The sequence below is a fragment of the Ranitomeya variabilis genome, chromosome 4 (assembly GCF_051348905.1).
Source record: "Ranitomeya variabilis isolate aRanVar5 chromosome 4, aRanVar5.hap1, whole genome shotgun sequence".
In the NCBI taxonomy this organism is placed as follows: Eukaryota; Metazoa; Chordata; class Amphibia; order Anura; family Dendrobatidae; genus Ranitomeya; species Ranitomeya variabilis.
The window spans coordinates 212,422,563-212,656,074 of NC_135235.1; the positions used below are offsets into that span (position 1 = coordinate 212,422,563).

General features: G+C 45.8%; 2 protein-coding genes and 1 long non-coding RNA gene across 11 annotated transcripts; 1 reads left to right on the forward strand and 2 right to left on the reverse strand.

Annotated features, from left to right (window-relative positions):
• Positions 1–21,127: 21,127 nt before the first annotated feature.
• On the reverse strand, positions 21,128–110,664 carry BCL3 (BCL3 transcription coactivator). Of its 3 annotated transcripts, none has more exons than XM_077259841.1 (9): positions 109,774–110,642; positions 63,201–63,375; positions 48,245–48,353; positions 40,711–40,906; positions 39,145–39,233; positions 38,658–38,735; positions 37,385–37,552; positions 27,540–27,630; positions 21,128–23,003 (listed from the first exon to the last, which is right to left on the reverse strand). In XM_077259841.1, exons 1-9 carry the CDS (start codon positions 110,165–110,167, stop codon positions 22,963–22,965), a joined length of 1,341 nt encoding a protein of 446 aa, XP_077115956.1. In that variant the 5' UTR covers positions 110,168–110,642; the 3' UTR covers positions 21,128–22,962. The 3 variants fall into 3 exon arrangements, with proteins under 3 accessions (XP_077115956.1, XP_077115959.1, XP_077115957.1); XM_077259844.1 differs by lacking the exon at positions 27,540–27,630 and adding an exon at positions 30,452–30,515; XM_077259842.1 differs by lacking the exon at positions 27,540–27,630 and having other exon boundaries at positions 21,131–23,003; positions 109,774–110,664.
• Positions 110,665–111,126: 462 nt separating this feature from the next.
• On the forward strand, positions 111,127–212,482 carry LOC143770329 (cell adhesion molecule CEACAM16-like). 5 transcript variants are annotated; one of them, XM_077259845.1, is made up of 9 exons: positions 111,127–111,265; positions 116,619–116,897; positions 166,632–166,991; positions 187,469–187,735; positions 188,494–188,751; positions 188,952–189,080; positions 201,620–201,669; positions 208,896–208,928; positions 210,337–212,482. In XM_077259845.1, the coding sequence occupies exons 2-9, from the start codon at positions 116,759–116,761 to the stop codon at positions 210,382–210,384; spliced, it is 1,284 nt and encodes a 427-aa protein (XP_077115960.1). In that variant the 5' UTR covers positions 111,127–111,265; positions 116,619–116,758; the 3' UTR covers positions 210,385–212,482. The 5 variants fall into 5 exon arrangements, with proteins under 5 accessions (XP_077115960.1, XP_077115964.1, XP_077115963.1 ...); XM_077259847.1 differs by lacking the exons at positions 111,127–111,265; positions 116,619–116,897 and adding exons at positions 131,668–131,797; positions 133,453–133,519; XM_077259849.1 differs by lacking the exon at positions 116,619–116,897.
• A 2,793-nt stretch (positions 212,483–215,275) lies between these two features.
• On the reverse strand, positions 215,276–226,220 carry LOC143768637 (uncharacterized). Of its 3 annotated transcripts, none has more exons than XR_013213978.1 (5): positions 225,935–226,220; positions 224,919–225,138; positions 221,926–222,075; positions 219,453–219,511; positions 215,276–216,183 (listed from the first exon to the last, which is right to left on the reverse strand). It is a non-coding gene; the product is annotated as an uncharacterized LOC143768637 (long non-coding RNA). The 3 variants fall into 3 exon arrangements; XR_013213979.1 differs by having other exon boundaries at positions 225,931–226,220; XR_013213980.1 differs by having other exon boundaries at positions 224,919–225,152; positions 225,931–226,220.
• Positions 226,221–233,512: the final 7,292 nt, after the last annotated feature.

The window sequence follows — 233,512 nt, forward strand, 5'->3', positions numbered from 1 at the left end:
CTGTGCGGCTCTGCGCTGTGTACTGCGCGGCTCTGCACGGTATACTGCACGGCTCTGCGCTGTGTACTGCACGGCTCTGTGCTTTATACTGCGCGGCTCTGCGCTGTGTACTGCGCGGCTCTGCGCTGTGTACTGCGCGGCTCTGCGCTTTATACTGCGCGGCTCTGCGCTGTGTACTGCGCGGCTCTGCGCTGTGTACTGCGCGGCTCTGCACTGTATACTGCGTGGCTGTGCAATATACTACGTGGACATGCATATTCTAGAATACCCGATGAGTTAGAATCGGGCCACAGTCTAATAATCATAAGACTACGGATAGTGTTTTGTAATTGTGCTGTACTGTCACTTTAAGAGCTGATATTATCTGACAAAACTTGTGACCTGGTGAGCTGATGTAGAGTTCATAGGCGTTGGCATAGTAACTGGGTCTCACTGCGCATATCAATGAGCTAATCAGCCAGGTGGCAGTTATTTTTAGAAATTGCCTCAGAAATCAGGCCCATTATAAACGTATTGGAAAATTTCTCTATTGAAATGCATTGAAACACTTTTTTCAAACACAAATTGCGCAAAAACTACAAATCCGATCGGCACGAAAAATACTTAGCACACCTCTCAGGAACGCTGGCTTCGAAATGACACCTCACTGGAGTCTGTGAGTGAAGCGGTTCGGGCCGCATTACGTGCGGACTGAATAATAATAATAATAAGAAGAAGAAGTTATCCACGATGGAATAACAGTATAGTGCTTTGTTCCAAAGCACTATAACTAGATGGGTATTTCCTGAAGGAACTACAGATAGTGCTTTGGAATGGTGCCCGGGCTGCCCCTGCAAGACTTTCACACTTGGGTGCCCCTCAGGCGCTGGTTTGGTAGTTGTAGCCCCTCAGGGTTGAGGCCACTCTGGGTCCGATTTGGTGGCCCGGGTCACTCTGGGTCCAATTTGGTGGCCCGGGTCACTCTGGGTCCGATTTGGTGGCCCGGGTCACTCTGGGTCCGATTTGGTGGCCCGGGTCACTCTGGGTCCGATTTGGTGGCCCGGGTCACTCTGGGTCCGATATGGTGGCCCGGGTCACTCTGGGTCCGATTTGGTGGCCCGGGTCACTCTGGGTCCGATTTGGTGGCCCGGGTCACTCTGGGTCCGATTTGGTGGCCCGGGTCACTCTGGGTCCGATTTGGTGGCCCGGGTCACTCTGGGTCCGATATGGTGGGCCGGGTCACTCTGGGTCCGATTTGGTGGCCCGGGTCACTCTGGGTCCGATTTGGTGGCCCGGGTCACTCTGGGTCCGATTTGGTGGCCCGGGTCACTCTGGGTCCGATTTGGTGGCCCGGGTCACTCTGGGTCCGATTTGGTGGACCGGGTCACTCTGGGTCCGATTTGGTGGCCCGGGTCACTCTGGGTCCGATTTGGTGGCCCGGGTCACTCTGGGTCCGATTTGATGGGCCCGGGTCACTCTGGGTCCGATTTGGTGGGCCGGGTCACTCTGGGTCCGATTTGGTGGGCCGGGTCACTCTGGGTCCGATTTGGTGGGCCGGGTCACTCTGGGTCCGATTTGGTGGGCCGGGTCACTCTGGGTCCGATTTGGTGGGCCTGGTCACTCTGGGTCCGAATTGGTGGACCGGGTCACTCTGGGTCTGATTTGGTGGCCCGGGTCACTCTGGGTCCGATTTGGTGGCCCGGGTCACTCTGGGTCCGATTTGGTGGCCCGGGTCACTCTGGGTCCGATTTTGTGGCCCGGGTCACTCTGGGTCCGATTTTGTGGCCCGGGTCACTCTGGGTCCGATTTGGTGGGCCGGGTCACTCTGGGTCCGATTTGGTGGGCCGGGTCACTCTGGGTCCGATTTGGTGGGCCGGGTCACTCTGGGTCCGATTTGGTGGGCCGGGTCACTCTGGGTCGGATTTGGTGGGCCGGGTCACTCTGGGTCGGATTTGGTGGGCCGGGTCACTCTGGGTCCGATTTGGTGGGACTGGTCACTCTGGGTCCGATTTGGTGGCCCGGGTCACTCTGGGTCCGATTTGGTGGCCCGGGTCACTCTGGGTCCGAGTTGGTGGCCCGGGTCACTCTGGGTCCGATTTGGCGGGCGGCGCCACTCTGGGTCCGATTTGGCGGGCGGCGCCACTCTGGGTCCGATTTGGCGGGCGGCGCCACTCTGGGTCCGATTTGGCGGGAGGCGCCACTCTGGGTCCGATTTGGCGGGCGGCGCCACTCTGGGTCCGATTTGGCGGACGGCGCCACTCTGGGTCCGATTTGGCGGGCGGCGCCACTCTGGGTCCGATTTGGCGGGCGGCGCCACTCTGGGTCCGATTTGGCGGGCGGCGCCACTCTGGGTCCGATTTGGCGGGCGGCGCCACACTGGGTCCGATTTGGCGGGCGGCGCCACACTGGGTCCGATTTGGCGGGCGGCGCCACACTGGGTCCGATTTGGCGGGCGGCGCCACTCTGGGTCCGATTTGGCGGGCGGCGCCACACTGGGTCCGATTTGGCGGGCGGCGCCACTCTGGGTCCGATTTGGCAGGCGGCGCCACTCTGGGTCCGATTTGGCGGGCGGCGCCACTCTGGGTCCGATTTGGCATTCGGCGCCACTCTGGGTCCGATTTTGCGGGCGGCGCCACTCTGGGTCCGATTTGGCGGGTGGCGCCACTCTGGGTCCGATTTGGCGGGCGGCGCCACACTGGGTCTGATTTGGTGGGCGGCGCCACTCTGGGTCCGATTTGGCGGGCAGCGCCACTCTGGGTCCGATTTGGCGGGCGGCGCCACTCTGGGTCCGATTTGGTGAGCGGGGCAATAATTATAACTAGATGGGTATTTCCTGAAGGAACTACAGATAGTGCTTTGGAATGGTGCCCGGGTTGCCCCAGCAAGACTTTCACACTTGGGTGCCCCTCAGGTGCTGGTTTGGTAGTTGTAGCCACTGTGGGTCCGATTTGGTGGGCGGGGCCACTCTGGGTCCGATTTGGTGGGTGGCGCCACTCTGGGTCCGATTTGGTGGGCGGCGCCACTCCGGGTCCGGTTTGGCAGGCGGCGCCACTTCGGGTCCGGTTTGGCGGGCAGCGCCACTCCGGGTCCGGTTTGGCGGGCGGCGCCACTCCGGGTCTGATTTGGCGGGCGGCGCCACTCCGGGTCCGACTTGGCGGGCGGGGCCACTCTGGGTCCGATTTGGCGGGCATCGCCACTCCGGGTCCGATTTGGCGTTCGGCGCCACTCTGGGTCCGATTTGGTGGGCGGCGCCACTCTGGGTCCGATTTGGCGGGCGGCGCCACTCTGGGTCCGATTTGGCGGGCGGCGCCACTCTGGGTCCGATTTGGCGGGCGGCGCCACTCTGGGTCCGATTTGGCGGGCGGCGCCACTCTGGGTCCGATTTGGCGAGCGGCGCCACTCTGGGTCCGATTTGGCTGGCGGCGCCACTCTGGGTCCGATTTGGCTGGCGGCGCCACTCTGGGTCCGATTTGGCGGGCGGCGCCACTCTGGGTCCGATTTGGCGGGCGGTGCCACTCTGGGTCCGATTTGGCGGGCGGCGCCACTCTGGGTCCGATTTGGCGGGCGGCGCCACTCTGGGTCCGATTTGGCGGGCGGCGCCACTCTGGGTCCGATGTGGTGGCCCGCGCCACTCTGGGTCTGATTTGGCGGGCGGCGCCACTCTGGGTCCGATTTGGCGGGCGGCGCCACTCTGGGTCCGATTTGGCGGGCGGCGCCACTCTGGGTCCCATTTGGCGGGCGGCGCCACTCTGGGTCCGATTTGGCGTGCGGCGCCACTCTGGGTCCGATTTTGGCGGGCGGCGCCACTCTGGGTCCGATTTGGCGGGCGGCGCCACTCTGGGTCCGATTTGGCGGGCGGCGCCACTCTGGGTCCGATTTGGCGGGCGGCGCCACTCTGGGTCCGATTTGGTGAGCGGGGCAATAATTATAATAAGACTACAGATAGTGCTTTGAAATTGTGCTGTGCTATCACTTTAAGAGCTGATATTATCTGGCAAAACTGTGCTGGGGTCATGTACAGTTCGCAGGCGTTGGCATAGTAACTGGGCCTGACTGCACATATCAATGAGCTAATCAGCCAGGTACATTTCAAATTGCCTCAGAAACCCGGCCATTATAACCTATGGGAAAATTTCCCTATTGAAATGCATTACAATGAGGGGAAAAAACATTTTCAAACGCAAATTGCGCCAAAACTACAAATCCGATCGACACGAAAAATACTTAGCACACCTCTTGGGGACGCTGGCTTCGAAATGACACCTCACTGGAGTCTGTGAGTGAAGCGGTTCGGGCCGCATTATGTGCGGACTGAATAATAATAAGAAGAACTAGATGGGTATTTCCTGAAGGAACTACAGATAGTGCTTTGGAATGGTGCCCGGGCTGCCCCTGCAAGACTTTCACACTTGGGTGCCCCTCAGGCGGTCCGATTTGGTGGGTTGGGTCAATCTGGGTCTGATTTTGTGGGCGGGGTAAATCTAGGTCCGATTCGGTGGGCGGGGTCACTTTTGGTCCGATTCTGTGGGCGCGGCCACTCTGGGTCCGATTCGGTGGGCGGAGCCACTCTGGGTCCGATTTGGTGGGCGGGGCACCTTAGGGACCAATTTGGTGGGTGGGGTCACTCGGTCCGATTTGGTGGGCTGGGCACCTCAGGGTCTGATTTGGTGGGCTGGGCACCTCAGGGTCCGATTTGGTGGGTGGGGTCACTCTGGGTCCGATTTGGTGGGCGGGGTCACTCTGGGCCCGATTTGGTGGAAGGGGTCACTCTGGGTCCGATTTGGTGGAAGGGGTCACTCTGGGTCTGATTTGGTGGAAGGGGTCACTCTGGGTCCGATTTGGTGGGCGGAGCCACTCTGGGTCCGATTTGGTGGGCGGGGTCACTCTGGGTCCGATTTGGTGGGCCGGGCCCCTCGGGGTCCGATTTGGTGGGCCGGGCCCCTCGGGTTCCGAATTGGTGAGCGGGGTAATCTACTATATAATTGTCTAAGGGCACTTCCGTCTTTCTGTCTCACAACACCGCTACGTCATCATCTCGTGAGACCGCAATGCACTCTTGGGACCGGAGCGCGCAACAAGCATCGGGTACCGGCCACTCCAGGTGCAACAAGCATCGTGTACCGGCCGCTCTAGGAGGTGCAACAACCATCAGATACCGGCCGCTCCAGTAGGTGAGTATGTAACTTTTTTATTTTAATTCTTTTTTTTTTTTTTTAACAGGGATATGCAGTATACTATGTGACTGGACAATTTACTACGTGACTGGGCAGTATAACTACGTGGCTCTGCGCTGTATACTGCGTGGCTCTGCGCTGTATACTGCGTGGCTCTGCGCTGTATACTACGCGGCTCTGCGCTGTATACTACGCGGCTCTGCGCTGTATACTGCGCGTTCTGCGCTGTATACTGCGCGGCTCTGCGCTGTATACTGCGCGGCTCTGCGCTTTGTACTGTGCGGCTCTGCGCTATATACTGCGTGGCTCTTCGCTGTATACTACGCGGCTCTGCGCTGTGTACTGCGCGGCTCTGCGCTGTGTAATGCGCGTGTCCGTGCTGTGTACTGCGCGTGTCTGCGCTGTATACTGCGCGGCTCTGTGCTGTGTACTGCACGGCTCTGCACTGTGTACTGCGCGGCTCTGTGCGGTATACTGCGCGGCTCTGCTCTTTATACTGTGCGGCTCTGCGCTCTGTACTGCGCGGCTCTGCGCTGTGTACTGCCCGGCTCTGCGCTGTGTACTGCGCGGCTCTGCGCTGTGTACTGCGCGGCTCTGCGCGGTATACTGCGCGGCTCTGCGCTGTGTACTGCACGGCTCTGCGCTTTATACTGCGCGGCTCTGCGCTGTGTACTGCGCGGCTCTGCGCTGTGTACTGCGCGGCTCTGCGCTGTGTACTGCGCGGCTCTGCGCTGTGTACTGCGTGGCTCTGCGCTTTGCCCTGTGCCGCTCTGCGCTGTGTACTGCGCGGCTCTGCGCTGTGTACTGCGCGGCTCTGCACTGTGTACTGCGCGGCTCTGCGCGGTATACTGCGCGGCTCTGCTCTTTATACTGTGCGGCTCTGCGCTGTGTACTGCGCGGCTCTGCGCTGTGTACTGCACGGCTCTGCGCTTTATACTGCGCGGCTCTGCGCTGTGTACTGCGCGGCTCTGCGCTGTGTACTGCGCGGCTCTGCGCTGTGTACTGCACGGCTCTGCGCTGTATACTGCGTGGCTCTGCGCTGTGTACTGCGCGGCTCTGCGCTGTGTACTGCGCGGCTCTGCGCTTTGCACTGCGCCGCTCTGCGCTGTGTACTGCGCGGCTCTGCGCTGTGTACTGCGCGGCTCTGCGCTGTGTACTGTGCGGCTCTGCACTGTGTACTGCGCGGCTCTGCTCTTTATACTGCGCGGCTCTGTGCTGTGTACTGCGCGGCTCTGCGCTGTGTACTGCGCGGCTCTGCGCTGTGTACTGCGCGGCTCTGCGCTTTATACTGCGCGGCTCTGTGCTGTGTACTGCGCGGCTCTGCGCTGTGTACTGCGCGGCTCTGCGCTTTGCACTGCGCCGCTCTGCGCTGTGTACTGCGCGGCTCTGCGCTGTGTACTGCGCAGCTCTGCGCTGTGTACTGCGCGGCTCTGCACTGTGTACTGCGCGGCTCTGCGCGGTATACTGCGCGGCTCTGCTCTTTATACTGTGCGGCTCTGCGCTGTGTACTGCGCGGCTCTGCGCTGTGTACTGCGCGGCTCTGCGCGGTATACTGCGCGGCTCTGCGCTGTGTACTGCACGGCTCTGCGCTTTATACTGCGCGGCTCTGCGCTGTGTACTGCGCGGCTCTGCGCTGTGTACTGCGCGGCTCTGCGCTGTGTACTGCGCGGCTCTGCGCTTTATACTGCGCGGCTCTGCGCTGTGTACTGCGCGGCTCTGCGCTGTGTACTGCGCGGCTCTGCACTGTATACTGCGTGGCTGTGCAATATACTACGTGGACATGCATATTCTAGAATACCCGATGAGTTAGAATCGGGCCACAGTCTAATAATCATAAGACTACGGATAGTGTTTTGTAATTGTGCTGTACTGTCACTTTAAGAGCTGATATTATCTGACAAAACTTGTGACCTGGTGAGCTGATGTAGAGTTCATAGGCGTTGGCATAGTAACTGGGTCTCACTGCGCATATCAATGAGCTAATCAGCCAGGTGGCAGTTATTTTTAGAAATTGCCTCAGAAATCAGGCCCATTATAAACGTATTGGAAAATTTCTCTATTGAAATGCATTGAAACACTTTTTTCAAACACAAATTGCGCAAAAACTACAAATCCGATCGGCACGAAAAATACTTAGCACACCTCTCAGGAACGCTGGCTTCGAAATGACACCTCACTGGAGTCTGTGAGTGAAGCGGTTCGGGCCGCATTACGTGCGGACTGAATAATAATAATAACTAGATGGGTATTTCCTGAAGGAACTACAGATAGTGCTTTGGAATGGTGCCCGGGCTGCCCCTGCAAGACTTTCACACTTGGGTGCCCCTCAGGCGGTCCGATTTGGTGGGTTGGGTCAATCTGGGTCTGATTTTGTGGGCGGGGTAAATCTAGGTCCGATTCGGTGGGCGGGGTCACTTTTGGTCCGATTCTGTGGGCGCGGCCACTCTGGGTCCGATTCGGTGGGCGGAGCCACTCTGGGTCCGATTTGGTGGGCGGGGCACCTTAGGGACCAATTTGGTGGGTGGGGTCACTCGGTCCGATTTGGTGGGCTGGGCACCTCAGGGTCTGACTTGGTGGGCTGGGCACCTCAGGGTCCGATTTGGTGGGTGGGGTCACTCTGGGTCCGATTTGGTGGGCGGGGTCACTCTGGGCCCGATTTGGTGGAAGGGGTCACTCTGGGTCCGATTTGGTGGAAGGGGTCACTCTGGGTCTGATTTGGTGGAAGGGGTCACTCTGGGTCCGATTTGGTGGGCGGAGCCACTCTGGGTCCGATTTGGTGGGCGGGGTCACTCTGGGTCTGATTTAGGGGGCGGGGTCACTCTGGGTCCGATTTGGTGGGCCGGGCCCCTCGGGGTCCGATTTGGTGGGCCGGGCCTCTCGGGTTCCGAATTGGTGAGCGGGGTAATCTACTATCTAATTATCTAAGGGCACTTCCGTCTTTCTGTCTCACAACACCGCTACGTCATCATCTCGTGAGACCGCAATGCACTCTTGGGACCGGAGCGCGCAACAAGCATCGGGTACCGGCCACTCCAGGTGCAACAAGCATCGTGTACCGGCCGCTCTAGGAGGTGCAACAACCATCAGATACCGGCCGCTCCAGGAGGTGAGTATGTAACTTTTTTATTTTAATTCTTTTTTTTTTTAACAGGGATATGCAGTATACTATGTGACTGGACAATATACTACGTGACTGGGCAGTATAACTACGTGGCTCTGCGCTGTACACTGCGTGGCTCTGTGCTGTATACTGCGTGGCTCTGCGCTGTATACTACGCGGCTCTGCGCTGTATACTACGCGGCTCTGCGCTGTATACTGCGTGGCTCTGCGCTGTGTACTGCGCGGCTCTGCGCTGTGTACTGCACGGCTCTGCGCTGTGTACTGCGCGGCTCTGCACTGTGTACTGCGCGTTCTGCGCTGTATACTGCGCGGCTCTGCGCTGTATACTGCGCAGCTCTGCGCAGCTCTGCGCTTTGTACTGCGCGGCTCTGCGCTATATACTGCGTGGCTCTTCGCTGTATACTACGCGGCTCTGCGCTGTGTACTGCGCGGCTCTGCGCTGTGTACTGCGCGTGTCCGTGCTGTGTACTGCGCGTGTCTGCGCTGTATACTGCGGGGCTCTGCACTGTATACTGCGGGGCTCTGCGCTGTATACTACGCGGCTCAGCGCTGTATACTGCGCGGCTCTGCGCTGCATACTGCGTGGCTCTGCGCTGTATACTGGGTGGCTCTGCGCTGTGTACTGCGCGGCTCTGTGCTGTGTACTGTGCGGCTCTGCACTGTGTACTGCGCGGCTCTGCGCTGTGTACTGCGCGGCTCTGCGCTGTGTACTGCGCGGCTCTGCGCTTTATACTGTGCGGCTCTGCGCTCTGTACTGCGCGGCTCTGCGCTGTGTACTGCGCAGCTGTGCGCTGTATACTGCGCGGCTCTGCGCTGTGTACTGCGCGGCTCTGCGCTGTGTACTGCTCGGCTCTGCGCTGTGTACTGCGCGGCTCTGCGCTGTGTACTGCGCGGCTCTGCGCTGTGTACTGCACGGCTCTGCGCGGTATACTGCGCGGCTCTGCGCTTTATACTGTGCGGCTCTGCGCTCTGTACTGCACGGCTCTGCGCTGTCTACTGCGTGGCTCTGCGCTGTGTACTGCTCGGCTCTGCGCTGTGTACTGCGCGGCTCTCCGCTTTATACTGCGCGGCTCTGCGCTTTATACTGCGCGGCTTTGCGCTGTGTACTGCATGGCTCTGCGCTGTGTACTGCGCGGCTCTGCGCTGTGTACTGCACGGCTGTGCGCTGTGTACTGCGCGGCTCTGCGCTGTGTACTGCGCGGCTCTGCGCTGTGTACTGCACGGCTCTGCGCTTTATACTGCGCGGCTCTGCGCTGTGTACTGCACGGCTCTGCGCTGTGTACTGCGCGGCTCTGCGCTGTGTACTGCACGGCTCTGCGCTTTATACTGCGCGGCTCTGCGCTGTGTACTGCACGGCTCTGCGCTGTGTACTGCGCGGCTCTGCGCTGTGTACTGCGCGGCTCTGCGCTTTATACTGCGCGGCTCTGCGCTGTGTACTGCGCGGCTCTGCGCTGTGTACTGCGCGGCTCTGCGCTGTGTACTGCACGGCTCTGCACTGTATACTGCGTGGCTGTGCAATATACTACGTGGACATGCATATTCTAGAATACCCGATGAGTTAGAATCGGGCCACAGTCTAATAATCATAAGACTACGGATAGTGGTTTGGAATTGTGCTGTACTGTCACTTTAAGAGCTGATATTATCTGACAAAACTTGTGACCTGGTGAGCTGATGTAGATTTCATAGGAGTTGGCATAGTAACTGTGTCTGACTGCACATATCAATGAGCTAATCAGCCAGGTGGCAGTTATTTTTAGAAATTGCCTCAGAAACCAGCCCATTATAAACGTATAGGAAAATTTCTCCATTGAAACGCATTGAAAGACTTTTTTCAAACACAAATTGCGCAAAAACTACAAATCCGATCGACACGAAAAATACTTAGCACACCTCTCAGGAACGCTGGCTTCGAAATGACACCTCACTGGAGTCTGTGAGTTTAGCGGTTCGGGCCGCATTACGTGCGGACTGAATAATAAGAATAAGAAGAAGTTTACCACGGTGGAATAACAGTATAGTGCTTTGTTCCAAAGCACTATAATAATAATAAGAAGAAGTTATCCACGATGGAATAACAGTATAGTGCTTTGTTCCAAAGCACTATAATAATAAGAAGTTTACCACGGTGGAATAACAGCATAGTGCTTTGTTCCAAAGCACTATAACTAGATGGGTATTTCCTGAAGGAACTACAGATAGTGCTTTGGAATGGTGCCTGGGCTGCCCCTGCAAGACTTTCACACTTGGGTGCCCCTCAGGCGCTGGTTTGGTAGTTGTAGCCCCTCAGGGTTGAGGCCACTCTGGGTCCGATTTGGTGGGCCGGGTCACTCTGGGTCCGATTTGGTGGGCCGGGTCACTCTGGGTTCGATTTGGTGGGCCGGGTCACTCTGGGTCCGATTTGGTGGCCCGGGTCACTCTGGGTCCGATTTGGTGGCCCAGGTCACTCTGGGTCCGATTTGGTGGCCCGGGTCACTCTGGGTCCGATTTGGTGGCCCGGGTCACTCTGGGTCCGATTTGGTGGGCCGGGTCACTCTGGGTCCGATTTGGTGGCCCGGGTCACTCTGGGTCCGATTTGGTGGGCCGGGTCACTCTGGGTCCGATTTGGTGGCCCGGGTCACTCTGGGTCCGATTTGGTGGCCCGGGTCACTCTGGGTCCGATTTGGTGGCCCGGGTCACTCTGGGTCCGATTTGGTGGCCCGGGTCACTCTGGGTCCGATTTGGTGGCCCGGGTCACTCTGGGTCCGATTTGGCGGGCGGCGCCACTCTGGGTCCGATTTGGCGGGCGGCGCCACTCTGGGTCCGATTTGACGGGCGGCGCCACTCTGGGTCCGACTTGGCGGGCGGCGCCACTCTGGGTCCGATTTGGCGGGCGGCGCCACTCTGGGTCCGATTTGGCGGGCGGCGCCACTCTGGGTCCGATTTGGCGGGCGGCGCCACTCTGGGTCCGATTTGGCAAGAGGGGGCACTCTGGTCCGATTTGGTGGGCTGGGTCCGATTTGGTGAGCGGGGCAATAATTATAAGACTACAGATAGTGTTTTGGAATTGTGCTCTACTGTCACTTTAAGAGCGGACATTATCTGACAAAACTTGTGACCTGGTGGGCTGGTAGAGTTTATAGGCGTTGGCATAGTAACTGGGTCTCACTGCGCATATCAATGAGCTAATCAGCCAGGTGGCAGTTATTTTTAGAAATTGCCTCAGAAATCAGGCCCATTATAAACGTATTGGAAAATTTCCCTATTGAAACGCATTGAGACACTTTTTTCAAACACAAATTGCGCCAAAACTGCAAATCCGATCGACACGAAAAATACATAGCACACCTATCAGGAACGCTGGCTTCGAAATGACACCTCACTGGAGTCTGTGAGTTTAGCGGTTCGGGCCGCATTACGTGCAGACTGAATAATAATAAGAACTAGATGGGTATTTCCTGAAGGAACTACAGATAGTGCTTTGGAATGGTGCCCGGGCTGCCCCTGCAAGACTTTCACACTTGGGTGCCCCTCAGGCGCTGGTTTGGTAGTTGTAGCCCCTCAGGGTTGAGGCTTGGTGGGCCGGGTCACTCTGGGTCCGATTTGGTGGGCCGGGTCACTCTGGGTCCGATTTGGTGGGCCGGGTCACTCTGGGTCCGATTTGGTGGGCCGGGTCACTCTGGGTCCGATTTGGTGGGCCGGGTCACTCTGGGTCCCATTTGGTGGGCCGGGTCACTCTGGGTCCCATTTGGTGGGCCGGGTCACTCTGGGTCCCATTTGGTGGCCCGGGTCACTCTGGGTCCCATTTGGTGGCTCGGGTCACTCTGGGTCCCATTTGGTGGCCCGGGTCACTCTTGGTCCGATTTGGTGGCCCGGGTCACTCTGGGCCCGATTTGGTGGCCCGGGTCACTCTGGGCCCGATTTGGTCAACCCGGGTCACTCTGGGCCCGATTTGGTGGCCCGGGTCACTCTGGGCCCGATTTGGTGGCCCGGGTCACTCTGGGCCCGATTTGGTGGCCCGGGTCACTCTGGGGCCGATTTGGTGGCCCGGGTCACTCTGGGTCCGATTTGGTGGCCCGGGTCACTCTGGGTCCCATTTGGTGGGCCGGGTCACTCTGGGTCCGATTTGGTGGCCCGGGTCACTCTGGGTCCGATTTGGTGGCCCGGGTCACTCTGGGTCCGATTTGGTGGCACGGGTCACTCTGGGTCAGATTTGACGGGCGGCGCCACTCTGGGTCCGATTTGACGGGCGGCGCCACTCTGGGTCCGACTTGGCGGGCGGCGCCACTCTGGGTCCCATTTGGTGGCCCGGGTCACTCTGGGTCCCATTTGGTGGCCCGGGTCACTCTGGGTCCCATTTGGTGGCCCGGGTCACTCTGGGTCCCATTTGGTGGCCCGGGTCACTCTTGGTCCGATTTGGTGGCCCGGGTCACTCTGGGCCCGATTTGGTGGCCCGGGTCACTCTGGGCCCGATTTGGTCAACCCGGGTCACTCTGGGCCCGATTTGGTGGCCCGGGTCACTCTGGGCCCGATTTGGTGGCCCGGGTCACTCTGGGTCCGATTTGGTGGGCCGGGTCACTCTGGGTCCGATTTGGTGGGCCGGGTCACTCTGGGTCCGATTTGGTGGCCCGGGTCACTCTGGGTCCGATTTGGTGGCCCGGGTCACTCTGGGTCCGATTTGGTGGCCCGGGTCACTCTGGGTCCGATTTGACGGGCGGCGCCACTCTGGGTCCGATTTGACGGGCGGCGCCACTCTGGGTCCGACTTGGCGGGCGGCGCCACTCTGGGTCCGACTTGGCGCGCGGCGCCACTCTGGGTCCGACTTGGCGGGCGGCGCCACTCTGGGTCCGACTTGGCGGGCGGCGCCACTCTGGGTCCGACTTGGTGGGCGGCGCCACTCTGGGTCCGATTTGGTGGGCCGGGTCACTCTGGGTCCGATTTGGCGGGCCGGGTCACTCTGGGTCCGATTTGGTGGGCCGGGTCACTCTGGGTCCGATTTGGCGGGACGGGTCACTCTGGGTCCGATTTGGCGGGCCGGGTCACTCTGGGTCCGATTTGGCGGGCCGGGTCACTCTGGGTCCGATTTGGCGGGCCGGGTCACTCTGGGTCCGATTTGGCGGGCCGGGTCACTCTGGGTCCGATTTGGCGGGCCGGGTCACTCTGGGTCCGATTTGGCAGGCGGCGCCACTCTGGGTCCGATTTGGCGGGCGGCGCCACTCTGGGTCCGATTTGGCGGGCGGCGCCACTCTGGGTCCGATTTGGCGGGCGGCGCCACTCTGGGTCCGATTTGGCGGCCCGGGTCACTCTGGGTCCGATTTGGTGGGCGGCGCCACTCTGGGTCCGATTTGGTGGGCGGCGCCACACTGGGTCCGATTTGGCGGGCAGCGCCACTCTGGGTCCGATTTGGTGGGCGGCGCCACTCTGGGTCTGATTTGGCGGGCGGCGCCACTCTGGGTCCGATTTGGCGGCCCGGGTCACTCTGGGTCCGATTTGGCGGCCCGGGTCACTCTGGGTCCGATTTGGCAGCCCGGGTCACTCTGGGTCCGATTTGGTGGGCGGCGCCACTCTGGGTCCGATTTTGCGGGCGGCGCCACTCTGGGTCCGATTTGGCGGGCGGCGCCTCTCTGGGTCCGATTTGGCGGGCGGCGCAACTCTGTGTCCGATTTGGCGGGCGGCGCCACTCTGGGTCCGATTTGGCGGGCGGCGCCACTCTGGGTCCGATTTGGCGGGCGGCGCCACTCTGGGTCCGATTTGGCGGGCGGCGCCACTCTGGGTCCGATTTGGCGTGCGGCGCCACTCTGGGTCCGATTTGGCGGGCGGCGCCACTCTGGGTCCGATTTGGCGGGCGGCGCCACTCTGGGTCCGACTTGACGGGCGGCGCCACTCTGGGTCCGATTTGGCGGGCGGGGGCACTCTCGTCCGATTTGGTGGGCTGGGTCCGATTTGGTGAGCGGGGCAATAATGATAAGACTACAGATAGTGCTTTGTAATTGTGCTGTACTGTCACTTTAAGAGCTGATATTATCTGACAAAACTTGTGACCTGGTGGGCTGGTAGAGTTTATAGGCGTTGGCATAGTAACTGGGTCTCACTGCGCATATCAATGAGGTAATCAGCCAGGTGGCAGTTATTTTTAGAAATTGCCTCAGAAATCAGGCCCATTATAAACGTATTGGAAAATTTCCCTATTGAAATGCATTGAGACACTTTTTTCAAACGCAAATTGCGCCAAAACTACAAATCCGATCGACACGAAAAATACTTAGCACACCTCTCAGGAACGCTGGCTTCGAAATGACACCTCACTGGAGTCTGTGAGTTTAGCGGTTCGGGCCGCATTACGTGCGGACTGAATAATAATAATAAGAACTAGATGGGTATTTCCTGAAGGAACTACAGATAGTGCTTTGGAATGGTGCCCGGGCTGCCCCTGCAAGACTTTCACACTTGGGTGCCCCTCAGGCGCTGGTTTGGTAGTTGTAGCCCCTCAGGGTTGAGGCTTGGTGGGCCGGGTCACTCTGGGTCCGATTTGGTGGGCCGGGTCACTCTGGGTCCCATTTGGTGGGCCGGGTCACTCTGGGTCCCATTTGGTGGGCCGGGTCACTCTGGGTCCCATTTGGTGGGCCGGGTCACTCTGGGTCCCATTTGGTGGGCCAGGTCACTCTGGGTCCCATTTGGTGGGCCGGGTCACTCTGGGTCCCATTTGGTGGGCCGGGTCACTCTGGGTCCCATTTGGTGGGCCGGGTCACTCTGGGCCCGATTTGGTGGCCCGGGTCACTCTGGGCCCGATTTGGTCAACCCGGGTCACTCTGGGCCCGATTTGGTGGCCCGGGTCACTCTGGGCCCGATTTGGTGGCCCGGGTCACTCTGGGCCCGATTTGGTGGCCGGGGTCACTCTGGGTCCGATTTGGTGGCCCGGGTCACTCTGGGTCCGATTTGGTGGCCCGGGTCACTCTGGGTCCGATTTGGTGGCCCGGGTCACTCTGGGCCCGATTTGGTGGGCCGGGTCACTCTGGGTCCGATTTGGTGGGCCGGGTCACTCTGGGTCCGATTTGGTGGCCCGGGTCACTCTGGGTCCGATTTGGTGGGCCGGGTCACTCTGGGTCCGATTTGGTGGGCCGGGTCACTCTGGGTCCGATTTGGTGGGCCGGGTCACTCTGGGTCCGATTTGGTGGCCCGGGTCACTCTGGGTCCGATTTGGTGGCCCGGGTCACTCTGGGTCCGATTTGGTGGCCCGGGTCACTCTGGGTCCGATTTGGTGGCCCGGGTCACTCTGCGTCCGATTTGGTGGCCCGGGTCACTCTGGGTCCGATTTGGTGGCCCGGGTCACTCTGGGTCCGATTTGGTGGCCCGGGTCACTCTGGGTCCGATTTGGTGACCCGGGTCACTCTGGGTCCGATTTGGTGGCCCGGGTCACTCTGGGTCCGATTTGGTGGCCCGGGTCACTCTGGGTCCGATTTGACGGGCGGCGCCACTCTGGGTCCATCTTGGCGGGCGGCGCCACTCTGGGTCCGACTTGGCGGGCGGCGCCACTCTGGGTCCGACTTGGCGGGCGGCGCCACTCTGGGTCCGACTTGGCGGGCGGCGCCACTCTGGGTCCGATTTGGCGGGCGGCGCCACTCTGGGTCCATTTGGCGGGCGGCGCCACTCTGGGTCCGATTTGGCGGGCCGGGTCACTCTGGGTCCGATTTGGCGGGTCGGGTCACTCTGGGTCCGATTTGGCGGGCCGGGTCACTCTGGGTCCGATTTGGCGGGCCGGGTCACTCTGGGTCCGATTTGGCGGGCCGGGTCACTCTGGGTCCGATTTGGCGGGCGGCGCCACTCTGGGTCCATTTGGCGGGCGGCGCCACTCTGGGTCCGATTTGGCGGGCCGGGTCACTCTGGGTCCGATTTGGCGGGTCGGGTCACTCTGGGTCCGATTTGGCGGGCCGGGTCACTCTGGGTCCGATTTGGCGGGCCGGGTCACTCTGGGTCCGATTTGGCGGGCCGGGTCACTCTGGGTCCGATTTGGCGGGCCGGGTCACTCTGGGTCCGATTTGGCGGGCGGCGCCACTCTGGGTCCGATTTGGCGGGCGGCGCCACTCTGGGTCCGATTTGGCGGGCGGCGCCACTCTGGGTCCGATTTGGCGGGCGGCGCCACTCTGGGTCTGATTTGGCGGCCCGGGTCACTCTGGGTCCGATTTGGCGGGCGGCGCCACTCTGGGTCCGATTTGGCGGGCGGCGCCACTCTGGGTCCGATTTGGCGGGCGGCGCCACTCTGGGTCCGATTTGGCGGGCGGCGCCACTCTGGGTCCGATTTGGCGGGCGGCGCCACTCTGGGTCCGATTTGGCGGGCGGCGCCACTCTGGGTCCGATTTGGCGGGCGGCGCCACTCTGGGTCCGACTTGACGGGCGGCGCCACTCTGGGTCCGATTTGGCGGGCGGGGGCACTCTGGGTCCGATTTGGCAAGCGGGGGCACTCTGGTCCGATTTGGTGGGCTGGATCCGATTTGGTGAGCGGGGCAATAATGATAAGACTACAGATAGTGCTTTGTAATTGTGCTGTACTGTCACTTTAAGAGCTGATATTATCTGACAAAACTTGTGACCTGGTGGGCTGGTAGAGTTTATAGGCGTTGGCATAGTAACTGGGTCTCACTGCGCATATCAATGAGGTAATCAGCCAGGTGGCAGTTATTTTTAGAAATTGCCTCAGAAATCAGGCCCATTATAAACGTATTGGAAAATTTCCCTATTGAAATGCATTGAGACACTTTTTTCAAACGCAAATTGCGCCAAAACTACAAATCCGATCGACACGAAAAATACTTAGCACACCTCTCAGGAACGCTGGCTTCGAAATGACACCTCACTGGAGTCTGTGAGTTTAGCGGTTCGGGCCGCATTACGTGCGGACTGAATAATAATAATAAGAATAAGAAGTTTACCACGGTGGAATAACAGTATAGTGCTTTGTTCCAAAGCACTATAATAAGAAGTTTACCACGGTGGAATAACAGTATAGTGCTTTGTTCCAAAGCACTATAATAATAAGAATAAGAAGAAGTTATCCACGATGGAATAACAGTATAGTGCTTTGTTCCAAAGCACTATAATAAGAAGAAGTTATCCACGATGGAATAACAGTATAGTGCTTTGTTCCAAAGCACTATAATAAGAAGAAGTTATCCACGGTGGAATAACAGTATAGTGCTTTGTTCCAAAGCACTATAATAAAAAAAATGGTTATACTCACCTCAGCGGCTTCCGTTCCTAATTGATGCTGTGTTCAGGACCTTCCATTGACGTAGCGGTCACGTGACCGCGACGTCATCGTGGTCATGTGACCGCGACGTCATCGCTGGTCCTTCACACGCACCACAGAAGCCGCTGAGGAGGTCGGGCCGCCAGAAGGTGAGTATATCGCTATTTTTTATTTTAATTCTTTTTTTTTTTACCAATTATATGGTGCCCAGTCCGTGGAGGAGAGTCTCCTCTCCTCCACCCTGGGTACCAACCGCACTTGATCTGCTTACTTCCCGCATGGTGTGCACAGCCCCGTGCAGGAAGTAAGCAGATAAATGCACTCCTATGTGTGCAGAATCGCCGCAATTCTGCAATTTTAATGAACATGCTGCGTTTTTTTCTGGATTGCGATTCCGCTCAGGAAAAAAATGCAGCATGTGCACAAAAAATGTGGATTGCATTCTGTTACATAGGATGCTTAATGTTAGCGGGTTTTTTTGCGGTTTTATAGCGTTTTTATAGCGAAAAACCGCAAAAAAAAAACGCTAAAAATCTGCTACGTGTGCACACAGCCTTATAGTCAGGGGGATGTCCCCACCTCACCCCGCAGCCCCGACGAGAGTTTCGCATGCCAGCTTTTCAACAGGGGTTAACAATCAGTGAATCTTTTTCGTTTATATATCTGGAAAACCGGAAGTGTAGTCGATGAGCGGCGCATGTGCGCTGACACCCAGGATACTGTCACCTCCCATGGACGTCATAGTGGAGCGCACATGTGGGCGGAACTCCGCCAGATGACGTCACATGACATGCGCACTCCACAACTCATTAATAGCCACAGAGGAGATGGACTCCAAGGGTAGCACGCGCGCATGCGCACAATCGGCAACCATTTTAAAGGAGATCACAGACGCGGCCATGTCTGATAGTACCATTACTAGAATGGACACTCATTCTCTAATCTTTAAATAGCAAAGACATATGTGTTGGTGTGTAAGCAATACTACAATATATAAAAAATAATAATAAATAATAATAACAACAATTGTAATGTGCTCCAATACAGTATAATTTTGTAAAGTGACAATAGTGCATAGATGTAAAGTGAACTAGTGAAATTATATAATAGATAATAAATATTAAAAGGTGACAAGGGACAAGTGACAAAGGAGATTTTCATCATTCCCCAATAGCTCCATGTCAGAGAAGGAGAGTCCATCATGCATCACATAGCGTCCAACGCTGTGGCAACTTGACACAATAAAACATAGACTGCAAAAAGACAAAAAAGAGAAACAAGTAAGCAAAAAATAAAATAAAAAATGATGGAGACTAGATTCATTATAGAGAGGTATATACCTTTTACACAAAATCAGTCCATTATACCGCAGATTAAAAAATGGTAGATATACCACACATAAACGCCAAGTCACAAGAAGGGAACAAAGCTCAATTTTCATTGAGCCCTTTAGGGGCATTGGTATCAAGGGTGACAATCCATTTACATTTACGTTGTGCCAAAATTATAGCCAGATTACCATCCCTGATACCTACATGTATTTTGTCAATGCCTCGCACCTTTAAGCCACTAGGGTCAGAACCGTGACACAACCGAAAATGTTTCGGTAAAGTTTTCAAAATGGATATATCGTTTGCTTCTTTTGCAGCCTCGATGTCCCTTACATGTTCGCATGTCCTAATCTTCAGCTCTCTCGTAGTGAGACCCACATAAATAAGGGAGCAGGTGCAAGTAGCATAATACACAAAAGTGGTGTTAAATGAAATAAATTCACAAATTTTAAACTCCCTGCTCCCATCAGATGTTTTGAAGGTCCCACATCTCAAAATATTAGGACACACGACACAGGAACCACATGGATAGCAACCCTGTCTGGGACCGCCCACATTGAAATGATTTCTCTTCTTGGCCACATAGTGGCTCTTTACCAAATCATCTTTTAAATTTTTTCCCCTACGCTGTGTCATTAGAGGAAATTTAGTTAAGTGCAGTGCCAACAATGCATCAGTATGCAAGATGGACCAGTGCTTATTTAATATCTCACGGATCTGACCCCAGCGACAATTAGAGGTGGAAATAAACCTGACCTCAGATCCATCATCAATTTTAGATTTTGTAGATTTTTTTAGACTGGTTTAGTTACATTGACGATGTTCTGATGATTTGGAATCATGACGAAGCCATCCTAACCAAATTTATGCAGAACCTTAATGATAATATCTGTAATTTGAAATTTACGTATACATGGCACTTGAACAAAATTGATTTTTTGGACATCACTTTGTATGTAGCCGAGGATGGCTCCAATGAGACCGATTTATTTCAGAAAGAGACATCTGTGAACTCTTTGTTGCATGCCTCCTTGGCACATAGTTATTCGGTAATTAAGGCCACCCCAGTTGGACAATTCTTGAGGAACAGGTGGGTTTGATCCAGAGACCTGCTTCGAGAGACAGTCCAATATCTTCACAGAGCGATTTAGGGCTAGGGGTTACAGTCGTCGGTGCATCAGGGCAGGATATAAACGAGCTAAGTCATCACGAAGGGAAGATTTGCTGATGCACTCTAAAAAATCTACAAAATCTAAAATTGATGATGGATCTGAGGTCAGGTTTATTTCCACCTCTAATTGTCGCTGGGGTCAGATCCGTGAGATATTGAATAAGCACTGGTCCATCTTGCAGACTGATGCATTGTTGGCACCACACTTAACTAAATTTCCTCTAGTGACACAGCACAGGGGAAAAAATGTAATAGATGATTTGGTAAAGAGCCACTATGTGGCCAAGAAGAGAAATCATTTCATTGAGTGAGGTCCCAGACAGGGTTGCTATCCCTGTGGTTCCTGTGTGGTGTGTCCTAACATTTTGAGATGTGGGACCTTCAAAACATCTGATGGGAGCAGGGAGTTTAAAATTCGTGAACTTATTTCATGTAACACCACTTTTGTGGTGTATTATGCTACTTGCCCCTGCTCCCTTATTTATGTGGGTCTCACTACGAGAGCTGAAGATTAGGACACGCAAACATGTAAGGAACATCAAGGCTGCAAAAGAAGCAAACAATATATCCATTTTGAAAATGTTACCGAAACATTTTCGGCTGTGTCACGGTTCTGACCGTAAAATGGTTGCCGATTGTGCACATGCGTGCGTGCTACCCTTGGAGTCCGTCTCCTCTGTGGTTGTCAATGAGTTGTGGATTGCGCATGTCATGTGACGTCATCTGGTGGAGTTCCGCCCACATGTGCGCTCCACTATGATGCCCGCTGGAGGTGACGGTATCCTGGGTGTCAGTGCGCATGCGCCGCTCATTGGCTACACTTCCGGTTTTCCAGATATATAAACTAAAAAGATTGACTGATTGTTAACCCCTGTTGAAAAAGCTGGTACGCAAACCGCGCGTTGGGGCTGCGGGGCGAGGTGGGGACATCCCCCTGACTATAATGGGAAAGCATACATCTTTGGAACCTCTTTGAAATTATCCTGGGGCTCAATAGGCTTAGAGTTGATTGTTGTATTGTTCAATTTCATGGATTGTTAAAAGCCAGTGTGCCTCTACACAGACTAGATATTAGTTGTTTGCTTCCTTGGGGTGTATTGTGCAGTCCTCTCTGAGCCTCAGTTTACCTCAGATCTCCTCCGTTTTAAGTCTCTTGATGCATTTAGCATGTAGATATATATTTGGAATATTCTTTGTATGATCTTTTCAATAAATGAACTTTTTATACATGATGTTTGGGACATTTGTGCTCTATTTTCTTGTGTTTGTATCTGCCTTGAGCGGTCCAATTGATTATATACTTCCTAATTACTTTGGGAGAGCTGATACAGTATGATCTTGGCCTCAGTGCATAGTAGTGCTTTATGATTACCGGTATATTAATGATTATCGTTACGTGGATCTAAGAAATGCCGCTTGGGTTTAATAAAAAAATATTTATTGTAAAAAAAAAAAAATTAAATAACTTACAGGAATGCAAAGCCAACACCGTATCACATTTTATCCACCCTACAGCAAAACACACAAGTCAAACATAAAGGAAGTGCAAGGCGAGAGATACATCACAAACATTTCCTTATCTAAGTTCACGGTAGGTGTTGTGAAAACGGAGAAAGAATATGAACTGTACAAGAACGGCTTAAAAGGGACTGTCTCATATCAGAAAGATTGAAAAACACTGGGCTGCACCGTTGGTTCCATTTGGCTTTTTCAAAGGTGGCTCATAGACCGCCATTTAGAGTCATTTTCTTTCAATTGAAGCCTCACATTTGAAGTTGTAGTCCCAGTTGTTGGGCTGTGCCATGGAACTGTATAATGCTCAGGTTATATAATGTCTATGATCATAATAAGTGTTTAATCCCTCACATGAGTCATCGCATCCATCAGGTTCTCCAAAAGTCCTTTTCGTTTTCCTCAATCCATTTGCTCCTCTGGAAATTTGAGCTTGATTATATCACTTGATGGTTTTTAGTAGGGTAACAACCAAACAGTACAGCATTTCCTTGACATTGGGCATGTAGGCAGTGATGGGTATCCTGGATCTCCTGCATCGCTGCTGGGTCTCTGTGCTTTTATTGGTGCCAATGTAGTCCACAGTAATGAAATTCCAAGCCTATCAAAAAGTAACGTTTGCAAAATTGTCCTTGTCAAGCCCAAAATAAGAATTTGAGTAATATATATTTTGGCTTGGCAGGTGAGTTGTAGGATGAATTTTTGTTTTTTTATATATATGATTCATGTATATTACATTTTTAGGAACAGCTTTGGTGCCTTGGAATTTCTTTACTATGGATGACATGACTCTTCAGTAAGAGGTCAGATAAGATCACCTGAATCTTTTGAACTATGTGAATGTCACTAAACATCATAAAAGGTTTTTGGTGGGAATAATAATGTTCTTCTAGAAAAATACAATACGAGACAATGGTGTTGTTTTACCATCTTCTAGTGGCATGCTTACAAAAGAGGCAAAGTACACCACCTACATAGGGGACAGGCAGAAAAGGCCAAAAAACACCCATGCCAATGCTTTTAATCAATATTCAGATGTGAGACTTGGGTTTCAGACTTCCCACCACCTACTACTTTCAAGATCTTTCAGGTGTGACACTAAACTGCCCACTACTGTGCTCCTGGTGACTGGAGATGGAAGAGGTGCCAGATGATTCATTTGGTTTACCAAGTTGTTTCAAATCCAAGAGTAAACGTGATGAAGGTTTGACCGTACAAAAGTTTGGATCTTTTGGTTGAGTTGCTTTCCTTATAATCAGTTCAGGAACCATGCAGTTCGTAGTGGGCAGTGGTGTAGAGTTCCCTAAAAGTTAGACATTTGAGGTAAGGAGAATAATGGATCCAACTTCTTCTACGGAGGAGGGCTTACAGATAAGTTACTGGGCGTTACTCCTTGTGATGTTGGACTACATGACCGCCCTTTAATTGGTCCTCTAAGTCTTTCACATTGACTACGTGGAGAAGACGACCTGCCCCGCAGGATATCTGCAATCTGAAACATTGAAATGCAGGGATGAGTCACAAAAATATGTACAGCTTAAAAACAAATCACGTTTCATCCCTCTTATGACTGAAATACACCCACTTTACCTTTCTTCAGGGCTTTAAACCATTTGATGTCCTTAACCAAAGACATACTTATATCATGGGGACTTGATAACGACCCTGATGATTGAGACACCACCGGGCACAGAGAAAGACCATAATATAACCCACTGAAGGTCTCAATTAAATGGGTTGTTTGAGATTAAAAGAAAAATCTCCAATTTTCTGGAAACTGTGCCAATCAGTTTGACCTCAATCAAGTAAATATTTTTTTTTCTAATATTGTACAACCCCATTACGGGACCTTTCCCACAGTGACACATCTCTCATAGCCTACAATCATGCCCAACTAGTCTCCATTCAGGCAGTGAAAGATGTGACCATGAGAATAAGCAAATACACATTTCAATCTTAGAATTATCTTGCTCTGTGGCCATTGGGTTTCATCCATACAAAATTGTATTATGGAGTTATTCTTGAATTTTCAGTCAAATGGAATCTATAATTAAAAATAACCTATTGTTTAAAATATGTTTTTGTGTTTGAAATGTATTTTTTAAACATTTTTGGCATTTAACAATCTGTGTTAAAAAGTAAAGAAAAACAGAAATCTTGTAATTTTCAGTTTGGCCTCTGGGGCTATTTTTGACTCTAACTTCCTGTTGTTTCAGGAAACAGCGCATGTACATAGCCACAATGGACAGACTCAAACCCTATCTTTTGCATTAAAACATCTAATGAGCCCGTGCAAAAGTCATTGTAAAGGGAACAGTAACTGTGACATCAACTATTGGGATTGCTGGATCCTGTGTTATCAGCTGTGTATAGAATTGTTACCTGTCAGTGTAATCCTGTCTCTGATGGCAATGAGACTGATGAAAACTGTATTTGAAACTACAGGAAGTATAAATCTAAAATAAGACCCAGTTGCGATTGTAAAAATTGCAAGATTACAATTTTTTTTCTTTTTAATAAAAAAAATTGCCAAATTTTCATAAAAAAAAACATGTAACACAAAAATCTAATTTAAAAAAACAAGTATTTTTTCTGATAATTTTTCCTTTAAAATGACACAAACTGTGCAGAAAATTAACTTAGAACTTCTCTCCTATGTATCTTAATGGGTGATTTCCAGTCCGAGCTTGGTTGCATAATTTTATGTTTCTGGATTCCTTGGATATCAAGATTAGCATAAAATACTACTCATACCCTGTGATTTATTCTGCACAAGCGCCAACCAAAATCTGAATTTTCCAAGAATTCGCAATGGAACAAGATCAATGGAATACATTAGGTCTGAAGTGGCTCAGCTGGTTTCAGCTTTTTAACCTATTTTTGACTGTTTTATAGTATCCATTCATTTCATCCTGCCCTTTTCATGTTATAGATGGTCACTACTTATTCTAGTTCCGAAGGTAGAAATCTACTGGATCCTATGATACCATGAATACAACAATCAAAGTGGTTTATTTAAATCTATTTTATTTATTATTTTAGGATGAAAAGCCCTATGTAATATTCACCTTAAAGGGAACCTGTCACCAGGTTTGTCCCAGATGTGATAAGGCCAGTAGTTTTTAGCCCTGATATACAGCCCTGCAAGACAAGAAAAAAAGTTCTATAATACTCACCTATGGGGCAGTTGGGTCCGATGGGCATTGCTGGTCTACATCTGATGCCTCATCTCTACTCATGATGCCGTCCTCCTTCATGTGGATGTCATCCGCACAGTGTCCCCAGCATTGCTCCCTTGCTCAGGTATACTTCTATGCCCTTACCAGGGCAGAATAAGGTACTGTCTTGCGCATGGGATTCTTTGACCTTGTCTGGCGCATGCGCACAACAGTACTTTGCTCTGCCCTAAAGAGGACAGAGAGTGCGATGCCGGGGACCTTGAGTGGATGACGTAGGTGGAGTCATCCACAAGAAACACAAAGGAGGAAGGCATCACAAGAGGAAGTGAGGCACCAGACCAAGATAGCGACACCCATTAGACCTGACCACCTCATAGGTGAGTATAATAAGTAGGTTTTTAGATCTTTTTCCTTTCCTGCAAACTGGATTAGGGGCATATACACAGCATATTAGAATGCTGTATATCAGGGATTAAAGGTACTCATCTTATTTCATATGGGACCAACCTGGTGACAGGTTCCCTTTAAATAATAGAAAATAGGGTACTAAACATGGCGGAACTCGTGAGCACTAATTATAACTTTAGGCTGTATTCTATGACTAGGGTACCACGAGCAGTAAATGAAGCCCTCATGCTGCTATATGCTTTCATTTTGCATAAATATAAATAATTTCCTGTTTTTCACGTGACATTTTGGTAAAATCTGAAAGAAAAAGCACCTGAAATATTCAATGTGTTTGCAATGAAATCAGGAAACGTCACCTTCTATTTGTGGCTTTGGTTAAACAGTTTAAAGAAAAAAATCTACTCGTCATTATTCCAAAATATAAATGACAATTTCTCTACAGACACCCTTGAGTATATTGGTCTGGGACAATCACAGCTAGGAGGTACATAGAAAAAGATGGAAACTGCAGCTACATCCCCCCCCCTCCATGTCCGCCACCACAACTGTGCTTCACACTATAAACAGTTGTCGGTGATGGAAAAGCAGAAAACCTCTACTGATGAGCCAAAATGTCCTGCACAGGGGCAGCAAGGGACCAAGAGGTAAGGGGCAACGTCTATCTCCAAAGAGGTGGAATTGTGCATTCTGATGATTAACGATTGACCCATGTATTGTTCTCGCACAGGAGTCCTCTTCTGTCTCTACACTCTTGCTCCTAGGGTGAATAAATTATGATTTAACACTATTCTAATCAGAAAACTGCAATTTTTCAGTTTGTCTGGATTAAATTAGACCCCTTGGATTGGACCTTTGGACATGCACCCAAACATTCAGTTAGCTATGTATAACATCTATTATAGATGCAGAAATTTATTCGAGTGAATTAGTCTCAAATTTGACAAAAATGAGCATTCTCCAGAAAACTGATTTTTTTTTTGCAATTTTGCTCAATTTGCGACCAGCTTCTGCCACCATTTATTGAATTGTAGAGGACCAGGCAAATGGTTAAGATAAAAAATACTCTCCTCACCGCTCTCCTGTCTCGCCACGCTGCAAACCACAGTCTGATCCTCCACGCTTCCTATTTTCTCCTTCCCCCCATTGCACACATCCTCATCAGACTTTTTTCTCCAGACCATGGTTTATGGTTCAAATGATCCTCTGACATCATGGTGCATGGCATGATGTCATGACACACGTGGCCTTCAGTGACAACAGAGGTCTAGTTGAGCCGGAGGCGATGGTCTGGAGTAAAGAAGCCGAAGAGGATCCACCTGTAAGGGGAAAATAAGAGGCATGGAAGAACAGATGATGGGCTGTAGGGATGGTGGTTCAGGTGACTGGTCAGATGAGTATCCATTTTTTTCTACATCCTACATGTTTTAAGCTCTAGGGTCTGAAGAGAACCCGGACCATAATAAGGAACATTCAATTTGCATCGAACGGCAGATTTAGGAATATAAGAACACATGGGATGCCAGACTTAGAATGCCATCTTAATAGATAATGAACTCATGAAAAGAAGTCTGCTAAGTAGGATCCAACTAAGAGACCATAAGTCTTTCCACAAAGTTCCCAATGATTGTATAAGCCCAACTTTGCAGCTAAAAAGATGACTAGTTACACACTAATGAATTAAGCACATCTAATAACCTTTGGGGCCACCCTCTCTTCGAGGAAGGATTTCCTCTGCTGACAGTTATAAATTCCATTCCAGGACACTTTCACAATGACTATCACAGTGGTGTCAGTAGGTGGGGACTGTTTTTAAGTTCTTCTGAAAGTCAAGCATAGGGTGAACGAAAAAGGTTTTTCTTGCTTTCTGGCCAAACTTCACTAAGAATGAAACCAGATTTGTTGTGTATTACGAGGCCCTTACACTATGGAGGGATGCCATAATTTACAAAGCAAGTCATGATCCAATGAATTACGTGGTAGACCATGTAGAAGATGAATCACAAGGCCACCAAAAAGTAGACGTTGAGAAAATGAAAGCTATACCTGAACTTATCTTTTGTCCTGACCTATGTGATAGGATAAGATTGGAAACCCCCAAGACAACACCCAAGATTGAAGATGGTTGGTCTACTTGTCATTGACGCGTCCTTGTTTTGTAAATTTTTGGGTTCTCCAGCTCATTTATTACTACCAACAGAGGCGTAGCTAGGGTTTTGGTCCAGGGGGAGCGAAGCTTCTGAGTGGGCCCCTAACCAGGTAACCTTGAGTACAACTTGATGACGCCCCCTAATAGTGGAGGAGAACCTCAGCAAACTGCGCTGTTACTGAAGATAATCTCTATATAACGACCAAGATGGATATTACCGCCATATGGTCAGTGGTAGATACCAGCCCTGCAGAACATGTAAGAGATCACATCACAGTTACAGATAATGACTTACCGTTGACGTTCTTTATGATGGAGTCGTCACTTTTCCCGTCTTTTCCATCTGGCCCAGACCGACATGACAACTTCTTCCAGCAACAACTCGTCTGCAGAAAAAAAAACAAGGACACGTTTCACTTCTCATATTCCAGCCATCACCATCTATTCCCAACCTGCACAAACCCCTCATCCTGCTGCTACCCCAATACTGAGCACCTGCTGCCGTAATTGTCCCTATTACTACACCTGATACCCCAATACTGAGCCGCTGCTGCCGTATGTGTCCCTATTACTGCACCTGATAACCCAATACTGAGCCTCTGCTGACGTATGTGACCCTATTACTGCACCTACTCTGTGGTTCTCTGTACCCTCTAAATTCTAAAGCACCCCTCTACAATATAGTAATGACGGGTGCAAGTGCCCTAGAAAACAGAGCCCACATTTTGCCCCCTAGAAAGTAACAATGCCCTCTGTGTGCCCCTTTGATAGTCACAGTAACCTGAGTCATCCTATTACAATAAGTGCCCACTTTACATTTAATAATGTCCCGAGTCTCCCCCCCCTATACACAGTATAATGCCCCCTAACTGTATAGGACCACCCACACATTATACTGACCCCTTAGTAGCCTTCAAACTGTTTGATGGCTCCAACTCTGTAATCCCCACACTGTATGATGGCCCCATAGATAACCTCCATTAGTATAATGTGCCAGATAGTCCTCAATATAGCACATGGCACAAGGCAGCACGCCTATAGGCAGACCCTGTAGTTTAAAGCAGCACCCCCCATAGGCAGACTCTGTAGTATAAGGCAGCACCCCCCCATAGGCAGATCCTGTAGATAAGGCAGCACTCCCCCCCCTATAGGCAGATACTGAAGATAAGGCAGCACTCCCCCCTATAGGCAGATACTGAAGAAAAGGCAGCACTCCCCCCTATAGGAAGATACTGTAGATAAGGCAGCACTCCCCCCCATAGGCAGATACTGTAGATAAGGCAGCACTCCCCCCCTAAAGGCAGATACTGAAGATAAGGCAGCACTCCCCCCCTATAGGCAGATACTGAAGATAAGGCAGCACTCCCCCCCTAAAGGCAGATACTGAAGATAAGGCAGCACTCCCCCCCTATAGGCAGATACTGAAGATAAGGCAGCACTCCCCCCCTATAGGCAGATACTGAAGATAAGGCAGCACTCCCCCACTATAGGCAGATAATGAAGATAAGGCAGCACTCCCCCACTATAGGCAGATAATGAAGATAAGGCAGCACTCCCCCACTATAGGCAGATAATGAAGATAAGGCAGCACTCCCCCACTATAGGCAGATAATGAAGATAAGGCAGCACTCCCCCACTATAGGCAGATACTGAAGATAAGGCAGCACTCCCCCACTATAGGCAGATACTGAAGATAAGGCAGCACTCCCCCCTTATAGGCAGATACTGAAGATAAGGCAGCACTCCCCCCCTATAGGCAGATACTGAAGATAAGGCAGCACTCCCCCACTATAGGCAGATAATGAAGATAAGGCAGCACTCCCCCTCTATAGGCAGATACTGATGATAAGGCAGCACTCCCCCACTATAGGCAGATACTGATGATAAGGCAGCACTCCCCCACTATAGGCAGATAATGAAGATAAGGCAGCACTCCCCCACTATAGGCAGATACTGATGATAAGGCAGCACTCCCCCACTATAGGCAGATACTGAAGATAAGGCAGCACTCCCCCACTATAGGCAGATAATGAAGATAAGGCAGCACTCCCCCCCTATAGGCAGATACTGAAGATAAGGCAGCACTCCCCCCCTATAGGCAGATACTGAAGATAAGGCAGCACTCCCCCACTATAGGCAGATAATGAAGATAAGGCAGCACTCCCCCTCTATAGGCAGATTCTGATGATAAGGCAGCACTCCCCCACTATAGGCAGATACTGAAGATAAGGCAGCACTCCCCCACTATAGGCAGATAATGAAGATAAGGCAGCACTCCCCCCCTATAGGCAGATACTGAAGATAAGGCAGCACTCCCCCACTATAGGCAGATAATGAAGATAAGGCAGCACTCCCCCACTATAGGCAGATACTGAAGATAAGGCAGCACTCCCCCCCTATAGGCAGATACTGAAGATAAGGCAGCCTCCATAAAAACACAGTAAATAAATACTCACCTCTCTTCCTCCTTGTTCCAGCGGCATTCCCTGCTCCCGCTCATCTGACAGCGGGCGCTGGGTGGTGACGTCATCGCGCCCGCTGTCAGACAGTGTGGGGGATGATGGGAGGAGCGCAGCGCTCCTTCCCTCATCACTGCGGTGAGCTGTATCCGCCGCCGATACAGCTCACCATGTGATGACGGGCGGGGGGGCCCACTGCTGGCACCGGGCCCCCTGCCTGCTCAGGGGCCCCATAGCGGCAGAGCAGGGGATCGATTCTCCCTGCTCTGCCGCAGAATGTAACTGCATCGGCGCTGCGCACGCCGATGCAGTTACAGTAGCGTAGCTCCCAGTGGGCCCCCTCAGAGCGCGGGGCCCGGGGCGATGGCCCCCTCTGCCCCCCTGGTAGCTACGCTACTGACTACCAATGTCATCTTTCGTCAATTTGGCATGTCCCCTGCAGATAATTTCTATTTCATAGCTTTCTAATGATGCTTTGAGCAGCTTATATAATTCATTGACGTCAGATTCTTCAAAACAAGAACCACTGTATGTAGAATCTCTTTGTTTAAGCTCATAGAGGGAAGCAGGGTCATATTTTTTACCGGAGTACTAGGTGTTCTTGGGCAGTGAAACAATAATGGTCCTCGAAGGTCCAGCAGAAGACAACTCCATTTCGTGTTGAGTTTGTGTTGAAATTGGAGGCAATCACTTGCCACTAGGTCCAATTTCTTATGGGTTTATTCATAAGCAACCTATAAGTTCTTACTTGTGATATGTTCTGTATGTGAAATTGACTTCTTCACATTCTCCATGGAAAACCTAATGACTACCTGTAGAGTAGAAAGGAAGCATGGTGGTTAACTAGGTTGTCTCGTTAGGAGAAACCCTGCCCAATTACCCCATTTGGAGGTCGTAAGTGAGAATGTCCTCCAGCTCTGCAGCTACGATGCTACAAAGACAGGAGGTCACTCTGGAGGACTCTCTGATGATGATGAACCATGTAATACCACATTTTTCCTGCAGTGGCCACTGCCAGAATAATGAGATGCTATTTGCAACTTCCCCAGCTATACCAGCAGATCATTAGTGGTTTGGTCCAATAGAGATCAACTGATCACATAGAAAAAAAAAATCATCCTTAAGATGACACAACCACTTTTAAATGATGTCCCAGTTTAATAGTTGACATATTGTCATCTAGCTTTTCCAGAGATGACCATTTAGGGTACAGGAACAGATCTGTATTTAACAGAGTTTTCTTGTGTTTCATCTTCAGGATCGCACCGTTTCACCGAGTCCTGGCTTTCTAACTGGCACAGAGGAGGGAGGTGGGGTGTTGCACTCCTGAACATTCACAGCTCTGACCAACAGCATGGTTGTGGCGCTGACCCGAACTGTGCCCTCTTCCATGCTGCAAACAGAGGCAACGTCCGAGTAATGCAGAGGCAGTGAAGCCAGCCAACTTTACATCAGTGCTTACAAGCTCTATGAGAAAGAGCTTGAAAGCACTCTGCATGCTCGGCCACTACTGATAGATAGCTTGGGTAAAAGGTAAACTAGACAATGAGTATTAAACAATAAAATTAAATTCTCCGTCCTACAGAACAGAAAAGGTTTTTACAAGCACTTTTCAATTTTAACCACTAGACCCTTAACAAAGGAGTGACGGTGTCGTACAGGAAATTTTTTTTCAAGTACTATAATAATGTTTTCATACAAAATGAAAAAAAAGTTGTTCCCCTTTAAGTTATTTTATAACCAGCAGATATGAAGAAACTCAATTCTCAGGGCACACAAGGGTCCATTTATTGCATTCATGACTCACGTAAAACTATAAGTGGAACTTCAATTGTGTTCTTTATTGTGATGCCAATGGCAAACTGGCATGTAACCCCTAGGTTCAATTCCCGTAAGGTGTCACCGTCTCTGCACGCACTCATACATACTATGGGTTTGTACAACTTCCGAGCTATAGGGTGCTAAAATGGGGCACTCACAAACTATTATAGGGGCCTAATATACATTGTTTATTTCTATTCGGAGCAATTGTTGTTGGATGTATTGCGAAATGGATAGAAGAAAATGCAGTGCTCCGAAAGACCACTCAAGAGTTGTTTCTATGGGGAAAAACTATCATTTGTCTCTACGCAAAGCTTCTTGTGCAACATTCTCATGGTTAGGGTGCAGTCAGACGGCTGTATATATGGGAGCGAGATCAGAACACAAAGCTCGGATTGTCATGCTCGGGTCGGAAGAACCGCGGCCAGTCCAAGCATTGCGTTCCAATCTGGGTTTGACTGCGCCCTTACTAATATTGTGTTAGAGCTTACGGAATGCACCAAATAAATGGATAGATACGAGGTGCGTTCGCAGCCCGGGGTCCACCGTGCAGAGATGGTACTTGCTGCTATGTAATGGCGGATGGACGCTGAACTCACATGTGGATTCGACTTAACCCCGTGTGAAATAGTAGCGAGCTCTGTTGCTTCACAGAGTCACAAGATACTCAGAGAGTATTACCCTAACTAGGGTTGTGCTTGCTCTGGAACTCTTCTGTGCTAACCGCACACATGAAGGAACCAGATGCTAAGCCAAGCAACTAATTGCCCCCACTGATGCTAGCTGCCTGCCTGAGTGTACAGTCCCAGATCTAGACACACCACATATAACCAGAGTGGTAGAGCATCCACTGGCATTAGCCATAAGCAAATGATACTAGTGCATGGCCGTGCGGCCATGCAAACCTTTTATAGTTGCAGCTTCTTCAGGACCTTCCTAGTGGACCAATTGGAGCTGCTACAGGACCTGAGTGTGTGACCCCCGACCTCCAATGAGAGGTCTTCCTTGGGCATGCTCAGAAGGAGAAAAGCAGGACTTTGTCCCAGAAGCGTCTGTTTGCCGCTGATCAGTACTGGCTACAATGGCTGAGCCTGGAAGGGCAGCAAGTAACCAAGCGCAGAGTATCTGCTTAAGCAAGATGCTGGGACCGACGTCTCCGCTGAGCAGGCTCCACTGCGTCTGGAGAAAAATGGGAGACTGCAGCGGAGGTGATTCGAGATTCCCTCTGTGCAGCGACAGGAACTTGACACCTAACACATTGATTTTGGCAATTTCAGAGCATTTCTCCAGACCCCAAACCTAGAGATGAGTGAATATGTTCGGAAACGAACGACGAATCCGAATTTGCCTTATTCGTGCGATATTAGTACCCTATTCATGCCGATTTTATTTTTTATGTTTGTTTCCAAACATATTGGCTCATTCCTACTCCCACTGACTCCAATGGCGCTGCAAATATAATATTCACCGGTGATCGTAATCCGAACCGAATATTGAAAAATTCACTCAACTCTACCCACGACCACGTATTTGTGGAAGAAGCTTATATTTTCCCTACCCCTTTTGGCAGGGAACATCCTTAAATTTGGTAATTAAATGGGACATTCCCAGTTTACCTGGGACTTTTGGTGAGTATTATTATCTTTCTTTTCTCTTTCTATCTATGGCACCATTGTAACTTAATTGGAAGGTCCACCTTCTCGGTCAATTTTTTTCTTGTCCCCACGGATCAGCTTATATAAAGACCTACGTATCTCCATTGTGAAAAGACAAGCAAACTCTGTAGTCTAATCCTGCAGCCATGTCATCATCCATCAGTCCTTTACTTCTTGCTAAGCTCCTAAACATATAGTAGAAATAAATATATCACTGATTGGTAGGAGTATTCCTTCTGGAGAGCATTCTGTTTGTTCTAACATCATGTCCTCCCTCTTTCTGAAACTGAATCTCTCCAAAACTGAACTTCTCTTGTTTCCTCCCTCTGCTAACTTACCTAGACCAGTTATTGCAATTTCCTTTGGTGGTCTAACTACCGCTGTCTTCAGGTCATATTTGATACAGAACTTTCCTATCTTACCCTATAGCCGACAACTCTCTCGGTCATGTCACCTGCATCTTAAAAACATCTCCAAATTCGATCTGTTTCACGTTTGAAACTGTGAAAACTTGTGCTTTCGCTGTTATTCATTTTCATCTGGACTACTGCAAGTCTCGTCTGATGGGTCCTCCCTCTAACCAAACTTTCTCATCTCCAGTTTGTCCTAAATGCAGCAGCCAGGATTGTATTCCAGTCCAGCTCCTATACCGATGCCTCCACCTTGTGCCAGCCATTTCACTGGTTGCCAATTCACTACAGAATACGATTTATACATACACATTGCTCTCGCCCACAAATCTCTCCACAATTCTGCACCGCCCTACATCTGCTCCCTCATTTCTGTATATCATCCTACTCATGCTCTCGGTTCTGCAATTGAACTAAGACTAACAACCTCCATAATCCAAACTGTTATGACCCCAATGGCAGAGGGTCTCAGAAATAAATACCAAGTCTGCAAACACAAAAAAACAGCTCATAGGGCAGTGGTAACTGGGCTGACCGTATATCTAATCCTAGCACCACAAATAGAAGCAGCCGGGGAACGTGCCTACGTTGGTTCTAGACGTCTCGCGCCAGCCGGACAACTAACTAACCCTAGAAGGGAAAAGATAGACCTTTCTTGCCTCCAGAGAAAAGACCCCAAAAGTTGGATACAAGCCCCCAACAAATAATAACGGTGAGGTAAGAAGAAAAGACAAACGTAAGAATGAACTAGGTATTTAGCAAAGAGAGGCCCACTGACTAATAGCAGAATATAGTAAGATGACTTAAACGGTCAGCAAAACCCCTATCAAAATTTCCACGCTGGATATTCAAGAACCCCCGAACCGTCTAACGGCCCGGGGGGAGAATACCAGCCCCCTAGAGCTTCCAGCAAAAACAGGAATCACATTTAGTACAAGCTGGACAAAAAATAAGAGCAATACAAATAACCAAAAAACAAGGAAGCAGGACTTAGCTTAATTTTGCAAGAACCAGGACCAGCAGACAGGAGCAAACAGAAAGGACTGATTACAACGATGCCAGGCACCAGACTGAGAATTCAGGAAGTCTATATAGCAACACCCCTGGACTAACGACCCAGGTGGGTGCCAAACTAGGGAAAGACAATCCCAGAGTCATACCACTAGTGACCACAAGAGGGAGCCAAAAAAGTCTAATTCACAACAGTACCCCCCCTTTAAGGAGGGATCACCGAACCCTCACCAAGACCACCAGGGCGATCAGGATGAGCAGCGTGAAAGGCACGAACCAAATCGGCCGCATGCACATCAGAGGCAACCACCCAGGAATTATCCTCCTGACCATAGCCCTTCCACTTGACCAGATACTGAAGCCTCCGTCTGGAGAGACGAGAATCCAAGATCTTCTCCACCACGTACTCCAACTCGCCCTCAACCAACACCGGAGCGGGAGGCTCAACAGAAGGAACCACAGGTACAACGTACCGCCGCAACAAAGACCTATGGAACACGTTGTGAATGGCAAACGACACCGGAAGATCCAAGCGAAAGGACACAGGATTAAGGATTTCCAATATCTTGTAAGGACCGATGAAGCGAGGCTTGAATTTAGGAGAGGAGACCTTCATAGGAACAAATCGAGAAGACAGCCATACCAAATCCCCAACACGAAGTCGGGGACCCACACCGCGGCGGCGGTTGGCAAAACGCTGAGCCTTCTCCTGTGACAACTTCAAGTTGTCCACCACATGATTCCAAATCTGCTGCAACCTATCCACCACAGAATCTACCCCAGGACAGTCAGAAGGCTCCACATGTCCCGAGGAAAAACGAGGATGGAAACCAGAGTTGCAGAAAAATGGCGAGACCAAAGTAGCGGAACTAGCCCGATTATTAAGGGCAAACTCAGCCAACGGCAAGAAGGTCACCCAATCATCCTGATCTGCAGAAACAAAACACCTCAAATAAGCCTCCAGAGTCTGATTAGTTCGCTCCGTTTGTCCATTAGTCTGAGGATGAAAGGCAGACGAAAACGACAAATCAATGCCCATCTTAGCACAAAAGGATCGCCAGAATCTGGAAACAAACTGGGATCCTCTGTCAGACACGATATTCTCAGGAATGCCGTGTAAACGAACCACATTCTGAAAGAACAAAGGAACCAGATCGGAAGAGGAAGGCAGCTTAGGCAAAGATACCAAATGGACCATCTTGGAAAAGCAATCACATACCACCCAGATGACAGACATTCCTTGAGACACCGGAAGATCTGAAATGAAATCCATGGAAATGTGTGTCCAAGGCCTCTTCGGGACAGGCAAGGGCAAGAGCAACCCGCTGGCACGAGAACAGCAAGGCTTTTTCTGCCTGAATTTCAAGATTGGGTTCCTCGTAAAGCAATCCGAGCGCCAGAAAAAACGCATCAATATTCGCCAATGCCGGATCTCCTGGCGCTAGCGAGAAAGCCCAATCCTGAGGGTCGCCCCGCAAGAAAGAGATAACAATTTTAACTTGCTGAGCTGAGTCTCCAGACGAACGGGGTCTCAGAGATAGAAACAATTTACAATTATTCCTGAAATTCCTAAACTTAAATCGATCTCCAGAGAACAGTTCAGGAATAGGTATTTTAGGTTCAGACATTGGACTACTGGTAACAAAATCTTGTATGCCCTGCACACGAGCAGCAAGCTGATCCACACTTGTAATCAAAGTCTGGACATTCATGTCTGCAGCAAGCTTAAGCCACTCAGAGGTAAAGGGGAGGAAGAAAGAGAGGAAAAAAAAAAAAAACTCAGAATTTCCTTTCTTATTATCCCACTTCTGCAATGCATTAAACATTCAACTTAGGCCTGGCATACTGTTATGACCCCAATGGCAGAGGGTCTCAGAAATAAATACCAAGTCTGCAAACACAAAAAAACAGCTCATAGGGCAGTGGTAACTGGGCTGACCGTATATCTAATCCTAGCACCACAAATAGAAGCAGCCGGGGAACGTGCCTACGTTGGTTCTAGACGTCTCGCGCCAGCCGGAGAACTAAGTAACCCTAGAAGGGAAAAGATAGACCTTTCTTGCCTCCAGAGAAAAGACCCCAAAAGTTGGATACAAGCCCCCAACAAATAATAACGGTGAGGTAAGAAGAAAAGACAAACGTAAGAATGAACTAGGTATTTAGCAAAGAGAGGCTCACTGACTAATAGCAGAATATAGTAAGATGACTTATACGGTCAGCAAAAACCCTATCAAAATTTCCACGCTGGATATTCAAGAACCCCCGAACCGTCTAACGGCCCGGGGGGAGAATACCAGCCCCCTAGAGCTTCCAGCAAAAACAGGAATCACATTTAGTACAAGCTGGACAAAAAATAAGAGCAATACAAATAACCAAAAAACAAGGAAGCAGGACTTAGCTTAATTTTGCAAGAACCAGGACCAGCAGACAGGAGCAAACAGAAAGGACTGATTACAACGATGCCAGGCACCAGACTGAGAATTCAGGAAGTCTATATAGCAACACCCCTGGACTAACGACCCAGGTGGGTGCCAAACTAGGGAAAGACAATCCCAGAGTCATACCACTAGTGACCACAAGAGGGAGCCAAAAAAGTCTAATTCACAACACCAAACCTCCCACATCCACCGTCAAGACTTCTCTCATGCTGTCTTAATTGTGTGCACAAGGCCCCTCTTAATTGTAAAGAGCTATGGAATATGTTAGCGCTGTACAAATAGAATTATTATTATTTATTATCCATGGGTTGGAGCCCACTTTAGACATTCCATATTTCCAGCTCACCTTTTTATCTTTTGCTACTGTCACGGCAGTGTCGTTATGACAGTTCTTTATGCTACCATCTGCCCCACTTCTCAGTAGTAAACGTGTTATCTCATGAAGCCCCCGTCCACTCGCCACGTGCAGTGCTGTGCTCCCTGCATAGGTCGATCCATTGACTTCTGCTCCTTTCTTTAGCGATCAAGAAAAATTTGTGTGAATAGTAAATACTGTGATAAAAATTAGATGTAAACATGGCAAGTGCCATTATTCAGAAATGTGTCCCTTATGTGCACATATCCAGTACCTACAGTCCATATTACAGTGTGACAGCATATTTAGCTCTACCGTAGAGGACACCCTTCACTGATACATTGTAACATATTCACAGCTGTCTAAAATTGACTAAGTCATAGGTTTACAAGTCTAATTTGAGGACTAATTTCAAGAGATCACTTGGAATTGATCCATACTAATTTTAATACTTTGGCTGTCAAATATGCTATATGACTTGCTATCATTCATATTACACACCTGTTCCGGGTCTGGGCTCTGCTTCTTACATCGCCCATCTGCCCTGTGGTTTCCAATCCCTAAGTTGCCTGTCTGCGACTTTCAGTACCACTGCTACCTGTCTGCAGTCTCCAGTCTTCTGTTCGCTTCCATGGTACATACTTTCTAGTTACTTCGGAGATCTGTCTGCTCCCTGTTCCCCGGTCTTCCAGAATCTCTTCTACATGTCTGCCTGCGGTTTCCCAGATGTCTCCTGTTTGCCTGCAGCTTCCATGGTATTAATACTTTCGAGTTGCTCCAGAGTTTTGTCTGCACAATGTTTGTGGGCTTTAGGACATCTTATGGCTGCCTGCAGCTTCCACTACCTCAGGTACTTGTCTGCCGGTGGCCTTCAGTACCTGAGCACCCTGTCTACCCTCTTCAGGACATCTCCCATCTGCCTGTGGTTTTCAGTACCTCAGCCATGTGTCTACCTGCTGCTTCTAGTACATCTGCTACTTCTCTGCAGTGTCACAAAAGTCTCTGGGCTGCCTGTGGCTTTCAGTATCTCTCCAACCTCTCTGCAGTCTCAAGCAAGACATCTCCTGCTTGAATGTGACTTCCAGTCCCTCAATTACCGGTCTTCCTATAGCTTTAAGTACCTCTGCTAATGGTCTCCTGCCTGCTACCTGTATCCTTTGTGCCTCACCCGTCTGCTGCACTGACACCCATGGCCCATGTTCCTACTCGGACCTTCAGATTAGAGGATTCACCTCATCTAGGGATGCACCATGTGACAACTCACCTGAAGCAGAAGTGACACTAGCTCCTCAGAACCACTTTCCACCACCTGGATTAAGGGTGTCTGTCCGCTTTTTAAATCCTGTAGTAGAGACTGAAATTACCAAAAAGGAATAGCACAAATTTCACCATTACAACTCAAAATGCTTTGATATTTTGTACTCAAAAGCATCATGTTCCTCAGGTAAAGCACTAAAAGGTCAAGGTTAGAATGTATACTTTTTTATTGTAGTTATTTGAACAATATTTGATGAATTTTTTGTAAACATGAATGTTACACATCGACCAAATAAAGTCAACATCCATGTGTACTAAGGGAGTTTAGTCAGCATTAAAACAAACAGAAATGGAAAAAGATGCAAGAACAAGGTTGGCATTGATCTCTTTTCTAACTAACTTTTGACTCTGATGTGAACTTAGAACTTTGCTATCAATGTTGTCAATAAAAGAAAAACAAATCCAAAAGAGTAAGACATGAAAGAGTACAGTACCACTGCATTCACGTCAGCTCCATGCTCCAGTAAACATATAGTGATATCCCTACGTTCTGACCTGATGGCCACATGCAATGCGGTCATACCTGAAGGAACAAAGAAAAAGGAATGATGAGTGACACGGAGCCGGTTATGATACAATACAAACATTACTTATATAGTAAACGTACCATCCAGCCAAGTGAAGTGGCACAACCCAATGCAAACACCTTATATAGGGATTTGGTTACATATGGACAATGCATATTCAAAAAGATAATGCAAAGGCAATGAATTAGAAAGTCCATGTCACTTGGTTTAACAGTCTGTAGGACCTTGAGGATTGCATAAGTGGATGAGGCGATCATCTTACATAAAAGGTGTCAAATGTAACGGATGGAAGGGAGGGGATGCTTGGCTCCTTAAACTTTATGCAACCTGTTGTCATCTGCTGTATATAGAGGGGGACTTCCTTTGTGACATCAGTTAAATGACCACTAAATTTTAGAAATTATAGGTGAAAATTGCAGTTACTGAACACAACCAGCGGGGGCAGTGTAGCGTAAGTGCTTTACTCAAACAAGTAGTATCTTCAGTGATGTCAGAAGTCATAATATAGAAGTGGCATTGTTATGATGCTATTTGCTTTAGGGCTTATGTATATTCAGTATTACAAATCCATATAAGTTCCAAGATATACAGAGCTGTAATATGGCACTTATAGACCTCAATAGCTACATATCTGTATATACCTCCAATAGTATCGTAACGAAAAGAGAAAACAAAAAGAGAAAAAAAAATCATGGTATAGTTGGATATCATCCAGCTATCACCCAGGATGGTACTACATGGTGCCACAGTGCATAAAGCCATTGGTTCCTCAAATGTTTATTTTATTTTTATCTTTTATGCTTTCTTAATGGCTTTACAGACATCATCGTCACTGTCCCTGTGGGGTTTCATGATCTATATTCCCCATCACTATGTCTTTGAAGTGTGTGAGGAAACCGGAGAACATGCAACCACGAGGAGACCATACAAGATCCTTGCAGATGTCGTGTTTGGTGAAATTTGAACCCAGGACTACAAGGTTTGGAGACCGTATCACTATACTCTGTATAGTGCCGTAGTTTGGAACTAGAAATGGTGCAAATCGATTAGCAGGACCTCATCTAGAAGCAAGGTCAGTCATTTATGGTCATCGGACGGGAGCCAAGCAAAACTGTCTCATAGTCAACGGCATCCCCGGATCCTCTTCAAAAGAAGAACCGCAGATGATGGGAGATAGGAGTCGGTTCTCAGGGCTTCCATCCCACAGTCGGAGATTACAAAATGGTGCCATATTCCATAAAGCCATCAGTCCCAGTTGATGTTGTGGAACCGGAAACAACTAAATCCTTGAATTGAAAAATTCAATGATGTACATCGAATTGTAATTACTTCATAATAATTTGACATCCAGGTGGCAGGGTTCCAGTAGCTATAATCAAGACTAGAACATCAATGTATAAATGACATGCATAATTGTATATTACCGCAGCCAAGAATATTGACATGACATAATTTCATATTTTAGTCTCACACCATGGTAGTTTGTGATTTCCAAGTCCCGGATTCCAGCCCTCATCAGGACCTCCAGACTTCTGATACTTCCATATTCACAGGCCAAGTGAACGCAAGTCTGTCCATTGCGGTCGGGGATTAGAGGGTTGGTTTTGTGTTGTAAGAGAAGAGCCACAAATTCTGGTTGATCGGTGATTACCGCAAGATGAAGTGGAGTCTAGAAGATGATGGGATATAAAGAGTCAATAAAAAAAGACAGGAGTGAAAACCCTTCCATGTTCCCATAGACTTTCATAGTGTTAGGACATTGAAAACGTCAAGAAGTTCAGAAGGTCTGGTAATTATGCACCCATTCTGGACTATCAGAAGTTTTTTAACATTGATGGATGATGCATTTTGGAGTGAAAAAATGTTTTATTTCTATGCCATATAAGCAGACTCATGTATTACGAGACATGGGCCTGGTTAAACACCAGGACTGCAGAAGACACACAAATCTGGAAGCTACTTTGGAGCAAATCACTTGTTACTAAGGTCAAAATGTTAAGGGTCAATTCACAAGTAACCGATTAGGCTAGTTTCACACTAGTGTTAACTGCAATACGTCGCAAATGCGTCGTTTTGCCGAAAATACGCATCCAGCAAAAGTTCTTGCTGGATACGTTTTTTCGTCATAGACTAACATTAGCGACGCATTTACGACGCATTGCCAAACGTCGCGTCCGTTTTGCGACGCTTGGGCGTGTGGTAGCGGACCGTCGGGAGAAAAAAACGTTTTTTGCTCCCGACGGTCCACTTTTTCCGGCCGCGCATGCGCGGCCGGAACTCCGCCCCCACCTCCCCGCACTTCCCCGCACCTCACAATGGGGCAGCGGATGCGTGGGAAAAATGCATCCGCTGCCCCCGTTGTGCGGCGGAGACCACCCTAGCGTCGGGAACGTCGGCCCGACGCACAGCGACGGGTTGTTCCCGACGCTAGTGTGAAACTAGCCTTAGATGTTTAAGGCATTTTAAATGGATCCCAAATGCTTGAAAACACCCAAAATAACAAAAAGTTACTCACTCTTCCTAGGTCCAAAACAACTTATTACTGCTGCTTGGGTCTCTGCTTTGTGGGGGTGGACCCAGAAGGGTGAGCACCTGCTATGTTTGTTATTTTAGGTATTTTAAAGTGTTTGGGGTCCACTTCAATTTGCTTACTTTATTCCCGTTCCTCCCGAGTATTCAACTTTTTTATTTTATTCAAATCCGCAATACGGTTTGAGAGATATGGGTATTTTTATTTAGTTCTAATTTTTATGGTCTTTTCCAAGGTAATTATGCAGAGGAGCCTAAAGACACACCCCAGAGGATCCTGTGAGCCACGCCCCCTTATAAAGATCATAAAAATTTGCACTCAATTACAAGGCCCATATCTCTGGAACTGTGTGCTGAATTTTTACCAAACAAAAACCGGATTACTCAGGGGAATTATGGAAAAAAAAATAAGAGTAAAAACTGGATTTTTTTTTACTTGATGACAGATACTCCTTGAGGATGAAATGTCTTGTGTGTACAATACAAATGAACCAGCCCTTTGTACAGCAGTAGGATGGGATATCAGAATCATCTTCTCTGGTGGGTCCAAAGATCCTCACTCTAACACTATTGCAACTATTTATCAGGTACCTCTGTATGGTTAAGAGGTGGATCAGCTACGTGGTCCCACTTAACTTTGTACATTGGGAAAAAATATATATGTAATTGCTGGACACATGTTGTGAAAAAATATATATGTAATTGCTGGACACATGTTGTGAAAAAATATATATGTAATTGCTGGACACATGGTGTGAAAAAATCTATATGTAATTGCTAGACACATGGATGATATAGTAACGACAGTCTGAAGAGACTGCTCTTGACCCACATGCCTAATGGACTCCATAAGTAATGGAAGAGACGTAACGACACATATATTATGATATCATTAGACAATACTTGTCCAGTGTGGTCATACTGGAGATTCTGCAATGCTGCATCGCCATGCCCCATTTTTACAGGCTAGAGGTCTTCCATGCCCCATTTCCCTCCCTATGTATGTCTGTCTGGAGGTTGAAGTTCCACCTGAAGACAAAGCTTCCTGACTTTATATACAGGAACATTTTTAAAAGAGCTACTTTCTGGGAGGTTTTTGGAGGCCTTTTAGATTTGAGAATTCCTTATTCGAGGAATCCAAGAGGTCTCCCCTGTTCTCAAGAGCCTCTCAGACTTTCTACAAGAATTGACGACAAAACTAACTTGTGATGTACAACTACATACTTTCCATGCTGTACACATACACATGTACAGCTGCAAGTTCTCTCTCCGGCACAAGCCAGCTCACAAAGGCACTTTATGTCATCTTCAAACACCGAAGTCCAAAAATTCTGTAGGACTGAATATTTTCTATGATTTAAAGTGATTAAACGTTAAAGTAAAAAAAAAAAACAACAACATTTTTCTGAGTGCTTATATGACTCCTGCCTGACCTCTACAAGTTCAGATGATTCTGTAATTAAAGGGAATGTGTCAGCAGGTTTTTGCTATGTAATTTGAGAGCAGTGTCATGTAGAGGCAGATATCCTGATGTGTCACTTACTAGGTTATGTTTTGCTGTTTCGATACATTCAGTATTTTATCAGCAAGAGAGAATCACTACAGGACTAGGTGTCTCGTGCCTCCTGGTCCAAAGGCACCCTCAGCATTGATTAGCAGCTTTCTGTCAATATACTGTATATTGTTCACAGAAAGCAGCCAATCAGTGGCGTGGGTGAGGTTATACAGGGCTTAGTATTCAGAGCTCTGCAGGAGAGAAAATGGTCATTCTATCAGAACTGCTGCAGCCAATACACTAAGTGATACATTGATGGAATCAGGGTCTCTGTCCCTACATCGTGCTGCTGTCAGATTATAGAGCAAAAACCTGCTGACATGTTCCCTTTCTACAGCCCTTTCTAAGCTTATGGATAGCATAGAGGAGCCTGAGAACACTCTTTATGACCAAACAAACGTGAGTCATCCATTTATTGTATAGTGGTCAGTAGAAATGTGAAAATCAATTTGCAGGACTACATTCATTATCTATGGCCTAACGACAGGAGCCTCTTCGCACCCCTCCTGTGGAGTCCCTGGCTCCTTTTCTGATTTATAGGTCCAGCATGATGTCAATGTTGTGGTGTGATGCACAGATGATGTTACACCAGGCCGGCTAATCAAAAGAAGAGCCCTGGGATGACGACAATTAACAAGACTCCTGTATGGACAACTAGCGTGGCTGCTGGACCCGGGTCATGAAAATTGAGGCCCTCATCAGAATGGGAGAAGACCTTGGTGGACCTATCTAGGCTTGCACAAGATCGATCTTCCTACTGATCGTTAATCCTTCCAGTGACCATGGCTCGAGATCAAGCTGAAGACATTTAGGAGTCCATCCCAAAATCTGCTTGCCAGGGTGGCTTAGAAACCAGAAAGGTGGCAAAAAGTGAAGACGTGAAGCAGCTCATGGTTGGAGGTCTGGGATGACTGTCTACGCAAATCCTCAGTCTTTCATCTAGTTCAGATGTACCAGTCAGTTTACCTGCAGTCCCATGTAAAAACCACAGATGTGCTGCCATGACAAACTTAGACCTGTTCCTGCCCACTGGATCACGCTGTGCGAGCTCTACCACTATTACTGTTCTTGTTGTGTTCTTCATCCTGCAGCCGCGTCTGTTATGTGGTATCTCTGGTTCTCACTCTACATACGCTGCAGAAGGAGGAAATGGAGATAAATAGCGAAGGGGGAACCCCAGGGTCATGTGACTTCCAGAAAAGAGAGCGAAGCGCTGAACTAATTATACAGAGTGCACGTCTGCCAAATGTGATGCAACGCGCAATGATGGGTTTTATTCTGCAGAACTAGATGGCGAAAAGGATGATAACACTGTACATTAGTCATTCATTAGGACGTGGTATATTAACCCCTTAACAAGTGTTTTGGTTAAAAAAAATCGACACTTTATAGCAAAATGTGTCATGAAAAATGTTATAGCTTTTGTGACAAAGGTTTTTTTCCATTGTTCTTTTTTTATATTATTTTTTTGGCTTTTATTACATTTGTCTTTCTCTACTTTAGGGCTCGGATCACAGCTTGCATATCTGTTACAGATTTTATTTGCATTTTTTCTAAACTGAAGTCCACAGCATATTTTCTCCACGCTTATTAATTCTTTTTTTTTTTTTGCAGAAAATCACCCAAAAATTTGCGATAAAACAATTCCAGGAGAGTGGTTCAGCCTGCAGATTTGGGGTCTAGGTTGAATTGAAAGGGTAAAATCTGTTTTCCCAGAAAATAAATTGACACGCTGCAGTTTTGTTTTGTTTTTTTAATAAAAAGCAAATTTCAGTGCGGATTTTGCAGAAAAAAAAATAAAAAATGCAGCATGTGGATGATACAAACTACTAGTGATTGGTTGCAGTGGTCACAGTTGCTGACACAGTATAGAGGAGTGACGCCAGTCCAGGAGGTGAGTTTTAGTGGAATAAATAACATTTTGGCATGGAAAGTCTGTTTATCTTTTCCATTAACATATAAGTCCCGATTCATCATTGCCTCTTACCTTTGTCTAGTTTTGTGTGGTTTGTGCCTTTGTTGTTATTTGTGCCTTTTTTAAGTCTATTTCATATGTTTGGGGGTTTTTTGTTCTTTGTTAGCAGAGTTTAGCGATTCCTGATTTTTTTTTCGGCCGATTCACCAATTGCAACTTTTTAAGAAAGTCGCTAAATTTGCTGCAGCTCTACTCTGCCCTTCCCTGGAGTAGATTTTACGCACGATTTTCAAAAGTTGCACCTTTTCACGGAAATTTTGAAAATTATGCAACTTTTTGCTCAAAAGGTTAGGTTACAGATAAGCAAAAAAAAAAACATTTTATTACTTTGCGCCAAATTCTGGAACTTGGAGCTTCATTTTCATGACTTTGCTGCAGTAAACATTAGCGAATACCACAAGACAAAAAAAAAGAAAAATTACAAACATTTTTTAAAAAAGAACTAAATTGATGAATCAGGGCCATATTTTTTAAAACATTCTATGCCTCTTAAAAGGTCGTAAATGATTTCTAATGGATCATGTCTGCAATGCTGGGGAGCACCAGTCATCACGTGCCACATATTCACTATCTAGGACTCACTGAGAGCTACAAATGCTGGAAAACAAAGGACAGAAGCAGTTATAAACAGTTTGTGTAGGACCAAGCATAGAACCAGACTTCGTTCGTACATGCACATCGTTTTGTCGTTATCAGATCAAAAAAAGTTCTGGTATCTATTTATTTCAATAACTCATATCATGGGCCATGGCACCTGGTTGCTTTTGATTTGAAGGAGCCAACAGTAGAGGTCTAGTTGCATAGAATGAAGAGCTTCATACGGGTCTGGTCACCGATTTTTGGAAGCATATAAACACTCTAATATTTCAAAAAAGATGAGCAGCAATATAAGTGGAAGCACAATGGCTTCTATAGATCTTTTGCAATGCCACCATAGAGAGCAGAACATGGAGTGGTTAGCCTCCAATCGGTTGGGAGTCAAGGTAGAACCTTTATATTAAGGCCCAAAAACATCTAAAAGCCCTCAAGAAAAAAGTAAAACAATTATTTAAAATATTCTATTAATGAATTGTCAGTTGATGAGAGCACTCCTATCCAAGACCTTCATCTATTAACCAGAACAAAAAGCGGTAACCTAAAGGATCTCTGTAGGACCCGACACACTCATGCATTATTACGACATACAAGTCTTCAGCAGGGGAGCAAGGGAGAGTGTGAACAATGAACGGACGACGGCCACTTCGCGCTGCCGCCTTCCACAGGTCCTACAGTAGTTGAAGCGCGGCAGCACGAAACAGCCGTCGTCCGTTCATTGTTCACCTTCTCCCCTGCTCCCCTGCTGAAGACTTGTATGTCTTAATAAAGACTTGACATTTTTTATGGACGTGAGTGCTCTTAATTTTTAATTTTTGGCTGGACTTATTGCACTGTGTATTGAGGAATGAGCACCCCGTTTTCTTTTTGGGCGACTATAAGCAGTGAGCTATTTCATTGTGTGTGATCCGTTGGTCTATACAGTGCAGTAGTGCTGATAACTCTTCTTCTTCAATTCAACACTCATGCATTACACAGCTCTAAATGGGAACACTGCAATGCTCCGTTTTCCATCTGGAAGTGCTGCAAGAAAAGTGAACACATGCTCCCCCTACAGATCACAGCTGATCGCTTGGTGTCCCAGGAACAAAACACACTGTGTTCAACTCATTCTTTGTAGACCATCCTAATAAACAGATTATTCCAAAGAAGACAACTCCTTCAAGTTTTGAAGTCAACAATTCTCTAGAAGGTTTGGATGGCTTGTTTACTTTTGACCAGTTGACTCACATGATCAGTGACATTATGGACCATAAAGATTACAATCAAAGGATTAATCTACGAGTTTTTATAACCTGCTAAAGAACAACTCTACAATTCACAATATCTGATGATATACATTCGCCAAATTTTTTTGCCGGCAGCTTCATAAGCGTGCCATGTAACTGGGGGTTTCCGATCCTAGTTTTCACCTTTCACCACCGAGATCAATCAGTTTCCATAAATGATACTATTGTGAGAAATATATAATAAATTTAAAAAATTCCCCCAAAATTTTTCATTAACTATATAGACTTTCAAAAGATTCTGTCTGATTTAGGATACTCATTTTCACATATCCTATCAAGTAGTTTTGTATTAAAAGACTGCTTCATTTAGGTCCATCATCACTCAGGCAGAAAATTCTGGCAATTGGCATCATATGAATGATCTACTGAATACAATGGAAAATGTGTAATGTTTCCTTTTCTCTGTAGCAACAAGGCAGAATGCTCCCTAGATAACAGTTGATTGCTGGAAGTTCCAAGAGCTGGACACCGTTGTAATTAGTCTTACTTTCGAGGGCTTTTGGAACAAAAAGTACCGGTAGTTGTGAAAATCCAACGTCCCTTTTTTCATACAAATTTGGTGGTGATTTGATGTATGGAACTGGACCAAAGGATGATTCTAAAGTTTACATTCCGTCCACATAGAACATGTAGCTGTCCACTAATTTCATCCCAACTTTTGTCATCATTCCAAACAAAAGACATATCAATAAGATCTAATAGGTTACTTGTGAAGAATCCTATGAAAAATAGACCCTGCTGGTAAGTATTTTACTCCAAAGACACCTCCAAACAGGTAACTACAATTGAATCGCAGCTTCAGGCTCTCTGGATGACGATCAGTTTGACTAGTCCAACACCAATCAAAGGGTTCACCCAATTTAGTATTTGTCACAGCCTAATTTGTGACAATGACAACAGTCAATTTTAGCCTTTGGGAACAGAGGCATGTTATATTTTTCAGGATGGATGGCTCTACCCCAACCTCCACGCAATGCTACGCCTTTATTATCAAAGTAAAACTTTCCATTTAAATGGAAAATTCAAAGGAGAACAAGTCAAATACAACCGTTTTTCCTTGCTTACCTGTCGAAGATTGTTCAGTACATCGACTTCTCTTCTGGCATGGTTTAGTAAAGAGATGACCCGTTGGGCTATTGATAAATTTCCATGAGCAACAGCAATGTGCAATGCTCTGAGAATAAAACATAAGGCAAAAATATTGATAAGAGTGGATCAGGCAAAAATAACAATGTCAAACCAGTCAGAAACATGTAGGAAAAACCAATGTGCCGCACAAATTTTCCAATAAAGCATACCAGATGAGAGTCTATGTGAATATCAATGAAAAAGACAGATATGGAATCGATAAGGAAACGATTCTTAGAGAATATTTTAGTAAGACATTACGAAGGTCTCATGAATTAACAATTACCAGTTTGCATCTATTAGCCCAGTTGGACATTGAAGCAAAATGCCTGTAATATGGTTGTTATGTTGGCATCGACAAACAATTATATGTTTTGAGCCTGATGCACAGTGGTATCTTCAACTGCCAACAACTAAGGAGACACATAACCATGACCAAAGAGCCACTGTTTTGGGAAAAACTGTCTGGGACAAGTAATATATCCTGACCCAGATTGGTGACATGACCTGTTAGAAGAGGGTTGACTGGTTAAACATCTTCAAGCATTGTTCCACCATTGTTCCTCATATGGAATCGAGATGGAAACTCCAAAGCTCCTCAGATATTTGGTGCCTGGATACTATCTAATTAGGCAATCACTCTGTCTTTTCTTTGGATGTGATCAGACACCTAGATTGAGCATCTCCTAAAGCTGAAGGTTCCCTAGTAATAGAGTTGAGCAAAAAGATTTGCATGCACCATGTCTAGTGGCCAAATTGGTAGTCCATGGCAGCTGTTTCAAAACACTGTAAAATTTCAAGTTCCCTTCTCTTATTGCTGGGCACCATCATGGTTTTCTCTGGTAAGCCAACAAGCATCTTAAATAATCACCAAAGGCCTTTTAAGACTGGCTCAAGGCACCTGTGTGCTTTAAGGAAACATTGCTTCTAGCTACCATGTTTTTTCACAGGAGTTTACTTTATCATTCACTTCTCGTAAGCTCCAGCCAGGTACAGTATCTAAACCTCCAACAAACTCCTGTTTGATATCCAGCAGTCTACAACAACTTACTAGCTCAATCCTGTGACTCCTAGTCCTATTGCATGCTAAACTGTAACAAGCTTCCTGATAGCAAACTCATCTCTGCTAAAGGTACCTTCACATTAAGCGACGCTGCAGCGATATCGACAACGATGCCGATCGCTGCAGCGTCGCTGTTTGATCGCTGGAGAGCTGTCACACAGACCGCTCTCCAGCGACCAACGATGCCGAGGTCCCCGGGTAACCAGGGTAAACATCGGGTTACTAAGCGCAGGGCCGCGCTTAGTAACCCGATGTTTACACTGGCTACCAGCGTAAAATGTAAAAAAAACAAACAGTACATACTTACATTCGCGTCCCCCGGCGTCCGCTTCCTGCACTGGCTGAGCGCCGGCCCTAACAGCAGAGCGGTGACATCACCGCTGTGCTGTACTTTCACTTTCACTTTACGGCGCTCAGTCAGTGTGGGAAGCGGACGCCGGGGAACGCGAATGTAAGTATGTACTGTTTGTTTTTTTTACATTTTACGCTGGTAACCAGGGTAAACATCGGGTTACTAAGCGCGGCCCTGCGCTTAGTAACCCGATGTTTACCCTGGTTACCAGTGTAAAACATCGCTGGTATCGTTGCTTTTGGTGTCAAACATGACGATACACGCCGGTCTGACGACCAAATAAAGTTCTGAACTTTGTTCAACGACCAGCGATATCACAGCAGGATCCTGATCGCTGCTGCGTGTCAAACTAAACGATATCGCTAGCCAGGATGCTGCAACGTCACGGATCGCTAGCGATATCGTTTAGTGTGAAGGTACCTTAATACTGGCACCGTTCACACCTTAGTCTCTACAAGTGAAGTTACCTGATTATTATTAGTCTCTGCTATTTCTATGCTGCCCATAGCTCTATTTTTCTTGTGTATAATCTCTGCAAGCAAGTTATCAGATTGTCTACACATCTATTACTACTGAGTGAAATTGCATCTCTGCAAGAAAGTTACGTGACTACCTACAGATCTATTGTTACTGAGTGACACTGCATTACTGCAAGCAAGTTACCATATTGCCTACCTATTACTGAGTTAAATTGCATCTCTGCAAACAAGTTAACAGATTGCCTACCTATCTATTACTTAGCGAAATTTCATCTCTGCAAGCAAATTACCAGATTATCTACCTATCTATTACTGAGTGAAACTGCATCTCTGCAAGCAAGTTATCAAATTACCTACCTATCTATTACTGAGTGAAACTGCATCTCTGCAAACAAGCTACCAGATTGCCTAACCATCTATTACTCAGCGAAATTGCATCTCTGCAAACAAATAACCAGATTTCCTATACATCTATTATTATTGAGTAAAATTGCATCCTGCAAGACAGTTACCAGATTGCCTACACATCTATTAATACTGTGTGAAATGGCATTTCTGCAATCAAGTTACCAGATTGCCTATCCTATAACTGTTGTGTGTAAACATATCTCTGCATGTTCATGAGTATCCACAAATGTGGTCCTTCTTCATCTTTTGCTTCCTGCTCTGCTTGTCTGTCTTACACCCTGGATACCATGCTTTCTTGGTCCTGATTCACATGCCATCCGACAAGACCCACTCCACTGCACCATTACCTCCGGTTTGCGCTGCTCACACAGTCCTACAGCTTAGAGAATCCTTGTCACTCGGTGACTTCTAAACACCTACTATGTGCAGCATCCAAACTACCAATATAGCCACTGAGTCATGGTCCTTCAAATCTTTTTGCTCAAGTTGACCTAACGATATAAGTTTTTACAGATCTCAGGTACGTGACTTTTCAGGGGAGATCACTGTAAATGTTTGGTTGGAATTTCCCTTAATATTTATGTATATACTCCTGTAAGTGCACCTAGAAAACAATTCATAACTTTCCAAGTAAGAACCTATTATACAGGTAACGTGTACGAATATCTCTCAGCCAACCCTACTGAACGTTTATGTCCCTGACATAGTAAAATATAGAGAGAACGGAGCCCTGGGGAGGGGGCATGCACAAGTTGGGGGTTGAGTTAGGGTGAAGGGAACAAAGTTGCATATGTGTCAGTTTTAGGAAGTGAAGGGATTTCACAGAAAAGGTTCTTACAATAAAGTGAAACTTAAGACTTGAGGGGGAGAAGTGACGTCATCTGAAGATACAAACACAGAAAGAGAGAGGTACAAGGTGTTAGGGAAGTATAAGGGGGTTTTATTGCAAATTTTGAGTGCAAAGCAATTTAACAAACTGTGGTGTGATATAGATAGATTTTAGGGTGTTAAAAAAAAATTATACAGTCATGTCTCTGTCCACTTCTGGGAACATACACTCACCGGCCACTTTATTAGGTACACCATGCTAGTAACGGGTTGGACCCCCTTTTGCCTTCAGAACTGCCTCAATTCTTCGTGGCATAGATTCAACAAGGTGCTGGAACTGGAAGCATTCTTCAGAGATTTTGGTCCATATTGACATGATGGCATCACACAGTTGCCGCAGATTTGTCGGCTGCACATCCCAAAGATGCTCCATACAAGGCAGGATGGATCCATGCTTTCATGTTGTTTACGCCAAATTCTGACCCTACCATCCGAATGTCGCAGCAGAAATCGAGACTCATCAGACCAAGCAACGTTTTTCCAATCTTCTACTGTCCAATTTCGATGAGCCTGTACAAATTGTAGCCTCAGTTTCCTGTTCTTAGCTGAAAGGAGTGGTACCCGGTGTGGTCTTCTGCTGCTGTAGCCCATCTGCCTCAAAGTTCGACGCACTGTGCGTTCAGAGATGCTCTTAGGCCTACCTTGGTTGTAACGGGTGGCGATTTGAGTCACTGTTGCCTTTCTATCAGCTCGAACCAGTCTGCCCATTCTCCTCTGACCTCTGGCATCAACAAGGCATTTCCGCCCACAGAACTGCCGCTCACTGGATTTTTTTTCTTTTTCGGACCATTCTCTGTAAACCCTAGAGATGGTTGTGCGTGAAAATCCCAGTAGATCAGCAGTTTCTGAAATACTCAGACCAGCCCTTCTGGCACCAACAACCATGCCACGTTCAAAGGCACTCAAATCACCTTTCTTCCCCATACTGATGCTCGGTTTGAACTGCAGGAGATTGTCTTGACCATGTCTACATGCCTAAATGCACTGAGTTGCCGCCATGTGATTGGCTGATTAGAAATTAAGTGTTAACAAGAAGTTGGACAGGTGTACCTAATAAAGTGGCCGGTGAGTGTAGATCTCTCGTACAGCAGCATAAGTGCAGGTGGCACCATGAATAGTAATGTAGATAACTCAGGGTGCAGATTACTACAGAAGAGTAGGTATCAGCACTCCCTGCAACACAAACTGATGGGTCATACTTGCCAACTCTCCCAGATTTTCCCATAAAGTGATGGAAAAAGTGGAACATTTCCCAGACCCTGGTGGCGCTGGCAAATCACCCAGGTGACCCACATACTCATCTTTCCCAATTTTTATGTCCTCCAGACAACTTCCGTTGAGTAGGTTCAGGGTCTGTATTTTAAAGAGGTTTTCTAGTTTTAGGAAAGCCTCTTCCCCCTTTCAACCTGTTCTTTACTCACCACTAGAGTTGAGCAAATATGTTCGGCAACGATCACCGAATCCAAATTTGCCATATTCGTGCCATATTGGTACCCTATTTGTGCCTAATTTATGTTTGACGATCAGTTCCGAACATATTCGCTCATCTCTAGTCCCTCAGACTCCAATGATATTCGGCTGTGTTTGGCGAACATGGCAAATACAATATTTGCCGGCGATAGTAATCCAAACAGAATGTTGCAAAATTTTCTCAACTCTACTCACCATCCCCAGGTCCAGCACTGAATCTCCGACGCTGCTTCAAGTGCGTGCTATTGTCTGCAGCGCTGACTTCACCTCGACAGCGCTGCAGCCAATAAGTGAGCTCAGTTATCGCCTGAGTTATGGCACAAGCCGCTGAGTTCACTGATGGGCTGCAGCGTTGTCGAAGATGTTGACGTCAACACTGCAGACAAGTAAAGACACCAAGATAAGCAGCAGAGGAAAGGGAGTAGAGTTTATGGGGGTCTTTTATATAAACTACAGCCATTTGAAATGGTTTATACAAAAGAAGAACACCCCCTTTAAGGTAGTCTAGGGTATGTAATTTTTAATGTATCTGACTCAGGGACAAAATTTATAAGCTCTGGCTTAGGGGTTTATTGTTTTTGCATAGTCTTTTTAAAGGAACCCAATATGGCATTTGCATTTTGGTGGTCTTGTTTGGGGTCTGCATTTATTTAGGTTTATTTTACGGGATAACCTAGCTTCTCCTTTACTCTAAGGGAATATTTATTTATGGGCCTACATTTGTTTATGGAGTAATTTTTGATGGGCCGACGTCTATGTCTCTGCCAATTTCCCCGTACGCAGGAACAATCGAGTTGGTTGAGTGTTGATGTGTTTTTTATGGGAAGAGAACAAAACTATTGGGGCTTTAAAATTGAATCTGCCCAATCCTTTGGCCAAACTCACCAAAACCGGTGAAGCTGACCATCTTCAATGTTTATGAAGGCACCTACAATTTAAGCTCAATCCCAGTAAGCTGCATCTCTGGGTGCAAGGCTAATAAATAATGTAGTGGATCATCTAGTTTTGCTCATGGTAATTTTTCCATCATCCATTTGTGTGCTGACTGCAAGTGTGAACAGATCCATATTTAGCAAGCTTTGCTCATGGTAATTTTTCCATCATCCATTTGTGTGCTGACTGCAAGTGTGAACAGATCCATATTTAGCAAGCTTTGCTCATGGTAATTTTTCCATCATCCATTTGTGTGCTGACTGCAAGTGTGAACAGATCCATATTTAGCAAGCTTTGCTCATGGTAATTTTTCCATCACCCATTTGTGTGCTGACTGCAAGTGTGAACAGATCCATATTTAGCAAGCTTTGCTCATGGTAATTTTTTCTTCACTCCTGTGTTTTTTTTTTATTTATTTTTCTCTGTTTTTGGTCTCTGATTCAAAGTGTTCAAAGCTATTTTTTTTTCCCACTGTTTTATGGCCTTGTTCAGCATTGGTTGTTTACCCTGCATAGTAATGCCTGCTCTGGCCTTATGCTAATTGGTTAATTGCTGATTGTGGCCATTTGGTTTCTGATGCTAGCAGTCATTTCATTTCATATATATTTAGTCTGGCTGCGATAGCCCGCGTGCGGGGTCGCGTGTGCAACAGTATAAAGTGCTTGGCAGTTAGACAATGGCAGTTGGACAGGGCAGTAGACAGATAAGGTGCATAAGTTTATCAAACAATCATGCTTCTTCGTCAGTCATACTACATTATGCATTGATCATAACAATCTGCTTCTTATTTGTTTTTACTTCTGCTTTCTCACAACTCGCCCGCCCTTTAACACATACTGGCCTCTCTCTCTATATCCACCCTTCCCTTCTCCCCTCTCCCATGTATAACTCTGAGGCTCTACTGACATTTCTTACCCACTTCAAACCAGCCACTACCTCCATGCAGCACTCAAAACGTTCATACAAATCATCCCACCACCTGCTCTTTCTGTTTTTTCTCCTTCTACTAGTTGCAGGTGACATCTCCCCGAACCCTGGGCCACCCTCCACTAGCATACATTAATCTCCTCCAGCTGCATATAGAAACCCTGCTAATCTTATTAACATTCAGTGCATGCCTTCTCCTATAGCTTTCCAATGTGCACTCTGGAATGCTCGGTCTGTGTGTAACAAACTAACTTACATTCACGATCTTTTCCTCTCTAATTCCCTTAACCTTCTGGCTATTACAGAAACCAGGATCCAGCATTCAGACACCACCGCCGCTGCCACTCTCTCGTTTGGTGGGCTGAAATTTTCACATACCACCAGACCTGAAAACAGACAGGGTGGGGTTGTTGGTTTGCTCCTTTCATCACAATGTGCTTTCCAGGTCATCCCCCCGGTTCCCTCACTTACATTTCCTTCCTTTGAAGTCCACGCCGTCAGACTCTTTAAGCCCTTCTCCTTGCAGGTGGCCGTTGTTTATCGCCCTCCAGGCTCCTCCCGCCTGTTTCTAGACCACTTTGCCACCTGGCTTACTCACTTTCTATCCTGTGACATCCCCACCCTCATCATGGGAGACTTTAACATCCCCATCAATGATCCCCTCTCCCAATCTGCCTCTCATCTTCTTTCTCTAACTTCTTCATTCGGCCTCTCACAGTTTACTAATTCTCCTACGCATGAGGACGGGAATACTTTGGACCTGGTTTTCTCCCGTCCCGGATCGCTGCACGACTTTACTAACTCCCTTTTCCCACTTTCGGACCACAACCTTCTTTCCTTCTCTGTCAAGAATTGTCTCCTCACTCGGAACACCCCCACTTACCACACTTATCGGAATACACCATCCATTAATACCCAGCAGCTTATGGACAATCTCCACACATGTTTAGCCCCCATCTCCTCCCTCTCCTGTCCAGACTTAGCATTGTCACACTTCAATAATACACTGAAGAATGCCCTAGATGAAGCAGCACCTTCTACACGCAGAAAGACCTGACACAGACAACGGCAGCCCTGGCACACTATGCAAACACGCTTTCTTCAGCGTTGTTCAAGGTGTGCAGAGCGGCAGTAGAGAAAATCTCTCTTAGCAGAAGACTTCATCCACTATAAGTTCATGCTCAAAACCTTTAACTCTGCCCTTTATCTGGCAAAACAATCCTACTTCACCACCCTCATCACCTCACTATCCAACAACCCAAAACGACTTTTTGAAATCTTAAACTCCCTCCTGAAACCTAAAGTACAGGCCCCCATCACTAATCTCAGTGGTGAGGATCTGGCCACTTACTTCCTAGAAAGAATCAACCACATCCATCAGGATATCTCAGTCCAATCTCCTCAGTACCTGGATCCCCTTCCCTGCCGCACCTCAAGCTCACTAGACATCTTTGAGCCTGTCTCAGAAGAAGAAGTTTCCAAGCTCCTCACTTCTGCTCGGCCTACAACCTGCAACAGTGACCCCATTCCTTCACCTCTCCTGCAGTCTCTTTCACCAGTGGTCACCACTCACCTGACTAAAATATTTAACCTCTCTCTTTCTTCAGGTATCTTTCCCTCCTCATTTAAACATGCCATCATAACCACTTTACTTAAAAAGCCATTCCTGGACCAGAACTGCACTGCTAACTACAGACCTGTCTCTAACCTTTCCTTCATCTCTAAACTCCTGGAACGCTTGGTCCACTCCCGTCTAATCCGCTATCTCTCAGATAACTCTCTTATCGACCCCTTACAATCTGGTTTCTGCTCTTTACACACCACTGAAACTGCCCTCACTAAAGTCTCTAATGATCTAATAACAGCTAAATCCAAAGGTCATTGCTCTCTGCTGATTCTCCTGGATCTCTCTGCCGCATTTGACACTGTGGATCACCAGCTCCTTCTCACTATGCTCCGCTCCATAGGCCTCAAAGACACAGCCCTCTCCTGGTTCTCCTCCTACCTCTCTGACTGCTCCTTCACTGTATCCTTTGCCAGCTCCTCTTTCTCTCCTCATCCCCTTACTATCGGGGTTCCGCAGGGCTCAGTCCTAGGCCCCCTCCTCTTCTCTCTATACACGGCCCCTATTGGACAAACAATCAGCAGATTTGGGTTCCAGTATCATCTCTATGCTGATGACACCCAATTATACACTTCTTCCCCCCTACCCTAATTCAAAATACCAAGGATTGTCTGTCCGCTGTCTCTAACATCATGTCCTCCCTGTATCTGAAACTAAATCTCTCCAAAACGGAACTTCTTGTGTTTCTCCCTTCTACTAACCTCACTCTTCCCAATATCGAAATTACCCTGGAGGGTTCAACCATAACTCCCAAGCAGCATGCCCGCTGTCTTGGGGTCATATTCGACACCGATCTTTCCTTTACTCCTTATATCTGATCACTCACTCGCTCTTGTCACCTGCATCTTAAAAACATCTCCAGAATCCGACCTTTTCTCACCTTTGAAACTGCTAAGACTCTTACTGTCGCTCTTATTCATTCTCGTCTGGACTACTGTAACTCTCTTCTGATCGGTCTCCCTCTTACCAAACTTTCTCCTCTCCAATCCATCTTGAATGCGGCAGCCAGGGTCATATTTCTGTCCAGCCGCTTCACCGATGCCTCCATCTTGTGCCAGTCATTACACTGGCTACCCATTCGCTACAGGGTCCAATATAAACTCATCTCTCTAACCCACAAAGCCCTCCACAGTTCTGCATCGCCTTATATCTCCTCTCTCATCTCTGTCTATCGCCCTACATGTGCCCTCCGTTCTACAAATGACCTAAGACTAACATCCTCCGTAATCCGAACCTCGCACCTCCGTCTCCAAGACTTCTCTCGTGCTGCGCCAGCTCTCTGGAATGCACTTCCCCAGAAGATCAGACTGATACCTAGCCCTGACCTATTCAAGTGCGCTTTAAAAACCCATCTCTTCAAACAAGCCTACCACATCAGCTACTCAGTAAACTAACTTTGCCCTGTTCCCTCCTTCCAAATATTATTCTGAATCTGCACCCTACTATTCATCTGTCTCCACACCCTCCATGCACATGATAACTGCACTTGATACTTGACTATTGCACTTAAACACAGGGGCTGATGACCGGATCATGCAGCTTTATATGAAAATCCCTATTTATAATAATTGCCTGACCTGAAATAACAAGCACTTTTCACCTATTGTGTCCCCACATTTCCTTGTAGATTGTAAGCTTGCGAGCAGGGACCTCACTCCTAATGTCACTGTTTAAATTGTCTAAACTTGTATTGAATTTGTCTGTACATGTCCCCGCTTAATTGTAAAGTGCTGCGGAATATGTTGGCGCTATATAAATAAAAATTATTATTATTATTATTGTCTAGCAGGTCTTCTGTAAGTAGTGTACAAAATAATACAGCTTGAATGAAAAGTGATCACTATATTTAGGGGTTATATATTATCGATCCACTATAGATCACATCTACAATGCTGGTCATGAACTGATTGGGGAAGAGGAATGCTGAAGCCACAAATGGATAACATTAAAACAAGTTGGGGGAGGTGAGACGGGGAAGTACTGGAAGGTTAAGGAAGTCTGTGGTTTTAAAGGGTGGGGAAAGAGGGGGTTTGTGGTTTTCGAAACAGAGAGATTAGGTGGTTTCTAAGCTTTTTACCATTTGTGATTTTCCAGTAAAAAAGGTGAATCTCTGGTTATTACAGGTCATCGGTCAAAACAATCTCTGTATGAATAGAAAAGTTGATCTGCGTTTCCGTTTCGTATTTATCATGTTATTTATCTAATCCCAACAAGGAAAGCATAATCAAGCAGGCAAATTTGCATGTTCAATTACTGGGCCAGGAGGAAAAAAGTCCTTTAAATTCAGAGCAACAATGATTTACTAAAAACTTCCTGATTCTAGATTCCGGCAGCACAAACACATGTTCTTTTCTCAGCGTTGATCTTGGCTTTACATTTTTTTTTTTTTTTAAAAAGTGGCGCAAAATTTCTGAAAAGTTTTGATAGAAAAAAAAATATTTCATGATACTCTGTCTGGAGATGTATATACTATGTGTAACTATTTGGAACCATGAATTGTAGCCTGTCGAGGCTTTTGCTAGCATGTCATCATATTCTATTACAGCTTCATGTAAACTGCAATTTGGGGGAATATTTAGTGAATTATTAATCTATCATTATTATATTATGATTACTGCATACTTAAAACAGTTCTATGCCTGAGACGAAAGTCTCTTTTACAGTGTATCTCATTTTGACACTCCATAGGCTTACTTTGTAAAAGCCAGGGGGTCACACAGACGGTCATAGGCGAGCATATTAACACACACCAAATTAATATTTACAGGGGTAAATTAACTATTTCTGTAATAACAGCCTTTTTTCAATTCCACACACACTGCAAACAAGGAGGCCAGATTTTAAACCCCTCTGTCCTGATTTTGCTACTAAAAAATACAGAAACCAAGGCTTGTGTGCTACCCGTCTTGTCAGATAAACCAAAACAAGCCATCATTTCTATTCTTATTCTATTCTTAAGACAAAAGAAAAATTTCTATGTGCTTGAAAGTATATGCAACTGTCTTTCTCACAAATTTTGCATGGTGTAAAAAATATATATTTTTCTACAATTTCTTGCTGTAATTCAATATTGGACCCGCACACACCACCTGAATACAGCGGTTGGTTAGCACCGGTTACTATCCATTTTTTTCATATCCAGATAAGTTGAGGACACTTGGAGATTAATGAGTGTGTTTGGAATTAAAGAGATCAAAAGGGTTCAATACAGTCCTAGGAGACCTCAGAGTGTTATGAATGTATTTTCCAAGCAATTAGAGGTTTTGCAGTATTGAGATTCGCAGCAAATTTAAATACGGTAAATCAAGTTTTTGGGAAAAAAACATAGCAAATGCAGTTGAATTTGAATTTCAAAAGATCTAATAGAAAACGCCTGTGAGTCTTACTTCCCTTGCCATCTCATACAGAAAGCCTGTGAGTCCTGTTTTCCCCCATTCACTCCTAGATAAAGCCTGTGAGTCCTACTTCCCTTGCCGACTCCTACAGAAAGCTTGCAAGTCTTGCTTCCTCATTCACTCCTAGATAAAGCCTGTGAGTCCCGTTTCCTCTGTATACTCCTAGATGTAAGCCTGTGAGTCCTGTTTCCACTTTTCATTTCTATATAAATCCTGTGAATTCTATTTCCTCCATTTACTCCCAGATAAAGCCTGTGAGTCTTTCTTCCCCTGTTCACTCCCAGATAAAATCTGTGAGCATTGTTTCCTCCATTCACTCCTAGGAGAAGCCTATAGGCCCCATTTCCTCTCTTCACTCCTAGATAAAGTCTGTGAGTCCTGTTTCCTCTTTTTACTCCTAGATAAAGCCTACAAGTCCTGATTCCTATGTTGTCTACTAGATAAAGCCTGTGAACCCTGCTGCTCTGTTGACTCCTACATAAAGCCTGTGAGTGATTCTTTCATCACAAACTCATACAGAAAGCCTGAGTCAATCTTTATCCCTCGCCCACTCATAGAGACAGCCTAGAAGTACTGCTTCTCAGTCCACTTATTAAAGAAAGCCTTTGAGTCCTGTAAATTTCACCTAATCATAGACAAAAGCCTGTGAGTCCTTGTTCTCTCACCCAGTAATAGAGAAAGCCTGTGAGTGCTGGTTCTCTCACTCATTAATAGAGAAAGCCTGTGGGTGCTGGTTCTCACACTCATTAATAGAGAAAGCCTGTGAGTGCTGGTTCTCTCACTCATTAATAGAGAAAGCCTGTGAGTGCTGGTTCTTTCACTTGTTAATAGAGAAAGCCTGTGAGTGTTGGTTCTCTCACCCAGCAATAGAAAAAGCCTGTGACTGCTGGTTCTCTCACTCATTAATAAAGAAAGCCTGTGAGTGCTGGTTCTCTTACCAAGCAATAGAGAAAGCCTGTGAGTGTTGGTTCTCTACCCAGTAATGGAGAAAGCCTGTGAGTGCTGGTTCTCTCACTCATGAATAGAGAAAGCCTGTGAGTGATGGTTCTCTCATCCAGTAATAAATAGAGAAATCCTGTGAGTGCTGGTTCTCTCACCCAGCGATAGAGAATGCCTGTGAGTGCTGGTACTCTCACTCATTAGTAGAGAAAGCCTGTGAGTGCTGGACCTCTCACTTGTAATAGAGAAAGCCTGTGAGTGTTGGTTTTCTCACCCAGCAATAGAAAAATCCTGTGAGTGCTGGTTCTCTCACTCATTAATAAAGAAAGCCTGTGAGTGTTGGTTCTCTCACCAAGCAATAGAGAAAGCCTGTGAGTGCTGGTTCTCTCATCCAGTAATAGAGAAAGCCTGTGAGTGCTGGTTCTCTCACTCATTAATAGAGAAAGCCTGTGAGTACTGGTTCTCTCACTCATTAATAGAGAAAGCCTGTGAGTGCTGGTTCTCTCACTCATTAACAGAGAAAGCCTGTGAGTGCTGGTTCTTTCACTCATTAATAGAGAAAGCCTGTGAGTGCTGGTTCTTTCACTTGTTAATAGAGAAAGCCTGTGAGTGTTGGTTCTCTCATCCAGTAATAGAGAAAGCCTGTGAGTGCTAGTTCTCTCATCCTTAATAGAGAAAGCCTGTGAGTGCTGGTTCTCTCATCCAGTAATAGAGAAAGCCTGTGAGTGCTGGTTCTCTCACTCATTAATAGAGAAAGACTGTGAGTACTGGTTCTCTCACTCATTAATAGAGAAAGCCTATGAGTGCTGGTTCTCTTACTCATTAATAGAGAAAGCCGGTGAGTGCTGGTCCTTTCACTCATTAATAGAGAAAGCCTGTGAGTGCTGGTTCTTTCACTTGTTAATAGAGAAAGCCTGTGAGTGTTGGTTCTCTCACCAAGCAATAGAGAAAGCCTGTGAGTGCTGGTTCTCTCATCCAGTAATAGAGAAAGCCTGTGAGTGCTGGATTTCTCATCCAGTAACAGAGAAAGCCTGTGAGTGCTAGTTCTCTCATCCAGTAATAGAGAAAGCCTGTGAGTGCTGGTTCTCTCACTCATTAATAGAGAAAGCCTGTGAGTACTGGTTCTCTCACTCACTAATAGAGAAAGCCTGTGAATACTGGTTCTCTCACTCATTAATAGAGAAAGCCTGTGAGTGCTTGTTCTTTTACTTGTTAATAGAGAAAGCCTGTGAGTGTTGGTTCTCTCATCCAGTAATAGAGAAAGCCTGTGAGTGCTGGTTCTCTCATCCAGTAATAGAGAAAGCCTGTGAGTGCTAGTTCTCTCATCCAGTAATAGAGAAAGCCTGTGAGTGCTGGTTCTCTCACTCATTAATAGAGAAAGCCTGTGAGTGTTGGCTCTCTCATCCAGTAATAGAGAAAGCCTGTGAGTGCTGGTTCTCTCATGCAGTAATAAAGAAAGCCTGTGAGTGTTGGTTCTCTCATCCATTAATAGCGAAAGCCTGTGAGTGCTGGTTCTCTCACTCATTAATAGAGAAAGCCTGTGAGTACTGGTTCTCTCACTCACTAATAGAGAAAGCCTGTGAGTGCTGGTTCTCTCACTCATTAATAGAGAAAGCCTGTGAGTACTGGTTCTCTCACTCACTAATAGAGAAAGCCTGTGAGTGCTGGTTCTCTCACTCATTAATAGAGAAAGCCTGTGAGTGCTGGTTCTTTCACTTGTTAATAGAGAAAGCCTCTGAGTGTTGGTTCTCTCATCCAGTAATAGAGAAAGCCTGTGTGTGCTGGTTCTCTCAACCAGTAATAGAGAAAGCCTGTGAGTGCTGGTTCTCTCATCCAGTAATAGAGAAAGCCTGTGAGTGCTGGTTCTCTCATCCAGTAATAGAGAAAGCCTGTGAGTGCTGGTTCTCTCATCCAGTAATAGAGAAAGCCTGTGAGTACTGGTTCTCTCACTCATTAATAGAGAAAGCCTATGAGTGTTGGCTCTCTCATCCAGTAATAGAGAAAGACTGTGAGTGCTGGTTCTTTCATACAGTAATAGAGAAAGCCTGTGAGTGTTGGTTCTCTCATCCATTAATAGCGAAAGCCTGTGAGTACTGGTTCTCTCATCCAGTAATAGAGAAAGCCTGTGAGACTTCCATCCTGTAATGTTGCCTCTGCTCTTGTGTGCATATGTGTGATGATCACATGACAAGGTGGCCATGAATAGAAGGCTGTTGGTGATACCATGACAGCCACTAGAGCAAGCAAAATCTTTATAAAACTGTAACAGTATTCCATTATTTAATATTTTTCATCTATATTTAAATAAATTAAAAGATTAATGTATTTGTCCACATGGTAATGTATGAAAGAGATCATGTAAGATTCAGATTAGAAGCAACGAAGATGGCAGGCTGGGAATTTAGAGGCCCTTACGTGTCTCCATCTTCATCTGGTTGGGTAGCAGCAATGAGGTCAGCCTGGAAGTCTGTGTCTGTAGGAACCACGGTTGTGTGATATGGTGTCACAAGTCGCAGGAGGGGCGATTCCAAAATGGCAGAGGCAGATGTTGGATATAGGGATAACGTGGGGGCGATACAAGGAGTGCTCCCTGCAAAAAAAAAAAAAAAAAAACAAGAGAAAAAAATATGTCAGCTAAAAAAATAATGGATGATTGATCCATGTGCTGTTCTTATTTTAACAAATGTATTCAAGTCTATGCAAGGGTGGAACCCAACTGAGTTTAATTAACGCAAACACAAAATTTCCCCAACACATCAGAGGAGGAAATGTTGACAATAAAGATAATTAGGTTTACGTGCCGCAGTAATCCAAAAAAAATAATCTGAGTTCACTTTGTCTTCCTTTTGATTAACTTCAAGGGATTGTCCATTTTTTAAATTAAAAATGATAAAGTAATGTAAACTTATCTGGTAGGTAACTCCCTCTGCTTCTACAGGATTAACGCTCCGGGGGTCTCACTGATCATATGAACTCTAGTCTGGTGATGACATGCAGTTAATCACTAACCTTAGCACTGATAGAAGCATGGTCAGAACATGACAACTGAGGCCACTAATTGGCTACAATAATCACAAGACATTTTTTGGGGGATTTCCCCCGATCTGGACGCTGCTGAGATGGCCGGAGGGAGGGCGGTACTGAAGGGAGGATCCTTTGCCGTGCGCCGCATGAACCGCTAATTAATTAATTATCATTACAACATGGCCTTATATAAACCCTGTTTAAACAGTATCCACACAGCCCCCCGAGGAAGCACATCACCCGAAACGCGCGTCGGGGCCTCTCGCTGGATCCTGACTGCATGGTAGCACACACATGGGTAAGCTCTACTTGCGGCATGACACTTAGGCGTTTTAATAGTTACTGGCACTTTACGGGCATGGTTGCAATATGGATGTATATGCATGGGGTTAGGATAGAGCGATGCTCATGAGTCTTTTGGCCACTGGGGCCTTCTGATCACTCCCGCCCTTCACATCTGCTAGCAACTAGGTATGCCTTATCCCGTTTTGGGACTATTACTATTTTCTATTGCCGCTTTTGGCACCTTCCATGTTGGATATATATGAGTGTGTTTTCATGTGGCCGCTTTCCAGTGCAGTCATTCACCCTATCCCCATCCTCTCATATTATGTTTTTTATGTATGTTGTACTTTTTGGAATAAAAATTAACTTTTGTGACAAATTCATTGTCATGTATATTTTATATATGTATGTTCTTGGTTATTGTTAAAACTTATGCGCTTGGGAGTTTTGTTCCCTTGTCTTTCTCCCCATTGGGGTGCTATGGGCACTCCAGGTAGATGGGAGTGTGGTATTAGAGGCTTTATCCACAAGTTCGGTCTTTGTTATAAAATAATCACAAGACAGTACGCTGTCAACAAATCATCACTGCAAGACCGTTCATGAAGATGAGCGAGACCGGAACCTACAAAGGGAACCAATAAGAATATTCTATATCCCCAAACCATTTATATGACTATGTAGCCCTTTAAGCTATAAACAATTTTATGATCCCAATACAATGTTCCAGAAGTGAGATATTGTTTTTTGAAGTTCTCTATATATATGTGCCTGGAAGTGCACGGGGGCATGATGGTGCACTTACAGCTTCTCAGCCTCGCACTGTAATCTCTGCCTAGCACCACCCTTCTCTGTTGATTGAGAGGTTGTTGGCTCCAATATATGCCAGGAAATGCAGCGCAAGGCTGAGGGTCTGTAAGTGCACCATCAAGCCCCATTGCACATCTAGACCCACATATACAAAATTCAAAAGGCAATTTTTCACTACTGAAGCATCACTTTGGGGTCATAAACGAGTTACACAGTCATCTGAATTGTAGGGGGATGTAGAGGTTTTCTTTAATGCATTCCAACTGTTGTGGGCATTTTTTTTAAATCTTGGACAACCACTTTAAATTGGTCTTTTAATATTTGGTAGAATATTCAGATTTATAGGAAGAAGTTCCTTCCACTGGAATTGAAAAACTCCAATCTAGGTCAAAGTCCTATAGAGAATCTGTCACCAGTTTATGCTTTCAAATCTGGGGACATCATAAAATAGGGACAGAAAGTTCTGTGTCACTTACTGGGCTACTTTCTTTAGCTTTGATAAAATTACTGTTTTATCTGCTGCAGCTCTGCTAGTCCTCTCAATGATGAGCTCAGTCTAAGGACGAAGTCAGGCAACTTTGTAAATTGTCAAGATTTTGTTTGAACAAGAACTTCAATAACTCTTTAAGAGTAGATATGAGATTTAGTGGCTTCAATGGACACTAAGTCATAAATACGAGGGACACATTTGACTTGTTACCATAACTTTCAAATTATCACATCTGTTGACTTGCACTACGCGCACTTGCTTTTGTTTCTGACGTTTAGGGGCTTTTCTAACATATCCCCTTTGGACTCATGTTAATCACGTCATAGTCTTAAATGTTTACTGGCTTTAATTTCAGCAGGAGCTGGTTTTCCCCGTTGTTCCTTCGGGCTGGTCTGTTACAAATAGTTTATACTAGTGTGACACAAATAGCCGAGCCTTTACAGGGATGCACTAACTCGTCTCATGCTCCATACGTTTCTGAATAATGATGTTCTAGTCACATCCAAAGTTATCAATTGCGCTACCCCAGATGATCAGTTTGGGGTCCACAAATTATAGCAGTTTTGAAGCCTTTTCTGAAAATATATTATCTTTTAGGGTTGTTCTTGACTTTGTTCTTCAGGAGCGCACTGCTCCCCTGCCTCCTGGCTTCCTGCTTGCCAGGGAACGGTGTGCTCCTGAAGATGGACCAGCAATATGGTTGCATCACTGACATAAATCATATCCTTTCCCATGGTGCAAGCAGAGGCACCATTGGAGTACCACAGTGACACTGAATATGGCTGGATTCAAGGATGTTGGGAGCACACTCCATGCCTAGAAAACCAGTCACCTATGGTAGGCTGCAGAGGTGGCTAGCATCTAAGGCTACGAACATTACACAATGGAAATAAAAGTCCTTCCATTCTTGGGAACAAATGTGGAATCTTGATTTTACAAGTACCTTGAATGTTGCAAGCACGCTCCTTGTCTAGAAAACCAGACATCTACGGTTGGCTGCAGAGGTGGCTAGCATCTAAGACTACGAGCATTACACAATGGAATTAAAAATCCCTCCATTCTTGGTAACAAATGTGGAATTCTTGTTTTTACAAGTAGTTTGAAACTTGACCGGTTTAAGATGGTGAGAAATCTCATTTAATGGGCAGTTGAGTAGAAGCTGTCATCCACAGAGCTCCACTGACATCACGTTAAGGGTAACAGAACTTTTATAAACTATTGATAAATCAGAGTGAAATGATAAAACATTTGATTGGTGGGGATCTAGCTGCTAAGACCCACTGATTTCTAAACTGAAGAGGCAGATGTGACGAGTTACGCTCTGCCTTTCTCCAAACCCAAACTTTAAGAAAGACTACTAGACTTTGTATGGAGCCTGTCTTCAATATTGCAATAAAGTAAAGCTTGTCTTTTTCTCCTTGGTTATGGCAATCAGTTAGGTCTCTGCTCTTGAACCCTCACCAATTAAAGCAGGTCTCTAAAACTTTTCAGAAGTTTGGTGAAAGTGCAGCCATACTCTTTTAGACTTATATACAGGGAAACAAATCCTATTACCATGCATCAGCCACTGAGGACTCTCAAATTTAAGACTTTTATGTACACTTAAAGAATAATGTTGAATAAAATAAATCTTGGTAGGATTCAATGAGTACAAGCCTCTTAAATAGCCTTAGCGCTAGATCTTTAGGGTAAACAAAGATCAAACATATTGGAAATCAACATACCCAATCTTTTTTTGTGTCCCGTGAAGCACTTCGTCCATCAGCATATTTCCTCTATTGGGTAAAGACGTTCATGGTGAGGTCAAGGATAAGAACTAGGAGCCAAACCTTTGGCCAACAGCTATTTTATGTGTAAGGATGATTTTATGTACTTGAAGATGGAGAGTACAATCGGTTTGGATCTAATATTCAGTGTAACAAACATAGTACCTTGCCCAACATGTAACATCCTTCCAGAAACCTAACGTGAAGCTACTGGACCCAAAGCAGGGGTCAAAACCTATCATGGACCATTTATAGAATTAGAGTTCTCTGATGTACTGGAAGGGGTTTTGGCTTCTCTCAAGCACCAGTGCCAGGTAGTAGCATCTACCGCTTCACTGCCCTCCTAGCTACACCCATGCTTCCTTATAATATACATATTATGAGCCACAACAATTTACAATACAAAAAAGCAGAAACCTGACTATATTAACTACAACACACTCTTGCAATGTGCATCACCAATGCTTTATGGGAAGCTCATAAGAATAACGCCAGTTCTGGAAACCACCTGAAATTTGTAGGCGTCCCATATCTTCCCGGATTTTAATGAATGTCAATTAGGAGTTAACACCAATACTTGTTGACAAAAGCAACAATCTGGACCGATACGATACACATGGTTGGGTTATTACAAAGGTCAAGGATTCTTCGGGAATGAATGCAATAAGTTGGATGGAGCAGTTGGACCGATCTTCTTGTTCCTTGACCTTTACAGGCAATGCCTTAGAAAGTATTTTTCCATATGCAACATTCATTTAAACTGGATTTATGTATAAAACCACCACTGGGTAAAACTGGAAATTGTCCATTGGGCCAAATTAAGATGCCATCTGGAATTTTACGCAAACACATCCCTCTAAAGATGACTTAGACCTACAATGACCAAAGACAAAGCAGATATGCCAACTTTTTACCAGTTTGGTATGGCCTGTCCAATATATCCTAATGAAGGTATCATGGTGGTCAAGCGGTCAATCCAACATGACAAAAACATTGCATCTTCTCCCTGATTATGTTTCCTCTGGAATCCCTATTTTTTTCCTTCCATATTGCAAAAACACATTGATAGGTCAACTAGTTTCCAGAGAAATATAGGAAGGAGATTACTTTGTGAGTCTCACTATGGACAAGGACTGATGTTACTGATAAGGTGACTATTTTGGGAACTCTGTTTTGACCATCAGTGTCTGTACAAGAATGACAGATGCCAACCTACGCAATAAATGAGGAATACGGTGGTTCTGAGACAGTGCTGCCAAAGGTTCAAAGGTACGATCACACACAAAGGTGAAACATGAATGCAGTTTATGCCAACGCGTTTCAGGGTTTTCAAACTTCTTCAGAACCAAACCACAATGATCATTACCAACCTATGGCAGATATTTACTGGAAAGTTGATCATTGTGTTTTTTTGGCTATAGTCAAAAAATCAATCTTGATCTACATCCCAACAATGGAAGCCCAGACCTGTCAAGAGGCCGTGGTAGAGATTGATGGGTCGTTTTGTCGGAAGTGTCACTAAGTTATGGCATTGTCATCCAGGGCAAAAATATTCAATGATCAACCACAAATAAACAAACTTCAAAAAACCATTGTCTGAAATCTCTCATGTATGGTCTACAGATGTAGAACTATAGAAAATATGGAAAATAAGTTATTCATACTGGAAATGAAGAAGGAATCCTGGCTGGGAGACTATCAATTCAGCAGAAAATACTGTCTATAGCCTATACAGATATAATCTATATAAAAGATTGTGACAAAATTATATTACACATCATACACTGAAGCCGAGTCACAGTCTGGATTATACTCCAGAGCACAAATCATACATCTGATAAATGCCATTGGAAACAGACAACACACAGTCACCTCAGCTAAGGCCTCTGTCACACATCCGTTTTTTAGAATCAGTCACAATCTGTCGTTTTTAGACAAAAACAGATCCAGCAAATGTTGCTGCTGGATCTGTTTTTTTCCCATAGACTTGTATTAGCGACAGAGATTGTGACGGATGGCCTTCCGTTTCAACCGTTGTTTGATGGATCCGTCATAAAGTCGCTGTCCGTCAGCTGGAAACAACGAACATAGTAACGTTTTTTGTGTACGCTGAAAAGTCGTATAGCGACATCCGTCGTTGGCTATAATGGAAGCCTATGGGCGCAGGATCAGTCACTGTCTGTCAGAAGATGGAATCCAGTGACGGATTCCATTTTTTGAAACTGAGCATGCCCGGAAGAATTTGTATTCCTTTAATTAAACCCATTTATCCATTCAGGGAGAAAATTTTCTCCCTCTCTCTTCCTCTTTCTTTAAATTCGGGCTGCAGCTACTTCAAAGGATCCGTCAAAAAAACGGATCCAGTGCGTCAGTTTTTTACAATCAGCACAGGATCCGTCTTTTAAACACTTTGACGGATTGTGACTGATTCTAAAAAAAAGGATGTGTAAAAGAGGCCTAAGATATATGCATTCTCATAGCTAAGAATAGTTACAATGCCCGGTGAAGGGATAGGGCAGAATAAGTAATGTAATGTATATACACAGTGACTGTACCAGCAGAGGAGTGAGTGCAGTTCTGGGGTATAATACAGGATGTAACTCAGGATCAGTAATGTAATGTATGTACACAGTGACTGCACCAGCAGAAAAGTGAGTGCAGCTCTGGGGTATAATACAGGATGTAACTCAGGATCAGTAATGTAATGTATGTACACAGTGACTGCACCAGCAGAAAAGTGAGTGCAGCTCTGGGGTATAATACAGGATGTAACTCAGGATCAGTAATGTAATGTATGTACACAGTGGCTGCACCAGCAGAATAGTGAGTGCAGCTCTGGGGTATAATACAGGATGTAACTCAGGATCAGTAATGTAATGTATGTACACAGTGACTGCACCAGCAGAATAGTGAGTTCAGCTTTGGGGTATAATACAGGATGTAACTCCAGATCAGTAATGTAATGTATGTACACAGTGACTGCACCAGCAGAATAGTGAGCGCAGCTCTGGAGTATAATACAGGAGGTAACTCAGGATCAGTAATGTAATGTATGTACACAGTGACTGCACCAGCAGAATAGTGAGTGCAGCTCTGGAGTATAATACAGGATGTAACTCCGGATCAGTAATGTAATGTATGTACACAGTGACTGCACCAGCAGAATAGTGAGCGCAGCTCTGGAGTATAATACAGGAGGTAACTCAGGATCAGTAATGTAATTCATGTACACAGTGACTGCACCAGCAGAATAGTGAATGCAGCTCTGGAGTATAATACAGGATGTAACTCAGGATCAGTAATGTAATGTATGTACACAGTGACTGCACCAGCAGAATAGTGAATGCAGCTCTGGAGTATAATACAGGATGTAACTCAGGATCAGTAATGTAATGTATGTACACAGTGACTGCACCAGCAGAATAGTGAGCGCAGCAATGGAGTATAATACAGGATGCAACTCAGGATCAGTAATGCAATGTATGTACACAGTGACTGCACCAGCAGAATAGTGAGTGAAGCTCTGGAGTACAATACAGGAGGTAACTCAGGATCAGTAATGTAATGTGTATACAGTGACTGCACCAGCAGAATAGTGAGTGCAGCTCTGGGTTATAATACAGGATGTAATTTAGGATCAGAAATGTAATGTATGTGCACAGTGACTGCACCAGCAGAATAGTGAGTGCAGCTCTGGGGTATAATACAGGATGTAACTCAGGATCAGTAATGTAATGTATGTACACAGTGACTGCACCAGCAGAATAGTGAGCACAGCTCTGGAGTATAATACAGGATGTAACTCAGGATCAGTAATGTAATGTATGTACACAGTGACTGCACCAGCAGAATAGTGAGTGCAGCTCTGGAGTATAATACAGGATGTAACTCAGGATCAGTAATGTAATGTATGTACACAGTGACTGCACCAGCAGAATAGTGAGTGCAGCTCTAGGGTATAATACAGGATGTAACTCAGGATCAGTAATGTAATGTATGTGCACAGTTACTGCACCAGCAGAATAGTGAATGCAGCTCTGGGGTATAATACAGGATGTAACTCAGGATCAGTAATGTAATGTATGTACACAGTGACTGCACCAGCAGAATAATGAGTGCAGCTCTGGAGTATAATACAGGATGTAACTCAGGATCAGTAATGTAATGTGTATACAGTGACTGCACCAGCAGAATAGTGAGTGCAGTTCTGGAGTGCTCAAATTTGAATACAGCATATTCTACAGCATATGTGTACTATATTAGGATGAATTTCATTCACATGATGTATAGTGGCTTGCAAAAGTACCCCCCCCCCCCCCCCTTTGTTATTTTTCATGTTTTGCTACTTCACAACCTGGAATTTCACTTTTTTTAGGGTTTGCATCCGTTTGTGTAAAGAACATGCCTACAACTGTGAACATTTGGTTTACTTTTTACTGTGACTAGTGTTGAGTGATACCTTCCGATATCCAAAAGTATCGGTATCGGATTGGATCGGCCGATATCCAAAAAATATCGGATATCGCCGATACCGATACCCGATACCAATGCAAGTCAATGGGACAAAAATATCGGAGTTAAAATAAACCCTTTCTTTCCTTGTAGGTTAATTCTACATGAAGGAAAACAACTAAGAATAATGTAGGATGCATTGGGGGAGGTGGAGGAGACATTAAAGGCATAGAGAGACACAGAGACCGTGCAGACAGCTGTAAACGGCGCTGCAAGGCCAAAAAAAGCTCCTCTATGTAATCCTATATAGTGTTTTTCCACAATCTAGCAGGATACGGATGGAAAGCCACTAATAGGATAAATTTGAAAAAATGTGCAGCAGGCTGCACTAATTGAAAAAAGGACAATGGAACGGTATGAGGCAGTGATGCACCCTGAGCTGACTACAACCAGCGGTGGCTGCAGACCAGACTACAGAGTGAGCTGCACTCACACAGACACCTTGCAGACAGCCGTGAACGGCGCTGCAAAGCAAAAACAAGGTTCTCACACAGCGGTTGCTAAATTAACCTGGGTAAAGCACAATGAAGCAAATCGCTATCTCAAAACTGGCCCTCAGTCAGAACACAGCGTCCTGTCCCTAACTGAATTTACAGCAGAGTGAGCCCAAAATGGCGGCGGCGACTTTTATAGTGCATCATGACATCATTTCAGCAGCGAATCACAGCCATGCCAGTAGTTACATGCCTAATATTCAGCACAGGATGTGCCCACACTTCTATTGATTCCTCATTGGCTGAATTCTGGCTCTTTGAATTATGGGAACTCCCGATTCCGGTATCCGATATACTGAAAGTATCGGAACTCGGTATTGGAATTCCGATACCGTGAATATCGGCTGATACCCGATAATTGCGGTATCGGAATTCTCAACACTAATTGTGACACAAACAGCAAATAAGCAAAAATAACTGATAACTTCAGTGTGCATAGCTATTCACCCTCCTAAAGTCAGTACTTTGTAGAGCCTCCTTTTGCAGCAATTACAGCTGTAAGTCAAGTAGATAAGTCTCTATGAGCTTTTCACACCTTGCCACTGGCATTTTTGCCCATTCCTCAAGGCAAAATTGTTCCTTCATGTTAGACGGTTTCCTCTGCTGAACAGCAATCTTCAAGTCTGACCACTGATTCTCAATTGGATTAATGTCTGGGTTTTGACTCAGCTACTCCAAACATTTACACTTTTCCTCTTAAACTATGAGTGTTGCTTTAGCAGTATGCTTTGGGTCATTGTCCTGTTGGAAGGTGAACCTCTGTCCCGGTCTCAAATCACTGACAAACTGAAACAAGTTTTGCTCAAGAATATCCCTGTATTTCGCACCATCCATCTTCCCCTCGAATAGGATAATTTTCTCTGTCCCTGCTGACAAAAATCTTCCCCACAGCATGATGCTGTCACCACCATGGTTCACTGTGTGGATTGTGTTCTTGGGGTGATGAGAGGTGTTGGTTTGGAGAAAGACACAGCATTTACCTTAGTGGACAAAAAGTTCAATTTTGGTCTCATCTGCCAATTTGGGGAGTCAACTACATGTCTTTTGGCAAACTCAAAACAAGCCTTACAATTTGTGCAAGTAAACGCTTTTTTTCTGCCAACTCTTCCATAAAGGCTACCTCTATGGAGTGTATGGGTTATTGTGGTCGTATAGACAGATACTCCAGTCTCTGCTTGGGAACTCTGCAGCTCCTTCAGAGTTACATTTGGTCTATGTGCTCCCTAGCTGATTAATGCCCTCCTTGCCCAGGCTGATAGTTTTGGTGGGCACCCGCATTTGGCAGGTTTGTTGAGGCACCATGTCCTTTCCACTTCATGATAATGAATTTAATGGTGCTCCTGGGATCATCAGAGATTGAGGTTTTTTTTTTTTTAAATAACCCGACCCTGACTTGTACCTCAACAACTTTGTCCCTGACTTGTTTGGAGGTCTCCCTGGTCTTCATGGTGATTGGAGATGTCTTTGGTCTTCATAGCGTTGTCTGGAGATCTCCTTGGTCTTCATGGTGTTGTTTGGTTAGTTGTGCCTCTTGTTAATGGTGTTGCAGCCTCTTAGGCCATTCAGAAAAGGTAAAGTGCATATTCTCATAGATGTGACACATTTAGATTGCACACAGGGGGACGTCCTGTCACTAAGCATGGGACTTATGAAGGGAATTGCTTGCACCAGAAATTTTTAGAGGTTTCATAGCAAAAGGGGTGAATACATATGCACATGCCAATTTTAAGTTATTTGATCCCATTAATTAAATGTATGCCTATATTTTTCTCACTTCACCAACTTATACTATTTAGTGCTAATGCATCACACAAATCGGATTACAAAAATACTTAAACAAGTTGTAATGTAACAAAATAAGTAAACCTCCAAGGGGGTGATGTCATGGTTCCCAATGGCAAGGGAACGTAAGAAACATATAAATAACGAACGAGCTCTCGGGTGATGGAAACTCGAGTTGACCGTGAGCTAAATCTACCACACAACTAATAGTAGCCAGGGAGCATACCTACGGCTTCCTAAATGCCACGCGCCAGCCGGAGGACTAACTACGCCTGGTAGAGGAAGAAACAGACCTGGCTTGCCTCTAGGGAAATACCCAAAAAGATGATAGCAGCCCCCCACATGTAATAACGGTGAATTAAGAGGAAAAGACATACACAGTATGAAAGTAGATTTAGCAAAGAGAGGTCCACTTACTAGATAGCAGAAGGATACAAAAGAGGACTTCACGGTCAACTGAAAACCCTTTCAAAAAGCATCCTGAAATTACTTTAAGACTCCTGTGTCAACTCATGACACAGGAGTGGCAATTTCAGCCCGCAAGAGCTTCCAGCTACAGAGAAATACAAAAACTGCAAACTGGACAAAAGATACAAAACAAAAGGACAAAGTCCACTTAGCTGATCAGCAGACTAGTAGCAGGAACATGCAACCGAAGGCTCTGGTTACAATGATGACCGGCAAGGAAATGACTGGAGAGCAAGGCTAAATAGGAAACTCCCAAACGCTGATGGAAGCAGGTGAACAGAAGCAGCAAAGTGCAAACAAGTCACCAATACCACCAGCAACCACCAGGGGAGCCCAAAAAGCGGATACACAACAGGGTGAATACTTTTGCAAGCTACTGTAGTATATACAAATAAAAACCACATTGCAATTACAAAGGCTACTTTCACACCAGCGTCGTGCACTGCACGTCGCTATGCGTCATTTTGTAGAAAAAACGCATCCTGCAAAAGTGCTTGCAGGATGCGTTTTTTCTCCATAGACTTGCATTAGCGACGCAGTGCGACGCATTGCCACACGTCGCAACCGTCGTGCGACGGTGGAACTCCGCCCCCGCCTACCCGCACATCACAATGGGGCAGCGGATGCGTTGAAAAACAGCATCCGCTGCCCCCATTGTGCGGCGCTTTCACTGCTTGCGTCGGTACGTCGCAATGACGCAATTTGTCGTGCGTCATATGACGCTAGTGTGAAAGTAGCCAAACCCAAGCCCTCTTAATTTGGTCATGTCCCTTTCCGCATTGACTACTTTGTTATTGGCAAGTCGTGGCTTTAAAATCATGAACAGATGTCCCATGTCAGATTTGACAAAAGCAGAAAGACTTGTACTAAAAGTAGGGTATGGTGCAGCTTCTGCCGATATACATTTAATATTCTCGGCCATTTTTAATAATCAACTCTCCTTCTTATCTCCCAGGAAAGCTGTAAGGAGTGCAGACTGGGCAGTGGAGCGTCACTTCATGAGACTGCTTAGATACAATGCAAACAGCAAAACACTTGATTCCAAGATGATATTATGCAACAGCCTGATAACAAGAATGATATCTAGGCCATATACACAGTGCACTTTTCCCTGCAGACACTCCTAGTAATATTTGCTAGTTCTCAGATCACCAGTTACACACTTTGCCAGAGAGATAAACGGCCTACGGTATTTGTCTAACTGTACCCTGACTGACAGCTCCTCAGTGTCCCTCCTCCCTGCTGCTGAATCTCTGGCCATCTAGCCTGACTGACAGCTCCTCAGTGTCCCTCCTCTCTGCTGCTGGAACTCTGCACATCTAGCCTGACAGACAGCTCCTCAGTGTCTCTTCTGTGCTGCAGAATCTTTGCCCACATAGCCTGACTGACAGCGCCTGTCATGCACAGTGTGGGAAGACTAAGTGCAACATGAGGGGAAAGGGGAAGGAAGCCCAAACGCTAGGGAAAGGTGGAGTGGAGACCCCTAGGCAGATCTAATAGCACCCTGCCTCCCCTACCATCCCTATATTGGCTGTGGACTGCAATATGTCGGGCAGACAATACAGGCTATGCATGCAAGGATGAATAAACACCGTCAGAACATCTGGAATGGGTATGCATAGTCTGTCAAAACACTTTCTTGTAGTGCATAATAGGGACCTAAGTTCACTAAAGCTTACTATCATAGATCATATACCAAATGATATGCCTGATCGTTTTACTAATTTAGTAAGAAGAGAAAGTTATTGGATTTTTAAACTCGGCACACTGGCACCTGAGGGGTTAAATCTCATTATTGAAAAAGTCACATAATGGCTGCACTTTTGCCCCGTTCTTTTATTATTTTTATGCATTTTATTGTTTTTATTTTATTTGATTTTATATAATTATTTTGCTATATTCTGTCTTTTTTAAATTTTTCATATACAGTACGGACCAAAAGTTTGGACACACCTTCTCATTTAAAGATTTTTCTGTATTTTCATGACTATGAAAACTGTACATTCACACTGAAGGCATCAAAACTATGAATTAACACATGTGGCATTACATAGTTAGCAAAAAAGTGTGTAACAACTGACATTATGTCTTATATTCTAGGTTCTTCAAAGTTGCCACCTTTTGCTTTGATGACTGCTTTGCACACTCTTGGCATTCTCTCGATGAGCTTCAAGATGTAGTCACCGGGAATGGTCTTCCAACAATCTTGAAGGAGTTCCCAGAGATGCTTAGCACTTGTTGGCCCTTTTGCCTTCACTCTGAAGTCCAGCTAACCCCAAACCATCTCGATTAGGTTCAGGTCTGGTGACTGTGGAGGCCAGGTCATCTGGCGTAGCACCCCATCACTCTCCTTCTTGGTCAAATAGCCCATACATAGCCTGGAGGTGTGTTTGGGGTCATTGTCCTGTTGAAAAATAAATGATGGTCCAACTAAATGCAAACCGGATGGAATAGCATGCCGCTGCAAGATGCTGTGGTAGCTATGCTGGTTCAGTATGCCTTCAATTTTGAATAAATCCCCAACAGCGTCACCAGCAAAGCACCCCCACACCATCACACCTCCTCCTCCATGCTTCACGGTGGGAACCAGGCATGTAGAGTCCATCCGTTCACCTATTCTGCGTTGCACAAAGACACGGTGGTTGGAACCAAAGATCTCAAATTTGGACTCATCAGACCAAAGCACAGATTTAAACTGGTCTAATGTCCATTCCTTGTGTTCTTTAGCCCAAACAAGTCTCTTCTGCTTGTTGCCTGTCCTTAGCAGTGGTTTCCTAGCAGCTATTTTACCATGAAGGCCTGCTGCACAAAGTCTCCTCTTAACAGTTGTTGAAAAAACACCACAGAAAAACAGGCAAAGGTGCTTACCTGTCTAGGCCTCAAATCAAATGCACTCTCATGGTGCAGTGGGCCCCAAGTAAAGATGGCGACTACACAGGTGTGGTAATACCAAATGAGACAGCCAGCCTACAATCAGGGATTGGCCGCTGGGCACACCAGTGCAAATAAATAATCTGCAGCAATGTTCACACAGAGTATGCACTTTTTTTACTTTTACTTTTTGAGGTGCAGTTGGGCCCTGATGGCTTTGTAAGTTGTGGCCTCTGTTCACACAGGACGCATTACAGTTAGCACTGGTCAGCCCGCCACATGGCGTTACTAATAGGCTAGGATCCAGTTGCTGTGCATACTCTGTGTGAACATTGCTGCAGATTATTTATTTGCACTGGTGTGCCCAGCGGCCAATCCCTGATTGTAGGCTGGCTGTCTCATTTGGTATTACCACACCTGTGTAGTCGCCATCTTTACTTGGGGCCCACTGCACCATGAGAGTGCATTTGATTTGAGGCCTAGACAGGTAAGCACCTTTGCCTGTTTTTCTGTGGTGTTTTTTCTAGAATAGTGGAGGTTTTTTCCTCCTTTTTTTCCTCCTGTTGTGGTCTTAACAGTTGTTGTAGAGATGTGTCTGCTGCTGGAACTCTGTGTGGCATTGACCTGGTCTCTAATCTGAGCTGCTGTTAACCTGCGATTTCTGAGGCTGGTGACTCGGATAAACTTATCCTCAGAAGCAGAGGTGACTCTTGGTCTTCCTTTCCTGGGGCGGTCCTCATGTGAGCCAGTTTCTTTGTAGCGCTTGATGGTTTTTGCCACTGCACTTGGGGACACTTTTAAAGTTTTTCCAATTTTTCGGACTGACTGACCATCATTTCTTAAAGTAATGATGGCCACTCATTTTTCTTTACTTAGCTGCTTTTACTTGGCATAATACAAATTCTAACAGTCTATTCAGTAGGATTATCAGCTGTGTATCCACCAGACTGATGGTCCCAACCCCATTTATAAGGCAAGAAATCCCACTTATTCAACCTGACAGGGCACACCTGTGAAGTGAAAACCATTTCTGGTGACTACCTCTTGAAGCTCATCAAGAGAATGCCAAGAGTGTCCAAAGCAGTCATCAAAGCAAAAGGTGGCTACTTTGAAGAACCTAGTATATAAGACATAACAAAAAAGTGTGAAACAACTGAAATTAAGTATGTAATTCCACATGTGTTAATTCATAGTTTTGATGCCTTCAGTGTGAATGTACAATTTTCATAGTCATGAAAATATAGAACAATCTTTAAATGAGAATGTGTATCCAAACTTTTGGTCTGTACTGTACATGTTTTTAAACTGCGTTAGCGACTTGTATCCAATTAATCATGTGATCCCATCTAATCATGTGTTCCGAATAATTGCTCCTTAAATCTCATTGGTTGGTGCTCCTGTATATACTTACTCTGGCCCACTCTCTGTATACTGCCACCTGATGAAGACGGAGCTGTTCCGTCGAAACGCGATGTGGATTTCAATAAACAAAAAACTTTTAATCCTTTCATCTGTGTCCTGTGCGCTCCCATGTGACCGGAGTATCCTGCAACTCACTGTTTATTCCTCTCCTGAGGCACCTGGCAGGAGATGCATCAGACCTCTCTCAATCAACACCCCCTGACCGCCAGCTTGGTGCTCCCTTAGCCTGTCTTCTCTGTATCTATCTGCACTTCCTTATTCAGGGCCTAGCTGCAGGGATATACAGGGCTTATGTTCCTGCTCAGCAATTGGAGTGGAACCAATACAGAGATGGTAGGGGAAACAGGGTGCTATTAGATCGGCCTAGGGGTCTCCACTGCACCTTTCCCTAGCTTCCTTCCCCTTTCCCCTCATGTTGCACTTAGTCTTCCCACACTCGAATAATTGCTCCTTAAATCTCATTGGTTTGTGTTCCTTTATATACTTTTCCGGCCCACTCTGTTTACTGCCACCTGATGAAGACGGAGCTGTTCCATCAAAACGCCATGTGGATTTCAATAAACAAAGAAACTTTTAATCCTTTCATCTGTGTCCTATGCACTCTCATGTGACCGAAGTATCCTGCACCTCACTGAATAAGGAAGTGGGGGTATGAGCATTGGTCAATCCCCACTGTACACTAAAAGAAGAAGGGAGACAAACAAGGGGGAAGAAACTTATCTTAAGCCGACTCAGAGAGGTAACACCAAATGTCCATCAACAGCTCCACAGAGAAAGTAAGCCGACTGCTATAGCTCCAAGCTCTCAAGCTCCAAGCCTTTACAAGGGAAAATGTGAATATCACCGGCTCCCTGAAGCAGACTGAGAGTCTATAAACACCCAGGTCCAGGTGTGTCAATTAGAACCGGAGGGAGGTTGCCACTGAGTCCAAAAGTCAGAAGGATTAAGAATGCGTCTGCAATGCCAAACGCAGAGATCATCTGCAACCAGATGCAGAGTGACTGTCTGTAGCATCTGACACACCCGTGACAGTGCCTTAGGCCGGGATCACACATGCGAGAAATACGGCCAAGTATCGCATGTTAACACCCAGCATTGCCACTGTCACTCAGGAGTGGAGCGTGTGGCCACATAGCAATAAATGCAGCTGCACACTCCGCACCTGAGTGATGGCGGCAATGCCGGGTATTAACATGCAAGACTCGGCCGTATTTCTCGCATGTGTGATCCCGGCTTTAGTGTTTTGTGCTCCCGAATCTCTGACTATTAAGCCTGACTGACAGCTTCTCAAAATCCCTCCTCCCTGTTGCTGAATCTCTGCTCATCTAGCCTGACAGACATCTCCTCAGTGTCCTTCTTGCTGCTCCTCAACCTTTACCCACCTAGTATGATGCACAGCTCATAATGTCTTCCTCCCTGCTGCTGAAACTCCAGCAATTTAGCCTGATTGATAGCTGTTTAGTGTCCCTCCTCCCTGCTGTTTGAGAATATCTGACTAACTGGCCTGATTAAGAGATCATCAGAGTCCCTACTACCTGCTACTGAATCTCCACCTATTTAGTCTCACTAATAGCTTCACAGTGTCCTCCTTGCTGCTGCTCAATCTACACCCACCTAGCCTGAGCCATAGATACTCATTGTCTTCTTACCTGCTGCTGAATCTCCAGCCATTTAACCTGATTAATAGCTGTTGAGTGTCCCTCCTCCCCGCTGATTCAGATTATTTTCTCACCTACTCTGATTAACAGCCCCTCAGTGGCCCTCTTCCCTGCTGCTGTAAGATCTCACACTGCTCAATACAAGCTGCAGCTGTCAGTCACCCTGAATGCACCTAGACTCATAAGCTCTCTCACTTTAGTTAGACTCACAGAATATTAATTTTAATAACCGGATTATACAGCCATTCTGACAGAGTTTCAAAGTCAGTACACAAGCCTCATCAGGTCTAAGAGATCTGTTTTATTATGCATGCAGTTTGTAATGTGAAATTTGGTGACCGGTCTGATAGACTGGTGACTTGGGCACCTGGTGAAATCCCTAGGAACTTGAAAGTGATTATCCTATGTGGCAATCGAGTAGACAATTCCCCACATGAATCCATATCCTGTTGAGAAATGTATTTCTAATGTATTCCAGGAACACGGACCTTGCTGAAGGATTATATAAACTTTTCTGCATGAGACTTTATCCATCCAATCATTGTTTATACCAGGAAGTGACGAATTAAGTACGATTCATGTAAATCGGATGGATTCGCGTCCCGCATCCACAGATCAGCGTCCTGTTACTGGCATATTGTTAAGGAAAATGATTTCATCACACAAGTTACAAGATTGTGGCTTTACTAAGAAAAACTACAATTCTAGGACCATACGAAGATGATGTCATATATTTAGGAAGCTTCACCCAGGGGACACTTATCAGAATTAACTAGGATATGTCCTTATCAACAGTAAACTCATAGGCCCCAAGAAACTGTCACAGTAAAACCACCAAATATTGTGTGGGTCCTCTCCATCCACCCAAAACAGTTCTGACACATAGAGGCATAGACTCGACAAGAACTCTGAAAGTGTCCTGCGATATCTGGTATCAAGATGTTACCAGCAGATCCTTTCCAGTCCTGTAAATTGTGACGATTGGATCGATATGTGGGGACCTTGGAGACACGTTGTACTACTACAACCCTTTGTCTTGTTTCACAGTTTTCGCAGTGCGGGATGGGCACTGGCATTAAGGAATAATTCTGACATGAATGGGTCTATAAGTGGTATGGTGGAACATGTCACATTCACACAGTACCAGGACCCAAGGTTATCCAGCAGAACATCGCCGTATCACATGGCTTCAGCCGCTTGTCTCCTTCCCATTGTGCATCCTATTACCATCTCTTTCCCCAGGTACCATAATTGGTGCCTATTGTCCACCCACCCATCCGTCCACATCATGTAGAAGAAAAAAAGAGTCTAATCTGACCTAATCACCTTCTTCTATTGCTGTTTGGTCCAGATCTGATGCTCATGTGTCCATTCAGGGTCAACATGGGTACTTTGATGGGTCCTCACCTACACAGGCAATCTGCAATGCTCTTTGTGTTCTGAGACCTTTCTATCATAGCCAGCAGGAACTATTTCCGCAATTTCTGTTACAGTAGCTCATTTATGGGATCAGAGTAGACAGGCTAGTCTTCGATACCCATTTGTATTATTGTCCTTCACCTTAGGTACATATTAACCCATGCATACTGAGAATACACTACAAGACTTGTCATATACCTCGAATACCCAACAAGGCCTCCTGTATACTAGGAAAACCCCACAAGATCTGCTGTATACTGGGAATACCCCACAAGACCAGATGTATACCAAAAACAGCATACAAGAACTGCTGTATATCAAGAACACTCCAAGATCGGAAATATACTGGGAATGCCCCAAAAGATCAGACATATAGCAAGAGCACCTCACAACACCTGACATATACCAGAACACCACACAAGACCTGTCATATACCGGGAACATCCCACAAGACCTGCCGTATACCCAGAACACCCCACAAGACCAGCCATATACTGGAAACACTCCACTAAATGTGCTGCAAACTGGGAACACCCCACAAGACCTACTGTATACCAGGAACACCGCATGAGACCTATCATATTCCAGGAACACTACAAAGGACCTGCCGTATACTGGGAATGCCGCACAAGATCAGACATATATCGGGAACACCCCACAAGACCTGCCGTATACCGGGAACACCCCACAAGACCTGCCGTATGCTGGGAACACTCCACAAGACCTGCCGTATACAAGGAACACTCCACAAGACCTGTTGTATACCGGAAACACCCCACAAGACTTGCCATATACATGGAACAACCCACAAGACCTGCCGTATACTGGTAACAACTCAGAAGACCTTCCGTATACCGGTTAACAACCCACATGACCTGCTGTATACCGGGAACACCCCACAAAAACTCTGTATACCGGGAACACTCCACAAGACTTGCGGTATATCGGTAAAACCCTACAAGACTGACCATGGCTCTCCATAAATGTAAAAATTATTACAATGTAAAAAATGTAACCAAAATTTCATGTGAAATGAGCAGCTCTACCACTAAGATTCATCCTCTTGAGGAGTGATTTAGCGCTGATAATTTGCATAATATTTCATAAACAGGGACCTACTGCCACCAAGTGAAGTACAAAGATTCCGGACAATATAACTTTATTACATTTACATGTAGCAACAGCTCAATATGAGCAGGTCAAATAATCAATATGGATTCCGATACTGCATTCCAAGACTACAGGAAATGAGTAAAACAGCTCGAGGCATGTCATCATTGGACAAGTTCCAAATTACTACAGGTATAGATGTAGGAAAGCCAAGTATGACATTTTACTGTGATTTTACATTGGTTCTCAACTGAGATAGCTCCCTGACTAAATCAAAAGGAGCTCTGCTATATCTCAATCTTACCATGTACCTTCATGAATATTATTACAGCCAAAAAGGAAACAAAAATAAAGTTTGGGGTTTTTTACTTATAAAGGAACATAAAGATAATAGCATGACTCTAACCTGATTTTTACATCTAGCTTTCACCCATTTCCATTGATCATTTATCATCCAGCCCCGCCTCCTGTTGCTCTTCGGGGGAGAGTCCTGCATCCAGTAGCAAATCAAATGAGACATTTCCCTAATAGGCAGTTATGAAATAAAGATTGTATTTTGCACTGATCATGTATGTATTATAGGCTGCATTCACAATTCTTCAACCTTCAGAGCTTAAATCTCTGAGTCCTGTGTTGGCTTAATGTCAGCACTGAGCTCTGGAAGTGATATCTTTTCACCAGCCACTGAACATTAATGTTACACTCTCCCACCGAATTAAAGCAGATTAGCTAATCTACTCTAGGCGTATCTGACAGCAAACTCATTGACGATTTCCAATAACAAACAGCAGAAGTGCGCATGCAGCAGTTTGCTAAAATCTAAATGTTTAAAGTAGGCCAATAAGACAGGCGTCCATGAGGTGACCCCTTACAAATTCTAGAGACTGAAGTTCTACTTGAAAATTAATGTGTTTAGGGTCTGAACAGGTGTATTGTTAAAAGTACACAAACGAAAACAAAAAAGGAAAATTGAGATCTGTCAACAGCAGACCAATTGACTTTTGACAACCTCCAGGGGCAACAGATACAATTTTACACCATTTGTAGCAAACTTTAAACTTACATTTAACACTGTGTGTTTCGCTCTGCTCCACCCAGTAACGGACCATCGCTCTGAGCTGCCTTGTGAATCATAGGGGGCTCCACAGGAATTTATATCCATTCTGTTCTGAAGAGATCTACTTCCCCGGCCTATCACCTGCCTGCAGGTGAGATATCAGGCGATTCCACCCTCCATTCCTCGCCTGAACTTAATGGGAATCTGTAACCCCCTCCACCAGGATGTATTTGACCTATTAATATGGGCATACAGGTAATAGAAATGTTATTATAGTCCTACTTGTGTGCCTCAAATTAGTGGTCTTCATGTTGAGAAATGTTAAATTCTGTCTTTATGCTAATGATTTCTTCCAGGTTCTGGGGCATTCGGTGCTTGGAAGAAATCCATGCCTCCTGTCTTCTTGTAATACTTACCCCCTCACATGCACGTCAGTTATGCCCTGGAATCCTGCACCAGCACCCTTCACTTCTTTCAAAAATCTGTACCTCTGCCTCCCTTTCGGGGGCACTGCACTAAGGGATCTTCTGCGCAGGCGCCGGCGAGTCACTGACAAGGTGCTCTCCCCACTTCCTCCCTGTATTGTCATTGACACACAAGGACCCCCAAAAAAATATTAGACAGGCCACAAAAATGTTGAGTTCAAAAAATATATATCATTTTATTTGTATCAAAGAGATAAAAACCTCAAACCATCATACACAATCCATAATGATGTAAAAGTACCTCCGATCTAAATCTCCAATTTGGGTGTTCCCATCAGGATACTGATCACTAATGTTAGGGCAACACCATTAGGACTACTTTTAGCCTTCTCTTATCCTATCCAGATTGACTTATATGCGAGGTTGTTTATGCTTATGCACGTAGCACTTTTATATGGGGTTTGCTTTCCCTTAGGTTTTTTCATCAGACATATTACTTATTACGGTTATCTAATATATAATTGCCTAGAATACTACTTCCTGCAATTTGTGCCAACTTCCGTGGCTTTGTCCGGAGCTAATGTCCGGAGATAATGTCCGGAGATAATGTCCGGAGATAATGTCCGGAGATAATGTCCGGAGATAAGTGACGTCACCAGTGTCCTACACCCAGGCAGAGCACAGGGGCCCCAGGCAGCATATGGGGCCCCAGGCAGAGCACAGTGGCCCCAGGCAGAGCACAGGGGCCCCAGGCAGCATATGGGGCCCCAGGCAGAGCACAGTGGTCCCAGGCAGAGCACAGGGGCCCCAGGCAGCCTATGGGGCCCCAGGCAGAGCACAGTTGCCCCAGGCAGAGCACAGGGGCCCCAGGCAGCATATGGGGCCCCAGGCAGAGCACAGGGGCCCCAGGCAGAGCACAAGGGCCCCAGGCAGAACATGGGGCCCCAGGCAGAGCACAGGGGCCCCAGGCAGCATATGGGGCCCCAGGCAGAGCACAGGGGCCCCAGGCAGCATATGGGGCCCCAGGCAGAGCACAGGGGCCCCAGGCAGCATATGGGGCCCCAGGCAGAGCACAGTGGCCCCAGGCAGAGCACAGGGGCCCCAGGCAGAACATGGGGCCCCAGGCAGAGCACAGGGGCCCCAGGCAGAGCACAGGGGCCCCAGGCAGCATATGGGGCCCCAGGCAGAGCACAGGGGCCCCAGGCAGCATATGGGGCCCCAGGCAGAGCACAGTGGCCCCAGGCAGCATATGGGGCCCCAGGCAGAGCACAGTGGCCCCAGGCAGAGCACAGGGGCCCCAGGCAGCATATGGGGCCCCAGGCAGAGCACAGTGGTCCCAGGCAGAGCACAGGGGCCCCAGGCAGAGCACAGTGGCCCCAGGCAGAACATGGGGCCCCAGGCAGAGCACAGTGGCCCCAGGCAGAGCACAGGGGCCCCAGGCAGAACATGGGGCCCCAGGCAGAGCACAGGGGCCCCAGGCAGAGCACAGGGGCCCCAGGCAGCATATGGGGCCCCAGGCAGAGCACAGGGGCCCCAGGCAGCATATGGGGCCCCAGGCAGAGCACAGTGGCCCCAGGCAGCATATGGGGTCCCAGGCAGAGCACAGTGGTCCCAGGCAGAGCACAGGGGCCCAAGGCAGCCTATGGGGCCCCAGGCAGAGCACAGTGGCCCCAGGCAGAACATGGGGCCCCAGGCAGAGCACAGGGGCCCCAGGCAGAGCACAGGGGCCCCAGGCAGCATATGGGGCCCCAGGCAGAGCACGGTGGTCCCAGGTAGAGCACAGGGGCCCCAGGCAGCCTATGGGGCCCCAGGCAGAGCACAGGGGCCCCAGGCAGCATATGGGGCCCCAGGCAGAGCACAGGGGCCCCAGGCAACATATGGGGCCCCAGGCAGAGCACAGTGGCCCCAGGCAGAGCACAGGGGCCCCAGGCAGAACATGGGGCCCCAGGCAGAGCACAGGGGCCCCAGGCAGAGCACAGGGGCCCCAGGCAGCATATGGGGCCCCAGGCAGAGCACAGGGGCCCCAGGCAGCATATGGGGCCCCAGGCAGAGCACAGCGATATTTTGGACCACTGTGCGGTGTTTCAGACCCCCTGTGTGATGTCTGGGGCCCTGTTCTTAAGTATATTAAAGATTAAAGTAACGTATATTAAAGTATATTATAGATCAAATTTGACACGTTTATGAGCACCATTGAGTGATATACTCAAGAATGACATAATTTTTCAACATTTTATGGTTTCAAACTGTAAACACTCAGAGTTTTTTTTTACTTCAACCAGAAAACCTTAACGGTTCATAAAAAACTTGACTGTTCAGGATATGATAAAAGTCATAGTATTCTGAACCTTTAACTTATAAAGATACCTTTACATGGGGTGATTATTGGTTCCAGAGAGGCTTTCGGCCGATAATCGTACACATGGCTGGTGACAGGACAATACAATATAAACGTTCAAAGGTAAACACTGATAACATTAAAATCTAATATATAATTGCCTAGAATACTACTTCCGGCAATTTGTGCCAACTTCCGTGGCTTTGTCCGGAGATAAGTGACGTCACCAGCGTCCTACACCCGCTCAGGGTGGACAAAGATATATGCCTTCGTGGTGCGCGGCACTTTTCTGATTGGTTGCCGCCTGCCGCGAGCGACCAATCAGAAATGTGCTGTACTGTCAAGAATTGTCAAGAGCTGGTGAGTGCAGCCATTTTTTGTTCTTTCTTACTATTATTTATTAATTGTATTATTCTTACATTTGAATAAAAAAAGTATATATGGATTCTAGACTCCCGATTCTTTAGAATCGGGCTGCCATCTAGTCTAATATATAAAGCTGAATGTGTGTATGTGTGTATGTCCGGGATTGGCATCTGAACCGTCGCAGCTACAGCCACAAAATTTTGCACAGTCACACGTCTGGACCCCGAGAGCGTCATAGGCTATGTTGTGAGGTGAAATTTTAACCCCGCGCTTTCCAATTCACCAAACAATTTTGCCCCTATCTACATAATGGGGAAAAAGTGAAAGGAAAAGTGTTGGAGGCGTCGCAGCTACAGGCACAAAATTTTGCACAGTCACACGTCTGGACCCCGAGAACGTCAAAGCTATGTTGTGAGGTGAAATTTTAACCCCGCGCTTTCCAATTCACCAAACAATTTTGCCCCTATCTACATAATGGGGAAAAAATGAAAGGAAAAGTGTTGGAGGCAAATTAACAGCTGCCAGATGTGAACAAGGGGGACTTAAAGAATGAGAGCGATGGCGCCAAAGAGTATATACTGTACAGTTGCTAAGGTGGGGCCCCGACATGGGATAATCACCACACCACCACGGGGATAGGAACACACACACAAAATGCGCCACACACTACCACGTGCTCGAACACATATACCACCCTCAGCGCACATTTCACCACACATACACCAACCTCGCCACATAAAAGTCGAAACACAAAAGTCGCCGCTCAAAACTCGCCACGCGCAAAACTCTCCACATGCAAAACTCGCCACACGTGCAAAACTCACCTCATGGAAAACTCGCCACACGCAAAACTTGCACACGCGGAAAAATTGCCACATGCACAAAAGTTGCAACACATGCAAAAGTTGCCTCACACAAAACTTGCACATACTCAAAAGGCACCACACATAAAACTCGCCACGCGCAAAACTCGCCATGCGCAAAACTTGCTGCACACAACTTGCTACACTAACCTGTCACATGCAACTCGACACACAAAAAGTTGCTACACGCATGTCGCCACACGCAACTCAACACACATAACTTGACACACGAAACTCGCCCTAAAACACACACAAGTCTGGCATTATCCTTCAAAAATAAAAATCTGATTAATTAGCAGACAAACTACAAGAGCAACAAATGTACCATATAGGAATCCGGCAGCTGTCAGTCACATGACCAGTCTATTATGTGTATGTGTGAGCTAATATATACTGCCAGGGGGTGGGCTTACTGTTGGCTGGGGATTTATCAGGCTGCCAATTTAGCTTACAAATACTGAGGTAAAAATACTGACCAAATAACGTGTGAACGAGGTCTAATACAGGAGGAGATGACATACAGATATATACTATATACAGGAGGAGATGACACACAGGTATATACTATTTACAGGGGAGATGACACACAGGTATATACTATATACAGGAGGAGATGACACACAGATATATACTATATACAGGAGAGATGACATACAGGTATATACTATATAGAGGAGGAGATGACATACAGGTACATACTACATACAGGAGGAGATGACATACAGGTATATACTATATACAGGAGGAGATGACACACAGGTATATACTATATACAGGAGAAGATTACCTACAGGTATATAGTATATACAGGAGGAGATGACATACAGGTATATGCTATGTATAGGAGGAGATGACATACAGGTATATACTATATACAGGAGGAGATGACACACAAATATATACTATATATAGGAGGAGATGACATACAGGTATATACTATATACAGGGGAGATAACACACAGCAGGTATATACTATATACAGGGGAGATGACATACAGGTATATACTATATACAGGAGATGACATACAGGTGTATACTATATATAAGGGAGATGACAAACATGTATATACTGAGGTGAAAATGAGAGGTGTGAGGTGAAAATGAAAAGGTGTGAGTGCAAAATGAGAGGAGTGAGGGAAAATAGTGGAGTGATCGGAAAATGACAGATGTGAGGTCGAAATGACAAGTGTTAGGGGGGAATGAGAGGAGTGAGGGCAAAATAAGAGGAGTGAGGGGGAAAATGAGAGATGTGAGGGGGAAAATGAAAGATGTGATGGGGAAAATGAGAGGCGTGATGGGAAAATAAGAGAAGTGAGGTGCTATAACTAACCACAAATATTTACTATGCCCAGGCAATGCCGGGCTCTTCAGCTAGTCTAATATATAAAGCTGAATGTGTGTGTGTATGTCCGGGATTGGCATCTGTACCGTCGCAGCTACAGCCGCAAAATTTTGCACAGTCACACGTCTGGACCCTGAGAGCGTCATAGGCTATGTTGTGAGGCGAAATTTTAACCCCGAGCGTTCCAATTCACCAAACAATTTTGCCCCTATCTACATAATGGGGAACAAGTGAAAGGAAAAGTGTTGGAGGCAAATTGACAGCTGCCAGATGTGAACAAGGGGAACTTAAAGAGTGAGAGCGATGGCGCCAAAGAGTATATACTGTACAGTTGCTAAGGTGGGACCCCGACATGGGATACTCACCACACACGGGGATATGAACACACACACAAAAGTCGCCACTCAAAACTCGCCACGCGCAAAACTCACCACATGCAAAACTAGGCTCACACAAAACTCGCCACACGTGCAAAACTCACCTCATGGAAAACTCGCCACACGCAAAACTTGCACACGCGGAAAAATTGCCACATGCACAAAAGTTGCAACACATGCAAAAGTTGCCTCACACAAAACTTGCACATACTCAAAAGGCACCACACATAAAACTCGCCATGCCCAAAACTCGCAATGCGCAAAACTTGCTGCACACAACTTGCTACACTAACCTGTCACATGCAACTCGACACACAAAAAGTTGCTACACATGTCGCCACACAAAACTCATCTCACAAAAGTCGCTACACGCATGTCGCCACACGCAACTTAACACACACAACTTGACACATGAAACTCGCCCTAAAACACACACAAGTCTGGTATTATCCTTCAAAAATAAAAATCTGCTAAATAAGCAGACAAACTACAAGAGCAACAACTGTACCATATAGGAAATACGGCAGCTGTCAGTCACATGACCTGTCTATTATGTGTATGTGTGAGCTAATATACACTGCCAGGGGGAGGGCTTCCTGTTGGCTGGGGATTTATCAGGCTGACAATTTAGCTTACAAATACTGAGGTAAAAATACTGAGCAAATAATGTGTGAACGAGGTCTAATACAGGAGATGACACACAGATATATACTATATACAGGAGGAGATGACACACAGGTATATACTATATACAGGAGGAGATGACACACAGGTATACACTATATACAGGAGGAGATGACACACTGGTATATACTATATACAGGGGAGATGACATACAGGTACATACTATATACAGGGGAGATGACACACAGGTATATACTATATACAGGGGAGATGACACACAGGTATATATTATATACAGGGGAGATGACACAGGTATATACTATATACAGGAGGAGATAACATACAGGTACATACTATATACAAGAGGAGATGACATACAGGTACATACTATATACAGGGGAGATGACACACGGGTATATACTATTGTCAGGACTCTGAACATTTGTATTACCTTTTGTGCATTACTGCCCTTTTCCAAGATGGCGTCTTTGGTCTCATGTGCACTGTGTCTTCCTGCTATAAAACTCCACCCCAGCCTTCAGTTATCTCTGACCATGGAGTACAGTTCACTTCAAGATTCTGGAAGGGGTTTTGCTCTGCACTCAATATTAATGTCTGTCTCTTTTCCGCTTACCATCCCCAGACAAATGGTCAGACTGAGCGGACCAACCAGACACTGGAACAATATCTAAGATGCTATGTCAGAAATCTCCAGGATGATTGGTTGGAGTTGCTGCCGTTAGCCAAATTTTCATATAACAATTCTCAGAGCGCCTCCACTAAATTTACACCTTTCTTTGCCAATCCGGGTTATCATCTGTGTATCTTACCTAGGTCTCCAATTAATTCTCCGGTTCCGGCAGTGGAGGAAAGGCTGACTGCGCTGAGGCAAAATCTGGAGGTTCTGAAGGAATCCCTGACCACAGCTCAAGAATGTTATAAGAGATCGGCTGATAGATTCCGTAAACCTGCACCCATGTTCAAGGTAGGAGATTCCGTGTGGTTAGCAACTAAGAATCTGAAGTTAAACATTCCTTCACAAAAACTTGGACAGAAATTCATTGGCCCCTTCAAGATCAACGGTATTGTGAGCTCTGTGGCCTGCTGGCTGAAACTGCCTACGACTATGAAGGTACACCCAGTTTTTCATGTATCTTTACTAAAGCCTGTATCTCCTAAAACCTTCCAGGGGCGTGTGGTGCCACCTCCGCAGCCTGTGGTGATTGATGGGCAAGAACAATTTGTGGTGGAGGAAATTATTGATTCCAGGACTCGCAGGAATCGGCTCCAATATCTGATAAAATGGCAGGGATATCCCTCTGAGGAAGACTCTTGGGAACCTGTGGAAAACATCAATGCCCAACAGAAGATTTCTCGTTTTCATCAGAGATTCCCTGAGAAACCAGGTCCAGAATCGTCCTGAGGACGCTTCTAAGGAGGGAGTAATGTCAGGATTCTGAACATTTTTATTACCTTTTGTGCATTACTGCTCTTTTCCAAGATGGCGTCTTTGGTCTCATGTGCACTGTGTCTTCCTGCTATAAAACTCCACCCCAGCCTTCAGTCTGTGCTAGAGTATTCGGCCTTGCATCCAGCTCCTGACTCTAGTGACTCCCTGGCTATATACCTGCTCCTGTGAACCTGTGTGGTGATCCTGCTACTCTGTTCTGAGTTCCTGCTGCATACACCAGTTTCCAGTAATCCTCCTTCATCTGCTGCTCGTGTTTACTTCCATCTGCATTTGCTGGACATGTAAGCTGTTGCTGCTATACTTAAACCTGAGATTATCACCCAGGCCTTCCTGGTTGAGATAAGACATTGCTTGAACTGCCTTATAAGCATATCTATCTGTGATTGGACTAAAACAAGGACTTATTCGTGTCAAGTATCCTCAAGAATAACTGTGCTTCATAGACTTTCTGCGTGATTGCATTTTCCTCTGAAGTTCCCTATAGACTGCTAAGCTGCATTTAATATTTACACCAAGTGTTGTGGACCTGAGTTTCTCTCTGCACCTGTTTGAATCACCGTGTGATAATATAGACTTTACCACTTATAAAACTGTGTCCTGTAGTTGTCTTGTTCCACGCAAAGAGTCTCCTGAGTTATTCCCTATAATTATTACAACTATACACAGGGGAGGTGACACACAGATATATACTATATACAGGGGAGATGACACAAGTATATACTATATACAGGAGGAGATGACACACAGATATATACTATATACAGGAGGAGATGACACACAGATACATACTATATACAGGAGAAGATGACACACAGGTATATACTATATACAGGAGGAGATGACACACAGGTATATACTATATACAGGAGGAGATGACATACAGGTACATACTATATACAGGAGATGACACACAGGTACATACTATATACAGGAGCAGATGACACACAGGTATATACTATATACAGAAGGAGATGACTTACAGGTTATACTATATACAGGAGGAGATGACACACGTATATACTATATACAGAAGATGACATACAGGTATATACTATATAAAAGAGGAGATGACACATAGGTATATAGAGGAGGAGATGACATACATCAGGTATATACTATATACAGGAGATAACATACAGGTATATACTATATATAGGAGGAGATGACATAGGGGTATATAGTATATACAGAAGAGATGACATACAGGTATATACTATATATAGGAGGAGATGACACATAGGTACAGTATATACAATATACAGGAGGAGATGACATACAGCAGGTATATACTATTTACAAGGGAGATGATATACAGGTATATACTATATACAGGAGATGACATACAGGTGTATACTATATATAAGGGAGATGACAAACATGTATATACTGAGGGGAAAATGAGAGGTGTGAGGTGAAAATGAGGGGTGTGAAGTGAAAATGAAAAGGTGTGAGTGCAAAATGAGTGAGGGAAAATAGTGGAGTGATCGGAAAATGACAGATGTGAGGTCGAAATGACAAGTGTTAGGGGGGAATGAGAGGAGTGAAGGGGCAATGAGAGGAGTGAGGGGGAAAATAAGAGGAGTGAGGGGGAAAATGAGAGGTGTAAGAGAGAAAATGAGAGATGTGAGGAGGAAAATGAGAGGCGTGATGGGAAAATAAGAGAAGTGAGGTGCTATAACTAACCACAGATATTTACTATGCCCAGGCAACGCCGGGCTCTTCAGCTAGTGTTGATATATATGGCATAAGGCCACTTGTGGCTTGTTTAAATATTTACGGTATAGTTATCAACATATGGGTATCAGTGTATTTTACATGAGATCTGCTTTTAGATCGGAGGTACTTTTACATCATTATGGATTGTGTATGATGGTCTGAGGTTTTTATCTCTTTGATACAAATAAAATGATATATATTTTTTGAACTCAACATTTTTGTGGCCTGTCTAATATTTTTTGGGGGGGTCCTTGTGTGTTTATCATATTTGAAATTTGTTCTTGGTAAATTGGTTAATGGACTAATATGTATACCTGTATTGTCATTGGTAGGAACCATGTGTGCATAGCAATGACTATGCAGGGAGGAAGTGGAAAGAGCATCCTATCAGCGCACATGTGGGAAGTCACTGGAGCGGAAGTCACCAGCGCCTGCGCAGAAGATCCCTGAATGCAGTGCCCATAGAAGGGAGGAAAAGGTATGGATTTTTGAGGAAGTACAGGGCGCAGGCGCGGGATTCCAGTGCCGTAACTGATGCTGATGGGAGGGGGGAAGTATTACAATGAAGACAAAAAGCTGGTATTCCTTATAGCACCCCACACCCCGGAGCCTGGAAGAATGGAAGAAATCATTAGCATAAATACAGAATATAACATTTCTCAACATCAAGACCATTGATATGATCATACAGGTAGGACTAGTTTAACATTTCTATTACCTGTATGCCCATATTAATAGGTCATATACATTCCCAGGGGTCTGCCTCTGTCTCTAGTTCCTGTATTGGCTTAGTCCTGTTTTGTCTCACCCATTATCGACCTGGCTTGCCTTCTCGTTTATCCTGATCTCTCCACTCCTGACCTACACTACTTATTCTGAACCTGTGCTGCCTGCCCCGACCTTGGACCATTTGACCTCACTTTTATCTCGTCACCTTATACCAGAGTCTCTAACCCTCCGGTCAGCTGTTGCAGTCCCAGGGAGTGCCATGGAAGGGCACCTGGTGTCTACCGCCGGCCCAGCCTATCCTCACCATCAGAGGCTCTAGTGAATACCCCCGTAGACACCTAGTCACAATCTTTCAGGATAAACAGGCCCATGGTGCAGTGGGCCCACACCCACCAGCGTTCCAAAGGAGATTTATCACAATCAAGCAAGATGCTATGTTTTGTGATTACACAACTACTTAGTAATATACCCATGGCATGACCCTTTAATCAACATGAATTAACCAGCTGGCACACCCAAATTATTTGGCAATGTTTAGCCAGAACCTGCTTGGCCATGCTCATTATTACTCAGCAAATGACAAATTGATGGAACTGCCTATCAGTAGTGGTGTAATCATTTCTTGGCAACACCAAGTTGGAGTTCTCAAATATGCCAATTTCTTTATTTTTCTCCCCTATGCAAATTCTCAAATGAAAGCATTTGAGGTTGGAAACCATACGACCATTTATTTAATACTATGCTGAATTTTTTCACAGTAACAACGCTCTAAAGTGTGTAAAACTGCCTGTTGTAAATTTCAGCTTTCAGCAGAATTGTCATGAACAATTTTACTTTGAACCGAACAACTGTTATCTGAATCACATTATGGAGGATGGGTAGAGAACTGATACAAGCAACATATTCTAAACAATTTTTCACAGTTATAATGTTCTAAAACAGGTAAGATGGCCTGTTGCAAATGTAATCTTTCAGCAGAATCATCATGACTTGTTTTTCATTCGACTAAGAGCAACCATTATCTGATTCACAATATGCAGGATTACAGGTAGAGAACTGTTTTACTTCTGACCCAAATTCTAACAATATAGCATCATCTGCTCTCTGCTCTGCCCTCTGAGTCTACAGCATAAGCCTGCAGCTTTTGTATTCTCCAACGCCGCTGACAGAGATCCTCCCAGATTGCTCTACAAATATGCTCATTCAGCTCTGATAATAGTACATGTTATTCTGACATTAATAAAATAAGAGATAAGCTTCTGGCAGGCAGCCCTGACCCCACATATGTCTCAGGGGAAAACAATGCAACTAACCCTTGCTTCAACTCCTAGGAAGTATTATGACAGGCTTCTAAGTTTCAGCTATAAGGGATAGCAATTGGGCTTCCTTATATTTAGAGCTTCCAAAAAACTTGAATGGAGATATGTGTAGCGCCCCCTCCACCGCCGCAGGGCCGAGGGGTACCCGGTACCGGGCCTCTGAGTCTCTGCTTCTGGGGTTGTCACGGCGGCTAGGCCCCGGTCCGTGACCCTGCCGTGGGGCGCACAGTAGAATGCAAGGTGTGGGTGTTGGTAGAAATGATAGCGATGTAGCGGTGCAGTTGTGGGGTGCAGGTCGCGGTAAATAACAAGGACACCAGGTTGCAGTCTCTTTACCTCTTTACTGGAGATCTCTGAGTCCTCAGTCCAGAACACGGTTCACCAGGCTACGCAAGTCCAGCCGGACCAATGGCACCTCCAGAGTCCTCCTCTCAGGTGGAAATCTGTGCCTTCCTTCTAGCGCTATGTGTTGTAGTCCTTCCCTGCTGTGCTCACGGAAAGTGACCCCACAACGGTTGTGTCTGTTTCTTAAGTTCCCTCACAACTCGATTTGATGTTCCTCTGTAATCCACCCCTCCCTGTATTCAGGTTGGAATGGCACCCGTTTGTCAGGTAGGCCTGGAGTTCTTCCGGGACCCTAGAGACGCCCCTCTCCCGCAATTGCCCCCCAAGACTTCATAGGTGATATGTGGTAGACAGCCCGCCTGAGACCGACTGTCCTGCCGCTGTTTGGAGTATGGCTTGAAGCTGTATTCTAATCCACTCCCTCGGCGTTCCGGCCACCGGTAATGCGCCTCAGCAGGGTGCTGCCTCTTTCAACAAAACCCCTGCTGGTATTCTCCTTCTGCTTGATCTCGTTTCTCACTCAGCACAATCTGCCTCGCTTCTAGTCCTTTCTTGGGCACCGCCGCTAAGCTGAGCAGGCACGGTCCCGTTACGTTCTCTCAATGCCAAGCCTCTGCCAGGATCCCACCCCTGGCAGAGACCCTACAGTCTCTCCCTTCACAACACCCTCTGCCACAGGGTGTTGCTCTGTTCAATCCCGTCAGCGTTCTCTCTCTAACTTCCTGCCTGACCCCCAGTTTACCCACTATGGTGGGGAGTGGCCTAATGAATAGCACCCTTAGCTCCCCCCGGAGGCCCGGCTGTGAAACATATTGGTGTCTGTGATACCTGATTGGAGGAACTCCTTCAGTGCCATCGAACGTACCATGGCTCCCCTTAGTGGCAGAGCCACAGTACTGCAACGACCAGGACTCTGGGGCGCTGCATATGCATGACTCAATACTGAGCATGTATGACCACCACTCCTATAGACATTGAATGGAGTAGTACTAAGCATGTGCGACCACCGCTCCTATAGACAGTGAATGTAACAGTACTGAGCATGTGCAACCACCAGACCTATAGACAGTGATTCGAGCAGTACTAAGCATGTGCCACCACCTCTCCTATGGACTGTAAATGGAGCAGTACTAAGCATGTGCAACTACTGCTCCTAAAGACAGTGATTGGAGCAGTATTAAGCATGTGCACTCACCGCTCCTACAGACAGTGATTGGAGAGGTACTAAGCATGTGCGACCACCAAACCTATAGACAATGAATGGAGCAGTGCTAAGCATGTGTGACCACCGCTCCTATAGACAGTGTTTGGAGCAGTACTAAGCATGTTCGACCACCGCTCCAATAGACAGTGATTGGAGCAGTACTAAGCATGTGTGTTCACCACTCCTATAGACAGTGATTGGAGCAGTACTAAGCATGTGTGTTCACCACTCCTATAGACAGTGATTGGAGCAGTACTAAGCATGTGCGACCACCTCTCCTATAGACAGTGATTGGAGCAGTACTAAGCATGAGCGACCACCTCTCCTATAGACAGTGATTGTGCAGCGCCCCAGAGTCCTGGTCGTTGCAGTAACGTCGCTCTGCCGCTAAGGGGGGTGATGGTACGTCTGATGGCACTAAAAGAGTTCACCTGACCAGGTATCACAGTCACACATTACACTTCACACTCCGGCCACCAGGGGGAGCAAAGGTCCTATCTACTAGGCCACTCCTCACACATGGGTAAAACTGGGGGTTGGATAGGAAGTTAGGCAGAAAGTAGCTGGGGAGAGTTTGAGAGAGGACCTGTCAGAGGTGGGATCCTGACAGCGGCCTAACACAGCCAGATCGTTACGGAGCCATGCCTGTACCGTATAGCGGCAGACTCCTAAGAAAGGACACGAAGTGAAGTATATTGTGGAGAAGTGAGAAACGGGATCACAGCACAAGGGAGATAGAACCAGAAGGAGTCGTGCCCCGAGATCGGCAACATCCTTCTGAGGCGCGTAGCTGGTGGCCGGAACACCGAGGAAGTAATAGACTCTACGCTTTACTTTGAACTACGGCAGGGCAGTTAACTCTAGGTTGGCTGCCTCACCTTTTACACCTAATGAAGACAACGGAGGCAATTGTGGGAGAGGGGCATCTCTAGGGTCCCTATAAAATAACTCCAGGCCTACCCCGTCATACGGGTGCGTCCTATCCATATCATCTGGGGGACGGAGAGAAAGAACAGAAACATACATGACAGTTGTGAGGACTATCCCGTGGTGCTCAGCAGGGAAGTACTACAACACCCAGGCGCTGGTAGGAAGGCCACTGATTTCCACCTGCAAAGGGAACTCTGGATGTGCCTTCGGACCGGCCGGTCTCAGCCAGCCCTGTTAGCAGTGCTCTGGATTGCGGATGCCAAAGCCTTCAGTAAAAAGGTAAAGAGACTGCAACCCTGTGTCCTCGTTACTTACTGTAACTTACACCGTCACCTACACCTTTCATTGGGCGCCCCTTAGCAGGGCCACGGACCGAGTCGGGCCACCGTGACATCCCTAGAACCGTGAGACCCGGTTCCCAGTAACCCGCTGCCCTGCGTTTGGGGGCCGCTCCAATTGGAGCAGTACTAAGCTTGTGTGTTCACCACTCCTATAGACAGTGATTGGAGCAGTACTAAGCATCTGCGACCACCTCTCCTATAGACAGTGATTGGAGCAGTACTAAGCATGTGTGTTCACCACTCCTATAGATAGTGATTGGAGCAGTACTAAGCATGTTCGACCATCGCTCCTATAGACAGTGATTGGAGCAGTACTAAGCATGTGTGACCACCTCTCCTATAGACAGTGATTGGAGCAGTACTAAGCATGTTCGACCACCTCTCCTATAGACAGTGATTGGAGCAGTACTAAGCATGTTCGACCACCGCTCCTATAGACAGTGATTGGAGCAGTACTAAGCGTCTGCGACCACCTCTCCTATAGACAGTGATTGGAGCAGTACTAAGCAAGTGCACTCATCGCTCCTATAGGCAGTGAAAGAAGCAGTACTATGCATGTTCGACCACCGCTCCTATAGACAGTGATTAGAGCAGTACTAAGCATGTGCACTCACCTCTCCTACAGGCAGTGATTGGAGCAGTACTAAGCATGTTCGACCACCGCTCCTATAGACAGTGATTGGAGCAGTACTAAGCATGTGCGACCACCGCTCCTATAGACAGTAATTGGAGCAGTACTAAGCATGTGCAACCACCACTCCTATAGGCAGTGATTGGAGCAGTACTAAGCATGTGCGACCACCACTCCTATAGGCAGTGATTGGAGCAGAACTAAGCATGTGCGACCACCACTCCTATAGGCAGTGATTGGAGCAGAACTAAGCATGTGCGACCACCAATCCTATAGGCAGTGATTGGAGCAGTACTAAGCATGTGCGACCACCGCTCCTATAGACAGTAATTGGAGCAGTACTAAGCATGTGCGACCACCACTCCTATAGACAGTGATTGGAGAAGTACTAAGCATGTGTGTTTACCACTCCTATAGACAGTGATTGGAGCAGTACTAAGCATGTGTGACCACCGCTCCTATAGACAGTGATTGGAGCAGTACTAAGCATCTGCGACCACCTCTCCTATAGACAGTGATTGGAGCAGTACTAAGCATGTGTGACCACCGCTCCTATAGACAGTGATTGGAGCAGTACTAAGCAAGTGCACTCATCGCTCCTATAGGCAGTGAAAGAAGCAGTACTATGCATGTTCGACCACCGCTCCTATAGACAGTGATTAGAGCAGTACTAAGCATGTGCACTCACCTCTCCTACAGGCAGTGATTGGAGCAGTACTAAGCATGTTCGACCACCGCTCCTATAGACAGTGATTGGAGCAGTACTAAGCATGTGCGACCACCGCTCCTATAGACAGTAATTGGAGCAGTACTAAGCATGTGCAACCACCACTCCTATAGGCAGTGATTGGAGCAGTACTAAGCATGTGCGACCACCACTCCTATAGGCAGTGATTGGAGCAGAACTAAGCATGTGCGACCACCACTCCTATAGGCAGTGATTGGAGCAGAACTAAGCATGTGCGACCACCAATCCTATAGGCAGTGATTGGAGCAGTACTAAGCATGTGCGACCACCGCTCCTATAGACAGTAATTGGAGCAGTACTAAGCATGTGCGACCACCACTCCTATAGACAGTGATTGGAGAAGTACTAAGCATGTGTGTTTACCACTCCTATAGACAGTGATTGGAGCAGTACTAAGCATGTGTGACCACCGCTCCTATAGACAGTGATTGGAGCAGTACTAAGCATCTGCGACCACCTCTCCTATAGACAGTGATTGGAGCAGTACTAAGCATGTGTGACCACCGCTCCTATAGACAGTGATTGGAGCAGTACTAAGCATGTGTGACCATCGCTCCAATAGACAGTGATTGGAGCAGTACTAAGCATGTGTGACCACCGCTCCTATAGACAGTGATTGGAGCAGTACTAAGCATCTGCGACCACCTCTCCTATAGACAGTGATTGGAGCAGTACTAAGCATGTGTGACCACCGCTCCTATAGACAGTGATTGGAGCAGTACTAAGCATGTGTGACCATCGCTCCTATAGACAGTGATTGGAGCAGTACTAAGCATCTGCGACCACCTCTCCTATAGACAGTGATTGGAGAAGTACTAAGCATGTTCGACCACTGCTCCTAAAGGCAGTGAAATAATCAGTACTATGCAAGTTCGACCACCACTCCTATAGACAGTGATTGGAGCAGTGCTAATCATGTGTCACCACCGCTCCTATAGACTGTGAAAGAAGCAGTACTAAGCATGTGCGACCACCGCTCCTATAGACTGTGAAAGAAGCAGTACTAAGCATGTGCGACCAACACTCATATAGACAGTGATTGGAGCAGTACTAAGCATGTGCAACCAGTGATAGGAGTTTTAGTGCGAGTGTGCGGTCTACGGTGTTTGGAGCAGTACTGAGTAGGGTTGAGCGAAACGGATCGGACAAATTCAAAAATCGCCGACTTTCGACAAAGTCAGGTTTCATGAAACCCGACCCGATCATAGTATGGGATCGGCCATGAGGTCGGTGATCTTCGCGCCAAAGTCGCGTTTCATATGACGTGCTCAGCGCCATTTCTCAGCCAATGAAGGAGGACGCAGAATGTGGGCAGCGTGATGACATAGGTCTCGGTCCCCACCATCTTAGAGAAGGGCATGACACGGATTGGCTTGCTTTCTGCGGCATCACAGGGGCTATAAAGGGGTGTGCACGCCGACCGCCATCTTACTTCTACCGATCTTAGCATAGGGAGAGGTTGCTGCAGCTTCGTCAGAAGAAGGGACATAGTTAGAGAGGGAAGATTAACCCCCAAACTGCTTGTGCTGTAGCGATTTCCACTGTCCAACACCACCTTTGTTTTGCAGGGACAGTGGAGGCTATATCTTTGTGCATTAGCTCTGTAGCATATTAGGCTGCCTTATAAGGCTCCCTGATAGCTGCATTGCTGTTTGTACGCTGCTGTGCAAACCAACTGCTTTTTTAAAAGCAAAAATCCTGTTGCTCCTTTCTGCACTCTTATCTTGTTTATTTGTCCACACTTTTGTGTGCAGCAGTCCTTTTTATTGCTGCCATACTTGTCCTGAGATCATTGTAGGGAGATTGAAATTGTACTACAGTCCTTGTATTTTTTCATATATCTTCCAGCCACTTTCTGCCACTCACATTGCGTTGTTTTATACACTGTGCCTGAGTTTTGGTTCAATGTCCAAAAAAAAAAAAGTGAGATTGAAATTCTCACAAAGTGGATATACGTCAGTCCTCTTAGTTTGTGGTGTATCAGACAGCCACTTGTTGCCACTCACGTTGCATTGTTTTATACACTGGGCCTGAGTTTGGGTTCAGTCTCCCCCCCAAAAAAGGGAGATTTAAATTCTCAACAATTTTATATACACCTTCTACCTTGTTTAACAGTACCGTATAACGGTTGTTATTTTGGTTAGATTTTCCCAAAAATGAGGAAGTCTGGTGGAAGAGGCCATGGGCGGTCATTGCCAGCTGGTACTGATGGTGATGGTGGAGCATATGGTGGTAGTGGGAAAAGCAAAATAGCACCTAAGGCTGGAGGTGTTGAGCCAGCGTCATCATCTGGCTACACAAGGCCTCGAAGACTCCCTTATCTGGGAGTAGGAAAACAGCTTTTAAAGCCGGAGCAGCAGGAAAAAGTTTTGGCTTTCCTTGCTGACTCAGCCTCTAGCTCTTTCGCCTCCTCTACAGAAAGTTCCAAATATAAAAGCAGCGAGTCGTCAGTGGATGCACCCAGTCAGGAACAAGTCGCTTCCTTGTGTCCTTCACCCAAACCAAAAGTGAAGGATGCGTCAGGCGACACTACAGGTTACTCCATAAAGCTCTTTACACATACCGTGCCTGGGTTAGAAAGGGAAATTGTTAACTGCCCATTATAAGATGAATTGGACATGGAGTGCACTAATGCACAGCCACAGCTAGATTATTATGCTGTTCCATTGACTCAGATCACTATATTGCCCTCGCAGTGTACTGAGCCAGAATCTGACCCTGATGAGACTATGGTGCCCCGTCCTGAACGCTATAGCACCTTACACGGTGACACAGAGGAAGGTGCACATGACACTGAAGAGGAGGTGATAGATGACCCAGTTGTTGACCCAGATTGGCAGCCATTGGGGGAAGAGGGTGCCGCTGCCAGTAGCTCAGAAGCGGAGGAGGATGATCCGCAGCAACCATCTACATCGCAACAGCTGTCATCTGGTAGGCCCGTACCTGGCCAAAAACGTGTGTGAAAAACAGTTTTAGGACAGCGTGGCCATCCGGTGAAAGTAGCACAGCGTGCAATGCCTGAAAAGGTATTCCATAGTAGGATGAGTGGAGTGTGGCAATTTTTTAACCAAGATCCGAATGATCAGTGCAAAGTTATCTGTAAGAAATGCTCAAAGACCTTTAGCAGAGGGAAGAATCTTCAAAATTTAAATACAACATGCATGCGTAGACATTTAACCAGCATGCACTTGCAAGCCTGGACTAACTACCAAATGTCACGTACCGTTAGTGCACCTGCTCAGAATGAAGGTAGTCAGCAACGCTACATTGCTTCCCTCACTGTAAGCCCACTGGTTAGGACACTACCAGCAGCAAATGTGGAGATGTCGTCACAAGGCCAAAGCAGTCAGGGAATCACAAGGTTATTGGTAGGAAACACTGTATTTAGGCCAACATCAAGAATACCATCACCAACCCTCTGTCAATCCACCATGACCACCACCACCACCACCGCTAGTTCCACCATGTGCAGCTCTCCAGTCCAGCTCACCCTACAAGAGACTCTCGTTAGGAAAAGAAAGTACTCATCCTCTCATCCGCGTACACAGGGTTTGAAAGCCCACATTGCTAGACTAATCTCGTTAGAGATGATGTCCTACCGGTTGGTTGAAAGTGAAGCTTTCAAAGCCCTAATGGCCTACGCAGTACCACACTATGACCTACCCAGTCGGCACTTCTTTGCGAGAAAAGCCATCCCAGCCCTCCATCAGCATGTCAAAGACCGCATTGTCCATGCACTGAGGCAATCAGAAAGGTGCACCTCACAACAGATGCATGGACCAGTAGGCATGGCCAGGGACGTTACGTGTCCATCACGGCGCATTGGGTTAATGTGGTGGATGTAGGGTCCACAGAGGACAGCCATAGTGGGACAGTTCTGCCTAGCCCACGGTCTAGGAAACAGTTGGCTGTAGGCATTCGCCACCCCTCCACCTCCTCCTCCAGAAGCGAAAGCTCATCCACAGAGCGCAGTCGCACGACCACTCCATCCGCAGCTGCCAGTGTTGCACACGAGGTGTCCCGTTATCGAACAGCTAGTAGTAAGCGTCAGCAGGCTGTGTTACAAATGAAGAGTTTGGGCGACAACAGACACCGCGAAAGTACTGGCCGAGTACTTGCAGCAAGAAACTTAGTCATGGCTGGGCAGTGTACATCTTGAGGCAGGCAAGGTAGTCAGTGATAACGGAAGGAATTTTATGGCTGCCATAGCCCTTGCAGAACTGAAGCACATACCTTGCCTGGCTCACACCTTGAACCTGGTGGTGCAGTGCTTCCTTTAAAATTTATCCAGGGTTACCAGCCCTGCTCCTGAAGGTGCGAAGACTTTGCTCGCACATCCGCCGGTTGTCCGTACACTCCAGCCATATGCTGAACCATCAGCGATTGCTGAATCTTCCCCAGCACTGCCTAATAATTGAAGTTGCAACAAGGTGGAACTCCACACTGCACATGCTTCAGAGGCTGTGCGAACAGAGGCGTGCTGTAATTTATTTGTGGGAGGATACACATACACGGCAGGCACTTGGATGGCAGACATGGAGTTGTCTGGTGTGCAGTGGTCGAAGCTACAAGACCTCTGTCAAGTCCTTCAGTGTTTTGAGGAATGCACACGGCTGGTAAGTGCAGACGACGCCATCATAAGCATGAGCATCCCACTAATGCGTTTGCTGATGCAAAGTTTGACGCACATTAAGGAGCAGGCGTCTGCAGCCGAAGTGGAGGGAAGCCTTGATGACAGTCAGCCATTGTAAGCTCAGGGAACTCTCCTGGACGAGGTGGCGGACGAAGAGGAAGAGGAGGAGGATGGGGATGAATATTTATGGGAGGAGGATGCTTCTCAGGGGGCAATAGAAACTGGTGGCGTTGCAAGGTCAGGTACAGGGTTTTTGTGGGACACAAGTGATGTTGATTTGCAAGAAAGTGCTCCTCAACCCAGCACAAGCAGTGAATTGACACCTGGAACATTGGCCCACATGGCTGAGTATGCCTTGCGTATCCTAAAAAGGGACCCCCGCATTATCAAAATGATGACCGATGACGATTACTGGTTGGCCTGCCTCCTGCATCTATGATATAAAGGTAAATTACAAATATCATGCCACATGAGAACCTTGAGCAAATATTGGCTACCAAACAAGCAACTCTTGTAGACCGTTTGGTTCAGGCATTCCCAGCACACAGCGGCGGTGATGGTTCTCACACGAGCCGTAGTGGGCAACATGGCAGAGGTGTTAGAGGTGCACCAATCTGAAGTGGCGTTGGACAGAGGGGTTTTATGACCAGGTTGTGGAGTAATTTCGCAACGACCGCTGACACGACAGGTACTGCTGCATCGATTCAAAGTGACAGGAGACAGCATTTTTCCAGTATGGTTACAAACTACTTTTCTGCCCTTATCGATGATCTCTCTCACAGGTCATTCCCCTTTGATTACTGGGCATCTAAAATAGACACCTGGCCTGAATTGGCAGAATATGCATTACAGGAGCTCGCATGCCCTGCTGCTAGTGTGCTATCAGAAAGAGTATTCAGTGCTGCTGGTTCAATACTGACCGAAAAAAGGACAAGTCCGGCTACCCGAAATGTTGATGATCTGACCTTCATTAAAATGAACCAATCATGGATTTCAAATTATTTGGCCCCACCTTCCCTTGCTGACACATAGCTTGCCTGAAAAATGTCTTGCTTTTGGCCCCCTCTTACTTACTTCTCCAATTCCTCCATTTGCAGCTACTGAATGTCCACCATAGCCATTTTTATACCTCTCTAAGTGGGCTGACTCCCCCCACAGGGCCGTGTTCACCACTTGGTACAAGCCCCCGTGCGAGTGCCGTTTGCCTGGACCGGTGGGTGTGCCCACTCTTGGGAGACGGCACTGGCACAAGGTTCCTCATAGTACAATGAAGTGTCTCTGACGGTGGTGGTACACAACCAACGTCAGACACACCGTCGTAATATGAGGGGCACTGTGCCAGTACCGCCGCCCACAAGAGAGTGTTCCCCCCAGCTCGAACAGTGCTCTACCACTTGCAATACTTACCTCTCCCTGCTCCACCACTGTGTAGTCTGGGCTGTTAAATCCTTCAATGGCACTGCCAATACAAATTTGTTGAAATGATAGATAGATAGTTAAAATATACAGGGGCCCTGGCCTCCATTTAGACCAGTTAATACTTTGTGCCTACTACCACTGTCTGCTACTCAGCAGAGGAGCCCACCCCTGTACCTAGCTATGGCACCTGTTTATTTATGAAAAAAATTTTGACAGATATTTAGCCTACTTACTTATTTGGGCCTACTCACTGTGTCAGCCTCCCCTTACAATTGTCCTCCGCTGAACAAAGCAATGCCACCAGTTTAGTCCTGTTACCATTTTTGAACTGCATTTAGCCTACTTACTTATTTGGGCCTACTCACTGTGTCAGCCTCTCCTTACAATTGTCCTCCGCTGAACAAAGCAATGCCGCCAGTTTAGTCCTGTTACCATTTTTGAACTGCATTTAACCTACTTACTTATTTGGGCCTACTCACTGTGTCAGCCACTCCTTACATTTGTCCTCCGCTGATCAAAGCAACGCCGCCAGTTTAGTCCTGTTACTACATTTGAACTGCATTTAGCCCACTTTATTATTTGGGCCTATATCTGTGTTTCCTCCTCATCCTGCCCATTGCCCAGCCACTGCTAGATGAGTCTGCTGGTACATTGACCCAGACCACTACATTCCCCTTGCACTCTACACAGCCAGAATCTGACCCTGCTGAAAGTCAGGTTCCCCTTCCCGTATACTATACCACCTTACACGGGGACAAAGAGGAAGGTGCAGATGAAAGTGCAGGTTCCTTCATCAGGTGGGGGGCATACTTGTTGGCGATGTCACTGGCACAGGGCCCCTCATGCTACACAAAAGTGTCTCTGCTGGTGGGAGGCGCCACCCGCCATCAAACACACTGCCGTACTATGAGGGGCCCTGTGCCAGTGCCAATGCCAACGAGTGGGCCCTCACTGCTTGCTCAGGATCACAGCACTTCCAAAGTTGAAATACTTACCTCTCCCTGCTCCATTCCCGTGACGTATTCTGCGTTTCCTGGGCCCACGAAAAACTTGAGCCAGCCCTACCCCCCCACAACTTTAGCCAAATGACCCCAAGTTTTCAATGCCTAACTATTATTATAAAGTAAATAAAGATTGACAAACTTCAGTAATAAGAATTGATGTTTTTGGCATTAAAATGGGCACTGTATGTGTTTTCCTGTCCTCCACTCTCTGACGACTTTGATTCCCCATTGACTTGCATTGGGTTTCGTGTTTCAGTCGGCCCCCGACTTTATGTAATAATCGGCCGATTTCACCCGACCCGACTTGACAAAGTCGGGTTTCGCGAAACCCGACTCGATCCTAAAAAAGTAAAAGTCGCTCAACTCTAGTACTGAGCATGTGCGACCACCTCTCCTATAGACGTGATTGGAGCAGTACTGAGCATGTGTGGCCTCTACCTCTTCATGCACACAGGGAGCCTCGTTCTGATAGGTATTATATTTTCTTTACAGATCGCACTTAACAATACAACCTTGAAAAGTTCCCTGGCAAGTTCAGCTCTTACACCAGAGGTGAGCCCACAGTCTCAGTCATGGCTTCAGGCTTTGTAGAAGAATACCGCACCACACCTGTCAATCACTAAGCTCTTCTATATATAGACAAGTGTGGAATTCATCCGACACGGAAAAAAAGAACATAATACAGTGATGTAGACACAGAGGCCACTGGGAGGTGGAGCGGAATAGTCCTTCATTTAGGAAGACCGGATGTTTTTTATGACCTGAAAGTGATTGCTGCAACCAGAACTAGCTCAGTCGCAGCAGTTTAACCCCTTAAATGCTGCAGTGTTAAAAGGCGTCCATCAATTCTGAAGACCTTCGGACCCCTCATCCATGGAGGAGGTCGGGACCATACGGGGCAAAGTTACTACATTGCAATTTACCCAAAGTTAAGCGATTTTTCAATATTGACAAATAAACAAAATGAAAATATAGCAAATTATTAACCCCCGAAAAACAATTGTTTGATTTGCTATTAACTAGGGGCATTTCTGTAACCTGAGTACGTCACAATAAAGACTGTCGTGTTACTTTTGCATCGGATCGAAGAGAGTGCAGTGAATTCGTCAGCTTGATATCTGAAGGGCGAAACATCATTCAATCAAATTTCCAATGCATTCAAATTTTTTTTCCTTTAAATAAAAGCATAAAAACAAAAAACACAGAGCGTAACTACGCTTTTTTTCCGTCCATTTCAAGAAAATTCTCCCATGCGACAATGTTGACGGAAAAATTAAAATAAAACAAGTTACGAAGGAAAAACGAAATTGCAAAAATGAAAGCTTTCCCGTTCCTTAAGAGGTTAGGGAGGAATGCCAGAACCAGAATAGCACAAAATTTTCAGATGAGAAAAAGGAAAATATACGCTCGTCTGATTGGCAAGGACTAGTGATGAACGAACATGCTCAGATAAGGTGTTATCTGAGCATGCTCAGGTGCTAACTGAATGTATTCGACGTGCTCGAAAAATATGTTCGAGTCCCCGCGGCTGCATGTCTCGCGGCTGCTCGACATGTGCAACACATGCAGGGATTCCCTAACAAACGGGCAATCCCTCCTTGTGCTGTGCTGTCGAACAGCCATGAGATATGCAGCTGCAGGGACTTGAACATATTTTTCGAGAACGCTGAAGTCACTCCATTAGGATCCGAGCATGCTCAGATAACACCTTATCCGAGTACGTTGGCTCATCACTAGTAAGCATACTGCAGATTTACTGCAGAGCAACAGTTTACTTCTCCAGAACAGGGTTTACAGATATGCAAGTGGAAACAACCCCTGTTCACATTTATGGCACTTTCAATGCTAGAAATTTCAGCCCAAACAAATCTGACTGATTAATAGATAAGGGTATGTGCAGACGTTAAGTATTTGTTGCAGACATTTTGACATAATTTGTGCATGTCTTGGCAGGAATAAAGGTGCATAAAATAGACGCATTTTATACATGCGTTTTTGGTTCAGATTTTGGTTGAAATCTGCAGCAAAATCGCTGAAAGGATTGACATGCGGTAAATTTACTTCTGCACCAAATCTGCAATTAAAAAATAAGCAATGTGTGCATGAGGCTTCAGGATTCTCATTCACTTTATTAAGAAAAAGGAAATCTGCACAGAGAAACAGCAACAAAAACATGACAAGTCTGCACAGAAAAAGAGAGACAAAAATGTAACAGATCTGGGCAGAAAAAGACAAAAAGGTGACAAATCTGCAGAGAAAAAGAGACAAAAATGTAACAGATCTGGGCAGAAAAAGACAAAAAGGTGACAAATCTGCAGAGAAAAAGAGAAAAAAAAATGTAACAGATCTGGGCAGAAAAAGAGACAAAAATGTAATAAATCTGAGCATAAAAAGAGTGAGAAATATGGGACAAATCTGTGCTGAAGAAAGCGACAAAAAGGTAACAAGTCTGCACATAAAAATGCAACAAAAATGTAACAAATCAGTACAGAAAAAAAGCAACAAAAATGTGACAAATCTGCATATAAAAAAGCATCAAAAATGTAACAAAAATGCACAGAAAAAAACGTGACAAAAATGTGACTAATCTGCTCAGAAAAAAGCTACAAAAATGTGACAAATCTGCAACGTGTGCACAGGCCCTTAAGCTCTTAGAGGTGCATGTACTGTACCTGTGTAATGTGGTATGTAAATATTTACCAACTTTTGCATCTGAGCCATTATTTAGAGGCAAACAATGTATGCGATCAGTGGAGCAAAATGACCGACCTCCTGTGCAATCAAAAGTAACAGCCATGGCAGAATGGATAATGGATTTTCTATCGGGGCAGGTTGTCCTACAGTGTCAGATGTAGCAGAGCCGAGTCATGAACAGTTTTGTGCACAATGTTTACCAGCAGTCCTATGTAAATGTATAATAAGTGCTGAAAATGCAGCTCAGCTCTGCCACATCTCTACATTTACAAAGTGTGATGCCCTCTCATCTGGAGACACCCACCTGAGTAGTACGATGACAACGGCGACACCATCATGGTCATATACTGGGGGCTGTAGAATTTTCTGCTCCATTCAGAATAGTCATAGGCGGGTTTCACGACCGTCGTCTCCTCTTTGGGCGATGGAAGAAATTTTCTCTTTCTCAGGGGTAAACAGGTTTGGTCTTTATATAGTCCAGGTTCTTCACAAGAGCCAAGTTTGAAGCCATTCATTTGTTTTGTATTCTCCAGTTTCACCTCCTTCAGTGGCTCCAATCCCCTCAATGGTCCATCTCTTGTCCAATAACCTGGTGGACTTTTTGGGATGGCGTCCAACATGGTTGTCCTAATGCTGAGGTCCAGAGGTGAAGGTGAGGTGTCCATGCCTGCTGCAGAATGGTTGGGTTGGTTGTCCATGGGATGTCACTCCATGAAGAGTTGCCACTTTAGAAGTCTCCACTAGGTATGATGATACAATGTAACACTTTAGTTTTCTCCTCCCCTGCTCTCCACCTTCTCTTATCTCTTCCCCCTCCCCTTTTAATACTTATTTGGGGTAATCACCACCTTGTCCTTTCATTCTATCCTTTCCAGTTCTCCTGTTGCTCTCACTGTCCCATCACTCTTACATCTACTTGGGTGGTCCTCCATTCTTCCTCAATGCACTGGCAACACCAGGAACATCTCACGTCTTCTAACCTCTCCTCTGGTCTTCACACAGTAGCTTCACTTCCCTGCATATATTTTCTAACTGCACTGAACTATGGACTCCTTCTTTCTTTTGGTTGATCCCCTTTTAATCTTCTAGCTGAGTCCCCTCTTCTTTCTCTCCTCTTCCCTAGTGTTTCCTTAACCTCACACTCCCCTGGTGTCCTCTCTAAAGTCTTCACATTGTCAGTCTGTAGGAAATGCTCTGAGTCAGGGACTTCCCCACACTCATATACACACCCAGGTGCTTTCACACCCAATTCCCTGAAGTGCTCCTCCCCTACGTGAAAAAAAGGAAACCAGGAAGACGAAGGGGGGCATTCTTATACAATATAAACAAAAAAAACCCTATCGCTTACTTTAGCTCGCCTGGCTTCTTAAAAATCCTCATTCCAGCACATCACGTCCTTATTAACTCTTACGCTGCAGATCATCTTCCTCCTCCTCTTCTATTATCTTCCTTCTCCTCTTCTATCATGTAATTATATACATTTCTTCATTTAGAGGTTGAAACTTCCCCATACCTCTCATTCCGCTTCTCAATCAACTATTCAAAGAATTATAACAATTGTCTCTCACACCCATCCAGGCAAAACCTTTGCACACACTTAACTTGATAAGGTCACAAACAGGCATGTAGCAAATTCATAGCACAAGTCTGCTAGACTTCAGTCTGCAGTGTGATTTCTAGAAGTGTGTTCTAAAAGTGTGGATTACATTAGAATTAAAACCTGAAAGATGTATACAGACTGTGCCCTGCTACCTGCCACCATCGCACTCTAACAAGCATCTCTATTCTTCCAACAGGTATGTTCACCCACCCAGTCCACCCAGCTCTCCTGCTGTCTGTCTGTGAAGTGCACATAGTACATCACCCAGCTTTGCGCATAGACTTTCCTCTGCTCCTAGCATTGTGATGGTATGCCTTTCAGCTAACCCCCAACTTACTCTGTGATATTTATGACCTTGTTTACTTGGTCTTGATTGTATGCATCTGGTCCACCCTTAATTCTCTCACCAAGATGAGCAGAGACCACTCCTCTCTGCTCCACACCTGAACGCACTTAGTTTTCCATATATTGCATAGCACAAGTCTGCTAGACTTCAGTCTGCAGTGTGATTTCTAGAAGTGTGTTCTAAAAGTGTGGATTACATTAGAATTAAAACCTGAATTGAACCTGAAGGGAACTGGCCAGGCACTGCAAACAATGTTTCTGTTTGTTGTCACTTTTACCCCTATAATCTTTCACTTTCTGCTACCTCCCCCAATCCCCACACCAAGTAAGGAACTGTTCAGCTCCTCTTCAATCCTCCCCATCCATCTCACCTCCTCCTCAGAACTGTTCCTTAACATACAATCCTCTGTCTCAAAGCACAGGCAGCCCCCTCACGCTCTCTCCAGCTCCCACCTGCTAACACTATCTCTGCTCCTTCTCACTGCTGGTGATATCTCTCCAAATCCTGGTCCTCCTCACCACATTCCCACAGTCATTTCTACCTCCCATCCACGCTCCATCACAAACTTCCGTAACCTCTCTAACCTTATACCCATTCGCCCAGCCCCCGCTTCCCCAGTCCCACTAACAGGAGCTCTGTGGAACGCTCGCTCTGTCTGTAACAAGCTTTCATACATCCATGATCTTTTTGTTACTACCAAACTTTCCTTCCTCGCCATCACCGAAACCTGGCTCACCCCTTCTGACACAGCCTCTCCTGCTGCACTCTCTTACGGTGGCTTCCACCTTTCTCACACACCCCGCCCCAGCAGCAAGCATGGTGGAGGAGTTGGTTTTCTCCTGTCAGATAACTGCTCCTTCACCCCAATCCCACTGCCACACTCTGTTACCCTCCCTTCCTTTGAGGTGCACTCTGTGCGCATCTACTCCCCCTCCAACCTCCAACTGGCTGTCATTTACCGCCCCCCAGGGCCAGCCACCATCTTCTTTGACCACTTCACCACCTGGCTACTTCATTTCCTTTCTGCAGACATCCCCACTATCATCATGGGCGATTTCAACATCCCCATTGACACTTCCCTCTCAGCTGCCACTAAACTTCTATCTCTCTCTTCCTCCTTCAGCCTCACTCAATGGTCTTCTGCAGCCACTCACAAAGATGGTCACACACTGGATCTCATCTTCACCCACCTCTGCTCCCTATCTAACCTCTCTAACTCACCTCTTCCTCTCTGACCACAACCTTCTCACATTCTCATCTCTCTCCACTCCATGTCTAGAGTCCCCACCCCACAAACTTTCACACCCTCGCAGAAATCTTAAACATCTTGACCTACATTCATTCTCTGAATCCCTCCTCCCTCTCACAGACATAAGTTCCATACACAATGCGGATGACGCTGCCGCTCTATATAACACCACAATAGCTATAGCTTTGGAATCCGCTGCCCCACTTACACATACCAAAGCTCGCAAAATCAACAGACAGCCCTGGCACACCAGCCTGACCAAAGAACTGAGGCGAGCTTCCAGGGCTGCTGAGCGCAGATGGAAAAGATCCCACTCCAACGACCACTTAATCGCATTCAAACAGTCCCTCACTACTTTCAAGACCGCACTCGCCACAGCTAAACAAACCTACTTCTCATCTCTCATATCCTCCCTGTCTCACAACCCTAAACAGTTATTCAACACCTTCAAATCTCTCCTCCGTCCCCCAGCACCTCCTCCCTCCTCACTTATCTCTGCTGAAGACTTTGCCTCATTCTTCAAGCAGAAGATTGATAACATCAGAAACAGTTTTGGTCAACAAGCCCCAGAGCCCTTCCTCCCAACTTCCCTACCCTCCACCTCCAAAACCAACTACTCCACCATTACAGAAGATCAACTCGCCACTCTACTCTCAAGATCGCATCTCACCACCTGTGCACTTGACCCGCTCCCATCCCACCTCATCCCAAACCTCACCACAATCTTCATCCCAACCCTAACCCATCTCTTCAACCTATCACTAACAACTGGTGTTTTCCCCTCAAGCTTTAAACATGCCTCCATCACACCTATCCTCAAAAAGCCCTCTCTTGACCCATCCTCTGTATCTAGCTATCGCCCTATATCACTTCTCCCCTATGCCTCAAAACTACTGGAACAACACGTCTACCTTGAACTGTCCTCCCATCTCTCTTCTTGCTCCCTCTTTGACCGCTTACAATCTGGCTTCCGGTCACACCATTCCACTGAAACTGCGCTAACTAAGGTCACCAATGACCTCTTAACCGCCAAGAGCAAGCGACACTACTCTGTTCTCCTCCTCCTCGACCTGTCGGTTGCCTTTGACACAGTGGACCATTCCCTATTATTACAGACCCTCTCATCCCTTGGCATCACAGACTTGGCCCTATCCTGGATCTCATCATACCTAACAGACCGGACATTCAGCGTCTCCCACTCACACACCACCTCCTCACCTCGCCCCCTATCTGTCGGAGTCCCACAAGGTTCAGTCCTTGGGCCCCTGCTCTGCTCCATTTACACCTTTGGCCTGGGACAGCTCATAGAATCTCATGGCTTTCAGTATCACCTCTATGCTGATGACACACAGATCTACATCTCTGGACCAGATATCACCTCCCTACTAACCAGAATCCCTCAATGTCTGTCCACTATTTCATCCTTCTTCTCCGCTAAATTTCTGAAACTTAACATGGACAAAACAGAATTCATCATCTTTCCCCCATCTCACGTGACCCCCCCAACGAACCTATCCATTACAGTAAATGGCTGCCCACTCTCCCCAGTCCCACAAGCTCGCTGCCTCGGGGTTATCCTTGATGCTGATCTCTCCTTCAAACCACATATCCAAGCCCTTTCCACTTCCTGCCGACTTCAACTCAAAAATATTGCACGAATCCGTTCATTCCTCAACCAAGAATCTGCAAAAACCCTAGTCCATGCCCTCATCATCTCTCGCCTTGACTACTGCAACCTCCTGCTCTGTGGCCTCCCCTCAAACACCTTCCAATCTATTCTAAACTCTGCTGCCCGACTAATCCACCTGTCCCCCCGCTATTCTCCGGCCTCTCCCCTCTGTCAATCCCTTCACTGGCTCCCTATTGTCCAGAGACTCCAGTACAAAACCCTAACCATGACGTACAAAGCCATCCACAACCTGTCTCCTCCTTACATCTGTGACCTCATCTCCCGGTACTTTCCTACACGCAACCTCCGATCCTCACAAGATCTCCTTCTCTACTCCCCTCTTATCTCCTCTTCCCACAATCGTATACAAGATTTCTCTCGCGTATCACCCCTACTCTGGAACCCTCTACCACAACACATCAGACTCTCGCCCACCATCGAAACCTTCAAAAAGAATCTGAAGACTCACCTCTTCCGACAAGCCTACAACCTGCAGTAACCACCGATCGACCAAACCGCTGCATGACCAGCTCTACCCTCACCTACTGTATTCTCACCCATCCCTTGTAGATTGTGAGCCTTCGCGGGCAGGGTCCTCTCTCCTACTGTACCAGTTATGACTTGTATTGTTCAAGATTATTGTACTTGTTTTTATTATGTATACCCCTCCTCACTTGTAAAGCGCCATGGAATAAATGGCGCTATAACAATAAATAAATAATAATAATAAAATTCAGCTCTCATACATCCATGCTTTGCAAAACGAAACGTATGACTTAAAGGGGTGTTCCTAAAATCGCAAGCTCTCTCCAATCCAAAGATTGTTGGGGTTCCCACCAGTGGCGTAACTTGAATCTTGTGAGCTTCAATGCAAAAGCTCCAACAAAGCCCCTACATATTGCAAGGCTCAATGTTATACATTTCTGTGAAGCACCTTTGGTTTCAAGCTGCTCACCAAACATCTAGATAGCTTCCAAAATTGGGTCACTTGTGGAGGGTTTCCACTGTTTAGGCACATCAGAGGCTCTCCAAACACGACATGGCGTCCGCTCTTAATTCCATACATTTTTGCTTTCAAAAAGTCAAACGGCACTCCTTCCCTTCTGAGCCCTGCCATGCACCCAAACAGTTGTTTTCCCCCACCTATGGGGTATCAGCATACTCAGGAGAAATTGTACAACAAATTTTGAGGTCCACATTTTCCTGTTACTCTTGTGAAAAAAAAAAAATAATTTTGTCGAAAGTAAAAAAATATTGTGAAAAAAAGTTAACTGTTTTTTGTTTCCTTCCACATTGCTTCAGTTCCCGTGAAGCACCTGAAGGGTTCATAAACTTCTTGAATGTGGTTTTGGGCACCTTGAGGGTATCAATTTTTAAAATGGTTTCAATTTTAGGAATTTTCTATCATATATTTCCCTCAAAGTTACTTCAAATAGGATGTGTTCACGAAAAAAATAGTTTTGTAAATTTTGTCAACTTTTAACCCTTCTAACTGTCTAAAACAAAAATAAAGTTTCAAAAATTGTGCTGATGTAAAGTCTACAGGTGAGAAATATTATTTAATAACTATATTATGTGACATAACTCTGGTTTAAGGGTATACAAAAAAAAGAAAAGTTTGAAAATTGCTACATTTTCAAATTTTGGGGCAAATTTCTGATATTTTCACAAATAAGTGCAAAAGAATATTGAACTAATTTTACCACTTTCATGAAGTACAATATGTCATGAAAATATAATCTCAGAATCAGTGGGTCCTGTTGAAGCGTTCCGGAGTTATTATAGTGACACTGGTCAGAATTGAAAAATTTGGCTTGGTCAGGAAGGACCGGGCTCTGGGGTGAAGAGTAATTGCAGCTCATAAAACTCTATATTGCTATTCATGCAGTTGTCTTCTTTCGGAAGTCATATTTTATGCATGGGGTAGCACTTGATTGGCACATGCCCATGGTGGTGGTGGTGCAATGATTGGTATGCAGCTATGCAAATATTGGTAGATGGTTTCATTCTGCCCATATTATGGACGTGAGAGGCTAAATGAGGGATGACGTTCCAGGAAACGAGTTTCTTTGGAATTCAGCAGAGTATGAGAACGAAGAGGGTGTTGTAATACGGCAGGAGGTGACGGGCTGTATAGGAGGGGACCTGAGCACTGACGAAGTCCAATGAGGGAAGTGCAGTAAAACTAAAGTTTCATTCCAAGTAACACTTTGTATCCATTGCATAAATTGGCAAACTGCACCGTAATCACCACATTGAGTCAATCGTTATCGTCAACCACACAGGGACAGAGTCTTCAAGAAGGCGAGAAGTCAAGGGACTTTCTGTGACCGCAGCGAGGAAAAAGGGAAGAAGCCGAACACAGGGAGGAGGAAGAGGACGACAAGATATAAAAGAGACCGGGAAGCAGTGATCTATAAGAACAATGTCCCCGACAAAAAGCAAGAAAAAAGATCTGTTCCTGGGAACGCTGGAGGCAACTAATAGAATTATAGCACTTGCTGATTCGTTAATGGTTGTTAAAGGGGAAGTGCCACTGGAAATTGACCTATTGTTTAAAACAGGTTTTAATATTTTTTATACATTTTTAAATTGTTGATATCTTTTATTCTATTATTCCTGATCACTAAATATATTAAAAACAAGCAAAAAAGACAGACATATAGCAATTTTCTGTTTTTTATCGCAGACAGGACTACAATGACAGGTTACATCCCTATATGAAGTAGATATCACAGCATCCATGTCACAGCTCACCTCCTCCCCCTCCTGTACAATGACTGATAACACCTCTATATACAGTAGATAACACAGGATCCACCATTCACAATAGGTGATGTCACAGCTCACCTCCTCCTCCTGTGCAATGACTGATAACACCTCTATATACAGTAGATAACACAGGATCCACCATTCACACAAGCTTATGTCACAGCTCACCTCCTCCTCCTGTACAATGACTGATAACACCTCTATATACAGTAGATAACACAGGATCCACCATTCACAATATGTGATGTCACAGCTCACCTCCTCCTGTACAATGACTAATAACACCTCTATATACAGTAGATAACACAGGATCCACCATTCACAATAGGTGATGTCACAGCTCACATCCTCCTCCTGCACAATGACTGATAACACCTCTATATACAGTAGATGATACAGGATCCACCATTCACAATAGATTATGTCACAGCTCACCTCCTCCTCCTGCACAATGACTGATAACACCTCTATATACAGTAGATGATACAGATTCCACCATTCACAATATGTGATGTCACAGCTCACCTCCTCCTCCTGTACAATGACTGATAACACCTCTATATACAGTAGATAACACAGGATCCACCATTCACAATAGGGGATGTCACAGCTCACCTCCTCCTCCTGTAAAATGACTGATAACACCTCTAAGAATAAGCCTTGTGGTTAGTGGAACAATTGAAAGTTTTTCTCTCTATTAATATAATGATATGAACTAAAAATATTCACATAAAAAATACTTTTCATGGAAAAACCTGATTTAAACATTAGATGATACAGTACTTTTAAATCTTTGCACACGTGATATAGCAGCCATACTGTACATATTCTCATAAGTCAGTCATGAGATAATTTGCTTCAAAGGGGTTTTCTGGCGATAACTTGATGATCAGTGGGGTTCCATCTTCTGGGCCACACACCATTTGGCGGAATGAATTAGCAGAGCGATGCATCTGCTCTATTCAAGCAGTGTGCACTCTCCATTCGAGCCCTGAGCGTGCTCCATATGAGCAGTGTGCATTCTCCATTCGATGAGTGTGCATGCTCCATACAAGTAGTGTGTGTGCTAAATACGAGCAGTGTGCATGCTCCATTCGATAAGTGCATGTGCTCCATATGAGCAGTGCCCATGCTCCATTCATTACCTGTTGGTCTGCCAAGCTTTTTCTGGAGCTGAAATCCGAACTGCCATTCCACTTCGTAACGAGGATGAAAATGACTCATCTGGGATAAAAATGTGGAATATTTGTGGCAGCATTTTGGTGCCATCGGTGACAGGCTATGTCCTTGGGAGGGTCGGCACCCCTTGTATTCTAACATGTGAAAGGGTCATTTTCTACTTAAAAAAAAAAGAAAACGAAACTGTCAGTCCTAAAAGAGCAGATATATAAAACTTGCACTCACAGTTGCTCCATTTTTGCAGATGTTAGGGGTTATCACAGTGACTCTATATTGAAAGGTTCCCCGCCGTCTTCTAGAAATCAGTTATGTTTTTATTAAATGGGGAAAAACCCTTAAAGGGGAAACTTGACGAATTACTGTCTTACAGGCAAATCACTTTTTTTTCTCTTTTCGTAGTGTTGCATCTGCAACCAAGATGCCCCTATAGAGTATTATTAGTAAAATCCACATTAGCACATAGTATAAATGCAGATTCACCTGCAAAGAAGAGTACATTAATTTTCTTTGTTGGTTTACGTGTAATAAAGTTCTCAGTTTGGTCTGTGCAGACTGGCCTATTTAATACTAGCTGTATAAACCTGTCGTCGCTTTGCCCCCCCTAGTGGCAGCTTATTGCTGTAGAAATTTGAGTATCGGTGGTGTAGGCCGGCCAGGTCAACAAGTTCCACAGATCAATAAAGGAGACTTTCTTTCAAGCATGGGGCCTTTATTGAACGTTAACTTGTAAGAGTTATGTACAAGGGAAAGCGGGTACATAGTCTTATGCATGTTTCCTTCACAGGAAGAAGTCTTTCCATTCCCACTATATCCTTCCTTATAGGTTACTCCAAGGCCCTGCAACTTATCTGTTTCTTCCTACATCGCCACAACCCAGCTTCTGTGCCACAGTTCTGATCAGCGAGTTTCTCTACACTCATTCAGCGTTTCTCCATCCTATCACTATGGACGCCCTGGATCCACTGCTTGGGACCCCCACTGGTATCACGCGCTCAGTGCAGTTTAGATCCATTATTTTAGGCACTAGCAAGCTCTCGGGTACCCAGTGACTTGGCGTTATGTCCGGTGTTGCCTTCTGAAAGGTCACTCAGTCTTGTCAATAGTTTTCTTCATCATTTTGCTATTCCTCCCTCTAGTCTCCTCTAACTGTCAATCACCTCTTGGCATCACTGCTCACTACTCTCTCCAACTCCTAATAAACTCTCTCACCATGAAGCAGTCAGTCTTCCTAGCACTAGGACCCTACCACTATGAGCTAGTTCCAACACGTAATTCCTTCTGACCCTGCTGTCTGTTGCTAGTGGAGCACCCGCTAGGGCCTAGGGGATACTCGGTACTGGGTCCGGTGGTCGTTAAAAGGGTATTCACGGTGGCAGTCACCTGATCCGTGGCCCTGGGCGTACAAGTTAAAGGGAAAATCTTTAAAGAGGTTGTTTTGAATAAAGAATGTTCGTAACACCACCTGTGGTATTCGGTCAGGGATGACTGACGCTGCCTAAAGGGGTCCACTGGGAATGATGGCAGTTCAGCAGGAATGGTATGGCTTCCCACAGGTGAAGCTTGATCCCCAGGGCTCCCAGTGTAGTGGGTAAACATGACAGACGGTGTAGTGCCAGAAAGAATTAGAGGACACAAGGTTGCAGTCTCTTTACCTTTCACTGATGGTATACAGAGGCAGTCCAGGGTACAGATCACAGGTGAAGGCGAGGTCCTGGCATCCTGGAAACGATTAGGAATCCCCTTAGCCAGGTCCGATTGGGAGCCTTCCTTATTGCACTGTAATGTGCGTTCCTTGCTGCCTTAGGCTTCTCACAAGGTACTCTTTCCCTCTCTCCTAGGACAGTACCCACATGGCAGGCAGCGCAAGCCTTTTTACAGGTGTCTTTACTTGCGGCGACTCCAGGCTCTGTATGCTGCTGTGCCTTCGGGTGTGATTATAGACAAGCGACTTTTAATCTCCTGCCCTCCGGTTTCTGCTGTGGGGCTTACAGTTCCACACAGCCTAGGACCCCCGATGTCCAGTTCTGGTGCTTCAGCGTGGAGGGAGCCCAATCGCAGCTCCCCTCCAGCTCCTCGCTTCTCCTTAGCTCCTTCTTCCTTCACACTCTCTACAGACTAATCTAACTCCTCCTCCAAGCCAGAACATATATAGGGAAGTTCCCCTGGTCTAGAGCTCCCCCTTTTGGCCTGGAGTCAGAACGTGTTGCATGTATGTGCTACCTGTTAAAGGGATCCTCCTCGCTTCCAGGCATGGCATCACCCTCTCCGAGAGGAAGGCAATACCCCTGTGGTACCTGAACCTCTGGGGTGCCACTCTAGGAAGAAATTCTTTACAAAACTTTATACATCTTATACTATACCTTACTCTTTCACATCCTAGATTACACATTACAAGCATCCCTTATCACACTCTATACATTACGCAGACAAGCAAAATAACACAATTCAAATTACACAATATATACAAAAGCAGATTGACATTATTTACACAACGTGATAGGTGTATTCAGGGGTAGGAATGCTGCAGCACAGCCCTTCTTTCTCACACAGTTGATACTTATTGTGCAAATTGCCTCTTCAGAGAGGAAGCGGACTAGATTTCTATTGGAGGTACCAATCCTAAAAGTCAATATCGACCCTTTAACGATAAAAGCAAAGCCATAATTTCAATTTGCAGGCACGGTGTTTTGGGTTATTTCCCCTCGTCAATGCAAAGTGTGAGATCTGATTTGGTTAGATGAGTGGCTTAAGACTTATTGTGTTCTCATACCCTAAGGCTACTTTCACACAGAATGTATTTTCTGGAATCGGAGATCTAACAGTGATACATTTTACAGTATGTATTGTGGATATCATAGCAAAAATGTTGCACATTTCACCCTTTGCATTGTGTAGGGTGAACATCACACCTCCAGTTGTGCTCAAAAGTTTACATAACTCAGCAGAATTTTTGCTTTCTTGGCCTTTTTTCAGAGAACATGAATGATAACTAGTGTTGAGCATTCCGATACTTGCTGTATCGGAATTCCGATACCGAGATCCGATATTTTTGTGATATCGGGTATCGGTATCGAAACAACATTAATGTAAAAATGTGTAAAAGAGAGAATTAAAATAAAAAATATTGCTATACTCACCTCTCCGACGCAGCCTGCACCTTACCGAGGGAAGCGGCAGCGTTCTTTGTTTAAAATTCGCGCTTTTCTTTCCTTTACGTGAGTCCCGGCTTGTGATTGGTTGCGTGCCGCCCATGTGACCGGGACGCAACCAATCACAGCAAGCCGTGACGTAATTTCAGGTCCTTCAGGATTTTAAAATTACGTTCCGGCGTTGTGATTGGTTGCGTCGCAGTCACATGGGAGACGCAACCAATCACAGCAAGCCGTGACGTAATTTCAGGTCCTTAAGGATTTTAAAATTACGTCCCGGCTTTGTGATTGGTCCGCGTCCCGGCAACATGGCCGCCATTAAGCAATCACAAGCCGTGACGTCACGGGAGGCTGGACACGCGCGCTTTTTAAAATGGGCGCGTGTCCAGCCTCCCGTGACGTCCCGGCTTGTGATTGGTTGCGCCGCGGTCAACCAATCACAAGCCGGGAGGCTGGACACGCGCCCATTTTAAAATTTTAAAATGCGCGCGTGTCCAGCCTCCCGGCTTGTGATTGGTTGACCGCGGCGCAACCAATCACAAGCCGGGACGTCACGGGAGGCTGGACACGCGCCCATTTTAAAAAGCGCGCGTGTCCAGCCTCCCGTGACGTCACGGCTTGTGATTGGTTAATGGCGGCCATGTTGCCGGGACGCGGACCAATCACAGCAAGCCGTGACGTAATTTCGTCACGGCTTGCTGTGATTGGTCCGCGTCCCGGCAACATGGCGCCGTGACCAATCATAAGCCGGGACGTCACTGGAGGCTGGACACGTGCGCTTTTTAAAATGGGCGCGTGTCCAGCCTCCCGTGACGTCCCGGCTTGTGATTGGTTAATGGCGGCCATGTTGCCGGGACGCGGACCAATCACAGCAAGCCGTGACGTAATTTCGTCACGGCTTGCTGTGATTGGTCCGCGTCCCGGCAACATGGCCGCCCTGACCAATCACAAGCCGGGACTTCACGTAACCAAGTAAAAGCGCGAATTTTAAACAAACAACGCTGCCGGTTCCCTCGCTGAGGTCCAGGCTGCGTCGGACAGGTGAGTATAGCGATATTTTTTATTTTAATTCTTTCTTTTACACATTTATATGGATCCCAGGGCCTGAAGGAGAGTTTCCTCTCCTTCAGACCCTGGGAACCATCAGGAATACCGTCCGATACTTGAGTCCCATTGACTTGTATTGGTATCGGGTATCGGTATCGGATTGGATCCGATACTTTGCCGGTATCGGCCGATACTTTCCGATACCGATACTTTCAAGTATCGGACGGTATCGCTCAACACTAATGATAACGCCAAAACTTTTTCTACACTCACGGTTAGTGGTTGTGTGAAGCCTTTTATTGTCAAACTAATGTGTTTTCTCTTTTTAAATCATAATGACAACCCAAAACATCCAAATGACCTTGATCAAAAGTTTACATACCCCATTTCTTAATACCTTGTATTGCCCCCTCTAACATCAATGACAGCTTGAAGTCTTTTGTGGTAGTTGAGGTTCTTTATTTTCTCAGATGGTAAAGCTGCCCACTCTTCTTGGCAAAAAGCCTCCAGTTCCTGTAAATTCCTGGGCTGTCTAGCATGAACTGCGTGCTTGAAATCTCACCAGAGTGGCTCAATGATATTGAGGTCAGGAGACTGAGATGGCCACTCCAGAACCTTCACTTTGTTCTGCTGTAGCCAATGACAGGTCGACTTGGACTTGTGTTTTGGATCGTTGTCATGTTGGAACGTCCCAGTATGTCCTATGCGCAGCTTCTGGGTTGATGAGTGCAAATTTGCGTCCAGTGTTTGCTGATAGCATGCATCATTTGTCTTTCCTTCAACTTTAACTAAGTTTCCTGTGCCTTTGTAGCTCACACATCCCCAAAACATCAGTGATCCACCTCCGCATTCTACAGTAGGAATGGTGTCCCTTTCATCAAAGGCCTTGTTGACCTCTCTCAAAATGTAACGTTTATGCTTGTGGCCAAAAAGTTCTATTTTGGTCACCTCACTCCAAATTACCTTGTTCCAGAAGTTTTGAGGCTTGTCTCTGTGCTGTTTTGTGTATTGTAGGTGAGATACATTGTGGCATTTGTGCAGCAATGGCTTTCTTCTGGCAATTCGACCATGCAGCCCATTTTTCTTCAACTGCCTCCTTATTGTGCATCTAGAAACAGCCACATCACTAGTTTTCAGAGAGTCCTGTATTTCAGCTGATGTTATTTGTGGGTTGGGTTTTTCTTTGTGGAGCGCCCCCACTGTCGCAGGGTCGAGGGGTACCAGGTACCGGGCCTCTCTGTCTCAGTTCTGGGAGTGTCACGGTGGCTAGACCCGGTCCGTGACCCTGCTGAGGGGCGTCCAGTGAAAGTTGAGAGTGATGATGTGTGGTGCAGGGTGCGATGAATAACGAGGACACAAGGTTGCAGTCTCTTTACCTCTTTACTGAAGGCTTCAGGATCCTCAGTCCGGAGTACGGTTAAAAGGGCTGTCTGAGATCGGCCGGTCCGATGGCACCTCCAGAGTTCCCTTTGCAGGTGGAAATCTGTGCCTTCCTTCTAGCGCTTGTGTGTTGTAGTCCTTCCCTGCTGAGCACCACGGGATAGTCCTCACAACTGTTGTGTCTGTTTCTGAAGTTCCCTCACAACTGATTCTGATGTTCTTCTCCGTCCCCACAGATGATATGGCTAGGACGCACCCGTATGACGGGTAGGCCTGGAGTTCTTCTGGGACCCTAGAGTCGCCCCTCTCCAACTGTTGCCCCCTATGCCTGCTTAGGTGATTTAGGTGAGAGAGCCCGCCTATAACTGACTGTCCTGCCGTAGGTTTGAAGTAAGGCCTGGAGCTCAATACTTCCTCTGCGTTTCCGGCCACCGGCTACGCGCCTCAGTAGGATGTTGCCTCGATCTTACAGCACGACTCCTACTGGTGTTATCTCCTTGTTGCATTGATCTCGTTTCTCACTCTTCACAATAAACCTCGCTTCTTGTCCTTTCTTGGGGTACCGCCGCAATGAAGTGCAGGCGCGGTCCCATAATGTTCTTTCTGTTTGCTAGGCCTCTGTCAGGATCCCACCCCTGACAGGGACCCCCCTGAATCTTCCCCTGCAACACCCTCTGCCACAGGATGTTGCCTGGTTCCAACCCAGTCAGCTTTCTGTCTAACTTCCTATCTAACCCCCAGTTTTACCAGACTGTGAGGAGTAGCCTAATACATAGCACCCTTAGCTCCCCCTGGAGGCCAGACTGTGAAATGTATTGGTGTCTGTGATACCTGGTCAGGTGAACTCCTTCAGTGCCATCAGACGTACCAATACCCCCCTTAGCGGCGGAGCATCAGTACTGCAACGACCAGGACTCTGGGGCGCTGCACTTGCATCTCGAACAATTTTCCTGGCAGTTGTGTATGACATTTTTGTTGGTCTACCTGACTGTAGTTTTCTTTTTACAGAGCCCCTGATTTTCCATTTGTTAATCATAGTGTGAACCCTGCTGACTGGAATTATTAATTCCTTGGATATCTTTTTGTATCCATTTCCTGCTTTATACAGTTCAACTACCTTTTCCTGTAGATCCGTTGACAATTCTATTGCTTTCTCCATGACTCACAATCCAGAAACGTCCGTGGCTGGATGAAAGATGCAAGAGTCTGGACCCGAGAAACCCACTCAGCTTTTATGCACACACTGATGACAAGTAGGGTTGAGCGAAACGGATCGGACAAATTCAAAAATCGCTGACTTTTGGCAAAGTCGGGTTTCATGAAACCCGACCCGATCCTAGTGTGGGATCGGCCCTGAGGTCGTCGATCTGCACACAAAAGTCGCGTTTCATATGACGCTTTAAGCGCCATTTTTCAGCCAATGAAGGAGGACGCAGAGTGTGGGCAGCGTGATGACATAGGTCTCGGTCCCCACCATCTTAGAGAAGGGCATGACAGTGATTGGCTTAATTTCAGTGGCGTCACAGAGGCTATAAAGGGGTGTGCACGCCGACCGCCATCTTACTTCTGCCAATCTTAGCATAGGGAGAGATTGCTGCAGCTTCATCAGAAGAAGGGATATAGTTAGGGAGGGAAGATTAACCCCCAAACTGCTTGTGCTGTAGCGATTTCCACTGTCCAACACCACCTTTTTTTTGCAGGGACAGTGGAGGCTATATCTTTGTGCATCAGCTCTGTAGCTTATTAGGCTGCCTTATAAGGCTCCCTGATAGCTGCATTGCTGTTTGCACCGCTGCTGTGTAAACCAACTGCTTTTTTAAAAGCAAAAATCCTGTTGCTCCTTTCTGCAGTTATCTTGTTTATTTGTCCACACTTTTGTGTGCAGCAGTCCTTTTTATTGCTGCCATACTTGTCCTGAGATCATTGTAGGGAGATTGAAATTGTACTACAGTCCTTGGATTTTTTCATATATCTTCCAGCCACTTTCTGCCACTCACATTGCGTTGTTTTATACACTGGGCCTGAGTTTTGGTTCAGTCTCCCCCCCAAAAAAAGGGAGATTCAAATTCTCAACAAGTTTATATACACCTTCTACCTTGTATTACAGTACCATATAACGGTTGTTATTTTGGTTCGATTTTCCAAAAAATGAGGAAGTCTGGTGGAAGAGCCCATGGGCGGTGGTTGCCATCTGGCACAAGCACCCGTGCAAGTGCCGTTTGCCTGGACAGGTGGGTGTGCCCACTCTTGGGCGACGGCGCTGGCACAGGGTCCCTCATAGTACAATGAAGTGTCTCTGACGGTGGTGGTGCACAACCAACATCAGACACACCGTCGTAATATGAGGGGCACTGTGCCAGTACTGCCGCCCACGAGAGAGTGTTCCCCCCCAGCTCGAACAGTGCTCTACCACTTGCAATACTTACCTCTCCCTGCTCCACCACTGTGTAGTCTGGGCTGTTAAATCCTTCACTGGCACTGCCAATACAAATTTGTTGAAATGATAGATGATAGTTAAAATATACAGGGGCCCTGGCCTCCATTTAGACCAGTTAATACTTTGCGCCTACTACCACTGTCTGCTACTCAGCAGAGGAGCCCACCCCTGTACCTAGCTATGCCACCTGTTTATTTATGAACAATTTTTTGGCAGACATTTAGCCCACTTTATTATTTGGGCCTACTAACTTAGTCTGCTACTCATTACAATTTTCCGACACTGAGCAAAGCAATTTTGCCTGTTTATTTATGAACAATAAACAGCCGTCAAACCCACTGCCGTACTTTGAGGGGCCCTGTGCCAGTGCCAATGCCAACGAGTGGGCCCCCACTGCTTGCTCAGGATCACAGCACTTGCAAAGTTGAAATACTTACCTCTCCCTGCTCCACCGCCGTGACGTATTCCGCGTTTTCTGGGCCCATGAATATCTTGAGCCAGCCCTACCCCCCACAACTTTAGCCAAATGACCCCCAGTTTTCAATGCCTAACTATTATTATAAAGTAAATTAAGATTGACAAGCTTCAGTAATAAGAATTGAGTTTTTGGCATTAAAATGGGCACTGTAGGTGTTTTCCTGTCCTCCACTCACTGCCGACTTTGATTCCCCATTGACTTGCATTGGGTTTCGTGTTTCAGTCGGCCCCCGACTTTTCGCAATAATCGGCCGATTTCACCCGACTCGAAACTCGACTCGATCCGAAAAAAGTAAAAGTCGCTCAGCTCTAATTACAAGCAAACAGGTCACAGGTGAGGATATTACCTTTAGTAGCCATTCACACCCATTTATATCAACTTTTGTTCATGTTATCAGGCCAAAATCACCAGGGGATGTAAACTTTTGATCATGGTCATTTGGATGTTTTGAGTTGTCATTATGATTTAAAAAGAGAAAACACAGTAGTTTGAAAAAAAAATGGCTTCACCCAACCACTAGCCATGAGTGGGGAAAACATTTGGTGTAATCATTCAAATTCTATGGAAAAAGGTCAAGAAATCAAAAATTCTGCCAGGGTATGAAAACTTTTGATCACAACTGTATATTCTCAACATGGACCTCAAACCATCAGCTCCTGCCAATTTATGCTGTAGATATTAGTAATAACATTTGCTTGAGATATCTGAACACTATGCTGGCATTCTGAAACACAATGGATTTTCCGCAAGCGAACGCACAGAAGGCAGAAACTCTGCTGTGTTTTTGAACCATGGGAACAAAAATAAAAAAGTATACTTACCTACTACACCAGTACCATATGGCCGCACTGAGCCACGTGTCTCTAGCCGGTCATAAACCGGTGACTAGTGTTGAGCATTCCGATACCGCAAGTATCGGGTATCGGCCGATACTTGTGCAGCGCCCCAGAGTTCTGGTCGTTGCAGTACTGTGGCTTCGCCGCTAAGGGGAGCCATGGTACGTTCGATGGCACCGAAGGAGTTCCTCCAATCAGGTATCACAGACACCAATATGTTTCACAGCTGGGCCTCCGGGGGGAGCTAAGGGTGCTATTCATTAGGCCACTCCCCACCATAGTGGGTAAACTGGGGGTCAGGCAGAAAGTTAGAGAGAACGCTGACGGGATTGAACGGAGCAACACCCTGTGGCAGGGGGTGTTGTGAAGGGAGAGACTGTAGGGTCTCTGCCAGGGGTGGGATCCTGGCAGAGGCTTGGCATTGAAAGAACGTAACGGGTCCGCGCAGGCTCCTGGAAGCGGCGGGACTCAAGGAAAGGACTAGAAGCGAGACAGATTGTGCTGAGTGAGAAACGAGATCAAGCAGAAGGAGAATACCAGCAGGGGTTTTGTTGAAAGAGGCAGCACCCTGCTGAGGCGCAATACCAGTGGCCGGAACGCCGAGGGAGTGGATTAGAATACAGCTTCAAGCCATACTCCAAACAGCGGCAGGACAGTCAGTCTCAGGCGGGCTGTCTACCACATATCACCTATGAAGTCTTGGGGGGCAATTGCGGGAGAGGGGCGACTCTAGGGTCCCGGAAGAACTCCAGGCCTACCTGACAAACGGGTGCCATTCCAACCTGAATACAGGGAAGGGGTGGATTACAGAGGAACATCAAATCGAGTTGTGAGGGAACTTAAGAAACAGACACAACCGTTGTGGGGTTACTTTCCGTAAGCACAGCAGGGAAGGACTACAACACATAGCGCTAGAAGGAAGGCACAGATTTCCACCTGAGAGGAGAACTCTGGAGGTGCCATTGGACCGGCCGGACTTGCGTAGCCTGGTGAACCGTGTTCTGGACTGAGGACTCAGAGATCTCCAGTAAAGAGGTAAAGAGACTGCAACCTGGTGTCCTCGTTATTTACCGCGACTTACACCCCACAACTGCACCGCTCCATCGCTACTATTACTACCACCTATTACACCGGACGTCCCCCACTGACGGACAGGGCCACAGACCGGGTCTAGCCACCGTGACAACCCCGAGACTGAGAACTAGAGGCCCGGCTCCGGGTACCCCTCGGCCCTGCGGCGGTGTGGGGGCGCGCCGCACTTGCGGGTATCGGAATTCCGATACCGAGATCCGATACTTTTGTGGTATCGGGTATCGGTATCGAAACAACATTAATGTGTAAAAGAAAGAATTAAAATAAAAAATATTGCTATACTCACCTCTCTGACGCAGCCTGCACCTTACCGAGGGAACCGGCAGCGTTCTTTGCTTAAAATGCGCGCTTTTCCTTCCTTCCGTGACGTCACGGCTTCTGATTGGTCGCGTGCCGCCCATGTGGCCGCGACGCAACCAATCACAGCAAGCCATGACGTAATTTTAGGTCCTTCAGTATTTTAAAATTACGTTCCGGCGTTGTGATTGGTCGCGTCGCGGTCACATGGGCGACGCGACCAATCACAAGCCGTGACGTCACAGGAGGCAGGAGACGCGCGCATTTTAAAATGCGCGCATGTCCAGCCTCCCGTGATGTCACGGCTTGTGATTGGTCGCGTCGCCCATGTGACCGCGACGCGACCAATCACCACGCCGGAACGTAATTTTAAAATACTGAAGGACCTAAAATTACGTCACGGCTTGCTGTGATTGGTCGCGTCGCGGCCACATGGGCGGCGCGCGACAAATCACAAGCCGGGACTTCACGTAAGGAAGTTAAAGCGCGAATTTTAAGCAAACAACGCTGCCGGTTCCCTCAGTAAGGTGCAGGCTGCGTCGGAGAGGTGAGTATAGCAATATTTTTTATTTTAATTCTTTATTTTACACATTAATATGGTTCCCAGGGCCTGAAGGAGAGTTTCCTCTCCTTCAGACCCTGGGAACCATCAGGAATACCGTCCGATACATGAGTCCCATTGACTTGTATTGGTATCGGGTATCGGTATCGGATTAGATCCGATACTTTGCCGGTATCGGCCGATACTTTCCGATACCGATACTTTCAAGTATCGGACGGTATCGCTCAACACTACCGGTGACATAAACCATTTCGCACTACAGCAGCAGTGATCAGCGTCCACTTTTTCAACAGAAGGGAAGAGAAAAAATAGCCGAACGACACTGATGCAAGAGGAAAATATATATATTAAAATAAATAAATAAGAAGAAAATACACACACATACATTATATATATATATATATTGTAGAGATTTGTACTCACCCAGCTGCTCGTGAGGTCAGCACAGGAGGCAGTTTCCATGCAAAGTCCAGGCAAGTTTATTTAACTTCATAAACTGCTTCGGGTGTCAAAACAAAACAGAGCCTTGTTAGGCACAAAGTGAAAAAACAAACTGAGAACGAATAGTCCATATGGTATTGCGGGTCCGCCTGCTCAGGTCATTGCCTTTAACACCACACACTGGAGGTCTCACCACCTCCAGACACAGACACTGAATGAGAGACTCGGCCTCCATTTTATTTACCAAACCACGCCCCTGGGGTTGGGATATGTGAGCAGTCATTCCCACCCATCTCTTATGACTGCTCGTAAAACCCGGCCCTGGAATGGCCAAATAACTCTCTCAGCACTATGTGTGCTGGAACATACTTCTGAGCTCACATCACCGCAGCTAATAGCCACAATGACACATATCTCCCCTCAAAGACTCCTCCAGCAGTCATCTTACAATACATATAGATAGATAGATAGATAGATAGATAGATAGATAGATAGATAGATAGATAGATAGATAGATAGATAGATAGATAGATAACCTATCCTATGGATAGGCCATCAATGTAAAAATCCTGGACGACCCCTTTACATTTTTTCACCACGACAGGACAGCTTCGAGTGCCTGTACTTTGATTTGAACAGCCATTCTGTGCTGATCCACTTCGTATCCTTTTTTTTTAACCCCTTTATGTCTGATCATCCATATGTGAACACAACACCATTACACATCCAATATTTCTATATTCTTTTCTGTAATGCACAAACAGGTCAAAATAGTTCCGACATCCCCTGCACCGTCCCTTCCTAGGCTTCAAACCTTTCATTTTGCTCAATTTACTCCTCAAGTTAAGGAACTTAAGGAACTTAAGAGCCTCACACTTCTCCTTTCTCATTCTCCTATGGAGAAATAAGTCGGCCACGTTAGTGTTTACGTACTACATGATTACGGAAAGCCTACTGTAAAGAGAACAATGAACAAAATGAGTACTTCCCCTTTAAATCATAATGCCCTATTTTTCTAAGTGATAAGGGGAATTGGGACAATTACAGAAAATTCCCTTTTTCTCATGAGAAGAGCGAATTAAATAAAGATTAACTTGAGGCTCAATCGATTAATCACTTTGATTAATTTAAAAAAAAAAGTTTACAAAAAGCAGGGAAATAAAAAATCCACAAAAAAAAATGTTTTTTTCCAAGTGCTTTTAACTTGAAATACTTGTGCTTTTTCTGACAAGTGACTAAAGTTTTTTTCTTAGGTTATGTGCGCTCAATGTTTTTTTTGCACCTTTTTTGGCATCTCCCTAGTGAATGTCTAGAAGAATGGACCTGTCACTTTTTTAGAAGCTTCATGGCTTTTGAAGCCTGATGAACGCGCAGCATGTCCTTTTGGCATTGCAGTGCATATGTTCAGTCTTTTAAGCATTTTTCTGAAATTCATCAACGCGCTGCTTATTTTTTTACTTGCGTATTTGGACCATTAAATTGTCACCATGGATATCCTTTTTGCTAGAGGATTTATTGTGGGCTGTCAGTGTGAAACATCAATAGTGCTGCTCTATTTCTGATAGGACACAATGTGTCGGAAGACCTGATTGGCTTGTTAATTTGATGATGTCACAACAGAAGCCTTAAAAAATTTGTTTTTTCAACTCAGTCTATCCCCAGTCCCCTGATGAAGCCAATCATGGAGAAACATGTCGGAGAGGTTATGAATGAATTTTAATCAGCTCTAGTGGTCTTCCAACTGACATCTATACATTTTCTGAGAAAAGCTATCCTCGTGGACTATTAATCTAGGTAGGAGATATATTAGCTTTAGTAGAGTGATGTCCCATAGAGGAGTCCAAAAGAAATGCTACACAGCAATACCACCTGTGTTATTTTAATCTTTATCTGGTAGACCATATTAATTACAAGAAAAGTCAAGTTGTAATCACATTATTCCATAATTTGGGTCCATTTACACTTTGGATAATCTGTTGGCATGAATGTTCCCACGGTGTTGGCACTCACCCTGCCGAGGCTCCCGTGCTGTTGTTGTGACACCGGCATCCAATCAGTGCTGGCGTCACTGTCCCCGCCTCCTGTTGAATTGAACAGGAAGAGGAAGTGAGAGGTCAGCTGATCCCAGACTTCCTCTTCATGTTCGATTTGTCCAAAGGTGGAGACAGTGATGCCAGCGCTGATTGGGCGCCTGGGTCATGTGTCACAACCGCAAGTTGGCCCCGGGAGATTGAGTGCCAATACTGCGGGAACAGCTCCAGCACTGGAGGTGAGAATAGACTTTATTATTTTGAGGGGTCAAACATTTTGATCAAGTGGGGGTTGTCCTAGCAGTGGACAACCCCTTTAATTCAACATTTTTGCAGCATTTTTTCCCCCCATTAAAATGGATAAAATAAAAAAAAAAAAAAAAAACATGAAAAACATATCAAAAGAACATGTATATTACGCAGTGTTTTTCCTGCCAATACTTTATTTTTTTCTGCAGGAAAATCTGCGGCAAAAACTCAACGTGTTTCAACCCTTTGCTAGGTGAAATAGATTAGTTTGCTGCTTTGTATCAACCCTACCGAGACCAAAAGCGCACTTTGTTTGACTCCATTGTGTGAATCATGCCCAATGGATACATTTGGAGTATACACCTGGGGCATTTGCCCAAAGTAGACTCTGAATGTGGTGTGAACAGAGCCTTATCCAGCTTTCATTATTAGAATCTTTCCAAACTTTCTTGTTTCCTTCTTGGCCCGTCTGTGTACAATAAGGAAGGTGTCCTCACCTTACCTCTGCCCGGCCCTCTACCTGCCTCCATGTGGGAAAATAGTAGTAGATGGCATCAGCGGATTGTGAATAGCGTGGGTGGATCCCAGGAGAAATGCTGCCATATACAGCCTCATACCTTGCAGCTGGCTCGTGTGCAAAAATCTCACTCCAAAAGCCGGAGTACAGGGAATAAGCTTTACCCTTTCATCCTGCATTATACATATGGTCTAATCAGTTGCACATTTCACCTATTTATGGACTGTATCTATCAACTAATAGGGCTAGGTTGCAATACCAAACACAACCATAAGACAAGGGTGGCGCTGTTTTGGTTAAAAAAAAATCACATTTTTCTAATTTTGGAAAGAATACAGGAAACAATCTTCTCTGGAAAAATAGCAAATAGTCTATTAAAATTTTGCCCGCTTTAAAAGTTTTTTTTTCTAAAATTCCAAAATTGAAAGCTATCCTCTATGCATAATATAGGCTGCAGATCACAAGTGTTTCAACCATTGAGACCCCCAGTGATCATCCTTAACTCCTTCATGCCGCAGCCCATTTTTGTTTTTGTGCTTCCTTTTTATCTTCCCCTTCTTCCCAGTGCAATAACTCTTTTATTTTTTCTGTCCACATAGCTGTATGAGGGCTTGTGTTTATCGATCAGGTTAATTGTTTTTATATTTTCATAGATCTGACTTTTCCGAACATGATGATAGTGGCAGGTCCTGGCTGGAATTCGCAGTCATCGACTGCCAGGTATGAGTGAACCTGCTCCATACATTTGCTTCCAACTTGCGCCGTATATATACGGCGCATGTCATGAATAGGTTAATGAAGTGGCATGTCTGCTTGATCATCCTCCGCTTCATTCAATGTCAGAACCCAAAATAAAAACCAATTGAGCAAATACCCTGAAATAAGGAAGTAAATAGTAATAGTCCATGTAAACAAAATAGGTGACTTAGTCAACACTATTTTGATCAAAAAAGTGTGAATGCCATCCCGCCACGACAAGGTGACCCAATCGGGACAGTACCAACTCATGTAGTTCACCTAACTATGTATTTGGTCATTTAGTTTTTATCGTAAGTTCTGTGTGAATGTTAACTTATGCATTGCACTTATGCCAACATATGTTCTGGCTCATTATTTTTATTCTGGTCCTTGCAACTGCTGAAAACAGCCAAGATCTGTACTTGGCTTTCTATGACAGTCCCATAGACACTGAATTGAGTAGGGCAAAAACATGGCCAATGGCATCTCTACTTCATCATAATGACGGTTCTTCAAAGCCATGTTCTTTTGATCATTGGGGGTAAGACCCTCAGAACTCAGCAAGTTATACTCTGTCCTAGACATAGGTGAAAACTTATTGAATTTTTTTGGCCTGTGAATTGGTTATTATTCGTAACTAATCAGTAACCTAAAAAAATACATCTTGGCTGATTGGAAAACACAGTATCTTCATCATCCCCGTTACTGTCACTGCTAAGCTTATGAAATTAACAAATATAATAACTATGGAAATGCTATAAGCTCAATTCAAAGTAATTTGAAATTTGCTGGAAATGTATCCATGTCAATAACAGGTGCATTAAAGTTTTCGCCAAGAAGGATGTTAAAGTTTAAATGTTCTACAACACCAGATGTAAAAATATTCCCATGATATCAATTGACTTATATTACAGCACAGTAAATTATATCTGATCTGGGGGAACTAGAGGGGTGACACTTAGGACAGTTCCGTTGCTCTAGAATTTCATTCAAGAATCAGGTCAAAGAGGTTAATGTGAAGTGGATGGCGTTTTAAAAGTATGACTATTGGGTAGATATGAAATATATAGTCACATCAGTAGCCAATGCTCAACTCCGGAGAGGTAGTTAGGTTTTTCTTTAACCGGGAAATAGGTTTAGTTCAAGCCCTGTATCACAACAACCTGCCTCAGTTAAAAAGGTTTGTAAGCACCTCTTCTGGCATCCAGCACCCAGAGCATGTTCTCAAGTAGCCTCCACACCCAGTTGAACCCCAATGCACTTTAGAGAACTTCCTGGAAAATCTCTGTGAGATATGCACACTACGTGCTTGCAATGTGGTTTCTTTTTTGTGTCTACCCTCAAACAAATCAGAATTTGAATGGTAACTCAATGTTCCTTTTTTTATTGCGTCCTTCTGAAAACACGACGTGTAAAAGCATGTAGCCTAGAAGATAATCCCCTCCTGAGGAAAAGGAGGCTGCAAAAAACACATAATTTTACACCTCTCCTGACAATGGGATTGAGTCGTTGTTTTTTTCATTATATTCATTTTCTTCTAGAACATCTGAAGACAATTTGAAGCTGTGATACATTATACCGCACTTATTATTTAAGACGACCAATCGGCTTCTTGAATCATAGAGTTGGAGAACATGCTAGTAAACAGGTTTATAGTGTAATATAACCTATTGTTTTAGATGAAGCAGAGATGAACTTGTTAGAAAGGATTGAACTAGTTCTGACACATCAATATTTTATATTATTATTGGCTTGTTTGGCTATGAAAATGCAAGATAGGACGGAACCAAACTTCACAAAGAATCATATTGAACCTACAAAAGCCTGGTGTTTCACCTGCTATGAGCCAGATTATCTACAGAAATGCTATAAGGAATGTTTATGAGATTAACCGAATATGGGGTGAAATTAGCCCCCATTACGGCCCTCCCAACTTTGTGATTAGTGCAAGTGGAGGAAAGCAACTTTAGAACAGCTGTTTCATGTCTGCTGCTCCAGTCCCTTCTCATAAAAGGATTTAGTTATATAACAATTATGAGCACTAAATTATGTTATTGTGATAAAGCCTTACATCATAATATTAATAGACCTATGGATTTTGTGAATAATACTTCAGTAAATAGTGTGTTTTAGGCTGCCTTCCCACAAGTGCTATTATTTCAGTTTTTCTGTATCGTTATACGAACATAATAGTTTCATTTAATAGTACTACACTAAATGCTGTGTACTAGGCTATGCTCCCACATGCCCTATTGCTTATATTTTTCTGCTCTGCTATAGGAAAATAACAATAATTACAATGTCAGTCATGGATCCATTTATGGTCTCTACTGCCTTCCATTGACTGTAATTAGGTTTATTGGGTCCACCAGACAAGATAGTTCAGATTTTTAAGGAGCATCCAAGGCAGATGTGAATATAGTCTAAAGCCAGGAATACCATTTAATTAACTGTTGACTGAATACTCTTTTTCCAACATGGACCCTTTAGGCTTCTTTCACACTAGCGTCGGGCTCGGCCCGTCGCAGTGCGTCGGGCCGAGGTTACCGATGCTAGCGTTCTCTGCGCCGCACAACGGGGGCAGCGGATGCATTTTTCCAGTGCATCCGCCGCCCCATTGTGAGGTGCGGGAAAGTGCGGGGAGGTGGGGGCGGAGTTCCGGCCGCGCATGCGCGGTCGGAAAAAGCGGACCGTCGGTGGCAAAAAACGTTACATGTAACTTTTTTTGTGCCGACGGTCCGCCACAACACGGTGCAACCGTCGCATGACGGTTGCGACGAGTGTCAATCCGTCGCAATACGTCACTTAATGTTAGTCTATGGGGAAAAAACGCATCCTGCAAGCACTTTTGCAGGATGCGTTTTTTCGGCCAAACGACGCATTGCGACAGATTGAAAAAAACGCTAAAAATCCTGAACGTGTGCACATGGCCTTAGTGTTATAAACTTTTATCAAACTGCACATCCTGCTGTATTGCTCAATGCAACATCTAAGCAGGCCAGATCTTATCTATACAAACACTTTCTACAAACATCCTTAAGAATGTTACTGCACTTGTTTATTTGCCATGTAATCATTTTGTATTATATGGCTAAAGTTGACTTTACACATAAAGGTGCTTACTCATTACATTTTGGCACCCGTTCAGAGGCCCCGTTAGGGATTATGTTTGAATTCCCCCCACAAAACAGGATTTGGACACATGCACCTACAGGGCCATTGACTATAATGGTGATGACAGAGTAAACGTGCGCTCTGCTGTACATGAGTTTCGGGGATATGCGCCTACTGGAGGAGGACACCCAGACCCAGTCTACTACATCTGAGTGTCCACCACCAGTAGGCGTACATACTCAAAAATGATACACAGCATTGCACACGTTTCTTCTGTCAGCACCATTAGAGTCTATGGCCTTGTCGGTGCATACATCCGAATCCCTTAAAACAAATGCCTAAGCGCAATGTGAAAGTACGATTAGTTAAAGTTTATGCCACTGTGAGTTTGATGGATGTTGTAAAGGTGGCCATACAAATTCTTTACAAGTAGGTTGGACAGGATGGTTGAGCAATCATTAACTGAACCATCATTAGCCATTTTATGTTCATATACACCAGCAAAGAGCCAACAATCTTTCTTGTAACCTAATGTTTCAACTCAAGATTGTTTGCAGAAGAAAGTTCTTTGGTCCATCTATAATTCAAACATGGCCAACTTAGTTCCAGACGATAATAATGGGTCTCATGAGTTAAATTTCACCCAATCAACATTCTTCATGATTAAAGTCATGTACTTTCACTAGCTGGTAGTGTTGAGCGATACCTTCCGATATCGGAAAGTATCGGTATCGGAAAGTATCGGCCGATACCGTCAAAGTATCGGATCTAATCCGATACCGATACCCGATCCCAATGCAAGTCAATGGGACGAAAATATCGGAATTAAAATAAACCCTTTATAAACTTGTAGGTTCATTCTACATGAAGGAAAACAACTAAGAATAATGTAGGATGTATTGGGGGAGGTGGCGGAGACATTAAAGGCACAGAGGTTTAGCCCAATCAAATAGAATAGCAGGATTTTTATTTTTTTTTATGACGTTCGGCGTTAGAAAGATTTTGACTGTTATTTTTTTTTATTTTATTTTGTCAGATATTGATGTTTCACTACTTCCACGCCCTTCACCTTCTTTTTTACTTCTCCCACACTTTCTTCTTCATTATCCTCATCATCAGCTTCTTTGACATCAACTTCTTCACCTTATTCATCTTCTTCTTCATCTTCTACCTATTATTTTTTTTGTTACATTGTTCATATTCTTTTTATTTTACTATTATCTTCTTCATATTCAACTTCTTCATCATATTCTTATTTGTGACAGGCATTCCCGTAGTTGTTATCTATAAAAGTTTGAAGATTACACCTTCCGTTCTGCCTGTCACAAAACAGTTACATTTGTCCGCGTTCAGTTTGGCCTGCAGCATCAGGCTTTATCCAGGGGCACCACGAGGAGGAACGGACTCACCCCCATACACTGCTTAGTCTTCTTCTGCTTATAATTTAGATAATATCTTTTGCTCTGATATTTAGTCTTATGCTTAATGTTCTTCTGCTCTTTGTTCTGCAGTCTCTTGTTCTTCTGCTTCTCGGTCTTCCAGGTCGTCGTCGTCTCCAGGGTCGTCGTCTCCGGGGTCGTCGTCATCGGGGTGGTCTTCAGGGTCATCGTCTCCAGGGTCGTCGTCATCACGGTGGTTGTCGTCTCCGGGGTCGTCGTCATCGGGGTGGTCTTCAGGGTCATCGTCTCCAGGGTCGTCGTCATCACGGTGGTTGTCGTCTCTGGTGTCGTCGTCATCTTAGGGGTGGTCTTCCGGGTCATCGTGTTTAGTCTCTTGAACTTGGAAATGTAGCAGAAGGTACAAGAAGGCTGAGAAAATGCCGAGAAACAGCTGATGGAACTGGAACTCGGATGGCTACCCGAAGGTCCAAGAGCCAATGGAACTACCGAGGACCAGCTGACGTTACTGGAACCCGGTTACTAAGCAGGAGGTACCCGTGCCTGAAAGCACTACCAAGGACCACCTGACGTTGGTGGAACTCGGATACCCAGAGGGAGGCACCTAAGCCAAAGGCTCTGCCCGGAACCAGCTGACGGTACTGGAACCAGGATAGGGAGCAGAAGGTATAAGAGCAAAAGACACTGCCGAGAACCAGCTGACGGTGCTGGAACCCGGATGGGTAGCCGAAGGTCCAAGAGCCAATGGAACTACCGAGGACCAGCTGACGTTACTGGAACCCGGTTACTAAGCAGGAGGTACCCGTGCCTGAAAGCACTACCAAGGACCACCTGACGTTGGTGGAACTCGGATACCCAGAGGGAGGCACCTAAGCCAAAGGCTCTGCCCGGAACCAGCTGACGGTGCTGGAACCAGGATGGGGACCTATTCAAGCTTGTCTTCCTAGAGCCCCAACTGGCGGTGTTGGAGCCCAGGGTCAGCAGGAGGAGGAGATGGAGCAGAGTGTAGGCCGAAGCCTGCACTGGCGGCAGCTTTGGGTCTGTTGTGCCTGCGTGGCAGTTGCAGGACACGTTGCCGGCTGCACAGCAGGGGAACAGCTGGCGGTGCTGAACCCCACTGACACATTGGCTGGTGTTTTTCTCTGTGCAGCTAGCAGTACCGGGCCCCAACTGGCGGTGTTGGAGCCCGGGCTCTGCAGGGGGAGCAGAGTGTAGGCCGAAGCCTAATTGAACCAATTTCAAAGGTAACCTTTAACCCCCCCTCAGGGGTTACAAAGTAGAAGAGCCACAGCTTATGCAGCAGTAGTGCTGCACAAGTCAAAGGTTGCTCTTTTAATTTTTCTCCTTGCACTCGCTGAATGAAACACGTATAACATTTAGCCCTTTATACAGTCAAACTGTGTTGGAGGCGCGAGTTCCCTTCGTAATGAGACGCAGCACAGATGTCAAGAATCCCACCTTGGTGCTGGGTGCAGCCTCCTGAGCGTTGTTATTTGCTGTACAGGAGTCTGCGCTGTCGTGTTATCCCCTGGCCTAGCGCTGTTAGCGCTGCCCATCTTCTGACATCATTTAATGTCGGCCGGTGCGGTTCACGATGACCATGAATCCCAGCCCCGCAGTGTCTTAACATTGTTAAAACACTGCGGGGCTGGGATTCATGGCCTGGCGCAGCACATATGTTCGCCTCTCACACTCGGGTCCTTACACCCGCTTCAGACTGTGCGGCGTCAGCTGATCCCTTATCGCATGCCACAGCCATGAAGCCGCACAGTCTGAAGAAGGCGGAAGGAGATGAGGGACAGGCGAACTGATGCACTGCTCATGCCCATCAATCACACCCTCGCAGTCCCAATAAATAAGACACCGAGGGGCGTTGTGTGGGGCAAGGCGGCCGCAGAGGCGCAGGCAGCCAAACAATGATGCCAGAAGACGGGCAGCGCTACCAAGGAGCTTGTTGCGTGTCAATACAAAGGAAAATCACACCTGAGGGACGTTTTAATGGTCGCAGAGGACTCATTTTTAGACGTGTTCACTTCAACATGGGCAAGGAGAATAAGTTTCTGAGCCACCTTGCACACATGCAGCATTACTGTCGTACAAGGTGGCTGTAAAACGTAAAAACGCCTGGGGGAGGGGGGACAGGTTTCCTTCAATTTCAGTTCTTGTGTCTGCGTGGCTGTTGCAGGACACGTTGCCGGCTACACAGCAGGGGAACAGCTGGCGGTGCTGAACCCCACTGACACATTGGCTGGTGTTTGGCTCTGTGCAGCTAGCACATCTGGGCCCCAACTGGCGGTGTTAGAGCCCAGGGTCAGCAGGAGGAGGAGAGGGAGCAGAGTGTAGGCCGAAGCCTGCACTGGAGCAAGTTGAAAGGGAAACTTTAACCCCCCCACCAGGCGTTTGTAGCTGAAAGAGCCATCGTGTACAGCACTAATGCTGGAAAAGGTAAACTTAGCTCTTTTAATTATGGTCCTTGCACATGCTGAACCTAACACTTATAAAAAGTGTCCCCTCCTACCGTGATACCGTCCGGTAGGTGGAACTTTCCTTTGTGATGTGATGCAGCACAGCCGTCATTCTTACCCCCTTGGCGCCGTGCGCCGCCTCCTCAGCGTTGTTTGAATCAGTCCCGGAGCCTGCGCTGTTAGGTTAGCCCTTGGCCATGCACACATTTTGCGCTGCCCGTCTTCTGACATCATTTGGTGTCAGGCTGGCTGAGCCTGTGCGGCCGCGCTGGACGAGATCCCGCCTCGTAGTGTCTTCTGATTTAATCCCACTGGGGGCCTGAGATCCATGGACATGCGCAGTGCATATCTGAACCTCCACCTCTCACTCATCTCCCTACGGCTTCTTCAGACTGTGCGGTGTCACGGCCGTGGCATGCTATTAGGGACCAGCTGACACCGCACAGTTTGAAGAAGCCGTAGGGAGCGCAGCCGCACAGGCGCAGCCAGCCTGACACCAAATGATGTCAGAAGACGGGCAGCGCAAAATGTGTGCATGGCCAAGGGCTAACCTAACAGCGCAGGCTCCGGGACTGATTCAAACAACGCTGAGGAGGTGGCGCACGGCGCCAAGGGGGTAAGAATGACGGCTGTGCTGCGTCACATCACAAAGGAAAGTTCCACCTACCGGACGGTATCACGGTAGGAGGGGACACATTTCATAAGTGTTAGGTTCAGCATGTGCAAGGACCACCACGAAAAGAGGCACTTTTTCCCTTTGCATCATTACTGCTGCATAAGGTGGCTCCTTCAGTAACAAACGCCTGGGGGGGGGGGACAGGTTCCCTTAAATTTAACTTGTGCCTGCGTGGCGGTCGCAGTACACGTTGCCGTATACACAGCAGGGGAACAGCTGGCGGTGCTGAACCCCACTAACACATTGGCGAGGTGTTTGGCTCTGTGCGGACAGCACTTCTGGACAGCAACTAGCGGTGTTGGAGCCCAGGGACAGGAGGAGGAGGAGGTGGTGGAGGAGATAGGAGGGATTGCCACACACACAGCTGGGGAACAGCTGACGTTACTGAACCCCAATAACAGAGGAGGGACTGTTGACTGTGCGTACAGCACTACTGGACGGCAACTAGCGGTGTTGGAGCCCAGGGACAGGAGGGGGAGGTGGAGGTGGAGGAGATAGGAGGGATTGCCACACACACAGCAGGGGAACAGCTGACGTTACTGAACCCCAATAACAGAGGAGGGACTGTTGACTGTGCGTACAGCACTACCAGGCAACAACTAGCGGTGTTGGAGCCCAGGGACAGGAGGGGGAGGTGGAGGAGGTAGGAGGGATTGCCACACACACAGCAGGGGAACAGCTGACGTTACTGAACCCCAATAACAGAGGAGGGACTGTTGACTGTGCGTACAGCACTACTGGATGGCAACTAGCGGTGTTGGAGCCCAGGGACAGATGGAGGAGGAGGAGGTGGAGGAGGTAGGAGGAGGTAGGAGGGATTGCCACACACACAGCAGGGGAACAGCTGACGTTACTGAACCCCAATAACAGAGGAGGGACTGTTGACTGTGCGTACAGCACTACTGGACGGCAACTAGCGGTGTTGGAGCCCAGGGACAGGAGGGGGAGGTGGAGGTGGAGGAGATAGGAGGGATTGCCACACACACAGCAGGGGAACAGCTGACGTTACTGAACCCCAATAACAGAGGAGGGACTGTTGACTGTGCGTACAGCACTACCAGGCAACAACTAGCGGTGTTGGAGCCCAGGGACAGGAGGGGGAGGTGGAGGAGGTAGGAAGGATTGCCACACACACAGCAGGGGAACAGCTGACGTTACTGAACCCCAATAACAGAGGAGGGACTGTTGACTGTGCGTACAGCACTACTGGACGGCAACTAGCGGTGTTGGAGCCCAGGGACAGGTGGAGGAGGAGGAGGTGGAGGAGGTAGGAGGAGGTAGGAGGGATTGCCACACACACAGCAGGGGAACAGCTGACGTTACTGAACCCCAATAACAGAGGAGGGACTGTTGACTGTGCGTACAGCACTACTGGACGGCAACTAGCGGTGTTGGAGCCCAGGGACAGGAGGGGGAGGTGGAGGTGGAGGAGATAGGAGGGATTGCCACACACACAGCAGGGGAACAGCTGACGTTACTGAACCCCAATAACAGAGGAGGGACTGTTGACTGTGCGTACAGCGCTACCAGGCAACAACTAGCGGTGTTGGAGCCCAGGGACAGGAGGGGGAGGTGGAGGAGGTAGGAGGGATTGCCACACACAGCAGGGGAACAGCTGACGTTACTGAACCCCAATAACAGAGGAGGGACTGTTGACTGTGCGTACAGCACTACTGGACGGCAACTAGCGGTGTTGGAGCCCAGGGACAGGTGGAGGAGGAGGAGGTGGAGGAGGTAGGAGGGATTGCCACACACACAGCAGGGGAACAGCTGACGTTACTGAACCCCAATAACAGAGGAGGGACTGTTGACTGTGCGTACAGCACTACTGGACGGCAACTAGCGGTGTTGGAGCCCAGGGACAGGAGGGGGAGGTGGAGGAGGTAGGAGGGATTGCCACACACACAGCAGGGGAACAGCTGACGTTACTGAACCCCAATAACAGAGGAGGGACTGTTGACTGTGCGTACAGCGCTACTGGACGGCAACTAGCGGTGTTGGAGCCCAGGGACAGGTGGAGGAGGAGGAGGTGGAGGAGGTAGGAGGAGGTAGGAGGGATTGCCACACACACAGCAGGGGAACAGCTGACGTTACTGAACCCCAATAACAGAGGAGGGACTGTTGACTGTGCGTACAGCACTACTGGATGGCAACTAGCGGTGTTGGAGCCCAGGGACAGGAGGGGGAGGTGGAGGTGGAGGAGATAGGAGGGATTGCCACACACACAGCAGGGGAACAGCTGACGTTACTGAACCCCAATAACAGAGGAGGGACTGTTGACTGTGCGTACAGCACTGCCAGGCAACAACTAGCGGTGTTGGAGCCCAGGGACAGGAGGGGGAGGTGGAGGAGGTAGGAGGGATTGCCACACACACAGCAGGGGAACAGCTGACGTTACTGAACCCCAATAACAGAGGAGGGACTGTTGACTGTGCGTACAGCACTACTGGACGGCAACTAGCGGTGTTGGAGCCCAGGGACAGGAGGGGGAGGTGGAGGTGGAGGAGATAGGAGGGATTGCCACACACACAGCAGGGGAACAGCTGACGTTACTGAACCCCAATAACAGAGGAGGGACTGTTGACTGTGCGTACAGCACTACCAGGCAACAACTAGCGGTGTTGGAGCCCAGGGACAGGAGGAGAAGCAGAGGAACACAATGTAGGCCGAAGCCTGATTGGAGAAAGTCGAAAGGGAACCTTTAACCCCCCCCAAGGCGTTTGTAGCTGAAAGAGCCAGCTTGTGCAGCAAAAAAGATGCAAAAGGAAAAGGTGGCTCTTTTCATGATGCTCCTTGCAAACACAGAACTAAACACTTATAAAATGTGTCCCCTGATACCGTGTGACCGTCCCGGAGGTGTGACTTTCCTTCGTAATATGACGCAGCACAGCTGTCATTCCTACCCCCTTGGCGCCGTGCCCCGGCTCCTCAGCGTTGTTTGATTCCGTCCCGGAGCCTGCGCTGTTATGTTATCCCTTGGCCAGGCACACTTAGCGCTGCCCGTCTTCTGACATCATTTGGTGTCAGGCTGGCTGCGCCTGTGCGGCCGAGCTGGCCGAGAGCCCGCCTCGCAGTGTCTTCTGATTTAATCCCACCGCGGGCCTGAGATCCGTGGCCATGCGCAGTGCATATCCTCGCCTCTCACTCCCCTCCCTACGGCTTCTTAAGACTGTGCGGTGTCATGGCTGTGGCATGCTATTAGGGATCAGCTGACGGCGCACAGTCTGAAGAAGGCGTAGGGAGATGAGTGAGAGGCGGAGGTTCAGATATGCACTGCGCATGTCCATGGATCTCAGGCCCCCAGTGGGATTAAATCAGAAGACACTGCGAGGCGGGCTCTCGGCCAGCGCGGACGCACAGGCGCAGCCATCCTGACACCAAATGATGTCAGAAGACGGGCAGCGCTAAGTGTGCCTGGCCAAGGGATAACTTAACAGCGCAGGCTCCGGGATGGAATCAAACAACACTGAGGAGCCGGGGCACGGCGCCAAGTGGGTAGGAATGACGGCTGTGCTGCGTCATATTACGAAGGAAAGTCCCACCTCCGGGACGGTTTTACGGTATCAGTGGACACATTTTATAAGTGTTAAGTTCTGCGTGTGCAAGGAGCTAAACAAAAATAGCTACCTTTTCCTTGTGCAGCATTACTGCTGTACAAGGTGGCTCTTTCAGTAACAAACGCCTTGGGGGGGGGGACAGGTTCCCTTACATTTCAGTTGTTGTGTCAGCGTGGCGGTCGCAGGACACATTGCCGGCTACACAGCTGGGGATCAGCTGACGTTACTGAAACCCAATAACACTGGGTCGTATGTTTTGACTGTGCAGACGGCACTTCTGAGCCTCAACTGGCGGTGTTGGAGCCCAGGAATTTAAGTTCAGGTGGTAGAAAGATGAACACAACAGGAGACCTGGATACTGTAGACAGTCACCTAATTATTTAATCAGGAAGAGGAGTGGCAAATTCCTGCGAGATCCAGGCCTTGTTCATTTTCAGGAAAGTAAGCCGGTCAACGTTATCGGAGGATAGTCGCATGCGACGGTCAGTTAGTACACCACCTGCAGCACTAAAGACACGTTCCGATAATACACTGGCCACAGGGCAATAAAGCACCTCCAATGCATACTGGCTTAGCTCTGGCCATGTATCCAGCTTTGAGACCCAAAACTTGAAAGGGGAAGAGCCGTCTGGGAGTACAGCAAGAGGGCAAGACATGTAGTCTGTCACCATCTGACGGAACCGTTGCCTCCTGCTGACTGGAGCCGTCTGTGATGGTGTAGACTTTTGTGGCGGGCACAGAAAACTGTGCCACAGTTGGGCCATACTGGTCTTGCCTTGGGCAGAGGCACTGCTTCTGCTCCCTCTTTGTGCAGAGCCTCCACCACTGCCTGGACGCACTGAGCTGCTTTGGAATGCACTAGCAGCACTTCTCTCAGTTGGAATGGAGAAGATGATGGAATTGACCAGTGTGTCTTGGTACTCCTGCATTTTTCGCTCCCGGTTCAACGGTGTGATGAGGCTTTCTACGTTGTCCCGGTAGCGAGGATCGAGGAGGGTGAACACCCAATAATCAGACATGTTGAGAATGTGGGCGATGCGGCGGTCGTTTCTCAGGCACTGCAGCATGTAATCCACCATGTGCTGCAGACTGCCAACTGGCCAAGAAACGCTGTCCCCTGCTGGAGGCGTGATCTCTGCCCGCTCGTCATCACCCCACCCTCGCTGTACACACTGAGTACTGGACAATTGTGTAACTCCCTCCTCTGGACGGATGTCTTCCTCCTCCATTGACTCCTCCTCATCCTCCTCACAAACTGTCCCAGCCTACGCGTTTGTGAGGAACCACGTGGCGCTGACTGTCCAGAAGATGATGGAAATGCTGAATCCTCATCCTCCACCTCTTCCACAACATCATCCCTTAGCGCTTGCAGTGATTTTTCAAGCAGGCAGATAAGGGGGACAGTCATGCTGACTAGTGCATCATCTGCACTCGCCATCCGCGTGGAATAATCAAAGGGACGCAAAACCTGGCAGACGTCATTCATAGTGGCCCACTCTGTGGTTGTGAAGTCTGTACGGCGCTGACTGCGACTTCTTTGCGCCTGAAGCAGCTGGTACTCCATTACAGCTTGCTGCTGCTCACACAACCGCTCCAACATATGTAACGTGGAATTCCACCTGGTAGGTAGGTCACATATGATGCGATGTTCCGGCAGGCAGTGTCGGCGCTGCAGAGCCGCAATGCGCGCTTTTGCCATTCTGGAACGCCGCAAGTGAGCACACTCTAGGCGGACCTTGTGCAGCAGTGCATCAAGATCCGGACAGTCCCTCAGAAAACTCTGCACGACCAAATTGAGCACATGTGCCAGACATGGGATGTGAGTGAGGTTGCCGAGGCCCAGAGCTGCCACCAGATTTCGGCCATTATCACACACTACCATGCCTGGCTGGAGATTCGCTGGCACAAACCACACATCGCTCTCCTGCTTGATGGCATTCCAGAGCTCCTGCGCTGTGTGGCTTCGATTCCCCAAATAAATTAATTTCAAGACGGCCTGTTGACGTTTGGCCACGGCTGTGCTCATGTCGGTCGTAACAGGTACACGTTCATCACGGGTCCACGTGGAGGTGGACTGTGACGGCTCCTGCAGCGATGATTCTGAGGAACTGGTGTAGGAGGAGGAGTCAATGCGTACAGAATGGATTCCTGCAATCCTTGGAGTGGGCAGGACACGTCCTGCGCCACTCGCACGGTCTGTACCCGGCTCAACGACATTAACCCAATGGGCAGTGAGGGAAAGGTATCGTCCCTGTCCATGTTGACTGGTCCACGCATCGGTGGTGAGGTGGACCTTGCTACTGACGGCGTTCAGTAGCGCGTGTTTTATGTGTCCCTCCACATGCTTGTGCAGGGCAGGGACGGCTTGCCTGCTGAAGTAAAAGCGGCTGGGCACATTGTACTGTGGGACTGCCAATGACATCAAGTCACGGAAGCTGTCAGTCTCCATCAGCCTGAATGACAGCATTTCCAGTGACAGAAGTTTGGCAATGCCTGCAGTCAGAGCCTGTGCTCGTGGGTGGTTTGACGAGAAAGGCCGCCTTTTCTCCCATGCCTGTACTACCGATGGCTGTAGACTGGGCTGGGAGTGTGTGGATGACTGGGAAAGTGGTGCTGCGGGTGGAATTACAGCGGGTCTCTGGACAACAGGGCCAGAGGTTCTTCCACGGCGATCCTGGGAGGAAGCCGAACCAGCTGCGTGTGAGCTGGAGGAAGAGGCAACACGAGCTGAAGAGGTGGTAGCTGCCGCTGTTGTTTGGCCTAGCTCTTTAGTGTGTTTTTGTAACTCCGCCGCGTGCCTGTTGCGCACATGTTTCCACATGTTGGAGGTATTGAGGTTGCTGACATTTCGACCTCTTTTTACTTTGTGATGACACACCTTGCATTTGACATAGCAAATGTCATCTGCAACTGTGTCAAAAAAGGACCAGGCACTGCAAGTCTTGGGAGCGCCCTTTTTGGCTTTTGGAAGAGACATGCTCCTAACGGGTGCCAAAGCGGAGGCTGCAGGATCCGCAGTCTTCCCCCTCCCTCTCCCTCTTTGGGCCGTACGGGGAATCTCTTCCTCAGAGCTGCTCCCACCACCTTCCTGTCCCTCACGCCAAGATGGGTCAAGGACCTCATCATCTACACTGCCCTCTGCCCCCAACTGCTCCTCCTGGGTAGTCTCAGCAGCAGAGCACGCACCAGTAAGTGGCACCTGAGTGTCATCATCAGCTGATGCGGCCTGCGATGTGGTGACCGGAGCCACTGGCCCACCCGCCTCTTCAGTGGAAGAGAGAAAAAGCTGTTGGGCATCACTGCACCCTGCCTCTTCTTACATTTCTCCAATGCTGCTTGGCTGGCCCCCTGTTTCCAAGCCAAGAGATTCAGAGAACAGAAGTAGAGACGGCTCCTGTCCTGGGCTCTCTGTCTGCCTGGGCAATTTGGCAGGTGGTGAAGAGACAGATGGCTGCTCTCCAGTGCTCTGTGTCTGAGAGGATGTGGCACTAATTGAAGTTGATGCATTAGCTGCCATCCATCCGACAACGGCTTCAATTTGTTCTTCACGCAGCAGCGGTGTACGGCGCTCTGCGACAAAGCTGCGTATGAATGACTGTTCCCTTGTGAAAGTGGGTGCTGATGAGTCACCGGTGCCCGCAGCAGGCACAGAATCCCCACGTCCCCTCCCTGCTCCGCGCCCACGCCCACGCCCACGTGCCTTACTCACTGCCTTCTTCATCTTGGTTGACTGATAAAGATAAGCAGAAAAGTACTAACGGATTTGTGTGCTTATTCCTGAACAACTCCTCCTAACAGGTATAAGAAACACTAATTTTCTAAAGTGTGGACTAGACTTTAATATGAGCTAATGTGGCCTACACAAATGTAAAGTGGTGTCACTGGTGTGTTTGGTGAACTTTATTATTTATTTATTTTTGGGGGGCTGAACTGACAACAGATAGAGCTGCAGTCACACGGAGACCGTGCAGACAGACGTAAACGGCGCTGCAAGGCCCAAAAACCCTCCTCTACGTTATCCTATGTAGTGTTTTTCCACAAGTTAGCTGGAGACGGGTGGAAAGACACTAATAGGAATTTTTTGAAAAAATGTGCAGCAGCCTGCACTACTTAAAACAAAATGAAAATTGATTTTGCGGTATGACGCAGTGAAGAACCCTGAGCTGGAGACAACCAGGCTATGGCTGCTCACAGACTACAGGGCGAGCTGCAGTCACACAGAGACCGTGCAGACAGCCGTAAACGGCGCTGCAAGGCCCAAAAACCCTCCTCTACGTTATCCTATATAGTGTTTTTCCACAAATTAGCTGGAGACGGGTGGAAAGACACTAATAGGATTTTTTGTTAAAAATTAGCAGCAGACTACACTACTTGGAAAAAAAAAAAAAAAAAGAACAGTATGAGGCAATGAACCACCCTCCCTGAACTGAATACAACCAGCTATGGATGGCCTATGTGGCTGCACTCAGACTAGAGAGTGGGCTGCACTCACACACACACACACACAGACCTTGCAGATCGCTGTGAAAACAGCGCTACAAGGCAAAAGCAAGGTGAATAGTAGGTGAACACAGCGGTTGCTAAATTAGCCTTTGGAAAGCACAAAGAAGCAAATCGCTATCTCTAAACTGGCCCTCAGTCAGCAAACAGCGTCCTGTCACTAACTGAATTCACAGCAGAGTGATCGCAAAATGGCGCCAGCGACTTTTAAACTGCATCATGACATCATTTCAGCAGCCAATCACAGCCTTGCCAGTAGTTTCATGCCCTCCATGCTGAACAGGATGTGCCCACACTTGGAATCATTCTCATTGGATGAATTTGTGCATTTTGAATCTGGGAACTTCCGATTCCGGTATCCGATACGCGGCAAGTATCGGAATACCAGTATCAGAATTCCGATACCGCAAGTATCGACCGATACCCGATACTTGCGGTATCGGAATGCTCAACACTACTAGCTGGTCACACAAGGACAACTGATGGCTGAATGTCTGTTTGGCAAATAGTTGTCCTTCCCGAGACCTCATGCATGAGTGCTTGTGCTTGTGTTTTCAACAAGAGAGAGGAGAAAGCTGTTGTCTATCTCCTTTGGCAGAGGCTTATCTCTACCAAAAACAAAAGGGGCTTTGAAATTCCAACTGACTCTTCTCTCTCCAAAATGATCTGTTAAGGGAAAAGACTGGAGGCTACCACACACATCAGATGGTTTGTCAACTGTCATCTAATGTTTGTGGGGGCCTTTAGTCCCATGTGTATGAGCCCTTTTGTGTATTTGGGGCATCATCTCACAACAGATGTCGGATTAATGCATATTTGAGCTTGTCCAATCTCTACATGCCAGATCCTTTGTTGTTTTGGAAGATAGTCTGCTATCTGTGGTGTTTGGGAATAGATTATTATCCCCTCCCCATTAAACCTTTAGGCTCACCCAATCCAGGTTTGCGTTTTTATAGCAGCAGCTTGTCCCAAGTAGCTATACATATATTGAGGCTTTTCACTAGCCCTGCAATGTTCGTCTGCTCTTCAGTAGCACTGTAAAGTTGTTCTGCTCTTCGGTAGCACTGTAAAGTTGTTTTGCTCTTCGGTAGCACTGTAAAGTTGTTTTGCTCTTCGGTAGCACTGTAAAGTTGGTCTACAAAGTTGACTGTAGTGTTCTTCTGTGTTTGATTGTAAAATCCATTGGGGACAGGACTTGACATGAGTGATATTGATCTGCATGGAATCCACTGGCACTGTATAAATGAGACAGACTATAAACCCATAGCAAGTTGAATGTTTTATACTCTCTTCAGTAGATTACACAGAAGGCAAACATTTGTTTGACAAACAGATCTCAGACAGGAAGACTGCAGTTTGATTCACAGATAGAAAATAATTTGGGGTCATTTACTGTAAAAGAAAACTGTTTTATAGGTAGATGCTGCGGTTCTTAGGAAACAGAAGTATGCTTTCATTTTCTAATTCGAAGAAGACAGACATGGTCGTCACTGTTAAAGCTAAAAGAGTAACTAAACTTTTATTTATTCATTTTTAAAATATTTTATCCACCATATAAAGTTAAGAAAGTTGGCAAATTACTTTTTTAAGGGATTTGGCCTCATTTCTGTTAAGTTGTTGCATGTAAGTGGCTTCCAAACCAAAACTTTTTCCCTGTCAATTTGCCTGCCTTTAGCTGCATTGATATCAGAATATACTCATTTGGAGTACAGATGATGGCAGTGATGTGGCAGTGTCTTTCTCTTCCTCTGATTCTTCTGATAAGCAGAACAATCAACTGCAGCAGCTTCTCCCCAGAGTTAGTGACACAGGTGCTGAGCTGACCCATACCTGCAATCATCTGTACTCCAAATAATTACGTGCTGATATCAATGCAGCTTTTGGCAGACAAATAGACTGGGGGAAAGCAGAGGTTCAAAGCCACTTAAATGCAATTTGTTTAAAAAATGAAAACAAATTATTTTAGAACTTTCCACACTGGTCAAAATGATAAAAAATCAGTTAGTTTACTTTTTAACTTTTTACTTTTATTTATGCCCGGTCTCTATCCCCCTTTAGGGAGGATTTTTTAATTCAGTATGTAAGTGGTAATTAGGTGGTAATCTAATTTTAGTTATTGTATACCTGCTATAATTGTACTGAAGTAATGTTAAGCATGGTGGATAGAAAGAACTAGAATCTGGGATGGGACAGGAAGTAGGTTTGAGACTACCATAGACTCCCTTTAGACAGTGCTTCTAAGCTGGAGCCTCATAGCAGAATTATACAGCAGCCTCAATATAATGACTACATGATCTCAAGTGGACAGTCACTTGGGTGGGTGATAAGTGCTAGATGGGTGGGTGATAAGTACTAGATCGGTAGGGTCCACCCCAGAGGAGCTTCATCTGTATCCAGAAGAGCAAGGAAGTTTTGGTTTCGATGAGAGCTGTGTAATAATTCCACAGCTCAGGAATATGGCTTCTTTGTTAAACCAGATTTCAACTGGAGGAGGAGGGGCGTTAGTGGGACAACCGGTATTGTGTCTATCCTTGGAGGACATTCATGAATTATATCTTGCTTTAAGGTCTCCCTGATCACAACCTCCTCCATTTCATACCATTGCAGTGAAATGTGAGGTTAACAACACAGCTGAGTTACCTGGAAGCTGAGTCACCAAGTGTGAAATACCTGCGTCACTCAGGTTCCTCCACATTTCCTGATATGATCAAAGATCACACACAATGAAATGGTGCAAAAGCGATTCTGACGAAATCCAGAGTCATCAGCTGGATTTGCAGAAAGTTTGTGTGGGCAGAATGTGGGGTTCCCAAACTTCAGGGAAGAAAACACTCTGTGGGCACAAGTGGGAACCCCTGCAATGACCATTGACGTGATGGGACTCCTCAGTTATTTTGAGGAATAGAAGGAAAACCCATAGTCACACCTAAATTGCATTGATGAGAACATTGCATGGACATAGGGGGAACCCTTGCAAACCAAGATCATTGACCATTAACATGGTGAACATGGAGAAACCAAAACGGATTTCTAAATAATGTTCATAAATTAGAGGAGTACATCACCAAATCATCCACAAGCTGCAAGGACGCAGAGAGAAATCCTGAAACTTACATAAGCCCCTTAATGTCAGGGGACAGGGACATCTTTATATGAGACCCCAAAATGTCATTCAGAAAAAAAAAATTAGGACAACAAAAGATCACCCAAAAACTGCAGCCAAACCAATAAGTGCACCAGTCGTGGACAGAGACATAGAAAGGCCCCGTCTAAAAACACTACATGGATCCTTTGCAGTCCAATAGTTCTGCTAAAACAGAAGCGTCATGCTGTTTAGGAGATACAAATGGGCTACCTTACCTCTTGGGCCCCTGAGGCTGCAATAATAGCATGTTGGCCCCTGAAGTGCACATTGCGAAACCATGAAGCCTGCACACAAGACTAAAAACTGGGGAAGGTGGTGCACAGTGAAGGAACCCATGAATTTTGGTCACAAATAAGAGGAGGATACAAGAATAAAACCTTAAAACTGTAGATATAGCAATGTCATAGAGGTTCAGGGGTAACCCCATATGCCTGGATATAACCCTTAAAGGGATATTACAGGTAAAGTGCTAGTAGTGTTTTGTGAAGAAATAATCATTACATGCCCCTTAAATTTACCCCACCACCACTGCAGCGCCATCACTCCATTGATCATGTCCTGTCCATCATTCACATGACCAAGGTTTGGTTTGAGCCATGAAACTTTAATGTGCGGCACATGAACACTGAGGTCAGATACTAAGTATTGATAATTGATAAATAATTTTCAGGAAGGAGTGTAAGGCACTTTGATCCTTCTCCAAGGAAACATGACACTGATTTAGGGGATCTTTGGCATCTGACTGTGCTAAGTAGACTATTTTATACATCAAATTAATTCTCTACATTTTCTCATCTTGCTAGGACTCAAACTAAGGACTGGCGGTATGGAAGACAGAAAGAGTGAGCAATAGGCTGCACTTCTGTGCATGAGAGAATTTACTCTGCCTAAAAACCTAAATAGTAATATTCTTCTTTACAGGCACAATGTACTAGTATATAAAAAGAAATCTCAATAGAGAAGTACATTTTAAATACATAAACAGGTTAAAGTCAGAAATGTTTATCCCAAAAAGTTGCTAAAAAATAATTATGCAAAAGCAATTTTAACGCACACATTTTGTACTACATACACTTTTTAAATAAATTAATAAACATTATAAAACAGTGAATGTTATAAACAACTTTGCTGCATACACCTGCCTCTCTACTTATAAGGTATATTCACACGCATAGCGTGTTTGTTTTGTAGCTTGTAGAAATTACTAGAAAAAATATGTAATTTTGCATATGTGTTATATATAGTATATATAATAAAAAATACAATTTTATTTAATCCATTAAGAAAATCAAAAAATATGCATAACATAAAATAAGGAGGCTAATAACCAATTAAATGAGACTTTCTCAGGTTCATCACAAAAATATTTTGAAAAAAAAAGTAAAAATACGAACATTTTATATGCAAAAATAGTAGCAAAAAGTAGGAAATAAAAGTTTGCACGAAATAGCGACTGTAAATGAAATGACGACACTGCCTCCTGCTGGCTGCATCTGAGATTACCAGTCTCTTGAAATAGCTCTGGTCCTTGGCTCCTTTAATACAGACTCTGTGAAAAAAGGAACAATTGTATTTTATTCTTATTACCAAAATCAGATTTTAATTTATTTTTATTTATTTATTTTTCAACATTTTAAGCTAAAGTTTAGGTTAACATACAATAGTTGTCAGCGGATACCGCCTGCCATAGATCAAATAAATAGGATGCAAATATTAAATTGTTGGCTTTGTTGAGATTCAGTAATGAAAATGTAACATTTAAAATGTAAAAAGTTAAAGAGCAACCGTTGTTTTAATTTTTATTTCATGAATCGATAATAATAATAATGGACCTCAGATTCGTAAGCTTCTTCATGATGAGGAGTTTCTCCGCTTGTTGCAGGTCAAGGAAAGGGCTGCATGGGTAGCATTCACATTAGTGGTAACTAATTTTCTAGGAGACTCAAGAGCTGATAACTCTGAAGAGTTAGTGGAAAATCTTCTCAAAAGTATAAGGAATTTGACTGTGACATATCCTTAAAGATTCATTTCTTACATTCGCATCTAGACATTTTTACCACAAAACTGTGGAGCAGTGAGCGACAAGCACAGTGAGAGATTTCACCAAGATATTGTGGCTATGGAGAAACAATATCAAGGATAACTAAAATCCATCAATGCTTTCAGATTAATGTTGGACAATTGTAAGAGATGATCTGATGCAGGAGTACAAGAGACAAGCAAAAAAGAGTCGTCACTGAATGAGTCAAATTTTGTAGAGCAATTCTGTAAATGTTTATAATTCGCAATAGTGTTTAGACAGGTTTTAGTTATTTGAATTGTTGCTAAGTTTCCTCTAAATAAATATCAGAAAATTGGCATAACAAAATATAAAATTGATAAACAATTATACAGTTAAAGGAAAACACTTTAATATCATAAAAACAAGAGCCAATCAGCATCCAACTATTCTCTCTCTTCGAAAGCTACAGCAGCCTGCGGTAGTACCTGCAAAAATCAGAGAGGCCTCCCGAAGACACTAATTGAGCATCTACTCAGAAAGGGTGGGAGCAGATCTAGAGAGGATCTAGCTTCCAAAATGGGTCACTTGTGTGGTCTTTCCGCTGTTTAGGCACATGAAGGGCTCTCCAAATGCGACATGGCATCCGCTAATGATTCTTGCAAATTTTGCATTCAAAAAGTCAAACGGCGCTCCTTCCCTTCCGAGCCCTGCTGTGTGCCCAAACAGTGTTTTTTCCCCACATATGGGGTATCGGAATGTTCGGGAAAAATTGCACTACACATTTTGGGGTCCATGTTTTCCTGTCTCACTTGTGAAAATAAAAAAAAATAGGTCTTTAGTAAAATTTTTGTGAAAAAGTTAATTTTTTTCCTTCCACATTGCTTTAGTTCCTGTGAAGCACCTGAAGTGTTAAATACTTTTTGAATGTGATTTTGAGAACCTTGAGGGGTGCAGGTCTTAAAATGGTGTCACTTTGGGGTATTTTCCATTATTTAGACCCCTCAATGTCAATTCAAAGATGATGTGGTCCCTAATAAAATGGTTTTGTACATTTTCTTGGAGAAATGTCAAATTTATTCTCAGTGATATGTTTATTGGCTAACCAGAAAAAAATATAAAAAATTTCAAATTTTTAGACAAATTTCCATTTCTTTCACAAATAAACGCAAGTCATACCGAAGAAGTTTTACCACTATCATGAAGTACAATATGTCCTGAAATAACAGTCTCAGAAGCAGTGGGATGCCATGAAGCGTTCCAGAGTTACGACCTCATAAATTGGCACTGATCAGAATTGCAAAATTTGGCCCAGTCATGAAGGTGCAACAGCCTTTGGGGGTAAAATCAGGTTAAGCAACATGACATTTCTTCATTTCTCAACTAAACTTGCTTAAGAGAATGGAATGCATCTGTCCCACACAACTTCCTTATTCGGTTAGAACTTCTGGAGAGTCATACAATAATTTGTACATATTACCTATTAGTTATTACAAATCCCCTTACTATAGATAACACACTATACTACATGTATTATATATATATATATATATATATATATATATATATATATATATATATATATATATAATATAATATAATATATATATATATATATATATATATATATATATATATATCAATTAGTCAAATCAACATGTGTCCCACTTAATAAAGGGCACTTCACGAACTATGAAACAACTAATCCCACATCCCCATATGTGTGGGAAGAAGAGATCCCAAAAAGCATTCAAAACAATTTTTAGTAATAAATTATTAAAATACCAATAAAAAAGCAAAAAATGCCATAGGGGACACCTACAAGCGCCAAAAACATATATGCTTATAGAAGGGTGGGGATTGCTATACACAAAAAGGTAGTAATCAGATGTCAGAATATATAGAATATCACATCCACGTAAAAATAAAATGCCTAGCTCCAATACAATAGCAATATAGGATGGGTGTCAGATTATTATTATTTATTTATTTATTTATTTATATAGCGCCATTAATTCCATGGTGCTGTACATGAGAAAAGGGGTGACGTACAGGGTTATAGATAGCGTTTACAGTAAACAAATTTACAATGACAGACTGGTGCAGAGGGGAGAGGACCCTTAACAATAAGGACATGGAAAATATCAGCTCAATACAAATACATCAATGAGAGTGATAAACAGTTAAATTACTGCATCATAGAGTGTGATACCTCATAAGCATAAGTAATGTATGCTAACAAAACTCCATGTGCACTAATGAAGCCATGTAATCCAATGATGTGCAGGGTACAGCAGAAAATCCAAACCCTATGATCAATATATGGTAAAAATATTCATTAACGAATACAGATGCTGGTGCTCGTGGTGTCCCCTCACCCCGACGTGCGTTTCGCCTCCTGCTTCTCCGGGGACGCCTTACTGTTACTAATCTTACACCCATCCTATATTGCTATTGTATTGGAGCTAGGCATTTTATTTTTATGTGGGTGTGATATTCTATATATTCTGATTGCTGATTACTACCTTTTTGTGTATAGCAATCCCTACCCTTCTATAAGCATAAATGTTTTTGGCGCATGTAGGTGTCCCGTACGGCATTTTTTGCTTTTTTATTGGTCATTGTATTTTAATAATTTGTTTAGAAAAATTATTTTTAATGGTTTTTGGGATTTCTTCTTCCCACACATATGGGGATGTGCGATTAGTTGTTTCATATATATATCAATGTAAATAAGCAAGTGAGTATTCTGACATTAGCTGAATATTTCATCATGTAAAAATGATGCTCCATCCAGTAGGAGACAGACAACCGCCACTAGGAGGTGAAAACAGAAAAGACACCCAGTCGTGGTGATTGCAACGGAGAATCACTGCCACTCAAATCATTCACCCAGCAGGCCGTGAAACTCATGTATTGTCCCTGCCAATAGTGGCTGCTGCAGGTATCTACTTTGGAGCTCAAAGACAAGTTGAGCACATTCTCCTCCACATGAGAGCAGAGAGTGGGCAGTCCTTTCTTCAAGAAATAATTCCAGCTGGGAACCTTCCGGTGGAGCTGATACACGCCATCATTTCACGAAAGGCAGCTAATAACTATAAATGGTACTGCACCAACTGTATCACCAGTAACTTGACCAGATGGGAGTTGCGTTTGCTGACAAGTGGATGACTGGGAGTTCACGCCTGTTTCCTTCGTCATCGCACCACCAGATATCCATCTGTGATTGCGTGAAGGAATGATTGTGATGAAGACTCCGGCCAGGCACTACGTCAGGATGGGGACTGAAAGAAAAAAAGGAGCATGAGGAGAAAGGATGATAGTACAACTTGAGGCTTGCTTTTTCCAAATGAGCAGGTGATGTTGCTTCATGTGTTAATGGAGAGTCATAGTTCTTAGTATATGTGAGCTTGGATGTTCACAGCTTATTTTCCTCTTACAAAGCCTGCAGTTTGGTGACAGATGAATCATTGGCACTGTGTAAAAGAACTCTGACACATGTGATGCATGTACGTACGACTTGTCACCACTACAACCAGAACTTTCAGTCACTGTTAAGCCTCCTTCACTAATAGAAAGTGTGACCTCACCTGCTCCAGAGAAAAATGTAAAAGAAACAGATTTTTCGCTCTATGTTTCAGCCACATGTGGCCTCCACTGTGTATCACGAAGGCCAACACCTTTCTGCACTGAAGAAATCTCCTTGGTACCTGAATCTAGTTCTCAAATCTTGTGCACCACACAATCATCAATGACGTGGCTGACAGATGCCTCTGAGTGAAAAATAGCCTAAGCTTCTTGCCCCCGCAAAGAAGAATCCCACCTTTCCATTTAGCCTGCTTTAAAGGGTCACGACTTACAGAGCCAGCATCCCTGTTAGGCATTTGAATAGTCTCCCCAATCTACTCAGGCTCCATGTCATCAGAGTACAGAGACTCTTCATCTGTTCAAATCAATCAAGTGAAATAAATTGTTCTGGAGAAATTTATTTCTTAGCCCCAAGAGTGCTAAAGATTAGGAGACTAAATAGATAAATATGTCCTGATGTAGTTGCCATGTAAAACATTAAATGTAATGGTGACAGAGAAGGCGGACTGAGCAGAACACTGATTCAAGCTGATGGTGTCGCTGTCAGAGGTTACATCATCATGCTGTGACTGAGATGAATGATGTACAAGGAAAAGAATACAGCAGTACTCTGTACACAATAAGATGTATGGAAGCACTGAATATATGAAATTCAAAATGCATTACTGCTATATAGAATAAACATTAGTGATGAGCGAGTATACTCGTTGCTCGGGTTTTCCCGAGCAGGCTCGGGTGTCCTCCGAGTATTTATGACTGCTCGGAGATTTAGTTTTCATCGCGGCAGCTGAATGATTTACAGCTACTAGCCTGCTTGATTACATGTGGGGATTCCCTAGCAATCAGGCAACCCCCACATGTACTCAGCCTGGCTAGTAGCTGTAAAACATTCAGCTGCCGCGATGAAAACTAAATCTCCGAACACTAACAAATACTCGGAGACCACCCAAGCAACGAGTACACTCGCTCATCACTAATAAACATATAAAATGAAGGTATTTAGAGCACAAATTGGCCAATTCATGTGACTCCAAAAGCTGCGACAAGACTTACCTTTCCCTGGTAAGATCTAAATCTAATATTTATCAAACATGTCTCTCTCAGGGTAAAAACCTACAATTTTTTTTTAGGGAAAATAGGATTGAACACTAATTAAAAACAGCTTTATGTTGATGGAATATGCTAAGCCAAAAATGGAGGCAGTCACTGCCTTCAATGGTATACTACAAACAACTGACCAGCACCTCCGAACAGAATAAAGCAAGTCTGAAATATACTCACCTAGCACGTCACGTGTTCTGCTGTTGGAGGTCCCTGCTGTATTCCTCGCTCACTCCCTCCAGTATTCCAATGCTTACAAATCTGGCCTTTGGCGCGTCTTCTGCTGACTACTGTGTCACATCCCAAGTTAAGCTTTTTCCTCCCTCAATGGTAGTATTATTGTCCTCTCTTCCTTCACCTGCAACACTGTCCTCTTCTCACCTCTTCCCCACTGGCAGTAATACTCAATCCCTAAAACATCTTCCTACTCTGTCAGCAGCAGTTTTCCTTTTCCCATTCGTCCCTGACTGGACTCCATGTGATATATTGAAGACAGAGTGAAAGAGTAAGGTGGGACCACCAGGCTCCACTCTTACTCCCATGCTGTTTATAGCTCCTTTATGACTTCTTCCTGTCATGATTCCTCCCCTCATTGTGTCATGGGCACAGTGATTGACAGTTCAGTCATCCATTTCGGTGCAGGGGCATGCTGAGCTGTCAGTATTTTGATACAAAGCTCAATCGTCCACTCTAGTGCAGGCGAGCACTGAGCTGTTGGTATTTTGATTGACAGCTCAGCCATCCAATACGAGACTGGGAGGTGCTAAACTTCTTGCAGGTGCTACCTGTTTCTAAATAATGATCTTGCTACTTAGCTGAGCTCTCAGCCCCATATGTCTGCTAATAGAAGCATTTGCTGGGTGGTTCTGTTTGCCTGGTATTTCTGTGCTATGTTTATTGATCTGTTGCTCCTTGACTTTGGACCTCATTCTGACCGTTTGAACCGTTAGAACCCTTGGTTCAGTTTGCTCAGCTCCATTGCTCTGATCTGCTATTTTCCTGGTATTCTGACCTTGGACCATGTCCTGACTTTGCCTTTGTCTTTTCCTTTTGTCTCTCTTGGTATCTGACCCCAGAACATTTGACTATCCTTCCTCACGGCTGGTCTGTGAGCGGTGACTAGCATCACACTTCTTTTCTGTTCAGCCACTTTCTCAAACTTATAAACATGTCACTAAGAGTCTACTTCAGAATGATGTGATAGACCCCTGTTCCTTGACTGCAGTTTGCCGTACAAACAAACTGCTTTACTCACCATCTCTAGGTCCAGTCTCCACTGCCACTCCTGATACTCGTTATTGTCTGCAGCACTGATGACACTGGACCAGGGAAGGGTGAGTAAAAAAACCCAAACAAGCTATGCTTTAACCAAACTGCAGCCAGTGGACAGGGGTTTAATGAAACTGGAAAAATCCTTATTGTATGCTCATAAACTCCAGTCTATCACAGTTACTGTTCCTTACATTTCTTTCCTGTCAGTCACATTTCTGCAGAGCACTGAAAATATATTATCCACCAATGATACCATTTGGATTTTCTATTCTGCATTTGTTAGGTCCACAGTTCTGTGCCACACACTCCGGCTGGCAGAACTGTTGTGGATTCTGTTTGTGGGCTCCCTCTGGTGGTTACTGCTGGTACTGGGTGACTTTGGTGGGTTGCGGCCTTTGGTTTCCACCTGTCCATCAGAGGCTGGGTGTTTCCTATTTTACCTGGCCTTTCTGTCATTCCCTTGCCGGCTATCAATGTATTCAGATGTGCTCTGTTTGGTTCCTGCCTACCTGCTCCCAGATCTTTCAGGATAAGCTAAGTGCTGATTTTCAGTTGTTTGGTTTTTTGTCCAGCTTGCTTATTATGTCTCTATGCTAGCTGGTAGCTCTAGTGGACTGAGGTTCTCCCCATGTGCCATGAGTTGGCACATGGGTTCTTGTAATCTCAGGATGGTTTTTTGATTAGGGTTTTTTGCTGACCGCTCAGACCCCTTTTGTATCGTTCTGCTTTCTAGTTTACAGCGGGCCTCAATTTGCTAAAGCTATATATATCATCTCTATGTGTGTGCCTTCCTCTCATTTCACCGTCAATACATGTGGGGGGCAACTATATCTTTGGGGTCCATTCCTCTGGAGGCAAGCTAGGTCTTTATTTTCTCTGCAGTACTAGTTAGCTCTTAGGCTGGTGCGTGGCATCTAGAACCAACGTAGGCACGCTCCCTGGCTATCTCTAGTTGCGTTTGTCAGGCGTAGGGCAGCGGTCAGCCCAGGTTCCATCACCCTAGAGCTCGTCCGTTATTTATTTGTACTTTGCTTGTCCTGTGCTATCCCTAGCCATTGGGGATTCATGACAGTATAGCTGGCCCACAAAGTGTTAATTGTTTGGGCTGAAGCAGGAGAAAAAGAAGTGTTTAAGGGAAATTTTTTTTTTTTTTCCCTTCAGAGTTTTGCTGCCTAGCCCTTAATTGCTGTCTAGCTGCTTCTTACCTCCTCTTAACCCTTGAATGGCTTTGATCTTAGCTGTTTAACATGGATGTCCAGAGTTTGGCTTCCAGCCTGAGTAATCTCGCGGCAAAAGTTCAAAACCTACAGGATTTTGTTGTTCACACTCCCATGTCTGAACCTAGAATTCCTATTCCAGAGTTCTTCTCTGGAGATAGATCTACCTTCCTGAATTTCAGGAACAATTGTAAATTGTTTCTTTCTTTAAAATCTCGCTCCTCTGGAGACCCTGCTCAACAGGTCAGGATTGTAATATCTTTCCTGCGGGGCGACCCTCAGAATTGGGCATTTGCATTGGCACCAGGGGATCCTGCATTGCTCAGTGTGGATGCATTTTTTCTGGCATTGGGATTGCTCTATGAGGAACCCAACCTGGAGATTCAGGCTGAAAAGGCTTTGTTAGCCCTCTCTCAGGGGCATGATGAAGCGGAAATATATTGTCAAAAATTTCGGAAATGGTCGGTGCTTACTCAGTGGAATGAGTGCGCCCTGGCTGCAAACTTCAGAAATGGTCTTTCTGAGGCCATTAAGGATATTATGGTGGGGTTCCCTACGCCTACAGGTCTGAATGAGTCTATGGCTATGGCCATTCAGATTGATCGGCGTTTACGGGAGCGCAAACCCGTGCACCAGTTGGCGGTGTCTTCTGAACAGGCACCTGAGACTATGCAATGTGATAGAATTCAGTCCAGAAGTGAACGGCAAAATTATAGGCGGAAAAATGGATTGTGTTTTTATTGTGGTGATTCAGCTCATGTTATATCAGCATGCTCTAAACGCACAAAAAAGCTTGATAAATCTTTTGCCATTGGTACTCTGCAGCCTAAGTTCATTTTGTCTGTAACTCTGATTTGTTCACTGTCATCCATTTCCGTCGATGCCTATGTGGATTCGGGCGCTGCCCTGAGTCTTATGGATTGGTCATTTGCTAAACGCTGCGGTTTTAGTCTGGAGCCTCTGGAAGTTCCTATTCCTCTGAAGGGAATTGACTCTACACCATTGGCTATGAATAAACCGCAGTATTGGACACAAGTGACCATGCGCATGACTCCCGTTCATCAGGAGGTGATTCGCTTCCTTGTACTGTATAATTTACATGATGTACTAGTGCTGGGTCTGCCATGGTTACAAACTCATAATCCTGTCCTGGACTGGAAAACAATGTCTGTGTTAAGCTGGGGATGTCAGGGGGTTCATGATGATGCACCTCCGATTTCTATCGCTTCATCTACTCCTTCTGAGATCCCTGAGTTTTTGTCTGACTATAGGGATGTTTTTGAGGAGCCTAAGCTCAAATCGCTCCCTCCTCATAGAGATTGTGACTGTGCTATAGAATTGATTCCTGGCAGTAAGTTCCCTAAGGGTCGTTTATTTAATCTGTCACTGCCAGAGCATACTGCTATGCGGAATTATATTAAGGAGTCCTTGGAAAAGGGACATATTCGTCCATCTTCGTCCCCTCTGGGAGCAGGTTTTTTTTTCGTGGCAAAAAAAGATGGTTCCCTGAGGCCTTGTATAGATTATCGCCTTCTGAATAAGATTACAGTCAAATATCAGTATCCATTGCCATTATTGACTGACTTGTTTGCTCGCATTAAGGGGGCTAGGTGGTTCACTAAGATAGATCTTCGCGGTGCGTATAATCTGGTGCGGATAAAACAAGGTGATGAGTGGTTTCGTACCTGCCAGGTTCAAAGAATGTGAAGGCAGATGCTCTTTCCAGGAGTTTTGTGCCTGACTCTCCTGGAGACTCTGGGCCTACTGGTATCCTTAGGGATGGGGTAATATTGTCCGCCGTATCCCCAGACTTGCGACGTGCATTGCAGGAGTTTCAGGTGGATAAACCGGATCGTTGTCCACCAGAAAGACTGTTTGTTCCGGATGATTGGACCAGTAGAGTCATCTCCGAGGTCCATTCTTCTGTGTTGGCTGGTCATCCTGGAATTTTTGGTACTAGAGACTTGGTGGCCAGGTCTTTTTGGTGGCCTTCCTTGTCTAGGGATGTGCGTACATTTGTGCAGTCTTGTGAAGTGTGTGCTCGAGCTAAGCCTTGCTGTTCTCGAGCCAGTGGGTTATTGTTATCCTTGCCCATCCCGAAGAGGCCTTGGACGCACATTTCCATGGATTTTATTTCTGATCTCCCGGTTTCACAGAAAATGTCCGTTATCTGGGTTGTGTGTGACCGCTTTTCCAAGATGGTTCATTTGGTGCCCTTGCCTAAGTTGCCCTCCTCCTCTGAGTTGGTCCCTTTATTTTTTCAGAACGTGGTTCGTTTGCATGGGATTCCGGAGAATATCGTTTCTGACAGGGGATCCCAGTTTGTGTCTAGATTTTGGCGGACGTTTTGTGCCAAGATGGGCATTGATTTGTCTTTCTCGTCTGCATTCCATCCTCAGACGAATGGCCAGACAGAGCGAACTAATCAGACCTTGGAAACTTATTTGAGGTGTTTTGTTTCTGCTGATCAAGATGACTGGGTTGCTTTTTTGCCACTGGCCGAATTTGCTCTTAATAATCGGGCTAGTTCTGCCACGTTGGTCTCTCCTTTTTTTTGTAATTCGGGGTTTCATCCTCGTTTTTCCTCTGATCAGGTGGAGTCTTCGGATTGTCCTGGAGTGGATGTGGTGGTGGACAGGCTACATCAGATTTGGAATCAGGTGGTGGACAATTTGAAGTTATCTCAGGAGAAGACTCAGCAGTTTGCTAATCGCCGTCGCCGCGTGGGTCCCCGACTTCTTGTTGGGGATTTGGTGTGGTTGTCTTCTCGTTTTGTCCCTATGAAGGTCTCTTCTCCTAAGTTCAAGCCTCGGTTCATCGGTCCTTATAGGATCTCGGAGATTCTTAACCCTGTATCTTTTCTAGTCTCTAGCGGTGGATACCGCGTCTGATGACGGCGCTTCTCTTGACATCCTCCACAGTCTCCATACAGGTTTATCGCTCACCTAAGGCGCCACATGTACCCCGGGACTATTTTGTCTCCTGATGCATTTCTCAATATAGTACGTTACTGATGAAGGTCCATATGACGGACCGAAACGTTTGTTGGGTACTACAATAAATACATCACTAAAGCATCAAGTTGAGTGCTAGGTCTTTTTTCACTATTATATTAAGGTGTGGGAGCCTACCTTAGCACCATCCTAGCAGTTTGTGCACACGCTTTTTTCTTACAGAACGACCTGTAGACCTGTCATCATCATCACAGGTCCTTCTTCTACCTAGGAACATGGCACTGACAATGCATGGCTGTTATTATCAGTGCAATCTATAGGTTATATATTCAAGTAACCCCCTGACCCAGTATTGTGGTTCAGGTCTCATCCAAGCTGTCTCTGGTTCTGATTCCCTGACTGACAGGATATTTATCAGGAGCAGAGGTCAGTGGCCGGACAGGTCACAGATAGCTATGGCCGGCTATAGTCGCATATACAGGATAAAGTGTCCTAAATATCTCCGAAAATCCCTCTCGAAATCTAAAAGATTCAGACTTCTACCACTGTGGTAATTTGGCAGGCATGACATTTAAGAGGTTAAAAACGTTTTGTTTTCTCATTGCTTAATCAGTCTCAAATCAGTACAAGGATTTGCTTCTCAAGAAAACTTCCTTATTCTATGATAGATCCACAGGGCAGACACAAAACAATGAGGGGGTTCTTAATATCAGGTAAGATCCTTATAGATAAAAAGTTACAGTCTTTATACAATGATAATTAGTAAGTGACTGTTCTGGCACTAGCTACATACCTTTACTATAAATAATTAAGCATCATATCTAGAGGGCAATACACTAGTGATAACGTAATGTTAGAGATCTATGTCCACTGGGTGCAATATCTTACTATTACAACATACATGGTAATTGTCAGCCAGTCCTTTACAGTGTGTTGGAATGAGAGGAAAGCAGAAAGTATCAATCAGTATGGACTGAATTTTTGGACTGGGAATTGCATCTGATTTTGTGCAGCAACAGTAAAAAAAAATGTACAAGAGAGAGTAATGTTTCCTATATTAATAATTACTATATACTGTATATCTGTATGAAATCTGTTTTTTGTGCTCTGCTAGAGAAATGGAAGAGACTATTGAATGTTGTGATTTTATTTCACTCTTGATTCATGTGAAAAAAACTCTCATCTGATTAACCCCATTCAATAACATTGATCCATGTGCTTTCCATTTTTTTTCCGCGACCAGGACATGGGACTATAATAGTCTCATCTGAACATGTCTCAATAAGGGGAAGTTAAGAGAAGTTGAGGAATAGGCAAGCGTTTGTATCAGCACTTCCTTCCGTCATAATTATCAGTATCTTCATTCCTCCTCTGAGAGGAAACTGTTCTCTTAGCTGTTGGGCTTATTAGATGATGTTATGGCGGTCGCAGAATATTTCTGCTTTTGTGAAAACAATTCTACTCTAACCATAAAAGTTATGTAAACATTCACATATTGTTCATTTACTTCCTTACAGAAGTTTTTTCTATTATTTTGCTGTTTTTGCTTTTATTAGTCCTATATTTTGTTGAATATTTTTTGAAAAATGTTATAAATCCATCAGAGCCTTCTGCCATCTTCTCTCCTCCTCCCTCCTTTCAGTGTTAGAGATAGCAGGAGAGGGAAAGTAAGTAGCACACAAATCTGCACAAAAGAGAAAGTACTTGCAGGCTCAAGGAGGATGATAAAAAAGGCTATAGATAAGAAGAAAAGTGTAAGGAAACCGGTGCAGAATAAAACTAATAGTCCTACTCTATGTAACTCCGCCATTGATTAGTAGCTTTCCATCAATAAACGCTGCGCACAGAAAGTTGCCTATCAGAGGTGTGGGGCGAGTTATACAGAGCTCAGCATTCTAAGACCTACAATGGAAAAAAATGTAATATTCAGAATACTTTGTGTGTAATCAGAGCTGTGTGACATACAGTGGTCTACGTCAGGGGCTTCTCTCTCGGGGGATATGTCTGGTGGATGCTTCCCGTGTACATTGCAAAGTCAATGATGATTTAATATAAAGTTTTGAGTTGACGTAAAGGATACAAAGAAACTGATTAATTTTTCTCTTTCAGTTCTCCTCGTCATCACGATGGATGTGACCAGTGGACAGATCAGTATCCGGTTGATCCCTCAGTATCCGGTTACTAGTGGATCTATCACCCTGAGTATTACTGGGATTAATGCCAAACTCGAGCTTGTCGCCTGGTATAAAGGAGCAGATAAAACTCATCAGAATCAGATCCTGACATATGTTCCTGGTAATAGTCCTCCCATATTAGTTCCCGGACTTCTGCACAATGATCGGATCTCGGTTATCAATAACGGATCATTACACATAAAAGATCTTTGTGTCACAGATGGGGGGAATTATATAGTGGCTGCACTGGCGCTGACATCAGCACTGGAGTTAAATGTGAACCTGACCGTCTATGGTGAGTATCATTTTCTGTTCCTCCCTCTCCGTCTGTTACATGTTCACACTGCGTCTCATGTATGAGAACTGTTTCACGCAAAAGTGTCCTAATTGCCCATCACAGCCAATCAGACGTCAGCTTCTATTTCCTAACCTGCTCCGGAGGAATGAATATTGGATTCTGATTGGCTGTGGATGTGAACACTATGGTCATTATCAATGTCTTCTGCACTCGCTGGAGCTGATGAACCTGATCCTAATGGCTGCGACTTGGATATACCATTGCCAGTGTAATTATGCGCCATTACGGAGTACTCCCATGATTTCTGATATCTGCTGTTACCATCAGCATTGCAGATATTTACAGCCTTTTAGACTTGGACGTGACGCAGTGTCCACTGCGGCAAGTTTTACCTTATTTTCTCGTGCTTCTCCTCATTACCCTGAATATGGAACGACCAAAAGGCAAAACATGGGGAACAAAGAAATCTAGTCTTAATATATACTTACCTTGTAATGTCTTCACATCCTGGACAGATGTGTCCGGATCCCAGAATTCCAAGCAGCGGAAGTTCACCGACCGCCATATTGGGACACCCAAGTGATGAGTGTCTCAATATGGAAACTGCTGGTGGTACCAGCCTCTTGTGCGTTACCACCAGAGGAACACCGTCGCACCACACACACACACACACACACACACTGTATATGCCGTACGCACCACACATACACACAAGCACACACATTGTATATGCCGTACGCACCACACACACACACACAGACGCTGTATACACCGTACATACCACACACACTCACACACACACACACACACACTAGCCGTCACATTAAATGAGTTTTCCCACGAACTAAAGTTCATTTTAAAAACTGTCTGTGTCTGACCATGTATTGAGCATACCGCAGCTCCTGGGCAGGGGAGGAAGCAAAAGACAATACTGACATTACAGCAGGGGATCATAGAGGATTCATTTTGTGAGGTAAAATATTTCACTGACTAATAAGCCTCCTTACCTTGACAAGCCAGAGCTGGTATGTCACTCTCCATAAGGAGAAACATTACCCCTTAGACCCCAGTCCAGAGCCTCTCACCTAGCCAAATCAGTTCTCATGCTTCGTACTGTCGAGGGCCAACAGCCCAAAACACCATGTCTGCGAATTGAGATACTGATTTGGCTCTTATCCTACAGTAAGTCATATTGCCCGACTCGTTCACTCGATCACTACTTCCAATAGGTGGCGCTATAGAGTTTAAGTCCTCTTTTTCTCTGAAGAGGCAATTTGCATTTGTTTTTAAACAATATTTTACCTCACAAAATGTATCCTCTGCGATCTCCTGCTGTAATGTCAGTATTGTCTTTTGCTTCGTCTCCTGATGGGGAGGAGAGCAGATGGGGAGAGAGAAAGCGCACAGGGGTGAGAGACAGAGCACAGGGGGGAGACAGCGCAAACGGGACAGCACATGTGTCAGGGAGAGACTAGGTGAGCGAGAGCTAATAACCCGGGCCCCTGCAATTTCCCTAAGACTAGGGAAATCCTGACTGACCCTCTACCTGAAGTTTACACTGATGGCGTGCATGTTCAGGCCTCGAACCTCACCCTAACTCCTGAGCTCAGCCCTAGGCTGAAACCTTCACCCACCACCCAGTGAAGAGGTAATACTTAAATACCCACAGTTAGCACAGACAAGGATAAAGGAAAATATACACCACGCCGCAGACACTCAGGAATACACTATAAATGTGCAGGGCAAAATAAACACAAATATAGGAAGGACTAAATAAGACGAAGGAATAGACACCACCAGCAACGAATCTCCAACCACCAGCTCTCCACTCCAGATCGAGATAACAACGCAAGACAGAAGCTATAATCGGCGATGCCCAATGATCAGGAGAACTATTTAATGGCCATGGGAATGGCCCAGCTTCCAATCCGAGGATCAGGTAAATTAACCCCTGAACAGCTAGACAAAATCTAGCAGACGCCAATGAGTAAATAGTGGTCAAAAGCGGAATTACCGCTGTCTGTCGGACGACCTGGTCTGAACAGCGTCCGACATGACAACATGAGGGGAGAACACAGCACAGGAAGGAGAGAGACAGGAGGGATAGCACATGGGGTAAACAGATCAAAGAAGAGAGCACAGATGGGAAAAGTCAGCACATGGGGAAAGAGAGAGTGGATATGTGGGTGAGCACATGGGGGTCAGATTCTCAACGCTGCAAAGCCTGCCCCCAATCGTGACATTACCGCCCTCCCTATGCGATAGCATCGGGCCCCCATCTAGTTTCTTATAAGGTAGTAACGGGCAGGAGTAACCTTATCTTCTCAGTCAGGAATAAGTGTCTACTTCTATTATACTAGTGAAAATACAAATATTAATACAGTCATACATTGTAGTCATTAATACAGTAATACAGTGTAGGTATTAATATAGCCATACAGTGCAGCTATTAATACAGCCATACAGTGCAGCTATTAATACAGCCAAACAGTGTAGTTATTATTACAATCATACAGTTTAGTTATTAATACAGCCATACAGTGTAGGTATTAATACTGCCATACAGTGTAGTTATTAATACAAGCAGTGTAGCTATTAGTACAGTGTAGTTATTAAAACAACCATGCAGTGTAGTTATTAATACAACCATACAGTGTAGCGATTAGTACAGTCATACAGTGTAGATTATACAGCCATACAGTGTAGTTATTAACATAGTCATACAACATAGTTATTAGTACAGCCACACAGCTTAGTTGTTAATGCAACCAAACTGTAGTTATTAACAGAGATGAGCGTACTTTTTAAGGTTTGGTTCAGCTTTGTTCGCCAAACTTCCTGATGTTTGCCGAACACAGCTGAACACTATTGAATTCAATGAGAGGCAAAACTAAGTTCATAGACAACACCTTCGGGGGGGGGCAAAAAGCTGCCAAAACAGCTAAAATTAGGGGCAGACGCCAGGAAAAAGTTCATCCTTTGACTCATCAACTGTGCTATAAATAAATAAATAAATAAAAAAGACTTGGGTTGTACTGTATTTTTGATAACAAGCCAGGCAAAACTGATAGCTGCGGGCTGCAGCCCTCAGCTGTTAGTAATAGCAAGGCTGGTTATCAAGAATAGAAGCATCCCCGTGCTGTGTTTTTTAATTTTTTAAATAAATAATAATTTAAAAAAAATGACCTAGGGTCATCCTCAACATTTTTGACAACCAGCAAAGCTAAAGCTGACAGCTGGTGGCTTGTATTCTCAGGCTGGTAAGGGGCCACGGATATTGCCCCCCATCCTAAAAATAGCAGCCCATAGCCTCCCAACAATGGAGCATCTATTAGATGCGCCACTTTTAACACTTTGCCCAGCTCTTCCCACTTGCCCTGGTGTGGTGCAAGTGGGATGATAGTTGGGGGGGTTGATGTCACCTTTGTATTGTCAGGTGATATGCTCAGAGGTTAGTAAAGGAGAAGCATCTATAAGATGCCAACATTACTAACCCCATAGTGATATTGAGTAAAAAAAACACACCCAGAATAAAGTCCTTTAATTGAAAAAATGACTCAGACTATTTCATTGAATCTAAATTAAACCATACTCACATCATCACCCAGTCCACTGAAGCCAATGTCCCCTGTAACAGAATTAAAATAATAAACAGCAATATTCCTCCCCTGTCTGCCCCACGACGAGTTTAGCTCTGCTACATCTAGATGGCAGGCTGCATTGTGGCAAGATGTGACAATACAGCCTACCATCCAGGAGAGACACTGAGCTATGCGTGCTTGCTCAGCTCAGTGTCTCGTGGTGAATTCCTGTCACCTCACTGACATCACCGTGAGCATGAGAAAGTTTTCACGCTCGTTATGCCATCATAAAGGTTCTGGAAGTTCACAGCCTACTCACTGACATCAGCAAGAGTGGCGGAACAACTTTTCACATGCACCTCGGCTGATGTCAGTGAGTTAAACTGAGCTCATTGGCTGTAAACTCCTAGGACCTTTCTGATGGCACTGTGAGCGTGAGAACTTTCTTGGGACTTGACCATCCACTTTTTTACTCCTCTGTCACACTGAGGTCTAGCATTCTTTTCACCTTGTTTGAGATTGTCTCAAGGAGGGCATCAACAATCCTATATGGCTTAAGGTTCTACCTTATATGCGGCTCTGTCAGGACATCATGCTCCATCATCTGCTTACACCCTGGCAACTCCAAGAATGGGTCACGGTTCCGCTGCAGCAATTCTCAACACTGTTGCTTTTGGGCTGGCATTAGAGTCCCCACAATCGTGATATCCTCCACTTTAGCTTCGGGACGAGCTCTGTTGTGAACTCTATTTCTGGACTCCCTCTTGTGGTCACAAGTGGTACTGTGTGAGTGCTGTCTTTCTGCAGGTTTGTGACTGGCATCAGCTGTCTTGTTATCTGTGGTCTGGTTTTCTATTTAAGCTCACTTGGACTCTCAGTTCATGCCTGCTGTCGTTGTATTCAGTGCTATTCTGATTGCTCCTGTCTACATCCGTTATCAGTCTCTCCAAGAGAAGCTAAGTTTTGATTGCTTATTTTTGCTCATCTGTGTTCAAGATGTGTCCTAGTATATGATGTGTTTAGTCCAGCTTGCTAATATGTGATTTCCCTGCTTGCTGGTGCTCTGGGGTGCTGAGTTGCTCCCCCCATATCGTTAGTTGGTGTGGGGGTTCTCGCATTCTCTGCGTGGATATTTTTGCATAGGGTTTTTTACTGACCGCACAGATCCCTTGCTATTTTCTGCTATCTAGCGTTAGCGGGCCTCATTTGCTTAATCTGTTTCATCTCTGAGTTTGTCTTTTCCTCTTAACTCACCGTTATTATTTGTGGGGGCTTCTATATCTTTGGGGTTATTTCTCTGAGGCAAGTGAGGTCTGTACTTTCTCTTTAGGGGTAGTCAGTTTCTCAGGCCGTGAAGAGACGTCTAGGATTTCAGGATACGTTCCACGGCTACCTTTAGTGTGTTTGGTTAGGATCAGGTTTTGCGGTCAGTCCAGTTACCACATCCCCAGAGCTCGTCCTATTATCTCTGACTTAGCTGGTTAGATTTGTGATCCTAAGCCACTGGGATCATAACAGTACAGCAGGCCTGAAAAGTGTTTAATGCATCGCAAAAGTGGGATAAGAGAAGTCCTGAGTACAATTTTTTATTTTTTTCCTCTCCCTTTGCTGCAGTCTGTCCAGCTTCTCTCATCCCCTTAATTTCTGGGTGGCTTTGAGTTCAGCTGCAGACATGGATATTCAGAGTCTGACTTCTAGTGTGGATCATCTTGCTGCAAGGGTGCAAAGCATTCAGGATTTTGTTGTTCACAGTCCTATGTCTGAGCCAAAAGTACCTATTCCTGAGTTGTTTTCTGGAGATAGATCTAGGTTTCTGAATTTTAAGAATAATTGTAAATTATTTCTTTCTTTGAGACCTCGTTCCTCTGGTGATTCCGCTCAGCAAGTTAGAATTGTTATCTCCCTGTTACGTGGCGACCCTCAAGATTGGGCTTTCTCCCTGGCGCCGGGAGATCCTGCATTGCTGAATGTGGATGCGTTTTTTCTGGCGCTTGGATTGCTTTATGAGGAACCTAATCTTGAGAACCAGGCAGAAAAGGCCTTGCTAGCTCTCTCTCAGGGCCAGGATGAAGCTGAGGTATATTGTCAAAAATTTCGGAAATGGTCGGTGCTTACTCAATGGAATGAGTGTGTCCTGGCTGCAAATTTCAGAGAAGGTCTGTCTGAAGCCATTAAGAATGTTATGGTGGGGTTCCCCACGCCTGCAAGTCTGAATGACTCAATGGCTTTGGCCATTCAGATGGATCGGCGTTTGCGGGAGCGCAAATCTGCGCACCATCTGGCGGTGTTTTCTGAACAGAGACCTGAGTCTATGCAATGTGACCGAATTCTGACCAGAATTGAGCGGCAAAATCATAGACGTCAAAATGGGTTGTGCTTTTACTGTGGTGATTCAACTCATGTTATCTCAGCATGCTCTAAGCGCGTAAAAAAAATCGCTAAATCTGTCACCGTTGGTACTATACAGCCTAAATTCATTTTGTCTGTTACTTTAATTTGTTCTTTGTCATCCTACTCGGTTATGGCTTTTGTGGATTCAGGTGCTGCCCTGAACCTGATGGATTTGTCGTTTGCCAGGCGCTGTGGTTTTGTCCTGGAGCTTTTGGAATTCCCTATTCCACTGAGGGGTATTGATGCTACACATTGGCTGAGAATAAGCCTCAGTATTGGACTCAAGTGACCATGTGCATGACTCCTGTACATCAGGAGGTGATTCGCTTTCTTGTGCTGCATAATCTGCATGATGTGGTCGTTTTGGGTCTGCCATGGCTGCAGGCCCATAATCCAGTTCTGGATTGGAAAGCTATGTCTGTGTCAAGTTGGGGTTGCCAGGGGATTCATGGCGATGCTCCTTTGGTGTCAATTGCTTCTTCCACTCCTTCTGAGGTCCCTGAGTTTTTGTCGGACTACCAGGATGTATTTGATGAGCCCAGATCCGGTGCCCTGCCTCCTCACAGGGATTGTGATTGTGCTATAAATTTGATTCCTGGTAGTAAGTTCCCTAAGGGACGACTTTTTAATTTGTCTGTACCAGAACATGCCGCAATGCGGAGTTATATAAAGGAGTCTTTAGAGAAGGGACATATTCACCCGTCCTCCTCCCCTCTTGGTGCAGGATTCTTTTTTGTGGCCAAGAAGGATGGTTCTCTGAGACCTTGTATAGATTATCGTCTTCTAAATAAAATCACGGTCAAATTTCAGTATCCTTTGCCATTATTATCTGATCTGTTTGCTCGGATTAAGGGGTCCAGTTGGTTCACCAAGATAGATCTTCGTGGTGCGTATAACCCTGTGCGTATTAAGCAGGGGGATGAATGGAAAACAGCATTTAATACGCCCGAAGGCCATTTTGAGTACTTGGTGATGCGTTTTGGACTCTCTAATGCTCCTTCTGGGTTCCAGTCCTTCATGCATGACATCTTCCGAGAATATCTGGATAAATTTATGATTGTGTATCTGGATGACATTTTGGTCTTTTCTGAGGACTGGGAGTCCCATGTGAAGCAGGTCAGGATGGTATTTCAGGTCCTGCGTGCTAATGCCTTATTTGTGAAGGGCTCAAAATGTCTCTTCGGAGTACAGAAGGTTTCCTTTTTGGGTTTTATTTTTTCTCCTTCTACTATTGAGATGGACCCAGTCAAGGTCCAGGCTATTCATGACTGGACTCAGCCTACATCTGTTAAGAGTCTTCAGAAGTTCTTGGGTTTTGCTAATTTTTACCGTCGCTTCATTGCTAATTTTTCTGGCGTGGTTAAACCCTTGACGGATTTGACCAAGAAGGGTTCTGATGTGACTAATTGGTCTCCTGCGGCAGTGGAAGCCTTTCGGGAGCTGAAGCGCCAGTTTTCTTCAGCTCCAGTCTTATGTCAGCCTGATATCTCTCTTCCTTTCCAGGTCGAGGTGGATGCTTCTGAGATTGGAGCAGGGGCTGTTTTGTCGCAGAGAAGCTCTGATGGCTCTGTGATGAAGCCTTGTGCCTTCTTTTCAAGAAAGTTTTCGCCTGCCGAGCGGAATTATGATGTTGGTAATCGGGAGTTGTTGGCTATGAAGTGGGCATTTGAGGAGTGGCGACATTGGCTCAAGGGAGCTTGGCATCGTGTGGTGGTCTTGACTGATCACAAAAATCTGATTTATCTCAAGTCTGCCAAGCGCCTGAATCCTAGACAGGCTCGTTGGTCGTTGTTTTTCTCCCGTTTCGATTTCGTGGTCTCGTACCTGCCTGGTTCGAAGAACGTTAAGGCTGATGCCCTTTCTAGGAGTTTTGTGCCTGACTCTCCAGGAGTTTCAGAGCCGGCTGGTATCCTCAAAGAGGGAGTGATTTTGTCTGCCATTTCCCCAGATTTGCGACGAGTGCTGCAGAAATTTCAGGCTGATAGACCTGACCGTTGCCCACCAGAGAGACTGTTTGTCCCAGATAGATGGACCAGCAGAGTTATTTCCGAGGTTCATTCTTCGGTGTTGGCAGGTCATCCTGGGATTTTTGGTACCAGAGATTTGGTGGCTAGGTCCTTCTGGAGGCCTTCCTTGTCGCGGGATGTGCGTTCCTTTGTGCAGTCCTGTGGGATTTGTGCTCGGGCTAAGCCTTGCTGTTCTCGTGCCAGCGGTTTGCTTTTGCCTTTGCCTGTCCCGAAGAGGCCTTGGACGCACATTTCCATGGATTTTATTTCAGATCTTCCAGTATCCCAGAGAATGTCTGTCATCTGGGTGGTGTGTGATCGTTTTTCCAAAATGGTCCATTTGGTGCCCTTGCCTAAGTTGCCTTCCTCCTCCGATTTGGTTCCTTTATTTTTTCAGAATGTGGTTCGCTTGCACGGCATCCCTGAAAATATTGTGTCTGACAGAGGATCCCAGTTTGTGTCCAGATTTTGGCGGATTTTTTGTGCTAAGATGGGCATTGATTTGTCTTTTTCGTCGGCCTTCCATCCTCAGACGAATGGCCAAACCGAGCGAACTAATCAGACGTTGGAAACTTATTTAAGATGTTTTGTTTCTGCTGATCAGGATGATTGGGTGACTTTTTTGCCATTGGCCGAGTTTGCCCTTAATAATCAGGCTAGTTCTGCTACTTTGGTTTCGCCTTTTTTCTGCAATTCTGGTTTTCATCCTCGTTTTTCCTCGGGTCAGGTTGAGCCTTCTGACTGTCCGGGGGTGGATTCTGTGGTGGATAGGTTGCAGCAGATTTGGAACCATGTGGTGGACAATTTGAAGTTGTCACAGGAGAAGGCTCAGCGCTTTGCCAACCGCCGTCGCGGTGTTGGTCCCCGACTTCGTGTTGGGGATTTGGTATGGCTGTCTTCTCGGTATGTTCCTATGAAGGTTTCCTCTCCTAGATTCAAGCCTCGCTTCATCGGTCCTTATAAGATTTTGGAAATCCTTAACCCGGTGTCTTTTCGATTGGACCTCCCAGCATCGTTTGCCATTCATAATGTGTTCCATAGGTCTTTGTTGCGGAGGTATGTGGTGCCTGTGGTTCCTTCTGTTGAGGCTCCTGCTCCGGTGCTGGTTGAGGGCGAATTGGAGTACATGGTGGAGAAGATCTTGGATTCTCGTGTTTCCAGACGGAGGCTTCAGTATTTAGTTAAGTGGAAGGGCTATGGTCAGGAGGATAATTCCTGGGTTGTCGCCTCTGATGTTCATGCGGCCGATTTGGTCCGTGCCTTCCATGCGGCTCATCCTGATCGCCCTGGGGGTCTTGATGAGGGTTCGTGTAACAAAACCCGGCACTCAACTTGAGTATGGATGCTGTAAGGTTTATTGTGTAGTATTAACAATAAAACATTTCGGTCCTATGGACCTTCTTCAGTTACTATTTGTGAGATGAGTAGGGAATAAGTATCTTTAGCCAATAGAGCCCTATTGGAACAACTTATATCCAGTAAGCTCCTGTTTTCAGCTTTAAGGCTGTGTTGTCTCCGGGTGCAGATGCAGTGTCCACCGCTTGTCCCAAACATCTACCGGAGTGACCCCTCCTCAAGGGGGGGGGTACTGTTGTGAACTCTATTTCTGGGCTCCCTCTTGTGGTCACAAGTGGTACTGTGTGAGTGCTGTCTTTCTGCAGGTTTGTGACTGGCATCAGCTGTCTCGTTATCTGTGGTCTGGTTTTCTATTTAAGCTCACTTGGACTCAGTTCATGCCTGCTGTCGTTGTATTCAGTGCTATTCTGATTGCTCTTGTCTACATCCGTTATCAGTCTCTCCAAGAGAAGCTAAGTTTTGTTTGCTTATTTTTGCTCATCTGTGTTCAAGATGTGCCCTAGTATATGATGTGTTTAGTCCAGCTTGCTAATATGTGATTTCCCTGCTTGCTGGTGCTCTGGGGTGCTGAGTTGCTCCCCCCACATCGTTAGTTGGTGTGGGGGTTCTCGCATTCTCTGCGTGGATATTTTTGCATAGGGTTTTTTACTGACCGCACAGATCCCTTGCTATTTTCTGCTATCTAGCGTTAGCGGGCCTCATTTGCTTAATCTGTTTCATCTCTGCGTTTGTCTTTTCCTCTTAACTCACCGTTATTATTTGTGAGGGCTTCTATATCTTTGGGGTTATTTCTCTGAGGCAAGTGAGGTCTGTACTTTCTCTTTAGGGGTAGTCAGTTTCTCAGGCCGTGAAGAGACGTCTAGAATTTCAGGATACGTTCCACGGCTACCTTTAGTGTGTTTGGTTAGGATCAGGTTTTGCGGTCAGTCCAGTTACCACATCCCCAGAGCTCGTCCTATTATCTCTGACTTAGCTGGTTAGATTTGTGATCCTAAGCCACTGGGATCATAACAGATCTCCCAGGCAATGGGCTTCCAGTAATTCTCAATCTCGCCACTGCTTTAACAAGTTCACGTGGTATACAAGGTGAGGCTTACTTTGACCATGCAATTGACCTTGCTCAGTTTCTGCACCACCACCTTGCTTCTTGGCCAGGAACTTGCTCTCGACCTTGGGGATAAGCACTGGTATGCGATCTCCAGGTTGGAACTGCTTCAGCCTCGCTAATCATTTATACACCCTTGCCTGTGCCTTCTGTGTCTGGAGGAGATGCGCCTTAACAATAGTCATCATTTTCACCATCTGGATGTATCTGGGTGATGTGCTCTATGATGCTTCGGTGGGGTGTGACCTCGGCTTCCCAGGTTTCCTTAGCTATATCCTTTAGCTATATCCTTTAGCCCTCGCAGATCTTGAACCATACAGGTGCTCAAACGGAGAGAAACCTGTTGGACGCTTGAGGAACTTCCCTGATAGAGAAGAGCAAGAACAGAAGCAAATAGTCCCAGTCTCGACCATCCTTCTCAATGACCTTCTTGAGCATTGTCTTTAAGGTCTTATTGAAGCGCTCCACTAGTCCGTCCATTTGCGGATGGTAGATGGATATTTGCAGCTGGGCAATCTGGAGGACCTTACACAGCTCCTTCATCACCTTACTCATGAAGGGTGTACCTTGGTCTGTCCATATCTCCTTTGGTAGGCCCCTCCTAGAAAAATATGTACAAGATCCCAGCTATACTTTTGGCAAATTAGTTCCTTAGTGGTACAGCCTCGGGGTAGCGAGTCGCATAATACATGACCACCAGGATGGATTGATGTCCCTGTGCAGACTTAACTAGGGGTCCTACTAGATCCATGGCAATTCTCTCAAACAGAACCTCAATAACAGGTAAGACTATGGCAGTTCGTAAATGAGATTCGGGAGCAGTTATCTGGCAGATGGGGCAGGACCTACAGTAAATTAGGATTTCCCGGTAGCATCCAGGCCAATATTTTCTGCATTATTCTCTCCTGAGTTTTCTCTGCACCCAGATGTACCTCTAAAACATGTGAATGGGTCATGTCTAAAACTCTCCGCTGATAGGGACTTGGAACCAACAATTGCTCCATGATTTTTCCTCCCCTCATTTTAGTCACCCGATACAATAACTCCTCATTAACTGCAAAGTGTGGGAACCCAGTGTCTGTACCTGGCTCTTGAGCAATCCAGTTAGTGACAGTAATATTGTCAAACTCCCCCTTTAAAGGTAAAGTCTTTAATTTGAGCAGTCCCAAAGTTTCCACACTCAATTCAGGTAGGTTGGCCTCCTCATACACCGTAATATACAGCAGAGGTGGACAATTAATTTATCCGAGGGGCCACATGAGAGACCCAGACTGTTGTGAAGGGCGAACTAATAGGCTGAAATTAATTCTGCTCAATAGTAAAATATTAATAATTATTTTATGTTAATATTAATTGTATCACTTGATATTGAGCAGAAATAAGTATACTGACATCCCTCTATATACCATATGAGGTGACACACAGCCACCCTATATGCCATATAAGCCTGCACACAGCCCCTATATCTCTTAAGAGCTCCACATAACCCCTGTATACACAGTATGAGCACCCAAATACCCCCCTGTATACAGTATGAGCCTCAATATAGCCATTCTATAAACAGTGTGAGCCCCATATAGCCTCTGTATATACAGTATGCGCCCCTACATAGCCCCCTGTATACAGTGTGAGCCCCAATATAGCCCTTCTATAAACAGTATGAGCCCACACATAGCCCCCTATATAAAGTGTGAGCCCCCACATATCTTCTTATATACATTGTGAAACCCCAAATAGCCTCTCTATATATAGTGTGAGCTTTCACATGACCGCTAAGTACATTATGAGCCCCCATATAGCTTCATGTATACAGTATTAGCCCCCACATAGCCACTCTATATACAGTATGAGCTCTCACTTAGCCTCCTATATACAGTATGAGTAGCCGCCTATATACAGTGTGAGCCCCCACATAAACTCCTATATACAGCATGAGACTTCAGATAGCCTCCTATATACAGTGTAAGCCCCCACATAGCCTCCTATATACAGCATGATCCTCCACATCGCCTCCTATATACAGTATAAGCCTCCAAATAGCCCCTATATACAGTATAATTCCCCACATAGCCTCCTTTCTACAATATGAGCCCCCACATAGTCCACTATATTAAATCTACAAAAATGTGGAAATACACATAAACTTTATAAATATGGAACATATACCAAATACATGCAAAGTGCATAAGGACGGAAGGTGGAAACAGAGTCCCCCCCGGTGAACGGTGCCCAAATAGTAATTTAGTCTGCAAACAACAGCAGATAATGTTGTATAGAGCCGCGGGGCACACTATATAATAACTGTAGTAGAGCGACAAACAGTCGCTTAATAATAAGCTATGCAGGGTGTGTTTACTGCAGTTGGAGTGGGCACTCAGGACACCGGGCTGGAACCTAGATGGGGGTTGTCCATTAAACTCCTTTGTCCTCCTCATTCTTATTATCAGTATGGAGTGGGTGGCCTCTTGTGTAGGCCTTGGGCCCTTTTACACTACTTAGTGTTTAATTGTCCCTTGTTTGTTTAAACATGTGCTCTGGTCTTGTTTTAATAGTCCACTATATACAGTGTGAGCCCCCACATACCCACTCCATACAGTGTGGAAAAAAAGTAATTCGTCAGCCACTAATTGTGCAAGTTGTCCTACAGGGCTACAATTTTGTTTCTGGTGTCTTTCGACAGCTCTTTGGTCTTCACCATAGTGGAGTTTGGAATGTGACTGTTTGAGGTTGTGGACAGGTGTCTTTTATACTGATAACAAGTTCAAACAGGTGCCATTGCTACAGGTAATGAGTGGAGGACAGAGGAGCCTCTTAAAGAAGAAGTTACAGGTCTGTGAGAGCCAGAAATCTTGCATGTTTTTAGGTGACCAAATACTTATTCTCCACCATATTTTGCAAAATAAATCTTGCCAAATCAGACAAGGTGATTTTCTGGATTTGTTTTCTCATTTTGACTCTCATAGTTGTGGTCTACCTATGATGTCAATTACAGGCCTCTCTCATCTTTTTAAGTGGGAGATCTTGCACAACTGGTGGCTGACTAAATACTTTTTTTCTCCACTGTATATAATAAGTTATCCGAGCACAGTCCGATGGTTTCCATGGACTCATTGACTTGCATGGCTGTGTAAGATCTGCCGAATATCAGAGTAATCTCGACATGCATGCTTTTCCTTGGACTGACTAGGTCCAAGGAAAAACTTGGACATGTGCCCAGCCCTATAGACTAACATTGGTCCGAGTGCGATCCAATGTTCTGTCATATTGCACTCTGACAGAAAATACAGTTCTGTGAGCGAGCCCTAATGCAGGACAGGCTGGAGCGAGCCGCCCCACCCTCCCCCACAGGCGTCGTACGTAGAAGCCGGCATGACAGGGGGTTCGGAGGAAGGGTAAGGGGGTGGGGTTATTAGGGGTGGGAGAAATGTGAATGGGAAGGGGTTTATAGGGATTCTAGGGGTGGGGCTTAGTCACTTCCTGCTCAGGAGGCATTGGAGCAGGACATTCCTACTCAACGAAGATGAGCTCCATCGATCAGGTGCTGGAACGGCTGCGGGCGGCTGCTGTAAACCAGCCCCCTGGCTGATTAGAGTCCCAGGTGGCCAGTATCCTGGGTGGAGGCAGCGGGGGTCCCCCAGGGAGCGGTCCAGGAGAGTGGCGGTCCTGGAGGGTCAGGCCTCTGGAGCTTTTATCCCTCGACCTGCTTCACACATCCCAGCGGTGGTGCAGGAGCCCCTCCAGGGACCCTTCGGACCGAGTGCCTGCCCACAAACACCCAAGCAGGACTCGGTCTGAGAGGAATCCGCCAGCTGCACTGGGGCCTGCAGCGGCTGCCAGGCCTCCTCCCTTGCTCCGGGAGGGGTGGGGCCTGCGCGTGCCAGTTCAACTGTTGCCCCATGTGATGTCGCGGTGGGCCACCGTAGTGATGACCCGGCCAGGCGGCTTGCCCCATCCGCCGGAAGCAGACACCGGGGGAGATCTTTTGATGCGGCGGCAGACAGCACCCTAGGTGCGGCTGTTGGACCTAGCTGTAGATTCTGGACCTCTTCTTTCACCTGTGGCCAGGATGGGACTGGATCGTTTGCGAGGCAGTGGTTTGGATGGTGGGCCTGTGTCCGGGGCTCCCCCATATCAGGCTGCATCCGCGGCTGATGGCTCAGTGTGGGCAACTTCCGATTCGGCCGGGATGATGAGATATTCTTTGGGAGGTGGACCTCAGCTTCAGGAGGGTTCAAGGAGCGGATCGGGGTCGAGGGACGGCTGGATGACCACGACATCTGCGGCTGGTGGGATCACGGCTCCTCTGCAGCCTGGTGAGCATGAGTCTGTGTCTCATACATTACCGGAGTATTCACTGTCTCCATCAGTTGTTGTTAGTCAGGCGGTGGGGTCTGTAGGCCAGAGTGAGGGAATTGGGGTGCGGTCTGATGTGGGGATTGAAGGGGTAGGGGAGCTATTGTCTAATGTTCGAAAGCTGTTGACACGGTTGAGGGGCGTTAGGTCTGGGCCGTCTCCTTTAGCGGCTTGGAAGGGACCTTCAGACTTGGGTCTTGGGTTGTCAGGTAGCGGTTGTATGGCGTGGGACAGGTCGGCTGAGCCAGTATCGGTGTCCGTGCAGACTGAGAAGGAGAAAGACGGCAGGATTTGCTTGGATGATAAGGCATGTGGTGAGGTGTATGTTTGTTTTGAGGGGCCGTTGGGGGCTCACTTGAAGAAGGAAGTGCGTGAGATGATCTGGAAGGATGAATAAGTGGAGATTTTTTCGCTTGGCTTTAATTTGGATAAGAATAAGAAGGAGGACAGTAAGAAGGAGGATGAGGAAAAACAGAGATGGTGTCTTATTCCTCAGACATTCGTGAATTGGCTTCAGGCATTCGCGATTCTGGCAAGTGTAATTGGCAAAAAGGCTCCCGAGATTTGTTCCGCCTTGTTTTGCTACATGGACTCAATAGGAGAGGCCCATAGAGACTATGAGGGCCAAGCGTGGCTCCATTATGATGAACAGTTCAGTCCCAAGCATAAACAGTCACACTCAGAGTTCCTTCAAAATTTTGCCAAGCAAGTGTTTTTTTATTTTCGAAACACCAAAATTAAACAGTTCACCGCAGTGGTATAAGGTAACGTTTCGACCCGCTGGGTCTTTATCAAACCTTACTCATAATAAAGAAACAGGTAGAGGACATGTTCCCATGTGAAGTACTGGAGTCCCGTTAGGGGCTGCTTGTGTGCTGCATCTGGCATCTGCGGTGGTGTCCAGGTCTGTGGTTGCGTGTTATGGCTCCAACTAAATTTGGTCATTCCTTTCAAAGCGGGGCCGTAACTTCCAGCCAGTCCGCTTCACAAGGCAGTTCTCAGGTACCAGGGGTCAGTCAGGACAATCTGGAGGTCAAAAACACGGCGTATGCTGGCAGTTCAATGAGGGCCAGTGTAAGTTTGGCGAGCACTTGTGCTCGCACTGCAATGGTTCTTCCCATGGCGCCGTCAGATGTTTTAAGAAGAAAGGGAAGCCAGAGGGTAATTCAAAAGGGGGTGACGCCAGTGAGGCTGGATGCGATGGTCCCCTATCTAAGTAGATTCCCTGAAGGGGATAAAGCGGAGCTGCTGTTGGCGGGTTTCCATGATGGTTTTCGTATACCTCCTCCCTCTTTTACAATACCTCAGGTTTTTAAAAAACCTTCGATCGGCAGAGTTACATGCGGACGTTGTATCAGGAAAATTGAACAAGGAAGTTTCCTTAGGTAGGATGGCCGGTCCGTTCCCTATTCTTCCATTGGACGATTTGGAGGTGTCGCCTTTAGGCATGGTTCCAAAGAAGGAACCAAACAAGTTTAGGCTGATACAGCATTTGTCTTATCCTTGGGGGAGGTCTGTGAATGATGGGATAGACCCAGAGCTTAGTTCGGTGGTTTATACATCTTTTGATGAGGCGGCTCGATGGGTGTGTAGTTGCGGCAGGGGCGAGTTGTTAGCTAAGACTGATATTGAGTCCGCTTTTTGTTTGTTACCGGTTCACCCCCAAAAGCGTGAGGTTGTTAGGTTGTTATTGGAACGGGGGTTTTTATGTTGATAGATGTTTGCCGATGGGTTGTTTGTTTGTCGTTCATATTTTGAAGCCTTTAGTTCTTTTCTCGAATGGGCGGTGCGGGATGTGTCCGGTTTAGATTCGGTGATATATTACTTGGATGACTTCCTGTGCATTGGGCAGGGTCAGTCTATGCGTTGTGAAGTTCTTTTGAAAATGGTTGTTAGGATAGCTGAGCAATTCGGCGTCCCATTGGCACCGGGAAAGGCATTGTTAGGCATTGTTATTGATTCGGTGAACTGGGAGTTCAGGTTGCCTGAAGAAAAGGTGATTGGTTTGAGGTGTGAGGTGGCTCGAGCGAGACTCTTGAAGAAGTTGCCACTGCGTGAAGTTCAGTCGCTTCTTGGGAAACTGAATTTTGTGTGTAGGATTATCCCAATTGGGAGGATTTTTTCGCACAGGCTGGCTAGTGCTGCAGCTGGGGTTCAGGCCCCACATCATTTTGTTCGTTTATCATGTGAACACAAGGCTGACTTGGAAGTTTGGGACCGTTTTTTGGCATGTTACAATGGTCTTTCATTGTTAATGGAAGAGGCGGTGGGAAATGTGGATTTGGATCTTTTTACTGACGCTTCTGGCGGTGTTGGTTTTGGGGCCTTTTTCGGTGGCCGGTGGTGTGCCGCTAGATGGCCGGAGAAATGGTTTGTAGCTGGGTTAGTGAAGAATATTACTTTGCTGGAGATTTTTCCAATCTTGGTTGCGGTCCATCTGTGAAAGGGTGATTTTCAAAACAAACGAGTCCGGTTTAATTGTGACAATATGGCTGTTTGTCTGTGCCATTAACAGTCTAAAGACATCCTCGCCTCCGGTTATTAGGGTCCTTCGACAGTTGGTTTTGTCTTGTTTGTCCATTAATGCCTATGTCATGGCATCTCATGTGCCTGGAGTTAAAAATGCCATTGCCGACTCTTTGTCTCTTTTTCAGTGGGAGCGTTTTCGGTCGCTTGCTCCGGAGGTGGAGGAGCTGGGTCTGGAATGCCCATCGGAGCTTTGGAGCATGGTATCCGGGCTGCAGAACCTTTGATTCTGCTTATCGGTCGGAATGGTGTTCTTGGGAGACTTGGTTGGTGTCATGTGGGGCTACTAATGTTGGTGACGATCAAATGGGTGCTTTGTTGTTATGGTTGAGGTGAGGGGCTGATGAAGGTTGGTCGGCGGCGAAGGTGGATAGGATTACAGCGGCTTTGGCCTTTGGTTTTCGGCTTCAGGGTGCTAGGGATTTGACGAAGACATTTTTGGTGAAGCAAGCAGTTAAGGGGTTGAGACGGTCAGGAAACCAGGGGGATGGCAGGCGCCTGGTTTCTTTTGGTGTGTTGGAACTTTTAGCGCACGTTTGGATAACATTTGTGTATCTAATTTCGAGGTGGCCCTTTTTCGTTCGGCTTTTTCCCTTGCCTTTTTTGGTGCTTTGAGGGTCGGGGAGACCGTGTCCCCCACTACGTGCAGGCAAGGGGGCTTTGGGCTAGGGATGTGTTGGTTATTGGGTGCCATCAGCAATTTTGGATATGTCAGTCTAAGATAGACAAGGTGGGGAAGGGTAAAAAGGTGGTTTTGAGTGCTGTTCCAGGTTCTGCCATGTGTCCACTTCATTGTTGGCGGGTTTTCGACAGTTTTCAGCTGCATAGAAATGGGCCTTTGTTGTGTCACGAGGATGGGTCTTTTCTATCTAGATACCAGTTTATTGTGGTTTTTCGGCAAGCATTATCGGCTCTTGGTCTAGACTCTTCTAGGTTTGCTTCCCATTCTTTTTGGATTGGGGCTGCGAATGAGGCAGCGTTGGGTGGTTTGGCTCCTGAAGTGGTGCAGAGGATTGGGAGATGGGAATCCGGCTGTTACAAGAGTTACGTTAGACCTTGATGGGTGTGTTTCTGTTGGGTGGCAATTCTGTTTTCGTCTGTGTGGATTCTAAGTTGCTTATGTTTCTCAGTTTCCAATTCGTTGTTGGTTTGGATTGTCGGCCACTCCTACGTTTAGTGGAGAGCGAGGCGCGCCGATGTTCGACAGGATGGAAGACAGCTCGGTTTTTCCAGGGAGGTGGCCGTTATCAGGTGGTTGGGTTTTCGGGGTTTGAATTGGAACAGAGTTATACAGGAGGTGCATAATGGGGTTCTGTTGGACAGGCCTCCTGACATTTTGGTGTTGCATGTTGGTGGAAATGATTTGGGGGTCCGCCCTTTTCAGGAGTTGATAAGGGATATTAAGCATGACTTGGTTAGATTAGGGGTTTCTTTTCGAGAGATGGTTATAGTGTATTCGGATATCGTTCCACGGAAGTGTTGGAGGCATGCTAGATCGGTGGTCAGGATTACTAAAGCTCGCATTAAGGTAAATCGGGCAATATCTGGTTTTGTCGTCAGGAATGGGGGCCTGGCAGTTCGTCATTTCAAATTGGAGAATGGGGTGAAGAATTTCTTCTGGGCGATGGTGTCCATTTGAACGCGGTGGGCATTGATTTGTGGGCCCTCGGGTTGCAGAATGGTATTGAGAGAGCCATAGTGGTCAAGGGTTGTGGGTTCTTGGGTCCTTGAGGTGGTCAAGCACCCTCGTTGTGGCGGTGGGAGGGGTCCTTGGAGTTGGTGCTAAATTGGCCTGGGGGATCCGTCGTGATATGGATTCTTCAGTTAGTATAAATTTTGGTTTTGGGTCTGGTGATTTGGGGGAATTTGGCAATTTGGCAAGTTGTAAGTGGACAATGGTAACCGTTAGGGGGATTTTGGTGCTCCCGAGCCAGTGGGGTAATGGCTGAGAGTATATTATGGTTGGTTTATGTCCACTAATTTTCTCATATGGTTAATACCAGATTTTGAGCTTCAAGGATCCTTCCCAGCTTATGTTACTGTTATGTGTTTTGTACGTTTATAATAAAGGCCGCTGTGGCCAATTTTATCCAATGCTGGAGTTTGGTTGGTGGGAGCTCCGATTAGGGGCTTGGGGTTTGGCAATTTAAGAATGTAACACTTACCTGGTCATCGACAATACCAATGTCAAGGACAGGCTGGAGCGAGCCGCCCCACCCTCCCCCACAGGCGGTGTACGTGGAAGCCGGCATGACAGGGGGTTTGGAGGAAGGGTAAGGGGGTGGGGTTATCAGGGGTGGGAGGAATATGGATGGGAAGGGGTTTATAGGGATTCTAGGGGTGGGGGTAAGTCACTTCCCGCTCAGGAGGCATTGTGCTCTTTGACCAAAAACTGTTAGCTACTGTAAGTTCATTATGTTTTCAATATGTACAGCAAAATTGGAGTTTATGTATTCACTTATCGCAGTGCTCTGATGCATATTATACGTATATGAATTCTGAGTAGTCATGGCAGCACTGCAAATACCCAGACATTTAGGGGTTATGTGGTCAGATGACTGCACTGACACTGGGCCTAGAGAGTCTGATTTGGATTATTTAGAGCTGGTTTCTTACACTCATGGTCAGTTGCAGAGGTGGAGCAGTTGTGGAGAAGGTAGGAGTCGCCTGTAAGCAGTGTAGGAGGATAATGACCTAGTGAAGAACAATCCTAATGGCAAGACAAGAGTCAGGAATGTGTTGTTTCCTGCTGTAACAGGGAGGAAGAGCTGCTAAGGAAGGAGAGTAGAATCAAACCCCTGAGGAGCCAGGAGAGTCTAGAGGATTGGACGGTCAATATGTTATATATGAGAGAACTGTTGTGGTGAAGAGGCTAGAAGAGGTTTATGTGTAAGAAGTGTCTACAAGGACAGTGTAATAAAGTCGCTGATGAATTGTTTTAAAAAAACTATGCCCACATGCAGTGAAGAAAATTTGACACTGTTAAAAAGGATTGTCGCGTCCATGCTTCTATGCCACTCTGAGATAGGAATTAGTACATTAGTTACTCTGAGACACATCAGCTTTTGCTTATTTTATTACTATTTCCATTCTACTCTTAAGCTATATAGATAATTTGAAACATCACAATTGACCCATATGTTCCTTCATTTACAGAAGGGGTCACTAAACCTAGAATCACAGCGTCCCTCACCCAACTCAAGGAGAAGGAGTCATTCACCCTAACTTGTAACCTAACTTGTAACACCGTACAAGCTACGACCATAAGGTGGACCAGGAATGGTGCCAGTGTCCCATCTGGAGCCAAATTATCTGGAGATAGTAAAACTCTCACCTTCTCCAGTGTTAAGCGAGGAGATGCAGGAGAATACCGGTGTGAAGCTCAGAACCTTGTCAGTGATCTGTACCCAGTGACTGTGGCCTGTGAGTAACCATCAGAGTTATACTGGTGTGATCATCCTAGACTATATTTCCATTTTGTGTCCTTGCTGATATTCTGATATCACATTTATATCCGAAACCTTACGAACATTTGCAGAACTATCTTTTACTGAGCTAATTAGTGATACTGATAAAATGCTTGACTTTGTCAGCCCCTCCTTACTAATTCAGGGCCATGCCAACTACTACAATACAGGTCACTCTAACACCCCCAAATTGACACTCAGACTTTTAGCAACTATGAGCCACCCACATATGACAAGGTGGTGTTTGCTGCCTAATTTACCCACTCAGGGACTCTATTCATTAGAAATCTGGTCTTTAATAAAGCATGACATTTTTGAGTTGAACATTTTTCCACTTTTCACCCAAATTTTATCCAGCATAATGTGTGGAGCTGGGGCAGAACGGGATCATAACACCACAGCTCCTCTACTTTATGACAAGCTGTGGGGTAACTTGCGCTCCAGGCTTTGGCTGGAGTAATTTTTGTCATAAAGCACATGGAGGTGCATGCAACTTTTCAGACATGCCATATTTACGTAGAGATGTGCACCTCTTAATAAATCCAGCACCTCAGACTCCTCATCAAGACCGGCACTAGTCTTGATGAATTCAGGTCAAGTGACATGGCAGTGTGACACCAATTCTTTGGGGTCCCCATTAGTTTAATCTCTATCAATTCCAAGGAGACCTCTCTGTTTCAGTGAAGTGGAGCCTGATCCTCTTTTCTTCTACAGATGGCCCAGACAAGGTACAAATGGAAAGTGCATCATTTGTGAGGCCTGGTTCCTCCATCACATTAACATGTTCTGCTGATTCTGTCCCACCTCCCGAATACCAATGGAAGCTTAATGGCACAGACATACAGGAAAAATCAAGCAAATATGCTATTAGTAATGCTGCCCCCGAGGATGAAGGCCTGTACACGTGTGTGGCGAAGAACACGGTGACTCTCCGCACAGCTACTGACTCTGTGTATGTGAATGTGACTGCAGGTAAGGATGTCAAGTAATTGGGTAATCAGTGGTTTATTCCTGAGCTTTGAATGTATTCTGGACATGTCCCCCTCCATTTGGCACTTCTGACCCAATTGTAGGTCCCCATACACCCCTCTTTTACTATTTTTCCCCGATTTAATCCATTACAAGTATTACCATACTTATGCTTATTTTTATAATTTTTTTGTTTTTTTTAGAATACATAGAAGATGAGAATTCCACAGGACTTATAATTGGTCTTACCATTGGTGCAATCTTGGGAGGTGTACTAATTATTATTATAAGTGTCTTCTTATACAGGAAAATCTTAACAAAGAAGAAAAACGGTAAGAAAAAAATGTGCAATGTGTTCTCAACTAGAGACTAAGGCTACCAAAAATGACTAATAGTGGAGATAAGCAAATCAATTCAATGAGAAATTGTAAAGAGTGTACCGAACGCTGGTAACACAAATAATTTATCATTCACTTGCAAATCCTCTAAAATGACTGCGCACATTTTAAACATTGCAGAAGATTGCATCAGCCAGAGAAAAATCTTGTAGCCTTGGGCAGCTTCTTCATAATGTCTTGCAGCTATCCCAACGCAACCAATCAGGAGGACCTATCGTTGTCTACATAAAAGCAGAATCAGGAGATGTAGCAGCGATTTTGAGGTGAATCTGAATATTGAGATGAGGTCAGAGCTCACAGATTATCATAGAATCATAGAAAAGAATATTAGAGTTGGAAGGGACCTCCAGGGTCAATGTGTCCAACAATGCAGGAGTCACTAAACCTGCTCAGAGTGATATCTGTCCAGCCTCTGTTTGAGGACTTCCATTGAAGGAGAAATCACCATCTATGGTGGCAGTCTGTTCCACTCATTGATCACCCTCACTGTGAAATTTTTTTTTCTAATATCTAATCTGTATCTTCTCCCTTTCAGTTTCATTCCATTGTTTCCCATGTTTCCATGTGCAAATAATGAGAATAAGTGACAGCCCTTTAGATGTTTGTAGACAGCTATTAAGTCTCCTCTTAGCCTTCTTTTTTGCAAGCTAAACATTCCCAGATCCTTTACCCGTTCCTCTTAGGACATAGTTTGCAGTCCGCTTACCATCCTGGTAGCTTTTCTCTGAACTTGCTCCAGTTTTTCAATGTCTTTTTTAAAATAAGGTGCCCAGAACTGGACACAGTATTCCAGATGAGGTCTGACCAAGGAGGAGTGGAGGGGGATAATTACATCTTGAGCTCTAGACTGTATGCTTCTCTTTATACATCCTAGAACTGTGTTTGTTTTTTTGCTGCTGCATCACACTGTTGACTCATGTGCAGCCTGTGATCTCTTAGTATACCCACGTCTTTTTCACACCTGTTGTTGCTTAATTCTATTCCTCCCATTCTGTAGATTGCCATAGTGAAAAGAAGACAAAAGTCATTAACACTGAAAATTTTGTAGTGTGTGACAGTTCAACAGTGAAGATTAGTGTACAATGTGTTCACACATTATGGATTTTTCACAGACTCCACAGCAAATAGACACAGCAGATACATGGATATATGACCAGGAATGGCCACCACGTCCACACATGGATTAGCTCTATTGGAATTTACAGCTTCTCAGTAAAGCTTCTATTAATATCTAGTGTCTGTCCAGCATTACATCAAACTGAGACCTATGACATCTACATGCAGAATGGACATTAAATAGTTTTCACAGTATTTAGAAAGTGAACTCACAAAACACATGTCCTCTAGATTCATTTTTAACAAAGTAATAGGTATTTCACCTGTTCAGGTTTAGACTATTTTCACCTGGAAGAAGGAAAAAGGGATTTATTCTTATCACTCAATATGATTGTCTACTTATGTATAACAGTGTCATTACTTGATTATCAACATTTCTGTTTGAAACGCGTAGGTCTACCAGATGACACTACAGTGCTTTCTGTCTGTTGTTTGTGTGCATTCCGTTAGGTCCAGAAGTATTTGCACAGTGACTGAATTTGGGCTTTGCATAACACTAATTTGGATTTAAACTGAAATAACTGAGATGCAATTGAAGTGGAGACTTTCAGGTTTAGTTAAAGGGGTTGAACAAAAATATCATGTGAAACGTTTAGGAATTGCAACCATTTTTCTAAAAAACCTCCTTAAAAATAATTGGACAAATTAACTTTACAAAAAAAAAAGTTTATTCTTAATACTTTGTAGAGAATCCTTTGTAGGCAATGACCGCCTGAAGTCTGGAAGCCATGGACGTCACCATTGCTGGGTTTTCTCCTTTGTTATGCTTTGCCGGACTTTACTGCAGCTGACTTTCATTGTTGCTTGTTTTTGGGTCTTTCTGCCTTAAATTTTTACCTGAGCAACTGAAATTCAGGCTTGATAGGGATGAGATCTGGTGATTGACTTGGTTATTGCAGAAAATTCCACTTCTTTGCTTTAGAAGACTCCTGGGTTCCTTTCACAATATGCTTTGGGTCATTGTCCATCTGTACTGTAAAGCAATGGTCTATCAACCTTGCTGCATTTGGTTGAATCTGATCAGAAAGTTTCACTCTGTATACTTCAGAATTCATCCAGCTGCTCCTGTCTTCAGGTGGTTTGTGGTTTTGACAAAGACCAGCCTTGGTCGAAACGTTAACCGTAACTTAAAGTATCCGTCATTTTCTCTGAACACTAATAAGCATTTGGTGATGCCTGTACTAAAAATAAAAAATACAACTTTCACGTAAAAACCTGCAAGTCTTGAGTGTGCGGCTGTTTTTTCTATAGACATTGTGACTTTGTGTTCAGCCTGCACCTTTTTTTTCCATGCGGAGTGCACCACATCTCTTGTACTACCTGTCTTCAGTCACATCATCAATAAACACTAGTAGTGACCCAGTGCCATTGGAAGCCATGCATGCCCATGCCATCACACTGTCTCCACCATGTGTTACACGGGATGTGCTGTTCTTTGTATCATGACTCATTCAAAGCCTTCTCAATGGTTTCTTCTTCCCATCATTCTGGTACAGGTTTATCTTAGTTTTATCTGTCTGTGGCGCCCCTGAGGGTCCAGTCGCCACAGAGGTACTGCACCTCATCCAGAGGTGTGGTACTCCGCTCTCAGGCAAGGAGGGGGCAGCATCCAACACTACACTGCCCCAGGCTAGGGGGGAGGGGCCCCAGCTCTGGCAGGGAGTGGTGTGACAGTTGGAGGGAAAATTAGTCAGTGAGAGGAGTTGGAGAGGAGTTGAAAGGAGCAGACATGAAGGAAGAAGCTCCTGAGAGAAGGAAGGAAAGGGTCCTAGGGGCCGGGAAAGTGAGGAATTCACCCTGGGTGCCCGAATTCACGCCGACCGTAGTCGGGTGGAAGGACCAGGTCACAGTGGGGGGGACCAGCCCCCAGACTAGTGGAGGAACTAAAAGGCTCAGCTAGCAAGCTGGAGGCTGTGGCATCTGTATGTGCCACAGCCACACACATTCGCCGAAAAGGCAGAGGCATAGGATCAAGGGGACCAGGAGGACGTTGCCCGACGGGATCCGAGGCTGCTGGCTTGTGACACTGTGTGTGAGGCGCAGGGCAGGAGAGCAAAGCCACCGCTGAGAGACGACCAGGGAAGGTACATAAGAAAAGGAGTCTCGGGAAAGTGAACCCCAAATTACCTGAGAGCTGGCTGGACCACAGACCCAGAGGACACAGCACCCGGCTTGGGACTGCATCTAAGAACCGTGAGTTAAGTGTGGAACCTGCACCCTGCTGTGTCCTCAGAATTCTTTACTGCATCACCTGCCCTGCATTACAACATTCACCATCATTGACTTTAGTTCCTTAACTGCCCTGGGGCCTAGCTCTACCCATGGAGAGCTGTAACATCTCTGCTGGGTCACCAACTGCCCCAGTGGACCTGAACTGCAGCGTCAGCCATCTCCTTACTGCCGAACACCATGGGTGGCGTCATGAACACCCCCATAAACTTTTATTTTCCCCTTTAATTGACTTTTATTGGACACCTAGGGCCACAGACCGGGTCACTGCTGCTGTGACAACCCCCTTAAGAACCCGGTCTGGGTACCCCTAAGCACTAGCGGGCACTCCATGTCCATAGGATGCTTGTCCAGAACTGGGCGGCTAATTTGCATATTTTTTGCAAAGTCTATTCTGACTCTTCGAATTTTGAGGCTGATTAATGGTCTCAAACCTTGTGGTGAACCATCTGTATTTGCTTTCATGAAGTCTTCTCCTTATGGTAGAGTTAGATACAGAGTCATCCTCCTGTTCTTCACTTGGGTAAATGTAGTGAAGTGGTTTGTCTTCAACAAGAAAAGGATTCTACAATCATCCACCACTGTTGTCTTCCATGTACGTTGAGGCCTTTTTGAGATAACAACATTACCAGTGCGTTGTTTTTTTTTTTTTTTGTAGAATGTATCACACTATTGATTTGGCCACTTCTAAAATTTCTGCTATCTCCCTGATGAATTCCTTCTTTTTTTCAGTCCAATGGTGGACTGTTTTTCTTCCATTACGAACTGCATGTTGTGGGTTCATAACAACCACCTCTAAATGCAAATGACACACCCAGAATCAGCTCCAGACCTTTTACCTCCTTTATTCATTATGTAATAACAAGGTAAAAGCCAAGGCAGCCCATTAAAGATAATTGAGATGATTGTCCGAATACTTCTGGTCCCTTTAGAAAGAGTCATCTGCAAATTAAAGAGCTGTAATTCCTAAACCCTTACTCCAATTAGGATGAAAATACCCTTAAATTAAAGCTGGAACTAACTGTATACTGTATATAGATATATATTTATATAGATATAGATAAATAGAGAGAATCTAATAAAGATAATTTTTCTACATGATTATGTTGGATCTAATGTTGGCGTCTATTTTTGCTTAAAGGAGTTGTCTGATAATTGCCTATCCTTAATAATCACACCCCTACCTATCAGATATTGATACCAATCATAAGTCCATGTTCACATGTGCAGTATTTGTTCAGTATTTTACATCAGTATTTGTAAGCTGAAATCAGGAGTGAAACAATCAGAAGAAAAGTAACACGTGACCACTAGGGTTGAGCGAAATGGATTGGACAAATTCAAAAATCACCGACTTTCGGCAAAGTCAGGTTTCATGAAACCCGACCCGATCCTAGTATGGGATCGGCAATGAGGTCGGCGATCTTCGCGCCAAAGTCGCGTTTCATATGACGCTTTCACCACCATTTCTCAGCCAATGAAGGAGGACGTGGGCAGCGTGATGACATAGGTCTCGGTCCCCACCATCTTAGAGAAGGGCATGACATTGATTGGCTTGCTTTCTGAGTTGTCACAGGGGCTATAAAGGGGCATGCACGCCGACCACCATCTTACTTCTGCCGATCTCAGCATAGGGAGAGGTTGCTGCAGCTTCGTCAGAAGAAGGAATATAGTTAGGGAGGGAAGATTAACCCCCAAACCGCTTGTGCTGTAGCGATTTCCACTGTCCAACACCACCTTTTTTGCAGGGACAGTGGAGGCTATTTTTTGTGCATCAGCTCTGTAGCTTATTAGGCTGCCTTATAAGGCTCCCTGATAGCTGCATTGCTGTTTGCACGCTGCTGTGCAAACCAACTGCTTTATTAAAAGCAAAAATCCTGTTGCTCCTTTCTGCAGTTATCTTGTTTATTTGTCCACACTTTTGTGTGCAGCAGTCCTTTTTGTTGCTGCCATACTTGTCCTGAGATCATTGTAGGGAGATTGAAATTGTGGATTTTTTCAGATATCTTCCAGCCACTTTCTGCCACTTACATTGTGTTGTGTTACACACTGGGCCTGAGTTGTGGTGCAGTCTCCCCCGCCCAAAAAAAGGGAGATTCAAATTGTCACAAAGTGGATATACGTCAGTTCTGTTAGTTTGTCGTATATCAGCCAGCCACGTTCTGCCACTTACATTGTGTTTTGTTACACACTGGGCCTGAGTTGTGGTGCAGTCTCCCCTCAAAAAAAGGGAGATTCAAGTTGTCACAAAGTGGATATACGTCAGTTCTGTTAGTTTGTCGTATATCAGCCAGCCACGTTCTGCCACTTACATTGTGTTGTGTTATACACTGGGCCTGAGTTTTGGTGCAGTCTCCCCCCAAAAAAAGGGAGATTCAAATTGTCACAAAGTGGATATACGTCAGTTCTGTTAGTTTGTCGTATATCAGCCAGCCACGTTCTGCCACTTACATTGTGTTGTGTTATACACTGGGCCTGAGTTGTGGTGCAGTCTCCCCCCCAAAAAAGGGAGATTTAAATTCTCGACAAGTTTATATACACCTTCTACCTTGTTTTATAGTAAAATATAACGGTTGTTATTTTGGTTACATTTTCCCAAAAATGAGGAAGTCTGGTGGAAGAGGCCATGGGCGGTCGTTGCCAGCTGGTACTGATGGTGGTAGTGGTGGTGGAGCATCTGGTGGTAGTGGGAAAAGCAAAATAGCACCTAAGGCTGGAGGTGTTAAGCCAGCGTCATCGTCTGGCTACACAAGGCCTCGAAGGCTCCCTTATCTTGGAGGAGGAAAACCGCTTTTAAAGCCGGAGCAGCAGGAAAAAGTTTTGGCTTTCCTTGCTGACTCAGCCTCTAGCTCTTTTGCCTCCTCTTCAGAAAGTTCAAAATATAAAAGCAGCGAGTCGTCAGTGGATGCTCCCGTCAGGAACAAGACGTTTCCTTGTGTCCTTCACCCCAACCAAAAGTGAAGGATGCGTCAGGCGACACTACAGGTTACTCCATGGAGCTCTTTACACATACCGTGCCTGGGTTAGAAAGGGAAATTGTTAACTATAACTACCCATTACAAGATGAATTGGACATGGAGTGCACTGATGCACAGCCACAGCTAGATTATTATGCTGTTCCATTGCCTCAGATCACTACATTGCCCTCGCAGTGTACTCAGCCAGAATCTGACCCTGATGAGACTATGGTGCCACGTCCCGAATGCTATAGCACCTTACACGGTGACACAGAAGAAGGTGCACATGACATTGAAGAGGAGGTGATAGATGACCCAGTTGTTGACCCAGATTGGCAGCCATTGGGGGAAGAGGGTGCCGCTGCCAGTAGCTCAGAAGCGGAGGAGGATGATCCGCAGCAGCCATCTACATCGCAACAGCTGTCATCTTGCAGGCCCGTATCAGGCCAATAACGTATGTCAAAACAAAAACAGTTTTAGGACAGCATGGCCATCCGGTGAAAGTAGCACAGCGTGCAATGCCTGAAAAGGTATTCGATAGTAGGAAGAGTGCAGTGTGGCAATTTTTTAACCAAGATCCGAATGATCAGTCAAAAGTTATCTGTAAGAAATGCTCAAAGACCTTTAGCAGAGGGAAGAATCTTCAAAATTTAAATACAACGTGCATGCGTAGACATTTAACCAGCATGCACTTGCAAGCCTGGACTAAGTACCAAACGTCACGTACCATTGGTGCACCTGCTCAGAATGAAGGTAGTCAGCAACGCTACATTGCTTCCCTCACTGTAAGCCCACCGGTTAGGACACCACCAGCAGCAAATGTGGAGGTATCGTCGCAAGGCCAAAGCAGTCAGGGAATCACAAGGTTATTGGTAGGAAGCACTGTATGTAGGCCAACATCAAGAATACCATCACCAACCCTCTCTCAATCCGCCATGTCCACCACCACCAACACCGCTAGTTCCACCATATGCAGCTCTCCAGTCCAGCTCACCCTACAAGAGACTCTCGTTAGGAAAAGAAAGTACTCATCCTCTCATCTGCGTACACAGGGTTTGAACGCCCACATTGCTATACTAATCTCGTTAGAGATGATGCCCTACCGGATGGTTGAAAGCGAAGCTTTCAAAGCCCTAATGGCCTACGCAGTACCACGCTATGACCTACCCAGTCGGCACTTCTTTGCGAGAAAATCCATGCCAGCCCCCCACCAGCATGTCAAAGACCGCATTGTCCATTCACTGAGGCAATCAGTCAGTGGAAAGGTGCACCTCACAACAGATGCATGGACCAGTAGGCATGGCCAGGGATGTTACGTGTCCATCACGGCGCACTGGGTTAATGTGGTGGATGCAGGGTCCACTGGGGACAGCCTTGGTGGGACAGTTGTGCCTAGCCCACGGTCTAAGAAACAATTGGCTGTAGGCATTCGCCACCCCTCCTCCTCCTCCAGAAGCAAAAGCTCGTCCACAGAGCGCAGTCGCACGACCACTCCATCCGCAGCTGCCAGTTTTGCACACGAGGTGTCCCATTATCGAACAGCTAGTGGTAAGCATCAGCAGGCTGTGTTACAAATGAAGTGTTTGGGCGACAACAGACACACCGCGGAAGTACTGGCCGAGTACTTGCAGCAAGAAACTCAGTCATGGCTGGGCAGTGTACATCTTGAGGCAGGCAAGGTAGTCAGTGATAATGGAAGGTATTTTATGGCTGCCATAGCCCTTTCAGAACTGAAACACATACCTTGCCTGGCTCACACCTTGAACCTGGTGGTGCAGTGCTTCCTGAAAAATTATCCGGGGTTACCAGCCCTGCTCCTAAAGGTGCGAAGACTTTGCTCGCACATCCGCCAGTCGCCCGTACACTCCAGCCGTATGCTGAACCATCAGCGATCGCTGAATCTTCCAAAGCACTGCCTAATAATTGACGTTGCAACAAGGTGGAACTCCACACTGCACATGCTTCAGAGGCTGTGCGAACAGAGGCGTGCTGTAATTTATTTGTGGGAGGATGCACATAAACGGGCAGGCATTTGGATGGCAGACATGGCGTTGTCAGGTGTGCAGTGGTCGAAGCTACAAGACCTCTGTCAAGTCCTTCAGTGTTTTGAGGAATGCACACGGCTTGTAAGTGCAGACGACGGCATCATCAGCATGAGCATCCCACTAATGCATCTGCTGATGCAAAGTTTGACGCACATTAAGGAGCAGGCGTCTGCAGCCGAGGAGGAGGGAAGTCTTGATGACAGTCAGCCATTGTCTGCTCAGGGAACTCTCCTGGACGAGGTGGTGGACGAAGAGGAGGAGGAGGGGGATGAATATTTATGGGAGGAGGATGCTTCTCAGGGGGCAATAGAAACTGGTGGCGTTGCAAGGTCAGGTACAGGGTTTTTGCGGGACACAAGTGATGTTGATTTGCAAGAAAGTGCTCCTCGACCCAGCACAAGCAGTGAATTGACACCTGGAACATTGGCCCACATGGCTGAGTATGCCTTGCCCCCTAAAAAGGGACCCCCGCATTATCAAAATGATGACCGATGACGATTACTGGTTGGCCTGCCTCCTGGATCCACGATATAAAGGAAAATTACAAAATATCATGCCACATGAGAACCTTGAGCAAATATTGGCTTCCAAACAAGCAACTCTTGTAGACCGTTTGGTTCAGGCATTCCCAGCACAAAGCGGCGGTGATGGTTCTCACACGAGCCATAGTGGGCAACATGACAGAGGAGTTAGAGGTGCACAAATCCGAAGTGGCGTTGGACAGAGGGGTTTTATGACCAGGTTGTGGAGTGATTTCGCAATGACCGCTGACACGACAGGTACTGCTGCATCGATTCAAAGTGACAGGAGACAGCATTTCTCCAGTATGGTTACAAACTACTTTTCCTCCCTTATCGATGTTCTCCCTCACAGGTCATTCCCCTTTGATTACTGGGCATCTAAAATAGACACCTGGCCTGAATTGGCAGAATATGCATTACAGGAGCTCGCTTGACCTGCTGCTAGTGTGCTATCAGAAAGAGTCTTCAGTGCTGCTGGTTCAATACTGACCGAAAAAAGGACACGTCTGGCTACCCGAAATGTTGATGATCTAACCTTCATTAAAATGAACCAATCATGGATTTCAAATTATTTGGCCCCACCTTCCCCTGCTGACACATAGCTTGCCTGAAAAATGTCTTGCTTTTGCCCTCCTCTTACTGACTGCTCCAATTCCTCCATTTGCAGCTGCTGAATGTCCACCATAGGCCATTTTGTATACCTCCTTAAATGGGCTGACTCCCCCCACAGGGCCGTGGTCACCACCTCGCGCAAACACCCGTGCGAGTGGCGTTTGCCTGGACAGGTGGGTGTGCCCACTCTTGGGCGACGGCACTGGCACAGGGTCCCTCATAGTACAATGAAGTGTCTCTGACGGTGGTGGTGCACAACCAACGTCAGACACACCATCGTAATATGAGGGGCTCTGTGCCAGTACCGCCGCCCACGAGAGAGTGTTCCCCCCCCAGCTTGAACAGTGCTCTACCACTTGCAATACTTACCTCTCCCTGCTCCACCACTGTATAGTCTGGGCTGTTAAATCCTTCAATGGCACTGCCAATACAAATTTGTTGAAATGATAGATGATAGTTAAAATATACAGTGGCCCTGGCCTCCATTTAGACCAGTTAATACTTTGCGCCTACTACCACTGTCTGCTACTCAGCAGAGGAGCCCACCCCTGTACCTAGCTATGCCACCTGTTTATTTATGAACAATTTTTTGGCAGACACTTAGCCCACTATATTATTTGGGCCTACTAACTGTGTCAGCCACTCATTACAGTTGTCCTCCGCTGAACAAAGCAATGCCGCCAGTTTAGTCCTGTTACCAACTTTGAACTGCATTTAGCCTACTTAATATTTGGGCCTACTAACTGGGTCTGCCCCTCATTACAGTTGTCCTCCCCTGAACAAAGCAATGCCTCCTGTTTAGTCATGTTACCAATTTTGAACTGCATTTAGCCTACTCACTTTTTTGGGCCTACTAACTGTGTCAGCCTCTTATTACACTTGTCCTCCGCTGAATAAAGCTATGCCGCCAGTTTAGTCCTGTTACCAATTTTGAACTGTATTTAGCCTACTTACTTATTTGGGCCTACTAACTGTGTCAGCCACTACTTACAATTTTCCTCCACTGAACAAAGCTATGCTGCCTGTTTAGTCCTGTTACCAATTTTTAACTGCATTTAGCCTACTTACTTATTTGGGCCTAGTAACTGTGTCTGCCTCTCATTACAGTTGTCCTCTGCTGAACAAAGCAATGCCGCCAGTTTAGTCCTGTTACCAATTTTGAACTGCATTTAGCCTACTTACTTATTTGGGCCTACTAACTGTGTCTGCCCCTCATTACAGTTGTCCTCCGCGGAACAAAGCAATGCTGCCAGTTTAGTCCTGTTACCAATTTTGAACTGCATTTAGCCTACTTACTTATTTACGCCTACTAACTGTGTCTGCCCCTCATTACAGTTGTCTTCCGCTGAACAAAGCAATGCCACCAGTTTAGTCCTGTTACCAATTTTGAACTGTATTTAGCCTACTTTATTATTTGGGCCTATATCTGTGTTTCCTCCTCATCCTGCCCATTGCCTAGCCACTGCTAGATGAGTCTGCTGGTACATTGACCCAGACCACTACATTCCCCTTGCACTCTACACAGCCAGAATCTGACCCTGCTGAAAGTCAGGTTCCCCTTCCCCCATACTATGCCACCTTACACGGGGACAAAGAGGAAGGGGCAGATGAAAGTGCAGGTTCCTTCATCAGGTGGGGGGCATGCTCGTTGGCGATGTCACTGGCACAGGGCCCCTCACAGTACGCAAAAGTGTCTCTGCCGGTGGGAGGCGCCACCCGCCGTCAAACACCCCCCCGTACTTTAAGGGGCCCTGTGCCAGTGCCAATGCCAACGAGTGGGCCCCCCTGCTTGCTCAGGATCACAGCACTTGCAAAGTTAAAATACTTACCTTTCCCTGCTCCACCGCCGTGACGTATTCCACGTTTCCTGGGCTCGCGAAAATCTTGAGCCAGCCCTAACCCCCTCACAACTTTAGCCAAATGACCCCCAGTTTTCAATGCCTAACTATTATGATAAAGTGAATTAAGATTGACAAGCTTCAGTAATAAGAATTGATGTTTTTGGCATTAAAATGGGCACTGTAGGTGTTTTCCTGTCCTCCACTCACTGCCGACTTTGATTCCCCATTGATTTGCATTGGGTTTCGTGTTTCAGTCGGCCACCGACTTTACGCAATAATCGGCCGATTTCACCCGACCCGACTTTTGACAAAATTGGGTTTTGCGAAACCCGACTCGATCGAAAAAAGTAAAAGTAGCTCAACTCTAGTCACCACTTCTGTATTTATCACCTACTCCTGGTTTTGGCTTGGAAATACTGATGTCAAATACTGAGCAAATACTGAATGTGTGAACGTGACCTAAGGATAGGTCTGTAAATATAAAATTCATGGACAACCCCTTTAATAGTTTTAATTGAATGTATTTTAGTAAATGGAAATTTTCAGACTTGGTGAGTGAGGTTCGCAGCCCTGGGACCTTCAGCGATCCGCAAGTTAGCACCTAACCGTTTAACGCTATGAATTTCTTGGATTTACAAAAATATTAATAATAATAATAATAAAATCATAATGTGCAGTAATCTCTCAACTTGATTTGGATCTCTGTTTCCAGAAAATGTAGCACCGGTTGTAAAAATAAAATACTTTTAAATTAGGCTACTTTCACACTTCCGTCTTTCAGCTCCCGTCACAATCCGTTAATTTTTGAGAATGCAGAATCCAACATTCTCTCTCTCTCTCTCTCTCTCTCTCTCTCTCTCGTCCCCGGACATTTATTTTCCCGGAATTTCTGTACGACGCATCCGTCCTTACACTGGATGCGTCGCACACGTTTTTCACTACTTTCATGACGTCTGTCGATCCGTCATTTTGCTGCACTACGATGGACACAAAAAAACGGAAGTGTGAAAGTAGCCTTAATCAGAACAGAATTTTAGATTTAAAAACGACATGATTATAAAAGTTGGAGATTCACTTTAAAGTGATTCATAAAGATAAAAAGTCTGTAGATTATATTTTAGCTTCTTATTATATCTTTTCTTTCATTCCCAGAGTCGTCAGAGAACAGAAAGGATCACGTCAATGTTTATGAGAATGTGACGGTAGGTGACGATGTCCTAACAATGTTATCATAGAAACACAATTGCATGGAAATATTTACTGAAAATCCGTCCTGTTCTCCTTGTTTTGGGGCAATTATAACAGATAGATGGAATTCTGATATCCTATGTATCTGTATGTTCTACGAAGGACATAGTTGAACACTTGTATGGTTAGTGTTTTATAAAAAAAAATGCAAGTTCATGAAGTTCTGCTATTTAGAACGATAGACTACAGGTGAGCTAGAGAAAAACAAAAAACAGCCATTTGCCACAGAGAGTAAAATACCTTCTTGTCCCCTATTGACAATCAGACAGACCCAAAATATTGTACATTACAACCAGTGACCTTAGTCTATTATCTGTATGTATGAACAAAATCATTTATTAAACTAGAATCCACTCACTTTCAGATCATTTTAATTGTTCTGTTTTATTTTTATGATGTACAACAAGAAATTAAATATATTGTGGTACCGTGTTAGCCAGAAAAATCAATGTAAACTTGCCTGAAGAAGGATCCCCTGTGATCTGAAATCTGCAAATAAATTTTTTCTTTTTAGCCAATATAGGTATCACTCTGAGAATATTTTTGTCATTTTTGTTTTATTTTTATGTATTTTTTATATGTTATCCGTTCTTTAATAAATACCCCCATGTAAGAGATGAAAAAACGTAACCATCATTTTTACGGTGAATCCCTTTGCTTTCTTATAGCTATGAGATGTGGATGCCACCAATATAATTGTATACCATCAAATCATTTCAGAGTAACAAAGTGAAACCACACTGGGATGCCCCAGTGATTCTTCCAGCTGTTTGGATATAGTAGACGCTACAGTCTCAGAGAGTGGTTGTTTAAGATCCGAATGGTGCCCTGGCCGGTGTCTCGCATCTGAAAGAGTCACTGCCGGTTGAAATCTCGTCATGCTTTTTAGAGGTAAACGTGTTTCTGACTGCCTCGGTGAACTCCGCTGACCCGATCCTGCATGACATCACAAAAATCCTTGTTGAACCAAATCTTTGCTGAACCAAATCCAATACAATTCGAAATTAAGTTTTATTCCTCATGGAACTTGGTTTTCAACCAATAGTGATTGTTTCAGATGCACACCACCATCTGGGGTGCCGTCCGGATCTTAAACAACCGCTATTCAAGACAGTGGAATCTACTGTACCTCATTAGCAGGAAGAATCACCGGGACTTTGGATATGAAGGCAAGGTCAGGCCTCATATGAACTACTGCACCTATTGACTACTCCGACGTATATAACCTTAGAGACAATCAGTAGTCAATATTAGAACTGACACTACAATTGTCAGTGCGTACTAATGTATCACCAAATATGAAAGACTTTTATACTTACCTAGAAATTCTGTGCAGATTAATTCTCCGTCACTATTGATCTCTTTGTGTTGAGGGAGGATCTGAAGTGACCCTTCACGGTTGACCTAGTGATTTCCAAATTGATCCACAGAGCGTTGCCGGCAACTGAAAATGACTAGACGGAGACATGTGTCTCTGTTTGGGGGGGATCAAAAGCAGATCTCTGACCCACGTTTATTGTGTCACACTTTTCATAATCTTAGAAGTTATACTTCAACCAATCAACTTAAGAACACGCTCACAGTTCTTAACCTATAAGAAGGCAGGAACAGCCTGTACGTCACGGTCCCATAAAACAATACACCCTCAGTGTCATATCTTGTTCAGGCTGGAATAATCAAGGTCTCATAACAGCTATGAACTTTAAACTAGTAACAAAATGTATCTCAAAACAGTAAGATGGAGTTGAAAAGCACAAAATGAAGCCTGCGTTCATTTTTCTTAGTTTAACCCTTCACATTTGTATGTTGAGGTACACCTACTAAGAAATTGTTCTCCCTTTCCATTTTTAAATGTTCCTTGGACTTTATTTATGCACCATATTGCAGCGCCCCAGGGTCCTGGTCGTTGCAGTACTGTGGCTCCGCCGCTAAGGGGGGCTATGGTACGTCTGATGGCACTGAAGGAGTTCATCTGACCAGGTATCACAGACACCAATACATTTCACAGTCTGGCCTCCAGGGGGAGCTAAGGGTTCTATTTATTAGGCCACTCCTCACAGTCTGGTAAAACTGGTGGTTAGGCAGGAAGTTAGACAGAAAGCTGACTGGGTTGGAACCAGGCAACACCTTGTGGCAGAGGGTGTTGTAGGGGAAGATTCGGAGGGGTCCCTGTCAGGGGTGGGATCCTGACAGAGGCCTAGCAACCAGAGAGAACGTTACGGGACCGCGCCTGCACGATATAGCGGCGGTACCCCAAGAAAGGATAAGAAGCGAGATTTATTGTGCTGAGTGAGAAACGAGATCAACGCAACAAGGAGAATACCAGTAGGAGTCATGCTGTAAGACGAGGCAACATCCTATTGAGGTGCATAACCGGTGGCCGGAACGCCGAGGAAGTATAGAGCTCCAAGCCAAACTTCAAACCTACGGCAGGACAGTCAGTTACAGGCGGGCTGTCTCACCCAGACCCAGGAAGACACAGGGGGGTAACAACAGGAGTGGGGCGACGCAAGAGTCCCCTCAGCAGGGTCACGGACCGGGTCTAGCCACCGTGACAACCCCAGAGCAGAGACTCAGAGGCCCGATACCGGGTACCCCTCGGCCCTGCGTCAGTGGGGGCGCTACAACTTGGCGTCACGAACAGGATCTACTTAAGCCTGAAGAATCAGGTCATGTGTGCCTTGGAACTGTGATTTATTATACTCGGACTGTGATTTATTGCAAAGACTGTGCCGTGCCATTTGCCGCCAAAATCCGCCGCCATTACAGCGCTGAGGAGAGCGCAGGAGAAGAAGAGGGGCGTGGAGTGGGCGTAAACAAGCTGGAGAGCGCGAACGACCATGGCCGCCCAGTCTAAATATTTCTGTGTCCTGAGGACGTGTCCGTCAGCAGTCATTCTCTTTGGAGGATGGAGACCATGGAGACGGGGCCGCCCACGAAAGAGACAGCGGGAAGAGGACACCAGAGAGGAAGCGAAAATGGCGACGCCGGGAGCACCGCGTGGGAAAGACCCGACTCAGCGAGAGGCTGCACAACCTGACACAGCCCTGGACACGCCATCGTTGCGGGAATTGACCCTTGCGGAGCTACCGATAGGCCGACCCCCATGGCCGATGTCCGAGGAGTGTGTGGCTGCAGCCGAGGCCCGGCAGGTAGCCTACCGCCTGGAAGCCGATGCCCGTGTGATCGCTCGGCTGGGCCAACCTATGGAGGTCCGCCTGTCTCCGGTGTCCCCCGCTTCTTTTATCCCGACCGCGGCGGAGTGTGAGCTGCAGGCACAGGGCCTGGGGATCCTGCCGGAGGCGGAGCACCTGCAGCGCCTGATGACAGCATGGCGGAACAGACCCCAACCGGCAGCCCAGGTCGATCTGAGGAGCGTTGAGGAGGTTCCACCGTCACACTGGGGTGTAGTAATATCCTTTAACTCCCGGAAAGGAAGGGGAGTTATCCAGGAGATCGGGGAGCCACTGCAGGTCCGTGTGGATCGGGAAGAAGTGGAGCCCTGCGAGGGAAGGTACAATTCTGACCTGGAGCCTGGCGATGCAGTGACCTACACCCGGTGGAGGAGGGAAGCTGGCGAAACTGGCTGGATAGCTCGAGGCGTCCAGCGGTGCGTCGCCCTCCAGGCTGCTGCCGGAACGCCGGAGGACGAGCCTTCTGCAGGGAAGGTGCTGGAGCCCATCCCCGCGGAACCTCAGGAGGTCCGGGTCCACCGCGTGCCTCTGGGTCGCGCTTGCCCACGAGTAAGGAGGGCATCTCGCAGAGGGATCCTGTCGCTGCTGGAGCCAGGACCGGCCCTTGCTGCACCAATGCGACCCGTTGGCCGGGTGAGGCCTGGAAGGAGACCACCCCCTGCACAGCCACAAGATGAGTAAGCAAAAATGCTTTATTGATTGTACATAGTTAATTGTTTTCATTGTTTTGCTGCTAAAACCCGTCCAGGGTTAACTCTTAAAGGGATCCCTTTGTTGACCCGGGATCCCTATTGTTTTTGTTTGTTTTCTACTTTTTGCACAAGTTATCAACGGACTGCCGAATCATGGACGGTGAATGATTCAAAAACTGATCTTGTAAATAGTTTGCACCTTCTTAAAGGTGCTCTCTACTGGTTTTATAAGCGAAAGGACTCTTTGCGAAGACACTGGTCGCAGAACCAGCATCGGAGTCCTTACTGCAAAGAACTTGCAGCTTGAGAAGTTGCACTACCTTATAGAGACTTGGTCCCCTCTTAAAGGGGATGTTCATCAAAAGCACTTAAAGAATGATGATGTTTTGAAAGAAAGTACTGATAATGCTGATATGTAAAAGTTATATGTAGTTAACTGGTTGATTGTAAGAAATGTTTAATAATGTTAATAGAAGAATGAGGACAGGAAGTGAACCCGTAGGGGTTAGTGGTGAGTCCTCTTAGGAGCCATATAGAGATGGCTCAGTGATCTTGAACTGAAAGAAAAATGATATGTTCTATACTGTGTATAGTAGTGGAAGGACAGTAGGCCCAAGCGGAAAGGGGCGGTCCTGTATAGAAAGGAGAGGCAGTAGGTCTGGAGCAGTTAGGACAGGCGGTCCTGCAGACATAAACAAGGAGAATGCATAAAAGTTAATTAGCCTTATATGTGATATAAGAAGGTCTTTAGTGGATTTAGCGAGTACGTCCTTAAAGGCAATGTTAAATTATTGTTCAAAGATTTTGCACTTAGTAGAATACCTGGTTGGGTAAGAGAAGTTATTTAAAGTATTTAACTATGTTTGTAACGTTCAAGTGTCCTCACCTCCCATAAAGGGAAGCTTTGTTAAAAGTTTACTAGTACTTGCATTTTCAAAATTGTATGTCTTTTTGCTGACATGTATTGTTGTTTTCTTCCCAGTCCAGGAGTACTGGATTTAACCGGGGGGGAGTGCAGCGCCCCAGAGTCCTGGTCGTTGCAGTACTGTGGCTCCGCCGCTAAGGGGGGCTATGGTACGTCTGATGGCACTGAAGGAGTTCATCTGACCAGGTATCACAGACACCAATACATTTCACAGTCTGGCCTCCAGGGGGAGCTAAGGGTTCTATTTATTAGGCCACTCCTCACAGTCTGGTAAAACTGGGGGTTAGGCAGGAAGTTAGACAGAAAGCTGACTGGGTTGGAACCAGGCAACACCTTGTGGCAGAGGGTGTTGTAGGGGAAGATTCGGAGGGGTCCCTGTCAGGGGTGGGATCCTGACAGAGGCCTAGCAACCAGAGAGAACGTTACGGGACCGCGCCTGCACGATATAGCGGCGGTACCCCAAGAAAGGATAAGAAGCGAGATTTATTGTGCTGAGTGAGAAACGAGATCAACGCAACAAGGAGAATACCAGTAGGAGTCGTGCTGTAAGACGAGGCAACATCCTATTGAGGCGCATAACCGGTGGCCGGAACGCCGAGGAAGTATAGAGCTCCAAGCCAAACTTCAAACCTACGGCAGGACAGTCAGTTACAGGCGGGCTGTCTCACTCAGACCCAGGAAGACACAGGGGGGTAACAACAGGAGTGGGGCGACGCAAGAGTCCCGGAAGAGCTCCGAGCCTCCCGTCATACGGGTGCGTCCTAACCGTAAGATCAGGGGGACGTAGAGGGAGAACATCAGAATCGAGTTGTGAGGGAACACGAGAAACAGACACAACAGTTGTGGGGTACTATCCCGTAAGCACAGCAGGGGAGGACCACAACACAAGCGCAGGAAGGTAGGCACAGATTTCCACCTGCAAAGGGAACTCTGGAGGTGCCATCGGACCGGCCAGACTTGCGCAGCCCTGTTAACCGTATTCCGGATTGAGGACTCAGAAGCCTTCAGTAAAGAGGTAAAGAGACTGCAACCTGGTGTCCTCGTTATTGACCGCGACCGGCACTACACCGCACCATACCACATCTATTATTGTACGCCCCTCAGCAGGGTCACGGACCGGGTCTAGCCACCGTGACAACCCCAGAGCAGAGACTCAGAGGCCCGGTACCGGGTACCCCTCGGCCCTGCGGCAGTGGGGGCGCTACAATATTCACCTTAATACTGTGCATTAATATATCTGAACAATACACATAAGGCTTAGTTAATACAACCCCTGTGTATTTTTCCATAGTGACATTTGTAATCTGCTTTTCATTTTTGATCTGGATCTTTTTGGTGATTTCTTCTTGCTAAGGTGTAACGAGACTAATTCTTCTAAGAATGGTCATGTTACAATCAACACAGCTGATGGATCTTGGAGACTACCCTCACCACAGCTGGCTTGGTCTAGCAATATTTCAGCTGTCTCTTTCATTGGTCTGGAGCTTCATTACCGGCTGATAACTCTCTCAAAAAAGTCCCTATAGGCCACAAAGTCTTTACAAAAGTCATCACCTCTTTATCCAAACCGCTTACAACAGACTTTTTATGACATGCAACTATGATGGTACGAGGAGCATTCACTACAGACTGATTTATGATTTAGCCTCAGTTTTTTCATCCAATGCAGATATTTCCCTTGTTCCTCCAATCCCAGTTTTAAAAATTTTGACTTTGACCACCATTTTGGAAAATAAGTCATCAAAATGAGCTAAACTCATTAATGCAATACCCTGATCCATAATACACATCAACTGTTGCCATGCATATACAGTCTCACTCACAAATAACTCCAGTGAGGTCTCACTTTTCACTCTTTACAATGGTCCTGACATGTACTTGCACCGTCTGCAATGGAAACAATGTGGTGCAATCTCGATCACCTTCTACAGCCCCTCAATTTACTCCTTGGTGTGGGCTCAGACATTCTGACATTCCCTCTGTCACAGCAAGTCTTCGCATTCATCTCACTCCTTACACTCTCACTCAATGGGTGCCAAATTCACACTGTTATAAATACACCTCGAGCACCACACACAAGTACTGTAGCACAGTCAGTGCCAAAACATTCAACATCAGCTCACTGACATCTCCACCCAATGCAAAATGGCATCCAGGAGCATCAATCCTGACATTATCAAGTTAAACAGGAAAATTCAACACTACTGAACTGAATAAAAAAAAATGGTTCCCCAGCTCTTACATGAACTCTCTAGATTGTCAAGCCAATATACAATCTAACATCATGTAACAAGATACACAAACATTTCTACAGGTGAGGACTAGTTGTGATTTCTTCTCTCATGTCTATTTCCACTTAACTTTTACAGGCAACACAACCAAAGGAAGAATCCTCATATATGGTGAGTAGAGAAACCTTGTTCTCCAATTTTGAATCAAGACTTAGCTCTAATTTTTCTAAATATCAACTTTTTTAAAGCATTGCAATGAGAGGCTATATTATTGAAGTATAGAGGTCGGACCAAAATACACATAACTTTATGAAATTGTCGTTGTGTCAAAATGATGGAAGAAAATCCCTAAGAATCTGTACTGCAATACGGTACTCGACCACATGGTGCGCTGTTGCTAATAATTATCCACTCTGGACAACCCCAGATTATATGTCCTCTTAAGCTTGTGGACTCAGAGACTTCCATCTAATAGCCAGAGAAGAAGAATCACTGTGTGACCACATTTGTCAGAATTCGTCTGAAAACAGGTCCATAACTATGGTGATCATCACCAGCAACATCCTCAGGCGGCTAGAGAACAAATATGTAGCATAGAAGCAGTAAGCTTTTTGACATTCTGAGAAGAATTTCTTACCAGTCGAAAAATGGTAATACCTGTGTTTTCCCATCTGTGCCATCATTTAAACAGTGCAACTGTCATGATCTGTTCCAGAGTTTAGTCCTGTCTGCTCTTTTTCCGGGCGGATCATGTCAAGGGTTAACTTTGCTCTGCCTCATTCTGGGCTCAAGTTTGCTATTTAGCTCCCAGGTATCCTGCTGGTGGTGTCAGCTATAGTTCTGTCTTCGATGTGTGAACCTGACTCTGGTAACTCTTGATTTGTCCTGCTGTGATCCCTGACTTGTCCCGTGTCTGTTTACTTCCTCTGTCTGCCCTTTTCCCATTGTTTCTCTGTTTATCTGCTTTATTCTCCAGTTCTGACCTCCTGGCTTGGCTATTGACTCCGTTACTGTTTGTCCCTATTGTACCGTATATTGCCCGTTCTGGTTTACTGATCTCTTGCTACGTCCTGACTATGCTTTCTGTCTAATCATTTTGTACTGTCGGGCTATCTTGTGCTTTGACTCGGCTTGTCTGACCACTCTCTAGCCACTTGGTAGCATCTGTTCTGCTGCTCTGTGTGTGCAGTCTCACTTCCCTCTCAAGCTTCCCCTGATGGAGGTTGCGCTGTACTGCATTGCAGCAGCATGACAGCAACCCATAAAGTTTCTTTTAACAACCACTAGACCCGAAGTCATCTTAATGCTCAAACATGTAGAGCACTTGTAGAAACTGTCTGAATATTGATTCTTGGTAAAGCAGCAGCTGAAAGCAGCTTCTAAAGAGCATAAACTCAGCAGATAAAACAGCATTTTCAGCATGACGTATGGGAGAGAAGGAAGCAAAAGATCAGTAAAGAGTAGATTTTATTTTTAATCCAAGTATCTTTGTTCTATATTTTATACTTGATATCGCGTTTTATATTTTTGTGTTGTTTTTGTAGCAATGTAATAAAATATATACATTTTTTTCTTGTAGGGTTTACAGTTCAGAACTGAGAACACATACGCAGAGCTCAAAACCTAAGATAGTACTATTCACTGTGACACAAGAATATTTGTATTAAAAGTCAATGATGACTCCAGAAAAACCTGAGCACAGACCAAATTCCACTCTAATCCTCATCTTCTTCCCAAGTCGTTCCTACAGGGATTATTCTCTTCGTATATTTTTACAACAGCTCTATAATATGAGAACCACATGCAACAACCTCCAGAATTTATGAAAAAGAAAGTATCTGATGACATTTACTCATTTTTGATCATTACTAAAAGGATAAAGTATTTGGTAATCCAGTTGTATTTTGTTATACCAGGATGAAAATATCTAGGAGCTCCACAGAACCCTAGCTGGTGAATATACAGGTAATATTGTCACCAGTCCAGTAAACCACAAGCCAAGCTAAGATTTACACTGGGATGATGGTGTCAGCAAAAAATATAGGCAATAGCGAAAACAGATATTAATTTAGTCCAATGGAACATGGTATTCACAGTCAGATTTCTCCCGATATGGACTGGATAGTCCTCTTTGGCTCAATCTGGTACACCATGATTCTAGGTCAACATGACAAGGACTAGTTGAGAAATGTCATTGGTCACTGTATAGACAGGGTGCTGTAGATGTTCCAGCAGATGGACCTGTGTACACTATCAACTTGAGAGTCAAGACTGGAGGTTGGAGTAATTCATCTAAATTCCAGCAAGTCATTGTCCGTCTGTTAGGACTGGCGGAACGCACCGAGTAAATAGTGAGATGTTATCAGGTGCGTTCGCAGTCCGGGGTCCACCGTGCTGGAGAGAACCTGCTGCTAGCAAATGGCAGCGCTATATGGCGGTGGAAGAAAACTCTGTTAAGTCACAGGGCCGCGGTACCGCACAAAGAGCACAAGCAAGGAGTCACCGAACTCAGTCCCAAGACTTGGGATTTGAGTCCGTTTAGACTACTTGCGCTCGACACCGCTACTGGGTGTAAGAGATTAACTGCAATAATATTTTGAGCACAAGAGTGCGAGCTGTGCCGTACTGGCGGACGCCACCAACCACCTAGGCATGGGCTAAGAAAGCACTTTAATGGCGCGTGGCGCAGTACTGGCGGTCACAGCAGTAGACGCTGTTGTGTGTAATAGTGCTGACAGTTCAGCCGGGCGCTAGATAGCAGCCATACACCATGCGCGCACAGTCATACAATAGGGATGGGATATTTAAGAACGACTTTCACTCATCAACACACACACGTATACAAATGTACACTAGCGCATGGCCGTGCGGTCATGCGAACCTTTTATAGCTGCAGCATGTACAGGACCTTCCCAAAAGGACCAATGGGAGGCTGCCACAGAAGTTGAGCCCCTTCAGGACCTTCCTGGAGGACCAATGGGACCTGCTGCAGTATCTGAGCATGTGACCCTCGATCTCCAACAGGAGATCTTGCCCTGGGCGTGCTCAGAAGAGGAAAAGCAGGACTTAGTCCCAAAAGCGTCTGCTCGCCGCTGCCCAGCACTGGCTTCAATGGCAGAAGCTGGAAAAGCAGCAGTAACCCTTTGCACAGAGTGAGACTGAGCAAAACGCTGGGACCGACGTCGACGCTGGGACCGACGTCTCCACTGAGCAGGCTCCACTGCGGCAGAAGAAGAATGGGAGACCGCAGCGGAGATGACCCGAGATTCCTCCTGTGCAGAGGCAGGAACTTGACCCCTAATACAGTCTTACCCTCTCTGATTTCAGGAGAAAATCAGAAGAGCAAATTCCCAAACTTATCAAAATTTTTCCTGTGTCAGAATGTAATTACTTTGCAAAAAAAAAAAAAATTGACAAGCACCTTTTGGCAAAATGGATTAAATGGACAGGTGCAGTGCAATAAATGGCGGTGACTGCATTGGACTCTCTGAGCCCGCTGAGGCCTAAATGACCATTGAATAATTTCGAACCTCATTACTGCTACTTAGACTGAATATTTGTACGTCGCACACAGTTTGATCAAATTGTATGAGCTCATCTGCCGGTGACAAGGCAACATCCATGGATTTATATAACTTATTTTCCTGTCAAAATTGTTTAAAATTGTGGCAAAAATATGCAAAACTGTCCAGTGTCCATACTCCAATAAACTCAAATTAATAAAATTGTTATCATCCTATATATGCCTTTCAAAATCAATGTAAGAATGGTTGTAAAATAAGGAGATTAAGTTTTCGGTGGCAGTTTAAATGTCACTCATAATAGAAATTTGTGTTTTACAAAGAAGGAAATCAGAAAGTTAAGTAATAAAGTGATAAAGGGAGCAGTTAAGAGCCACCACTTACAGGCACAAAGTAGAGGCTTTGGGAGGACAGTATGAATTGGGATCCTCTGCAGGAGTTTTGGGGTTGAAAGAAGTTAACTGTTTACTGAAGGGGTTTAAAATGGAAATTTGAGGGGAGTTGATTTAGGGTCATGGAGGGCGTGAATTCACCTTATTTTTGAGTAGGAGGATTTCAGGAGAGGAGTTATGAGGAAGAAGACATCATGGGACGTTCATCTTCAGCAGCAGACCGTTGAGTGCAAAGCTTAAAATAACTTGGAACCACTATGGAAGAGAGGTTGGGGGATTTTCTTCCTTTTGTCGTGGATTGGAAGCAGTTGGAATAAACGAAGGAAGTTGTTGAAAGATGTATTTCTTGGAAGTACATCACAGGTATAACATAAGTATTTATATAAGAGGGTCCGTGCCTGTCTTAGATCACGGTGGCTCGTTTGTACGGGGAACCGGCAGCTGAGGCGACCTCAAGTCATTGGGGAAGGAATTAGGGCCGAAGGAAAGAGTTGATGTTCAGAGCTATAAAGATGAGATAATGACACTCAGATCTACCTCTCTGGCCCAGATGTCACCTCTCTGCTCTCCAGAATCCAAGAGTGTCTATCAGCCATATCCTCCTTCTTCTCTCGCTTCCTCAAGCTCAATGTGGACAAATCTGAACTCATTATCTTTCCTCCATCCCGCATATCTTCCCTACCTGATCTATCTATCAAAATAAATGAAATCACACTTTCCCCTGTCCCCATAATCCGCTGCCTCGGAGTAACCCTTGACTCTGCCCTGTCCTTCAAACCACACATCCAAGCTCTCGCCACCTCCTGTCACCTCCAGCTCAAAAATATTTCCAGAATCCGTCCTTTCCTCAATCCACACTCTACCAAAATGCTCGTGCATGCCCTAATCATTTCTCGCCTCAACTACTGCAACATACTCCTCTGTGGCCTACCTTCTAACACTCTCGCACCCCTCCAGTCCATCCTTAACTCTGCAGGAGTTTTGGGGTTGGAAGAAGTTAACTGTTTACTGAAGGGGCTTAAAATGGAAATTTGAGGGGAGTTGATTTAGGGTCATGGAGGGCGTGAGTTCACCTTATTTTTGAGTAGGAGGATTTCAGGAGAGGAGTTATGAGGAAGAAGACATCATGGGACGTTCATCTTCAGCAGCAGACCGTTGAGTGCAAAGCTTAAAATAACTTGGAACCACTATGGAAGAGAGGTTGGGGGATTTTCTTCCTTTTGTCGTGGATTGGAAGCAGTTGGAATAAACGAAGGAGGTTGTTGAAAGATGTATTTCTTGGAAGTACATCACAGGTATAACATAAGTATTTATATAAGAGGGTCCGTGCCTGTCTTAGATCACGGTGGCTCGTTTGTACGGGGAACCGGCAGCTGAGGCGACCTCAAGTCATTGGGGAAGGAATTAGGGCCGAAGGAAAGAGTTGATGTTCAGAGCTATAAAGATGAGATAATGACACTCAGATCTACCTCTCTGGCCCAGATGTCACCTCTCTGCTCTCCAGAATCCCAGAGTGTCTATCAGCCATATCCTCCTTCTTCTCTCGCTTCCTCAAGCTCAATGTGGACAAATCTGAACTCATTATCTTTCCTCCATCACGCATATCTTCCCTACCTGATCTATCTATCAAAATAAATGAAATCACACTTTCCCCTGTCCCCATAATCCGCTGCCTCGGAGTAACCCTTGACTCTGCCCTGTCCTTCAAACCACACATCCAAGCTCTCGCCACCTCCTGTCACCTCCAGCTCAAAAATATTTCCAGAATCCGTCCTTTCCTCAATCCACACTCTACCAAAATGCTCGTGCATGCCCTAATCATTTCCTGCCTCAACTACTGCAACATACTCCTCTGTGGCCTACCTTCTAACACTCTCGCACCCCTCCAGTCCATCCTTAACTCTGCTGCCCGACTAATTAATCTCTCTCCTCGCTATACTCCTGCTTCCCCTCTTTGCAAATCCCTTTACTGGCTCCCAATTTCACAGCGTATCTAGTTTAAACTACTAACACTGACCTACAAAGCCATCCATAATCTTTCACCTCCGTATATTTCCACACTAATCTCTCAATATCTTCCCTCACGTAATATCCGGTCCTCCCAAGACCTCCTCCTCTCCTCCACGCTTATTCGCTCCTCACCCAATTGCCTCCAAGACTTCTCCCGAATATCACCCATCCTCTGGAATTCAGTGCCCAAACACATCCGCTTATCCACTACTTTTGGATCCTTCAAAAGAAACCTGAAAACCCTCCTCTTCAAAGAAGCTTACAGCCTGTAAAGACCACACGGCCACCTCAACACCATTGGAGATACCGCAACCCTCGACCTACTGTCTCCTTCCCCATAATCCTGTAGAATGTAAGCCCGCAAGGGCAGGGTCCTCGCCCCTCTGTACCAGTCTGTCATTGTTAGTTTGTTTACTGTCAGTGATATTTGTATTTTGATGTAACCCCTTCTCATGTACAGCACCATGGAATTAATGGTGCTATATAAATAAATAATAATAAGAAGAATAATGGATCATCATTTCTCTGCAAGTTGTGGCGCACATGGAAAGGAAGTGCAAAAGAAGGTAAAGGTCCTGGCACTCACGTATTGAGGAATTGTTTTTTATTCAATGCACCAATCCAACTAGACCTTTTAGCCCGTTCCCGGCTTTTTTCAATAGTGCACTTAAGCTACAAAGATATACTTATATACAATCACATTAATGAAATGACATCATATGTTACACATGGGAAGTAGTGATGAGCGAGTGTGCTCATTATTTGAGTTTTCCGAGCGTGCTCAAGTGGTCTCTGAGTATTTTGGGCGTGCTCATAGATTATGTTTTTGTTCCTGCAGCTGCATGATTTGCGGCTGCTAGACAACCTGAATACATGTGGGGATTCCCTAACAAACAGGCAATCCCTGCATGTGTTCAGGTTGTCTAGCAGCCGCAAATCATGCAGCTGCAGAGACAAAAACATAATCTACAAGCACGCCCAAAATACTCGGAGACCACCCAAGCATGCTCGGAAATCTCGATTAATGAGCACACTGGCTCGTCACTAATGGGAAGCAAACCCTGTTACAGAAATATAATTATATTCAATGTAAATTACACAATTCTTAATAAAAAAGAAAGAATAAAATAATACAGGAATTATTTATCATGCACAAAATACAGAAATGAAAAAAAAAAACAAAGACAAGTAATATTTTAAATTTATATACCGTGTCCCATGATAAAAACACATCTATTTATCCAACGGAAGTGAATCGGATATATAGTGGATCAGTAAATAGATTCATTATTATTAAATCAAAATGTATAAATTTATATAGATTTATATTTCTATATTTTTTTTTATTTTTTAGCTATATTTCTTAGTATTTCTTTTAAAATGTTTCTTTGCATATCTTTTCTCGATCAATTTATCAGCTCCCAATCGATCCAGATCCACTCCCAATCGATCCAGATTTCATATACAGGGACTCATCAATGGGAATTAAGGTACAAGGGACGTCTAAAAAGAAAAAAGACAACATAAGAAAAGGGAAAGCGAAATAACCGATCTCACATGATGCGATTAATCTCTATTCAGACCATTTGGCGATAATGAATTGAGAGTGTGGATCCGAAATGCCTCTCTACGGAGGAGGATTTTTATTTTAATATTACCACCTCTTGGATTGTGACTTGTTCTATTATTTGGAATTTTAATTGTGAAATAGTATGATTTTATCTTTAAAATGGGATAGAAGTAGTAACATAGTATCTCCACATCTAATTGTCGATTTATGTTCATATATGAGTACCCCGACCTGTTGGGTTGTTTCCCCAATATAAATATATATGGACCAAGGAAAGACCTGCCCACAGTCCGCCCCGAAGCACATTCAGTCTGTCTCTCAGTCTCTATGATGAGGAACATGTTTGTGCTTTGGAGCTGACTTTCCTTGGTCTCTCCTTGGTTTCTCTGGCTTAGAGCAGGAAGATGAGACTCTGTCTACAATCCGGCCCCGGATAACGGGCATCATATTAACTGAAAACTTCTAACATTGATTTCACAAGAACCACAAGACGAATTTATTCACCCCAGGTATCATTTTAATCAGTATTACAGCACCAACCTGACAATGCCTGTAGTTTACTTAGCAAAATCCTTCTGACAGGTTCGCATTAAACAAACTTACATTCCATATTTCTTGGTAAAAATAAAGAATTGTCTAGGTAACTTAATCTCACTTCCCATGTCCGCTCGAACCAATTTGTTTCTAACATTGGGTAATTTTTTATTACAAAATAATGGAGGATTTTTGAATTCCAAAATAGTTGTATTGGAAAACCCCTTGTAAGAAAATTGTTTTTTTCATCTCTGTACGTCTGCGTTCACATTTAACGGGATCAGAAACAATCCTACGAACCCTCAGAAACTGCGATCTCGAGGCTTTCTTAACGAATAGGGATGTGCACTTTCAAAATGTAGTACACTGTTTTAATCTGTTTCGTTTTTTTTAAAGTTGATGTTGTAAAGCTAGACCTTCAAATATCCTCCTTTTTTATTTCATTTATATATGTAATGTTATAGTAATTATTGTTATATATTATTTTAATAAAGAGGCCCCTGAGGCCGTTACATCCTATGTCCTACAGTCTTGTGTTTTTTTTATTCATAGGGAGGAGGAGCAGGACTTGTAAGTAATCAAAAAATGAAAGGAAGGGGCCCGATATATTCAAATTCCAATGTCATGGTGTGAGGGAGTGGATCATAAAGAGGACGAAAATGAGAAAATCTGTATTCATTGAAGACATATTTTACCTGTGAATTAAGATATTTTTAGAATGAAAAATCAGTCTAGGGGGAGGAAGAAGCAGATTTCTCTAATTAGATATTTTACAAAATTTCTTATTTTTACATGTATTATTGATTTATGAAATAAAAAATGTAAATGACAGTTACTCTTTAGGTCAGTTTGTAAATACACTGATCATTTTTTACTTTCGGCATTTTACTCTACAGCTGCACTCATTATTCTGTTGCTGGAGTCACTGCATACTTACATAACATTCCTGAGTTACATCCTGTATTATACTCCAGAGCTGCACTCACTATTCTGCTGGTGCAGTCACTGTGTACATACATTACATTACTGATCCTGAGTTACATCCTGTATTATACTCCAGAGCTGCACTCACTATTCTGCTATGTGGAGTCACTGTGTACATACATTATATTACTTATCCTGTACTGATCCAGAGTTTGAACTTTATCCATAACTTACCGGTGGTGTACACCAATGTGTAATTCTGTCTTTTGAGAATTGATCAATTATAAATAGTCCTGAGTTATATCCTGTATTATACAACAGAGCGGCAAGGACTATTCTGCTGGTGGAGTAAAATACAGGATGTAAAACAATGTGGTGTGACCCCTATTTTCGAGAACCAGCCAAGGGAAAGCAAACAGCTGTGAGCTGTTTTTTTATCAGCTCACAGTTGTCTTCTTTGCCTTTGCTGGTTATTAAAAATAGGGGGGTCATTTTTTTTAATTATTTATTTTACACTATTCCTCACTCGAGTAGTGTCCTGTCCCTATGCTAGTCAGGGCACAATTGTGGTGCCACCCATGATACAGCATTTATACAGGCCTGGTCACATATACCGGCCAGTAACAGACATGCCAATACTTGATATGGCTGTGATGGTTCCAGAAGTGTTTATAGCCTAAATGCTCTGCTGCATCGTTTCATAAAACTAATCAGCACCTAACAGTAAAGCAGACTTTTTGCAAAAAAGTCCATGTTCGGTACACTAGGTATCCGGTGCGAACATCGAACTTTACAGTTCGGGTTCGCTCATCCCTACAAATTGTTTCACTTTCATATTTTTATAAAAAAAGAATTTGGCAACTGGAAAGCAGTGTTGAAAAGTGGACAAACCCTTTAAAGGGAACCTGTCACCCCCAAAATCGAAGGTGAGCTAAGCCCACCGGCATCAGGGGCTTATCTACAGCATTCTGTAATGCTGTAGATAAGCCCCCGATGTAACCTGAAAGATGAGAAAAAGAGGTTAGATTATACTCACCCAGGGGCGGTCCCGGTACGATGGGTGTCGCTGTCCGGTCCGGGGCCCCCCATCTTCTTAAGATGACATCCTCTTCTTGTCTTTATGCTGCGGCTCCAGTGCAGGAGTACTTTGTCTGCCCTGTTGAGGGTTGAGCAAAGTACTGCAGTGCGCAGGTGCCGGAAAAGGTCAGAGAGGCCCAGCGCCTGCGCACTGCAGTACTTCACACCTGCACCGGAGCCGCAGCGTGAAGACAAGAAGAGGATGTCATCGTAAGAAGATGGGAGGCCCCGGACCGCGACACCCATCAAACTGGGATTGCCCCTGGGTGAGTATAATCTAACCTCTTTTTCTCATCTTTCAGTTTACATCGGGGCTTATCTACAGCATTCCGGAATGCTGTAGATAAGCCCCTGATGCCGGTGGGCTTAGCTCATCTTCGATTTTGAGGGTGACAGGTTCCCTTTAAGTAATGAAATTAGAAAATCTATAGAAAATGAGTGGCTAATAATGTGAAAGTGATTTTATTAGGATTGCAAAGAACTCACCATCTCTGAATATACACATTTTTCAACATTAAACTAAAACAAGGCAAAAAAACAAAACATATATTATTCCTTCATGGTCTTTAAAGTATCTTGCAGCTTCAATCCATTGCTCTTTTATCATTTGATCAACATATATAGGTTTTTGCATAGCACTATTTCTTCCTCCATGTATACTACTCACCGCTGTGGAGTACCCTTGCTCATGTGATACAGCTGAGCCTTGCCTTTTATACAATGATCCTAAAGAGAGAAAACATTCTTAAACATCCAATTTTCAATATTATCTGACTTTTACACATTTGTACTTTTTCCCACAGTATTAAAGGACATATGTGGTAGATCTGAATCCTCTGTCACTCCAGCTCTATTCCGCAAACAGCATCTCCTTCTCCTATTTGGTAGATAAATAGTTTAGGGTATGAAATCCTGCTGACAGATTCCCTTTAAAGGGAACCTATCACCCCGTTTTTTAAAGATTAGATAAAAATAGTGTGAAATAGGGGCAGAGCTGGGCTTTACATTAGTGCCTTTTTGTTGCCTTTATTCCCCCGTTAGGCTGCCGAAATACCTGTGTGAAGTGGCCGTTTTGTCCTGTCACTCAAGTTGGTCAGGTCGGATGGGCGTGGTTACAGCGCTGTTTCTCCCCCATCATTACGTTGGTGGCGTAGTGGTGTGCGCATGTCCAAAGCGAAGATCCACTGCCCAGGAGATTCAAAACAGCGCGGGCTTCGCTATTCGCCGTTTACCGGTGGGCGCGGCCATCTTTCCTGTGGCCGCGCGTGCGCAGATGGAGCGCTCTGCTGCCCGGGCTTCAGGAAAATGGCCACCGCGATCTCCATCTGCGCACGCGCGGAATCCCGCGGCCATTTTCCTGAAGCCCGGGCAGCAGAGCGCTCCATCTGCGCACGCGCGGCCACAGGAAAGATGGCCGCGCCCACCGGTAAACGGCGAATAGCGAAGCCCGCGCCGTTTTGAATCTCCTGGGCAGTGGATCTTCGCTTTGGACATGCGCACACCACTACGCCACCAACGTAATGATGGGGGAGAAACAGCGCTATAACCACGCCCATCCGACCTGACCATCTTGAGTGACAGGACAAAACGGCCACTTCACACAGGTATTTCGGCAGCCTAACGGGGGAATAAAGGCAACAAAAAGGCACTAATGTAAAGCCCAGCTCTGCCCCTATTTCACACTATTTTTATCTAATCTTTAAAAAACGGGGTGATAGGTTCCTTTTAAGTTATTCAATGACCTATAACCCATCAACAACAATATAACAAGAGAAGCTTCACTTCAACCCTTCAGGGGCCTTTCACACAGCACTTTTAGAGTTTAGCAGTTTTTAGTTTTAGATCACATATATGCTTTAAAGGGTTGATCCAAAAATAAAATTTATTTTAATCCAAAATACTTCTATTTTTAATGGCATAGTCTAATCTCTTTTCTAATATACTTTAATTAAAAACTCACTACCGTTCAGTCACTATACTGTCTAAATTATTCATTATTTTCCTTATACTTCCTCTTTGATGATGCTTTGTTTGAGAATCATAATGCATGCTGGGATACTAAAATGAACTTTCATCAGAGGGCAGATGATGTGGTCACTGCTGCAGCTTCTGCCCCCTTCCTGAAACAAAGCTTCAACAGTGACATCCATTTTAGGTGCTGGGTTACTCCTTGATCTTCTGAGTATGCGTCAATTGTCAATTATGACGTATCCTCAGTAAATTCTTGTCACTGTGCAATACGCACAGTGACAGTGCACTCTCTCGCCAGCTCTGATCAGAAGTAATGAGCACACTGTCAGTGTTGTAAGAAGAATACCCGGTGTGCACAGAAATTCAAATCACCACTCTTTCGCCCCATTGAAAATAAAACTATTTAAAAAATCACATATTTGGTATTACTGCTTTTAGAAACATCTAATCTATCAAAATATAAAGTAAATTAATCAAATTGGTAAAAGGCATAACGAGAAGAAAAAATCAAAACCCCAGAATTATGTTTTTTTGCTCGCCTATAACATTGCAATAAAATTCAATAACGGGCGATCGTAACATCATATCTACCCCAGATGATATCAGTAAAAACATCCTCTAAGGGCACAAAAAATAAGCCATCGCCCATCCCCAGATACCGAAAAAGGGAAACGCTCTGGATTTTGAATAATGACAACAAAAGCAAAAAAAAAATTTTCAGAAAAATTTCTAATTTTTTTTACCACTTAAATTAAGAAAAAAACGATACATGTTTGGTATCTTCTCTACTCGTACTGACCTGGAGAATCATTTTCCGATGTCAGTTTACTATGAAGTGAATATTCTAAATTAATTCTAAATTTTCAATTTCACCCCATTTGAATTTTCTCCCCCATTTTCCAGTGCATCGCGTGATAAAATGATTGTTGTCATTCAAAAGTACAACTCATCCAGCGAAAAAACAAACCTTCATATAGGTATATTGAGGGAAAAATAAAAATGTTATGGCTCCTGGAAGAAGGGGAAGGAAAAAACACAATGAAAAAAAGGAAAATGGCTGGGGTGTGAAGGGGTTATGAAAATGGCTAAAAGTAATGCAGGAGCTAAAGCAACAGTCTTATTGGATTACTATAGGTTTAAGATGGCATAAACCATTCTGGGCCGATTACCTTCCATCTCTTTCCTCTCTCTCTCCGGTAGGATACACCTTTGGTGCAGCAGGAAAATGATTCCAAGTATCAGGACAATAACCACGACTGATCCGAAAAAGATTCCCACTATAATAGCACCAAAGTGATCATGGGAACAATTCATGGTTTCTGGGATTGAAAAGAGAAAAAACAGGAACAAAGTTACAAGTAAAAGCAAAATGTGAAGAGACTCTGTCAACTCGGAAGTTTCCCTTTTGTATATTTTCACGTAGAGATAGCTGTCAATCATTGACCAAAGTATTCCACTGGGCAGGAGTACCCAGAAAGAGTATGGATTTTAATACCTAAACTACAAGTTAGGCTCAGTCAGACGGCCGTACAAATCAGACCACGATCGGGCCGCAATGCTCGGACTGGCCATGGCTCTCCCGACCATAGCATGACAGCTTGGACTGGCCACAGCTCCCCCGACCCAAGCATGACAGCTAGGACTGGCCACAGCTCTCCTGACTCAAGTATGACAGCTAGGACTGGCCACGGCTCTCTCGACTCAAGCATGACAGCTTGGACTGGCCACTGCTCTCCCAACTCAAGTATGAAAGCTAGGACTGGCCACAGCTTTTTCGACCCAAGCATGACAGCTTGGACTGGCCACGGCCCCCGACCCAAGCATGACAGCTAGGACTGGCCACAGCTCTCTCGACCCAAGCATGACACCTAGGACTGACCAAGGCTCTCCTGACTAAAGTATGACAGCTCTGACTGGCCATGGCTCTCCCGACTCAAGTATGACAGCTTGAACTGGCCATGGCTCCCCCAACCCACACATGATAGCTAGGACTGGCCACTGCTCTCCTAAACCAAACATGACAGCTTGGACTGGCCACGGCTCTCCCGACCCAAGCATGACAGCTCAGACTGGCCACGGCTCTCCTAACCCGAGCATGATAGCTTGGACTGGTCACTGCTCTCCTGACCGAGCATGACAGATCAGACTGGCTATGGCTCTTCCAACCTGAACATGACAGCTTGGACTGGCCACGGCTCTCCCGACCCAAGCATGACATCTCAGACTGACCACGGCTCTCCTGAGCCGAGCATGACAGGTCAGGTTGGGTAAACTGCTGGCCAGTCCATGCGTTGAGATTTGATCTCGGTTCAATTTATATGGTCGTCTGACTGTACCCTTATATTGAGAAATTTCTCCAAAAAAACTATACATTCATCTGTTCAACTCCTCCCGCTCTATAGTATTCTGCTGTCAAGTTGCACTGCATTTCCAACCTGAAAGGTTCCCTTTAAGTTAAGTTAGCAATGCAAAAAGAAAAGTAACATTGTAGGACATTTTTCAGTGTCCCTTTGTCAAATGGACTGGGAAATCCTATTCATTGGCCCCAATTCAACTGATGAGGCTGAAAAATACTGCATGGAATACATTTTTTTTTGCATGGGAGCCTATTTAGTGCTATTTTTGGGGGCATCCTATACTTCTGACCAATACTGCAAAATATAATGTGGAAGCAGTTTAAAGCCTCATGCATGTTCCTACCGAGATGTTCTCCAAGCCATTTGGTGGCATTTGAAGTTCCTACTTATATAGGCTGTAGTTGGTCCGTATGCCCCTGCATGGTGCCTCGACTCACAAAATCAAACATTAAAGAACAAGTAAATTGTAGTTTTTAAATGATTGATCTGTCTTTGTAAAATTACAGAAATCTTTAAAATTTACTCCACAATCTTAATTTCTTCTCTATTCTCTCACGAGCTGTTTAGCTGCCTTGTTCCTGCTCTTGGAGTTGCTGTTTTGGACTGCAGCTTTAGCAAATATCTGTACTTCTGGGTGAACGTATCTGTTCTTTCCCCCCATAGTTAGATAGTGAAAGTATTTGTAAGTAATATCTGAGCCCAGGGGTAGTAGAAAAAGTCACGCTGGTGTACGGATATTTGCTAGAAGTGCAGTTCAAAACAGCTACTCCGAATTCATGAACCAGGCAGTTCATACAGCACTTTCAGCATGGAGTCTGACGGAGAAGGAAGCAAAATATGGTAATGGAGTATATTACAAAGTTAAATAAAAAAAAAAATTGAGCTACTCTTTACATAGAATAGGTACAACAAAATGTATATAAAGTATAATTTCATCTATTGGTACTTTTTCATTGTCATGGCCCATTTCGCTTAAATTGTGCATTCTCTAGTGTCTCATGTCTGTAGGTTATGTATTCAGACTTCAAGTTGGTCAGGTGATCAGTAAATGTTGGTGTGTCGCAAAAAAGAGATACTGTCATGTAGAAGCTTTTAAAGTGGCGTTTCAACTGTACTTGACAACGGCGTACAATAATGTTACATTGGGTCCCTATAGGGCTTATTTTAGGGATTGCACTGTCTCCACAATGCTGGATTTATAGCTGCACAGCCCAATATTGTTGATTTATTCCCTCCATGTCGATGCAGCTTATAAAATGCCGATGCAGATTCTAAAATGCCGATGCAGCTGCTAAACTGTGCTACATAGAGAAAAAAGAGCAGGAATGACTCTGTGGGTGCTGCGTATGAGAGGCATCATAACAACTAATCTCTACCCTCTAGCTCAGAGACAACTTAAAATAAAAATAAATAGCCTGCAGAGGGAAAACTGGTGAAAAATGCAAGTCATAAAAAGGCCAGAAATAGTGTTATTCCTTATTCTGAAAATTTACCTGAAATTACAAATACACTTTAATCGCCTGAATCTCAGCCTCAACCAAGTTCAGCCACATACTGCTTGTTATACACATTGATCCATAAGTAGATTTTGCAACCTTAATATTGTGTGTATTTAAGTGGCACCACCCCACCGCATCACAGATGCTTGGATCAACTCTCAGAGACTAAATGTTAACTATGTGGTGGAATTATTCAAGTTAATAAGGTCTCCTATTAGGCCTACATTCTTTTTTGCTTTATAAAGGCAATACAATGTAATACATACTGTATATAACACGCACCCTATGGTCTCTCGTCAGTCTTACCTTGTTGTGTCTGCTGAACAGGGAAGTGTTACTCCATCCACAAGATCAGTTCTGTTAGTTTCACATAAGAATGTGTAATATATGAAGTTAGGTCATATGGTAAAGGCTGGACATGATTTTGGTTTGACCCTTCTCATCATATACACCTCCGATCCACTGGACACATGATACTGTAGCAGGGTATTATGGCCCCATACATTACGGTATTTTTGGCAGGACCCTATGGATTTTAAACTGTACGCTATTAAAGTTGCAAGACATTTGGATTTGGAATACCAACGATATACATTAAGAAGAGGTGTGCAAACAATGGTCGCTCAGTAAAGGGGGTTATACAAATGGCTTGACCATCAGCTATGGACTAGCCATTAACCCAATTGTTAAAATAGGCTGCTGGTGCTATTTCATGATATTTATTTTTATTAATATATGATAATGTGTTACAATTCACCTTGTGAGGTTGATTTGCTAAGTCATGGGTCAAGGTGAGGAGCATGGACCTGAGGCATTGATTCAGTAGAGTTGGATAGGCCAGGTGGCACAAAAAATAGCTAGTATCAGCAGAGCAGGATATGCTGAACGTCATGTGGATCAACAAAGCAGGATATACTGGTTTGGATCAGGATTAATGGAGCTTGGAGATACAGACAGGCACTTTAGAATAGCAGAGCTGAGGGTGTGGGCAGCTCGTTAGAGCAGCAATGCAAAGCATAATTATGCACTTTGGTATAGCAAAACCAAGTGCGTGGACCGCACTTTTCAACAGTAGAGTCGTGTAGACAAACAAGTATCTTGATGCAGCATAGCCAAAACAATTAGCAGACAGCAGCTTGGAAGAACAGAATAGAGTAGACATAGAAGTACCCTAGTGCAGCAAAGGTCACTGTACAGGCAGCACCTTAGAATATCATAGCTGAGAAGGCAGACAGGAATTTTGTTGTAGTAGAGCAGGCAACACCCCATAGTGCTTGTTTAAAAGCAACATTGCCCCCCCAAAAAAATATATCCTCACCTACCCCAGAGGTCTTCAATGAGCAGACTAGCTGAATCTTCTTGTTTAAGTTTCCCAATAGAGGCAGAGCGTTGCAGTGATGTCAACTGGAAAACTGAAGTCCTAGAAGCGACCCCTTCATTTTGTAGGTTGAAAGAAACCTGCTGCAAACAAGATGGAGAAGGAAACCTATGGCTCTCTGCCCCACGACAGGTTTTAAATATATTAGTGTCTTATAGACACTGATACAGGGGAGTATGACACTGGCATTAGAAGAAAACCCCGCAAGCCCCGGATTGGAGACCCCTAATCTAAAGCCTCGTACACATGTTTGTTTCAGAGAGAGAAACATGGTGCAATGTCCTCTTCATGTATTTTGGCATCTCTCCTGGGATGAAACATTATTTCACAGCCAACTTCCCTGTTCAATGGTTTGGCATCTGTTCACAAGACTTACAAGAAGTTACAACAGCATAACTGCCACTTGACGTTGCCCAATGTAGAGTTAGGATGAGTCTTCATTATCGTAAGATTACAGCGCAGAGCCATCAAACATATTCATTGCTCTGAGGAGTCACAGTTTCTGAGCCAGGATACAAGTGATACTGCTGGCTGACAGCTAACACACAGTCCTGGGAACTAAAGAGACAAGGTCATTGGCACTCAGTTGGAAATCTCCTGATTTAGAACTTAATGAAAGTTTTATTTTAGAAACAGCGTTAGAGCCTCTGGCTAGATTCCAGTGATATTGAAGATGCAAATAAACCAATATATAGCCAACATAATGGCTGGATCGGCGTGAGTGCCAAAGTTGGGGTCCCGTGTCCACCATTTGAATATAGCAATGGTCGCTTAGTGCTGTTGCTTCACTCACCGTCTTTGTGACTCAATCAACTGTCATTGTTATTCCAAAAGATCTAACGGTTGTACACCTTATCTATATTTTACCAAATGTGTTGGGGACATATATAAGTGTACAGGTTCTCGTCCTCCTTATTCACACGCTGTACAGTTCTCCTCTTCCCAAAATGGCTACTGATGTACAAACATGTGACTAGTGTCTTGACACCTAAGGTGTCACTGGCGCTGCCTAGGGGGCTCTATGAGGGGGCACGTGAATCAATGTAGGGAGTGCAGAGGCAAAGCACGCCAAGCTCAGGGACCTTAAACTAATGCAGTGAACAGAACCTGGCACAGACCGCGCACATGACCAGGGGATGGAGCCACTGCACGAGAGTGCAAGGAAGGACAGTAAACTTACAGAGTGAAGGACAAAGACATAAAACGTAGTCAAAGAGAGCCAAGGGTCAAAGCCAGGAGGGACCAAAGTACCTAAGGATAAGACAAAGAGTAAACAGGGACAAGCCACAGGGTCTAATTACCAGGAGAGACAGAACAGTACAAAACAGAATGCAAAGGCAGAAGTCAGGGCACAAAACCGAGTCATACACAGCAAGCCACAAGAACACAGAGGCACAACATTTACGGATAAGTAAATCTGGGTCAGCAACCACTAGCAAAGTAAATGGAAGTATAACTGACACACAATCCAGGAACTGCCAACACTAAATAGAAGCCCCAGAATCAAAGAGAGGTGGACTAAACTTAACCCTGACCTGACCAGGATGGAGGCGGCACCATCCTGTCCAGAGTCATGACAGTATCCCCCTCTCAACGGGGGACAACCGGACCCTCAGGTTTCCCAGGAAACCAGGCATGAAAGGAGCAAACCGGGTGATCGGCATGAACTGATCGGGCAGGAACCCAGGATCGGTCCTCAGGACCATGCCCCTTCCAGTGCACAAGATACTGTAGGAAGCGATGGACCAACCGGGAATTCACGATGCGCTCCACCTCAAACTCCTCCTAATTGTCTACCAACACAGGTGGCGAGGGACCCAATGACGCTTCTTCCACAGTCCCCAATGGTTTCAGCTGGGCCCTATGGAAGACATTTCGGATCTTAAAAGACACTGGAAGACATAAACAAAATGTCACTGGATTAACTACCTCCGTGATCTCATATGAACCAATAAACTTAGGTCAAAATTTAGCCGAAGGAACCCTAAGTTTAATGTCCCTGGTAGACAGCCACACTTTATACCCAACCCAAATGGTGGGTCCACAGTCCGGTTCCTGTCAGTTAAAAACTTAAACTTCCTCTGAGCCTCCCCAATATTCTTTTGGACCTCCTGCCATAAATTCCCCAACTGCTGTACAGCAATATCAACCCCTGGGCAACCGGATTCCAGGTGAGAAAACTCCCCAAAGTGTGGATTAAACCCATAATTACAGAATTAAGGGGAGGTACCTGTAGAGTGGTTAATACAGTTATTAAATGCATATTCTGCTAAAGGCAAGGCGTCAGACTAGTCCTCTTGTTTGGGAGTGGCAAGGCAAAGCAAAATTTGTTCTAGCGACTTATTGGTCTGTTCGGTCTGACCATTGGTCTCCGGATGGTAAGCAGACAAAAAAGACAGCTCAATGCCCAAACTTTTACAAAATGCCCTCCAGAACCTGGACACAAACTGCACACCATGATCAGACACCACATTCAAGGGCACACTATGCAAACGAACCACATGTTGAACGGAAAACCTAGACAAGGTATCAGCAGAGCGTAGAGCCACCAAGGGTACAAAGTGTGCTTGTTTAGTAAACCTGTCCACCACCACCCACATGACAGTATTACCCTTGGAGGGAGGAAGATTGGTGATAAAGTCCATGGACAAATATGTCCATGATCTATCAGGAACCGGCAAAGGCACCAATTCCCCGGCCGGCTGACCATGAGAACTCTTACCGTGGACACACACTTCACAGACAGACACAAACTTCCTCACATCAGATGTAAGCGAGACTCACCAAAAATCCCTCACGATGGCCAGACGAGTGGCTGAAATCCCCAGATGTCCACTCAAGGCCGAATCATGGAACTACTGGAGGACTTTCAGTCAGAGTTGAATCGGAACAAACAATTATTCCACCGGCTTGGAAGGGGGAGCCTGGGACTCGGCTTCTCGAATCCCCCGTTCCAAACCTGCAGACACATCCGCCACGACCACCCCAGGTTGAAGAATGGAAGATAGGGCTCAGGGGGGAAACTGGGGCCAGACTTCAAGACAAGGCATGGTCCTTCACATTTTTGGATCAAGGACGAAAAGTGATCGAGAACTGGAACCGGGAAAAAAAGTGACCATCTGTTAGGGTTTGCGGAACGCACCGAATATATTTATTGATGTGATTGGTGCGTTCGCAACCCGGGATCCACCGTGCAGGAAATATCCTGCCGCTAAGTAAATGGCAGCACTATATGGTGGTATTAACCAGCTCTGTTAGCTTCACAGAGCGGCCGAGAAAGCAAAGCTCTGTGCCCTGTTAACTCTCACAGAGACACAGGCTAACTACCCAGAAGAGAGCAGTCAGTGGTCATGCATGCACACAACACTCCTCGCCGGAGGTGCCAGCCTGCTAGGGGCTTATTTCAGCCGGGTCCCTGAATACTCTCATACACAATCTCCTCGCCGGAGGTGCCAGCATTCTAGGGGCTTATTTCAGCCGGGTCCCTGGACACATTCACGCATATGACCACAGTGGCGCAAAGCATGTAACTTTAGAAGATACTAGCGCATGGCCGTGCGGCCATGCGAGCCTTAAATAGCTGCAGCATGTACAGGACCTTAAAGAAGAGGACCAGTGAGAGATTGCCACTGAGTCTGCGTACCTACAGGACCTTCCTAGAAAGACCAATAGACTTGGCTGCAGAACCTGAACATGTGACCCCTGATCTCCACTGAGAGATCTTACCCTGGGCATGCTCAGTGTGTGCAAAGCAGGACTTAGTCCCAAAAAAGCCTGTTCGCCGTAGATCAGTGCAGGGTACAATAGCAGAGCCTGGAGAGGCAGCAAAAACCCTTTGCACTGAATCAGACTCAATGAGATGCTGGGACCTACGTCTCCGCTGAGCAGGCTCCACTGCGGCCGAAGCAGAATGGGAGACCGCAGCAGAGACGGATCGAGATTCCCCCTGTGCAGCAGGGGAAACTCAACTCCTAACATTACCCCCCCTCCTAGGGCCCCCCCTCCTTGAGCCTCGCTATGCTCAAAAGCTGCAATGAGCAGCGGAGCCCGAATGTGCTCCACAGGCTCCCAGGTTCTATCCTCTGGACCATGACCCTTCCAATCCACCAGATAAAATTTCTTGCCATGTACCACCTTGCACCCCACGATAGCATTCACCTCAAACTCATCCGTGGATGAACCTGATGTCCCGGCAGATGACTCAGAAAACCGGGACAAAAGAACGGGCTTTAAGAGGGAAACGTGAAAGGTATCGGTGATACCAAGGCGTGGAGGAATAGCCAAACAGTAGACCACAGGATTCACCTGTTCCAGAACCTTGAACGGGCCAATGTAGCGAGGCGCAAACTTAGTGGACTCAACTCGCAGCCTAATGTTACGGGCGGAGAGCCACACTAAGTCGCCAGGAGCAAAGGTCGGAGCGGGGTGCCGGTGTGTATCAGCCGAGACCCTCATTCTCTCCTTGGAGGCCCAGATGGCATCCTGTGTGCGGTCCCAGATGTCACGTGCCTCCACCGCCCAGTCTGCCACCCTAGAATCGGTGGATGACACGGGCATGGGCACAGGGACACGCGGATGCTGGCCGTAATTAAGGAGAAAAGGAGTCTGACCAGTGGAATCGGCTACGGTGTTATTCAAGGCAAATTCCACCCAAGGTAGCAAAGATGCCCAGTCATCCTGCCTAGCAGAGACAAAATGTCGTAAGTATGTCACCAGAGTCTGATTGGTTCTCGCTACCAACCCATTCGTCTTGGGATGATATGCAGAGGAGAGATTCAGCTCTATGCTGAGTAAACGGCAGAGTTCTCTCCAAAACCGAGACGCAAACTGGGGACCCCGGTCGCTGACAACTTTATCAGGCATACCATGTAAGTGGAAAATATGTTTAATGAACAACGCCGCCAAGACCTGCGCAGAAGGTAACCGTGGTAGAGGCACCAAATGCACCATTTTCGAGAAATGATCGGTGATGACCCAAATGATGGTACAGCTGCAAGACTTGGGCAAACCCACCACAAAGTCCATCCCGACCATCTCCCAGGGCCTGTCTGCCACCGGCATGGGGTAAAGTAACCCAGCAGGCCGTTGCCGTGAAGAACGATTCTGGGCACAGGAGACACACGCCCAAATATAGTCCCCGACGTCACGGGCCATATGCGGCCACCAGTATGTCCTCGCCAAAAGCTCAGATGTCCTCTTGGTTCCAAAATGTCCACCCACCCTGGACGAGTGAGCCCAAGAGAGAACCTCCGGTCGCAAATTCGCTGGTACGAAAGTCTTGCCCGGGGGCACGGACTCTAGTGAAACCGAGGCCACAGTTCTCAGGCTCTCAGAGGGGACAATAAGCCAAGACTCCTCATCCTCCTCCTCAGATGACACTACAGAGCGGGAGAGAGCGTCGGCACAAATGTTCTTCTCCCCAGAGAGAAAATGGAGAGTAAAATGGAACCGGGAGAAGAACAGGGACCATCTGGCCTGGAGAGAATTCAGCCGCTGGGCCGTCTGTATGTACACCAAGTTTTTGTGGTCGGTGAATACTTGGAAGGGAAAGCGAGCTCCCTCCAAGAGGTGTCTCCACTCAGAAAAAGCTAACTTCATTGCTAGCAACTCCCTGTCCCCGATGGAATAATTCCTCTCCGCTGGTGTGAAGGTCTTGGAGAAGAAGAAGCAAGGATGCTTCCGACCTTGAGCATCCTTTTGGAAAAGGACTGCTCCAGCACCAACGGATGAGGCATCTACCTCCATTATAAATGGCTTATCTACATCGGGGCGATGTAGAATAGGAGCACTAGCGAAGTGTGACTTAATCGAAAGGAATGCCTTGAAGACATCCTCCGACCACAACTTGGGATTTGCTCCCTTCTTGGTGAGGGCAACCAAGGGAGCTACCAAAGTTGAAAAGTGTGGAATGAACTGGCGATATTAATTGATGAACCCCATAAAGCACTGCACTGCTTTAAGAGAATGGGGTTCCTGCCAGTCCATCACAGCCTGTAGTTTGGCAGGATCCATAGCCAAACCCTGGGCAGAGATGATATAACCAAGGAATGGCAAGGACTCCTGCTCAAACACACACTTCTCCAACTTGGCGTAGAGGGAGTTTGCCCATAAGAGGTCAAAGACTTTGCGAACATCTCTCCGGTGGGAGTCAATATCTGGAGAGTAGATGAGAATATCATCCAGATAGACTACGACCAAGGTGGTGAGCATCTCCCGGAAGATGTTGTTCACAAAGTCTTGGAAAACGGCTGGGGCATTACAGAGCCCGAAGGGCATCACCAGATATTCATAGTGCCCATCCCTGGTGTTAAAAGCCGTCTTCCACTCGTCCCCCTCACGGATGCGAATCAGGTTATAAGCACCCCACAAATCTAATTTAGTAAATACCCTTGCTCCCCGTAGCCTATCAAAGAGCTCAGATATCAGGGGTAGTGGGTACTTGTTTTTAACGGTGATCGGTGAAGAGATCGATAGGACAGTCATAGGGGCGGTGAGGCGGAAGGGTCTCCGCAGCCCTTTTGGAGAACACATCCGCATAAGGCCAATAGTGCTTGGGGAGAGAGGAAAGTGTTGTGAATTCTGCTCTTGGGCTCCCTCCGGTGGTTGTAAGTGGTAGCGCTGCTGTCTCTGAATCGCAGCATTTATCAGGTGTGTTCACTTTTGGCAATTTTGACTGGGCTATTTAGTCTTGCTTCACCCTTTAGTCAGTGCCAGTTGTCCATTGTTCCTGGAGGATTCACATCCCTGCCTGGTCTCTTCTGCTTTGCAGTTCTTTTCAACAAAGATAAGTTCTGGCCTTGATTTTGCTGTCCACATGCTGTGGTCTTATTGTTCAGTTCTTTTCTATGTTTTGTCTTGTCCAGCTTGGTCTGTATAAGGATTTTTTTAGCCAAGCTGGTATCTCTGGAGATGCAGATATACCATCCATATCTTTAGTTAGCTGTGGAGATTTTGTATTTTCTGTGGTGGATATTTTCTAGTGTTTTAATACTGACCGCATAGTACTCTGTCCTATCCTTTCTATTTAGCTAGAAGTGGCCTCCTTTGCTAAATTCTCATTTCAGTCTGTGTATGTTTTTTCCTTCTCCTCTCACAGTCAATATTTGTGGGGGGCTGCCTATCCTTTGGGGATTTTCTCTGAGGCAAGATAGTTTTCCCTTTTCTATCTCTAGGGGTAATTAGTCCTCCGGCTGTGTCGAGATGTCTAGGGAGCGCTAGGTACATTCCACGGCTAGTTCTAGTTGCGGTGTTAGGTTCAGGGTCTGCGGTCAGTACAGGTACCACCTTCTCCAGAGTACGTCCCATGCTGCTCTTAGGCCACCAGATCATAACAGTACAACTGGCCTGCAATGAGTTAACCGCATCTCAGAAGAAGGGAAGGAAAGTGCTGAGCCATTTTTTTTTCTGTAGTCTGTTGTGTTTTTTTTTTCTCTTCCCTCTTTGCCTCTGGGTGGCTCAGGAGTTCGGCGCTGGTATGGATGTTCAGGGATTGGCTTCTCGTGTGGATCAACTTGCTGCTAGA

Coding starts and splice junctions, on each gene's coding strand:
- BCL3 (XM_077259842.1), bottom strand. CDS start 110,167: ATGGACAACCAACCCAACCATTCTGCAGCAGGCATGGACACCTCACCT. Junction 40,907..48,244: donor TACTGAACAATCTTCGACAG/GTAAGCAAGGAA, acceptor ATCATCTTCTAG/ACTCCACTTCATCTTGCGGT. Junction 37,553..38,657: donor TAGTGTCACTTCTGCTTCAG/GTGAGTTGTCAC, acceptor TGATCGCTAAAG/AAAGGAGCAGAAGTCAATGG.
- LOC143770329 (XM_077259845.1), top strand. CDS start 116,759: ATGTCCCCGACAAAAAGCAAGAAAAAAGATCTGTTCCTGGGAACGCTG. Junction 188,752..188,951: donor GTATGTGAATGTGACTGCAG/GTAAGGATGTCA, acceptor TGTTTTTTTTAG/AATACATAGAAGATGAGAAT. Junction 189,081..201,619: donor CTTAACAAAGAAGAAAAACG/GTAAGAAAAAAA, acceptor TTTCATTCCCAG/AGTCGTCAGAGAACAGAAAG.